The 272,336-nt window shown below is 42.5% G+C and overlaps 2 protein-coding genes, 1 long non-coding RNA gene and 1 pseudogene across 9 annotated transcripts; 3 read left to right on the top strand and 1 right to left on the bottom strand.

Annotated features, from left to right (window-relative positions):
* The first annotated feature begins 14,893 nt into the window (after window positions 1–14,893).
* On the top strand, window positions 14,894–87,705 carry SCAMP1 (secretory carrier membrane protein 1). Of its 7 annotated transcripts, XM_084833414.1 has the most exons (11): window positions 14,894–15,054; window positions 32,814–32,891; window positions 36,730–36,806; window positions 45,976–46,069; window positions 49,264–49,362; window positions 49,467–49,578; window positions 50,598–50,726; window positions 58,842–59,001; window positions 60,942–61,043; window positions 78,989–79,106; window positions 84,501–87,705. In XM_084833414.1, exons 5-11 carry the CDS (start codon window positions 49,318–49,320, stop codon window positions 84,663–84,665), a joined length of 831 nt encoding a protein of 276 aa, XP_084689540.1. In that variant the 5' UTR covers window positions 14,894–15,054; window positions 32,814–32,891; window positions 36,730–36,806; window positions 45,976–46,069; window positions 49,264–49,317; the 3' UTR covers window positions 84,666–87,705. The 7 variants fall into 7 exon arrangements, with proteins under 7 accessions (XP_084689540.1, XP_084689538.1, XP_084689541.1 ...); XM_084833412.1 differs by lacking the exons at window positions 36,730–36,806; window positions 45,976–46,069 and adding an exon at window positions 80,400–80,444; XM_084833415.1 differs by lacking the exon at window positions 36,730–36,806.
* A 2,270-nt stretch (window positions 87,706–89,975) lies between these two features.
* On the bottom strand, window positions 89,976–238,203 carry LHFPL2 (LHFPL tetraspan subfamily member 2). Its single transcript, XM_084833418.1, has 4 exons — window positions 237,924–238,203; window positions 183,516–183,583; window positions 121,051–121,825; window positions 89,976–95,653 (listed from the first exon to the last, which is right to left on the bottom strand). Exons 3-4 carry the CDS (start codon window positions 121,478–121,480, stop codon window positions 95,397–95,399), a joined length of 687 nt encoding a protein of 228 aa, XP_084689544.1. The 5' UTR covers window positions 121,481–121,825; window positions 183,516–183,583; window positions 237,924–238,203; the 3' UTR covers window positions 89,976–95,396.
* Window positions 138,265–187,999, top strand: LOC146352173 (uncharacterized; annotated as a pseudogene).
* Window positions 238,204–238,296: 93 nt separating the features above from the next.
* On the top strand, window positions 238,297–266,889 carry LOC146352171 (uncharacterized). Its single transcript, XR_014787621.1, has 3 exons — window positions 238,297–238,391; window positions 262,538–262,669; window positions 264,066–266,889. It is a non-coding gene; the product is annotated as an uncharacterized LOC146352171 (long non-coding RNA).
* The last annotated feature ends 5,447 nt before the right edge of the window (window positions 266,890–272,336 follow it).

Raw genomic sequence — 272,336 nt, 5'->3', positions numbered from 1 at the left:
AGGAAGTGCTGCGCACCATGCCAGAGCCTGCCCCTTTAAGGCCTTCCACTTCTCGATGAAGGGTTGGTGCTTGAAAGGGGTGATCTAGACCTTGAGGCACTATATAGTCAAATCCCAGGTGTTGCTGGAGGAGGTTGCTCACTTAGAGCTCTCCATGGTGCTGCCTTGTCCTGTTAGGCCCTGTCTGCTTCTAGTCAAGAACAGGACATTTAGGACCAAAGCCCTCCTATTTTATCGTTACAGATAAAATATGTCCTTTTATAGTGAGTTATTAGACACTTGCATTCAGAATTAGGGCTACACTTCTCATTCTGGAGGTAAATTTATTTGGGTAAATTACAAAGCCATTGAATTTACTCTGTTTAGCATATTATGCCATATTTGCTATGGAAGACAGGGATCCTTAGAGGAGAGGCAGCAGACACAGATAAGAACTCAAAGAAAAAGGGTCTTAATATGGTCTCCCAAAAGGTAGAGAATAAAGAAGGGGAGGGAAAGAGGGAGTCAAATAATCAAAATGGGGGGGTGAGTGGGCACAGGGATGGTTCGATGAAAGGAGGGGAAAGGCTAACAAACAAAACAAAGTCTATTTATTTATATTTTTAACCCACCCAATAACCAATGTGTTCTGGGTGGCTTACAAACTGCTAAAAGACTAAAATGTGATGTAAACAGTTAAAAATATAAAATACAAGACAAATATTTAAAAGAACAAAATACAAGGCTATTCATTAAATGGTGTAAGTAAAGAGGCATGGCTGATGACCTTCATCACTTGAGGGCATCTTCAGTTCCCTATCACTTCTCAGGAATTTAAAACTTATTATAAAAAGAGTAAGTTATATTTCCATGTTACTGGAAATTGCCACAGAAATGTATGTGTGTGTGGTGGGGGAAGGGCTTTGGAGAAGCCAGTTTTGGCCTCTAGGCATTGTATCACATTTTCAGATAAAATTACTTTTCTTTTATTTAGCATCCCAGTTTCTCCTTTCATAGTTAATAGCTATCACCACCACAGCATTACATTTTTCTTTCTTCCTGTAGTTCCAGCTATGAGCACCAGAGGTAGTTGTTTTCACAGAAAACTTCTAATATTTACAATTTACTCCGCTTAATCACCACTCTACTACACTGTGCCCTATTAACATTTCCCAGATTACACTTTGTGAATGTAGTCCAGCACTTATCTTTACTATTTTAAAGCCCTTGGCCGAAACAGCAGTTAGCACTACATGATTAGCAAAATCAGCACTTATTGAAAGTAAAGCTAACTACAGCTGGAATATAATCCCAAACTGGCAGAAAAAAAGTATTTTGGAGAGTGACTGTAGCTCCTTTATATACTCTAACTCAACCTTCCCCAACCTGGTGCCCCCTAATGTTTTGGACTTCAACTCTCATCAGCCCCAGCCTGCATGTCCAATGGTCAGGAATGCTGGGAGATCTAGTCCAAAACATCTGGAGGCCACCAGGTTGGGGAAGGCTGCTTTACTCAATCCAGGCTTGTACATTGCCAATGGTGACTTTAGTCAAGGACAAAGAAAGCATACCAATTGGATAATCCTAGCTGCCTCCATTTGTTGTTATTACTGATGTTATCAGGCAGGGGAGGAAATGCAGATACCTAGAATCATAGAATAGTAGGGTTGGAAGGGGCCTACAAGGCCATCGAGTCCAGCCCCCTGCTCAATGCAGGAATCCAAGTCAGAGCATCCTTGACAGATGGCTCTCCAGCCTCATCTTGAACGCCTCCAGTGTGGGAGATCCCACCACCTCCCTAGGTCATTGGTTCCATTGTCGTATTGCTCTAACAGTCAGGACATTGTTCCTGATGTTCAGCCAGAATCTGGCTTCTTGTAACTTGAGCCCATTATTCCGTGTCCTGCACTCTGAGATGATCAAGAAGAGATCCTGGCCTTCCTCTCTGTGACAACCTTTCAAGTACTTGAAGAGCGCTATCATATCTCCCCTCAGTCTTCTCTTCTCAAGGCTAAACATGCCCAGTACTTTCAGTCTTTCTTCATAGGGCTTTGTTTCCAGTCCCCTGATCATCTTTGTTGCCCTCCTCTGAACCCTCTCCAGCTTGTCTGCATCCTTCTTAAAATGTGGTGCCCAGAACTGGACACAGTACTCCAGATGAGGCCTAACCAGTGCTGAGTAGAGGGGAACTAGTACTTCCCGGGATTTGGAAGCTATGCTTCTATGAATGCAGCCCAATGTAGCATTTGCCTTTTTTGCAGCCACACCACATTGTTGGCTCATATTCAGCTTGTGATCGACAACAATTCCAAGATCCTTCTCACTTGTAGTGTTGTTGAGCCACACATCCCCCATCTTGTAACTGTGCATTTGGTTTGTTTTTCCTAGGTGCAGAACTTGGCATTTATCCCTATTAAATGTCATTCTGTTGTTTTCTGCCCAGCGCTCCAGTCTATCCAGATCACTTGAATTTTGTTTCTGTCTTCCAAAGTATTAGCTATCCCTCCCAATTTTGTGTCATCTGCAAATTTGATCAGCATTCCCTGCACCTCCTCCTCAAAGTCATTATTAAAAATGTTGAAGAGCACTGGGCCCAGGACTGAGCCCTGCGGTACCCCACTCGTTACCTCTCCCCAGCTTGAGAAGATCCCATTGATAAGCACTCTTTGAGTCTGATTCTGTAGCCAACTGTGGATCCACTGGATTGTTCTTTCATCTAGCCCACTTTGAGCTAATTTGCTCATCAGGATATCATGGGGCACTTTTTCAAAAGCTTTGCTGAAGTCGAGGTATATGATGTCTACAGCATTCCCACAGTCCACAAGGGAGGTTACCTGATCAAAAAATGAGGTCAGATTCGTCTGGCAGGAATGGTTCTTGACAAATCCATGTTGGCTTTGAGTAATCACTGCATTGTTTTCAAGGTGCTTACAGACGGATTGCTTTATCATCTGCTCCAGAATTTTCCCAGGGATTGATGTCAGACTGACTGGTCTGTAGTTCCCAGGTTCCTCCTTTTTACCCTTTTTGAAGATAGGGACAACAGTAGCCCTCCTTCAGTCATCTGGCACTTCACCCGTCCTCCATGATTTCTCAAAGAGAATAGACAGCGGTTCTGAGAGTTCTTCTGCCAGTTACTTTATTACTCTAGGATGCAGTTCATCTGGCCCTGGAGATTTGAACTCATTCAAAGTAATTAGGTGTTGCTTGACCATATGCCTAGCTATCTGAAGCTGCAATCTTGCCCTTCAGCCTGTAGTTTGCCTTTGCCTGGGGGGTCATAGGCCCTCTTTAGAGGGAGAAGACTGAGCCAAAGTAGGAACTGAGCACCTCTGCCTTTTCTTTGTCATCTGTTATCATTTTGCCATCCTTATTTAATAGCTGAACAACCATTTCTTTCCTTTGTCTTTTACTATGCACATAGCTGAAGAAAGCCTTTTTGTTGTTCTTAGCATCCCTCACTAACCTCAGCGCGTTCTCAGCTTTAGCCTTCCTGATGCCATCCCTGCAATTCTGTGCTACCTGCCTGTACTCTTCCTTTGTTACTTGGCCTTCTTTCCACTTCCTATATGTGTCCTTTTTTGTTTTCAGGTCATCTCTAAGCTTGTTGTGAAGCCACAATGGCTTCTTCTGTTGTCTTCCACCTTTTTTTCTTGTTGGAATTGTTTGTAATTGTGCCTTGAGAATTTCCTTTTTTAAAAGCTCCCACCCATCTTGGACTCCTTTTCTCATTAGCCTCGCTTGCCATTGGACCTTACTGATCATTGTTCTGAGTTTATTAAAATCAGCTTTCCTAAAATCCAGGGTACGCGTTTGACTACACTCAGCTTTTGCTTCCCTTAGAACCAAGAACTCAAGTACAACATGGTCGCTTTCCTCCAGAGTTCCTGTAAATGCTACTTTATCCACTAAGTCATCTCTGTTGGTTAGGATCAAGTCAAGGATAGCCAAACCTCTAGTTCCTTCCTTTACTTTCTGTAGGAGGAAGTTATCTGCCACACAAGTCAGGAATTTCCTGGAGGGGCCATGTTTTGCAGAATTTGTCTCCCAACAAGTATCAAGGAAATTGAAGTCCCCCATTACTACTACATCATGCTTCCTTAAAACATTGGCTATTTGCTTTTCAAAAGTTTCATCCTTGATTGGGTGGCCAGTAGTAGACTCCGACCACCAGGTTCCTTTTATTCATTGCTCCATTTATTTTGATCCAGATGCTCTCGATGGGGCTACCAAGCTCATCGTCCTGTATTTCTGTGCAGAGATATGTATTTTTCACATACAGCGCAACCCCACCTCCCTTTCTGTTCCTCCTGTTCTTTTTGAACAAGATATATCCTTCAACTGCTGTATTCCAGTCATGAGAGTCATCCCACCGAGTCTCAGTTATACCTATCAAGTCTTAATTTCCCTCCTGTATTAAGAGTTCAAGTTTGTTCTGTTTGTTTCCATACTCTGGGCATTAGTATGTAGACATCGAAGACCATGTGCTTCATAGTCTGGCTTTCTTCCTACATGTGTCTGAAGACTATTATTGGGCGCTATCAGAGCTGTTCTCTCCATTGCAGTGCATGAGCCTACGTCCATTGTTACCCCCAACATTACATCTCCCTTCCCCGTAGGATTCAGTTTAAAGCCCTCCTGATGAAGTTCTTCATGCTGTGGCCAAACACATTCTTCCCATCCTTTGTGAGGTGCAACCCGTCCCTTGCCAACAGCCCATCTTCCAGGAAGTATAGCCCATGGTCCCAGAATCCAAATCTCTCTTGTTGGCACCACCTTCGTAGCCAGTCATTCACCTGTCTGCCAGTATGAAGAGATATGAAAATATGGGTCATATATGACTTGCAAAGTAATGAAATTCCAGAGAGGTACCCGGGTTAGTCTGTTGCAGCAAAGCACAATAAAGAAAATTCTGGAATCTTAAACATTAACACACCTATTATGGCTTAAGCTTTAGGGGACCAAAATCCATTTCATCAGATGCAAAGAAATCAGTTACTTCTCCAAAAACAGAGGAGGCAGAAACGCTTATGTGATGCAGTAGCAGTCTCACAGTTACATTTATATAGGCATTAAAGGCATGCTAGTAATCAGTTAGCACCAATCCTGATGAGTGTGGGACTCAGAGAAGAAAGTAATATCCTCAAATATTTGAAAATCCTTAAGAAGTTGCCAGGGCTAGGTCCAGAATTGAAGGGGCCCTTGGCAAGCCAGTACTCTAGTAGGCCTTTTCCTACATCACCTGGCAGAGGCAATGGGAGCATCAGTGGCCATTTAAGTTTCCCACAGTGCCCTGGAGTGACACTACATCACAGGCATTGGGGAAAATTTAAATGGTGCTTTGCAGAACCAGACACCAGGACAGGGGTCAGTGTTAGTGAGCCCTGTCTACCCAATTCACCAACCCAAAATCAAATTCTAATTGAGCCAACTGGAAAGAAGGAAAAGCGGCCAATTAGGAGGCAGGAAAATTTAGGGGTGACAGTGGATCAAAAAGTGGCTGCACCCTAGTAGAGGGATTTTTACTTCTTTTTGCTTTACTTAACTATCCTTTTTTTGCTTAGCTCCAGTTTTTGCTGACAGATTTTTGCTTGTTTGGGGGCCTTTGGGGCCATAGTTTGCCATCTTTTTGAGAGAAGGGACTTCTTCCCTTCCCATGTCCTTCTTTAATTTCTGAGGCTGCTCCTGGCCATCTTTTCTGAGCTAGCTATTTGGACCTAGATGCTTGGCTCCTGAATAGCTTTGAACAGATTCCATTCCCCCTGCCCTCTTTTTAAAAATTTACTCACTGGTGATTCTCAGACTTCACCACCTTTTCCCTTTTAAAACATTCTCTTCATTTCTTACCTGGATTCATTTTCCTATCTGGAATTTGCTGGTCCTGCATCTTGAACCTTGGGATTGGTTTCTTCTGTTCTTCATCTGAGTCCACAGGACCCTGTCCCTCAGATCTCTGCTTGGGATAGGTAGCTATAATTTCCCTTTTCATTCCCCCTGCCCCATTTTCCTTAACCTTAGGGTTACACCGCTATATAGTTGGAAACTTTAGGAGCTGCATTCAAATAGTTGGGCTGGTTGGATTTTAGGTAGAGCTAAATAATAATTCAAACTGCTGCTAGTTTTGCATACTGTAATGTTTACATATCATAGTTCTTTCATTTGATGCTTTAATATCGTACTGGTAGGCTTCAACAAGAGTTAACTTGTAACTTACTTGTAATCTTTGCATGTAACAGTCACCCTACCTGGTGGTTTTACAATTCTATTTTCTCTGTAATCATGACATGGTTCCACATTTTATTTCTGCATGCAATGGTCTTCTGCACTTTTCTTTATAAATCATTTATGTTTATTATCTCTTGATATTTCCTGTGTGGCATGTTTTCATCTTTCATAAGTTGAAGAGTATTCACTCTTTTTCCTGCTTGAATTTTAAATAAATCTTCCAAATGTATAGAAATGTATTTATTTATTTCATTTCTATACCGCCCAATAGCTGAAGCTTTCTGGGAGGTTCACAAACATTAAACCAAAGAGCACACAATAAAACAATATAAAATACAGTCAGGGCCAGAAATATTGGAACAAGGATAACTGTTTTGGCAGTTGGCCTCTGTACACCACAACATTGAAGCTGAAAGGAAACACACCCAGATGGGAGCAAAGTCAGGACTTTCAGCTGTAATTCAAGGGGTTTGACAAAAGTGGGGCACTAACCATTCAGGAAGGACAGCCAGTGGCATACACACGTCCCCATTGTTGGTGGCTCATAAGTAATGGAACGAATCAGATGCCCATAGGAAGCTCACACGCAGGACATGAGTGCAATAGCACCATCCTGCTCATGTTCCCCTGGTATACAGAAGCATATTGCCCCTGACACTGGAGGTAATATATAGCCATCATCGATAACCTTATCCATTAATTTGTCTAATCCCCTTTTAAAGTCATCCTAGTTGGTGGCCATCACTACATCTTGTGATAGTGAATTCTGTAGCTTAACTATATGCTGTGTGAAGAAGATTCAGGGCCTTTTATCTGCCCTGATTCTCCCACCAATCAGCTTTATTGGATAACCCCAGGTTCTAGTATTATGAGAGAGAAAAAATCCCTATCCATTTTCTCCAGTTGTATACATCTCTATCATATCTCCTGTTCCTCACCTTATTTCTAAACTAAACAGTCTCAGACACTGTAATCTTTCCTTACAGAGGAGTTGTTCCAGTCCCTTGGACATTTTGGTTGCCCTTTACTGCACTTTTTCCAGCTCTACCATATTCATTCATTCATTCATTCCATTTCTATACTGTCCAATAGCCAAAGCTCTCTGGACAGTTTACAAAGGTTAAAAAACATTAACAATAATTATATGAAGTGTAAAACCATTTACAGATTAACATGTAAACAGACAGCACACACACAGAGACAACATGTAACTCAAAAGGATATATAACTACATCCTTTTGAGGTGTGGTGACCAGAACTACACAGTATTCCAAGTGAAGTCACACCACAGATATGTATAAGAGCGCTACAATATTGGTATTTTCATTTTCCCTTTTCTAATTATGCCCAACATGGAATTTGCCTTTTTCACAACAGTTGCACACTGGGTCTACATTTTCATTGAGCTATCCAGCACAACCCTAAAGTCTCTTTCTTGGTTAGTCACCACCAGTTCAGACCCATCAGCATGTATGTGATGTTAGGATTTGTTGCCCCAATGTGCATCGCTTTACATGTGCTTACATTGAACTGCATTTGCCATTTTAATTCCCATTCCCTCAGTCCGGAATGCAGCTCTTCATCATGTTTTTTGTTTGTTTGTTTTAACCATCCTAAATCATTTGTTGTTGTAAGCAAACTTGGCTACATCAGTGTTCACCCATAATTCTAGATCATTTATGAACAAGTTAAAAAGCACTGGTCCAATTACAGATACTTGGGTGACCCACTGTTACATCCTTCCATTGTGAGAACTGACCATGTATTCCTACTCTCTGCTTTCTAGTTTTTACCAGCCTCCTAGGCTTGTACCCTCAGAATTCAAAAAATTTAAAAGGTCACAAAAAAGTAAGAATAATTTGCCACTACTTCAAATTGGTATTTAATATGTAATACTTAAATCAGCAAAATTTTCTTTCTGTCCTCTAGGCATTTGGAGCTGCCCCAGTCTCTCCTATAAAACCAGAATATCCCATTTAGCAGTAGTATATGGCACAACAGAGCATTTACATTTACAGTAGATCCCAAAGGTCCAGATTAAGAGACAAAGTTGTGCAATGGATAAAAACAGGTTTATTGTTAGGAAATATGAATATATGGATTTCAAAACACAAAAGAAAACAAACATATTTCTAAAAACCTCTCTACCCTGTGGAAATAGAGTCCATAGTTGCATTAGTGATAAGATTCTAAGAGTCAAAAGTCTATTTCAAAGCCACATCCAGTATCTAGAAGGCAAAAAGACAGTCTCCATTGACACCAAGCACATCCTGACACTTGGTTCCATGATAACAGACTCTCTGAATAATCTCCAAATTCATCTTCTGGTTGTTGTTGTTCAGTCGTGTCCGACTCTTCGTGACCCCATGGACCATAGCACGCCAGGCCTTCCTGTCCTGCGCTCTCTCCCGGAGCGTGCTCAAGTTCATATTCATTGCATCCGTGATGCTATCTAGCCATCTCATCCTCTGCCGTCCCCTTCTCCTTTTGCCTTCAGTCTTTCCCAGCATCAGGGTCTTTTCCAGGGAGTTTTCTCTTCGCATTAGGTGGCCAAAATATTGGAGCTTCAGCTTCATTATCTGTCCTTCCAATGAGCACTCAGGGTTGATTTCCTTTAGGATGGACTGATTTGACCTCCTTGCAGTCCAGGGGACTCGTAAGAGTCTTCTCCAGCACCACAGTTCGAAAGCATCAATTCTTCGGCGCTCAGCCTTCCTTATAGTCCAGCTCTCACAGCCATACATTACTACTGGGAAAACCATAGCTTTGATTAGACGGACCTTTGTCGGCAAGGTGATGTCTCTGCTTCTTACTATGCTGTCTAGGTTGGCCATAGCTTTCCTCCCAAGGAGCAAGCGTCTTTTAATTTCATGGCTACAGTCACCGTCTGCGGTGATCTTGGAGCCCAAGAAAGTAAAATCTGTCACTGCTTCCATTTCTTCCCCTTCTATATGCCAGGAAGTGATAGGGCCAGATGACATGATCTTAGTTTTTTTAATGTTGAGTTTCAAACCAGCTTTTGCACTCTCCTCTTTCACCCTCAACAAGAGGCTCTTGAGATCCTCTTCGCTTTCTGCCATTAGGGTGGTATCGTCTGCATATCGGAGGTTGTTGATAATTCTCCCGGCAATCTTAATTCCGACCTGTGATTCATCCAACCCGGCATTTCTCATGATGTACTCTGCATATAAGTTAAATAAGCAGGGTGACAATATGCAGCCTTGTCGTACTCCTTTCCCAATTTTGAACCAATCGGTTGTTCCATGTCTGGTTCTTACTGTTGCTTCTTGACCCTCGTACAGGTTTCTCAGGAGACGGGTAAGGTGGTCTGGTACTCCCATCACTTTCAGAATTTGCCACAGTTTGTTGTGATCCACACAATCAAAGGCTTTAGCGTAGTCAATGAAGCAGAAATAGACTTTTTCTGGAATTCTCTTGCTTTCTCCATGATGCAGCGAATGTTGGCGATTTGATCTCTAGTTCCTCTGCCTCTTCGAAACCCAGCTTGTACTTCCGGTAGTTCTCGGTTCGCATACTGCTGAAGCCTAGCTTGTAGGATTTTGAGCATCACCTTGCTGGCATGTGAAATGAGTGCAATTGTGCGGTAGTTTGAACACTCTTTGGCGTTGCCCTTCTTTGGAATTGGAATGTAAACTGACCTTTTCCAGTCTTGTGGCCACTGTTGAGTGTTCCAGATTTGTTGGCATATTGAATGCAGCACTTTAACAGCATCATCTTTTAGGATTTTAAATAGCTCGGCTGGTAATAATCTCCTGGTAATAATCTTCTGGTAATAATCTCCAAATTCATCTTCTGAGTTCCACCCTTTCATAGGAAATCACCCTTCAATATCTCACACATCATGGGAAGTGGAAGCAGCAGGGATTGTGAAAAGCCAACCAGGGAACTATAACATATTTTCATAGAAGCATAGAATAGTAGGGTTGGAAGGGGCCTACAAGGCCATCAAATCCAGCCCCCTGCTCAATGCAGGAATCCAAGTCAGAGCATCCCTGACAGATGGCTGTCCAGCCTCGTCTTGAAGGCCTCCAGTGTGGGAGAGCCCACCACCTCCCTAGGTCATTGGTTCCATTGTCATATTGCTCTAACAGTCAGGACGTTTTTCCTGATGTTCAGCCGGAATCTGGCTTCCTGTAACTTGAGCCCATTATTCCGTGTCCTGCACTCTGGAATGATTGAGAAGAGATCCTGGCCTTCCTCTCTGTGACAACCTTTCAAGTACTTGAAGAGCGCCATCGTATCTCCCCTCAGTCTTCTCTTCTCAAGGGTAAACATGCCCAGTACTTTCAGTCTCTCTTCATAGGGCTTTGTTTCCAGTCCCCTGATCATCTCTGTTGCCCTCCTCTGAACCCTCTCCAGTTTGTCTGCATCCTTCTTAAAATGTGGTGCCCAAAATTGGACACAGTACTCTAGATGAGGCCTAACCAGTGCTGAGTAGAGGGGAACTAGTACTTCACAGGATTTGGAAGCTATGCTTCTATGAATGCAGCCCCAAATAACATTTGCCTTTTTTGTAGCCACATCACATTGTTGGCTCCTATTCAGCTTGTGATCGACAACAATTCCAAGATCCTTCTTGCTGTGAGTCTTGTTGAGCCATGTATCCCCCATCTTGTAACTGTGCATGTGGTTTGTTTTTCCTAGATGCAGAACTTGGCATTTATCCCTATTAAATTTCATTCTGTTGTTTTCTGCCCAGCGCTCCAGTCTATCAAGATCACTTTGAATTTTGTTTGTCTTCCAAGGTATTAGCTATCCCGCCCAATTTTGTGTCATCTGCAAATTCGATAAGCATTCCCTGCACCTCCTCCTCCAAGTCATTCATAAAAATGTTGAAGAGCACTGGGCCCAGGACTGAGCCCTGCAGTACCATGCTCGTTACCTTTCCTGTTTGAGAAGATCCCATTGATAAGCACTCTTGGAGTCCGATTCTGTAGCCAACTATGGATCCACCGGATCGTTGTTTCATCTAGCCCACTTTGAGCTAATTTGCTCATCAGGATATCATGGGGCGCTTGACAAATCCATGTTGACAAATCCATGTTGGCTTCGAGTAATCACTGCATTGTTTTCAAGGTGCTTACAGACGGATTGCTTTATCATCTGCTCCAGAATTTTCCCAGGGATTGATGTCAGGCTGACTGGTTTGTAGTTCCCATGTTCTGCCTTTTTACCCTTTTTGAAGATAGGGACAACATTAGCCCTCCTCCAGTCATCTGGAACTTCACCTGTCCTCCATGATTTCTCAAACAGTGGTTCTGAGAGTTCTTCTGCCAGTTCCTTTATTACTCTAGGATGCAGTTCATCTGGCCCTGGAGATTTGAACTCATTCAAAGTAATTAGGTGTTCCTTGACCATATGCCTATCGATGTTTATTTCTATGCTATCAATGTTTATTTCAGTTATGCCCTCTACATTTCACACAATTAGATTAGGAATGTCTAACACACTTTTCTAGGATAATCTGTGCAGTTGCCTCCAAAAAATTACATCCAATGTCATGTTGGACTTCTGCTCATGCAACATGACATCCCCTTGCTCTTCACCCCCCTGAAGCTCCCCCTCCATGTACTTTCAAAATCTGATTTGGGGGTGCATGAGGGGGGCTGCAGGGGAGAGGGAAATCAATTCCACAAGCAGCTTCCATTCTGCTGATGGATAGCCAGCACTGGATTCAACCCACAGTATTTACAGGTACTTAAGCATAATGGGAGAGAGGAACGGGTTGGGGAAGTTAGGTTCATGGTGACAAACACACACACACACACATATACACGCATACAACTTAGGACTGATTGCTTTGAATGTTCCCCAAACTGAGTTCTTTAAAATGGCAATAGCCAAATGGCTAGGATAATTCCAAAGACACACTGCAACTTAAACGTGATGTGCTTGTGCAAGTCTAATTTGTATTCCACTCATTTTTGTACACTAAGTTGCCCCAATACAACACAGTTAAGCTTGTTGGTTTCAATAGGACATACCATGGGTAAGAAAGCTTAATGATAGTTTAATGTAATGTCTGACTTGACAAATGATTGGTCATGGTTGGCTGGAAAATCAGTATCTGAAACTGTAATTTGTGATAACTATAGCTTGGCATGATGTTGGAATTGACAGACCATAGCTATAACCTTTGCTCTGCCTCCACGGGCCATTGTACCCAAAGCCGGGAATATAGAGCACACAGTGGTGAAAGTGGGCATGCAGCTAAAAAAACATAGTTTGGCTGTACAGTTTGAAACTCAAACCATAGTTAAACTATAGTTAGTGCAAGCGCAAGCCAAGGTTTGTCAGATGCTTGAACGAAGTCCTAACTGAACCGCGACTCACAAATTAATAATGTATTGTTGACAAGAGAAAAGTTGTTGTTGTTCAGTCGTTCAGTCATGTCTGACTCTTCGTGACCCCATGGACCATAGCACGCCAGGCCTTCCTGTCCTGCGCTCTCTCCCGGAGCGTGCTCAAGAGAGAAAAGTTAAATAAATATAAAAAATTGAGAAACCACTTGCTTAAAAAAAAAGCTATCAGAAAAGCTCAACCACAAAGGCCACCTTGAATTTACTTACTTTAAACATACAGATGTGAACCAATGAAATATGTTCAGCTGATTAATCATTTGGTTTTAATTGATTACTTGAACAATCAAAATCAAAATGTGGCATATAGCTAATTTTTGTTGTTGTTCAGTCGTTAAGTCGTGTCCGACTCTTCGTGTCCCCATGGACCATAGCATGCCAGGCCTTAATACCTCAATATAAATGTCTTTTTGAGATGATTAAAGGAAGTCCGATTCATAGAAAAAGAGATCACTTAAACTTAATAGGCAAAGGGTGAAAACCAACATTGCACAAATGGAAGTCCACTTGTGCAATGGGGCTTTCTCCTCCCCTGTAACGCCCCCCCCATCTGGTCCACAGGATCCCTCCCATCCTCTGAAGCAGATTTTTGAGGGTGCACAAGGAGCTACAGGGTTCAAGGGGAAATCGCTCACCTCCCTATTACACTGGTAGAAGCAGTTCCACCAGCAGTACTTAAATGGATTCCATCCAAGAGCTACCACTCATTGTGACAAAGAAATCCCATCTTAATTTTCCTCTCATCAAATTGAGAATCTGGAATATAGAATATTCTCTATTAAACCAACATGCCTGGGTCAAAATGGCTAAGAAATGAGCAAGAACAAAATCTCATCAGTAATATGGTTAAAGCAGAATTAAAATGAGTATTGACATCCATTTCTGAGCACTGTCAGCTTCAGTTACCTGGAATTTCTAGAGCTAGGAGGAAAAACCATTGTGCATTTGCCTTGAATTGCAAATATAATACTGAAAAACGAAAGGAACATCTACCTTAAACTTTATTTTTATCAAACCGAATACACAGAGTGGGGAGAGTGTGTGCCTGTGTGACAGAAACAGTGGCATGGCCTTATTCAAATAACTGTGTGTGTGTATAAATATTATTGTGTAGTTAAGGCTGCAATCAATCCTGTGCATGCATACTTGGGAGTCAGCCGCACTGACTTCAATGGGACTTAGTTCTGGATAAGCTTTAATGCATAGGATTGGCCCAAAGAGCTTTAACGATAGATTATTAAACAACCTAAATACCTTCTTGTTGTTAGCTTTATTGCTTTTTGATTAGGCTGCAATTAAAGCTTGCAGCCTAAACAAAAAGCAATCAAGTTAACAAGAAGGGAATTTGGGAGAGGTCCATCATGGAGAACTCTTGGATATTTATGTATAAAAAAGTACATGCACACTTCCATGGGGGAGCTCACTAAGGGTCTCATGCTTGAGGCCCTAAACCTGGAGAGCTTCCTGCCTTAATACTCCATACTTTCCTCTCTGTCCTCTCCCTCCCCATTTTTCCTTTCCACCCACTTCTACCCTCACGTTGGTCATCCGTGCTTATTCCCTAGCCCTGAAAGTTTCAAAATATAAGTAAGAAAAAGCTATTAGGCGAAAAATGAAAATTCACATGTATTCACTAGTTTGGGGAAACATGCAGCCCAATCCTAACCCTATTTTAATCTGAAGTCTTATTGAAATGAGGAGTCACTGCAATACAGAACACGCTTTTGACTCTTTTCATGCAGTCCTGTGCTATTCCGGAGTAAGGCTCATTTAATGGCATTTACTATTAATTAAATATAAGCCCAAAGCCTTAAATACATGTGACCTCAAGTAGACTTAAGACTTTGGAGGTAGCTTCTCACACGTTTAATTTTACAAAAGCACACGCGCATCACGGCTGGATACCGAAGAGCTGCGGCGCTTTGCAAACAAGATCTGCGGCCTCTCCACTCTATAAAGAAGCGGAAGACCCTCTTCCTCTCGAATCTGTGAAGCAGAAGCAGAACCAACGCCCCCCCCCCCAGTTTTTTACACTCTTTTTGTATGAAAAGCGACTCTTTCAGAGGGAGAAGAAAACAGGAGCGCGTCTCCCGGCGGGGAAGGAACCCCGCTCCCGCCTCCCCTCTCAGAACTCCCCTTTCTCCTTCCACGCGCTCTCGCCCACCACCCCTTATTTTCCTCCGGGAGCCGGCGCGGCTCCTCGCGTCGCTTCCGGGGCGGCCATCTTGGCGGTCTTCGCGTCCTATCGGGCTGCTCGGGGTGTCGGAGGGGGCAGGCTCCGTACCGGATCTACCTGCGGCCTCATCTGCGGGGGACGAGGCGGGCAGCAGCCTTGGGGGCGCTCGACCGGAGTCGCTGTCCGCCGCCGCCCGCGCATCGCAGCGCCCGCCCGCCTTCTTGACCCGCGCCCGCCATGTCGGACTTCGACAACAACCCCTTCGCGGACCCGGATCTCAACAACCCGTTCAAGGTACAGTCGGGGGCTAGGAGGTCGCTGGGGCGCCTCGGCCGAGCAGCCGGGTGTGTCGCACTGAGAGGGAGGGAGGGAGGGAGGGAGGGAGGCGGTTTCCTAGCTTATTATTTTTGAAGTCGTGTGAACGTGCCTGCAAGTTCTCCCTCTTGAGGTCGCGTGTCAGACGCTGCCTCCGTCCTGCCCCACCCCCTTCCCCCGGCTTCGTCGCTCGCCGAACCCGTCGCGTTTGCCGGGGCAGCTGGGATGGCCGGCCGGCCGGCCGGCTGAGGCATCTCCCTTGTGCTGAGCAGGGGGGAGTTTTCCTCCCGAGGTTCTGCGGCCAGGCTTGAGCTTCCGTGTCCGCTCCCACCCCACCCGCTGCCAGCGCCCCTGTGCCGTGGCGCTAAGTAAGCCGCCTTGTCGTGGGGAGGGGGCTCTTGGTGCAAAGGGCTCCCACTCCTGCCCTTCCTTGGCTTTCCCTGTGCAAGGAAAGGGTTAAAGTGGCACCCCCCACACACCTCCATGGGAGCGTGTTTACGAAGGCGGGGTGGCCAGGTGGTTTTAAGGATGGATGCTACAGGCTTTTGTGGCAGAGCGTGCTGCCCTCTGTTGTCAGGCTCTGCATCAGGCACCAGACCCGGCAAGAGATGCTGCGCGTAACACCATCTTCCTCCCATCTCTGTCTGGCCAAAATCTGAAATGGAAATATATTCACTGTCGTTTCCAAAGCTTTCCAAAGGACCCCAAGCAGACGCTAGAACTAAAGTCTCCAAAGAGGCAACAGTGGCTTCTTGATGTTAGAACATAAGAAGAGCCCTGCTGGATCAGACCAAGGGTCTATCTAGTCCAGCATTCTGTTCACCCAGTGGCCAATCAGCTGTCGACGAGGAACCCACAAGCAGGACATGAGCGCAACAGCACCCTCCCACCCATGTTCCCCAGCAACTGATGTACAAGTTGCTTTTTAATACTTCATAAAGTAAAGAGGGTTTAGGTGCTTTGCTCTAAATGTATTTTTAGCCCTTGCTATATTTCCTGTTGGTAAAAAGGAGTAGTGTTTGGAATGTGAGCTCTGGCTCCAACCATTCCAGTTTGAACCAAGATGGAAGAAAATGTGGAGTTACCTACAGAACTTAATTTAGAAGCTTCTTTCAAGGGTCTCATGGGACCTCCTCTTTTGATGAGTATTTGTGTTCCACTCATTGGTGCAGTTTCTGGACTGTAATAGCATATGTGGTTTTTGGAATAGTCATGAGCGACTTGCTTCCATGGGATCTGGTGGCATTTGCTGCCCCAATTATTTGAAATCTGAACTTTTCACTATATTTTCCAGTAACTCTGAAAGCACGTTTTCCTATTTAGATAATTATGAACTTGTATAGTGTGGCTGTAATGCAGCACATAAGTCCTGAGTTAACATTTATAAATTCAAAGTTCAGGGTAGACGAGCAAAGTTGTAAAGTCCACTTTCCAAATACATTCAGAGATGGTGGTTACCATGTTGGTTCCAAAACATGCTCCTCCACCAACCTACACCAGTCTAATCTATTTTATGCCTGTTCAACTCATATGGGTTTCTCCCCCAAAATATGGAGAGTAGTTTGGGGAGGGTGGTCAGAATTCTCTGTTTGTGATCTCCAGACTTCAGTTCCTAGGGGTGCCTGCGGAGGTAAAGTGATTATTAAACCAATTTCAGTCTGCAGTGTAGTAGATCATGACATGAAGATTAAAATGGACAATAGGCTAACAGTTGTATCGTGATTTGAGCTTCTATAGGTTAGAAGAGTCCACTTGGTTAGATGTGTGCCTGTCAGTCAGCTTGTGAATTTAGTTGCAAGGCTGCAGTAGTGACTTCTAGGATCAGTGTGGTATTCTAGGAAAACTTAATATTGCTTAATAAAGTTGCATAGGATAGAATTTGTTCTTGGATTGTGTAATGAGCCCAAGTGCCCTTTATATGAAGCTAGTGTTAGATCCTTATTTGAAAGAAAGGCTTAGTCCTTCCCTTAAACCTGATTTTTACAAGCAGCTTATCAGTATTTATTTGAATGTGTAGAACTAGATCTAATAGGAGTTAAGTACCTAGAAACTTTTATATACCAGGTTGTTTTTTGTTTGTTGTAGTATACTTTTTGTATAGTTCCTATAGCTAGGCACTTGACAAAATATGTTGAACAGGACCTGTGGGCTTAAAATCTCAACAACTGCATGTTTAGTTGGCTTCCTTAGCATATGTTGTGTGGTGGGTGAGGGTGTTCCTCCAATTTCCAGTCCCTTATTGGACATCTGTACTCCCTACACTGCCATCATTCTGACTTGTGGCCTGTAAAGATGATTTAAAAGAGAACTTTACTAGAGGGAGATTGTCAAGAATAGCTGGGGTCTCCAACATGGTACCCGCAAGACATGTTTCTTGGCACCCAGCAGGCTCCCTGCTCCTCTAACTTTTATTAAGATTTTTTAAATTTTAAAATAAACTAGAAGGCTTCCAGCACCATCTTTATTTTGGTTTGAAAGAATGGTTTTCTGTCTTAGAGCTCAGACCCCCACCTCTGCCTTGTACTTAGGTTCATGGGCAAGCTACTTTTCTTTTAGTCTCACCAGTTTGCCTTCTGGGAAATGAGTGTTTTGTGATGGGCCATGACCACCATTGTAGCCACCCACCCTGTGACAGCCATTTTGGGAGAGTGCTCACAACATTCAAAATTCCAAATGTACCCACTGACCCAAAAAGATTGTGGATTTCTGGCTTATGGAATGATTTAAGGTTAGAAGGCAGCAGTTCCTTCTCTACCTTTGATCTGATTTCAGTGCTGGAGAAGGCGCACTTCACCGAAAGGAGTGTATGTCCAACTTGGGCTCTTGCTTCCCAGGAAAAGAGTCAAAAATGTTAATTAATATGTTTCCTAATATTTATTTATTTATTTATTTATTTATTTTGTATGCAGTCCTAATTGGTAATGAGTACCACATAAAAATATCAAGAGAGGGACTATTTTCTATTACTGAACTTGAAGGAATTGAAGATCAAGAAGGACGATACTACTAGATTTCAATGGAGTACATTCTTTCTTCTCACTGCCTCCCCCTCGCCCCCAAATTTAGCTGTTCGGTTTTCTAGTGTATCTTTTTGCCTTGAAAATGTTGGTTTCAGCAAAAATCTTCATATATAAAAACAAAGTTAAAAATCTGCTGCTGTGTTTTAATGAATCTTAATTTTCATGAAGGGAGAAATCCTTTGTCCCCTAGACAGAGTCTTGGGGACACTGGGTTGTTCGGTTTCTAGGCTCCAACCTCAGAGCCCAGAAACTGTGTTCCTCGCCCCCTCAGAACCAGTGTGGTTACGTCTCCATGCTTGGAAACAAAGCGCCGAGATGGGAAAAGGGGCTGTTCCCGGGGCAGGCAAGGGAGGAGACTGGGGCATTGGCCATACAATGTTTACTATGGCTACTTCAGCTTCCTTCCCTCCTGCTCCGAAGTGCTGCTGCTAGACGGGCGAAATCACCCATCTAGCAGAAATGCAGGGCAGCTGGAGAGCATTGCATTAGATACTCGGCAGTCTTCGAGTTTGGAGACTACAAACTATTTTCATAGGATTGTGCCATAAATGTAGTGATAGAGGACATATTTTGCATACCAGAGGTTCCACGTTTACTCCCCAGTATCTGCAGGTAGGACAGGAAAAATTGCTGCCTAAAACATGGATAACTGTAGCTGGGCTATCTCTGTCCAGATGAGGATGTAGTTAGTGTATCAGCCTAAGTAGCTAAAAGGTGCTCCATGTCACTGAGTCCACCTGTGCTTCTAGTGACAATGCTGGATGCAAGACCACCCCCAAACTATGAATCCAATCCATTAGGGGGAGTGCAGCTCTCTCCAGAACAGGTTGAACATCACTTAGCTGCACAGACAAACCACCCACTAACGCTACCTCCATCTTGTCTAGGTTGAGTTTCAGTTTATTGGCCCTCATTCAGTCCATTACTGTGCCCAGGCACCAATTCAGAACAGCCACTGCCTCACCTGGATTTGATGAAAAGGGGATATTGATGACATCTCAGCCCACACCTCCAGATAACCTCCCTCAGTGGTTTCATGTAGATGTTGAACAGCAGGGAGGATAGATTAGAGCCCTGTGGAACCCCATAACATAGCTCCCAAGGCACAGAGCAGTAATCCCCCAGCAGTACCTTCCAGAATCAGCCGTCCTAGTAAGAGTGGAACCACTGCAGCACAGTTCCTTCAACACCCAACCCAGACAACCTATCCAAAAGGATACTATGGTTGATGGTATCGAAAGCTGCTGAGGGGTCCAAGAGAATTGACAGGGTCACAGTCTCCCTGTCCCTCTCTCAGCAAAGGGCATCTCGCAGGATGACCAAGGCAGTTTCTGTTCCAAAACCAGGTCTGAAGCCCGATTGAAATCAATCGCGTGAACTGTCCAAGTCTTTCTGCATTCAACTGAGCAATCTGGGCTTTGACAGGAGCACCAGCCATACCAGCAGGAAACTCCCCCAAAGCCCTCTGGAATCCATTGGACTCTATTAGCCTTCGTGGGTGGACCATTTTAATAGGTCCCTCGCCCTTGCAGGTCGGGGGGGGGGGCTGCTTAGAGGCTAAACCTCAATAGGAAGTGATCTGACTATGACAGTGGGATAGATGTTAATTCCCCCACTTTCACATCACCCTCCTCCTGCCCAGTCTAGAAAACCAAATCAAGCCTACAAACCAGAAAAAGAAACCACGACCAAAGTTTGCCATAGAATCAAACGTTGGGGGATGCTATGTGCAAGCCTGAGGCTTGCTTATGTAACATTCAACAGTGGCTTAGAGCTGCAACTAACCCAGCACGGAAAAAAGCAGGATCTCATTCTGCTGTGTTTACTCCTTGGTCAAACACATTGGAGCTATTTTCTTCTTTTTCTTATGACCCTATTCTCAAGCAGTGGGGAGAGGTATCAGTCCGGAAAGCTGCTCGGCTTTTGCCTGGGCAAACGGAGCAGAGCTTGCAGCCGCTGTTTCACACTGTCTCTGGTAGAGAAAGAGGGAGAACATGATGCCAACGAGGCTACCTGTGTGCTGAGGTTCTTTCATTTTCCCAATCTTAAAAGCCTTTAGCTCTAACCTAGAAGGGTGAAGGAACAGTGTGGGGAAAAATAACACAAGATTAATGACAGTTGTCCTTCCTAGCTTTCCTCTGTCTTGTAAGTGTTCTGGAGGGGAGCATGGTGTGTCTCTGTGTGTGCGCATTTGCAGTTCCCTCACTGTCATCTTGCTGGGTGAGGGGAAGGCTACGGCAAATGAATTGGGGTGGATATCTTTGCACCCCCACTTATTTGGAAGAATGGGATGTTTTCTCAATAAAATCTGCCCTAGTGTAGCCCATCTGTAGGCTATGCTACCCTGTTTCACTTGGCATGAAGAATAGAGAGCCCAGAGGAAATTAGAATCCCCAGTGTCCTGAATAAGCCATAATGTCTGTTAAACTTTTCAAGGAGGCCTGCCACATTAGGTTTGGCTTTGAATGAAACTTTTAATGCAAGCTCAGTATTTCTAACAAAACTAATTGAACTGCAAGTTAGTGCAGAAGATGAACTAATCACAAACTGGAATGTTAAAAAGAACTGAATCTTGTAAAGGAAGCTGCCTGTGACTGCACTGAAGAGTTGTTGATCCTTATTGAGATTTAAAAGCACCTAGCACTTGGCTGGCATAAAATAAACTTTTAGTATTGGGAGTTGAAGACTATGGCGATTTCAGGACATCAAACCAGGAAACAGTAGATAGAAGATGAATTTGAGCTATGAGTAGAAATAAAATAAACCACGCTGAACAGATTAAAGAAATGGTGGCACTTTTATGGAAAGGTAAAATAGAAATACTTTAAATATTCTCTAGAGCAGTGGTTTCTGTGTTCTGGAGAACCCTAGGAATTCTCAGTGTAAAGACCAATAATAATAGTTCTCCTGAAAGACGTTTCTTTAACACTGCTGATCTTCCCCTGCAAATCATAGCTGCAGTAGAGTGTTGGGTACATACACTGAGCTCACCTAGGTACCCAGTAGGCATGGCAGATGGGTCCATGCAAAGGGACAGTATATCCTAAAACATGCCCTAGAATCCTCTGCTAAAGTAAAGAGATTCTTTGGCAGTTCAACATGAGAAGAGTTTTCCAGATGTAAATGGCAACAGATACTCTAGAACAAAGATAAGACTTATTAGATGCTTCCAGCCAAGCCACTGGTTATTTATACACTCGAATGTATAGTTGTCATAAGGACTTGGGTGTAGTAATTGCAACTGTATACATATAAAGGGGTAAGTCTCAATCTTCGCAGGGTTCAAAAGGTCATGGTGCTTTCAGATGGAGGATTTTTCATTGTTGGTAGTCTTGATTTCAGGGCACCCAACACCTGTATTAATCCCCGCTACTCTATTGCAGGTGGGGATATGTATTTGTGGAGTTGGTACTCATGGCACACACAGCCCAAGCAAGGATCATTGTAGAAAGCTCGGTGCATCTTTGTATATCTTAGGTATTATATTGCTGCCCACACTTCTGGTTCAATGGTGCGGAGTGTAACAAGATATACAGAAAGTTGTATTGTTACTTGGGAGTCTCATTCAATTCAGTGGGATTTGCTTCCAAGTAAATCTGTGTTAAATCTATCTCTAAGTCAAATCGCATTAGCATAATTAACAAGTCACAGGGCAGGAATGGAGCAAAAAATAAATGTGTAGGAGGACTTTGAGGTACGAAATAGCTGCAGTTTGGGATAATGGTTTTTCTTTGCTCTTATGATGGTATATTTATCAGCACTGTGCTCTCCAAAGTAATAATTAGAGCAAAAATGCATGTAACATTGCATTGGTGAAAATGTATTCTGAAGCAGCACTCTGTTACAGTAATCCATATGTGCTTGTTCTCAGTTCATAGTTCTGTTGTAACCACTTATGTATCCATTAAAATGTCATAACTGTGTGTGGAACTGTTAAGTGGCCTGAAATATGTGCTCTCCGAAGTCACAAATCTACAATAGTAGTTTATTATTAATTTTAAAAAATATTAACCTACTGTTTCCCATTTTAAAAATCCTGAAGCTGGTAATAAATTATTTGCCATAAACTATAAAATTATAGAACTTTATAAAACATAACAATATTACAAGGCTCCAGAAGGCAAGGCTTAAAACAACTTAAATTAATTGTGGGGGAAAGCCAGAGTAAACAGATACTTTTTTAATAAACATTAAAAGCACATGACCATCAGTGCCTGACTTATTCCATAGGGTGGGTGCCACCACAGTGAAAACACGCTGCTGTGTTGCTGCCAGGTGGAGTTCTAGCACAGACAGCAAGGCCTCCCTGAAGATTGTAGAGGTTGATGGTCTAACAGGTCTATATAAGGGAAGACTACCTTTCAGTTATACTAGACCAAATCTGACTTGTAAGCAATTTTATCTGGCCCCTAGCAGATATAACAAATTTTAATCAATGAGATGATAAACAGTTATGCACAATTTCCTTGGTAAGAAAAAAGAAAAATGTTTTCAGAAGTTGTGAGATGTAAGTTGTGAGTTTTGTATATAGTGCCCCATCAGACCTGTGTGTGTTACAGTGAAGCTCTTACTGTTTGGCACTAACTTTATAGAATGTGATAATCGCCAGGGCCCGACTATTTTCCCCGGCTTCATTCCTGGCTCATGTTAAGCTAACATTCCTGTCTTATTATTCTTGTTTGCTAATGGATATTGAGCCACAGTTCCTTGGTTCCAATGTAACAGGGAACTCTGGCTTAATTCAAGTCAGAAGTGAAGCACCAAAACCAGTGCATGAGGGGTGAGAGAGGAGTAGAGGTGTAAGATTTCCAGAATTTTGAGGCCATGGGAAAAAAACTGTGTTTTTTTTACAGGCAGGGTGGGGTGGGGAGTGCTTTGGAAAAATTGGAAATTTTGGAAAAATTGAAAAATAAGCAATACTTGTTTTTTTTAGGGCCGCGGTGGCTTAGTGGTTAAGGCGCTGAACTGCAGACCAGAAGGTTGGCAGGACAGCAGTTCGAGACTCGAGTGCCGCGTGACGGAGTGAGCTCCCGTCTTCAGTCCCAGCTTCTGCCAACCTAGCAGTTTGAAAGCAAGAAATTGCAAGTAGATAAATAGGTACCGCTTCGGCGGGAAAGGTAACAGCGTTCCGTACACCTCGGTGTTCAGTCATGCCGGCCACATGACCACGGAAGCGTCTTCGGACAGCGCTGGCTCTTCGGCTTAGAAATGGAGATGAGCACCACACCCTAGAGTCGGACACGACTGGTTGGGGACACAGTTACCTTTTACTTTTTACAGATCTAAAGTCACTTTGTTGCTTTAAGACAGCCTTCCCCAACCTGGTGTCCTCTGGTTTTTGGACTTCAGCTCCCATAAGCCTCAGGCAGCATGGCCAATGGTCAGGAATGCTGGGCACTGTAGTCCAAAACATCTGGAGGGCACCAGGTTGGGGAGAGCTGCTTTAGGAATATAAAGTAGCCTTTCTGTTCCTGAAGTTATTTTATGTATGACTTAGTTTGCTCATAAAATTATCATTATATTTTAAAACTTTTAAAAGTAAACCCAGTTAGTAAATTGTAATTGTTGTCTGAATAGATTAGAATTACATTAAATGACCGCTACAGCATCAAAAACACAGGACTCTGTAGTACAAAACCCAACCTGCCAAAAATTATTATTATTATCATCATTATTTATTATTTTTCTATACCGCCCCATAGCTAAAACTCTCTGGGCGGTTTACAAAAGTTAAAACATTAAAATACAATATACAAAGTTTAAAAAACCATTTATATAAAATCATACGGACAGTATATAGCTAAAACAATTTTGAACTAAAATCATTTAAAAAAATCCAACAATAAAACAACACAGCTTAAAACAGCACTGCTTAAAACAGTATACAAGTCAGCAAAAGGAACAAGAGTTCTAAAAAGGGAAGGCCTGCCAGAATAATAGAATTTTAATGCCTGACTAAAAACCTTCAAAGAGGTCAGCACGCACATTTCAACCAGTGGGTCATTCCACAGCTGAGGGGTGGCAAAAGGAAGGGTCCTCTTGTGTGTGGCTGTCAATCTCACATTAGGTAGCTGCAGCAGAGAGCCCACAGAGGACCTTAAGTGGTGGACTGGGACATAGGGGAGAAGGCACTCCCTAAGTTACCTTGGACCTAGACCATATAAAGCTTTAAAGGTAAGAACAAGCACTTTATATTTTGCTCAGAAACAAATTGGCAGCCTGTGTAAAGATTTTAAAACCACTGTAATATGATCTCCACGGGATGTCCCAGAGACCAACCTCGCTGCCATATTTTGTACCAGTTGAAGTTTCTGAACTAAATATATAGGCAGCCCCAAGTACAGCACATTACAGAAATCAAACCTAGAGGTTACCAGCACATGCACCACTGTTACCAGGTCCACATGTTCCAGGAATGGGTGTAGCTGGCGTATCAGCTGAAGTTGATAACAGGCACTTCTCACCGTTGCCTCCACCTGAGGTGCCAGGAACAGGGTTGGGTCAAGAAGCACCCCCAAGCTGAGACTTCCGGTTGGGACCAATGTCACTCTGGTAGCTTCCCACGGGGCTCCGTGGGAGCTTTCTCAAACAAGCTTTTTAAAAGATGGAAAAACCTTTTCATCTCCCCCCTGGAATGGAAAGGGGGGGCAAGGCAAGCAAGCTTTGGACAACATCTTGGAGAAAGGTAACTCCCACGTGATAGTGGGGGGGCTGGATGCCGGAATTATCTCCCCAGAGCTTTACCAACACAAAAAGCTGTACTGAGACTCCTATTTTGTAGGAGAAAACAGGGCTGACATGTCCCATATAACATATGCTTTAAGAAATATCAACAACGTTTGAGGGATGGTTTTAACAATGTTTGAGAACATCTGAGGACCTGTAAGATCTGCTTGAGAGAAACATGTCTGCGCCACGGAGAAGAAAGGAGTTCACATCTACTCCCCCCAAACCTTCTGTGTCAAAAATGTCAAGAAGAGAAGATAGAGGTGAATTATTTACGCTTATAAAGACACCTTATCTTCGCAATTTACAGAGCACGTCAAGAGGCTGGATTTAATCCAAAATTCTATCACTGCCCCACAAGGAGCTGTAGATTTGATTAATGCGTCACGGCATAAAGTGGAGTCGAAAATTAATGAGCTTGAAGACCATGTGGCTGGAAACGAAACCATGACACATATTTATTTTAAAAACAACTTTGATAGAATTTCTCAACTGGAGGCCTTCACGAAAAGATCCAATGTACGTATTTTGGGGATTAAAAATTTGCCTAATGGTGTAAAATTGCTTGTTTTTCTGGATAAACTTTTGCATGAAATACTCCCTATTCCATCTGATTATTTACGTGTAGTGAGCAGGCATTTCGTGTGCCAAATGCTAAAGGGACTGATTACACCATCATAGCTCAATTTGCAAAAGTCTCCACAAAGAATTTTATCCTGCGTTTGGATAGAGAGGCACGAAGCCTTTCTTGGAAAGAAGATAAAGTTATGCTATTTCCAGACTACATTAAAGAGGCGGCGAATAAAAGAAGGCAATTTATCAAAGCAAAGAACTTGGCAAAACAAATTAATTTACAATACTACTTAAAATATCCTGCTACGCTCTGTGTTGCATCTGAAGGTCAGATGAAGAAGTTTCAAAATTATGAAATGGCGGAGGCTTGGCTGAATGTAAAAAAGTGTGAGAACCTTGTTGCAACCCCATGAATTGGAATCTTTAAACAAGCTTTGTTAATTGTTTCTATTTAGTCTATTTGATCCAGGCTAACTCAGAAGATAAATGATTATATATATATATATATTCGTTTACTTTCTTTCATTTCTTACTTTTTCTTGTTTTTTCTTGCTTTTATTTTAAAATAGATAATATATCTAGTATAAAATATATTACTGAATGTTGAAGGTTTATATTAAGTTTTATTGTTATATAATTTATATATATATATAAAAAATTATTATTACTACTAATAATACTAGGCTTTTGGGAATGAATTCTAGACCTCTTTTTTTGAGTGTTGGACTAGGAGCTGGGAGATCCGGGTTCTAGTCCTCACTCGGCCATGGAAGCTCACTGGGTGATTTTGGGCCAGTCACAGACTCTCAGCCCAACCCACCTCACAGGGTTGTTGTGAGGATAAAATGGAGAGGAGGAGGATAATGTAAGCCGCCTTGGGTTCCTTGCAAGAGGAAAATAGGCGGGGTATAAATGCAATAAATAAAATAAATAAATAAATATAAGATTGAGGATATGATATAGAAATGTAAGGTTGTATACTAAATTGTAAGATTGTTAAGGTTATAGATATAGTCTTTAAAATAGAATGACATTGGAGACCGGGGGGTGTTGGAGCTTAAATTCAGTTCGTTGGGGGGAGGGAGAGGGAGAGGGGGGGGGAGGGAGGGGGGAGGAATTTTCTTCTTTTTTTCTTCGCTTCCTTTCCTCCTCCCTTTTCCCTTTATTTTTTTCTCTTTTTTCTTCTCTTTTTGTTATTGTGGTGTCCTCATTAGAATATTGTATTGCTGGGAAATTGAAGCATTGATGAAGTTGTTGGTAATTTTGGTACTGTTTATTTCATTCATATAAAATAAATAAAAACATATTCAAAAGAAAAGAAAAGAAGCACCCCCAAGCTATGAACTTGCTCCTTCAGGGGGAATGCAACCCCATCCAGAACTGGTTGACATACCTCAGTATCTGAATTAGGACCCTTCACGATGAGCACCTTTGTCTTGCCTGGATTCAACTTCAGCTTGTTCTCCCTCATCCAGCTCATTACCAACTTCGGGCAGTCATTCAGAGGAGTCCTACCTTCCTTGGATAAAGACATTAAGGAGAAATAGCCCCAAACCTCCTGATAATCTCTCCCAGCAGAGAGATAGCTACAATATCATGTAGATATTGAACAGCATCGGGAATAGAATGGAGCCCTGAGGGACTCCACATAATAGTTCCTTTTTTGAGGAACAACTATTCCCGAGCAACACCATCTGGAACCGTCCTGAGAGAAAGGAGTGGAACCACTGCAGAGCAGTGCCCCCAACTCCCTCAGGCAATCCAGAAAGATACCGTGGTCGATGGTATTGAATGCTGCTGGGAGATCCAAAAGAATCAACAGGGATGCACTCTCCCTATCGATTCCCAGGTGAAGATCATCCACCAAGGTGACCATGGCAGTCTCAACTCCGTATCCCACTCCAAAGCCAGTTTGAAATGGGTCCAGGTAATCAGTTTCATCCAAGACTGCTTCGGTTTGGCCTTCCCCCTTACCTTGCCCCCAAATGGTAAATTACTTACTGGCCTATAATTATTGAAGCCTAGGAGATCAAAGGAAGCCTTCTTCAAAAGCGGTCTAACAATTGCTTCTTTCAGTCACGATGGAAAATTACCTTCTGTTAGGGAGGCATTAATAATATTCAGCAAAAATTGCTTTACCATCTGCCCTCTCTGGACTACAAGCCAGGATGGGCAGGGGTTGAGAAGTTGTCTTTTTAACCGAACCAAGCAGCTTGTCCACATCATCAAGAGTCACAAGCTGAAAATGATCTAGTTTAATCATTCAAGCAGAGTTGCTGGACACCTCACTATTGATTTCTGTCTCCACGACAGCATCCAAAAATGGACAGTGGTGACCCTACTCACATATTGGGAAACTGAGCATAAACATCTATCAGTAAAATATACTTTAGATCAATAATTTTAATAAAGAATGAAAGAACTAACTGCTGGGAATCTTACAGAGAAGATTTTTAAAACATTTTCCCCATGGCTTCATTATTTCCAGACACTTTACATCTCTAGTCTTTCTATGAAAGTGCTCTTCTTACATAGTTTTTAGAAATCATTTTGAGGGGAATAAAGGCTGGGTAACAATGTATAAATGTTGTTGTTGTTCTTGTTCAGTTGTGAAGTCATATCCGACTCTTTGTGACCCCATGGACCATAGCACGCCAGGCCTTCCTGTCCTCTGCTCTCTCCCGGAGTGTGCTCAAGTTCATATTCATTGCATCGGTGATGCTATCTAGCCATCACAACCTCTGCTGTCCCCTTCTCCTTTTGCCTTCAATCTTTCCCAGCATCAGGGTCTTTTCCAGGGAGTATTCGCGTTAGGTGGCCAAAATATTTGAGCTCCAGCTTCAGGATCTGTCCTTCCAATGAGCACTGAGGGTTGATTTCCTTTAGGATGGACTGATCTGACCTCCTTGCAGTCCAGGGGACTCGTAAGAGTCTTCTCCAGCACCACAGTTCGAAAGCATCAATTCTTTGGTGCTCAGCCTTCCTTATAGTCCAGCTCTCACAGTCATACGTTACTACTGGGAAAACCATAGCTTTGATTATACGAACCTCTGTCAGCAAGGTGATTTCTCTGCTTCTTACTATGCTGTGTAGGTTTGCCATAGAGCAAGCGTCTTTTAATTTCATGGCTACAGACACCATCTGTAGTGGCTCCATTTGTTGGAGCCCAAGAAAATAAAATCTGTCACTGTTCCATTTCTTCCCCTTCTATATGCCAGGAAGTGATGGGGCCAGATGCCATGATCTTAGGTTTTTTAATGTTGAGTTTCAGACCAGCTTTTGCACTCTCCACTTTTACCCTCAACAAGAGGCTCTTTAGATCCTCTTCACTTTCTGCCATTAAACAATGTATACATACTTTGGCTAAAATTCTGAAAGAAAATATTTTATAATCCAGAGCTGTTCCATTTGTCCATTTTTTTCTGGGGGAAACAGTCCTTGGGGAAGAAAAACAAAACAGGAGGCAAAACAGTGTTTTTCCATTTCTTTCTGGGCCTTCACATCTCTGGGGAGGAGTGCTTAGCCCAGTGCTCATTCCTAGCTTCTTAAACCAAAGTCAGATGTGACTGTTTTGGACTCCCTTGGCAATTGTCTACTTACATATTCATTGAATTTGATGGCTATGTGATAATTGTGCCTAAATGGTTCAGCAACATTTATATATTGCCCCAGATTCTCCTTCTCTCTAGTCACTTCCAGGACCAACTATCCTATGAAACAGTCATTACCTAGAAATATTACCTCTTGGACATGACCAGAACTTGCATTTATATAGTTTATGACTGACTGTGCTTGGAAACAGAATACTAGATTAAATGGCCTGATCCAGCAAGGCAATATGGAAGCTTTGAATGCTGAGCATGCTTGATCTCTCTGTTCTAGCATTAAGAGGCTACTGGCTCTAAAACACTAGTGGGGAAGGAATAGACAACGTTTCAGCCATGATAATGTACGCCAAGCATAGTGACTGCTACTGTGGCAAGAGCCTTCTGCTATTTAGGGACTCACCGGTGACAGTTGCTGCTTGCCGCAGGCAAACAGATGCATGGCAAAGGAACTAAATTTATATTTGGAGTGGGATGTGAGGGCACTATTGCTCCTAATTGTGCAAAGTAGTAATGTATACAGTAGGACTGGAAACGTTCTATTGGTGTTAAGGTAACCTAAATTTGGTGCTAATGTTGTCATGTGTTCTGAGATATCATGTTTACTAGGAATTTGAAACTTTCTAGCTATACTTTCCAACATTGCTCAATTTATTTGTATAGGATCTGTTTCATTCCCATTTTTAAACATTGCCTTCTGTATGTTACTGTAAAGTGCTTGGAAAAAAAAGAATGATTGGTTATTGCTTATTAAACAGTAAATGGGTACATAATTCTTTAAACTGCTATTTGCAGCACTAATACATGGAAACTTTTTTTTTTGCCCTTGTGTTAATTTTGAAAGAATAATTCACAAATGGATCACTTCAGTGTTGAAATGCATCTTCAGAGTTCTGGCTAAAGTCCAAATTTCAAAACTAGCTTTACAAAATCTTTTGTTTTTGTTCACTAAAAATAACACTGAATGCTAGTATGCTTTCATTGTGACTATAATCAATGTCAAAACCTTCCTCTTAGGGTAGCTCTTGAAGTCTATAAAATATGCGTGAGTCTAGGAGCTATTTTGCATGTTATAAGGAAGCAGTAATAGAGGATGCATAAGTGCATTAGGCTTGTGTAATCTTTCACAGGGAGATGGCATGCATAGTACTTGGAAGCACCGAAGAATCTGTGAATCACATGTGCAACCTTTATTGCAGTTTCCCTTCCTGTGCAGCAGGCCTCAGTCACCTCAGCCCACTGCTGCTTATTTAAGCCATGGTGTGCTGGCCGCCCTTTTGAATATTCAAGCTGTGGTGGGCAGTTGATGTGGCTTATGTTGTGCATATTTCACCCTCGCATAAGCCACCCTTCCCACAGCAAAAAGCCACTGCACCTGCCCACCACAGGTTGAATATTCAAAAGGGCAGCTGGCATGCACTGCAATCCACTATGGCTAAAATTCACTCTTCCATTGGCAAAATCAAGAGGTAATTATATGTATCTGAGCCGACCAAAGTCAGGTGAATTTAAAACAGGAGTGGGCAACTTGTGGCTCTCCAGATGTTTTGGCCTACAACTCCTGTGATCCCTCACCATTGGCTATGCTAGCTAGGCCTGATGAGAGCTGTAGGCAAAACATCTTGAGGGCTACAAATTGCCCATTTATAGTTTGAAGCTTCCTTACTTTCACACAAAGGCTTCTTTCCAAAGCATTTTGTAGTGGAAGGCATTAAGAATTTTGGTACTTAATCCTCAATCTCTCTTCCCAAGCCCAGTATATGAAGAATTAACTGCTACTATTCACTCTTTCAGTGGCTCTTGCTTTGCACGGACAATAACCATATCACAGTGTTTTTTAATAAGTACTCCAGTTTATGTTAGAACTCATTCAAATTCCATTTGAAATGGAATTCAAATTTCTATGCACATATTTTGAATGCCAGTCCCATAAGGAGCTGGTGTAGTTTTGTGGCTAGCATGTTGGGTTTAGAGTGGGAAACCCAGGTTAATGAAGCTCACTGGGTATCTTGGAGAAGTTGATGTGTTAGGCTAACCTGGCAATTCCTCAGGTAGGTGGACAATTACTAGTGGAATTAATTTTTAAAGGCTGAATTGGTAAGGGAAAAATTCATCTGTCATTTCCTTTATTTGCAAAGCAGTGTGAATGTGGTGGGAGTTGACATTTGTGTGTCTTCAAGGGTGAGCCGGGGGGGAATCAGCATCGCAGAAAAAATTTGTGGGGTTGGAATTGGCCCCACCTTTCCCCTAAAGGCCAAAACTGGGGCTGCATATGTATGCTGCCAGGGAACCATGTAGCAGAGAGAAGCATGCAGACATGAGCTTCCAGCCAATGGGACTAGGAGGCTTAAAGGAAGCAAGTGGCCAAACTTCAAGTTGTAGCTTAAAGGTTTGGGGGGGGGTGAGGATTGAATACTGTGGGTAAGTACCCTCAGGTATGAGTCCTCTGAATCTAATGTGTGTCTCCCCCTGCCCCCCATCTTTGCAAAGAATTTCAGGGGATGGTGGTAAAAACTGACCTTGGAGGATGTGCTCCCCTCTCCCTTTCCCTTTTATCTGTGATTATTTTCCCCCCGTGGGTCCCCAGTTGTTGAATCCTAACATCTCTGATCTGTATATGCTCTCCTGGAATTCGAAAGATTTGTACTCCACGTTAACACATTTTCTCTTGCCTCCTATATATATATATACATATCTTTTCTATATTTCGTATTTGGATTTGATGGCTGTTTTGATGGGGATGAGCTTGATGTGTTTTGTAGGGGAAAATAATGCCTATTAAGAACTTCCAAAATCTTATTAGATGTGTGCTTTATATTTCAGGATAGTATTCAGCTGAAAACTGAGCTTTCACTGACATACTCAGGAGGAGCGGTATTCCTCATAAATAATCTGTGTCACAGATAGGATATCTCTCAAATTGTGTTAATCTAGATTTATAAGAAGTTTAGGGTGAAATGAGGTGGCCTACAGAATAGGGAGAGTAAGAACATGATACATTTCTCTTTCTGTGACAAGTAATGTGAAATGTAAAAGTGAAAATATTGTAGTGTTGGGCAAGTAATTATTTGTCTATGTTTGTTTATTTATTTCATTTGTGTTACTGATGTATTTATTAAAAAGGCACAATAGCTTGTATCACAATAAATCTCTCTGTTGTAGAAATTAAAAAAGACAGTTCTTAATAGATGGCATCTATGTGTATGCATGTTTCCCCTTTTGAAAAGTTTGAAATTCCTGTCCTAAGGCTTAGTTACTGTCAGGAAGACCTTCAACCTACAATATGCTGGGGTGCTTTTTTTGCATTTTTGGCCCTACTTGTTTTGCCTTCAGCTCCACCCACCAGTGGAATGCAGCCCCTGAGAGCTTCTCTGAAATTGAATTCGGCCCTCGGGCCGAAAGAGGCCCCCCACCCTTGCTTTATAGCTTCTGTAACTTCTCCCCAATAAAAGGAATGCAGTTGGGTTCTCTTTAATTAGTAAATGTTAATATAGATAATTTAATTGTATTGTGAGCTGTGGGAAAGCAGTAATCTGTGTTGGATAATGTCTACAAACCTGAGGTAGAAGGTGTTTATTCGAAATATGGCTGCATTACTAAGGGTGCATGTTTAGATAGGGGGTAAAAAAGTCCTACAACTCTCAGCATTTCCCAGCCAGCCATTCTGGCTGTGAGTTGTAGGACTTATTTTCTGTTTAAGCATGCATAGGATTGCACCATAAGAGGCTTAATGGTGGATGTGTTAGGACTACTGCTAGCACACTCTGTGTGCATATATATGCTTCCTGTAACTACACACCCTCTATTTGTTTAGGATCCTTCAGTTACACAAGTGACAAGAAATGTTCCTCCAGGATTAGATGAATACAACCCTTTCTCGGATTCCAGAACAGTAAGCATCCCTGTCTTTCTATTAAATAAACATTTTTGATGTGGAAATATTTTGTGTGAAACTTTAAGTTCAATATCATTTTACAAATTAAACTTACCTGTGTTATAAACAGTCATGTTTGTAGTAGTCTGCTGAAGGCACTTAGGAAGATACGATTATTAAAATATTTGATAGGCCATTTTAGAAATAACTAATAAAAAAAGCTTATATACTTCAGTATACTATACCCTTCAATATGCTATATCCTTCTAATAGTGCACTTGGGTGATTGAGTACCAAGAGCATTGGAGCTTGTTGGTCCTATTGATAGAGAGTTTGTGGGAACTGGGTAGGGAGGGACATAAACCAAATCCTAGACCAATGGACAAGGAAATGAAACTAAATGTTCAGTCGAATAGTTGTGAGGAAGAAGCAGTGAAATGGGTTTTCTAGAAAAATGTGACTAGGAACAGTCTGGCTAATTTGCATTGGGTCATTTGCATTGGAAAGTAATTAATTTAGCATCTTACTTGTATTTAATAAACAAATAAATAACCACATATTAATTTTTTGTCCCAATATACCACTAGTATTTGACCTGAAATATTTGAGGGGGGGAATAAAGCACACAATGCAATTTAGGTGTTATTTCAATAAAAATGTCTATATAATATATCTGTAAAAATTTAAAGACAATGCCACATACTTCCCTTACACGGTTTAAATTTAAGATAAAAACAAAGGTACTGAAAACTGCTGACACATGAATTAATTTTAGCAACCCCACGATATGCTGAGAACCACTCATCTATTTCAACAGACTTGAAATCTCTTGTTAAAAGTTATTGGGCACCTTCAGTTTTGTTGTAGCTACTTATTAGTTCCATCTCACACCGATACATATATGTACTTCGCTGACATATATGTATTATCTCACATAATTGCTAGGGATTATCACCTGAAATATATTAATTACAACTTTGAAACTGCCTGGCTTGCCTAATACTGTATTTGCAAGTGACATCCATTCATTGTTACTAACACACTTATGAAATAGAAATGTTTCCTTGAAAAAATTAAGCACCGAGAAGAAGTCGTTCATGAATGAGAGATGGATGGTTGGGAAGGAATGGGGCTTTCCCTATGCCTAATTTTTAATATTTAGACCCCCCCCCATTCTCTCTCCCAGTTTTGATTGACTATAGTGTTAGCGCTTCAGGGTCAGAGATCAGATTTTCTCTTCTTAAGCATAAGCTTCTAAATGTGTGTGTAACTTGTAAGAAAGGGATAACATTAAATATAAGTGAAAGTCTGGGATCCAAGCTATTCTATAGCATTGTTTTCCTACTGTGCTCTTCGCTGCCCAAAAAATTGATCCTGAAAGTGAGGGGGAGTCTTCAGGGGAGCACCTGACCGAGTGTGAGGAGCTGTGGTCAGAAGTTGAATTCAGCGAGCTATAGTGCACGTGTGGACGTTCTTGGGAGTGGACAGTGTTCTTTGGATCCTGGCCTACATAACTAAACTAGGAGCAATATTCTCTTAAATTTTCTCCAGAAAAATGATGTTGGACATGCCTTTCTTGCTTTTTCACAGATTTATTGTGTTGACAGCTAATAGGACAACAAATAATGATCACTATTTACTGCAGAGTTGGGTAGACTTTTTGGCACTGAGGGTCACGCAGGCATGAGGTGGTTTAAACCTCTCCATTCCTACCTGCTGAGATCAGCAGATGGGATCGCTTTGGGGGGGGGAGGCATTTAGAGCTTCTCCCCTCATTCCCACCCCAGCAATCCTGACCCAAATCACTGTTTCCTTGTTGCTGCTAGCAGCAGGGAAACCGCAATCTCTTCCCCACCCCACAGATGATGGCTGAGCAGGATTTTGAACCTGGTTTGACCAGTCTGAGTCAGCACTAGCCACTTTACTACTCTCCCTTCCAGGGGAAAAGCATATATGATTCTTGAACTGGAATGATATTTATAAATGCATTTTGGTGTGGTAGATGGAAATGAGAACTATATTAATCTCTTGGTTCTTTATACCTCAGTTGTTTTCTCATTGACAATCACTGCTTTGTTTTCAAAACAGTTCCTCTTTCTATTGCCTAACTTGCCACCTGAAGGTTGTGACTGCTGCCAGTGGGGATATCCAGTGGGGATGTGTCTTATAATCTTTCTGCAAGTATTGTCATAGCGCTCAGGATGTCATTAAAGAAAAATGCCAGTGTCTTAGATCTTTATTTTATATTAGTTATTTCCACAGTCACCATATTCTTAAACCTAGTTTATATCTCCAGCTGTAATGAAGTTTTACGTAATAAATATATTTTTGTCACTCCTATGTTGAAAACATGTTGCTTCTCAGTGAACAAATTTAAAAGTGAAAATATATGCAAGTTTTCGAGGTAAATGGGACTGTTGGTCGGTCCCAGCGTGACTGTAAAGATGGCTAACTTGGGTTGCATTTGTATATGCATTTACCTGGGAGTAAGACATTGATCTGGTGGAATGTGTTGCCAGGTAGACATGCCTATTTATGTATTTCCAGGGCAGTTTACAAAAAGAATAATACAATTTAAAATGTAAGGACAAAAGACAGAATCTAAAAGCCACAAAGTTAAAGAAACATAAGAGTTAGCAAGGTTAAAATTGGAAGGAAAAATCTCAGGAAAATAAAATGGCCTTTCCCTGGTGCCAGAAGGACAATAAAGTAGGCACCAAGCAAACCTCTCCAATGGGAGTGGTCTACAGCTGAGGTGCCACTGGTAAGAAGGCCATTCTGGCAACCACCCACCTCCCTCTAGATGGTGAGGCCACCCTCAGTCCTAATGTATGGATAGGTGCATATGAAGATTGGTGGTCCTTAAAGTACCCTGACCCTAAGCCATTCTTGCAAACCTGGTGCCCTCCAGATTTGTTGGCCTACAACTCTGATCATCCCCTGGCATTGGCCATGCTGGCTGGGAATTATGGACGTTGGTTCAATACATCTGTAGGGCACCAGGTTGGGAAAGGTTGCCCTAAGCCATGAAGTGTTTTAAAGGTCAAAACGAGCCATTTGAATTGGGCTTGGAAACTGACTGAGAGCCAGTGCAGTTGGAATAGTACAGGTATAATATCACCATAACACCTAGTCTCAATTAGTGCTCTAGCAGCCGCATTCTGCACTAACTGCAGTTTCCAAACAGTCTTCAGAGGCAGCCCCATGTATAGCACGTTACAGTAGCCTAACCTGGAGGTTACCAGAGCGTGAGTAACCAAGCCATAGATTGTGCTATTAGAGTACAAGAGCAGAAACCTTAAAGTTGCTTAATTGCAGCAGCCTGTTTTCACTAAAAAATAATAACGCAAGGGATGATACTTGATTAAACATGTGAGATAAATTTAAATCTTTTGAGTCTTATTTAGGAAAAAATACATGCATGCATTAGATCTTTATTTGCCTGCAGCTCAAGTTTATGATAATATGTGTCTGTATAACTTTTATTGAGGCATCTGCTACATATTAGTTGTGCCAATATAGCTTTTCACAGTGGCTCATGTTTCTGCTGGTAAAAAAATCTGTATTATTTTAAACATAAAGCAATCTTAGGAGTTCTTTGTTTTCAAACAAGATCTTGGGAGTACATGTTCTTGAAACTTTTAAGAAAATTTACAAGCAACCACTGTGTGGACCCCTTGTTTCATGCAGGGTGGCCTGTCCTTGCTTCAGCTGGCACCTGCAGTTTTTTCCTGAAAACTTTCTTATGAACTCTGTTGCAGGCAAACTATTCAGTTTAAACACGTTTATGGCTGTATCAACTTATACTGCCAGATGATTTCAAATATGTCCTTTATATCTCTTTTTCTATGAAAAGTAAAAATATATATCTAAACCAGCTATACATCTATGAAGTGAAGCTTGCAAGATCAATCCACATATGATGAACGTCATGTGAGTTTAACACAGTTTTTTACATTACTATAACTACTGGCCCCTAATTACTGAACTCACGCTGCATTTCCTTAATTTTACTAATATTTAAAGTTACATTGGGGGTAAATTTCTAATTATGATTGAAATTCAGAATCTAACTTGTAAGTTAATATTCTGATTCAACAAAAGGTTGTAATGTGGAGTGCTCCTGTGCAGTGTCTGTAAGTCCTCCAGGACAGTCTACTCCATTCCCCCTCCCTTCTTATTTTTTGTCAACCCCACCCCCAGCAGTCAGCAGTCAGTGGCTGCTGAGCATAGTCCTTATTGGGCTGTTTTGGGGGTCAGGTTTTTTCAAAATTGTCTCTGTTCTTTTGCAAACCTTGGGGCTGCTCCAAGCCCTGCTGATACCTCTTGTCTTGTGCATGGATGGTGACACTTTGGCTACATAAGGATCTGCACTCACTTCTGAACTTCAGAAACAGAGGGAATTATGCTTTTGCCAGTCACACTGAAAAAGTCACACAGGTCTCCTGACTTCTGGATACCATGCAAAAAGAGCAGTTCATGCATGTTATAACATTCCAAATATATCATTTTTGGGGACCAGATTGCTGCCTTGTTTTTTATGTCAGTAAATTAACTACAAGCCCCTGCATATTTGTGCAAACACTGGGTGCTTGTATAACAAATGAAAACAGTTGGTTAATGTGTTAGATTAATCAGGGGGCACTTGATTTTAAATTGACCTATTGAGCCACATTTTAAAACATTATTTTAAGTACTTAAAAAACCTGTAGGTGGCAGGCACCATTGTGGAAGTGGCATTCTTTTAGTCTCGCATACAGAAGGGAATGCCTCTTATAAGATTGTAGAAGAAAAGGAGGGACAGCATCAAATAAAACCAAAAAAAGGAGCAAAGCCTCAAACTGATACTCAAACAGAAATTTATTATGTGTTATATGTTTCAGCTAACAGTCTTTAGAGTACAAGGAGAGCAAAACAATTAAGGCAGCAATCCTATGGTACCTGGGAGATTGGCCCACAGGCCATAGGATGGAGCAGATACCTCTCTGCCCATGGAAAGAAGTCTGAATGGAGAGGGGAATCTGACTTTGCAAGCATCCTCCTTTTGGATCCAGAAACTTCCACTGCCCTTTGTTCCCTGCTGTCAGTGCTCTGGTAGGAATGGCAAAAGGGGGTGGACCAAAGTAGGCCTTGGATCTGCCAGAGCTGGCATACTTATTTTTTGGCCAGCCACCTCCCTCACCATCTACCATATATTCTCCCTCCCCAACAGCTCCTTTGGCTTGCTGTGTAAAATGGTGTTCATGGTCAAACTAAAACAATAATCTTTCAATAAAGCAACCTTCCCCAACCTGTTGCTCTCCAGATGTTTTGGACCAACTCCCATCAGCTCCAGCCAGCACAGTCAGTAGTCTGGTATGCTGGGAGTTGTAGTCCAAAACATCTAGAGCACACCAGATTGGGGAAGGCTGCAATAAAGAATATATGAAATTCATAATTCATCATATATATTCGGATCTATCTATCTATCTATCTATCTATCTATCTATCTATGTAAGTCATCAATAATCTTGTTTCTAAATCATCATCTAAAAAGCCCTGTCCTTTTTTGTTGGCAACTATTGTTGATACATGCACATATGCAGATGTGATTGGTTGATTAATACTCGTACAATAAATTGACCAAGATTTCCTTAATGGGATGACAACCCTAGGAAATACTAATAGCACCATAGAATTGTCAGGTATAATACTGAATTTGATAATAAGCTTTTGACTCTCTGATGTTAATCTTTTTCGGCTATCTCCCCCCGCCCCCATTAACGTAGGTAAAAATTTGTGGTGTTCATTCTAACATGTTCATATCCCTAGTCTAGAGATCTTCAGAAGAGAAGGAAAATAGCTCTCTCCCACTCTCGCTCTCTCTCTCGGAGGTAGCAGCAAACAGTTTGAACTTATAAGGACAACTTATAAAAAAGTATTGAGGAAATGTGCTTTGGTCTTAGAAAAGGGTTGTATGCAGTGGTGTGCTTCTCGCAGTTTGGAAATTGACTGTTTCATTAAAAGTGCTGCAGAAATCTCTCCCCACCCCCATTCCTAATGTCATGTTACTTACATTTGTAGACGTTATGTGGCAGGAACAGTTTCTTAGATATGTATATCATGTGCTTCTTGAACTTGTAAAGGGCTGTGTTGCTGTGACACAAATAATAACTACTTGGGTCAATGTGTGTTTTCCTTTGGCATTCTGAGATGGATATGTGTCTGTCCTCTCCACAGCTGTGTGACTTAGCAGTTGGAAACTTATTTCTGTAGTATGAGTTTGATTAGAGTCTCAGGAATGTTTATGTCTGAGAGAGGGAGGGAGAGAAAAGAGAGCAGTAAGCTAAAAGGAGAGTTCTGATCTCTTTAGTATGCAAATAAATGCAAGCAAAAGAAATCAATTGTTCTTGCTGTTTCTGTGCTGAGCTATTTTAAGTAAACACTACTGAACAAACTCTGAAACTTAATATCTAAGTGAGTGTGTTAGTCTGTTGGGTATTCAGCTTGAATGTTGAATTGCAGAACTGAACTTGAAACATTTGGCTATAGTTACTAGACTTCATTGTTTAAAGGGATGGAGTCAGGTAGATTGTTTCCCCAAAAGAAGATAATGTTCCGATGCAGGGGTGGGCAACTTGTGGCCCTTCAGGTGTTTTGGCCTTCAGCTCCCATCATCCCTCACCATTGGCTATGCTGACTAGAGCTGAGGGGAGCCACAGGCCAAAACATCTGGAGGGTCACAGGTTGCCCACCCCTGCCCTAGAGATATTTAATTTAGCATGCATTGAGCAGGGGATTGGACTCGATGGCCTTGTAGGCCCCTTCCAACCCTACTATTCTATGATTCTATGATCTATGATTCTATGTTTATTTTACTTGTATTTAGTAAACAACAAAGCTTTTAAAAGTACTTAATTTTTTTATCTCAATATACCACAAGTATTTGACCTGAAATATTTTGGGGAGGGGAATTAAAGCCCACTTAATGAGACTGAAATGTTATACATGGTGTTTCAAAATGATGGACCCAATTTCAAAGCAGTATATTTCACGATGGCAACATGTTACAATTACACCAAAAGTTACAAACAGTTTAATGAGTTATCAAGTTTTACTAACCATTTTATAAATGCTCTATGTGCCCTCCACCTGCTATACGGACAATATTGAGACAATAGTTCATCCCAAACGCCTCTCAAAGTGACTTCTTCCACTGAAGTCACTGCTGCTATGATTCTGTTTTTGAGGTTATCCAGATTAGTCATTAATGGTGGCACAAAAACATGTTCTTTGACTTATCCCCACAAGAAAAAGTCGCAGGGTGTAATGTCTGGAGATCTTGGGAACCAGGAGTGTAGCGCCAAGTCTTGGGGTCCCGTGCGGCCTATCCAATGTTGAGGCAGTGTGTCATTTAGAAAATGTCAAAGATGCAGGTGCCAATGTGGCCATGCTCCATCTTGCTGAAAAATGAAGTCATCGGAATCTTCATTGAGTTGTGGAAAGAGCCAGTTCTGCAGCATTTTGAGATACGTTTGCCCCGTAACTGTGTTTCCCTTGAAAAAGAAAGGGCCATAAACCTTATTTTTGGGAAACGGCACAAAATACGTTCACTTTCGGGGAATTACACTCATTCTCTATCGTTTCATGTGGATTCCGTAATCCCCATATGCGCACATTGTGACGGTTAACTTTACCGCTTAGATGAAACGTTGCTTCATCACTAAAAATCAAACGCGGTAAGAAGCTGTCATCCTCCATGTTCTGTAACATCACATCACTAAATTCTACACGCTTTCCTTTGTTACCTGCATGAAGACCCTGTACCAATTGTAACCGGTATGGCCTCATGATTAAACGTCGCCTTAACACACGCCAGACAGTCGTGTGAGAGATCGCAAGTTCTCGGCTGGCACGACGAGTGGACTTGCGCGGGCTTCACAGAAAACTCTTGAATTCTTCTCACGTTTTCCTCTGAAGTGCATGGTCGCGCTGTGCTCTTCCCCTTACATAAACAGTCGTCGGTACCAATGACGAATGCTCTTTGGCATTGGCGGATCAACACCAAAACGCCGTTGAAACGCACGCTGCACCGCAGCTGTGGATTCAGTCTTGCTGAACTGCAGAACGCAAAATGCCTTGTGTTGCGGGGTCGCCATCTTGCGAATGACTGACGCTAGGGGCTGTTTGTGCGCTGAGAGAGGCATCTAGTGGTAATCATTTGAAACCCTATGCCCCACCCTTTCAAGTGGTAAGAGTTTCATTCATGGGCGGTTCGTGGTTGCAGAGATATAGCGATTTCACATCGGGTCCATCTTTTTGAAACACCCTGTATTATGTAGAATTTTTAATTGGAATACTTGTACTTAAAATTTTACAGCATGTACTTCCCTTACATCGTTTAAATTTAAGAAAAAAAAACCCCAAAGGTACTGAAAACTGTTGACACACTAAGGGTACAATCCTATACATGTTTAGCCAGAAAAAAAGCCCTACAACTCCCAGCATTCCCCAACCAGCTATGCTGGCTGGAGAATGCTGGTAGCTGTAGGACTTTTTTCTGGTTAAATATGCATAGGATTGCGCTTTAATTTTAGCAACCTAAGGAACTGCGCATGATATGCTGACAGACACTAATCTGTATCAACAGAGTTCAACTCTCTTCCGCTAAGGTTGTTTCAATGACATACATGTATTCTCTCACATACAGTCAGGGCCAGAAATATTGGAACAAGGATAACTGGCATTTGGCCTCTGTACACCACAACATTGAAGTTGAAAGGAAACATACCCAGATGGGAGCGAAGTCAGGACTTTCAGCTGCAATTCAAGGGGTTTGACAAAAGTGGGGCACTAACCATTCAGGAAGGACAGCCAGTGGCATACACACACACCCATCATTGGTGGCTCATAAGTAATGGAACGAATGGCTGACAAACAGCTGCATGGCCAGGTGTGGCGTGTTTCCTGGGTACCCCATGACCAATCAAGCAGATTAAAGGCCTGGAGGTGGTTCTGAGTGTAACATTTGCTTTTGGTAGCTGTTCCCTGGAACTCCCAACATGAGGTCCAAATAGGTGTCCATGCAAGTGAAGGAGGCCATCATTAGGCTGAGGAAACAACATAAACCCATCAGAGAGAGAGCAAAAACAGTGGGAGTGGCCAACACAACAGTTTGGAACATCCTGAAAAAGAAGGCATTAACTGGCAAGCTCAGCAACAGCAAATGGCATGGAAGACAACTAAAGTGGATGACCGCAGAATTCTGCTCATGGTGAAGCGGAACCCTTTCACAACATCTAGCCAAGTCAAGAACGCTTTTGCGGAGGTAGGCATGTCATTGTCAACATCTACAGTCAAGAGACAGCTTTATGAATGTAAATACAGAGGCTTCACAACAAGGTGCAAACCACTGGTAACGCTCAAGAACAGACAGGCCAGATTAACCTTTGCCAGCAAACACCTAAAGAACCCTGTCCAGTTCTGGAATAAGGTTCTTTGGACTGATGAAACCAGATTAACTTGTACCGGAATGATGGGAAGAGAAAAGGAAAGAAGGAAAGGAACAGCTCATGATCCAAAGCATACCACATCATCTGTCAAACATGGTGGAGGCAGTGTTATGGCATGGGCATGTATGGCTGCCAATGGAACCGAGTCACTGGTGTTCATTGATGACCTGACTGCTGATAAAAGCAGCAGGATGAATTCTGAAGTGTATATAGGGCTATACTTTCTGCTCAGATTCAGCCGAATGCTGCCAAACTGATATTGCAGATGGATAATGACCCAAAACATACAGCAAAAGCTACCCCAGAGTTTCTCAAGGCAAAGAAGTGGGATGTTCTTCAATGGCCAAGTCAGTCACCTGATCTCAACCCAGTAGAGCATGCTTTTCACTTACTGAACACAAGACTGAAGGCAGACAGACCCACAAACAAGCAGCAGCTGAAGGCAGCTGCAGTAAAGGCCTGACAAAGCATCTTGAGGGAGGAAACTCAGCATTTGGTCACGTCCATGGGTTCCAGACTTCAAGCAGTCTTTGACTGCAAAGAATTTTCATCCAGGTATTAAAGGCGATCCTTAAGTTTGAAATGATGTTGGTTTGTTCCATTACTTATCAGCCACCAACGATGGGGTGGTGGTGTATGCCACTGGCTGTACTTCCTGAATGGTTAGTGCCCCACTTTTGTCAAACCCCTTGAATTACAGCTGAAAGTCCTGACTTCGCTCCCATCTGGGTGTTTCCTTTCAACTTCATTGTGGTGGTGTACAGAGGCCAACTGCCAAAACAGTTATCCTTGTTCCAATATTTCTGGCCCTGACTGTACTTACTAGGGATATTCACCTAAAAACCATTAATTACAATGTTGACAGTGCCAAGCTTGCCTAGTATTGTATTTGCAGTTGGCATCCATTCATGGTTACTAATGAAGTTATGAAATGGAAAATTCCGCAGAAAAATAAAGCACTGGAAAAATGTCCGCCCCCCATCACTGGGAACTGGAGTCAACTATCCAGACCTCTCAATACCGGTTTTCTGTTACATTTTTTTTACATATGGGTGAGATCCAGAGATGTGCTTCCACTGGCAGAAAGCATCTTCAGCTCGTAGAAGGACTGTTTGTGACTCAGCTGATAAGCATGGCATGACAAAAGCAACCCTAAATCCAAAGGAGTTTCTACATTTGCACAAAGTCTTTTGTAAGTCTTTGCGCAAACTCAGCCTCAAGAATTTTTAACTGTTCCATGAATTCATGCAGTGCAGCCTATATTTTCCTTATTTGCTGTCTTATAGTCTTAGGGGACATGATGTAGCCATCTTGCTGAAGCTGACCATGTTTGGTGTGTCTGTATGGGAGATTGCCTAGGACGAACCCCATGATGGAAAAACGTAGAATATAAATGTACTAAATAAATACTGTGACACAACTTCAGATACTTTGTGGTGCTGCCCAGCTAGCTCTTGTGCAAGAGTTCATGGAACAGTGCTATTGCATTTTCTCCTTTCACTCACAATTATTTGGATTCATATTGTTTTATATGCTGATATAATCTTTTGTATGTCTTTTCCCAACTTGTATATAAGACAGGATTCCAAGAGCTAAGTGTCCCCAGGGCTTTAGGTGCAGCTAGTAAAATGTTGATATTGATTGGCAAATCCTCATGTCATATCACAGACAGCTTTTGAATTTTCCTATCATTCCAAAGGAGGTTTCCCATGCAGGATCAAGGAGGAGGATACTACTTGAGAGCTGAAAAGGCTAAAGTTCCATAGCTATGGTGTTCTTTCACTGTAGGTTGCTATATATTTTGTGCTTGTTATATTGTATATGGTACTGCTAGGAAGAGACTTTAGCTCTGTACTAGACCACATGCTTTGTGTACAGAAGATCCTAGGTTCAATTCACGGCATTTCTAGTTAAAAAGGATCAGGTAGCAGATGATGTGAAAGATCTTTGCCTTAGAACATGGCGAGCTGCTGCCAGTCAGAGTAGATAGTACTGGGATAGATGGACCAATGTTCTGACTTAGTATAGGGTAACTTCTGATATCACCATTGTCTGCATACATGATACTGAATCATTTCTATACACCTCTAAACTTACCAAAGGCTTGTTACTATATCAAAGCTAATCCAATCTCTTACACATGTGTAAACAAAAAAAAAACGAGTATTCTCAAAATATGAATATGTGGTTTTGTGGTAGTTAGGGCCTTATGTACACCTTTTAACAATGCTATTGAATTATGCAGTATAAAAGCATTGGAAATTGCTGGAAAATCACTTCCACTCTTTAACAAAACAAACACACATACATTAAACAATTATGACTCTTGATAGGCTATTTTGTCTCCTCCCATCATCTCTATGGAGAGACATATGTGCTCATCACTTCAGAATCTATAGACATGGAGGGGCTAGGACCATTTAGGGATATGAAATTATTTTGGAGGGTGAGTTGGAAGTTGGGAGCTTCAGGGTAAGTGGGGACAGATGGAAACTGGGGGCAGTGGTGATAGGAAGTGGTTTGGGGAGGCAAGATGTGGAAGGGTGTCAAAATGATATTGGATGGTGATGGGTATTTTTAGAAAATAACCACTGATTTTGGTTCTCCCTGCCCCTGCCTCCTCCCTGCCCCCCACTTCAGTGAAAAACATTGAGTCTGGCTCTTGGGCATTTGGCTTGTTTGAGTTTGACAGCCCTGTGCCAAGTGGTCTTTGGTATGTATTCAATTTGCAAGTAGTCCTATTTTCAACCCACAATGTTCACTAGAACTTACTCGCTAGTAAGTATGCATATGGATTCAGCTAAAGTTGGAATCCTAAAGAAAGTCATACAGATATGCAAGTTCTTTCTCTTGTGCTGTACATAAGAACATAAGAACCATGCTGGATCAGACCAAGGGTCCATCTAGTCCAGCATTGTGCTCACACAGTGGCCAACCAGCTGTCAACCAGGAATCCACAAGCAGGACACAAGTGCAACAGCACCCTCCTGCCTATATTCCCCAGCAACTGGTGTACATAGGCGTACCGCCTCAGGTACTTGAGGTAGCACATAGCCCTCAAGCCTAGGAGCCATTGATAGACTTCTTCTCCAGGACTTTGTGTTTTAAAGCCATCCAAGTTGGTGGCCATCTCTATATCTTGTGGTAGCGAATTCCATAGTTTAACTATGCACTGTGTGAAGAACTACTTCCTTTTATCTGTCCTGTATCTCCCTCCAGTCAGCTTCAAGGGGTGACCTTGGGTTCTAGTATTATGTGAAAGGGAGAAAAATGTCCCTATCCACATCCTCCAGACCATGCATAATTTTGAACACCTCTATCATGTCTCCCCTTATGCCTTCCCTTACCCTCCTTTTTTCCAAGCTAAACAGTCCCAGCTGTTTCCCTCATAGGGGAGATGCTCCACCCCTTGATCATTTTAGCTGCCCCTTTCTGTACTTTATCCAGCTCGACAATATCCTTTTCTAGGTGTGATGACCAGAACTGTACACAGTATTCCAAGTGTGGTCACACCATGGACTTGTATAAAGGCAGTATGATATTGGCAGTTTTATTCTCAGTTCCTTTTCTAATTATGCCTAACATGGAGTTTACCTTTTTTTTTTTTACAGCAGCTGCACACTGGGTTGACATTTTCATCAAGCTGTCCACCACAACCCCAAGATCTCTTTCTTTGTTGGTCACCGCTAGCTCAGATCCCATCAGGTTACACTTGAAGTTGGGATGTTTTGCTCCAATGTGCATCACTTTACACTTGCTTACACTGAACCGCATTTGCCATTTCGATGCCTGTTCCCCCAGTTTGGAGAGATCCTTTTGGAGCTCTTCACAATTTCTTTTTGTTTTAACCATTCTAAATAATTTGGTGTCATCGGCAAACTTAGCCACTTCCCTGCTTACTCCTAATTCCAGATAATTTATTAACAGGTTGAAAAGCATTGGTCCCAATACAGATCCCTGTAGGACCCCACTATTTACTTCCCTGCAGTCCTCTTATTCCATGACTGTTAAGTTTGCTCAGGAGTCTTTGTTGAGGGACTTCGTTTACTTGGACTTCCAAAAGGCTTTTGACAGTGTCTATTGGATCACCCCTGTCTATGTGTCTATTAACATTCTCAAAGAACTCTAAGAGGTTAGTGAGACAGGACTTACCTTTGCAGAAGCCATGTTGATTCTTTTTCAGCAGGGCTTACCTTCTGTACGCTTACTAAGTTTATCTTTAATAATGCTTTCAACCAACTTACCCAGAACAGATGTTAAGCTGACTGGCCTGTAATTTCCTGGATCCCCCTTGGATCCTTTTTTGAAAATTTATGTTACACTGGCCAACTTCCAGTCCTCTGGTATAGAGACTGATCTTAGGGACATGTTGCATATTTTGAATAGAAGATCAGCAATTTCATATTTGACTTCTTTGAGAATTCTAAGATGGATAACATCTGGGCCCAGTGATTTATTTGCTTTCAATTTATCAGTATGGTTGAGAACTTCATCTTATGTCACCACTATTTGCCTCAGTTCCTCAGACTCCCTTCCTGAAAACATCAGTTCAGGCACAGATATCTGTCCTATATGTTCTGCAGTGAAGACAGATGAAAAGAACTCATTATGTTTCTCCGCAATCTTCTTGTCCTCCTTCAGTATTCCTTTAACTCCATTGTCATCCAACAGTCCAACTGCCTCCCTAGCTGGTTTTCTGCTTCTGATATATTTAAATCATTCTTTATTGTTTGCCTTAATATTGTCAGCAATATGCTCTTCAAAACGCTTTTTTGCATCTTATTGTCATGTTTGCATCCCTTTTGTGCAAGCTTGTGGTCCCTTTTGTTTTCCTCACTTTGGCAAGTCTTCCATTTTCTGAAGGAAGCCTTCTTTCCTCTAATAGCTTCCTTGATGCTGCTCGTTAACCATGCCGGTGACCTCTTGAGCTTGATGCTACCTTTTCTAACCTGTGGTTTACATTTTCACTGAGCTTCTGTTATAGTGGTTTTGAGTAACCTCCAAGCATTTTGAACGGTTTTAACCCTCCTGACTCCCCTTTTCTACTTCCTTTTCACCAGTTCCCTCATTTTAGAGACATTTCCACTTTTGAAGTCAAATGTGACTGTGTTGAACTTCCTGGGCAATTTCCCATTTTAATATATATTAAATCTGATAGCACTGTGGTTGCTGTTTCCAATTGGTTCAACAACATTTACATCTTGTACTAGGACCTGGGCAACACCACTTAGGATTAAATCCAAGGTCGCCTCCCCTCTGGTCAATTCCTTGACCAACTGTTCTAGAGCACAGTCATTTAGGGCATCGAGAAATTTAACCTATTCGTTTTGACTGGAACATGCATGTACCCAGTCAGTGTGGGGGCAACTGAAGTCACCTATTATGACAACACTTCCTTGTTTGGAGGCCTCCCTGATCTCATTTTCCATCTCAAGGTTGCCATGGGTGTTCTGGTCTGGGGGACTATAGCATGTTCCTAGCATTAAATTAGTTTTGGAGCCTGGTGTTGTCACCCACAGCGCTTCTGTGGAAGAGTCTACCCCTTTTAGGTGTTCTAGTCTGCTCAACACTACGGCCTCTTTGATGTACAGTGCAACACCTCCCCCAGTATGCCCTTCCCTGTCCTTCCTGTAGCGTTTATATCCAGAGATGACGTATCCCACTGGTTCTCTCTGTTCCACCAGGTTTCGGTAATGCCCACTATATCCACGTTCTGCTTTAAAACCAAGCACTCCAACTTGCCCACTTTGGCTAGGAGGCTTCTAGCATTTGCCTAGAAACGCCTATACACAGTGTCTCTCCCCAGATGTCTCTGGCGTGTACATCTTTTACTATGGCACTTAGGCGTCTTTGATTGGCTGTCACGTTCTACCATATACTCGTGGCCTTTTTCCTCCCATATCCCATTTGGCTCCTCCTGTAGCCAGACTTGACATCAGCCTAGAATTGCTCTGCAGACTGAACTCTTCTGGGTGAGTGGAGCTAATGAATACACATGGGACTGCTGAAGTAGGGTATAAAAGCCAATGAAAAGGAGCGGTAGCTAATCGGGAGGGTCACATCCAAAGTGAGAAACTGTAGTTTAAGGGCTGCTGGAAACCATGATCACAAACCAGGTTCATATTCTGGTTTGTAGACAAACTGTGGTTTAAGAAACTTCTGCATCCAAGCACGCAGGAGGTGAGAAGGGTAGGAGGGCATGCTTGAGCTCCTCTCTCATCCATGTGACAACAAACCATGGCTTCAAACCAGATGTGCTTTTTTCTCCAGAACATCCAAATTTATACAGATTTATTTGAACAATTCAGATGGCAGCCCTAGTAAAATTGAGCCGACAACATTTTAACAATTCCTATATTGAAATGAGTGCTTGGCACTATGAGTGCTCTTCGTTTAATGGGCGCAACATACAGTGGTGTGGAGAGACATCATTCGTATGCCCCATCTTGGGTATTGTTACAGTTTATGAAATATACAGACTTGACTAAATCATAGAATTGTAAAAGTTGGAAGGGGCCTTAAAGATCATCTATCCAACCCCCTGCTCAATGCAGAGCCTGCATTTCTATCCAACCCCCTGCTCAATGCAGAGCCTGCATTGAGCAGGGGGTTGGACTAGATGATCTTCAAGGCACCTTCCAACTTTTACAATTCTGTGATTTAGTCAAGTCTGTATATTTCATAAATTGTAACAATACCCAAGATGGAGCATATGCATGATGTCTTTCCACACCACTGTATGTTGCATCCATTAAACGAAGAGCACTCATAGTGCCACCATCCAGCTAATTATAGAAGAGCCTATTGTACATCTTAATCCTCTATAATTAGACTTAATAAGATATTATCTGAAAGTTTCCAAAAGCCTCTCTAAAATTATGTTCTTTTTCCCCCCCTAGCCACCACCAGGAAATGTCAAGATCCCCAACGTGCCCAGTACACAGCCAGCTATAATGAAACCAACAGAGGAACCTCCTGCTTATACTCAAATCGCAAAGGTATATTTAGTATTGTTGATAACAGAATCTCGACTTGTGGAATTCAGTCCTTTTTTTGTGCTTTGATTCTGTTGTTGCTTATTTCTCAATTTCTTTATCCTCAGGAACATGCTTTGGCTCAGGCTGAACTACTTAAGCGTCAGGAAGAATTAGAAAGGAAAGCAGCTGAACTAGATCGCAGAGAAAGAGAGATGCAAAGTCTCAACCAGCAGGGAGGTATGCCTTAACATCAACTCAAAAACTAACAAACGATAGACTGCAGTGCTCAAATTGCAGACACTGAATTAAATTGTTTCTGCAGTTAGTGTATGAGATTTGAAGTTCCTGTCAGTCTTCTCTTAAAACAAAAGTGACAATTCAATTGGATGCTTGTCTGTTCATACTTGAAACTACAGCATGAAATGTGGTATTCTTTTTTTCTTAGGTCATTACAGTCCTATATTATATAAATTAAAGCTATGGTTCCTGAAGTGTGATGCTGGCCTCCCTAAAAGCAGGACTGGACAATTTCTGGTTCTTCGGATTTTTGGTCTACAACTCCCATCATCCCTCATTGGGCTATGCTGACTAGGGCTAATGGGAGTTATAGGCGAGGGCATCTTAAAATCAATTATCCTTTCCTTTTAAACTGGAATAACTGCCCAAGTAGCAATTTGTGGAGAATCTGTCACACAGTCCTATGCATATTTACAAAGAAACAACTGTCTTTGTGTACAATGGAGCTTGCTCCCAGGAAACGTTTCATAAGATTGCATCCTGAATTATAATAAATCCATTCTGGAGTTTCAATGAAAACTCAAGAAGCTTATGGCTTGCTTATTTTAATAAACAATTGGACTGCTGCAATCCGCTCCCCTTTGCTTTCCCCCACGTGGCAATTAGACTTAAAGGCCTTCGTTGGCGTGAATGGGGGATTTTTAAAAGCCTAATTGCTGTGCAGGGGATGAACCTGGGCTAAAAGGAGAGACCACGCCCCAGCTTGGCAGGCCATATATCTGGAGCATAGAGATTCCCACCCTCTTGATTTCAACCCTGTATTTAATGAACTCCTTGTTAGCAGCGACAAGTGTCTGTTACATTAGCCCATTTGGTGATAATCTTTGTAGGAGTGTGTGTGTGTGTATACACTGCAGGCAGCATGCAGTATACATGAGTCTCTCTTCAGAAGTTACAAAAATGAAATGTGTGAAGTGACCCTTAGCATTCAGCCAAAAATTTACCATTTGCTGTTGCAGGAAGAAGGAACAACTGGCCACCACTACCTGGAAATTTCCCAGTGGGTCCCTGTTTTTACCAGGATTTCTCTGTAGACATCCCTGTAGAGTTCCAGAAGACAGTAAAAATTATGTACTACTTGTGGATGTGTAAGTAAAGTCTATAGAACTTGTGTATACTTAGAATTTCAATATTAATTTACATAGTGTTCATGTCAATAGTAGAAGTTGCTGTTAGAAAGAAAACAATTCTCCATAGGCAGGGACTTGGGGTAAAGAAAATGTATATTTGTAGACATTTGAGAGTATCACAATATTCCACTAAGGGAAGGAGCCCTTCCATTCATGTCTGCATCCAGCCCATAATATACAGATACCAAACTTTTTATTGGTTTTCTTTAGAAGCTTAACTGCTTACATAGCATAGCACAAATCTGCATTTCTGTGCTGTAAACTGTTAAAATATTCCTGACATCCGTATGGTGCAGATATCTATAACTGAGGCAGATATGCAGCAAAATATTTTCCTCCCAATTCATTCTCTTCTACTGACTCACATGAATATACACACATACACACACTGTTCAGTCTCTTGATTTATGTTTCCTTTACCATTTCCGAAATACTTTTATTTGCCAGCATGTTTCCATATTGCCACTCTGTAATATCAGGAGATGATGTGCCAGTAATTTAAAGGTATAGAGCATTTGGCACAGAGCTGTGGCACTTGGAACTTTGTTAGCAAAGTGCTATTGATTTATTTCCTCTCCTTCAAGCTGCAGCTGTATGGCGGCATTGAAGAAAGGCGGGACAGCAACATACTAAATATTAAGGAACTGGATCACAGGCAAGGTGGATAGGTGCCTGGCTGGCTGTAGCCTGCAACCTTTCTTCCTTCCAACTTTGTGGAACACATGATTACTTGCTGTTGGCTTGGGTTTCTCCAGACTTTGCTCCTTTTTTAGCGATTCTGCTTAAAAAGCCACACATGCTAATTAATAGCCTGAACCTATCAGTCCACTTAAGCTGTTTTGTGCAGCTTCCACTAAGGTAGCATCTAGGATCTCGCAGGTGGGACAGAATTAGACAATTAAGCCTCCCTGTCAAGGACACTCCGACCCCAGAGTACTTACTACTGGACTGCCCTTCCATCTTAATGGCCTTTTGGCTGCTAGATTACCCTGTTCCATGGTGGTTTATGGCCCTGTGTGGCAAGGCAGTGCTGAACCTGGAGCAGGCAGCTGATGCCAACAGTGTAGTATTGTTAGGTTGGTAGCTGAGACCTGAAACTGGTATGAGGACTCTTAAATCCAGTTCAGTTTCAGTTTGTATAGTGGTTCATGGGATTAGGCTGGTATACTGTGAGGCTAAAAGCAGTCACTTGAAATTAAGTTCCATTGGAATTAAGGAGATCTACTGCCAAGCAAATATGTTCAGGGTTAAGTTCTAAAGTAAAACTAGTTTGAGCTTGGGTAATGTTACATAAGTAAAATATCTTTTTTTGTGCTCCCAGTAAGGTGATGGGCATCTATCTGTATTTGTCTCTCCATTCTGTTCCAGCAGTTCAAGGCAGTAATACTTAACAATTGCAAAAACATGGACGAGTGCCTTTTTTTATCTTTACCCAAAGTGGTCTTTTGCTTTTCCTGTCTTGCCTTCATAGAATCATAGAATAGTAGGGTTGGAAGGGGCCTACAAGGCCATCGAGTCCAACCCCCTGCTCAATGCAGGAATCCAAGTCAGAGCATCCCTGACAGATGGCTGTCCAGCCTTGTCTTGAACGCCTCCAGTGTAGGAGAGCCCACCACCTCCCTAGGTAATTGGTTCCATTGTCGTATTGCTCTAACAGTCAGGACGTTTTTCCTGATGTTCAGCCGGAATCTGGCTTCCTGTAACTTGGACCCATTATTCCGTGTCCTGCACTCTGGAATGATTGAGAAGAGATCCTGGCCTTCCTCTCTGTGACAACCTTTCAAGTACTTGAAGAGCGCTATCCTATCTCCCCTCAGTCTTCTCTTCTCAAGGCTAAACATGCCCAGTTCTTTCAGTCTCTCTTCATAGGGCTTTGTTTCCAGTCCCCTGATCATCTTTGTTGCCCTCCTCTGAACCCTCTCCAGTTTGTCTGCATCCTTCTTAAAGTGTGGTGCCCAGAACGGGACACAGTACTCCAGATGAGGCCTAACCAGTGCTGAGTAGAGGGGAACTAGTACTTCCCGGGATTTGGAAGCTATGCTTCTATTAATGCAGCCCAATGTAGCATTTGCCTTTTTTGCAGCCACACCACATTGTTGGCTCCTATTCAGCTTGTGATCGACAACAATTCCAAGATCCTTCTCACTTGTAGTGTTGTTGAGCCACGTATCCCCCATCTTGTAACTGTGCCTTTGGTTTCTTTTTCCTAGGTGCAGAACTTGGCATTTATCCCTATTAAATGTCATTCTGTTGTTTTCTGCCCAGCGCTCCAGTCTATCAAGATCACTTTGAATTTTGTTTCTGTCCTGCAGGGTATTACCCATCCCGCCCAATTTTGTGTCATCTGCACATTTGATCAGCATTCCCTGCACCTCCTCCTCAAAGTCATTAATAAAAATGTTGAAGAGCACTGGGCCCAGGACTGATCCCTGCGGTACCCCACTCCTTACCTCTCCCCAGTTTGAGAAGGTCCCATTGATAAACACTCTTTGAGTCCGATTCTGTAGCCAACTGTGGATCCACCAGATCGTTGTTTCATCTAGCCCACTTTGAGCTAGTTTGCTCATCAGGATATCATGGGGCACTTTGTTGAAAGCTTTGCTGAAGTCGAGGTATATGCTGTCTACAGCATTCCCACGGTCCACAAGGGAGGTGACTTGATCAAAAAATGAGATCAGATTCATCTGGCAGGACTTGTTCTTGACAAATCCATGTTGGCTTCGAGTAATCACTGCATTGTTTTCAAGGTGCTTACAGATGGATTGCTTTATCATCTGCTCCAAAATTTTCCCAGGGATTGATGTCAGACTGACTGGTCCGTAGTTCCCAGGTTCCTCCTTTTTACCCTTTTTGAAGATAGAGACAAGCTTGTTGTGAAGCCACATTGGCTTCTTCTGTTGTCTTCCACCTTATTGTTGGAATGGTTTGTAATTGTGCCTTGAGAATTTCCTTTTTTAAAAGCTCCCACCCATCTTGGACTCCTTTTCTCATTAGCGTCACTTGCCATGGGACCTTGCTGATCATTGTTCTGAGTTTATTAAAATCAGCTTTCCTAAAATCCAGGGTACGCGTTTGACTACACACAGCTTTTGCTTCCCTTAGAACCAAAAACTCAAGTACAACATGGTCGCTTTCCCCCAGCAGTTACAGCAGTTTCCTGTAACTGCTACTTTATCCACTAAGTTATCTCTGTTGGTTAGGATCAAGTCAAGGAAAGCCGAACCTCTAGTTCCTTCCTCTACTTTCTGTAGGAGTAAGTTATCCGCCACACAAGTCAGGAATTTCCTGGAAGGGCCATGTTTTGCAGAATTTGTTTCCCAACAAATACCGGGGAAATTGAAGTCCCCCATTACTGCTACATCATGCTTCCTTAAAACATTAGCTATTTGCTTTTCAAAAGTGTCATCCTTGTCTTCTACTTGATTGGGTGGCCAGTAGTAGACTCCGACCACCATGTTCCTTTTATTCTTTGCTCCATTTATTTTGATCCAGATGCTCTCAATGGGGCTACCAAGCTCATCGTCCTGTATTTAGAGATATGTATTTTTCACATACAGTGCAACCCCACCTCCCATTCTGTTCCTCCTGTTCTTTTTGAACAAGTTATATCCTTCAGTTGCTGTATTCCAGTCATGAGAGTCATCCCACCAAGTCTCAGTTATACCTATCAAGTCATAATTTCCCTCTTGTATTAAGAGTTCAAGTTCGTTCTGTTTGTTTCCCATACTCTGGGCATTAGTATATAGACATCGAAGACCATATGCTTCATAGTCTGGCTTCCTTCCTACATGTGTCTGAAGTCTATTATTGGGCGCTATCAAAGCTGTTCCCTCCGTTGCAGTGCATGAGCCTATGTCCATTGTTACCCCCAACTTTACATCTCCCTTCCCCGTAGGATTCACTTTAAAGCCCTCCTGATGAAGTTCTTCATGATGTGGCCTTCACATTCAAATTTTTTTTAAAATCCCTTTATAAAAGGGATTTTTTAAATCCCTTTATAAAAATCATATGTTTCATACTCAAGGCCGCCTTGAGTCCCTGTATGGGGAAAAAGATGGGATATAAATATATATAATAATAATAATATAATAATAATAATACGTTCTCTAAAACAAAAACTTTTGTTGTGCCTTCTTATAATCACTCAGTTAATACACTCTCTTCCCTCCAGCAGTCTAGTCAAGGCACTATAATTTCAGAAGAACTAAACCTATCTAATACAGATACAGCATATTTACATGGAACAAAGTGTACCCTATTTGGGGACTTGGTAAAATTAAGGAAGGATGTGAAGATTAAAAAATAATACTGGCATAGCCTGGAGTAGTATCTCTGTTGTGCTAGTTATGTTGCACAAGCGTTTGTTTACGCTAGCACATCATTAGTGCTCGTGCTGGGACACCATTGGATACTACCCATGGTATTTGCCTACTCATAACTGCCAAGATGTCCTTTGCATAACTAGGATGTGCCACACTTTGCCCACTAACAATCATAGGATTCTTGTTTCAGTTGCATGTGATAGCAAATGGAGTAGCCGCTATAAGTATAAGCTTCTTCATGTAAATATACTGCTACTTCATTTCAGCCATGTCAAATAGACACACAAGCTGGTCGGCTGTAACAGAGCAATTGTGTTAACCTCTACAAGAATTTCTTTCTGTCGATTTGAAACTTTGGGCCGTGGACATATATGGAAATATGTTTTCCTCCAATTCATGCACAGTATATCTAAAATCCACAGTTGGGCAATACTTTTTAATAGGACCAACTTATTGTCCCCTGCTTTGATGAAGAGTTCTGGAGAACTTGGAAGCTTACACACTCCTTTGTGACATTTTGGTTGGTCCTAATAAAGGCATTGGCCAACTGATAGTTTTCAGTTCTTTTGCCTCATGGACCAATGCAGCTATCCTTATTTTTGACAGTGTATTTAGCACATAGTAGAATTATTCTTGAGAAGCTGGCAGTGCCTAATTAGAATCCTGTACTGACATGATAATGTTTTACTGGAAGTTTCCCTTAGCAGTAGAGTAACACCAACAACTTAGTTGCCAAGCACATATGCGACGTTTGTGGTTAGGATAAATGTAATATGCAAATGCTCACAATTCTTATTTAAAAAAAAAGTTTTTTGGGCGGGGAGATAAGTTGCATACGATTTATAAGAACTTGCAAATTACTTAAGCAGTGTAGTCTTTCAGTATAACTAATTATAGGGTACAGTAGTGTTCCTATATGTATTTACTGGCCTGGCTCTCAGATAATTAAATAGTATCTGCAGAAATTCTGTGTACTCAGTAATTATTGCAGAACTGTGAGCTATTAAAGCGAGAAATGCTATTTGCTACGTTTGCTGGAAAGTCTGGCAATAGATAAGATTAATTTTTATCAGGGGGAAAAATTATGTGGTGTTCAGTCTATTATCATTTTAAAAAACATCTCTGCAGTTAATCTCTTTCAGTGCTTACTGCTGTTTAAACTGTCATTTTTTTCCTTTAGGGTAAAATATAATTCTTTAAAAATCTAGGAAACTAAACCATTACAGTTAGCATGGATTGGTTTAAATCAAGGTGGTTTAAATTGCCAAAAAAGAGACTGTTTATAAATTCCTGATTTAAATTAAATATACCTTCTAATTAATATATTTCCTGAAAATGCATGCATGCTAACGAGTGGTTATAAGAATGAAAATATACTGGTTTGCAACTAAGTAGACATTTTATACTGTCTAGGATTGTAATCCAAAACCTCCGGTCTTACATTCAACATCCCTTTTTTGTACTGAAAATTTGTGTCTGCATAAAGACAGAGAAGCAATTTTGAAGTGAAGGTTCCAATGTAGCCTTCTACACAGGCAGGGACGCTAAGCAAGAGCGCTCTCTTTAAGACTAGGTTCGCAGAACTTCACAGAAGTAAGGGCTGATTGGGGGCAACTCCCAACTCCCCCACCACCACCCCAAAAGAAACCTAGCCTGGTGGAGTGGCAAAGACTGTTAATCTGTGTTATATAAGAAGATCTTATATATATGCTGTGACTGAAAACTGGGGGAGCAAATGGAATAGTGGGGAGTGGGAAATTGGGACATGCGGAGCTCCTGTAACCCCTTGGAGGCATATCTGGGGCTATGCCCCCAGACAACTAGACTATCATAATTGGCACAATAATTGTCAGGTTTCCTGATCTATCAAGCACACATGCTCAGGCAATCTGACACCGGACACCCAAATCAGTGAGACTTCTTTATTGTATGAAATCCCATGGCCAAAACTTAATGGTTGCACTCTTTTGAAATCATATAGCTAGCTATAGACTCTTTAAGTAATTCTAGAAGAGTCAAAAGCGAAATGCTACCGCTGTGACTGAGATCCTCATCAACGTCGTTTCTTCATTGCCATCTCCACGACTCTGAACACAAGGGAAGGGACTCTGGATTCCTGGCATCATCCAACTCAGGCAGTCCATACACAGGGTTCCAAACCCTGGTCAAGGAATGGGAATGATTACTGGAATGATCCATGCAAGGCAATCAAAGGGTTAGATTCTAGAAAGGCCTAAACAGAACCACATCCACAGAGAGTTTATTTTGAATCTTTCGTTGGAAACTCTAGGCTTATCAAATCCAAGCAAAGAGTTCCATGCCATAGCTTTTTGCCTTGGTAACTCCATGGTGCATGAACCCAGACAGAGAAAAGTCCCAAGAGTCAAGATCAAATCCAGCCTGACAGCACTCTGGGCTGACAAAAAGTAAGACAGACAATCCACAGCAAATAAGAGTTCAAAGTCTATGAAAAGCATCATGGTACTTTTCATGACAAGTCCTTAGCAATCCAAAGTTCCAATTCGAAAGAGTCCATGTGCAGAGTGCCTCCAGAGGCTCGGACGATGGTGAATCCAAACAGAGAGGCTTTCAGGCAATGAAGACGAGTTGTTCCTAGCTGAAAGCTCCTCGCTTTTGCATCAGTTTAAAAGGGGAAAACATGATTGTAAGACACGTCCTCCAGACCCCTTGACAGAGAAGGGCTTTTGGCCTTTCAGCAAGTCCCCTCTCTAAACAGGGCATCACTGCTCAGCCCTCTAGGGTTGATGCTTCAACCCGGGTGACCCTTCTGCAAACCCCACTGCACGTCTGTCAGGTTCTCACGAACAGCTTCCAGCTTCCCTGCCTGCCAAGGCCAGACCAGTAGGTGGACAGGGAGTAGGGTGACCACCCCCTCCAGCAATGCTGTGAGAACACTGACAGAGATAAGCTCACACAGATTCTGATATTCCAGAGGCTGAATAGGCCTGAGCCCTACTTCTAATAAAATCTTAGCTATAAACTACAAGGCCCACTGCAGTGCTGAAACTTAGTCCTAACAATAAATATAGGGGGGGATTCAGAATTTGCGGTGATATTTGTTGATTCCCCTCTCCCCTTGCATCCCTCTGTGCCTCCAAAAAATCTGCTTTGGAGGGTTGGTGGCAGTTGGGGAGGTGGCACTGGGGCTGCAATAATAAATATATTGATTCTGTCATCAAGAGCATACTGAGTGGAAGGAAACGATGGATCGAACCCATAATGTGTAGCCTGTTGTACCATTTATAATGCTTGAATTCAGAAGTCAGATATTTTGGGCCTAGTTGCTCTTGTTACATAGCGAAGCAGGCCTTAATTCAGTAGCCTAAGTCCAAAGTGCCACACATGGTGTTCAGATTGCACTTGAGGATTTTTCAGTGCCTCCCCCCGCCATCAAGGTCACATGGCCCTCGAGTGGTATCCCATGAGTCACTAGGGTCTGCAGCCTTGAAATATTTCCTCTGTGCTTTCCACAAAGCACGTTGGATCATGACAGACTCGGTTTTATGGGAGTGAGATTTCTTTTTGAACACTTTCTTTTTAAAGGAGAGCATTAAATGCTAAAAGTTTACAATCCCATTTAAATATCATTTTAACAATTTTTATCCACTTTGACAAAGTAATCAGATCCTGATATAAGACTAATGGAAATGGCATATTAAGCTTTTATATGGTTTTAGTGATACATTTAGAATTGTCTCAATTCAATTTTAACATGCCTGTGTTTTTGCAGTCCATGCAGTGACACTATTTCTTAACATCTTTGGATGTCTGGCCTGGTTTTGTGTTGATCCTACACGAGGAGTTGACTTTGGATTGAGTATTCTCTGGTTCTTGCTTTTTACTCCTTGTTCATTTGTCTGCTGGTACAGACCACTTTATGGAGCCTTCAGGTAACAATTTCCATCTAGTGTGGGATTTTATTAAAGTGGCACTAATTTAACTGCTTTTTATTCTTACAGGATTTCATGTAAAGTTACATTTTTTTGTAACTTTTAATATGAATTCTTGAAAATGTGTGGTTATTTTCAGAGTATCTTTCTGATTTCAAAGCATACATTGGCAAAAGTATAACTTTCAACTTCTTGTAAGCAATGCTACTGCTTACTAGTAATAGAATGATGGTTTAGCTAGATGAGTCTGTGGCACTCTAAAACAAAAATGCTGTGTTCTTATTTTTAAAAGTCTGTTTTTAATATGAAGGGCTCTATTAATGACTAGTTTAGTTCATACAGTCATTTATTTTACTGTTTTCATTTAAGGTAAACCCATAGCTGTTTCCTCATTATAGTTCATTGAATTTATGTTATACAGTTCTACATCTGAAGCCTTGGATATGTCTGACAAAATGTTAGAAGAAATAGTGTCAGCTCTTGCAAACTGTATCTTTTAAAATGAATTAATAATCATACATAGCAGAGTTATTGTTTGTTACTGTTGTTTACAAAAACTAGTAGAACTAGCATGTGCTTTCCTTCCCCAAAAGTAATATTACAAAGAACAAGCCAAATAATTTCTTGAGTTTATTTTGCGTGTGGCCATATTTTCCCCTCCCTCCCTCCCTTTTGCTTAATTAAGCCTAATACAGTGGGCAGCTTTTTACAGAGGAGGCAACCAGTGAGGGAGTGTAACAGATAAGAAGTGTCTGCTGAGCAACAGCCAGATAGGAAGGGAGCCCCATCCCCTTATGCTGGTGGTGGTTGAGGCAAAGGGCAGATGGAGGTGGCACTGGGTAGGTATGCAGCTGCTGACTGGCTGGGAGAACAATGTGTGGACCTTCCTGCTCACCATGCTACCTCACTGACCTCTGTGGCTTTTGATAATAATCCGTTGAAAGGAGTTGTTTGAAGGGAGAAGCTTTGCTTATGAGGAGATCTGTTCTTTTTGTCTACTCTGTATCTCTCAATCCTCAAATTAAGGAAGTTGCTGATTTTGCATAGTCTATTTCTATGAAATAGAAATAGACTTTCTTTCTAGAAAGAAAGTCTATTATCTTTCTAGAAATAGAAAGACTATTTCTGCTTCTCAGAAATAGTCTTTCAGAATAATTTGTCTATTTTTAGAGATGGGTTGGTATAGGGTACAGTGAATATGGTACGGTAGACAGGAGGGAGAGGCTATTGAGAACAAAGAAACCGCTTTGCCTGAGTAATGGGAACCGATGCCGGCCCATCTCTGAGTTCTGTGTTCTCCTTCATACAGCTCACGCACCTAAATTGTTCTTTTCCAGCTTTAGTCTTGTTAGAGGTAAAAAATAACGAAGTAAAATCCCCCCACCCCCAGTAAATGCTAGCTATGAAAGAATATAGGTTTACAGTTCTGGAATAAAGCATCTCTTCAGTTGAATAAGAAAAGATTTGAAATAGGAAGAAATTATTATTGTATATTATCAAGGTCAAGACTAAAGTCATTTTTGTTAAAATATAAAATTCCCAGCACTTGTTGTGCAATGCTGTTAAATTTACTTTTTAGTGTGTTGCTTTTTAGTTTTATTTTGCTTTCTCGTTTGTTTTGTATTTTGCTTCCAAGAATTGACATTTCAGTAGCTGTTGCTGTTCTTGCAGTGTTTAATTATTGTAGTTTGGGCAGACTGCAGTGATAGGTGGAGTTTGGGAATACTTTTCCAGAAAGTAGGCAGCTCTGTTTCCATGGGAATGTGCTATAGCCATAAAAACAAGAGTTTATGTATTAAATGAGATATTGTATGGATAGTTTTGTATATTTCTATCCATGAATATGCTCTTCAGGCAGAGTTGCAAAACAACATCTGCAGCAATGTTCAGCAAATATTGTGAGAAAACATTACTTTCTTCTCTCTCTCTCTGTCTTTCAGGAGCGACAGTTCTTTCAGATTCTTTGTTTTCTTCTTTGTGTACATTTGTCAATTTGCTGTACATGTACTTCAGGCTGCAGGATTCAAAGGATGGGGCAACTGGTAAGTGGCCTCCTTTATTATTCAGCAGTAAACATAGGTGGAGAGTGCAGTAACATTGCCACCTTTACAAGGCTACAACAATACACCAAGAAACACTTGCTTTTGAATGCTTTTTGGGGGTTAAGCAGAATCATTAAGTACTATAAATTGTCCTGTCTGACTAATAGCTTTCTACTGAAAAGCTCCATAGCTGATTTACACCAACAACGAGTTATCCAACTGCCCGTGATGGATAGGTTACACTTAAGTTAAACCATGTAACAAAATGTCAGATGCAAATCCTAGTGTACCTTGAGCATAGGCTTCTAATGCACTTCATCTAATGTTATCAAAGCAGCAGTATAAATTGTAGATAAAATGGGCTATAATGCTTCTGCCTGCCAAATCCTTACTGTGACACTGGGGCCAATTGGCCAGTGGCAGGGCCAGCAGACAGGTGAACTGCCAAAGAGGAGACTTGATGATGGACAATCCTCTGTATGGTATGAGGAGGCATCCAAAAGACTGGATTGGTTCCTTGGCACCACCCAGGAAAGCAGGGATCACATGATTGTGATTGTTCTATCCAAGACCATTTATGTGTCTTCTCCAACAACACAGTAATACTCAGACTTGACCCTTCTTTCATAGCAAAAGTAAACTCTGTTTTTCACTGGTCCCAGGAAATGGTCCTTTCATCTTCCTGCCCAAACTCTTCTCATCCCTCTGAGAAGCTACGGCACAAATTAGACATCAACAGGGCTCCAAAAATTTACATGCATAGAACCGAGGACTTACGCCTCACAGACTTTCTATTTGCGTCTTTCTACCCAGTATCAGTAGGCAAAAAGGCCTCCAAGGCCACCATAGCATGCTGGATTAAAGCTTATATCACATCAGCCTATGATGCACAACTCATTCCTAGAACTTTACATTTCATGGCACATTCTACAAGGGCATCAGCAGGCTCTGCTGCCTTCTCCACAAATGCTCATCTGTCAGAGGTCTGTAGAGCAGCTATCTGGTCAGCACCTAACTCCTTCACAAGACATTACAAACTGGCCTCATTTGCCTGGGCTGAGGCAGCCTTCAGAAGGAGGGCGCTCCAGTGGGTGATATCCTCATCTTGAAGTCAGCCACACTCCCTCCCTAATCAAATTTAGCTTAGGCATGTCCAAGTCTTTTGGACACCTCCTCACACCATGCAGAGAATGGGACATGGGGAACATACCATGAAGGTCCATTCTGGTATGGTGTGATGGAGGTGTACAACCCCACCTTTCATGTCATTTGGCTCCTCCGAGGGAGCATTTATCCTCCTTTACCTCTCAGGGTATTGTCTCCATGCTTAGTGCTTCACCTCTAGACTCCCATTTTCCCTTGTTTGGCCATGAAAGGAACTGCAGGCAGAGCCGGAGGAAGCAGCACAACCCCCCCCCCCCCCCCAGTCACAATGATGTGATCCCTGCCTTCTGGGCTGTGTCAAGGAAACAACCCAGTCTTTTGGATGCCTCTGTCATATCATACCAGAATGGACCTTCATGGTAACTACCCAAGTTCCCATTTCCTAGTTGCTCCTTAATTGTAGAGGATGTCTGCTAAAGCAATAAAGATGCCTGCAGCCTTGTTGAATGGATGGTAGTCTTCTAATTAGCCCCATGTTGTTCTTTACCATAAGAGTATATTCTTTATACACATGTATTTTCAAGTGCAATTTTGCATGCAGTCTATTACACAGTTAGATAAGTAGAGCTCCTGTAGAATTCAGAGGGATGTGTTCATTGTACTTCAGACTGTATCTTCTAGTATTACTGATTCTCTCTCCAACCCTGGTCCTAGCTCATTCTGTGAGGATTTCTCCCATGGATTTCAAACATGTCTGTGTGCAGGTGATGAATAGTCATTGCCTTAAAATACAAAGAGATGATATAATGTTAAATTGCATGCTTTCATTGGTACACTGGATCTGAAGATTTCTAGAGAGGTTGGCTTAAATCAGGAGTGAGGAGCATGCAGCCGTCAAGATGTTGTTAGATTGCAACTCCCATCAGCCCCAGCCAGCATATCCAATGGTGAGGGATGATGGGAGCTGCAGTCCAACAGCATCTGGAGGACCACACATTCAACTTTAAATACATGTGATCCTCTTTCTCTATATGTGCAATTTGGTACATAAGTTGTGCTTTTGCTGCAGCAAGGCAAATAGCTCCTTTATGCTAAGAGTAAGGTGATTCAATATAGTTCTTAAGCACTTTCATTTAAATAAATATCTTCATAGGTAACCTGTCTTCTGGCTTGTTTAGTTAACAAGGTATTAAAGAACGCATTTGTTACTGGTGGATTAAAAATAATAATAAATAAAATAATAACAGTGTCTTTGCCACTGTGCTGAATTGATGGCCATACAGGGCTGAAAGGTGGGCTTTGAGTCTTTAGTACTTAATCTGTTTGACTGAGAGTCAGTTTGAGCACTTCACCAGCCACACTGAGGCTACCATAAAACACTTCCCTATGTCAGCGCTACATGCCGAGTGGAAAACAAAGCTTTTTGCCGTGTGCAGCAGCTCATCCGTGTGTGCAGCCAGTGTGCACCAGCATGGCCACATGTGCATACAATAGTAGTAAGCGAATCCTTTAAAACCTAAGGTCACAGCGGATGGGATAAGAATCTTTCTTAAACTCTATGCCCACTGTGTGAAGCACCAACATGGCTGGACACCTTTTACCATCTCTTCTGTCATCTGTAATTTGCCCTCAGTTTCTAGTTGCTCTGAAACTGTATAAGCCACTGTAAAGACAAGTCAGAATATTCTGAGTATAGTATCTACTTTTATTGACCAAGTGCAATATCCAAACCTCAGCAACTACCATGAGAGTTTCAGACAGTAAAATTACTTCAAAAATAGTGTATCAGGCTTAGGAAGAGATTTCTTTGTAAAACGTAACATCTACTCTTTCAGGCTTTTGAATCCGACAATGACAGGAATAGTCACAGCTTCTTCACTGTGCTCTGTGGTCATCCTTGATTCCTTGGAGGGGCCTGGGAAATTCAGCGGCAAATTGCCGTTTTTTCCTTTTGCATTAGCAAGTGCTAATGACCTTATGCTGGTGTTGGTTTGCATTGGTGTTGGTTTCCGCTAGCGCAGTGTCATTAGTGCTGCGCCACCATTGGATACTACCTGTGGTTTGTGCAGTGTAATCTTGAGAAATGTGGCACTGGCTGTATTGGCGCAGTTGCTTTGATGTATGAACAGCTATGATCGTTGAAGTATGTAGGATCTTGTTCATTACCAGCAGAAACTAAACCTTGTTTTGTTTAAAACTTCAGTCTCCAAAAGTGGTTTGTGAAGGGATGCTAAAGGAAGCCTAATCCCTTTTAACAAGGGTGCTACCCTTTATGCTGCGTAGAAGGGGCTGGGGGGAGAGGTTCCACAAGGTCATTCAAGGAATAGTTACAGTGAATTTCAAAATAATTTGATAGTGAACCACCTTCCTGTTCTGTTATTACCTTTATATCCCACCTTTTTTCCTCTTGTAAGGAAGGCTTACATGGTCATCCTCCTCTCCATTTTATCCTCCATTTTATTTCTAGAGTGAAGCTATTTTCCCATACATATGCCCAAAGTATCCATATGATAGCAGGAATGCTAACCTTATTGAGTACTGGGCTACTTTTTGTTTTGGATTTTGGGAAAATACATATGGCTGTTGCAGATTATTCATACTTATTTAAGTGATTTGTGTTACTTTTATATTTTATCTAATTTCATTTGGGGTGCCTATGAAAGTTGACTAAAAAAGGAAGTTGCCACAATCATATTGAAGGTAAAGAGGAAAACTAGTCTCCTGGATTTGCTGAATCTGGAACAAGGAAATCTGGAACACTCACCCAGTTCGCACATTGCATGGTCTGTTAACTGTGGGTTATGTGGGTTGGAGATGCAGCAGGAGTGAGCATGCATGCTGCTTCCTGTGTGTGTGCCTGCTTCCGCTACAATAAACAACCCGGGGATGTCCCTGGGGTTTTTTTTATGCGATATCCAAACTCGGAACTCTGGGTTGTTGGGCGACGAACAACCCAGAGTTTGAACCAGAGAGTTTTGGTTTAGTTCCTCTTTCATCAGAACGTGCCTTGTATAAACTTGCAGTTAGTGATTTAAGAGGCTGGATGATAAGGTGCTTCACATGTAGCCAAAAGAGTAGAGTGTGTTTCATAAATCACTAGATATAGATCAGTCTTGAGTTAGAGTCAAAAGTGTATGTTGTACACTTGGTATACATTATGGTCTAATGTCCTGTTCTTCTCCAGAAGTACCTGTAGGACTGAAATAATGCTTAACCAGGTGGCTGTGTAATTTAAATGGGCAAACATTAAGTCTTTTAATATGAGGTACATTTCTGAAATACTTTCACTTGTAGTTATGCTCGAATTCTGGTTTAACATAGCATAGGCAAGTTAGTTGCAAAATACAATAAGACAGCAGATAATTCAATTCTTTTCATTCTTCTTAGTGGCCTCTGTGCATCACACATACGGGGTTCTGCTCCTGTGCAAAGCCTCCACTGGAACTTTCTAGAGCTGAGATGTTTAGATGGGAAGCCTGTCCTACTCCCTCCTCTGGCTCATGCCTAGAAGGTGGTGCTTTTACCTTCCCCTCAGTTTCTCTTTGACTGCTGCAGCAGCACTGAAAGCTTTCTGTACTAAATTTCTGTTTTTTGGTGATAAAGCTGAGTGTTTTCTCCAAAGTTTTATTATTCCTGTTTTTTCTCCTTTTTTCTTTTGTTCTAAATCACTCTTTTAAATGGTGGTTTGTCACTTTTACAGTCTTTTCTAATAGTGATCTATGGCCCTTTGGGCTCCTTTCTGTAAATGTGTGGACTGCGGGAGCAAATTTCCACCAACTGATGGGCAGAATATTTGCCTTTTCTGTTTGGGTGAGGGCCATGAGGTAGAATCGTGCTCACGTTGCCAAGGTTTTACCAAGCAAGTGTGATGATGAAATCTTTCCTCATGCCTTCGTGTGGTGCTCTGGGAATGGGCCCTACAGACTGTGGACTGTGAAACAATCAGGGTCTCGTCAACTCTCAATTTGCTTGAAACAGTCCCTTACAGTGGCCCTGACATCTAGTTTGGCTTCAGCACCATCCTCGTCGGGTCTGTCCCGACTACTGGTTCCTCCTCTGGGATCATCCTTGGGTTCATCCCACCTGCTGCTTCCCACAGCACAGTCGGATCCATCAATTCAGAAGCTTTTATATCCAAGCATAAGCCATCAAGTGAACGACTCCCCACTGACATGGAGCCAGTTCATTACAAAAAAAGGCCAAGTCTAAATCCTGTTCTACAAGATTGTACTGCAGAGCCCAAGAAGAAGGAAAGTCTAAGCTCCTAGAAGGAGATTTATATCCCACTACACCAATGACATCTTCTGTCCCACAGTTTGATATGGCTGACTTCAAAGGGGAGCAGCCCCAACTCCTACCACCACTGCCGTTGTTACTCTCACCCATTCAGATGGTGCAGAGACCACCACGCAAATTCTTCTGGGCGGTGAGAGAGACCTGGAAGAAGCTCTCCTTGGCTGCTTCAACATCTAAAAGGGATGGAAAATCTGTACAATGTCCAGTCTGACAGTTGCACTTTTCTTTTTCAACAACCTTACATCCATTATAGTGGAATTGGGCCATAATAAGGTGTCTTCAAAAACACATTCAACCCCAACTGACCAAGAGGGTCATAAGCTGGACAGTATGGGACTCAAAAGTTATTTTACCACTGCATTAGCATTCTGCATTGCTAATTATCAAGACTGAATTGCTCAATACCAGTTTTTCCTGTGGCAAAAGACTGCCTCCCTAATTGAATATATACCTGGTAAAAAAAGGGAGATTGCAGGACTGTTTAAGACTGAAGCCACTAGTTTAACTAAACAACAAGCTAATATTGCTAAACATATGGCAGACTGTGGAGTAAAATCCATGGCAGGGGTGCTTGCTTTGCAAAGACATGGTTGGTTGCATTCAGCTGGACTCACCAAGGGGGCTTGGTCCAGTATTGAGGATATGCCCTTTGATGAGTTAGCTCTATTCAGTTTGACAACAGACAATACCTTAGACCACATCTACAAAATTAAGGCTTTGGCATAAAAATGGGGGTGGGTACACCTCAAGAACCATACTACCCACATTCCAGACGATGGAGTTGGTCCCAATGTCAGTAGCAATCAAAGAACCCTTTGACCAGACCTTTTGCAAAGGTGGATCCCAATAGTCCAAATGCACATTTCCTTCCATTCAGTACCAACAGCAGTCATGCTGGAAGCAGAGTGATAACCAGAAGCAGCATCTTTGACCTGCTTTGATATAACAAGGCCAAATCTAAGACCGGACCCATTACCTTTGGCTCCAGTCAAAGCAGGAACTATGCAGCCTGATGCTGCATTACTACTGAAAAATGTGTTCTTGCCATTGTGCAATACGGATATATGAAAGAATTCTACTCTATTCCCCCTCTGGTTTCTCTGTGGGTTACAGCCTCCCCCCCCGCTCCCGAGAGGTCACTTTGCTGCTCCAGAAGGGGGCTATTGAGTAAATTGAACCTCAGCAAGCTGTCCCAGGTTTCATGTCCCATTACTTCCTGTTCCAGAAAAAGGATAGGGGTCTTCAACCTATCTTAGACTTAAGGAGAGCTTAATTTCTTTATTCAACCAAAAATTTCCAAATGGTGACCCTGACTTCCATTCTTCCCCTGCTTCAGGAGGGAGACTAGTTAGCTTCAGCTTCAGGAAAGAGACCGGATCTTAAGAATGCTTATTTCCGCATTTCCATTCGCCCTTGTCATTGTTGATGTTTACATTTTGCTGTTGGTGAGCAATGCTACCAATTTTAAGTACTGCTGTTCAGCTTTGCTACTGCCTAAGGGTAGTCACTAAGTGTATGGCCACAACTGCTGCTCACCTCTGTTTGCAGGGCATTATTTCCATATATAGATTGGTTCATTGTGGCCCTGCCTTGTTCACTACTTTGTACTCATCTCCATTCACTACTTTGTACTCATCTCCACTCTTCTTTCTGACCTAGGCCTCTGTCAATGTACTGAAATCTCATCTAGGCCTGACTTCTTGGATTCAGTATATCAGAGCCATTTTGGACTCCAGGAGTGCCAGAGCCTTTCTTCTGTTGAACAGGATGGTAACTCTTGTTTCCGTGGCCCACTTGGTTGCATCCAAGAAGGAGATATGGCAGGAAGGGTGGGTTGGGACATCAAAGTAGAATGGGCCACAGATGTTTACACACTGTTCCCCTTCTACCCCCCTCCTCTAGCTCTCATGTGCCTGGTAGCTCATCCACTGAGCCCTCCTGTCTTGCGTTGGTGCTGCTTTTTAATGCCAGGTCGGTCCGCAATAAGACTGTACTCATTCATGATTTAATCATGGATGAGATGGCTGATGTGGCATGTATTACTGAGACTTGGGTGGGTGAGCTGGGTGGGGTTGACCTAACTCAGCTCCGCCTACCTGGGTACTCGGTGCAGCACCAACATAGGTTGGAGGGGCGGGAGTCGCTATGGTTCAGAGAACCTCCATCTCTATCACCAGGAAACCACTCCACCTTGGAGCAGGCCGTAAGGGGCTGCACCTGCTGTTGGGCCATAGAGACAGATTGGAGATGCTGCTGGGGTACTGCCCACCCTACAGCCCAGCATCCTCCCTGACTGAGCTGGCAGAGGCAGTCTTGAGTGTGGTGTTGGAGGAACCCAGGATGGTAGTTCTGGGTGACTTCAACTTCCATGCTGAGGCTATCTCTGGAATTCCAGCTCAGGACTTAATGGCCTTCATGGCAACCATGGGGCTCTCAGTTTGTCATCGGCCTAACACATGAAGCATGGCATACCCTTGATTTGGTTTTTGCTTCAAGTTAGGGGTTGAGTGGTCTGAAGATTGGGGGGGGGGCATGTAACCCCATCATCACGGTCAGACCATTTCCTGTTGAGGTTTGAACACACAGTGTTACTTCCCTCCTGCAGGGATGGGGGACCCATTCGGATAGTCCGCCCCAGGAGACTGATGGAATCCACTGGATTTCTGAATGCTCTTGGGGATTTTCCAGTGGAGAGAGCTGGTGATCCAGCTGAGGCCCTAGTCTCACTGTGGAATGGTAAGATGCAGAGGGCCATCGACTTGATTGCACCTGAGTGCCCTCTCCAGCACTGTAGAGCCCCCTCTGATCCTTGGTATACTAGGGAGCTGCAGTTAATGAAACAGGCTGGATGTCGCAAATGGTGTAAGATCAAAGCGAAGATGACCGAGCACGCTGTAGAGCACATAATCGTGCCTATTGCATGGTGGTATGTGCTGCAAAGAAGGCTTAGTTTGCTGTCTCTGTTGTGTCCTTGAGTAGCCATCCAGCGGAACTCTTTTGGGTGGTCCGAGGGTTGTTTACACCCTCCCCAGCAAATGGGGCCCTGGCCCCATTGAGGACCCGCTGTGACCTTTTTTCATTGCACTTTGAGGACAAAATTGCTTGTCTCCACAGCGAACTTGACGCTGCTGTTATCACAGTTCCAGTTGAGGTGTCTGATGCCACCATCTGCCTGATTTTGTGGGATCAGTTCCAGTTCCTGCGGCCTGATGATGTGGACAAGGTGCTTGCAGCAATGTGACCAACCACATGCCCTTTTGCCCCTGCCCCCTTTGGCTGATAAAAGCTAGCCGAGGATGTATGACTGGGTGGGTTCAGGGAGTGATAAACCCTTCCCTGTGGGAAGAGGTGGTCCCTGCTGTCCTTAAGGAGGCAGTAGTGTGGCCACTCCAGAAGAAACCCACTTTGGACCCAACAGTATTAGACAGTATTAGACAACCAGTCGCAAACACCCCTTTCTTAAAGATGGTAGTTGAGAGAGTTGTGGCAGAGCAACTGCAGGCACTCTTGGAGGATGCTGATTATCTAGACACATTCCAGTCTGGGTTTTGATCTGGTTATGGGACTGAATCAGCCTTGGTTGCCCTGATAGATGAGCTTTATCGAGAGTGGGACGGGGGGAGTGCAACCCTGTTAATTCCGCTCAATCTCTCATCAGCTTTTGATACCATCAACCATGTTATCTTCCTGGATCGACTCTGTGGGATGTGTGTCAGAGGCACTGTGTTACAGTGGTTGCGGTCCTACCCGTGGGGCTGATTTCAGAGAGTAACATTGGGCGACTATTCCTTAGCCCCTTGGCAATTGAGCTGTGGGCTGCCGCAGGGCACCATCTTGTCCCCAATGTTGTTTAAAATCTATATGAAGCCGCTGGGAACAGTGCTTAGGGGATTTGGAGCTAAATGCCATCCGTATGATGATGACACACAGCTCTTTCTCCCTGTGTCATCTGAATCAGGAGAGGCTGTGCAAGTCCTGGATTAGTGTCTAAACTCAGTAATGGGCTGGATGAGGGCCAATAAACTGAAGCTGAATCCTGGCAAGAGAGAAGCCCAGTGGGTGAGTGGTTCCCGAGTCCAGGAGATAGGTGCATTGCCTGATCTGGATGGAGGTGCACTCCTTCTGAAAGATCAGGTTTGTAATTTTTGGGTGCTCCTAGATCCATCATTGTTGCTGGAGGCCCAAGTGGCCACTGCAGCCCAGAGTGCTTTTTACCAGCTTTGGCTGATTCGCCAGCTACAGCCTTTCCTGGACAGGGATAGCTTGGCCACAGTGGTGCAGGCATTAGCAACCTCAAGACTGGATTACTGCAATGTGCTCTATGTGGGGCTGCCCTTGAGGCTGGTCTGGAAGCTGGAGCTAGTGCAAAATGCAGTAGCTTGGCTGTTGTCAGGAGCTGCCCCTTTTCAGAATCTAACTCCTTTGCTGAGGGAACTGCACTGGCTGCCTATTCACTAGTGGGCCAGGTTTAAGGTATTGGTACTAGTGTACAAAGCCCTAAACAACTTGGGACCAGGATACCTGAGAGAGTGCCTTCTTCTTTCCCAACCTGCCTGGTCACTGAGGTCATCGGAGGGCTTGCACCTGGTGGCTCCACATGGACCTATGGCCTGGTTGGAGTCCACCAGGAAAAGAGCCTTCAGCATGGTGGCCCCCTTCCTGTGGAACTCCCTGCCTTTGGAGGTCAGGCAGGCCCCAACATTGTGCTGCTTTCGGCACCTCCTGAAGACATTGTTATTCCAAGAGGCTTTCCCTGAGTGACCAGCCATGGTTTATTATGTTCAGAATCTGTTCTTTTAAAATGTTTTAATTGTTTTTATTATAGGATTTTATTCTTTTATTTTGCTGTTCACCGCTCTGAAATCTTTGATGTGGAGTGGTATATAAACATTGTAAATAAATAAATCCCTGAGTTCAGTCTCTGTTTCTGCAGTCCAGTGCCTACTTGGACTATTGCGTTGACCACCTCTGTCACCCCATTTGCGAGGCTTCACGTGTGGGTACTCCAAGCGTGGTTCATCACCATCTTCCATCCCAAGCAGGGTTCACTTTGGATGTTGCTGTTACTACCCAACTTGGTCTGTAGCTCTCTTAATTGCTGGAGAGTCACGTCTCTTCTTTGTCAGGGGTTTCCATTCCAACAAATACTGCCATCCCAGATAGTGACTACCGATGCCTCCAACTAAAGGGGGGGGGGGAGCGTACTGCCACCTGTACCATATCTGTGTGCAGTGGTCTTCAGAGGAAAAGTGGTACCACATCTATGCCCTAGAATTGTTAGCAGTTCAAAAGACTGGTTGAGTTGGAGGACATTGTTCAAAACTGGGTCATGCAAATAGCAACAGACAATACTGCTATTGTTTGGTATATAAACAAATAGGGGTGGGGGTGGAGTTGGAGGCTCTTCCTTGGCTTACCCTATACTTCTGGGACTGGGTCATAACTCTGAGGGTTGAGTTACATGCCATCCATCTGGCTGGAGCAGAGAACATGCTGGCTGACACTTTGAGCTGATTGGAAGGGACTTCGCATGAATAGATGCCTGACTGGGCAGTCCTGTACAGCCTGTTTTTTCAATGGGATGTGCCTCAGATCATCCTCTTCACTACCGGAATGAACTCCAGATGTTTCCTGCAGCAGTGCAGCCTTTGATCGTCGCTCTCTTGGTAATGCCTTCCTGCACTGTTGGAACATAATCCTTCTGTATGCAGTTCCTCTCATTTCCCTCATTACAAGGGTGTTGGCAAAGATTAGGCAGGACAAAGTGAACATCAAAACATGGTTTGCCACTACTGCCCCTGTCGAAGGGAGTCAGGATAATACTTGCCTGCTCTCTGTTCCTCCTGACTCAGCAGAATGGCTGCATTTGGCCCCTGGATTTCATCTTCCTCGGGCTGATAGCTTAGGAGATCTGGCTTCCTCACCCATCTTCTCAGATGTTGAAATGGTTTTAGAGGCAGCACCTAAGCTCGGTACTCGCCAAGGCATGGATCACTGCCTTGTTGTGGCGAAGGGGCTTGCGTAACTCAGTGAAGCCATAAGCTATGCCGTGCAGGGCCACCCAAGACGGACAGGTCATGGCAGAGAGTTCTGACAAAATGTGGTCCACTGGAGAAGGAAATGGCAACCCACTCCAGTATTCTTGCCAAGAAAACCCCATGGAACGTAACACAAGGCTAAAAGAGATGACACCGGAAGATGAGCCCCTCAGGTCGGAAGGTGTCCAATATACTACTGGGGAAGAGCAGAGGGTATTTCCAAGTAGCGCCAGAAAGAGTGAAGCGGCTGGGCCAAAGCCGAAAGGACACTCAGCTGTGGATGTGTCTGGCGGTGAAAAGAAAATCCGATGCTGTAAAGAACAATATTGTTTAGGAACCTGGAATGTCAGATCAATGAATCAAGGTAAGCTGGAGGTGGTCAAACATGAGATGGCAAGACTGAACATCGACATCTTGGGAATCAGCCAACTAAAATGGACAGGCATGGGCGAATTTAATTCAGGTGACCATCATATCTACTACTGTGGGCAAGAAACCCTTAGAAGAAATGGAGTAGCACTCATAGTCAACAAAAGGGTGGGAAAAGCAGTACTGGGGTACAATCTTAAAAACGATAGAATGATCTCAGTACGAATCCAAGACAAACCATTCAACATCACAGTAATTCAAGTCTATGCCCCAACCACTGATGCCGAAGAAGCTGAGGTTGATCGGTTCTATGAAGACCTACAACACCTTCTAGAACTAACACCAAAAAAAGATGTCCTCTTCATCATAGGGGATTGGAATGCTAAAGTAGGAAGTCAAGAAACCACTGGGATAACAGGCAGGCATGGCCTTGGTGTACAAAATGAAGCAGGACAAAAGCTAATAGAGTTTTGCCAAGAGAACACGCTGATCATAGCAAACACTCTTTTCCAACAGCACAAGAGGCGACTCTACACATGGACATCACCAGATGGTCAATATCGAAATCAGATTGATTATGTCCTTTGCAGCCAAAGAGGGAGAAGCTCTATACAGTCAGTAAAAACAAGACCTGGAGCTGACTGTGGCTCAGATCATGAGCTTCTTGTTGCAAAATTTCAGCTTAAATTGAAGAACGTAGGGAAAACCACTAAACCATTCCAGTATGACCTCAATCATATCCCTTATGAATATACAGTGGAGGTGAGGAATAGATTTAAGGGATTAGACCTGAGAGACAGAGTGCCTGAGGAACTATGGACGGAGGTCTGTAACATTGTTCAGGAGGCAGCAACGAAATCCATCCCAAAGAAAAAGAAATGCAAGAAAGCCAAGTGGCTGTCTGATGAGGCTTTACAAGTAGCTGAGGAAAGAAAGGAAGTGAAAAGCAAGGGAGAAAGGGGAAGATATATCCAAGTGAATGCAGAGTTCCAGAGAATAGCAAGGAGAGACAAGAAGGCCTTCTTAAATGAACAATGCAAAGAAATCGAGGAAAACAACAGAAAGGGAAAGACTAGAGATCTCTTCAAGAAAATTGGAGATCTCAAGGGAACGTTTTGTGCAAAGATGGGCATGATAAAGGACAAAGAAGGCAGGGACCTAACAGAAGCAGATGAGATTAAGAAGAGGTGGCAAGAATACACAGAAGAACTATACAGAAAAGATCTTAATGTCCCTGATAGCCATGATAGTGCGGTCACTGAACTTGAGCCGGACATCCTCGAGAGTGAAGTCAAGTGGGCCTTAGGAAGCATTAGTAACAACAAAGCTAGCGGAGATGACAGTATTCCAGCCGAGCTATTTAAAATCCTAAAAGATGATGCTATTAAAGTGCTGCATTCAATATGCCAACAAATTTGGAACACTCAACAATGGCCGCAAGACTGGAAAAGGTCAGTTTACATTCCAATTCCAAAGAAGGGCAACGCCAAAGAGTGTTCAAACTACCGTACAATTGCATTCATTTCACATGCCAGCAAGGTGATGCTCAAAATCCTACAAGCTAGGCTTCAGCAGTATGCGAACCGAGAACTACCGGAAGTACAAGCTGGGTTTCGAAGAGGCAGAGGAACTAGAGATCAAATCGCCAATGTTCGCTGGATCATGGAGAAAGCAAGAGAATTCCAGAAAAACGTCTATTTCTGCTTCATTGACCACGCTAAAGCCTTTGATTGTGTGGATCACAACAAAATGTGGCAAATTCTTAAAGTGATGGGAGTACCAGACCACCTTACCTGTCTCCTGAGAAACCTGTACGAGGGTCAAGAAGCAACAGTAAGAACCAGACATGGAACAACCGATTGGTTCAAAATTGGGAAAGGAATAAGACAAGGCTGCATATTGTCACCCTGCTTATTTAACTTCTATGCAGAGTACATCATGAGAAACGCTGGGTTGGATGAATCAGAGGTTGGAATTAAGATTGCTGGGAGAATTATCAACAACCTCCGATATGCAGACGATACCACCCTAATGGCAGAAAGCGAAGAGGATCTCAAGAGCCTCTTGTTGAGGGTGAAAGAGGAGAGTGCAAAAGCTGGTTTGAAACTCAACATTAAAAAAACTAAGATCATGGCATCTGGCCCCATCACTTCCTGGCATATAGAAGGGGAAGAAATGGAAGCAGTGACAGATTTTACTTTCTTGGGCTCCCAGATCACCGCAGACGGTGACTGTAGCCATGAAATTAAAAGACGCTTGCTCCTTGGGAGGAAAGCTATTGCAAACCTAGACAGCATAGTAAGAAGCAGAGACATCACCTTGCCGACAAAGGTCCGTCTAATCAAAGCTATGCTTTTCCCAGTAGTAATGTATGGCTGTGAGAGCTGGACTATAAGGAAGGCTGAGCGCCGAAGAATTGATGCTTTCGAACTGTGGTGCTGGAGAAGACTCTTACGAGTCCCCTGGACTGCAAGGAGGTCAAATCAGTCAATCCTAGAGGAAATAAACCCTGAGTGCTCATTGGAAGGACAGATACTGAAGCTGAAGCTCCAATATTTTGGCCACCTAATGCGAAGAGAAAACTCTCTGGAAAAGACCCTGATGCTGGGAAGGCAAAAGGAGAAGGGGACGACAGAGGATGAGATGGCTAGATAGCATCACCGATGCAATGAATATGAACTTGAGCACACTCCGGGAGAGAGCGCAGGACAGGAAGGCCTGGCGTGCTATGGTCCATGGGGTCACGAAGAGTCGGACACGACTGAACGACTGAACAACAAATAGGGACAGGCCAGTACTCAGGCCAGATCTGACTTTCCTGCCTAAGGCCATGTCACATTTTCATTTCAACCAGGATATTATTCTTTCTCTCTTCTTCACAAACCCAACCACATTTTTGAAGTCCTCCCTTCGCCCTTTAGAAGTATGAAGGGCTCTAGCTTTCTATCTTCATCAGACCACTTTGTTTCAAAAAAATGTTGAAACTCTTCACCTGTTACAGAGGCAAGAACAAGGGTTCTTCTGTTTCAACACAGAGACTATCTGATTGAGTTTCAGAAACAGTAAAACCTTGTTATGCCTTAACTTGGCACTTTGGTCGCCTTGGTGGATGACCTACTCCGGGAACTGGACAGGGGTAGTGTGTGTGCCTGTTAGTTCTGCTGGACCTCTCAGCGGCGTTGAATACCATCGACCATGGTATTCTTCTGGGACGCCTCACTGAGATGGGACTTGGAGGTACTGTTTTACAGTGGCTCCATTCCTTCCTAGGGGGGCGAACTCAGAAGGTGGTGTTGGGGGATGCCGGTTCGACTCTGTGGCCGTTAGCTTGTGGGGTCCCTCAGGGTTCTGTTCTGTCCCCCATGCTATTTAATATCTACATGAAACTGCTGGGAGAGGTTGTCTGGAGTTTTGGAGTTTGGTGCCACCAATATGCTGATGAAACCCAGCTCTAGTACTGCTTTCCACCAGATTCCAAGGAAGCTGTTTCTGTCCTTAACCAGTGTTTGGCATTAGTAATGGACTGGATGAGGGAGAACAAATTGAAACTTAATCCAGACAAGACAGAGGTTCTCCTGGTCAGTCAAGAGGTAGATCAGGGAATGGGTTACACTCCACCTGAAGACTCAAGTTCGCAGTTTGGGGGTGCACCTGGATTCAGCCCTAAGCCTAGATGCTCAGGTTTCAGCAGTGGCCAGGAGTGCTTTTACACAGTTAAAACTAGTGCGCCAACTGCGCCTGTTCCTGGAGATGTCTGATCTGGCCACAGTGACACATGCCTTAGTTACATCCCGTTTGGAGTACTGCAATGCGTTCTTCATGGGGCTGCCTATGAAGAGTGTTTGGAAACTGCAGTAGGTTCAAAGAGCTGCTGCCAGACTTTGACTGGAGCTGGCTACAGGGAGCATACAGCTCCCTTGTTGAAACAGCTTCACTGGCTTCCAGTCTGTTTCCAGGCACAATTCAAAGTGCTGGCTATGACCTATAAAGCCCTATACGGCTCCGGTCCAGGTTATCTGAAAGACCGTATCCTCCTTTACAAACTTACCCATGTGCTGAGATCCTCTGGGGAGGCCCTTCTCTCAGTCCCACCACTGTCACAGGCACGTTTGGTGGGAACCCAGGAGAGGGCCTTCTCAGTGGCTGCCCCACAGCTGTGGAATCCCCTTACCAGGGAGGCTAGGATGGGTCCCTCTTGATGTGTTTCCGAGGCAGGCCAAAACATTCTTGTTCCAGCAGGCCTTTGGGACGTAGTTGGAACCTGGGGGTAAGCTGCTAAAATGCTGTTTTAAGATGCTATTTGAATGTTCTTAATATCATAGAATCATAGAATAGTGGAGTTGGAAGGGGCCTACAAGACCATTGAGTCCAACCCCCTGCTCAATGCAGGAATCCAAGTCAGAGCATCCCCGACAGATGGCTGTCCAGCCTCATCTTAAATGCCTCCAGTGTGGAGACCCACTACCTCCCTAGGTCATTGGTTCCATTGTCGTATTGCTCTAACAGGACGTTTTTCCTGATGCTCAGCCGGAATCTGGCTTCCTGTAACTTGAGCCCATGATTCTGTGTCCTGCACTCTGGGATGATCGAGAAGAGATCCTGGCCTTCCTCTCTGTGACAACCTTTCAAGTACTTGAAGAGCTCTATCATGTCTCCCCTCAGTCTTCTCTTCACAAGGCTAAACATGCCCAGTTCTTTCAGTCTGTCTTCATAGGGCTTTGTTTCCAGTCCCCTGATAATCTTTGTTGCCCTCCTCTGAACCCTCTCCAGTTTGTCTGCATCCTTCTTAAAATGTGGTGCCCAGAACTGGACACAGTACTCCAGATGAGGCCTAACCAGTGCTGAGTAGAGGGGAACTAGTACTTCCCTGGATTTGGAAGCTATGCTTCTATTAATGCAGCCCAATTTGCCTTTTTTTGCAGCCACATCACATTGTTGGCTCCTATTCAGCTTGTGATCGGCAACAATTCCAAGATCTTTCTCGCTTGTAGTGTTGTTGAGCCACGTATCCCCCATCTTGTAACTGTGCATTTGATTTCTTTTTCCTAGGTGCAGAACTTGGCATTTATCCCTATTAAATTTCTTTCTGTTATTTTCTGCCCAGAGCTCCAGTCTGTCAAGATCACTTTGAATTTTGTTTCTGTCTTCCAAAGTATTAGCTATCCCGCCCAATTTTAACTGTATTGTTGTTTAATTATATTTTAACTTTTGTATATTTTCATATGTTTTAATTGTATATGTTTTAATGTTTGTAAGCTGCCTTGTGTCCCAGTACTGGGGGGAAAGGTGGGGTATAAATAAATATAATAATAATAATAATAATAGTACCATTCCACAGGCGCATTCCACCTGAACTGTTGCCTTCTCAGTTGCTTTTTCAAGAGGTGAAGAGATCTTTTTCAAGATCTCTTCAAGATCTATGCTAAGTTGCTCCTTGGTCACAGCCTACAGCCTTCATTATCCACTACTGCCTCAATGTTCGAGCTAGGAAGGATGCTTCTTTTGCATGGACAGTGCTTTGTACTGACTTGACCACCTGTTCTCCGCCTTTTGGTAAATCAGCTAGCTATTCACCCAAATGTGTGATGCACAGAGACCATGAAGAACAGGCTACTTACCTGTAACTGTAGTTCTTCAAGTGGTCATCTGTGGAGTCACACAACCCACCCTCTTACCCAACTACAGGTGTTCTAGTATGTTTTCAACATTCCTATTGGTTTAGGAGCATCACTGAGGCATTCTCAAAGGAACTGAGGGGAAAGGCAGGAGTTCTAGGCATGTGCGGGGGGGGGGCAGGCCTCCCACATAATTTTTTCAGCTTTAGAAAGGTCCAACAGAGGCTCTCGCATGTGCAGGACCCCATATGTGTGACTGTGCAGATGACCACTGAAAGAATCATAGTTACCCTCCTCCCCCAAACACATGTCTAAAATGTGTGTGCACATTTTACAGGAGTGAACTTTTATTGAAAATGCTTTAAAAACCTTAGTTGTGCTTCACTATTATTTTTCTTCTGTAGTCCATATGAGAGAAAAAGATAACTTCCTGTGAAGGTATTTTTAGAAGGAACAATAGCAATGGTTATACAAGATGTACCATGTAATCCACCTATTTGAGAATTGTCTCTTTTGCCTTTAGTGGATGGATTTCATCTCTCACTGGGCTTAACCTCAGTATTCCAATAGGCATTATGATGATAATCATAGCAGCACTTTTCACAGCAACTGCAGTCATCTCACTAGTTATGTTTAAAAAGGTAAGTAGTTTTTCTACTTATCGGATTCTTGGTGATGGTAGATAGTTTAGTGTGTGTGTGTGTATACGTTAGTTACTCAAGTCTGCTAACGAAATTCTTTCGTAATAACTATTCGCTCATATCCAGACTGCCATATTTGGAAATGTTAACAGATCAAGTTAGGTGTTTGATTTTATTTGATTATTAAAATTAATAATTGTATAATTGCAAACTAATTTGAATTAAAACTTGTTCGATTCCACCCCCCGCCCCATATGCCCTCAAATTTTTCAGCTGTGGTAGGAATACTCATTCCTTGGTTTTTGTAAAGGGTCCCCCAACCCTCCAGAGCTGTTTTGGGAGCCATGCAGGGGGCTGCAGGAGGAATGAGGAATTCAGTCCACCACCAGCATCTGTTCTGCCGGTGGAAGGACATTGTTGGATGCAACTGAATGGGTTGAAAAAGATGACTGAAGGGTATTGTGGTATTAGAATTTTTTAACTACAGTGTAGAGAGAGACATTCAGTGGAAGTTAGATGTATCCTAATTCATCTTGAAATTGGAGAGAATGTTTGTGTGCTTAAATCCTATTTATTCCAGTGGAATTCCACCCTTGGGCGCAAAGAGGTTCAACACCCATTGTAGAGCTTAACTATAAGAAGCTTCTTGAGTTGACTGAGATCTAAGTACTATGACTGAGATCTAAAGAATTATGCAACTAGTTCTGCATGCCCAAGGTGTCCTTCATGCTACTTGGCAAACCGTTTTTGAAACAGTGGTGCTTTCAAAAATTTTTATTTTTTGGTTCACATTAAACACGTTAAATACAGTAATATATAACAAAAAAGGCATTTAGAAAATAACATAACCAGTTACATCCATAAAGGTCATTAGAAATATTTTAATGTTGAATATTATATAAGATACCTATAAAGGTTAAGGCATATAATATAATTTACCACTTTAAAATATTTATGATATCAAGAAAAATGTATAAACATTTTTTAATGTACAAGCTAATAAAGGAATACACACATGACACCAGATTACATAATTGTTCTAATATGCCATAAATGGTTAATAATAGCACAGGGGCTTGTTCAATGGGGAAAGTATATCAAAATCCCCAGGGTAGCTCTTTGGATCATAGGCTTTCTGAAGAATTTGGAGATATTAACAAATGGGGGATGTGAATATTTGAGGAGGGACTAGGATGAGCAAAGCATAAATAAGCATACATGAGAGGCTGGTAAACATACAGAAACCACCAGTGATATACTTCACAAGGGTTCTGTTTCTCATTCTCTACACAGGCTGAATTATCCTAACCAGTGTCAATGAAATCGTGGCTTTTTTTGGTAAGGGCTAGGAGTCAGCCTTTATATCTTATAAACAGGAACTATAGAGTTCAAATCATAGACAATGCAGTAAACATGATCAATAAAAAACAATACTTACAGGTGTGCCTTTTATAAAATTATTCCAAGGACTATGGCTAAGTAGAGTCTACTTACATCAGTATCTTTTTAAAAATAACATGGCTTTTGAAAAACCATTAAATTACTCTTTTTGCTCTGCCAAACATTGATCCTAAGTTGTTAATTTCAGGTAACAAATTGAAGGAGTTGATATAGCCGAGATGAAAATTTTAAAGTCCCCTCTCCCTTGCTCCTTAAAGACCTATTTTGGAGCATCAGAAAAAATAAAAGTATCTAGTCATTTATTGTAGGATGACGAGAAATCTGCTTCCTATTAAGGAACACATTTAAAGATGTGAAGGCCTGAAGCGTATGCACTAGGTGTAATCCAAGGAAAGACAATAGCAACCCAATCCTATTCCATTGCTTATGGTACAATCCTAAACAGGTTTACTCAGAAGCAAGTCTTGCTGAGCTCAGTGGGATTTATTTCCCTGTAAATGTGTTTAAGGATTGCAGCCTTAGTCATGGTTAGGATGTGTCCACTGACTTCTCTCTCATTCCTTCATTGAGTTCCGTCTAGAGACTTCAGATCCTTACAGATTATTAGAAGAATTTTGGTTTTCTAAATCTAGGTGGGAACTGCCATCTATCTCTTAAATCTGAGGCTTGTTAGAGGATCATTAGTCCATGCCTCTCCTAGTTTAGCTGTATGCCATAGTAACATCTTCACTTCCAAACAAAAGGCTTCAGGTAAACCACTCTGATTTTTGCTGAAATTGTCCTGTTCATTCTTTTTATCTGGTGATCTTGGCTCAGTATGTTTGGACTTCCAACAGGCAAGTTCAAACATATTCATAATCCTTCATCAAGAGCTGTTTAGTTTAAGATGAATGAATGGTTTCTTTAAGATCTTAATAGCTTGAAGCTGTACCAAGTCATGCATTAATTAGAGTCAAAGTGCACATAAGATGTGCACATCAACAAATATTGTACGTGTGGAGTCCTGAACTTAAGCTATTTGGGTTTTATTTAGGATGGAACTACATGCACCACAAAGATGCCCACAGAAATTATTCTTCCTTGTGACTTGTAGAATCAATTATCCCTTTTTGTAATATTATCACATTGTGCACTTCTCTATCTCTGCCAATAGTAGCCAATGTGGTGAGGGGAGGCAGGGAAGACTAATGTGATGCTGTCTCAACACTGACCTAGTTTGCACATAATGTTAAGCCATGGTTTATTTAACCCATGGTTTGTTGCCCTACCCAGGGTTTGTCTGGCAGACAATTGAACAAACCGTGGTTTGTCTTCCCAATCCCTGGATTGTTCATTTACTTCCTTCTTTGCCTGGTCCCTCCCCGTATCCCAAATGCCTTTATGATGCTGTAGTACTGGTATGTAGAGTGGCTGTTTTTATTTTACCACTGTTGCTGCCTCTGTAGCCTAGTGAATCAATCCATGAACAACCCATTATTCTGGATTCACATGTAATGACAACCCATGGTTTAAATAACCCAGAATTCACAACCCATCAACAAACTATGGGTTATTTTTCTGGGTTGTTCATGGTTAACAAACCATGGTTTATTAGTGCATCCGGGGTCACACAACGCGACAACCCAGAATTTAACAAGCTGTATCATGGGTCAGTGCAGGGGTGCAGAACTGTTTTGGGGTGGGGAGCTAGATTGCCCCATCGCATGGGCTGGATGACATCATGGGGTGTGGCCCCGCCCCCTGACATCACACACCCTTTTCTTCACGCTGGAATAGGGATGTATGAAACCCTGCTTACCTGGCTCTGCCGGGTTCCGCTGGGGGGGGAGGTGCTCCGTCCCTCCCCCTGGAATCCTCGCCGGGGGGGAGGCGCTCCGTGCCTCCCCCCGGAATCCTGGCCGGCCAACTCCGCTCCGTGGGGATTCCGCGGAGCCGCCGGCCGGCTCTGCCAGCAGCCGAACATCCGGCCGCTGGCTAGCAGGGACGCAAATGGCGGCGGCCATAGCCACCGCCATTTGCGTCCCTGAATTCAGCCGTGATAGGCTATGTAAGTCTTTACATAGCCTATCACGTCTGGGTTAAAAAAAAACAAACTGCATACGCAAATGGCGGTGGCTATGGCCGCCGCCATTTGCGTTCCTTATTTTTGGCTGACTTAGTCTACGTAAATATTTACGTAGACTAAGACGAAGACAAGAAAGGGGAACGCAAATAGCGTAGCGGACGCTACTTGTGTTCCCCTTTAGTTTCACCGTCTTACTCTACGTAAATATTTACGTAGACTAAGACGGCGAAAATAAGGGGGAACGCAAATAGCGAAAAATAAGGAACGTAAATGGTGGCAGCCAAAACCGCCGCCATTTCTGTACGTGTTTTGTTTTGTTTTTAACCCAGACGTGATAGGCTATGTAAGTCTTTACATAGCCTATCATGAATGGGCGGGGGGACTCAGACTGCAAATGGCGGCGGCCGGTCGGAAGACCAGCCGCTGCCGCTGCTGTCCAGAACATCTGCCCCAGGTAAGTCTCCTCCCGGGGGGGATCCGTGGGGGGGTGGCAGACCGTTCCGCCACAGAGTTCGGGGGCCCGAATGCACTGGCATTCGGCCTCATCGAGATCCGTGGCAGAATTCTCTGACATCCCTACGCTGGAAGGAGGCATGGAACTGTGCCTCCTCCCACCACAGAGCAAGCCCAGGCCACCCCACACCCCCTCTGCTACCTCTGATCTGAGGGAGCAGTAGGGATGCAGGCCAGCCTGTGTGTTAGGACTCCTCTGTGTGGGGGTGGGGAGAGCAAAAGCTCTTCCTCCAGCATAGGTCAGTCCCAGCCCCCCTGCCCATATCTCTGGTGCTGTCGCCGATTCAGCTTGCGGGGAGCAGCAGGGGTGGGGGTGGTGCAGTGGGACATGCCTGCACCTGGGGAAGAGCAGTCAGTCTTCCCCCTACCCCATGTGGCCAGTTCCCACCACCCCACATCCCTGTTGTTATCTGTGATTTTGGATCGGAGATAGCAGAGGAGATAAGGACTGTTGGGACTCGCCCGTGCAAAGAAGAGCAGCCACTCTCCCCAGCACAGGCAAGTCAGGCCCACACTGCCTGGCATCCTTCTCTGTGGTGGCCCCCACTCTGTGGAACTCCCTCCCTAGGGAACTCCGTCATGCCCCCTCTTTAATGAGCTTCCGTCGTGCATTAAAAACGTGGTTGTTCAGGCAGGCATTTGGGGTGGGTTAGGGTATTTTTTTAAAAAAAAATTTATGGTAAAATTTTATTGTTTTAAATTGTTTATGGTGGGTTGTACATCGCCCAGAGTGGCTGGGTGACCAGTCAGATGGGCGATTAATAAATTTAATAAATAAATAAATCCCTGTTGCTGTCACGGATATGAAATCTGAGATAACAGCAGGGATTCCACAGTGCATGCCCTGCTGTTACCCCCTATCTCAGGTCAGTGATAGCAGTGGAGCCTAAGCCCCACCCCCTGGAGGTGCCCCAAGAGGCGGTGCAGGCCAGATTGGGTCGCCCTGCGGGCCAGAGGTTCTACACCCCTGGGCTAACATTATGTGCAAACCTGGCCACTAAGTAAGTGATCCTCTATGTAACAGGAGAGTGAGAGAACCCAACATGAGAATGCGGGTATCAGCAGCATCCCCGTGTTGCATCACGACAGGTGTAGCTCCATCCTTACCATGGTAGTTCATGATAAATAAGGCTGGAACTTAATTTGGCAATTTTAACGTGCCTTCAAAATGTCCACTGTTTTGGCTATTTTCTTTTGTATATTATGTATAGTGCCCCTGAGGAAGGATTTACAATTGGAAACGCATTGGGCCAAGAATGAAAGATAATTGGCTAGTAGCGTCTGGAGTTTTCTCCCTCTTTTTTTGCCTGTCAATATTTTAGTGCCTATAAAGTCTGTTAAGCGCTATATAAACAGGAGGTGTTGTTTTATGTCTCGGAACATCTCTCATACTTTTACTTTGGGTGTCTTCATAGGTGCATGGTCTGTACCGGACAACTGGAGCAAGTTTTGAGAAGGCCCAGCAAGAATTTGCAACGGGTGTGATGTCCAACAAAACTGTACAAACTGCTGCAGCCAATGCTGCATCGACAGCAGCAACTAGTGCTGCACAAAATGCTTTTAAGGGTAACCAGATATAGAGAAAGGAGGTGAAAATCACTACAATGTTCTGGCTGTATTTTATTTTCCAGTCACTTATATTCCCTAAAGACTTCTGTTAAAAATGCACACAGCATGTACGTCTCTTCGGCTGTGCATGGGCTAAAACAGGAAAAGGTCCTTGTTTCATTCCTTTATACACGTATTTATTCAGAAGTACTTCCTGGCTACTATTCTAACTTAAAATTGTTCTAAGCATATTTTTCTCCATATTTTTGGAGACACGCTATATTTGGTGAAAATTTCAACTGTAGATCTGAAATTGATATGGCAGCTTCTGGGGTCATCTTAAATGGATTTTAGAGGTTTTCTGGTCAATAGCTCTCTCTGGAACCTTTCATTTTGACTTGAGACAAGCACTTTGGATTAACTCCTTTTGTTCCTAGCAACTTGCTTCCCTATTTTCTTATATAATAAGAAACAGGGCAGCTGACAGTCTTGAACATGAAATTTTGGCTGCTGCTTTATAGTTCAGCAGCTGATGAAGGACAGATGTAAGCTTAAAATAAGTATGATAGATAATGTAAATTCTTTTTTTAGGATAATAGATTTTTTTGATAAAAATCTGAGTTTGCATGAAACGGTTTTGACCATGCTGAGCTAGTGTTTTGGTCCAAATTTGTCTCTAGAAGTTTTATTATAGTATTTTTGGGGATCTGTTTTCATGGTGTATGGTGTTCTAACTCGGAAATCTTGGAGCACAGTTATTCTCACAAAAATGCAACATGCAGCGAAGAAACATTAATTATATTTAATTGGACCCATGTAATTATATTTGCAATTTTTAATTTCCGTATTCATGACTTGAGAAAACAACCAACATTTAGAACACTCTCATAACTCATACTTTTTGACCTGTGTTAAAATGCAGTGAATTTTTTGTTGTGCTTAAGGATTCTGACATTTCTAAGTGTGCGCTTGTGTTTAACAATTGTACTAAATCTTTATCCTTGTCAGTCACACAGTTTACTGTTTGTATAAACGTCTGAATATACAGGATCTTATTTAAATTTTTAACCACAACCCTAGTCTTTGATCAGGCTTTTAAAAAATGACATTTAATTATGTACTTGAATTCTTTTAACATACTTCGGCCTTCATGTGTGATTCCATCTGAATAAATGCATTTTATTAAATGCAAATTGAAGATGACTTTTTAGCACATTACTAATGAGCTATGTGTATTACACAGCAGTTCTTGGTGGTTTTTAATTCATCTTCATAATATTCTGAGTCTTAATTGCCTCTCATCTTAAGGTCATATTTTATCCATTTGACATTCTAATATATATGAGTTATTGGAGGGTAACTTGGAACATATCTTGGATGAACTTTTCAAATAGTATTCAGTTTCTGTCATTAAGCGCTCTTAATTCTTAAATACTGGGTAAAGGTGTTGCAACATTGGCCTAATCTTAATACACTCTGACCCAAACTTGGAAAAAATATAATTCAGCATGGTCTAATACTTAGGTCTGGGGTGTGTTCGCATATCTTGAATTATAAGCATTACACCTTACAGGAATAAACAATTAGGATAAGATTGACAACTTCATCATAACAGTATATACTAGAAAATAGATGATGTGGAAATTACATTTTGTAAACAAGTTTCATACTATACCTAAAGCCCTCTGTAAGTAAAATCATGAATGTTGTGTGGGATTCAGTGTATTTATTCCTTGCTTAGTAAGATAAATGTTTTAGTTTTCTTGCTCTGGTTTATGTACATTTATTTCAATACCTGATCCCTAGAACATTTTTGTTGCTCTAATCCTTTAAACCATAGGAGGAACTATAGTTTTTTTTTTTTAAAGAAAAAGATGGTTCTTTAATATATTTTTCTCAGGGGATAAAGCAGATTGAAACTTGAAATAGATAAATGCAGGCCTAGTTTGCAGTAGTCTTGTAGCCATTTTGGTCCCAGAAAACAAGAGGTATAAATGTTGACTGTCAAGTCTATTTACACTCTTACAAACCAGTATTTAGAAAATGTAAACATAGTGGAACTATACTTCAAGGTTAGGTCAGGAGTAGCAGAATGAATCTCAGCAGTGTCCCCAGTTTCTGAATCTTCATTTTGACAGAAGGCTGTTGTATGTTAAATGTTTAATAAATTCACGGTATTAAAATATGTCGGTGAACAAATATATGCCCGTTATGTAAGTCATTTTGTAGTATCCAGTTGTGGCAAGTTTAGTTCAAATTACCATGTTTGAACACTGGAATGTCACTAGCCTGTGATCTATAATTTTGGCATTGGAGTTTTCTGAAGGATGTTTGTATATTTTGTAAATTACTAACAATGCTTTGCCATCCTGGTGAATGTCATGGTTCTGTACAAATGCACAGATCCTCTGATGTTGCATGTCTGGATAGTTCAAAGGTTCTGCATATTTATTGTATTAACTCAGTGACCATAGAATAAAAATGTTTCCTGACTGTTTGCTCTGTATAGTTTTAAAAACAAGGTAGGGATATTTTTTTTTTGTAAAAGGCAAGATAAAATGCAAGAGGGTTAACACATGTACAGAAAATATCACATATTTGTCCCGAACCAGCTGTAGTCCTGTGTAGTTACAAACAGGAAGAATATGGATGTACATTCTTTGACAGTAATGCAAAACATTCAGTTGGATATGCATTCAGATACAATCCATCTGCATTACTTTAGAGTGATGTGCAATTGAATGTGTATTCCCTATCCACATCCTAGCACTACTAGTCAGATGTAACTCTGCACAACTACAGCTGAGTCAGGGAGTTGGTTTTTTGCAATCTGTATATAAATTCTGTAATCTGCTGCAGTGGGAAAAGTATGTCTGTTACCAGAACAACTACTTGATATAATTAGAACTGGGATTAGTTTTAAGGAAGAACCCAGTCATAGATGCAGTGTTTTGGTTCTGTGGTGTTAATTGAAAACTTCAAAACGAGAATATTTGTTGGTACTGATGAAATCTACAAGTATTAAATTTGTTTGGGAACTGTTGGAAGTAAAATGAAACCTCTGAAAACAAATGTTCTTTGCTGGTATTTGTTTTTTATATTGGGATCATTTTGTCACTGCTGTGAAGGGCCAATATGTCTACTGTTAGTTCTTTATACGGTTGCAGCAGCGAAGTCACTGACTGGCCACAATCCAGAGATGTACAGGAGTAGCCACCATGTGTGCTACACAGAAAACACATCTAAATTTAAAGGTGTGTTTGATATAGCTTTGAGCGGGTTAAGCACTATTGAAAGAAACAAGTTGAAAGTCCCATTAGATGTGTGAAAGCCTTTGTATGTACCTGTAAGAGCTCTCTAGACTGTGGTTAGCGTGGCTTTCTAAAAGACTTGTGTACATGGCATACGACCATTCTTTCTGTGGTGTGCACTACAGTAACTTCATAAAGACAGCATTCCCACAACATGGCAAACATTAACATTATCCTCTTCAATCCAGACATGGAATCCAGACATGGAATGCTCTGTTCTTGTGGTATCTGTTTTGGTAAGCCACAGTACATAACTGGTGGCCTGCAGCTGGCTCAGTGGGTCACAGGTCTGCATATTGCAAGATTCTGGAAGCAGCTCCAAAACACATAGATCATCTGGTGGAAACGGACATCTGTTCACTTATGTTTTGGGCATAAGTTTGACTTGAAAGTGATTGCCTGTGTTAGCAGTGTCATTACATATTATGACTCTTAGAAGGTGCCATGGTAAGCAACCCTCAGAAAGCATACAAAGGTTTTTAATATGTTATAGGAATTATCCACAAGTGTCCGAGACCAGATATACAAGCAGTTGTGCACTTTCTCCCAGTGGCGTTTGCTTAACACCCATCAGTTGTGGTTGCTTGTCCCCTGGGCTATGGAGTATCCTAGCCAGGTATGCTTCTGCTTGACTGTTGCTCAGCTGTCAGCACTTGGGAGAGAAGTGGGCACATTACTGCAACAAGGCAGAGTGGTGGATTATACCCTGAATAACTGCAGATCAGTTTGCAATTCATGTGTAAGTCCTGCAAATGAGTAACAGTGGAGTACTGATTCCTCACTGTGTTACTTGTGGTGGTGTAGTGTTTTAGATGCCAGCTATGCATGGCCAGTGAGGAGGCTATGAAAGGCTTGTTCCCGCACTGTGATAGTGAACTTTGCAAAGCAAATACTTATTATGGTCAGTAAAGTGACATGAAAAATATAGCAGAAATCTGATAAAGGATATTCTTTCCCTTCAAAGTAGGTAAGTCTGCACTGAAAGGCAAGCTCTGCCAGCTTATCTCATAATGTATTCATTTTTTTCCAAGCTTTTTCTGAGAGAGTTTGGGAAAGCCAAAAACAGGGGAACTCACCCAGTCATCCCTGCTGCTTCTCTCAGTGGTATGCAAGAACTGTGTCTTCATTTTATCAGTACAAGTTTATTATGTGTCTGTCCTAGCTGTTGAAGAAATTCGCCTGAGAATCAGCAAAATCTGTTGAGAATTATTTAATTATTGCAGTTAACTGGCTTTCTCTCCTTAACTGGTCTGCATAATTTCCAGCAGGGATGCACAGGAGCCATTGGATTGGGAACCACAGAAAAACAAACTTCCCATGCACCCTGGCAAGAAATGGGTAAGGCCAGAAGGGGATGTTTGCTCCAAACAGAAAGCTTGTAGGCTTCCTGCTTCCAAAATACATTCCCATCACAACCACAGTTTATCTGAATTACTTCACAAGTTAATGTTGTTGAAATATATATAAATTAGGAATGCTCAATAAGATCACAGTATAATGTACCTTTATCCAATTAGTTACGTATCATGAAAGGGCCTGTCAGGGGTGCTTCTGGATGACGTAATATTGGGCAAAGGCAGTAAAATATGCACAATTGGCATTTGGGTAACAAGTAATTCCAGGATCCTTTTGATCACTATGTTTCCAAGTGTTTAGTCTTTCATTAAAGTTTAACTCTGTTTTGGCGTTATCTACACCAGTTTGTGACACAGTGGTAGCCTGTTAATGCATCTTTATTTTTGGATATCAAATCAGTATTGGGCAATACAACTTTTTGTACCTCCAATTGTATGCCAATTTCCCCATTTGGCTATAAAAGATTGTAACTGTCAGTAGAAGTCTTCATTGATAAAAAACTTATCTGCCCTTGCTTTTGCACTCAATCAGAAACCAGTGGCGATCTCATTTACGTAGCTCCTGCCCTCTGTTTCACAAATGATGTGGCTTGTGTGTCTTTCAGAATGGTGAGTTGGTATTACCGTTAATACCAGTGCAAAATCTGCAATTACTTCTCAGAAAATGTCAGGGGTTAATAATTGTTTATTAGGCAAAGAAATTATTATATTGTAGACAAATTAAATTAGCAGTATAGCTCAACAGCAATGTTGTTTACTGTGTTTAGCAAACTGTAGCACATCAAACTTCCCTTCCCCCTTCCTTTCCTTTATGTTGATGAGCTCATTAGTTGCTAAATATCAGGATACCCTTCACATTTAGAGTTCAGGCTATAAATAAGTAGGCCTGGATTATCCAGAGTTCAAAAGATGCCGGAAATCCATCATTGTAATTGTTAAACCTGCCTTCTTTCCAAAGAGGGATTTTAGAGCACACTGTTGGCACCTAATATTAAATAGCATTATAGTAGCTTATTTGTCCATGGGGACATCCACCATCCTTGTCCTTTTCAAACAGTTTCATTTTCTGATCTTCTTGTTATTGCACATCACATGCGCTATGTATATCTTTTGAATTAGTTACCCTCTGGAAATAATTATGGCACATAACACAATACAAGTTTACAAAAGTGATTCCATCCGTTATTTCAGAAATATTAAAGTATTTTTAAAATTGTTATCTGTCTAGTACACAGGTTTAAAACATACCATTTCTTGAGTTAATTTAATACACAATAAGAAGCATATATGGCCTCCTGTAAAGCTGAAATACTGTTTTGTAACGTGTCTTTGACGTTTTTCACAGGTAAAACTCAAAGGTTTTTTAAACCACAGGATGCTGTTTGCCTGAAAACGTACTAAGAGTGTGCTGGTGTGATTCATGTATGTAGCTGTCTTCTGGATGGCAATAGAACTTATCTCCAAGCAAGCACGAGGTTGTGTTGATAGGAATGGGTGTAGAAGGTTTTTTTTTTCAATTCCATAATCTTTTCTCTGAAGCATGATGTGTTATCACCCCACTCGTGAAGCATGACCTGGTTCTAAAACGGGTGTTTGAGCCATAAGAAAAGTACATTGTGTCCTGCATAGCGTATGCCAGTGTTTGGTTACTGAAGAAGCTGGGTTGAAATATTTCAGAGGCTGAAATCACAACTATGTCAATGGGAGTTTTATTATGAATAGATTATATTTGGGAGTGTTACTGTTAATAAAACACTGAATGTATAGTCCTGAATAGGGGTTGTGCCTTTGTATTCCTGGGGCAAGACTTCTTAGAAAGCTCTAGAATGGAAGAAATCTTTGTCCCTTAGTGTCTACTACAACAGACAGGACCAGAACCTTCCCACTCAGTCCTTTTTCTTTTTTTTACCATGGAGGCAAATATGGCTTTATAGGTGAGCAATGCTGTGCTTATATTGTGTCAAGTTATGTTTGTTGCATTAGGTGGTGATGTAATGTAAGCACAGTAAAGCAATCTCTTAGTAAGAAACAAAACTAAGTATATCTTTACCTTACGTGCTAAGATTTACCAGGCCCACATTACATAGTGTATATGCTTTCCAAATTACTGTGCAGTCAGTCCATTTTATTGTGGAAGCTTTACTTATCATTACAAACGCTACATGCTTGGTGTTCAAGGTATTAAAAAAAAAAACATTCTAAACATAACAGATTGGATCCAAAGAAAAGCAGATGGAAGAGGGGGGGTGGAAAGTGATTTCCCCATCTCCTCCCCCTAGTACCCCCTAAAACACTCCTTGCAATTTGGGGGGGGGGGTTCCCCGCATCACAGCTCAACCCATTCAACAGGGTACCCTGAATCTTGGAAAAGACTTGGGAGGGGGGTGCTGAGAGAGGAGCAGTCAGCCTCTGCCAGTCCCCTTCTGTGTGCTTTTTTTTGGAACCAACCCATTGTAAATTAGAGCATAAAGTTTATAATGAAATGAAGTTCCACTTTAATGGTGGCTAAAGTTTTTATTGGCATACTGGATTTCATGTATTAGGGGGAGTCTCTCTCAATTTAAATAAATCTTAATTGATTTAAATATGCATAATTGAATAAAATGATCAACTCAAATTTGTGTTAGATCAGAAATTCTAAAGAAAAAAATTTGTTTTTAGATGATGCATTCATGTGTTTCAGCAAACATAACCTTATAGGTTGGATAGGGAACATGTGGCCCTCCAGATGTTGGACTGCAACTCTAATAATCCCTCACCATTGGCAAGGGCTGATGGGAGTTGCAGTCCAACAGCATCTGAAGGGCCACTAGTTCCCCACCCCTTTTATTGGTATTCAGCTCTTTCACAGAGGAGGGAATGCATCTTTAAAGTGGTGCTTGCTTATTACATTTCTATCAGTTAATTGGGGGCACCTCAATTTTTTAACTGACCTAACTGATTACTCAATGAAACACTGTAGACTACAATGTATTGTGTAAAGTTGGGATATCCATTTTGGAGCCCTGACCAAAAAAAAAGAAAGACAGAAATGTGGGAGACAAAGTACATAAAACAAATGTTTTGTTGGGTCAGCAAGTTCTTTAAAACAAGCATTTTTCAAGAGCCCTGTACTAGTCTGTTCCATAAAAGCGATCATTTCAACTGCTCTGTCTCTCCAGGCTGATTCATACATTCATTTCTGATTCAGTAAAGTCCTTACATGGTGGTTTTACCACCTCCAATTCCAAGCTGGGAGCTGTTTGCCTGAAATACGCTGGTAATTTTGTTGGAGGAAAGGAAATCTATTCTCTGATGCAAACTGGAATCCATAGGTGTGAATACACAATTTCCTCTCTGGTTTTCATTTCCAAAAGCTGTCATAGGACTCCTAAAGTGCTCTTCAAGCAGTTTGGAGGTTATGTGCAAGAGCATCTTGAACAGAAATTGGGGGGAGGTTATGACCAGTGCTGTTCCCCTTTTAAATTGCTGCTGTGAGTAAGCTCTAAATGGCTTTTTGGAGAGAGGGGAACTTAAAGAGCAATTGGGATATTCTATTTTGCCTTTTTTTTTTTTTTAAGAGAAACTTTGGAAATGATGTGCATAGATGGGGGCTAAGCGCACACTTGGATCTCGGCCATACTATTATAGCAATATTCATGTGGATGTAGTTTCAGACAAACCCTTTCCCTATGTGAAATGTGGTGAAATCATATCCTGTGATGACTTTGGCAGCTCTAAATGTAAACATCTGAATAGCCCTATGTCGATAATGAAGCTAAATAGTATTCTGAGCCTTTAAAAAAAAGGTTCCAATCTAACCTCAAGCTTAAGAGGTTTTATGTTCGAGTACCAACAAGGAGAGCAAATTGCAAAACTTCAGTGTGGAGACTCCACAATGTTCTAAGATGGACTTCATACTGGAGCAACCCAACACATTGTAGAATGAGAGAAATCTGCACAACGTGTGACTTACAAGAACATACAAAGAGCTGTGCTGGATCAGACCAAAGGCCTGTCTAGTTCAGCATTGTGTTCCTACAACAGCCAACCAGATGCCAAGGGAAGTTCTCAAACAGGACACAAGGGCAATAGCACCCTTTTGTGTTCTTCAGCAATTGGTATATAGAAGCATACTGCCTCAGATACTGGAAATACAGCCATCATGACTAGTAGCCATCAATAGCCTTATCCAGTCTGAATTTGTCTAATCTTTTAAAACTATCCATGTTGGTGGCCATCAACCCAGAGCCTACTGTCAACCATATGTTAGCCTCTAGGGCCTTGCTAAACGCTCCTGTGCTTGCTGCCTGCTTAGGGCTATAAGAATAGGGGAGAGATTGTTAAGCACTTGGCAATACAGAATAGTAGACTGCATATGGCTTGTGTCACAATTTATTCTACACTTTTGTAAACAATTGGATAATTTGTCTGCTGGATTTCCAGGGTGGGTGAGGTTGGTTGTTTTGTTTGGTAGACTCCACCGCAGTGAGAAGACTTGTTTATTGCCCTTTTTAAAATCACACTTCATAGTCTTCACAAAGTCTTCATACCAACAGCCTGTTGGTACTCAGCATATCAGCATAGATGGTAATCCCACAAAACTGTTATGTACATAATTGCGACTTGTTAATTCACAAGTGCCTTGTTGGAGTATTTATAGCAGTGGTTAAAGAAGAAGCAGCCATGCACAATAATCCTGAGTTCGAGGGTAGACACTAAATTACTTTCCTTTTCACTGAAAGTTTCAATTTTTAATATTGTCTTAAAATCCTCTTTTTAAAAAAATATGGTAGAAATAAGTGGTTATCATTAGTGGTTTGATGTAGCATTTAGTCTAGCATCTTAACCTCCCAATGGCTATGTGTTCTTCCTGTGTACCAAAAGGTACAATATAAACACTATTAATAAGGCTAATCTAATACTTGAACATCTGGATATTAGCCATTATTTATCCCTTCATTTTTCTTGTACATTCACCACTGCATTACACTGTTCTGTTATTTTACAGGGGGGGTGAGGGGGTTCTTCAAAAAAGTCTAAGAAGTGGTGTAGAAAAATTACAGAAATGTATTAACTGTCTAATGGAAAAGGATCACTTTTGGAAAATTACTGAATGCTACAATCATCATCATTTCCTATAGATGAAATATAACTAAAAAGATCTTTCAAAAGTATCAGACCTTAATATAGTCTGTCATTAAATGATAATGTGGCTTCTTTAGGCACATAATATCTCTGGCAAGATGAGCATGATGGAAGTCTGTACTTGAACTGAAGACAAGAGGCAGTTGGCAATACCCTATGAGTACCAGTATCAACTGTGCTTGCTACTGCCCCTGATGGTGGATGAGGCCTACACTTCCTCTTGAGGGTACACCTTTAGGGGCTTGGTGCTATATACACTAGATGCTATTACAGCCTTTACCTATCTACATTTATACGGATAAATCAATCATACAGAAGTAATTTAGCTTGAATTCTGGCTGCTACCATGCACTGTACTTGTTTTGGCTGTAGCTTCATGCCTCACATATTTACTGGGCAATGTATTTCTTACAAGCCCCTACTCCTACTAGCTTCAAATGGGATTCCTGCATGTTTTCTAGACACATTCTCCCCATGCGCTGTTCCATACAGAATAAGCTGTTGTGCTTCTTAATTTTTAAAAATGAGTTCTGAAAAATGCTGTGGAAGATGTTACTTAATGTGGTGCCTAAACCCCTTAGACTTGAAGCCTGATTCTATTGTCTTGTTGTGTCCATACTGGAACCATATTGACTTATATTAAACATTATCCTTCAAAGAATTCCTTTGCAATCCTTCATGGGGGTGAAACTAAAGTAGGAATTGGTCACTTCCACAATAGGCACCATTCATAGAAACTTGAAGCCAACAGATATGCTTTGTAGCATCCTGCTAGTGTACCCAAGTGCCATTATTCCCACTAGTTAAGATTTTCTTCTTATGTTGCCTATGGTCACCAGTGCCCATCAAGTAACATTGTAATGCTTGATCTCCAGAAGACTTGTGTGTCTCCTTCATCTCCTATAGGAGTCCACCTACTGAGCCACTTTGAAACCAATTCTTCTGAGACATAAAAAGTTTTCCTGGGTCATTAAAGGAGACAGATAAGGCTTTTCCCCTCTTCAATTTCCTCTTGTACTCTATCACTAGAAGTGGCGATTTCAGCTTGGGCGGAGAAGACGGCACAGATGAATGTCAGGACGGTTCCACCAATAGCAGTGTAGAAGGCCCAGCCCAGAGAACAGTCACCAAGTTTATAAGCAGAAGCATAAGGTCCACAGTAGCTTATTGCCTTCTGACAGCCCCAACCAGCAGGGTACAAGATCAATCCTAGGATAAGGAAGAGACCTACCAAGGAGAAGAAAGCATAGTTAGAACGAAAGTGCAGTAAACCTATGTAACTCAAACAGTGGCACAAAATGGAAGCCATTTTTGAAGGGGAGGTGCACCATGATCAAAGGTGAGAGTTTTGATCACGGTGCTTGCAGTCATGATCTTGGCTTGCAACCTAGAGACCTGACGACAGTGCTTTGTCTACAGTACAATTGGTGGGTTGATGTACTGGATGTGATGAAATATTATAACTAGGGGAAGATGAAACTTTTATGAAGGATAAACCCAGCAGGACTTGGCTAAACATGGAATGTAGAATGAGATAGTGGATTCAAAACCTGTCTCCCAAGATGATTATCATTGGAAATGGGAAATGTAATATTGCTGAAGCTTGCATTATCCAAGTTAGCTTAATTTTTAAGGCTTATTAGGCATGTGGGATCTTAAGCCCCTGGATGTAGACACAACCTCCATAGAAGACTAGATTCCACTGGGCTAAAACCAAAATTTTAGCTTGAATTTTGGCTGCAACAGTATAGCTCCATGCTTGAGATGTAAGTAATATGTTGCTGTGTAAATTCAAGTGTTTCTTGATATGAAAATCCAAACAGCGCACACTTCCCCTCCCCAATAGCTTCAATTCAATCCCTGCCTGTCTCCTAGGCGAAACTTTTTTCTTCATATGTGCTGTCGCATATAAAATAAGTTATGCCGTGGATGATGTTCTTAGCAATTGATATCTACAGTAAAACACTTCATTGTGGGCGGAATGGTTGGGTGAATCCATCTTTTTAATTGTACCATGTAAAACTAATCAAAAAGCAACATTGAAAACTGTACCTACTTACCGTATTAAATGTACTCATTATTTTCCCCAAAGCCTGCATTTTTACCAAGTTATAAATCACAGCCAGTATCTGTTTGTTTTTCAGTAAATCTTCAGAGCAAGAACAGATGTGAAAACTAGTTTCTGTCTGATTCAGAGCAATTAAGATTTTACATGCTCCAGTACATTATAGTTTCTTAATTATTGGGATAGAATGCCAGCCAGCTGTGAGAAACAACCCAGAAACCCACTTTACTTAAAGCTGGGCTGTGAAATATCAGTAAGTCCAAAATACGCCAGGCAGGCCCTGAAATGCACTAAGTCCTTTAGGAAGTGTTTATTGAATAAATAATAGCATGAAATATTTGTAACCTTTTATCATTTTGTTGGTTACCAAAATACATATGTGAAGTTTGGCCCTATCTTCATTTGTAAGGATTTCTCTGTATAACTCAGGAACGAGTAACATTTAGCATTTTCAGTCAGAATGCCTCGGTCACTGGGCATATGAAGTATTGCTTAATCTTGGGCAGACGAGGATATACTGGGCTTTTATCCTGCTGAGCCCACCAACAGTGACAGACTAAACATCCGAAATCCCCTTCCTGATGTAATCAGAAGTTCCTTTGTCAGTGTGAGATAGCATAATTCTTCTGACTATGAGAAGTTCTGCTTCTCCAGACACAGCAAAATGGTTTGAAAATAGCAATTTTAATCCTGAATTTTGCTTGAAATGTTTTTCATCTATCAAATGGTTGATGCATTAAAGTTGCACCAATCAGAATAAGGGCAACTTCTCTACCCAGGTAACTTTTCATATATGTGTAAAAAGAAAACACAACTACAAGCATAATCATTGAAAGCATTATCTAAGCTACCAACCTATTTCATACCAGTTCAGCTGTCATGGCTTCCACCAAAGAATTCTGAGGGTTGTACTTGGGAGAATGCTAATTTTGTTAAGAGAACCTTACTGACTCCTGTTACTAGGCTTCACAGTTTTCTGGGAAGAGGGAATGATTATTACACCTATGGTGCTGAGAGGCTCTGGCTTGCTGTTTAGGTGCTTTGGGAAATGGGTGTCTTGTATTTATAACACAGTACTACTTATTGGAGCAAGAACGGCACACAGTCTTAACAAGCAACATGTTCACACTTCAAAAGAAACCAGGCTCTTTTTAAACGAGGGTTTGCCTTTTTTGTATGCCTCTTCAGATTGTGGCCTTAGCTTTTAAAATATACAGCAAATCTGACCTAATGAAATCAGCAGGTTTGAGGAACATTGATAGATGTATTCCCAATAGTTCATTATGCAGCTCCAAAATCCATTCAGCACAATCCTATGCATGTACTTCCAGTTAGTGTGCATAGGATTGCAGCCTTAGCGGTCAAAGGTGCTCCAATTCATGAAAGTGCTCCCCAGTTTACTTCAATAGAGGCATTGAAAGGGTCGTGTGGATAGAGCTTCTCCCTCCATTTTACTGAACAGGGAAGCTCATATGTGTAGAACAGGGGTGCTGCACAACCTTTTTGGTCCTGAGGGCCAAATCTGGTTTTGCTGGGGAGCACAAGTGCACATACACATCCTTGGTGGGGAGGCATACACAGGCCAATCTGGGCTACTTCGGGATTGCTGGGGAAAGGATTGGAGATAAGCTAGTGAATGCCCCTGCAGCAGTAGATGTGGGCTGCTGGAAAACAATTTCCACAAACTCAAAAATAGTCCCCTATCAGTGGTAGTGACTCTCGTCCTTAAATAGAAGGAAGTGGGAGATTATTCATACTGGAAAACAGTCTGCCTGAAATGTACTGCGTGGAGGAAAAGTCCACTAAAGGATCAAAAACTGCTTTCTCTTTTACTGGAATATAATTTGTTCTGTTAAAATGCTAACAGTTTCAGTGGCTCTTTGAAAACTGGAATCTAGGAAGAGCCTGGTATAACTGTCTAAAAGTATATCAGAGATGCTGTAAAGAACAATATTGTTTAGGAACCTGGAATGTAAGATCAGTGAATCAAGGTAAGCTGGAGGTGGTCACACATGAGATGGCAAGATTGAACATCGACATCTTGGGAATCAGCGAACTAAAATGGACAGGCATGGGCGAATTTAATTCAGGTGACCATCATATCTACTACTGTGGGCAAGAATCCCTTAGAAGAAATGGAGTAGCACTCATAGTCAACAAAAGGGTAGGAAAAGCAGTACTGGGGTACAATCTCAAAAACGATAGAATGATCTCAGTACGAATCCAAGGCAAACCATTCAACATCACAGTAATTCAAGTCTATGCCCCAACCACTGAGGCCGAAGAAGCTGAGGTTGATTGGTTCTATGAAGACCTACAACACCTTCTAGAACTAACACCAAAAAAGATGTCCTCTTCATCATAGGGGATTGGAATGCTAAAGTAGGAAGTCAAGAAATCACCGGGATAACAGGCAGGCATGGCCTTGGTGTACAAAATGAAGCAGGAAAAAGGCTAATCGAGTTTTGCCAAGAGAACACACTGATCATAGCAAACACTCTTTTCCAACAGCACAAGAGGCAACTCTACACATGGACATCACCAGATGGTCAATATCGAAATCAGGTTGATTATGTCCTTTGCAGCCAAAGATGGAGAAGCTCTATACAGTCAGTAAAAGCATGACCTGGAGCTGACTGTGGCTCAGATCATGAGCTTATTACAAAATTTCGGCTTAAATTGAAGAGCGTAGGGAAAACCACTAAACCTTTCAGATATGACCTAAATCATATCCCTTATGAATATACAGTGGAGGTGAGGAATAGATTTCAGGGATTAGACCTGATAGACAGAGTGCCTGAGGAACTATGGACGGAGGTCTGTAACACTGTTCAGGAGGCAGCAACGAAATCCATCCCAAAGAAAAAGAAATGCAAGAAAGCCAAGTGGCTGTCTGAGGAGGCTTTACAAGTAGCTCACGAAAGAAGGGAAGCGAAAAGCAAGGGAGAAAGGGGAAGATATACCCAACTGAATGCAGAGTTCCAGAGAATAGCAAGGAGAGACAAGAAGGCCTTCTTAAATGAACAATGCAAAGAAATCAAGGAAAACAATAGAATGGGAAAGACTAGAGAGCTCTTCAAGAAAATTGGAGATCTCAAGGGAACGTTTCGTGCAAAGACAGGCATGATAAAGGACAAAGAAAGCAGGGACCTAACAGAAGCAGATGAGATTAAGAAGAGGTGGCAAGAATACACAGAAGAACTATACAGGAAAGATCTGAATGTCCCTGATAGCCATGATAGTGCGGTCACTGAACTTGAGCTGGACATCCTCGAGAGTGAAGTCAAGTGGGCCTTAGGAAGCATTACTAACAACAAAGCTAGCGGATATGACAGTATTCCTGCTGAGCTATTTAAGATCCGAAAAGATGATGCTGTTAAAGTGCTGCACTCAATATGCCAACAAATTTGGAACACTCAACAGTAGCCACAAGACTGGAAAAGGTCAGTTTACATTCCAATTCCAAAGAAGGGCAATGCCAAAGAGTGTTCAAACTACCGTACAATTGCATTCATTTCACATGCCAGCAAGGTGATGCTCAAAATCCTACAAGCTAGGCTTCAGCAGTATGTGAACCGAGAACTACCGGAAGTACAAGCTGGGTGTCGAAGAGGCATAGGAACTAGAGATCAAATCGCCCACATTGGCTGGATCATGGAGAGAGCAAGAGAGTTCCAGAAAAATGTATTTTTCTGCTTCATTGACTACGCCAAAGCCTTTGATTGTGTGGATCACAACAAACTCTGGCAAATTCTTAAAGAGATAGGAGTACCAGACCACGTTACCTGTCTCCTGAGAAACCTGTACGAGGGTCAAGAAGCAACAGTAAGGACCGGACATGGAACAACCGATTGGTTCAAAATTGGGAAAGGAGTACGACAAGGCTGTATATTGTTGCCCTGTTTCTTTAATTTATATGCAGAGTACATCATGAGAAACGCTGGGTTGGATGAATCACAGGTCGGAATTAAGATTGCCGGGAGAATTAACAACCTCAGATACGCAGACGATACCACCCTAATGGCAGAAAGCGAAGAGGATCTCAAGAGCCTCTTGTTGAGGGTGAAAGTGGAGAGTGCAAAAGCTGGTTTGAAACTCAACATTAACAAAATGAAGATCATGGCATCTGGCCCCATCACTTCCTGGCATATAGAAGGGGAAGAAATGGAAGCAGTGACAGATTTTACTTTCTTGGGCTCCAAGATCACCGCAGATGGTGACTGTAGCCATGAAATTAAAAGACGCTTTCTGCTTGGGAGGAAAACTATGGCACACCTCGACAGCATAGTAAGAAGCAGAGACATTACCTTGCTGACAAAGGTTCGTATAATCAAAGCTATGGTTTTCCCAGTAGCAATGTATGGCTGGGAGAGCTGGACTATAAGGAAGGCTGAGCGCCGAAGAATCGATGCTTTCGAACTGTGGTGCTGGAGAAGACTCTTAAGAGTCCCCTGGACTGCACGGAGGTCCAGTCAGTCAATCCTAAAGGAAATCAACCCTGAGTGCTCATTGGAAGGACAGATCCTGAAGCTGAAGCTCAAATATTTTGGCCACCTAATGCGAAGAGAAAACTCCCTGGAAAAGACCCTGATGCTGGGAAAGATTGAAGGCAAAAGGAGAAGGGGACGGCAGAGGATGAGATGGCTAAATAGCATCACCGATTAAATGAATATGAACCTGAGCACACTCCGGGAGAGAGCGGAGGACAGGAAGGCCTGGCGTGCTATGGTCCATGGGGTCACGAAGAGTCAGACACGACTTAACGACTGAACAACAACAACAACAAGAGATAAATTAGAGAGGACTGGGTTCAAATCCCTGTTCAGTCATTGAAACTCACCAGCTGCTCTTCGTCAACTTACTCTCAGCCTCACCTCATTCCTAAGATCGTTGTAAGGATAACTTTGGGCTCTTTGAATGACTGCTGGAATCCATGTGTGACTAAGGCTGCAGTCCTTGCCTCAGAGTAATATATTGCATGCAGACAAATCAAGGAGTATTTCAAGGCAGCTGAAATATGCATTTTTAAAAGCAACTAGAGAAAAGGTAGGTCATCTAGTACCTTTCTTCAAGCAAGCACAGCTCCCAAATCAATTTGATTTTTTAAATTGAGTTTTACTATGATTTATTTTTCATTTTTCAAGATGCAACATGGCAATCTACAGTTGTTCTGCAGTACAATCTATTCTATTGGATTTCTGTAATGGTAATCTGCTCTTTATGCAGTTTAAACTGAAATCCTCATATTTTTGAATTCCATTTGTTATTAATTCTGGATTTGATTCTGTATTAAATTCCAAAAAGCTACTGCAGAGGGAGATGAGATGGGAAGCAGGGCCATTCCATCAGCCCTACTGAAAGACCACTTGCTTTTTTCCTCTTCCCATCTCTTTTTGTGTTGTAGCAGGGTCAATCTTGTTTTTATTGATCTGTGTAAGCTTCTTCTGAAGACTTTTTGGCTGAGATGAGAGATTAAACATGTTTTAAATAAATTATTAATAATTATACAGGCATCTTAGACAACTCAGTACATTTAGGCAGAAATCCTATACACAAAATGGGGTTTGCATTTAAGTAGAAATGAACAGGATTACATTGCAGAGCAATACATGCTTGTTAGCAAAGGCCAAAAGCCATTTTGTGGTTTATATAGATTGACATTAGGGCAGTCGAATTAAACACATATGTCTCCAGCCATCTATTCTCACCATAAGTCATAGCACCCATTACAGACACAATTTAAGAAGCCAGTTTTTTCCTTTTCATTTGCCATTCATTAGTTTGCCTCTGTAATTTAACTGAGGAACATGAAAGGAGAAGTCTTTCAATACTTAAGTACTGAAGTATCAAATACTTAATGATCCTTGTTAATGCTGTGCACAATCCAGTCTCGGGAAGAAATTGAATAGTTAATGTAGTACCCTGAAATATATTCTCAGTGGTTGGAATCAGCTTTGGAGTAAAGTTAAGTTGTGTATTTGTAGGTATAGCTCCCTTTTTAAATGGCTGCCACTCATCCTTAAGGATTAGGTATGGAATTCACACACATGCACACACTTTACTCCAAAAAGTAAAGTGTGCTTTGCTAAACCAGACCAAAGGTTTGGCTAGTTCAGCGTCCTGTTCCAACAGCGGCTAACTGGATCATTTGGGGGAAACTTCCACGTAGAGCATGATAACATCCATCTTCCTCAGCTATTTGGCTCTCACTTCTGGTATTCAGAGGTGCACTGCCTTGGATCGGTGGGGGTCCATTAGCTATTCTGATAAATAGCCATTGAACATAAGGAACAGGATCAGTGTTGAAAGCCAAGAACTCAATTAATAAAGTTTAACACTAAAATAAATCATCACACAACATCACCCCAAAGACAGACTGCCATGCACTATATTTGAATAATTCCAGAGCAGCAGCAGTAGTTTTGCAGTGACATGAAGGAGATCACCTAAGTTGACTTTGGAAATGGCTCCTTCAGACCACAGTTACCTAGCTGTTTGTTTGGATAAGCAGACGCATGCTATGGCATTTGAATAAATAGGGACTTGGGTGTCCCAGATATTGTGCCACCTGATTAAATGTAGCTGGCAAACCAGCATATAATTCATCTGATCTACAATTAGCCACCTTGGCTGTGTCTTGTTTGCCACAATGTATCTGCCATCCTCTGCTTTATGAGTGATTTGGCCACGTCATAACCCTTTGATAAAAGAAATTCGAAATTCATACGAGAAACCAATCTGGGTCACATACTCGTTATGCCTGACCATGACCTGGCCACGTAATTCATCTCTTCAAAAGCAGACTGAAGCAATGGTGAGGTTAGCTGGAAAATTAGTCTAAGCCAGAACCAAGCCGCTGCCTTCATTACCAGGCCCCAAATGGGCAAACCCCATCATTTCAATTCTTATTATGGCCCTTGGGGTGTTTCTTGCTACATTTAGAGTTCTTGTTAAAATCTGTGTTGAACTGACTCCAGCAGGGTTTGAATTTGCCCATAGTGTAGCCACATAAAGCATTTGCAGCAGTGGTTTACAATGGTAAAGTTCCAAAAGTGGGGAAATTAAGTGCCCTCCCCTCCCAGCTGAAAACCTTAGGATTGCCCCGCTTGAAATCTTGGCTTTCTCTGCCATCCCTTTTATATGTTTATCCCATTTGCCGGCTTTTGAAAAAATGATTCCAAGGTATTTATATTAGGTATTTATATTTAGTTACTGACTCCAGGTTATGGCCATCCAGCAACCAGCAATGGATCTTTCTAGTTCTACCAGTTTCCATAACCTTTGTTTCCTTATAGTTCACAGTCAACATTTCTTGCTGGCAAAACTTGGAAAGAGCTGCCAGCAACCATCTCATCCCTATCGAGGTGTAAGACAGGGTTACAGCATCATCTGCATATAATAACTAGGGATGTACGAAAATCACTTACCTTTCGGGGATTATGTTGATGGTGTGGGGGGAGGCATTCCATCCCTCCCTCCCTCCCTCCGGAATCCTCGCCGGGGGGGGAGGCGCTCCGTTCCCCCCCCCCCCCCGGAATCCTGGCCGGCCGGCTGGCTGTTCTCCGCAATTCTGCGGAGCCGCCGGCCGGCTCCGCCAGCAGCCGGACATCCGGCCGCTGGCTAGCAGGGACGCAAATGGCAGCGGCCGTAGCCACCGCCGTTTGCGTCCCTGCAGTCAGCCGTGATAGGCTACGTAAATGTTTATGTAGCCTATCACGGCTGAGTGAGGGGAAAAAAACCGCTATTTGCGTTCCCCTTATTTTCGCCATCTTAGTCTACGTAAATGACTAAGACGTGCCAAAATAAGGAAAGCAAATGCCATTTGCGTACGCGTGTTGTTGTTGTTTTTTAAGTCAGCTGTGATAGGCTACGTAAAGATTTACATAGCCTATCATGGTGTTTTTTTTTAATCTAGCCGTGATAGGCTACATAAATCTTTACGTAGCCTATCACGTTTTTTTGTTTTGTTTTTTAACTGGAAATGGCGGCGGCAGCAGCCAGTCAGAAGACTGGCCGCCACAGCCGCCGGAGCCGCCACCGCCAGGAAGATCCGCCCCAGGTAAGTCTCGTCCCAGGGGGTGGGGGGGTGGCAGACCGTTCCGCCACCGATTTCGGGGGGTTGAATGCGCTGGCATTCGGCCTCCCCGAGATCCGTGGCGGAATTCTCTGACATCCCTAATAATAACACAGAAACCGCCCCAGAGATGGTGGAAAGAACTGTGGAAAGACAAGGCATTTATCATGTCGTTCAGATATATATTAAAGAACGCTAGGCCAACAGACATCCCTGTCTTGCCCTCCTATTGACAGGGATATGTTTGGATAACATTCCGCTGGTGTCCAATCTGACTCGCATGATGGAATTTGTATATAGTCCCTGGATTCTCGCTCTCAACTGGGGGTCAATCTGAAGACATCTGAGTTTCTGCCATAGGCACACTCTTGAGATTGAATCAAACGCAGCCTTCAAGACCACAAACATTGCAAAGAGCACTTTATGCGGTGGACAAGTATATTTCCCAATCAGATGGTGTAGGAGAAAACAATGATTGTTCCCTCCGAAAGCCCACTTGTTCCTCAGCCAAGATCCCAGACTCTTCTAACCAGGACTCTAATTTCTCTAAGAGGTACTTAGTATAGAGCTTGCCAATCACATCCAGGAGACTAATTGGTCTATAATTTCCTGAGTCAGATCTAGAACCACCCTTATGGATTGGGATGATAATTGCCATAGCCCACTCCTTTGGGAATTCTCCTGAGACATCAATAGTTGTAGACAAAGATGCAAGCAAAGGGGACCACCAATTAATTTGATCTTTCAAAAAATCAGCAGTTATACCATTGAAGCCTGGGGCTTTACCTTTCTTTAAGTTCAATGGCTACTAGTCCTGATGGCGATGTGCTACCTCCAGTACCAGAGGCAGTAAGCTTATGTATACCAGATGCTGGGAACCATTGGCAAGAGGGTGCTCTTGCACTTGTGTCCTGCTTTTGGGTTTCTGGTCAACGGCTGGTTGGCCACTGTGTGAACAGAATGCTGGACTTGATAGACCCTTGGTCTGATCCATTGTGGCTCTTCTTACGTTCTTAAGGCCAGGAATCAGGTCCTCCTTTCACAAGGGCATACAGCGGTGGTCCCCAATGTGGTGGATGCTATGGCGCCTGTGGGAACCTCCAACTGCACCCATGAAGCTCTCCACGTCCTGCCCTCTTCCAAAATTTATTTTTAATAAACTTGGAAAAGGTTAGGGTGCCATATTTTCCTTCCTGTTCCTGAATCTGCTGTTGATCAGCTGTTCAGCCAGCAGGAAGAGAAGGAAAGAGTTGCTTCTTGGCCCCACCCAATCTTCTATTCCTTTGTGTTCTTTCTCAACTCCCAGCCTCTAGCCTTGCTATTTTTCTCTACCCAACCCCTTTCCTCGACATTTCTCTCCCTTCCCTGTCCCTAGCCTTGCTCTTTCCCACTCACCCCTTTTTCTTGCTGTTTCTCTCCACTCACAGCCTCTAGCCTCACTCTTTCTCTCCTGTCTTTCCCCATCCTTCCCTCCCATCCTCTAAGCTCATTATTTCTCTCCCCTTTGCTTGCCACCACCAATTCTTTTGACTAGCCAGTCCCCCACATTAGCCATTATGTGACTAGCCACATCCTCCATAGGAGCTATTTTGTGGTAGTGCCCACAGCAGTTTCTCAAATTCCCAAATGTTCCCACAGGTCCAAAAAGGTTGGGGATCCCTGGAATACAGGAACACATCTATCCATATTTATCACGTTTGTTTTCTGCCTTTCCTCTGAGGAGCCCAGGGTTTGTCCCATTTTAACTTCACACCAGCCCCCTGGAGTTCTGTGAAGAAGTGGGAATCTCAGACACTGCTAGAAGCTGGGAGAGTTGACTCCAATTCCCAGGTTTCCAAGGTTGGAGGTCAAGGGGCAGCAGGACTCTGGAGGAAGCTATATCAGTACACCAAATTGGCTCTTACTGTCCAGTTAATGGACTGTTGTAGGGTGGCCACTTGTGAAATGCCATAAAAGAGGACATGCATCACCAGAAAAAAGGATATCTATTTGCATCAAGTTTCAATGATAATTTATATGCACAGATGCAAATTTATGAACTATTATTATTATAGCAATACAGTGCATCTCACCATAGTGTGGAATACTGTGACCAAGTCTGCTGTCCAGGTAGTAACTGTTGATGGGCAACATCAAGGCCCAGCTCTTCCTTCTGATGGTTCTTTATCTTTATACTAGGCTTGGACCTTCACATAGAGGACACCTTCAAAACAGAGGACAGCCCTTCAAACAGAGAACTGTCCTCTGCAAAAGAAGATACATGGCCACCCTAGACTGTGCTCATATCAGTCAGTTAGATTGAGGCAGAGGCCCACAAAAGAGCTGATCAACTCACCACTGGCAAGATATATTCTTTTTTAACTTGGCAAGAACCTGCACCGTTCTGGCAGCTTAGAGAAAGGCAGGGACTCTCCTTCACCTCATGCTAACTTCCAAGTCCTTAATAGTATCCAACAGATTGCAGTAGTATAAACTATTTCTAGCAGATAGTACTTGCTAGTGGAATGGGTTTTCCAGGGAAAACTACAGCTCTGAGTTTGTCCCTACAGCAGCCTAAGGGATAAAGCAGCTCAATATGATGTTACAGGCAAGATCCTGTCCCTTGCACTGGACAAGATAAACATTCAATTTTGACAACAATTAAGAATGTATATACTAGAAATCTTCAGGAGCTTTGGTTCTCCGAATTAATATTTACAGAACACAAATCAGCCAAACAAAACTCCAAAAAAGTGTTGAAAGAAGCTGAAACTGAACGCCACAAGGGTTGTTTCCCATCCTCTTTCCTAATGCAGTTACACTTTATAGCAACTGTGTTGAACTTGTGTCTTTCGTTTTACCCCCGGAACACCCACATACAGTGAGTCAGGGCCAGCACAAAAATCATAAGACCTTGAAATAATCCTTTAGTCCTTGTGTTGCACACTCTATAACAATGGTTTTCAGAGCCTCGTGATGGCAGTTGATCACCACTACCAATCTTTCCCAACAATGCATAGCCACTGGGAACAGGGAGAAGTATTGGCTCTTCTAGGCTACACTCAGTTCACAAAAGGCAACAATGAGGCCCAATAAGCCTAGCCAGTGATCTTGTGATCTGGCAGTGCATCCCTTGAACTTGCCTCATGATTCTCTGGAACACAGAGGAGGTATGTGGCATAGGCACTTCCTCAGTAGGTATGTTGATGTTAAAAGCTCAACATAAACTGTATTTCATATGTAATTTAATTTACCTGCGCACAATTCATACCTCCCTGAAACAAGTGAATGTACCCTTCTGCAACTTCCATTAATTAAAAATGGTGTTGCATGAGAGGTTCCCTGGCTTTTGTATATCACAGGGTTGGGGAACATGTGGCCTGCCAGACTGCCATCATCCCTCACCCTTGGCTATGCTGGCTAGGGCTGATGGGAGTTGCAGTCCAACAGTATCTAGAGGGCCACACATTCCCTGGTCTATAGGAAGCTGCCTTATAGCAAGTCCAACTATTTATCTAGCCCAGTCTTGTCCACCCTGACTCTCCCAGGTCTCAGGCAGAGGTCTTTCCCATCATCTGCTAGATGGGATCCTTTTTAATTGGGGATGCCAAGGACTGAACCTGGGACTTTCTGCATGCAAAGCACGTGCTCTACCACTAAACGATGGTCTCTCCCTAGGACCTGCTGCTGGATTTCCATGAGGAGTTTCAGGGTCTACTAGATGTGATTCCTCACAGTTTTTTAAGCTGTGCACGCATTCAATGAACTCAGTAGAACTTACTTTTGAGTAAGCATGCTAAGGCTTGAGGCGTTAAAATGTTTTTGACCTTTAAAGCCCTAAGCAGCTTGGGATCAGAGTATGCTAAAGGAATACTCTTCCCATATGTACCAGTCAGGCCCCGAGGTCACCTTCAGAGGCCCTCCTCCTGTGCACTTGCCAAATGAAGTTAGGCAGGTGGTTCAAGAGAAAGGGCCTTCTCAGTTGTGACATCCCATTTGTGGAATGCCCTCCCCAAGGAGGCTTGCCCAGTGCTCACAGTTATCTTTTCGGCATCAGGCAAAGACATCCCTCTTCTCCCAAGCATTTTAGATTTATTATTGAGATTTAAATCTTCTGGAACCTTTTAAATCCTTATTGTGCTATTTATTTTATCATCGTTGTTTTAACCGATTTTATTGTGTGCAGTACTCTGAGAACATTTTGTTATATTGCAGCTTATAAACATACATACATACATACGGTAGATAAGGGTTGTGATTTGGATTAGGGCCATGATACTGGTGGGTGGGGGGTTAACTCCCCCTCCATGCCATTTTCCCAGCCTGAATTGCACCCTCCAGAAGCTGCTAGTTGCCCAAGGAGGGGGGGGCAGGCAATTGGAATGGGGAAAACTACATAGGGGAAATTGTTAACACCCTCTCCCCAAGTCACAGCCCCAATCTCTTGATGCCCTGTCTGGTATGACTCATAGTGCCAGTTGAACTCCAAACATTATAAAGAAAAGAGGGAAATGAAAGATAAGTGCTTCCTATTTCTTTCAAAGTGTTTACAGTAACAGCTCTAGTGGGGTGTGGGGAGCTCAGCTGCAGTAAGATCGGTGAGCTATCACTGTGGATGTCAATCTGAAATATCAGTCCAGGTGACTTTAGACAACTCCCCACCTTGGATGTCAGTTACAGTACAAACAGGAAAAGGTCAAGTCATTTGTGTTTCCACTTTCCATGCTTCTTTGCAACATCTGGATTAGCCTTCGGTCAGTTTTCACATCATCAGCCTGATACTTTACCTAAGTGCTTTAACCAAACTGAAGAAGAGAGCTAAACTGTGTATGTTTTAATTGAGCTTTAATTTCTTATTTGCACCTGCCTTTTAAGACTAAAGTAATTGACCCCCCTCCCCACTAACTTTAGCAGTAAGGTACTCCACTTGTGTGTTGTGCATACTGATGTTCTTTGCTTTTTCCCCATGCCACCTTCAAAAAGGAATCTCTGCTTAACCATTTGTTCTACCAGGGAAGGGGCTGTTGCTGGGGAAGCGGCTGTAACTCACTGGTCCAGTACCTGCTTTGCATGCAGAAGATCCAGGTTCAATCCTTGGCATCTCCAGGTTGGGCCAGAAAAAAATCCTGCCTGAAACCCTGGAGAGCAGCTGCCAAGCAGCGTCAACAATACTGGGCTAGATGGACAAATGGCCTGACTCAGTATAAGGCAGCTGTTCGTGTTCCTACGTGGCTGTGCTCTACTCCAGAACCATCCATACTGTCACCTTCCGGTATCCCAGAGGAAAAAGCAAAACATTGCTGCACATTTAACAGCAAACTCTACAGCAGCAAGAGCACGTCCAGCACTGACCATGTATCAGCACTGCAAAACATAATGAACCATGAAAGTCATTTCAGCTTTCCAGGAACAACATGCGAAGTAAACACACAAGATTAGGAGGTGTGACAGTATGGTAGGGGTGGGCAATTTCTGGAGAACAGGGGGTTGTGTTACCCCCCCAAACACACACACACACACACACACACACACACACACTAAGGGCTGTACCCCATTCCTGCTGAATTTGCCACCATGGCAGCTGCCGAATTTACCGCCACGGCAGAAATCACAGGGATTTTATAGGGGAATGTGAAGAAATGCCCTGTATAAAAGTTATTTTTATGTAATGTTTACTTGGTGTAGCCTCTGTGAGGCAATAATGTATCCGAGTAGGCTTGAGGCCTTGTTTTGTTGCTGTCAAAGGCCTGTGTAGGAGATGCGGAGTGACATTCTGAAGGTGGGGAGAGAGACAATGAATATTGTTAGATGGGGCCTGGATCAGGGAAATTCGATTCTGATTGGCTGGGGATTCTAGCTAGGTGGAAAAGAGTGGTTGGGAAATGACAGTAAAGTGAGTTAGTCTGTCGAGAGGGGGACATGGTCTGCTGGTTGGTGTTTGGTGTTTTAGAAGGGCTAAAAGAAAGCTGAGGAGAAAGTGAGTAGCTAAGGCCTGGATGTTAAGCTGTTCTTTCTCTGGAGAATGACCATACATGGCTGATGAGGATCATGAGTAGGGGGCAGGTGGCTATGTTATGCCAAGAGGCTACTCTAAGAACTTGCCAGAGGGAGGTTATACAAGCAGGCAGTAAAAGCCCAAATAAACTGTCCAAGCAGCCAGAAATACAGTGGAAGGAATGTTGGTGTCAGAGGAAGACCGTACCCAGAAGCTCGACCTCGCTGAAAGGGTATTTGACTGGGGTGGAGATTTAGGAACTTTGGCCTGAGGTAAAAGAGGTCATTAGAGGTTTGTAATAGGAACAGTGCCTTTTGTGTCCTAAAGAATTGTCACTAAGCAGTCTTTTGAAAACCCCAAAGTAAATATGAATAATCCCTTATGTACAAAATATCCCTTTAATAAATTACTTGTTTAATAGTTCATCTTGTCTCTACTGTTCATAGAATCATAGAATAGTAGGGTTGGAAGGGGCCTACAAGGCCATCAAGTCCAACCCCCTGCTCAATGCAGGAATCCAAGTCAGAGCGTCCCTGACAGATGGCTCTCCAGCCTCATCTTGAAGGCCTCCAGTGTGGGAGAGCCCACCACCTCCCTAGGGAATGGGTTCCATTGTCGTATTGCTCTCACAGTCAGGACGTTTTTCCTGATGTTCAGCCGGAATCTGGCTTCCTGTAACTTGGGCCCATGATTCCATGTCCTGCACTTTGGGATGATTGAGAAGAGATCCTGGCCTTCTTCTCTGTGACAACCTTTCAGGTTCTTGAAGAGCGCCATCATATCTCCCCTCAGTCTTCTCTTCTCAAGGCTAAACATGCCCAGTTCTTTCAGTCTCTCTTCATAGGGCTTTGTTTCCAGTCCCCTGATCATCTTTATTGCCCTCCTCTGAACCCTCTCCAGCTTGTCTGCATCCTTCTTAAAGTGTGGTGCCCAGAACTGGACACAGTACTCCAGATGAGGCCTAACCAGTGCTGAGTAGAGGGGAACTAGTACTTCCCGGGATTTGGAAGCGATGCTTCTATGAATGCAGCCCCAAACAGCATTTGCCTTTTTTGCAGCCACATCACATTGTTGGCTCATATTCAGCTTGTGATTGACAACAATTCCAAGATCCTTATCGCTTGTAGTGTTGTTGAGCCACGTATCCCCCATCTTGTAACTGTGCCTTTGGTTTCTTTTTCCTAGGTGCAGAACTTGGCATTTATCCCTATTAAATTTCATTCTGTTGTTTTCTGCCCAGCGCTCCAGTCTATCCAGATCACTTTGCATTTTGTTTCTGTCTTCCAAAGTATTCGCTGTCCCGCCCATCCCGCATGTTGGTGCCCATCTCATGCCTAAGCCTCTTACATCAGCTACTAGGAAGTTTTAAAGTATTCTAACAGAATTGGTGGCAGTGGAAAAGGTTCAACTTATGGAGTTAAAGTGGCAGAGAGTTCCTTAGGCCCAGAAATATAAGTACTGGCTCTAAATAAGAAACCTTGTAGGTGGGATTGCCCAGTGAAGGAGCAGTTTCCCCACAGGTGGTGGCAGTGCTAGGAAGAAATCCCCCATTGGGAACAAGGTGTGTGGGAAGCATATGCCTGATTTCCAAGCAGAATCATGTTTCTGGGAGTACGCGTCTGCTTGCAAATAAGGGGTGTAGTCGCTACACACCTTGTTTCCCTGCAAAATCATTGTGATTTTTGCCACCTCTGCCACACCGGCAAATTTGGCAGCAGTAGCAGAGGAACATGGGTGAGCGGCACAAAATCAGCCATGGAGGCCATGTGTTACCCACTCCTGCAGTAGGACGAGATAAAATTTCATCTGATGTTATTTTCAGACTTACAAGAACTTTCTGAATATAAAAGAACTAAAGGGAGGGATATTAACTTTTAAAATACTTCAGTTTTGGGCTGCTCACATGGCCACTTCAATTATATTGGGGCGGGGGGGGGGGGGAGAAAAAGAAACCCAGTCTAGACCTAGACAAGCAAAGAGGAATAAGGGTGATTAAGCCTATTGTGAAAGTGTATCAATGTAATCCTTGTTTACCAGGTAGATGTATCCATTCAAACAGTTTCATGTTGTGCGTACAATGTTAACATGTGACATGGGGTGTACATCTGTATACACAGTGCTCTGGTCTTCCACAATACATCCCTTTTTAGAGGTAGAAAGATCACAGGAGTTACTTGTATGCATATATAGCTATACACAAGTGTTCCCCTGCAACACATGTTATGCGAAAACTACCACGAGAAGTGTAAGCATGGGCCCACTCCACTACCACATCCAGTACTTCCAGATGTGTGGAAATGTGTGACTGGCCCCATGCAGATAGCCAGTGGTGATATCAGCAATTTCTGGCTTGCGTATAATGTTTTAGCACAAGTGCCTTATACAAAAATATGTCAGTTTCAAGAGGCTCTGTCAGCTTGGCTGGATGTATATCTGGACTGAACTCATTAATCTGGAAAATGTTTATGGTATAGAATTTCTAAAGCCTTCTTAACTGCTGCTTCACGAGCTGACAGTAAAATAATACTAGTAGACCTTTTCCCTCTCTTACCATTCCATTTTTTAAATGTATTAATGCTGTATTTCAAGACTTGCTTAACTGGAGTTAAGATTTACTCAACTGGAACCATGCCCCATTGAAATCAATAGTCTTTCTTGTCTGTATATGTAGTTACGATTGTACTGTAAACCCACCAAGGAAGATAAGGGAAGCAGAAAAGACATTTCACAATCCTTGACGCAATTTTGCCTGTATACGCAAGTCTGCTATATGCTATCTTTGTGACTATCACCTACATAAGTTTAGTCTTGCTCAGTCTAAAAATGAAAAGCACATGCCACGCACGCTGCCTAAAGGTTAAGTGGCCAGTTTTCCCTGAATGTTTTCATTTTACAAGATCTGTTGGCTGATCGTGCACTGTGCAGTGCTTTTCAAAAACTATTCCAAAAGTGGCCTCAAGGAACATTCCAATTCATCTTGCAAAGTGTTCCTCCATAATTGTCCCACTACAATATATAAGCTAGGACATAGCCTGTGTAAGGTTGGTAAGAAAAGTTTTGTAGAGAGCAGGCATGTTGTCCTGGCAAAAAATGTTGGGTTGGATCCAGGATCTTCCTTTTGCGAGAGGAAGAGCTTTGCTTGTAGAAGGTCCCTCTGCCCAATTTTGGGGGATTCCCTACCCCTACCACAGCTCACTCCATTTAGCAGGGTCTCCTGTCTCTCTGTGTAGTATTTTCAGGGAGCTGGAGGAGCTGCCATGGAAAGGAGGGGGGGTGAGGAAGTTCACTTCTCCCAGTGCAGTTGATCCAGCTTAAATCTGGATAACCTCAAACTTCAATCTGAACCGGATTCTTCTTCCAGATTACATGCCAAGAACTCTGAGACAGCAGATGCAACAAAGTTCCCTTTCACCAGCAGTAGGCAACCCTGTGCCCTTCATATGTTTTGGACTATGACTGCCATAAGCCCAGCCAGCATGGCCAATGGGCAGGGATTCTGGGAGCTGTTGTCCAAAACACTGGATTGCCTATCCCTGCTTTACACCAACTTTGGTAGTAAAAAAGTTTGGGGAGAAAGCATTGCAAGAGAGAAAGCATTAGGAGGTAGCAATTGGGCAAGCAAGAAGGATCACTATTACGGTATCTTCTCAGAAGCAATTTGCCAGTTGTCATCAGCTCAGCTCCTCTATTTTCTCCTCCATATAAAGCTCTGAGGTTATACCACCTATATTATATTTTCTACTGGGGATTCTTGGTATATGATCATTCATGTCCATCACATATTCAACAGGAAAGTTGATGTGTCCATGCAAGCATACACAGGGGTCTCTGCAGTCTGAACAGGCCAGAGACATAGGAAGTTCTAAGCTATCCATTTGGAGCCAAAGTACATGCTATGCGATTTCAGGAAAATTTCATGAGAAAAACGGGGAGGTAAAAGGTTTAATCCTCCCCTCCTCGTGCATAGTGGTTCCAATCCAAATCAAGGCCATGCACACTTACACAAGAATAAATAGCTAACCCTCAGCTACACACCACATGATTAGCATAACATGTAGTTTGGCTCTTGATTAGCAAAAATGGAGCAAATTAGAATAGTTAAAACATGACCAATTTACTATTCTGTACCACTTGAAATCAGTATTTTCATATATTTCTTTCAATACCTGTTTAGCATATATAATTAATATTAACACATGTTTGCTTTTAGGCTCATTCCCTCTTTCTATTTGATCCATAAAGTATTTTCCTGAGCTTTAACTTTCAGCAGGCTTACTGGAATGCAGCCATCTAAATACAGGAATTCATGTACCACATGGTTCAGAGTGCTAATGTACTTGAGACAGTGTCAGGATTTCCACTATAAAATACACAGTATTTTCCAAGAAATGTAGAAAGATGGCATTAATGGGTGGGGAAAAAAACCAACCATAGCACAAAAGATGCAGTTTAAAACATCTGAAAAGTATTTTGAGGGCAGTTTGATTGTAAGCAGGGAAATATCCATATCTATATACACACACACACACACACACGGGTGCAGAACTGAGAGCCCGAGGGCCAAATACAGCCTTCCAGGGATCCCAATCTGATCCTCAGGTACCCATGCCCCTTTCCAGGCCCCAGGCCCTTTTCCCCAACCATGAAGTCTTTGGTGGTTTCCCAGCTTTCGGGCAGTTTTCCCCACATTCTAAAAAGTTGAAATGCCTCTCTTAAGGCCTAGTCGCTAACAGTAAGAGTATTAAGCTAAAATATGCTGGTATTTTTGGTAATTTGCTGGTATAATTTGGTAATTAAAGTCCTATTCAGGCATATATAAACTGTGCCCATAGAGGGGCTGCAGCCCCACCCTTTCTACCCTTGAGTGGGAAGGTCTGAAGGGAGATAGTAACCATGTTTGGCTGAATGTAGCTACAGTCCTCTCTGCGATCAGGAGCCCTGCACAATCAGAAACCTTGAGTAACTTTGGAACATTCTCCCAAAAGAAATACACATGGCACTGGCATTACAGTTGTTTTGGCTCCAGGTTAACACTTCATTATTCTCCAAGGCATTTAAGATGTGTAATGTCTCTTTGGCTTGCTCTGTTGATGTTTCATTCTATTGTATTTAAATTGGTATGATTACGCTTATTCATGACTTTGTATACGCCCTGGATTTCATCTGGATGAAAGGCAGCTTAGAAATATTTTAAATAAAGAAATAGTGAACTCCTGTGCTTCAAAAAAATAATTTGATTTAGTTTTTAGACTTTAGTTTTAAGTTCCGTTAGTGTTGTTTGGTGGTGCCACAGCACAAGATAAGCTGAGACTTGCTGGCTGGTCTGTCACAATTACGATAACCTAAAAAAACGAAGATCATGGCATCTAGCCCCATCACTTCCTGGCATATAGAAGGGGAAGAAATGGAAGCAGTGACAGATTTTACTTTCTTGGGCTCCAAGATCACCGCAGACGGTGACTGTAGCCATGAAATTAAAAGACGCTTGCTCCTTGGGAGGAAAGCTATGGCCAACCTAGACAGCATAGTAAGAAGCAGAGACATCACCTTGCCGACAAAGGTCCGTCTAATGAAAGCTATGGTTTTCCCAGTAGTAATGTATGGCTGTGAGAGCTGGACTATAAGGAAGGCTGAGCGCCGAAGAATTGATGCTTTCGAACTGCGGTGCTGGAGAAGACTCTTACGAGTCCCCTGGACTGCAAGGAGGTCAAATCAGTCCATCCTAAAGGAAATCAACCCTGAGTGCTCCTTGGAAGGACAGATCCTGAAGCTGAAGCTCAAATATTCTGGCCACCTAATGCGAAGAGAAAACTCTCTGGAAAAGATCCTGATGCTGGGAAAGACTGAAGGCAAAAGGAGAAGGGGACAGCAGAGGATGAGATGGCTAGATAGCATCACCGATGCAATGAATATGAACTTGAGCACACTCCGGGAGAGAGCACAGGACAGGAAGGCCTGGCGTGCTATGGTCCATGGGGTCACGAAGAGTCGGACACGACTGAACAACAACAACATGTTATCTATGCTGCTGCTCTGATTCCATTGCTATGGATTGTTTTTAGAGTGTTACTGTTGGCTTCTACTGAGAAGCTGCAAGTTATCCCTAACAAAACTACAAATTACAAACCTTTCCCTACTCCCGTCTTAGCCCCCCACCCCTTGCCCCTGTGCTCTCAGACACATAGGGACACTAGATTCCCCCAGCCCCCTTCCTTTTGTGATGTCCCCCTTACCTACTCTGTGTATGCGTGTGAAACGTCACCCTTCCTTTATTCAGGGTCTTCCCATGGCCCTCCCCCAACACACACACCTAAGCCTCTCTTTGGCTATGTGCCTAGCTGAAGACAGTCCCCAATTTCAAGTTTATAATCTCAAAAGCACAAGACAAAAGGAAAAGGGATTGGGAGGGAAGAGGAGGAATAAAGGGAACTCGGGATGCTTCCAGCCAAGGCTTTTAATGTGAAATTGCCCTGCTGCATTCATAGAATGTTATGGGGGCCCAGATGACAATGTCCATCTGTAGCCCCCCTGTGTTTTCCCACTGCTTAGTCTTTTTTCTTTCCACAGAAAATCAATGAAGGAGTAAAATAGTAAATAGCTGCATAATGTCTTTTAGTTGGTAGTGCTAGGAGTCCTCCATCTAAAAGCACCCTCAAGCACTAGTTCAGGATCAGGGAACCTTTTCTGGTCTGAGAGCCAAATTCCATTTTGGAGAACCTCTTGGGGAGCACGTTCCAGTGGTGGGAGGGGTCACAGGCAAAAGTAAGCAGGGCTGAAAAATCCACTCCCCCCTGCAACCATTTTCCATTGTTACCAATTTATAGTAGGAATCATGTCTACTCAGAAGTAAGCATGAGCAGCACATCTACTCACAAATAACCAGGATACGCCTCTACATGTCTGCTCAGAAGTAAGCAGGACTGAATCACTCAGCAGCACTTTCAAATAGCATCCCAAACACCAAACCTCTGCATGTCTACTCAAAAGTAAGCATGAGCATCGTGTCTGTGCGCAAGTAACCATGAGGTTCATGAGGTGTGATACACACATGATGTGCGATATACACATGAGATGTGATATACACACACTGATATACTGCAGCTGCGTGGGATAACACTAGGGAGGCAGTTCCCATGCAGTGCAATATGTGTGCGTGCATGCGTGTGTAAAAGGGGACTTGGAAAAGTGATAGAGAGAGAAATAATGCTGGACACATAATGTCTGAATGGGCACAGTTATTACAACCACAAGTGCTTCCTCATTTTCCTCTGAAGGTACAAGAACACCATCCTCTTCAACCAATTCCTCATGCTCTGTGTGTATCACAAGATCTGAAGCTTTGATCAGAGAAGGAATCCTTGGGATGTGACTCCATAGCCACTACTAGCACAAAAGGGTGTCCACAGATCTTAGCCAGAAGCTGTAAATTCCCCCACTGCAAACCCTTTGTTTTTCTTAAGCATGCGTTTATAGTGATAAGCCTACCAAAAGACTAAATTTACCTGGAGACTTGAAACAATAGTATGGTATACAAACTGCTAAAATTTACTAGCTGAAATGAGGAAGCTATTATTACAATCAATCCACTTAAAATTAATTCCCTATTAGTATTTTAAGAACAAAATTGCTTAGACCCAGATTTTCCAAGTGATTCACGGCCTTCTTAAAAATAGCTTATCCACTCCCCAAAAGATGCTCAAACAACTGCCTGTCCAGCCACTTTTGTTTGTTAAGTTGCAATTACGGATCTAATGATATGGTTCCATTGCTCTTGGGTCCTTTGAAGCTGATGATATATTTTTTCCTTAACGGTCTGGGTTCTACATGTTTACAAAATGAAGATTGCTGCTTCCCCACTTTAACAACAAGAAAGGAACTCTGAGCACTGGAGGACAGCAGGAATTCCAAGAGGAACTTTTTAATCAGGAGACAGATTATTTGTAGACAGACTAAAAAGCTCCTTGGACCAAACTATGTGTGGGCTCACAATGACCTCGCAGGCTGACATGCTCATGCAGATAAAGGTCTTGGAATACAACCTTAGAAGCATGTTTACATTCTGTAAGCCTCACTTTACATATCACCTAAGTCACAGCCTTCGCAAACTGGAGAGAAATTCAACAATGTGTACAGTTTTCTTCTCCCCCCTGACAAATTCCAGGAGCATATAAAGCATTAATCACAATAATTTATGCAGGTTTTTGAAGATAACCTGGGCTGCAAGCCTATGCATACTTACTAGGGAGTAATTACCACTGTACTCAAGAGGGACTTGCTTCTAATTAATCAAGCAGATTCTGAATTCTTGAAAGCACTCATGCCAAGAGAAATGTAAAATGGTCAGATTTAAGGGAAAAGTGTACCCTGTTCCAATCACCCATTAAAACAAAGCCACAACTACTTTGTGAAATATCCGCACTTCACAGAACAACCCTGAAAAACAGAGTATGTCAGCAAATGCTTCATGGAACTCAGTTAACTGGACCTGTATTAACTGGACCTCAATCCAAATCTAAGGGAATGTTTTTTATTGTCCTATCTGCTTTCAACTAAGCTAAGAAACTACTTGAACTATTTTCTTAAGCAATTTGCAAGAGCAGGAACTAAGAAAACTGTGCATCATAGCTGTGGCCCGCCATCAGCAGGAACACTGGCAACAGCAATCCATATACAGTAATGATGCCCAGACAAAGCAACAGAGAACTCAGTAAAGAGTCATCCCAAGATACTCTAGCCATGAAGTAATTTACCAAGAGCTAAATTTTAGAAATTATGTAGTTGCTTTCCAACCATGAAAAGCCACCCTTTCAGCAATGGATGCTATTCATATTAATGGTAACATATTTGTAAAACCAGCATACAACCAGACAGGTTGGAATCCAGAAGTGGTTCATGCTCTGATCTATACTGGATTGCAGCACACCACCCTCCTCTTTTCTGTTTAGGATTTTCTTAAGAGAAGGAAAAAAGGGTGGGGGAGAGCCAGAACACAGAAGAATGACAGGTTGCTGGTTCATACATAATGCCAAATCATGGTTTGTCACTATGTGAATGAGCCTTTCAAACAATGGTGTTGAACCTTTTTCAGTACAAGGGCCAAATTCCATTTCAGGTAAGCTCTCAGGGGCTGCATTTCAGTGGTGGGCAGGGCCAAAGACAAAAGGGGCCAAAAAACAAAAAATACCAGCGTAATTTAGCTTAAAGATCTTACTACTAGTAACTAAGCCTCAGGAGAGGCATTTCAAACTTTTAGAATGCAGGAAAAGCTGCACAAGGAAACTACTAAACGATCGGTGGTTGGGGGAATGGGGGGTCAGGAGAAAAGGGCATAGCCTTCTGAAGAACTCTAGTGGGCTGGATTGGGACCCCAGGAAAGATGGATTTGTCCCCCTGAGCTTCTTCACCCTTGTTCCAAATGCAGGCTCATCCGTTCCCTCCTCATCCTACACCCATGATTCCTTCCTTCTTTTCCTGGCTTCAGGCAACCCATAGTTCGCCATTTTGTCCAAATCAACAAAGTATAGTTTACGCTAGCCTTGGAACCAAACTTCTGAAATGAAGATGAAACTTGGTTCTCAAATGCAAACCGTAGTTTACTGCATTCTTCCCCAACCTGGTCTCTCCAGATGTTTTTGATTACAACTCCCAGCATTCCTGACCATTGGGTATGCTGGCTGGCGTTGATGGAGTTGAAGTCCAAAACATAACTGGAAGGCACCAGATTGGGGAAGGCTGATTCAGATGATATAGCAAATTCTGTTTTTACCTCAGGGAGGCAGTAGTGGCATGTGAGGAAACAGAGTGTACTGTACATAAGTCTGAAGATCCTTAAAGGCCTGCTAACATTACACCTAACCCATAGTTTGGCATTTCATCTGAACCAGCCCAGAGAAAGAAGGAGAAAATCAGAGAGTCAGACAGATGATTTAAAAACATATTAAAAGTAGATGGTCCTACATTTCAGCTTATGGGCCGCAGGCCAGAAAATGTGAGAACACCATTTTAAACACATAACTTCTGTGCTTCCCCTAATAGGAACAAGCAAATAGTAGGAAGAGTGCAAATTCCTTAACAGTTTCCACTCTCCCAGCCAGATTTGCATATGCTTTAACTGAGCTACAGAAGGACAATTTTTGCATTTTTCTTCCCTCATCAGTGTCGCACACACAAATGTGTATCTCCTCTCTTGTACTAACTGATCATAAAACTGAGAGAGCCAATACAAGGGAAATAGTCTATTTTCTGCATTTATTTTTTCCTTTTATCTCCCTCCCTGGAGAACCTTAATCGATCATGGAACATGTGCCTGCCTTTCTTCATTGATGTATCTGAACAGCAGCAAGTTCTTCTTTGGCCCTAGGGAGACTTAAACCATTTGTTTCTTAACTTGGAGGCAATTCACTAAAACAGGAGAAAAATGTCTAGAAAGGAAAATTTTGGAGGGAATGCTTCATTATCCATATACTATGAACATACCAAAGGTGTTTCAGTTTCTGCTTTGTCACACCTACCTGCAATTCCTTGTAGCAGCCCACAGACGTTAAAAATACTTTTCTTCATAATACTCTGTACACACATGGTGAAAACAGATACGAAAGCGACAGCACAGAGTATCAAGATTCCCATGGCAAGGAAAATAGCAGTAGCCTGCCAGAACCCACTGGCAATCTCATTGAAGTTCTCTGCATAGGGGCCACAAAGCGTGTCAGGCAAGGAAGACTGCATGTGTGGGAGTCTGATGCACCGTCCATAGATCCCCAAGGTTGGACGATAGGGTTCCAGTGATCTTCCTGTCCTGTTGTCCATGTCCTCAGAACTCCCAGGCTTTGCCTTGCCAATCAGCCAATCGGCACTCATGAAGGCTATGAGCTCTGCAAATGCCACAACGATACTCAGGAGGGTCCATAGCATTGAGCGGCAAGTGACAATGACATGACACATATTGCTGTCCAGCGCTTGTGGCCACTGCAGCTCAGAGCCTGAAGTCCAAAGTAAAAAGGAATAGTAAAATATGTATCAATTTAAATAAGGGATAGGGGGATATCCTGTTTCTGTTCAGCTCTTCTCCAATAGCAGAAATGGGAGGTATTCTCGGCAGAAGCTAGACATGCAACGTTTTGCAAGCAGTCCATTCGCTAATGCTGAACATTTAGTTTCACTTTTTCTCTTCTTTGGTTGCAGAGCACTGAAGTGTATGCTTCTGTGTTAATATTCATACTGGCACATGATGTTTCAAAAGTGTGTGGGAGGCTACAGAGGACTGCCTACTGATTTGACATCACATACCTAAGAGAGAGAAAAGAAGAAGGGGGGAGAGAGAATGTTAGCACTGAAGAGAAAAAATGTCTAACTCTACCCTTGCGGTTTCTGAGAACAATCCAAGGTTTTTTTTTTAACAAAGATCTAAATCAACATCTAATAGTTCTAACATGGGTTTGTCAAATGCAGTCTGCTGGAGACTTTCCAGACTTTTAACCTCAGCAGGGTTATTAATCTCCTGCGTCAGTGCTGTACTTACAGTATCAGGTCCACACCATCCAACTTAGAAGTTGTTTGTCAAAAGCTTTACAAGGGGGTGTCTCCACCAGCAATTTACTCTGAGCTGGCTGCGTATTGAGGTCATTAGGGATACATGACATCATGGCCATCCAGTAGCCACCCCGGAGCTTATCAGGGAAAACCTGGATTTCCTGAGACTGCTTAAAGTCCAATTCTTTTCCTTAAGTAGGGTCCTCCATGGTATAGCTGTGGTGTGTCCCAACCTTCAGATTTACCTCGGGTATCCTAGCCCTGCTCAAGGGTGTGCCTTTCATCATGACCCTGGTCAAGGGGTGTTTCCTGTCCCCTGTGTTTCCCAGCACAAAACAATTAGTGTCTACTCAGAAGTAACTTCCATTGTGCTTAGTGAGGCTTGTCCCTTGAATGCACACATCAGAATTTACAGAGATCCCCCCTAATGGAAATAGCAATTTTAAAGAACTAATTCCCTTAAAGGCTGTAAAGTGCTTTACCGAAGCTGCAATTCTCCAGTGCTTGGTTTATTGCCTTTGGAAGTAACTAATTCACACCTTCATTACAGAGATCCTCCACACCATCAGGTTAAAATGGGAGCTGGATTCCCCATCCCCCTGTTTCCTGTTCCTTCCCAGCACAAACCAATTAGTGTCTACTCAGAAGTAACTCCCAATGTGCTCAATGAGGCTTGTTCCCGAAATGCACTCCCAGAGTTACTGAGATTCCCATGAATCGAAATAATACATTTAGAAGCCTTAATGTCAAAGCTGTGAAGCTACGAAGCTTCAATTGATCACAGCAGAGCAGGGAGCACATCGAAGCAAGAGAGAACACTGAGTTCCTGCACTGATCGTTGTTTAAGAAGGTAAGTGCGGGGGGGGGGTTGACACAGGAGGAAGATTTTACTGAAGAAGAAGGGGGGGGAGCCTGGATGGGTGGAATCCTCTCTGACTGTTGAGCAGCCCCTGCCAGTCAGATGATGTTTACTCCAACCCCCCCCGCCCCCGGATGTATGTTATGTGACGCGACTTAGAATGGAATGATGCACTGGAGCCCTGCCCAGACCAAAACTGGCTCCTTGAAAAACGCAGGTAAGCCACTCCTTCCTTCTCCTTCCATTGTCGTGGAGACACAGTCCAAGTTTCACAGAAACTCCGAGCACACCCAACTCAACTCTTGCTTGAACACTGCAGACTAGTGGCTGATGTCCATGTTAACAAAGACTGAGCAAAAGCAACTGAGTCTTCAATCCTATACACACTTACCTGGGAATAAGCCCCACTGAAAACAATGTGGCTTTCTTCTAAGTAGACATGTATAGGATTGCACTTTAAGATGAATGCCTTGTCTTTGTGGACAAAGATACAGCTCAGTCAGAAAGTCATTCTGAGCCTTTAACAGAGAGTTTTATTTAACCTTGACAACTTCCAGGGTGGCTTATAATCAATATTTTAAAAGGAAAAAAACGGCGAAAAATAAGTCAACAGCAAGGAGCAGAGAAAATCAGCAGGATAAAACCAAACTTACAATGCTACTTATAATAACATTTGTTATTTTACTGTTGTTTGGGGCTTTTATGATGGTAAACTGTCCCAAGGACATTTCTCAGTTGGGCAGTAAATCATCATCACCACCACCACCACCACCACCACTACTTAAATGGCTTGAGTAAATAAAAAGGTCTTCATATGGCACCAGAAAGGTAAGAGAGTTGGAGCCATGCAGCTCTTTTAGTGAGCATTCCATAAACTGGGCACTACAACCAAAGAGGCTCTTTCTCAAGTTGTCACCCACCTAACCTCTGAAGGTGGGGTGACCCAGAAAGACTGTGAAAGGTTACCTTACCATTGGGGCAGTTTCATGTGGTACAGTAGCACAATACATATTATTTCAGTTATTGACACATAATTATGCATGTGCAGCGAGTTGTTAATTGTGTTCATACTATAGAATAAAGCCTGGTGCTCTTGAGCAAGCCAGAGAATGGTCTGATGGCAGATGATGCAGTTCAACTATTGAAGCTAAGCAGACTTGAACCCAGTTAAGCTGCCTGAATGGGAGGCCACCTGGGAGCCATATGTAAACCACTCTGAGCTCCTTGGAGCAAGAACGGGTAAACATGCAATGAAATAAATAAGATGTAATGTGGTTGCTGCTTAAAATGACGTCATGTGGAGGCAGTTCCATACAACAAATCATTCATGTGCAGAGGCTTCCCACATGGATCCAGGGGGTTTATCCATTTCACCACAAACTACCCAGTGTATTGGTTAGAATGTTGGACTAGGACTGAAGAGGTCTGGGTTCAAGTCCCCACTCAGCCATGAAGCTCACTGGGTGACTTTGGGCCAGTCACAGACTCTCAGCCTAACCTACCTCATAGGGTTGTTATGAGGATAAAATGGAGAGGAGGAGGATTATGTATGCTGCTTGGGGCTCCTTGGAAGAAAGACAGGATATAAATGTAACAAACAAACAAATAAAACAAACCAAACAAACAAACAAATCCAAAGATGGTCATGATCTACATGGCTTCATGAATGATCCATTCATGAAGCCATGTAGATCATGACCATCTTTGGGTTTGTTTGTTTGGTTTGTTTTATTTGTTTGTTTGTTTGTTTGTTACATTTATATCCTGTCTTTCTTCCAAGGAGCCCCAAGCAGCATACATGTGCTGAAAAGAACAAAAAAAGAAGATCTAGTGTGGGTACCTGTTAAGTTTCTACTGGTTGCTTAAAAGTAAAGCTTTATTGGGGAGATGATTGGTACCTTTTCTTAATTTAAAAAGGCAATAAAATGCCCCAAGCTCCAGATACAAAGAGGATAAGCAAAAAGCTAGTTCAGTTCACAACTTGACTTCTGGCAGAAATTAAAAGGCAAGCAGCATTATTGTCAGGCAAAGTGATGGGCATGTGGTGCAAACACATCCTCTATAAATAACAAAAGCTGAAAGATAATGTATCAGTTGCCAAAACAGCGAATCCTCTCAGCATGTTCAATTTCAATAATAAACTGGAAGAAAGGAACTGTAATAACAGTCTCTTTTGACTTCGCCCATGCTCTAAAGGAGGTGAAGAGTTTAACAGGAACTTTCACTTAGGAAGCAAAACAATTAACATTTAAAAAAAACCTGGACCAGAACTAGTTGTTAGATCAGAACAGAAACACTTATGCAGCTACTGAAATAGGTTTGGAGGGGGGTGGTCTCCAGTCTATCACTTTGAATTTTGTTTCTCTCTTCCAGGGTATTAGCTATCCCACCCAATTTTGTGTCATCTGCAAATCTGATCAGCATTCCCTGCACCTCCTCCTCCAAGTCATTAATAAAAATGTTGAAGAGCACTGGGCCCAGGACTGAGTCCAGCGGTACCCTGCTCGTTACCTCTCCCCAGTTTGAGAAGATCCCATTGATAAGCACTATTTGAGTCTGATTCTGTAGCCAACTGTGGATCCACCTGATAGTTGTTGAAATCTAAGTCAAAGCATCCCTGACAAATGGCTGTCTAGCTTCATCTTGAATGCCACCAGTGTGGGAGAGCCCACTAACTTCCTAGGTCATTGGTTCCATTGTTGTATTGCTCTAACAGTCAGGAAGTTTTTCCTGATGTTCAGCTGGAATCTGGCTTCCTGTAACTTGGGCCCATTATTCCATGTCCTGCACTCTGGGATGATTGAGAAGAGATCCTGGCCTTCCTCTCTGTGACAACCTTTCAAGTACTTGAAGAGCGTTATCATATCTCCCCTCGGTCTTCTCTTCTCAAGGCTAAACATGCCCAGTTCTTTCAGGCTCTCTTCATAGGGCGTCGTTTCCAGTCCCCTGATCATCTTTGTTGCCCTCCTGCATCCTTCTTAAAGTGCGGTGCCCAGAACTGGACACAGTACTCCAGATGAGGCCTAACCAGTGCTGAGTAGAGGGGAACTAGTACTTCCCGGGATTTGGAAGCGATGCTTCTATGAATGCAGCCCAAAAGAGCATTTGCCTTTTTTGCAGCCACATCACATTGCTGGCTCATATTCAGCTTGTGATTGACAACAATTCCAAGATCCTTCTCGCTTGTAGTGTTGTTGAGCCAAATATCCCCCATCTTGTAACTGTGCATTTGGTTTCTTTTTCCTAGGTGCAGAACTTGGCATTTATCCCTATTAAATTTCATTCTGTTGTTTTCTGCCCAGCTCTCAAGTCTATCAAGAACACCCTATAGGATTACATGTTTGTTTTTAATATCCATAGCTTTTTGTTATTGTTGTTTCTGTGCAAGTGGATAAACAGAAACATCATGTCAGAATTGGCTATCCATGCAATGCATGCCTGGAGTCAGATCCTTGTCACAGATCCACACCGAAATGTTTATGTAGATAATCAACTCTGTTACATATTTTCTAAGATTTGATAAGAACAACCAATCAACTGTATTCTTCCCCTGAAACAGGATTTATATACAAAGCCACCTATCACATTTGAAAATTAGATGCTACATTTTGAAATAAAGCAATGACTTGCCCGCCTACAAGCGGGGGTTGGGTTACAGAACAGGTGCCGGGCACATGCTGCAAATCATGGTGGCTTATTTAAACCACCATGTCTGAAAATGATCATGTGAACCTGCCCAATAATTTCCAAAGGGGTAGCCATGGTAGTTGCAGCAAAAACAAGAGAAGCAGATGGAGTAGCTCAATAACACATCTGATGAAGTGGACTATAGTCCACAAAAGCTGATGCCACAATAATTGCGTTAATCTTTAAAGTGCCACAAGACCATTGTTTTTGCTGCACCAGACTAAAATGACACCCTGTCTGGAAGATATCATCTGCTAGCCTTACGCTGTGATGAAAGCCAACTAATTGTTTTGGCTGTTTCAACCAGTTCGTAATCCATGCCATGACTTTACACTCTTCATGCCAGACCTTCTTATTTTCTACAGCATCTCTTTTATGAGTGTTTCAATACATTACAGCAGCTTCTCCACCTTCATGACCACAGTCATCTGGAAATAAGGGAGTGTATTTCCCTTTCACTCAAAATCCTATGTCTTTTTATGGCTACCCATGTTGACCATGTCTATTCCATTATATTAATAGCAGCAGTCATTCTGGAAAGAGAGTTGTGTTTATATCTGGATAAATGATGCAAGGAATTTGTTTACTTGGGTTTGGAGGAATGGGAGACACCTTCCACAGTTATCAATTTTGTTAATAATAAAATTCAAACTGGTGTAGGAGAGCCTATGGAAGACATTCAATAATATCTCATTCAGAAAGAATTCAGAAATGGTAGAAACTGCATGAAGTCACTAATGCCTAGAATTAACAATGTGTTGGATAGCTTATCCAATGTAAACTGAATTATTCCATGTTATTCTTTGTACTGTTTCCTTTCAAAGGTTTTCAGTTTGTAGGGTTGACAACCATGCCTCAGATTTGTACAGAGCAAAATGAGCACCAATGTTTTGCTAAGGACAATACAAATAAAGAAGGAATTTCCTTATAGACCAATCATTTTTTCTACTCTGATAGGCAGCAGCTCTCTAAGGCAGCCGTGCCGGCTGGGGATGGTGGGATTTGTAGCCCAACACATCTGGAGTACACCTGGTCAGGGAAGACTGCTCTAAGGTGTCAAGGAGGGGTCTCCTCTAGTCCAGCTACTTGACATCTTTTTGAATTGATGAACCTAGCACCCATGGTCTATCACTGATGTAACTCCCCTCCTCCTGACCAAAGATAATTCAATTTCTCCCACCCCCTCAATATCCAGGAGACTACACAAAAGTAATATACACCATTTGTATATTATCAATTGACAACCTGCTCCCATGTGCTATAAAGCAATACATTAATACACTGAAGTAGTTCAGCAGCCTTGCCATGACTATACCTTTAGTTCTGAAGGCCATGTGTCCACAGTGCAACACAGTAATGCTGTGCACGGCCCCTTGTGTGGCACTGCAAAGGTTCATCTGTTACATGGCAGGCTACAGGGCATAGGGCAGCAACACTTAGCCCTTATGGCTGCAGTGTAGACTGGGGGAATTTCAGACACTGGGAAGGGGGCTAAGCAAGATTTCCAGAGAACAAGGACATGGCTTCAGTGACCTGCTATCCCAAGACAAAGTGAATTTATTTTTATTTTGATAAAAGTGAGCAAATATAAACAAATATATGCAGTTCCCCATAATTTGCATGATTCTTTCTCTCCCCTCTGCCCCCAATTAAGCAGAATTTGGCAGAGAACTTTGATTCATTTCAGTGAATATGAGTAGCATGCGGAGCTACTGAAGTCCTAGGGGAGCTTTCTTTTCTAGGGCTATGTTTCTTTATCACATAGCAACAGATATTGCTGCAAAAAATCAGGTGTGAATCAGGTGGATTCTAAGTTTGGGATTGCTGTAGGTGAAGCAGGAAATGAGTTATCTGCTGGTTAGACTGGCTGATGATCCTAGGAGTCCCATCCCCCCAACTCCCTTTTATTGTAGATAAAAGATTGTTTTCTTAAGCCATCTGTGTTTATTTTACTAATGTTCCTCAGTGGAGGCTGGTGGCTCCAATATCAGTGGGGTTGTGAATCCACTCCAGGTTTCAGTCAGGAACAGTCAGAATTCTAAAGCAGCTAGCTCCTTTTAGTTCTGACTAGTCTTGACTGAAACCCAGAGCAGATTTTCCACCCAAGTGACATCAGAGCCACCAGCCTCCACTGACATTTCTTGCTCTGCAGAGATCTTTTGGTTATGGTATACCTTGTTCATTCCATACTCCTCTCCATTTGCAACTTACGTTACTCAGGAGGGTACAGGCTCATCTTCTAAGAGGTTTTTTTTTAATGTGGGCAACCTGGACTCAATTGTAAGGGAAAAAGGATGACTAGAAGACTTTCAGCCTCTTCTAGCTGTACAATCTCTATGATTTCTTGTTTCTTTTGAATGAAATCACAAGCCTGAAACCATAGTATCACCAGCCCCCTAAACTTCTTTCCACTGCAGCCTCCCCTGTTTTGTCAACTAATAAATCATCTTTAGAAAAGTGCCTTTTGGCTCAACTTAAATAAACAGCTGAAGTGAGGGCCACACAGACAGCTGAAATGGGACCATTAAAAAGAAAAAGAAAAAAAAGCAGCAGCTGCAGGCACAGTAAGACCTTTTCTTATGTTCAGTACAGTCTGCAATGAAATCACGCAGAGGAGTTTGTATATCTTTTGTTTACCAAACACATGGTTAACATCTTGATGTCTAAAATGAGGAAGGGCTGCTGGAGTCTAGGCACACATTTCCTGAACTGTTATTCATTATTGGATCTACCACATTCTAAGAATGCTTTCACAGCAATTAATAGCAGAGGTAGCGGCTATTTAGATGTTGATGTTTTAAATTATTGCCATTTAAAGACACATATGAACTTATACTATTTGTGCATATGAAAAAAGGCTTCCAGCCAGCTTAGTTCAACTTAAGTAAACTCTCTCTTCTAATATCCCTCCTACTGAGATGTTCTTATAGCTCTATTCTATCTAGAAGAAGAACAAAATAAAGTCAAAAGAGGCAATTCAATCTGGATGTGATCACTGCTGTTTCCTGCCTTACTTCAACATGGTTACAAGGTATTTCCCATACATACATACAAAAAAAGCAGGAAAAATAATTAATCAATATTTTGTCACCTCTACCCTTTGTTTTACCAGCACTGTCGCTCTAGTCCAGTGATGTGGGCTGGAAATTTTTCTGGAATTTTCCAGTGCTTTATTTCCCCCTGGAAAATTTTCCATTTCATACATTCAGTAATAGCAACGAATGGATGCTAACTGCAAATACGGTATCAGGCAAGCTTGGTAGAATGTTTTTCAGGTGATTATCCCTACCAAATATGTGAGACAATACATATATTTAATTGAAATACATATATGTCTCAGTGTTAGATGGAACTAAGTAGTAGTGACAGTGGAACTGAAAGCACCCCAGCAACCTCAGTGGAAGAGAGTTGAATTCTGTTGAAAGAGACGAGTGGTTGTCAGCAAATCTTTGGGCTGTTAAGATGTATTAGTGTGTCTTTGTTTTCCACCGCCCCTGCCCCGCCCCCCACTTCAATGTAAACAATGTAAGGAAAGTACATGCTATTGTCTTTAAATGCAATAGCTGAATGCAACCGAACGCAAGAGATTATATAAACACATAAATAAGGATCCAATGCTATGGTCCATGGGCAGGTGTCCTGGGGATTATAGGATATTGTACTTCAGAGGCAGAGAGGGAGATCCATGGCTGGCGGAGGTTTGTCTTCAGAAGCCTCCTCATTCAGGTGGTAGAAAGGTCCAATGGCAGCAGGGATTGAAAGGGGGTGTAGTGGGGGCATGCGGGGGTGGTGGTCAGGAGAGGCCCTGGATCTGCTAGATTCAAATTATCCCATTCCCCCAATATTCCTCCAACAAGCTGAAGACACTATACCAGCCTTGCAGTGGGCATAATTATTTTCCTCTTCATTGGAAGCAGTGGGAAGGAAAATAAAAAGGTCACCTTCGTCTAGGGATGTACAGATTGTGTAAAATCTGTTCCGTCTATGTTTCAAAGGTTGTCAGGCACTTTTTATTCCATTGTCCGCCCATTGACAGAATTGAAGTTCTTCTTCATGGTCTCTGTGCATCACACATATGGTCTCTGCGCCTGCACAGAGCCTCAATTTGGGAAACTTCTAAAGCTGAGAAAGTTTTGGCGGGAACTTTCCCCCACCATCCCATCGCGCATGTCCAGACGGGTTCCCACCTATGCCCTCAGTTCTTCAACAGCCAACTGTGGTGCCTCATTGGGATCTTCGTCCATTTTTGGACTGCGTTTTTTGGCAAACTTGCCAGCTGAGATTTTATTCTATCTATATCTTTTTCTATCGTTCTTCATTCTTTTGCAGTATTATTTTTATTTGGTGTTATTTTCTTCTTGTAGAAAAGAGCGATCCATGGATCACACGCTATCTGCCTCTGGGTGTTTGGCCTTGAGAGCACCTTTTCGGAAGTGCTTGCAGTGTGGGAGTGTATTCCCTGGCTGTGGCCTGCCAAGATTTAGAAGTGCCAAGAAAGTGATAAGCCAGATCCAGGTTTACTTAGAAGGAGACTTTATTGAGTACTTACAGCACACAGGTGTACCCAGTGTTTGGATCAGACAGTGTCAGGAGTGCCCTAACTGCCTCTTGCAGTCCCCTCCAATAGCCAACTCAGGATACAGACGATGAGGATTCTTTCCAAGGCTTTATTCCTTTATTAGTTTATGACTCTTTCAGATACTAATCACTAGCGACTAAGCAAGGAAGTGCATTGGGGATAGATAGCAGAGTAGCCTAAGCTCCAGGTAAGGCAGTTGGTCCCCGTTTGAAGGGGAACCACGGGAAGACTGAACTTATGAGCTATGGAGAGATCCTCCCTCTTTCCCTTGGGTCCTCGGGACACGACCGTTGTTTGAGCACCAAATGAGTGGAGCGCCTCCTGACAGCTCTTGGGGATTTTCCTGTTGCCTCGGCAGGCGATTCGGTCAAAGCCCTGACCGATCTCTGGAAAGGAAAAATGACTAGGGCCATGGACACAATCACTCCCGAGCTGCACCAGCACCCGAGTTTTCTAGGGAGCTGGTGGTGATGAAACGAGTGAGAAGACGACTAGAGCAACGTTGGCAGAAAACTCAGGAGTGAATCCGATTGAACACGGGCTAGAGCCTACTTGGAGGCCTATTCTGTGGCAATACGGGCAGCAAAGAAAATATTTTTTTCTGCCACTATTGCTTCTGCAAAGAGCCGTCGAGTGGAGCAGTTTCGAGTGGTTAGGGGTCTTTTACACACTACCCCACAAGAGGATAATTTAAAACACTTGACAGCCCGCTGTGAACAATTTGCTCAGCACTTTGCAGACAAAATCGCTCGGATCCGCTCTGACTTGGACACTTTAGTTGATACAGACCCAGTGGATGTAACTTTGGCCCCTGCTTGTCCAGTGCTGTTGGATACTTTTCCATTTGTACAGCCTGAAGATGTGGACAAGGATCCCTGGAGAGCCATGTGTGTTCTAGATCCTTGCCCTTCCTGGCTCATAAAAACAGCCAGAGGTGGACTGGCCGAGTGGATAAGGGGAGAGGTTAATGCCTCCCTTAGGCAAGGCAGAGTTCCAGCCTGCTTGAAGGAGGCGGTGGTGAGACCTTTGTTAAAAAAGCCCTCCCTGAACCCCACCGTATTGGATAATTATCGGCCAGTCTCCAATATTCCATTTCTGGGCAAAATATTGGAGCGTATGGTAGCCTCCCAACTCCAGGGATTCCTGGATGAGACAGATTATCTAGATCCATTTCAATCTGGCTTCAGACCCGGTTATGGGACAGAAACAGCTTTGGACACCTTGGTGGATGAGCTACACTGGGAACTAGGCAGGGGGAGTGTGTCCCTGTTGGTTCTGCGGGACCTCTCAGCGGCTTTCGATACCATCAACCATGGTACCCTTCTGGGCTGCCTCGCTGAGATGGGACTTGGAGGCACTGTTTTACAGTGGCTCCATTCCTTCTTGGAGGGGCAGACCCAGAATGTGGTGCTGGGGGACTCCTGTTCGACTCCCTGGCCATTGGCTTGTGAAGCCCCTCAGAGTTCTCTTTTGTCCCCCATGTTATTTAACATATATATGAAACCACTGGGAGAGGTTGTCCAGAGTTTTGGGGTTCAGTGTCACACCCATGCTGATGACACCCAACTCTACTTTTCCTTTCCATCTAATTCCAAGAAAGCTGTTGGGGTGCTGAACCAGTGTCTGTTGGCAGTAATGGACTGGATGAGGGCAAACAAATTGAAGCTTAATCCAGACAAGACAGAGGTGCTCCTGGTCAGTCGAAAGGTAGATCAGAGAATAGGGATACAGCTCGTGCTAGATGGGGTTACACTCCCCCTGAAGATACAGGTTCACAGCCTGGGTGTACTTCTGGATTCAGCCCTGATCCTGGATGCCCAGGTTTCAGCGGTGGCCAGGAGTGCATTTGCATAGTTAAAGCTAGTATGCCAGCTGTGCCCATTCCTTGAGATGTCTGACTTAGCCACAGTGACACATGCCTCAGTTACATCCTGTTTGGATTACTGTAACGCACTCTACGTGGGGCTGCGTCAGAAGAGTGTTCGGAAACTTCAGCTGGTTCAAAGAGCTGCTGCCAGACTGGTGACTGGGGCTGGTTACAGGGAGCATACAACTCCCCTGTTAAAACAGTTTCACTGGCTCCCAGTCTGTTTCTGGGCACAATTCAAAGTGCTGGACATGTCCTATAAAGCCCTATACGGCTCAGGTCCAGGTTATCTGAATGACCATATTCTCTCCTATGAGCCCACTCATGCCCTGAGATCTTCAGGGGAAGCCCTTCTCGCCATCCTGTCATCATCACAGGCACACCTGGTGGGAACTCAGGAGAGGGCCTTCTCGGTGGCTGCCCCAAGGCTCTGGAACTCCCTTCCCAGGGAAGCGAGAGTGGCACTCTCTTTGATATGCTTTCATAGGCATGTAAAAACTTTTTTGTTCCAGCAGGCCTTTGGGGGTAACTAGTCTGGACCTGTGAAAATTTGACATATGGATACTATTTTTGTTGTGGTGGTTGTCTTTTAATGTTTTGATATTTTTACAATTTTAATATTGATGATTTAATTATATTTTTTAACTTTTGAACACTTGTATTTCTATTTCTAGGTTTTAATTGTATAAATTTTAACACTGTAAAGCTGCCTTGCGTCCCAATATTGGGAAAAAGGCAGGATATAAATCATCATCATCATCAAAATAGGGTTCATCTACAACTTTCCCAGCATAGCCTAACATTGCTTAGTAACATATTTGGCAGAAGCAAGACTATCATATTATTCCCAGCACAGCCACCTGTAGCTTTAAGACAACATAGCTTCACTTCTCAGGCACATCCGAGATTCTGATGAGATAAATGGTATCAGAGCTCGTTAGCATGGAATGTGCTAAGGCAGCCATATCGACTTTGACTCATCTTCCAAGCCAAGAGGCCCACCTGCAAGCACATTGCAACTAATAATGAACCAAAGCAGAGAGCATTACAGATCTCTAAACCTCTCTAAACTACTGTTAGCTTGCTTATGGGCCTGGGGCCTTACAGGGACTAAGTTGCCACCTTCAGATAGGCACTCCCTCTGTCTTCTTTGCCTCAGAGAGGGACACATTGTGGAAACCTGCTCACTCTGCCAAGGTTTTTCTAAACAAGCTCATAGAAATCAGGCCGACAGGCTGCACGCAGAACCTTGGAAGAGGGCACTGGCTGCTGTTGAAACCCCTAAATCTGTAATGGCGCAACCCTCCACTTTGGGGAAAGCGTCTCACAGGGGAGAGGAGACAGATAAAGCACAATCTCCCATTTCTCCCTATGTGCCAGCTCTAACCACAGGCAGGACAGAGAAGCCACTTACTCCAGGGAGATCTCTAATGCTGTCTACAGCAAAAAAGTTGTCCAAAAAGGCTTGAAGGCCTAAGATCACAGAGCCAGAGACAAAGAAGAAAAAGGAGGACAGAGATGAGAGAAAGGTGCATATGAAGAGTTCCAGAAACCTTCCTCCACTGCTGCCGCCGCTGCTGCTAAACTCACCAATACCTACAAGATCCGAGTTGGTACCAAGACACGGTACAGAGGAGGTATCAATACCGAGGGTCAACGTTGTACAAATAGCCTAGACGTCTGAGGGTGAAATCTGGGAACCACTCCACTGCGTGAGAGATGACAAAACACCACCTTACCTCCTTACTTACCTCGACACCAGGAATCACCCAATTCTAGAGCCTCATGCTATCCTCGGGACCGTAGGCTGGACTCGACTTATGCACCTCGTCATCAATCTTGTTCACCAATGTTGGACTGGGAGAGACACTCGGAGTGGTCCCTCCCTCCCAGGCCTACTTATTACTAGAAGGATTGGAGACACAGACAAGATGACTGGTTCTATCCCTATATGGACATGGACCCATGTCACCCTAGATCTATCCTGACAGCAACTTTATCGTGTCCCCCTGCAGAAGCAATGCCTCAGGCTCGATGCTTAGAAGACTCTGATTCACTTCAGCAAATGCTGCCGCCATTACCACCAAGGCAGGCACAGCTTTCAACCATCCCACAAGATGACCTTTCAGCACTTTCTGACAGGCAAGAAGAGGAGATCCCTTCTCTACTGGGAACATCACCACATTCTGCTACCGATGACTATCAGTCGGATTCTGCCTCATACTCCTCTACTGCACCATCGATTTCTTCTCCGGATGGAGCAGTAGGATTGCAGGACCCGATTTTGCCTTCTGAAAATTTAGGCCATTTCTCTGAACAAATATTGAGAATGGCGCAGTCCTTAGGGATAGAAATGCAACAACCTGTTGAACGCTTGAAGGACCCAGTGTTTGATGTTGTTAACACTGAGACTTCGATGCCAGTCACCATCCCTTTCCTCCCAATGTTGCTGCAGACTGTAAAACAATTGTGGAAGACCCCAGCATTTATGACACCCACTTCAAAAAGATTGGAGAGCATGTATAGAGTGCTGGAAAAGGATGCTGAATTTCTGTTCACTCATCTGCACCCTAACTCAGTCATCGTTGAGCCAGCTCAAAGCCACTCACACAAGCAACACTCTGATCCAGTAAATAAGGAGGGACACAGATTGGACCTTATGGGCCGTAGGATTTATTCTTCAGTCGCATTAAGCATCACAGTGGCTAATTACCAGGTGACAATGGCAAGGTACCAACTGTTCATGTGGGACAAAATGGGATCGCTCCGTGACCATTACCTGATGACCAGAGAGAATTAGCAAGGGTATTCCAAGCTGAAGCGACTCGTGTGGCAAGACAGCAGATCAACACTGCACGCCACCAGTCGGATTGTGGTGCTAAGGCCATGATCGGTGCAATTGCCCTTCGGAGGCATGCCTGGCTTAGGTCGGCCGGTTTGTATCAAGAAGTGAGATCACGTACTGAAAATCTTTCATTTGACAGCGCCGGTCTATTTAATGCGACCATGGACTCGGTCCAGAAAGCGAAGGCCACAGCCGAGATGGGACTTGCTCAAGCCCCAACTTCGTTCAAACCTCGCCACTGGTTTTGTCAGCCTGTTTTTCAACAGCAGAGACACAGGGAGATCACTACCACAGACAACAACAAGGTCAACATCAGACAGCACTGAGACATTTGATCTCATCTGATCTCGGAAGCTAAGCAGGATCAGCTCTGGTTAGTACTTGGATGGGAGACTGCCTGGAATCAGGATTCCTGCACTGAGCAGGGGGTTGGACTTGATGGTCTTGTAGGCTCCTTCCAACCCTATGATTCTAGGATTTTCTATGATTTCTCTGTCCTGAGGAAACAGTACCCACCATCAAAGTTCCGTTCCGCTCATCATAAGTCCGATCCAGGTGGCAAGAATCATCTTTGACTTGAGTATAAAATGCCTCCATTCACCAACTACTCCTCAAAAATTTGGGACGCATCTTTCTCTGTTTTTCCCAGCACAGGTGCAAATCACATTGGATTCTTGGGTACTGTCAATAATCAGCAAGGGATACAGGATCGAGTTCGACACCCTTCCCCGCTTCGGTACTGTCAGGTCAACACCAGCATTGGATATCTTGGAAGCAGAGGTATCATCACTACTGGAGAACGGTACGATCCAGCAAGTGTCACCTCATCAACGTCTCCAAGGTTTGTATTCCCAATACTCTGCTGTACCAAAAAGGGATACGCCCAATCCTGGATCTGTGGGACGTGAATTCCTTCATTACACCACAGACGTTCCGTATAACCATGTTGACTACGATACTACCGCTGTTGCAGAGGGGCGACTGGTTCACATCCATCAACCTCAAAGATGCATATTTCCACATTGCGATTGCAAAATTGAGTCAATGCCAGCTTTGTTTTACCGTGGAGACACAGGTGTACCAGTTTTGCATCCTCCCCTTCAGCCTCACCACAGCACCAAGAGTCTTTATGAAGTGCATGGCAGTGGGTTGTGCTCACCTCTGATTGCGAAGAGTGACTCTCTTTCCTTACATCAACAATTGGCCCATAGCAGCACCCTCACAATGGGACCTTCTCCATTCTGTGTCCCTCACCTGCAATCTCCTAGCTGCCCTCGGTCTCTACATAAATTATCAGAAGTCTTCTCTGAACCCAACCCAAACCATTCCGTTTATAGGCACGGTTTTGGGCTCCACTCTTGGTTGTGCGTTTCTCCCAAGGAGCCGGGCGGATGCACTCATGACCTTGGTAGCAGCCGTTCTTCGTTTGGGTATTGTAACTGCCTTTTCCATCCAGCAGCTACTGGGATTTATGGCAGCTATGACTGTGGTGGTCCCATTTGCCCATCTCCAAATGAGGAATCTTCAGTTGTGGTTCAACGAAGTGTTCGATCCCTCAACTGATGCGAGGCGCATTCATCTTCACATCCCCGAAAAGACTGAAGAGTCGCTTCGATGGTGGATCTCCCTCGCTCATCTTCTCCCAGGAGTGCCTTTTCACTGAGCACTGCCGTCCAGGTTGCTCACAATGGACACCTCCCTACGGGGGTGGGGGGCACAATGCAGATCTCTCAAGGTGCAGCGCTTTTGGACAGCATCAGAGAAAAGAAAACATATCAACTATCTCGAGCTGCTCACAGTCCAGAAAGCACTGAAGGCCTTTGAAGTCGATGGTTTACTATTTGAACAAGCAAGGGGAACAAAATCCCCCCCTTTAGTCAGACTTACACTGAACCTCCTCAACTGGTGCATTGTGAAGGGAATCTCCCTGATAGCAGTACAAGTAGCAGGATCCATCAGTGTTCCGGCCAATATGCTCAATCGGTCGTACCAGGCGTTGCACGAGTGGTAGCTCCACTCCGAAGTGCTACAGACTTTATTCAAACAGTGGGGAGACCCCCAAATAGACCTGTTTGCGACAGAGGATGACAAAGTATGCTGGAATTATTGCAGCAGAGCAGGCATAGGTCAAGCCTTGTTGGGGGACGCTTTCCTCCTGAAGTGGAACTAGGGATTCTATTTCCTGTTCCACTGTTTCCTGCGCTAACTCAGGTGCTGTCAAAGGTCCTGGATGACAACACAGACTGCATAATTATTACACCATGTTGGCCGAGACAGGGATGGTTCGCCCCATTGCTCTGTCACTGTTGGGGGCAGTATCTCCGTCTCCTGATGACAGCAGACCTCCTGTCCCAGCGGAATGGTCGCATTTGACATCCGATCTCCGAACACTGAAGCTGACAGCATGGAGACTCCAAACCTGCATGATCTCTCACACATTTCGGAACCGATCTTAGAGGTGGCTAGGAAGCCAGCCACCAGACGTTCTTATGCCCTTAAGTGGGGAAAATTTTCAGCATTTGTGATTTCGATAGAGTTGGACCCTGTTACTAGTTCCATCTCCAATATTTTACAGTTCTTGTTCTCCTTATTTGAAAGGGGGCTTAAGTTCTCATCTATTAAAGTGTACTAGGCAGCTATTTCTGTATCGCATGATCTCATACAAGGCTTTACCATTTTCTCACACCCTCACGTTCAACAGTTTCTCCGTGGAGTACGGAATCTCCGACGTCCAGTAAAAATGATTCCAACTCTGATTCCAAGTTGGAGTTTGTCAGTAATCCTTCAGGCTTTGACAGTTAAACCATTTGAGCCTCTCGCTAAAATCGACCTTCTTGTTTTATCTTGGAAGGTGGCCTTTTTAGTAGCAATGACTTCAGCCCATCAGGCTAGTGAGTTAGCAGCTCTTAGGGTGGATGATCCTTATATGGTGTTCCATAGAGATAAAGTTGTACTCCACCCAGATGTGCAATTTTTGCCTAAGGTGGTTTCGGTGTTGCACGTCAACCAAGACATCGTTCTGCCTGCCTTTTTTCCATCCCCAACTTTGCAGCTGGAGTCAAGACTGCAGGCTTTGGATGTGAGGTGGGCACTGGCTTTCTATAAATCTAGAACAGAAGTTTTTCGCAAATCACCGAGGCTTTTTGTATGCTATGGGGAAAGAAAAAAAGAGTCTCCCATTGTCAGCTCAAAGACTAGCTTCCTGGGTTACACAGACTTTCTCACTTGCCTATGAACTGGCAAACCTGGATTTGGGTAGAGTGACGGCACACTCTACAAGGGCTATGGCAACACCGACAGCATTTGACTGGGGCATCTCCATCCTGGAGTTGTGCCATGCTGCCACTTGGGGAACCCCATTGATGTTCATATGGCATTATCATTGGGATGTGAGGTCTCGTGCTGACTGCTCTTTTGGTTGCACTGTTCTTTCATCTGTATTATGTTAGGACACTGACCCACCTCTGGTAAGTGAACTTGCTACTCGCCCATATGTGTGATACACAGAGACCATGAAGAAGGACAAGTTGCTTACCTGTAACTGGTTCTTTGAGTGGTCATCTGTGCATTCACACAACCCACCCACCGTCCCCACTTCGGTGTCATGCTATGGTTCTTGTCTGATACTGAAGTGTTTGTTCATTCAGTTTCCTTCAGTTTTGAGGCCACAAGGGGTCTCATCGAACTGAGGGAATAGGCAGGAACCCCTCCAGACATGCGTGATGAGATGGTGGGGGAGGGTTCCCACCAAAACCTTCTCAGCTTTAGAAGTTTCCTGAATTGAGGCTCCGCACAGGCGCAGAGCCCATATGTGTTCTATATATTTTAAATTGTTTTATTGTGTGCTGTTTGGTTTTAATTTTTGTGAACTGCCCAGAGAGCTTCAACTATTGGGCGGTATAGAAATAAATAAATAAATGTGTGAATGCACAGATGACCACTTGAAGAACCACAGTTACAGGTAAGCAACCTGTCCTTTTTTTTTTCTTTTTGAATTTGTGCAAATTCCCACATGCAAATTTCCACAAAATGAGCAAATCCCCCCCTCCACGTGCATTTTCACACTTTAGCCTATGGGGGAAAATGTGCATTTTTGGCCAGATTTGTTGTATTTTTGTGTATTTTTCCATGACAATATTTGCGCAAAATCCCCTAAGGTTAGAAAAACGGTCCGCAAGTCTGCGGAATCTGCCTGATGGGGGAAAGCTGGTCTGCTGCGGAATCCGCTGGTCAGATTCATAAAAATCCAAACTCATTTGGTACTGTTGTGGATTTCTCCAACATCCCTACCTGTGGCCAAAGAAAAGAGAGTTAAAAAAACTAAAGAAAAGTTAAAAAAGAAAGACACCCCACCTCCCAATTTCTGTCTGGCTGGTATGAGCCTGAAAGGGCTTTGCATGTGGTGGTTCTTCCACCACCGACTCTCCTTCTCCCACTTCTATAGGAGTGTCCTGTAAATGATACCTTTCATTGTATCAACTATTTTTGAATTAAATTTTATTTACATATATCCTATAAATATGACTGACATAATGTGCTGTGTAACTCAAAAATGTAAAACGCTCCTACATCAGCACTAGTTGTTCCAATTAAAAGTGTCATGTTGCCTTTTTTGTATTTCTTCTTCTGAGACTGAGGGTGGCTTCAGACTAATAAGAGCCACACAGTAGCCACTTAAAAGCTCACCATCCACGTTGGTGACTAAATTGTTAACAGAAGCCATAGTATTAATTGGTTGAGAACTGAAGAACCAGCAACACTAGCTCCATTCACTCCTACGCAAGCTGCAGCATGGGTCCCTTAACCCCCTCCTCGCCGGTGTGAACAGTAACTGGTTTCGACAGAGTCTTTGCCTTCTTATGCACTTAGGGGCACAGTCCTATGCACGTTTAGACAGAAAAAAGTCTTACAACTCCCAGCATTCCCCAGCCAGCTATGCAATGCTATGGCCGCTAGTCAGCAGCTAGATGGCCATAGGATTGGTTGGTTCCCGGGAACTGACCTCAGAGCCCGTGCTCCGAGGTTGTTTCTAGGAGAATCAACCTGCACCCCTCCCATGCCACCTCACAGGCAGCACAGATCGGCCCCGTGCTCCACGCTCACAAGAGCAGCATGAAGCAGGGGAAACGGGGCGTTCCAGGGGGCAGGGTGGGAAGCTCGGAAGTGCTGGTACGACATTTCCTATGTGTGGTCCGGCCAACGCACCCGGCGCTCCAAGGTCCTGTAGCTAGACAGCCAAAATTGACTGTCTAGCCACAAAAGCAGGGTGTCAGGAGCACGGAGGAGATGTGCTCCTCACCACTCCTCTCGCCCTGCAGTGGATACGCAGTCGCCCCCGAGTTTGGAGGTGACCATCAATCCCCATAGGATTGCTCTCTGTCACTTAGATCCAGACAGTTCTTTAATTCCTTTATCTCCCCATCATCACCATCAAGTAGCAACAGTGCCTCTGTCAGGATCTTCTCCTTATACACCTCAGCTGCTCACTTCTGTTTGTGTGTGCCTGGTTTGCAGACACCTGTGAGCACCTGCAGTCCACAGATGAAGAACTCTGCCTGTCCACTGATGCTGAAATGTGGAGAGGAAATAAAGAGCTGCTTGTCTGCACTTCAGCTTCTCTGGGAGAAAGCAGCTGATGTGCATCGTTGAGGGGAGCTACTATCCTTGGAACCAGGAGCTATCCAGGGACTAGATGGCAAGTCCCTGAGGGCTGGACTGAGCCCCTGGGCCACCTTTCCTTAGCTTGCTATGTGGTTCATTGTAACTGGGTGGGGAAGCAGTCACCTATGTCCTCTGACAAAGTGGTTATGTCCAGTGATACATCCTTCCCTGCGTTTCCAAATTGTTAGGAAAGGATGCCAATAGGATACAGCAACGATTGTCTGTGTCCAAGTAGTGTCATGTTCCTCTCCAGATATATGGATTTTTCTCTTTCTAATGTTGGAAAGGAAATATGCCAGCCCACTCCACCTGTATCATGAAAAATGAAATGAGAAACAATATGGAACTTAAGTAAACATCTAGTAGGATACTGATACCATGAGGTTGTGATTCATACCTGTACAATCTCACTTAAACCAAAACTTGACATTTTTGTCCTTTAGTGGTAAAAAGATCAGATATCTAATGTTTTTCAACATCATCAGTGTTCCAATTTCCTGGACTATGGATTTGTTCCAATTACTCTTTGTTATTATATTTCAAATTCCTTAGGTCTACAACCATAGCATTGTGTTTTGAAAACTTAGTGAAGATTTGCCGTACTTCCAAAACCTATTAAATCCTCTATATGGGAAAAAGAATGCAGACAGCTTGGTATTCCTTGGTATCTCAAAAGAAAGGTGCACAGGGGGAAAAAAGTGTGTGCTATGCAGAGCAACCTTGGCCACAAATACTGGGATAGCATAACTGTTCAAAAATTTTTCAAGTGGGAGGGAAATTAGGATTCTTTCCTCTTTTGTTCCAGATGAAATCATTCCAGATGAAATCATTTAAGGTTCAAGATTCCCAGATGAAATCCCCTTTCTTGTACGCATACATCATCTCTCCAAACACAGCCAAACATTCATTCTCCTGTAATTAGGACAACCTTGGGATAACCTTCTATTGCTCTAAATCAGGACTCTATAATTGAACTCTATAAGAAAAAAGATGGCCAAATGCTGAGTGAATCATTAATGTTTTATACTGCACATTAACACAAACTGTTCTTAATAAAGATTGCAGCACAATCTACCAGAATATTGTACTGAACAAGCCCATTCTACTGACATATGCAGGACCAATTCCTATTGACTTGTTCTTAGAGTGTAAGGACTGAAGAAAAGTCTAGACCAGTGATCTTCACTAATTTTCATGCAGGAGCCACTTTGGCTCCAAGCACTGCCACCAAAGCCACTTGGGGACTTTCCCAGGCCATATGAAGCCTCTCCTCTTCCCCCTGCCCCAGGTCAATTGGCAGTGCTCTGCACCTGACTGAGCTGGAGACCTTTTTGGGCTTCCCCTCCTCATCCACCTCCACATTGTCCAAGCAAGACCTCAGTCAGTCAGTCATCAGGCAGGCAGGCAAATTCCAACAGGCTCACTTGGTCCTTGGATTTGGATGGATCTTCTTTCTCATCGCTGAGCGAGTGTTCTGCTCTACTCAGTGTTGCAAAATCTCCCAGCACAGGTCCTCACTGTTCTCTGTTTCACGCCTGTGCATTCAATTTCCTGCTTCGACTCTGGCTCCTGTGCAGTGCACCATTACAGCTACCAAATCACATGGCTCTTTGCCTCTTGGGCTCCTCCTCCTCCACAACTAATTCGCTGATTGCTCCTGCATTCTCCCCTGCACCTCAGCCACCTTACAGCTGGCAAGCAGCAGATCTCCTGAGTTCCAACCAATGAAGCTTCCTCCAGATCACAGCAACTGGCTCACTGCTAAAGCAAACAGCAAGGTAAAGGTAGAGTACCCCTGCTGATAGAGTGAGCGCTACTGCAAAGAGAGACTGTGAATGAAAGAGAGGGGTGGACAGCCACACTTGAAGTGACTGGGAGCCACCAGCAGCCCTCAGGCCTTGCAGCGAATAACTCTGGTCCAGACAGAGGAAGGAAGGGTAAAATAACAAGATCATAATTCTCACTCAACAGGCCACTCAGAATTTTAGATAAATGCAATCCAGCTTTTCAACATTGGAAACCTAATATACATGACCTTATACTGTATTATAACTGAACTGAAGTAAATATAATTGAAATAATCATATATTCTTTTCATGGTAGTGGTGGTGGGGATAGTGTTAAGAGGCCCATGCTGAATGGAAGACTGTGGCTTTCTAGTGATTTTTATAAACTTCAGTTGGTGTACCAGTTGCTGGAAGACAGACTTATCTATTGTCATTTGTGCATTGGAGATTTCTAGGCTGCATTCTGATCTGTGCGTTAGTCCCCAGGAAGTGCAAATCAGGTTGGTTTGCTTAGAAATGCCACAGCAAACTGCTTGAGCATCCCTCCCTCTCCCCTACCTTGCTTGTTTTCTTTCAGAATGGTCATTTATCTATCTGCTGCTGCTAGATTTTTTTTTTTAGTATTTCTGATTGTGTCTTGAATTTTCAGCCATTCAAAACTTTTGAACATTCCCTAACTCATGTAAATGTAAAAGCGAAGAGCAAATTAGGAGGGCCTATAAACATAAAAAGTTGTCCTAGATCACTTACTTTGCTTTTAAACAACAGTGCCTGCCAATTATGTCAAACCTTCCCTAAAAGTGTTTAGCCTATTTTTAAACCTACTAATGATGTACATTGGATAACTTCCCTGAACAGTTTCTTCCACACACTAACTTCTCTGGTTGCAAACTTCTTCCTGATACATAACTAACAGCTCAATCCTATGCATGTCTACTCAGAAGTAAGTCCCCTGGTGTTCAATGGGGTTTACCCCCAGGGAAGTGTGTAGAATTGCAGCTAAAGCTGTAATCCTTTGCCTATTTATGTGGGAGTAAGCCCAATTGAATTAAACAGGACTTTCTTTTGAGTAGACATGTATAGGACTGGACTGCTTCCAGACAAGGGTTTTATTGTGCAATCACCCTGCCTCATTCACAGAATTTTATGGGGGGGTCTAGATATCGTCATCTTCCATTTCTAACGTTCCCATGTTTTCTGACTGCTTCCTTCTCCCCTTTTTTCTTGCCAAAGAAAATGCATTAAGGAAATAAAGACAGAACAGCTACACAATGCCTTCTGATTGGTAATGCTAGGTGCCCTCCATCTAGAAGCATCCTGAAATTTTTAGGCCCATACATTCATGTTATGATGCATTTCCTACACAGAAAGTATGTTTTTGTAGGAAAAAGCATGAATGAGGTGTGTATTTCATCATATATAATGACTGTATATGTATCCATTCTGCTGCTTATAATATGCGCATCACTGGTCACAGCTTCCCAGCAAAATAAATCAGAATTGGATACATTGGAAAAGAGTTCAGAGAAGGGCAACAACAATGATCAGGGAACTGGAAACTCAGTCCTATGAGGAAAGATTGAAGTAACTTGGTGTGTTTAGCCTTGAGAAGAGAATCAGACAATGAAACCAACTGTCTATTGAGGTGGCAGGCTCTCAGTCGCTGGAGGTATTCAAGCAAAGATTGGACATCCATCTGTCAGGGATGCTTTAAACTGGATTCCTGCACTGAGCAGTGGCCTAAATGTTCAACATTCTCCCCTTCTCCATGCACCACAGCCTAATCTATTCAGCAGGGTCCCCCAACCCCTGAGTAGCATTTTCAGGGGGCTAAAAGGTTTCCTGTGGGAAGGAGGGGATGGGAAAGTCTGCCTCCAGCAGCCCAGTCACATGTGCCTAAATCTCAATCAAATTCAATGGTCCTTGGTTGAACTTAAGCCATTTACAAATTCAGCATTTTACAAGAAAGTTACAAAAAATGTTGTGTCAGTATTTGGAGGACAGATCATGAGATACAAACAGCAGGAAACAAAGCTTGCTTAACAGCCATTTGTGATCAACAGCTTCTCTATCCAGAAGAATCTGTGACAAAGAAGTATATGTAATGAATCCTGTGACCCACTGATTTATGGCTGAGGCATATTTTATTTTTAATTGGTAGGCAAGCACTATCACTTTAAGTCAGTGATGGAGAAACTATGGTCCTCCAGATGTTGTTGGACTACAACTCCCATCATCCCTCACCACTGGTTATGTTGGCTAGGTCTGATGGAAGTTGCAGTCCAACAACATCTGGAGGGCCACATATTCCCCAGCCCTGCTTTAGGTTTTCAGACCTCTATAGATGTATAAACATGGCAGGATGAATGTACTGTTTCTACAGCCTATGAAGGGCTATTTTAACAGAACCTATCTTTCCCTTCTGCTAACCTTCTGCTTCAACTGGTTTTGCTGCTTCCTCTTTATTTTGCTGCTGATTCTTCCTCTTTTGATTACTTTTGCTCCTTTGTCTCTTTGCTCTAGTGGTTCCACCTCCCCACAGCCTTGTTGTTGTTGTTCAGTCGTTCAGTCGTGTCCGACTCTTCGTGACCCCATGGACCATAGCACGCCAGGCCTTCCTGTCCTGCGCTCTCTCCCGGAGCGTGCTCAAGTTCATATTCATTGCATCCGTGATGCTATCTAGCCATCTCATCCTCTGCCGTCCCCTTCTCCTTTTGCCTTCAGTCTTTCCCAGCATCAGGGTCTTTTCCAGGGAGTTTTCTCTTCGCATTAGGTGGCCAAAATACTGGAGCTTCACCTTCAGTATCTGTCCTTCCAATGAGCACTCAGGGTTGATTTCCTTTAGGATGGACTGATTTGACCTCCTTGCAGTCCAGGAGACTCGTAAGAGTCTTCTCCAGCACCACAGTTCGAAAGCATCAATTCTTCGGCGCTCAGCCTTCCTTATAGTCCAGCTCTCACAGCCATACATTACCACTGGGAAAACCATAGCTTTGATTAGACGGACCTTTGTCGGCAAGGTGATGTCTCTGCTTCTTACTATGCTGTCTAGGTTGGCCATAGCTTTCCTCCCAAGGAGCAAGCGTCTTTTAATTTCAGGGCTACAGTCACCGTCTGCGGTGATCTTGGAGCCCAAGAAAGTAAAATCTGTCACTGCTTCCATTTCTTCCCCTTCTATATGCCAGGAAGTGATGCGGCCAGATGCCATGATCTTCGTTTTTTTAATGTTGAGTTTCAAACCAGCTTTTGCACTCTCCTCTTTCACCCTCAACAAGAGGCTCTTGAGATCCTCTTCGCTTTCTGCCATTAGGGTGGTATCGTCTGCATATCGGAGGTTGTTGATAATTCTCCCAGCAATCTTAATTCCGATCTCTGATTCATCCAACCCGGCATTTCTCATGATGTACTCTGCATATAAGTTAAATAAGCAGGGTGACAATATGCAGCCTTGTCGTACTCCTTTCCCAATTTTGAACCAATCGGTTGTTCCATGTCTGGTTCTTACTGTTGCTTCTTGACCCTTGTACAGGTTTCTCAGGAGACAGGTAAGGTGGTCTGGTACTCCCATCACTTTAAGAATTTGCCACAGTTTGTTGTGATCCACACAATCAAAGGCTTTAGCGTAGTCAATGAAGCAGAAATAGACGTTTTTCTGGAATTCTCTTGCTTTCTCCATGATGCAGCGAATGTTGGCGATTTGATCTCTAGTTCCTCTGCCTCTTCGAAACCCAGCTTGTACTTCCGGTAGTTCTCGGTTCGCATACTGCTGAAGCCTAGCTTGTAGGATTTTGAGCATCACCTTGCTGGCATGTGAAATGAGCGCAATTGTGCGGTAGTTTGAACACTCTTTGGCGTTGCCCTTCTTTGGAATTGGAATGTAAACTGACCTTTTCCAGTCTTGTGGCCACTGTTGAGTGTTCCAGATTTGTTGGCATATTGAATGCAGCACTTTAACAGCATCATCTTTTAGGATTTTAAATAGCTCGGCTGGAATACTGTCATCTCCGCTAGCTTTGTTGTTACTAATGCTTCCTAAGGCCCACTTGACTTCACTCTCTAGGATGTCCGGCTCAAGTTCAGTGACCGCACTATCATGGCTATCAGGGACATTCAGATCTTTCCTGTATAGTTCTTCTGTGTATTCTTGCCACCTCTTCTTAATCTCATCTGCTTCTGTTTTGTCCCTGCCTTCTTTGTCCTTTATCATGCCCGTCTTTGCACAAAACGTTCCCTTGAGATCGCCGATTTTCTTGAAGAGATCTCTAGTCTTTCCCATTCTGTTGTTTTCCTCGATTTCTTTGCATTGTTCATTTAAGAAGGCCTTCTTGTCTCTCCTTGCTATTCTCTGGAACTCTGCATTCAGTTGGGTATATCTTCCCCTTTCTCCCTTGCTTTTCGCTTCCCTTCTTTCGTGAGCTACTTGTAAAGCCTCATCAGACAGCCACTTGGCTTTCTTGCATTTCTTTTTCTTTGGGATGGATTTCGTTGCTGCCTCCTGAACAATGTTACGGACCTCCGTCCATAGTTCCTCAGGCACTCTGTCTATCAGGTCTAATCCCTGAAATCTATTCCTCACCTCCACTGTATATTCATCAGGGATATGATTTAGGTCATACCTGAACGGTTTAGTGGTTTTCCCGACGTTCTTCAATTTAAGACGAAATTTTGCAAGAAGCAGCTCATGATCTGAGCCACAGTCAGCTCCAGGTCTTGTTTTTACAGACTGTATGGAGCTTCTCCATCTTTGGCTGCAAAGGACATAATCAATCTGATTTCGATATTGACCATCTGGTGATGTCCATGTGTAGAGTCGCCTCTTGTGCTGTTGGAAAAGAGTGTTTGCTATGATCAGCATGTTCTCTTGGCAAAACTCTATTAGCTTTTGTCCTGCTTCATTTTGTACACCAAGGCCATGCCTGCCTGTTATCCCGGTGATTTCTTGACTTCCTACTTTAGCATTCCAATCCCCTATGATGAAGAGGACATCTTTTTTGGGTGTTAGTTCTAGAAGGTGTTGTAGGTCTTCATAGAACCGATCAACCTCAGCTTCTTCGGCATCAGTGGTTGGGGCATAGACTTGAATTACTGTGATGTTGAATGGTTTGCCTTGGATTCGTACTGAGATCATTCTATCAATGATCTATCAAGCCCCACAGCCTTGGCTTTGTCCTAATCTCCATTATCTCAGTTCCTGCCCATAAGCCTCTGAGTGACTTTGGCTCATGATTTGCTCTCCTGCATGCTTTGTCCACTGTATGTTTTTCTGTTCTTTTTCTCTTGCCTTATCTCCACCTAAGCAAGTTTACTTTTCTTCTCTAGTTAGTGCTTATGCTTCTTGTTCCTCATTTCTTCTCAGCTTTTGCTTGGGAGTACTCCTGGACTTGGCATCACTCCTGGATAACCAGCTGGTGACAGTGGCTAGCCAGGAGTGTTTTTTTGCACAGCTTAGGCTGGTGTGCCCACTACATCCTTTCCTGGAAAAGGCAGGTCTTGTCACAGTTACGCATGCCTTGGTTACATTCAGATTAGATTACTGTAGTGTGCTCTACATGTGGCTGCCTTTGAAAAAAATATCCAGAAAACCCAGTTATGCAAAATCTGTGCTGACCAGAGCCCATTTTTCAGGCTATATAATGTTATACCAGCTTTGCTGACTCAAAATTTATTTCCAGAACCAATTCAAAGTGCAGTTTTTGAACCATAAACCCTTAAAATGTTTGATATCAGGATAATCTAAAGGACCTTCATCCACCTGAGCCTATCTGTATGTTTTGATTCTCAAGAGAGGCCTCTCACCACATCTCACTGTCACCTGAGGAGTGGCAGACTGGCATATGACAGCAGGGCTATAACTCAGTGGTAGAACAGATGCTTTGCATATGCCTGAAACCCTAGAGCGCTGCTGCCAGTCAGTGTCAAAAAGACTGGGCTACATGGACCAATGGTCTGAGTCAATATAAAGGTAGCTTCCTATGTCCTAAATAGTGTTGTAAGATTGGAAATTTGGAGAGGGTTAATGGAGCCAGAGATCCTGCTGGAGATCGCCTTAGTGGTCTTGGCAATGTTGGCAACCACCTTTTGTTAGAGGACACAGAGGATGTGTTTCCATGGAAACTAAATGTTTAGACCTTTTCTGCTTGATATTGGATCATTTCAGAATGTTCTAAACAAGAAAAACTGATCAGAGAAGGGGGCAGATCTTTCCCCCTCCCACCTAAGAATGAGGTAATTCAGATTATTGTGTATGAAGAGAGACTGCAGGAATGTGAGCATATTATGGTGCTGGCTGTCTCCCTGGAAATCTGATGTGGGAGCAGTGGACTTTGGCTGTCTGGACTTTGTAGTATTAAACCTATGGCTATATATTTGCTTAACTTGTATATTTGTAAATAAATGCAATTATTATAAAACACCAATAAGCACCTAATGACTTCCTCCTAAGGGAGCCAAGCCCAGACAAGCACTGTGCCTCTGGAATTTCTCACTGTTCAGAGAAGTGAGGTAGTGAGGTGAGCTCATCTCCAGTGCATGTCTAACAAACAGCATTTCCAAAATCCACCTGGTTTGCCAACATTCACATATTGATGTTCGCCAGATTTCATTCACACACACACACACACACACACACTTTATATATATCATATATACTCACAAAACACTTATTGATAAAGTAGGCATAATCATGGCAGTCAATTGCACTATCATTGTCTTCACCAACGATTAAACAAAATAGAAAAGTTTAAAAGCAAGCAACTAGAAGAAACCAAGAAAGGGGACTTGTGCTGCCAGTGAGTTATGAAGCTTTACAGAACAGTAAGGTTAACTCACTACGAAGCTTATTGAAATATTTTTCATTTCTATCCCATTTATGAGATGCAGAAGCTACATTAATAAACAACGCTCAGGTGGCTCAGCAGAAGAGGAAGGGCCGTAGTTCAGTGATAGAGCAGATGCTTTGCATACAGAAGGTTCCAGGTTCGATTTCCACCATCTCCAGGGAGGGCAGGAAAAACTCCTGCCTGAAACCCTTGAGAGCTGCTGCCAGTCAATGTCGATACTAAGATAGATGGACAGATGGTCTTCTTACGAAGTCTTTCTCTTTTGAGTGAACAGTTGTTGTTGTTGTTCAGTCATGTCCAACTCTTCATGACCCCATGGACCATAGCATGCCAGGATATAACCCAAACCAGATGCTTTCCAGCTCCTGTCATCTTTCCCCCAGGGTTTAGTTTAAAGGCTGCTCTGCCACCCTTCTTATGTTTAGCACTAGCAGTCCGTTCCATTTTGGTTCAAGTGGAGCCCCTCCCTCTTGTACAGGCCCAGCTTGTCCCAAAATGTTCCCCAATGCCTAACAAATCTGAACCCCTCCTCCCTGTACCACTGTCTCATCCACACATTGAGACTCCTCAGCTTTGCCTGTCTAGCTGGCCCTGAGTGTGGAACAGGTAGCATTTCAGAGAAAGCCACCTTGGTGGTCCTGGATTTCAACCTCCTACCTAGCAACCTAAATTTGGCTTCCAGGATCTCACAACTACATTTCCCCACACTGTTGGTACCAACATGGACCACGACCACTGACTCCATCCCAGCACTATCTACTAGGCTATCTAGACAGTACATGATATCTGCAACCTTCGCACCAGGCAGGCAATTCACCATGCAGTCTACACAGCCATCGACAGTCTACACTCCAAATATTGCTTTTGAAGGTTCTCAGTACAAATTGTATCCCCCACCCCTGCTTTCCCTTCTCTTTCTCTCTCTCTCTCTCTCTGTGTGTAGGCTTCAGGCCTCAAGAATACTCCTTCCCACAGTCTTTAAAGATGCCTGGAACTCAGCATCACCAACAATGCAGCTAATTTCTCCACCAAAACATAACTTGGTGAAGGCTGGAGCATCCCCAATAGGACTTAAGTGTTAAATTCATTTGCTCAGCTAATTCCCCCCAAACTAGCTTGTGCACTGAATCTTTGTAAACCCCAATAAATGTGCCATTGTGATGTCATCCTCTCCAACAGTGTCTGAGTGTGAATCTCTTTGGGTGGGAATCGCCTTCTTAGCCATAGACGCTCTATTGCCAATGTCTAAAGATTCCTTATAAGCGGGTGTGTGAGTCTTGCTAGAATGTGTGCAGGTTTGTACACGTACAGTCTAATTCAGTATATGGCAGATAAGGCAGTATAAGTCAGTATAAGGCTGTATAATTCTGTACAAGGCAGTGTTGACAATACTAGGCTAGATGGACAGATAGCCTACTTCCTATTTTCCTAAAAGACTTGTGGTTACATCTTTTAAAATAACTCCTTGCAGGCCTCTTCTTTTTGGGAAATGATTATTCATCTCCAAAAAGAAGGGACATCTAAGGAAGAAGTAATTGCACCTGTACTTCTGATAAAGCCCTTGAGAGTGCCCTTAAAGATGACCGATGTGACACTGAATTTTTTCCTGAAAATTTTCCAGTGCTTAATTTTTCTATGGAAAATGTTCCCTTCCATAAGTTCATTTGTAAAAATGAATGTATGCCAATTGCAAATCCAATATTAGGCAAGCTTGGCAGTTTCAAAGTTGTAATCATTGTTTTTCAGGTGATTATGCCTAGCATACATATATGTCACTGAAGTACACGTATGTTTCAGAGTGAAATGGATCTAATAAGCACTGACAGCAAATCTGAAGGTGACCCAATAACCTTAGTGGAAGACAGTTGAACTCAGTTAAAATAGATGAGCGGTTGTCAGCATATCATACACAGTTGTTTGGATTGGTAAAATTAATTATTCTGTCAACATTTTTCAGTACCTTTGTTTTTTTGTCTTAAATTTAAACAACGTAAGAGAAGTACATGCTATTGTCTTTACATTTTTACAAGTATTCCAATAAAAAGTTATATATAATGTAATCTTTAAATCACATTATATGTGCTTTAATTGTTTCCCCTCAAATATTTCAGGTCAAATACTGGTGGTGTATTGGGACAAAAAAAATAACATGGAATACTTCTTTTTTTTAGCTTTGTTTACTAAATGCAAGTAAAATAAACATGTTAAATTAGATCTCTCTAGGGCATCAGACCATTTTCCAATGCAAACTGAAAATTTTCCCTATGCAAAAGACCTAATCTGCATCTGAAAATTTTCTGATATGAACTGAATTTTCCCCAATGCAAATGGTCCTATACAAATTAGCCTACTTTTCCAGAAAAGTTTCCAATTCAAAATTTTCTGGAAACCCACATCACTAAGATACAGGGAGGCTGCATGTGTGGCCCCAAATTCATTAGGACTGCTATATTTGGAGAACACTTTATTCCCAGCTCACACATTTCACAGTCTACATTCTAGAAAACAAACATACAAATCCATCCTGCTTGGAGCAATTTATTCAGCCCTAAAAAAAATTAACTTTAAACACAAGGTCTTGTTTGTTGATGAAAACAGTATTTTTTAGTAAGGTTTTTGGGTGATCATCTTCAAGGAATGAACTGAAACGGGGGGGAAGGGTCAGGAAAAGATGAACATCTAATAATTATACACAGAGACTAGTATTTAGGTTTGAAATACAAACATGGACTTGAAATACAATTCTGGGGTTATTTTGCTACAGATGTGCTCATAGGGTTCCAGGAAAGAAAAAAACATGCAGAAACTAACACAGCTACCCCTCTGGAAGCATGCAAAAAAGCAATTAAAACTCAAAGAGGTTTGCAAAGGAGAGAAAACTAAAAATGAATCAGAGAGATACAGCTGCATGGACAGTAGAGGAACAATGAATGTTTCTGGCAAACAGTTGATACAAGATGGAAGAACTTATAAGGAATGAAAACAATCAAATCCAGCAGGTGGTAAGGAGTGATTACCAAATCAAAGTCAGAAATGGAATGTTAGGCCAATGTTACAATACCATAAGATACAGAACTTATCTTATGCTGAAGTAAAAAGAAGTATTTAAATGAATAAAGTGTATGGAAAGAAATATGAGAGAGAGAGAGAGAGAGAGAGAGAGAGAGGGTACAACCTTGTGGACAACAAACCACTGAGAGAAGTCATTATTGTTATCACCCTCCACCACATGAGGGCAATGTTACTTCAACAGAAGTCTGTCCATAAGGCCGTCATTCATACATATACAAGACAGGTGCAACCTCACAATCCTCGGAAAACTTTTACCATCCTGCATATGACGTTTAGTGCCTCAACCTATTCACCACCATTCACTGCTGTCTCTTCCTGCCATGAGGTGTTTTAGTGGAACCTCAGCCTCTGTTGTGATCTTAAAACTCAGGTTATTATGAGAGATGAGTGAAAGGAAAAAAAATTGCATGGATAGGTTCACCGAATTAAAAGAAAATCACAACATCTCTACTAAAGTTAGAAAAAATATTGATTGGGGGAAACTACCCTAGTAAACCACACTGAACAAATTTGTGGTTTGTCTTGAATATTTTATTTCAAAGACAGGATTCAGTGACAGAACTTTGAAATTACAAGGCAACAACTCATCCAAGTTCTTTTATGGAAGAAGTGCTTCTCATAAGAATCACCAAGAGAAATGCACCCCACTTGAAAGAGGCCAGATCTTCCCCTCTTGCAGTCATTTGCCTCAGATTAATAGATACAAGATGCTGCAAGGCTAAGAAAGCACATCCTATCTAGAAGACCACCCAAACGATTATAATAAAGCACAAGAAGATAAACCGCCCTGGTACAAAGCAAAAATGCAAGAGGTGAATGTCTAATGTAGTTAGTGACAGACATAAGGTTAATAAAGGATGAAAGCAATAATAATAATAAAGAAAGAAAAGGGAGAAAGTATTGCAGGATTTTGCTCAAGTAAGCAGCAGAAGAAAAAGAAAGAAAGAAAGAAAGAAAGAAAGAAAGAAAGAAAGAGAAAGAAAGCAAGCAAGCAAGCAAGCAAGCAAGCAAGCAAGCAAGCACAAATGACCCAATTCAGATAATCACCTAAACCATGAGCTTCACCACACAAGGCTAAAATCCCACATCCTTATCAAGACTTCTGCTTCCAGAATCTTTGCAGGATTAAGATCGGCTACTTTACACGGGCAGATACATGCTCTGAATCGGGGAATTTCTTTCTCGGCAAGTTCTATATGCTAGAACTTTTTTTTAAAGAACATTTTACAGCCACTAGATGGTGCTGAGGTTATAGCAGATTTACATTTATTACTGCGTTATCTCTGATCTTTTAAAAAACGGGATAAAGGTCAGAAAGTGCAAGAGAAGCCCTGGAGATTGACAACATTGTGTAAAGGACCCACAAACTTCCATGAGTGAGCAATCATGAGCCTACAATAAAAGCCTCATGTAGAAATGCTCTATGGTCCAGCTGATCAGGAACAAACCCTGGACAGCCTGGGCTTGCATTATCCCCTGCCCCTTTTTTCCTCTGCTCACAAGAGAGCAAAAGCTTCTGTTTTGACTTTAGAACAAAGCAAAGTTCCATGTTATTCATGACCTCCAGGAACTATTATTTGTTCAAACCATAATTTCATATCCTGGTATATTAACTAACTTTTATTAGAACAAATCTCAATTCTGTGTTCCCAAGTTCACAGAACTGGGGTTTGTTCTAAAGCAAAAGCAGAAGATTTCACTTTTATCCTCTTGCATGTGGAGGAGTAGCAGTGTGTGCAGCAAGGTTGCACCACAGCTTGTTCCCAATCCCTTAAACCAGTGGTCCCCAATTCTTTTAGACCCATGGGCACAATTGGGAATTTTATAACCTGTTGTGGGCACCACCACAAAACAGCTCTCATGGAGGATGCAGTTAGTTACAAAATGGCTGCCGTGGGGGTCTGGCTAGTCAAAACAGGTGGGGAAAAGAGAAATAGTGAGACAAGGCTGGGAGGGGGGGAATAGCAAGGCAAAGGGGTAGAGGGGAAAGAAAGAGTGAGGCTAAAGGATGGGAGTGGAGAGAAACAGCAAGATAAAGGGGTGAGTTGGAGAGAAACAGCAAGGCTAGGGGCTAGGAAGGGAGAGAAAGAAGGCGGCTAGGGATGGGGAAGGGAGAGAAAAAGTGTGGACAGAAGAAGATTGGCTGGAGCCTGGAAGCAACATTTTCCTTCTCTTCCTGCCCACTGAACAGCTGATTTACAGCAGGTTCAGGAACAGGAAGGAGAATCTGGCATCCTAACATTTTTCAAGTTTTTTAAATTTAAAAATAAAATTTGAAGGGGGCAGGGAGCGGATAGCTTTGCAGGTGCCATTCAAGATTGCCACAGGTGCCATGGTTCCAGTGGGAGTTTTGTTGGGGATCCCTGACCTAGACTATGGCTTAAGTCAGGGGTGCAAAAAATGCATCAGGTGGGCCAAATGCGACCCATTTCTGGCAACCTACCAGACTCCCCCCACCCCCAGCATCTGCTAAGGTAGTGGCACTGCCTGTGGTTTCCTGCGCTAGCCTGGGGTTTCTTGAACTGATGAGAAATCAGAGATAAGGAAGGGATTCCCTTGCTAGCATTAGCACTTACAAGAGAAACCACAGGGCATCCCTTGCTAGCACTAGCAAGGGGTTGCCTTCCTTTTCTCCTCTCTCTAGCAAAAGAATCCCCAAGCTTGTGTGTGTGTGTGCAAGCATGTGCCTGTGTGGCCCCCTGGCACCGCTTGATGCACCCCTTTGGGGCCATCGTACACCCTTGGCTTAAATTATCATCTGAACTGGATGAAAGAAAACTTTAAGCTATATTAAGAACATAGGCCTTCAACTAACCACAGTGGTAGTCAGAGAGTAAGCAAAATTAAGCATCGAACTCCTCTTAACTATGATGGTCAGATGTAGATGAAAGCTAAAGATACCTAGGTACCTCACAAGAAACACAAGAACTCTCAGATCTTGGAAAATCCAGAGGCTGTATGCAGTAAAGATTAGGCAGTGGTCTGCGACTTTCATGACTCGGCATCCTGAGGAGTCCGATAGTAGAGCGCTTGAATAATGTGTCTGCAAAACAATTAGCTGAGAGAGCATTATTTCTGCTTATGTTTAACTTTTAAAATCTCAGAGAAGAGCTGCTTATGGAAGGAGAATGGACAAGCCTAAATATAAATAGGGAACAAAGAGGGTGGGAGATGCCATGGAAGATAAGGGGAGGAGATCGTGAAGAACATCAGATACTGGCACTGTAATCTTTTGAAGTAAACTCTATCTTTTAAAAATATAACTTAGGGTGACTTGACATGGAGGGCATAAAACAGGAGCACAAAACAGCCCAGGCAGAATCGTTGGCTATCTCCAGAGATATCTCCATAGCCTGAATCTAAGAGCCAGGCACCTAGCTCCCAGCATCAAGTCCATACAAACAATCTATGATGGCACATTTATCATGTTTAACCTCAAAACAACCCGTTATTTATGTAAAATAGCAGTCCTGAAGTCAATGGGTTTAATACTGGACTATGTGCCAGGCCAAGGATTCATTTTAAGAGTTTATAAGTGTAAAGTCTGGTTTAACAAACTTATAATAAATAGTAATTTTATGGAAAAAAATTGAAGTTGTTACAAATTCAATTTACATTTTTAAAAACCTGGATTTAAGTTGCACCCTACTCACAAGTAAACAGAAAAAGAAAGGCAACTCTTTCTGATTTTTCAGCAAGTAGCCCATTCTCATTGATGCTTTGAAGATTACAGCCTACACAAGCCAGGAAAAAGTCAAGCACTAAATCAGATTTATAGATATTATATTGCCCTTAACTCATAAATTAATAACGCAGTGGAAGAACTAAAGTCTTCTGCAAGTCACACAAGGTCTGGAAAGAATTAGTTAAAAAAGCTCTACCTTGCTTGTTTCTCTCTACAGACCTAAGTCATAGTCAGCCTAATCATGCAACAACACTAGATGTTGTGTGTGCTATTCCCTATCGTAATTTTAAAAATCCACCATGAACTCATTTCATGTTATAAATGGTTTTTCTTTGAAATGCATAATTTATTTTACAGATGTTTATGTTTTATTCAGGTGAAAAAAGAAACCTACACAGCTTTATTGCACACCAACATGAAATGGCATACAATGAGGCTACATCTGCATTTAATTAAATTCTTTCAGAACAAAGTCCATGTTCATGTACAAGGCTCACATGGAGGCAAGTTATGCTGCAGTACTGATAAGGAATTGCACATACTGTCCATGCCATGTCAGAATCAGACAGGAAAAAAACATTATTCCACAACTGAAAGCGAGCAGCCTGAGTTCTGTTTGAATCCTGAATCAAAATTAGATTCCCCGGAACTTAATTTGCAATCAGAAAGCTTCATGGTACATTTGATTCAGTTACTAATATTCACAACCACTTTGCAGGTTCTTTATTTAGGGCACCAGCCAACAGAAGTTCTTGCTGGTTCTATTCTTGCACCTCAAAATGCTTCCCCCTCCTTGAAAACTCTGCTGCATTTTGCCCAATAATCCCCACCAGCTGACTGCATAGCAACTCACCCACAAGGATCCTGAAACCCACCACTTGGGAATCAAAATGTAAACTACAACCTGGTGTAAATTAATAACTGGGTGGACTAGCCCCAACCCTCCCAAACTGCTCCTCTGAGGTCATAATATTTTCCATTCAACTGCTACACCCACACATCTCCTTATTTATTTCCTACATTTCCCCCAAAGAGCTTAAGGCAGCATATGCATGATTTCCCCAACCCATTTTTATCCTCACAACTCAGAGAGGTAGGTTGGGCTGAACGAGAGTGAGTGATCCAAGCTGTTCCAGTGAGCATCATGGCAAGTAGAGATTAGAACCTGGATCTCCCTAGTCCAAGTCCAATTGCTACACCATGATAGCTTGCTTCAGGCATAACAGTGCCGGTTTTGAGGGCCCTTGGTCAAGACATCTTCAATGGGCCCCTCCCTCAGTGAGTCGACCTTCTCACCAACCGTGTTACCAGCCGCTGCTGCTCCTCCTCCTCCTCGTTATCGTTTGCTTGCTTTATAGGCAGGGAGCCAGCGAGCGTAGGCGGTGGCAGCTCCTGCTCCCCTTCTCACCATGACTATTGCCTTGACCAGAACAAGAGGCAGGTGAGAAAGCAGGTTGCAATGATGAAAAGGAGGAGCAAGTCCAGGGGCTCTTGTCAGTGAGCCCCTGCTGGTGTGCCCAACCATGCCTACCCTTGACGCCGGCCCTAAAGCATAACACATTTATTTATTTGTTATTACATTAATTTCATACCTTTTTTCCTCTTGGAAGGAACCCAAGATAACTCTTCTCCTCCTCTCTGTTTTATCCTCACAACAATTCTATGAGGTAGGTTAGGCTGAGAGTCAGTGACTGGCCAAAAGTCACCCAGTTAGCTTTGTGGCTGAGTGAGGACTAGAACGTGGATCCAACCCAGTCCAACACTAACCACTACACCACACTGACTCTCATATTCCAGCTTATTAACTGAGATAAGCATAAGTCTTGTCCCGATGCCTTCCATCCTTGTGTTGCTGCCCCTTCCCTCCTCCCTTCTCCGTGCATCTCAGCTGAAGACTTCCTGGTAATTAACCATAGTTTGCCCCTATATCTGATCTGGGAATCTATAGTTGCAAAGTAACAAATGAGGATTTGAAACCATGTTCAAACCATGGTTTTGGATCCTGGTTTGTTCTGAACTTGGTAACCATCATTTCCTGGTTCAGACATAACAGCAAACAGTTAATTAACCTAGGAAGTCTTCAACTGTGGTACTCCAACAAGAGAGGAGGAGAAGGGTGGCACAAGTAGGCACCAAGTGCATGGATATTTTGGCATAATAAGCTAAAATATGCTACATGTGAATCAGACAGTTGGCTCTAATTACACTGTGCATACAAAGAGACGGAAGAGAGGTTAAAGTAGGCTGGCTGGAAAAGGACAGATATGACTGGCATCTGCCTACTGTAGAACAGGACAATAGCTGATATTCTATCATTTGACCAATGCGGCCAGCAGGTAGTCATTTGTTCCTTTTTTGTTTTTTTAGAGGTTTTGTGTCTTCATAATAAAAATGTTAATTAATTGTTTATACACATCTTGAATATTTGATCCAGAAAAATAAATACATTTGCTTACTTCAAGCGAACAAAGGATTCACAGGATAGCAAGAAAGCCAGTTTTGGAAATTGAACGATTTAAAGGTGGGATATAAATCCTACAAAATAAATTAGCAAGCAAGCAAGGATGCATGTATGCATGCAAACTAACTTCTTTCCCAGAACATCACAACTCTTTGCAGTGTTATGCATTTCCCTCATTAAAAAATGAATAAATCACTGTTTATAGAACAGTCACCACAATATAGTTGAAACTGTTGTCATCCATGTCATGATACCATTCTGTAGTTTGCAAGAAAGGGAAATGGGCCATGGCTATTCTCTATTATTTTTCCTTAACCTGGTACTAGGAGAGAGGGGGTATGGAGTGGAATATCCTAAACAACAGCGTGCCATACTGCAACATTTTGTTGCAGGTCCCACTTGTCCATTTAAAAAGCCATCTTACATATTTAATTCATCTATTTAAAGTATTTATAGGCTGCCTTTTATGGTCAAACCCCCTTAAGGCAGCGTCCAATGTATAAATTCACAATATTAAAACAATACAAGTTTAAAACCATAAAACAGCATAAAAAATGATTGATGAAAACAACAACACTAATATTAATCGTTAACACCATTCAACAGTAAGAACAGTAAAATCAAATAAATAATTATAAACTACAGTAGCACCATATATACAGCAACTCATGAACATCCTCATCCAGTCAAATGGCCACCATCACACCCTGTGATAGTGATTTCCCTAAGCCAATTTAAGCTGATTCACACATTCCAGGGGGTGGGGGGAATCTTTGTAGAAAAAAAATGTAGGTGTTCATTGCTCTCCTGCCCCAAGAAAGCCTGGAAACTGTAGTTCTGTCGAGCAGTTAAGTATTTTTTATGTAGTGTTCCCAGGATAAATTGAAGTTATAAGCACTGTGTGGATGATGAGAAAACCTAGATTTTTCTGATTAAAGCTATGATCTCAGAAATGTTCGTACAAATGAGAACAGGGATTCCACTCTTTCCCACCAAATATCCAAACAAGGTACTACAACAAATGGGTACACATCGGAGGTTTCTAGAAAGCTTGCAACCAGCCCTAGAATGTTGTGTGGATAAATCAGATATGTTAAAGAAAATAAGTGCAATTGTAGAGTATGCTTCTTACATACAGTTTCATAATTTGTGTGTTTATGTTAAGCAGAAGGATAATCAGAAAGATATTCCTATTAAGGGTAGACCCATGCCGAACTTCAAAGCTAGATTTCTCAAGTCTTCCCATAAGTGTATTGTCATCATTAAGTCTGAGTAATAATCTTTTCACATACTGAGGGCCTCCTTTCTTGAGGATTAGTGCACAGATATAACGAATGTGTCTTGGAAACAAAACAAACCCACTCTGTTACTAAGATCTTTCTCAGTTTGTCTGGTATTCAGGAAGTGAGGCTCTGATTAGCAATCTTCTGAAAAAGTACTTAAGATGATGAGTAAGTCTTTATTTGCACTCCCACTGGAAAACAACTTATCAGATTAAAAAAAAACCTTGTTAATGGAGGGAAGGGAGACACCATAGACTAGTATTTTCTACGTATCCCACGTGATTCAAATTCACCTTGTGACTTACATACAAAGTAATCTATTCCCTTTTGTGCGTGTATGAGCTGTTTCTACTGATGGTTGTTTTCCAGAGATTCTGAAGTCACTTTTTCTGAACATGCATTGGCCTAGGATCCAAATGTATATTGGACCTTTCCCATGACTTGGTTTCACATAGAACTCAATGTGAAAGCAAGAAGTTCATAATGGACCTTGCCAAGTGAATCTCTCTTTAACTTTGGAAGCAATCACAAAGGACTTAGAATTTTATGGGCAGCCATCACTTACATATTAAGGAAATATAAAACTGTGGCAAGGGCAGGGGAGCTCCTTCTTTAAAGCGTGGGACCATATTTGAAGCATGTCCCAAACTGGAAAACTGCAACTAAATCTACACTATATCATTTGCATATTCAACGAAAGAATTCCCAAGACATGCAAATACAACATTAGTGGCTAAATGTGATCAGGAAGCAGTTTTGTTGTCCAGCCTAAGTGATGCCATAATACATGTTAAAATATGCCTATTATTTAGTTTTAACACATTGCTTATGCAAATCCCAGACCTCACCTATGCACAGACTTATCGCCCACAAATATGCCACTACATTTGTTTTTCAATATACATTCCTATACCTGTAAATAATTATGAGCCAGTGTGGTCTAGCAGTTAGAGTGGTGGGCTGGGACTGGGGAGACCAAGGTTCAAGTCCCCACTCAGGGATGAAGCTCAATGGGTGACTTTGGGCCGCTCACTGAGTCTCAGCCTAACCTAGCAATTTAAACCACAATGTACACAAGCATGCAGCCAATTTGCTTCTCCTGAGCACACAAACAAGTAAACAAAATAGGCATGGACAGCTTAGTGTTACACGCAAATCTAGGATTATGGTTTATTGTACCCACATAAGCCAGGATCGTAAACTATCCTTAAGTCAGGGTTTGCTGTTGGTTTGCAAATCCTAGCTTGTTTGTCCACAGTAAACCATGATCCCAGGTTTGGATGTAACAGTAAATTATCTATGCCTATTTTGTTTACCTATTCATAGAAGTGGGAGAAATGAAGCAGAAGCAAACATAGAAAATAGCATTCTTTCCACCCAGAAAATAAGAAATATCCAACTGCTCACCCTTTTCTTATACTTGATTTTAGATTTCCTTCTCTCTCTCTTTTTTTTTTTTTACTTACCACACAAGCTGCAATCCTGTACACAGCAGGGCTTCTGCACATTGTGTTTTAATAAGCCAGGATTCCTGGTTTATTGTTATGTGCTAATCCTGCCACTAGGTTTTGTTTATCTGCACATTACAGAGCGAAGAGATGCTGGGTTGATGCATTTGATGATAGCCATACATCCCTTGTAGCATCTAATTCCAGCTAAATCAATCAGAATCTCTCTAGAATCCATTAAAGTCAATGGAAGAGATACAATGGGATGATGTAAACAAAGTAGTTACACTGTGAAAATTGTGTGTCCATGACTGTAGCTGAAGATGTGGAAAATATATGTGAAAAATGTGTGTAAAACCATTTGATAACCTAATGACTTAAGGGAGCTTGGGAAAATGTTACTATAAGACATAATTATCACACAATAAAAACATATTATTCATGCAATACTTTCTCTTCTTACAATAGTGTATGCTTGTGCAAAGTCCATCATATACCAGGTGATGTTCACATTAATTAATTTATTTGTTTTAAATATTTGTATCCCCTTTTCCACTTTTTTTAAAAAAATGCTCAAGGAAGCAAACAGCATAGCAGCTAAAAGGATAAGAGATGGGAGATAATAATTTACAGATAAAATGCCTGGGAGACATTAACAACTAGGCCTGCCAAAAGAGAAGAGTCTTCGACTACTGGTGGAAGACAAGCAGAGAGAGTGCAAAGCAGGCCTCACTAGGTAGGGAGTTCTACAGCCTGGAAGCAACCACAGAGAAGGCTCTCTCCCACATCTCAATCAAACACAGTGCAGATGTTGGTAAGACACACAAGACAGCCTCCCCAGAAGATCTTAATGAACAGAAGGCTCATGAAAAGGAAAATGGTCCTTTACAAATCCTGGTTCCAAAGTTTTCAGGGCTTTAACATCATAACCTGAACTTTGAATTGGAAATAGACTGGAATCCTATGGGACTGTTGTAATAAAGGAATTTGTTGTGAACCGCAGAGAGAGCTTCGGCTATTGGGCGGTATAGAAATGAATAATGATGATGATGATGCTATACCCCCAATCTCGCTCCTGTCAACAGCTTGGTCATAGCATTCTGGACTAGCTATAGTTTCCAGATACTTCTTCCAAGACAGACCCACACAGAGCTCATTTCAACAGTCCAGTCACATAGCACCTCCACTCTTTTCTCTGCTTTACAGATAAAGGGATCTTGCAAGAGCAGGATAAAATCTGCTATTCAATGCTTGGACTTTTTAAGCTAATAACATGAACCTTATTGCAGGCCTGCTTGCCATGCAGTTAACAATCATGCTGTTAAGAATCATTCTTAAAACTGCAATAAAATCTATGTACTCAGAGCTTCTTCATCTTGAGATATTTGGAGCATTAACAACTATGGGGAAAAAGTCTGTCTAAAATCCATATACATAAGGGAGGTGATGTCATCATGTTCTGGTTGCTATTATACATGTAAAAAATGATCTAGAATGACTTCAGTAATGCCATATCGTCTGCACTTAACATTCAGCAAAGATGAACAGTAGAAAGTTGAATACTTCAGATGTAAAACATTGATGGCACTGAATAAATAACTGGCTTTCAGATAGGAACCTTGAAAAACATTTCTTCCCCAAATGGATGAAAAGCTCCAGGTAACAGCGAATACCTGTGATCAGTAACCTGGTTAAGCTAAAATACATGGATTTCAGGGGATTTACTTCCTTATCCTAAAACTCATAAAGCCAGCAAATAAGTACTTACAGTTGACATACCAACTGTTGTGCCAGGGCAATGTCACAAAGTATGTTATGTTGGCATTGCAAGGGCATACAAGCACTGCAGGCAGATACATCAACCAAGATAATTTAGGAGTTGTATGCCAATCCCATTGGAATATTCTAGGTTAAAGAGTTGTGGACTCCGGCCAATATGGCTAAAATTTCTGATGCATTCAACACTTGCATGCCCCTGAATAAGCTTAAGCTTAAGCTATTTATACTGAGTGAAAGACTAAATCACTCAACAGTTCAATCATTTTATTGTAAGCAAGATTTACCGTTAAAATATATATGCATACATTCATGATATTCAAAGTATTTCCAATAATCTGCAAGTCAGCATCTTTACATGATACCCAAAGTTTACTGCCATACTATATTTGTGTGAAAACATGTTTTAAATCTGAAAAATAAGCAGCTGGAGGCTTAAAACTAAATTCTCTAAAGGTAATATATAGTGTAGTAAATCCTATGAACATTTACTCAGAAGTAACCCCACACAGTTCACTAGGGCTTACTTCTAAGTAAATGTGAATAGGATTGCAGCTTAGAAGCACAATAGTGCATATTTCCTCACAAGTAAATCCTACTTAGTTCAATGGGTCTTAGGGAGCAATCCTATCTAGACAGGCAGCAGCCTTCGAACTTGGAGGTGACCACCTATCCAAAGCAGGGCAGGAGAAGCACGGAGGGGATCATTCACTGCTTTTTTGGCCAGTCAGCTGATTGCGGCTGTCTAGCTACGGGAGGACAGAGCGGGCAAGGAAGCTGCTGTACGACACACAGGACGTGTCGTACAGGCAGTTATGCTCTCCCCACCCCAGAATGCCCCCCCCACCATGCCCTTTTCCAGCCGCTCCATGCTGCTTTTGCAAGCATGGACGATGGGGCTGTTCCACGCTGCCTCGGAGGCAACGTGGAATTGGGGGGAATTAGGTTCTACAGGAACCGACCTTGGAGCACGGGCTCCGAGGTCGGTTCCCAGAAAACAACATATCCTAGGGCCGTCTAGCCACTGTCTAGCGGCCATAGGATTGCTCCCTACATCTCTTATAAATGAGATTAGGATAACAATGTTAGTTCCTAACATTGTTGTCCACCCCAAGCACTGCTCCTATCCAGAACGTGGCAGAGACAGTGGGAGAACCAATTCCCAGCAATCAGGGAAGGCAATTTTTAGGATTTAAAAAAGAAATAAAGTTTGTAGGTGTAGTCATTTCACACACAGAGAGACTTTCCAACAGACAAAATGGTGAAATTAGGAACCAGTTATTTTTAATCTTCTTAAGCACTGAGAATTATGAAAGAAAACATTGTTGGACTGAACAGTGTTTTAGGAAGGGGAAACAAACCTTTACGTATTTCAAATTCTGCCTTGCAAGTAACCAAACTTATGTGCTTTTGTGGCACTGAGCAAATATTTTCCACTTACTGGGCATTCTTGTGAACCAACGCCGAAAGAGTGTTTAATACCAGTGGAATCCCTAGCTGTATGTGAAATCAATTCTATGCCGAATTTTAGCCCAGGCTTTTAACAAATTTCATTTTAAAACTCTGCTGTGTATCTACTAAAATTGTAACACTTGAAGCACATACATTCCTCCTGCCCCAACACACACACATCATGAATACATTGCAGAAGTATCTGCCAAAGAACAGGGCCCAGTCACGACCCCCTCAATGTTTGTTGCATAAACACGGTGGGAAAATATTTTTTATTCCAATAATTCTAAACGAGCAATACTCAAAAAGAGTTTCAGACCCACCATGGGATTACAACAGCCTTACAAGTGAGGTTACCAACCAGCTGGCTGTGGAGTATAAAAGAGAAGGGGGAAAAACAGCAAAAGTTGCTAAGGAGAAGGGCAACATCACTTGAGAAATTACATCAAAGTTCCCAACTGCAGAACTTTGTGGCAGATCTCTTACCAAATGGTTTGGTGTGTTGCAAAATCATTCCAAATTCTCTCATAGATTACACATAACAGAATTGAAAACTAGTCTGGTAAACTACAGATTCTTGTGCTTCAGCTGCAAATGATGATGATTAAACCCAAGACTAAAGAAAAGAGTATTGAAAAGTTAATTAATATTTAAGATAGCTAATCCTACACTAATTAGACACTAATCCAACTAAAGAACATTTATTGCAGCACTCACCACTTACTAATGCCTGTGTATATAGGAAAACATTTGCTGCAGAACGTTTCCCTTGCTGAACATGGATTCGAATGTGCAGTTACAAAATTTAGGTCATAAGAAATGTATTTTTCCTTCTTCCTCCTCCAATTAAATAATAGTAAAACTCAAAATATGAACCAAAAGTTAAAAGGAATGGGAGAAGAGACACCCCACAAACATTCACAATATTTTCTCATCTTGATAGGTTCCTGTTAAAGATGGAGGAACCACCTGGGATATATCAACAATGACTTGGGTAGTTGTTTATCATTTTACAGCTCTGTATATTTAAAGAATCCATCATTTTAAGTTATGCAATTTATCTTGTCCCTCTCATGGCCAATTTTTAATGCTGTGATTCTGAAATAAAATCACCCCTACAATTATAATAACAGTTATTTTTTTCATAATATCCCAACAATCATTTTCAGTACACGCCAAAGAATGTGTCCAGTTTAATGGTATTTCATTTGTGAAGACAGACTTATTTGCAACACAGTATTCTCTCCTATGTTAATGTAATTTAATGGGATTTTCTTCCATGGACTCTTGGGGTATTTCCAAACTGGGCATTTAATGTGGATTAACTATGCCGAATTCATTATATTTTGTGGGTGATCCACACAAAATCATCATCCATTTGTAATCTTCCCATGTTTTCCCAGTGTTTCTTCCATTTTTTCTTACAACAGAAAATCCAGCTATGTGAGAGGCCATGCATGGGTGGAAATTTGGCTAGACTCACTACTCCATATGGAAGTAAAGCATTCCCAAAGGAGGTGGCAGCTGGCTGCCACGTGCAGCTAATGAGCCTAAGTAACAGCAAGAAAGATATAAAAATGGACGAAAGACAAAAGGTGGTGGTGGTGGTAGTGGTGGTAGGAGATGACAAGGAGTCCTGTGTGTGAAGCTGGATAACAGACAGGCAAGTGTTGTTTTGGGAGATTAACTGAGATGGTGACTATCTTTGAAACATTAGTCTCTATAATGAGCCAGCTATCTCTAGTTTAGGGCCTAGCTGGAAAAATATTTAGCTTTCTCAAAGAACTGATAGACTAAACCATCTCTGAGAAGCATTATCTTTAACAATTTCTCACAAACTATTTTTTAAGGACAGAAATGGAGCACAATCCCCACAGATATAGATGCCTTTAGCACTATTCTTCCATCTTTTTAAAGAGGCATGGTTTCTGTGTGGGCACCTTAGATCAAGCGGGTGAACCTTTCACAGCTCAGCACACATTCACTATAACTTTTGCAGTAGACATTATAATTCTGTTAATTTATTTAAATTAGCAATGAAACGCTTTTCTGACTATTTCTTTTTAGATATTAAAATGTTAACAAAATATTGTATAAGCGAGCAGATTTTATAATGCTAGAATGCTAAGCTAATTTTTTATTCAGGCAAGAAGTATTTCCAGTCACTGGTATTTTAGCAACATGTTTTCCCTTAAACACTTCTAATCTATACTTTTGATCCAAAACAAACACTTTGTTTTTTCCCATTTCTTGGGTAGTAATAGGCAATCATTCATAAATGAATAAACTCTTAGCATTAAAAAAAATGTGAGGATCTTTCAAATTCCTCACCCACATGCCAAAATGGTTGCTCAGGTGAATTGGACCTTCCTTTCCCCACCCACAGCAGCTACGTCATTCCCACTGGTGTAGACAGCACACACTGGGATGAAAGTGTGTTAAATTAATTGCAATTTCACTTGTAGCTAACAGTGGAAGAGCAATGATTCATTAGTGCTAGGAGCCATCTGTCACGTTCCCTTGGCCCCCTCCTTCCTCATGCACACACACAAGAAGAGAGGCTTCAGTCTCATGCCTTTAATTCACTATCAACAGGTTCATTACAGATGCAAATCCTCAAAGACTCTCAGGCTACAAAGGAATGGCAACAGGGGATCCAAATGGGAGCTACAATGTTGCCAGCAGTTTGAAACAAGACTTGCTGGCTAGAATAAATTAGAGAGGGATGCCCCTCCCTTCCAGTGATGCTCCCCTACATCGACCCTCATGCATCGCCAACCGGGTCGACCGTCTGAGCTCTGCCTCTAACTTTTTCCTCTTAGCTCTGCGCCGCAGTGTAGCATCCCTCAGGTCACACCCCACACTCTCCTCCTTCTCCTGGGTTCTCATGGAGGAGCAAAGGGGGGGGGATTCAGGCCCAGCCATCTGGGTGTTAGCATCCTGAGAAGCACACCTATCCATATCTGAACTTGCTCAGGAAGATGCCTCCCCTGGTTCTGGATGTTCCCCTTCTGAATCTGAACTGCTAACTATCTCCATATGCTCAGAATCAGTCCTGACACCATCCATCTGAAAGCAGCCTTGGAGTAGTTATTGGGACAGAAAATCACAATCCTAGGATGTTAAAACCTTCTTCTTCTTTTAAAGTCAGAAATAGCCTCAAACAAACCATCCAGGCTAATACTCAATTTCAAACAACTGATAAAAGGTGGCATATGTAATGATTCCTAAAGTTCCACTTCTTATTCCAATTTAAATGGAGCCAACATTTTGGGTGACTATCGTCACAGTACAGAAATCATGTTGGAATCACAGAATGAGAAATACTAAACAAACAAGACAATAAACAATACTTCCTATTACACAAAGTAAGGGTGGGCAACTTGTGGCCTTCCAGATGTTTTGGCCTACAACTCCCATTAGCTTTTGCCAGCATAGCCAATGGTGAGCAATGATGGAATTATAGGACAAAACTCAAGGGGCACAAGTTCCCCACCCATAACTAGATTGAGTTTCAAATCAAGTACTGACCTGGATTCATTCCCTGTACCTATATCCAATGTGCAGCTTTTTCAATTACTATTAGGATTATGCAGATTTTGTTTTTGCTCACAAAACGCCCTGTTTGAAGCCTGAACACAAGTGTGAGCATATGTCCACCGAAAATGTTCACCAATCATCAGACATGTGCTTGCATTCATGTCATCCCAGATTCCAAGTTCAATTTGCACAAATTTCCTAATTTGCACAGATTTCCTCAGTAAATTAAATCGGTCCCACTTTAGTCTATGGAGGGAATTTGCACAAATTTCAGGAGATTTGCACAAATCTCCCATTCAATTGCTTTTTGATTTGAGCAAATCTCCCATTCGCACAAAGCAAGCAGTGATTGCAAATGCAAACAGGAATCATGCACAAGACGAGTGACAAGACAATGTTCAGAGAATCCTAGCAAACTTGAACACTGCTCATTCACCCATCCCTAATTACTATCCATATGGGCAAAACCGTCTGCCACCACCACGTTGGAGTATTCTTTCTTCACTCTCACATGAGGCTTCTGTTCTAGCTTTGGACATACAAGCAAAAACTCCCTCAGTTTTTCCCCACCTTAGCATTTGAATTAAGGGTGGGATGCTTTCCAGGGAACCTAGAAGGAAGAGATTTGGAAGCTGTGCTGTGGGGCGGGGAGAGAGGACGTGGAAGTTCCACTCTGCCTGCAGTATTCTTCCCTGTGTGGAATGAGGTTTCTGGATCCAATCCTCTGTTTCTTGCATGATTTTTTTTGGGGGGGTGGGGGACTAAGTGCTTCTGTAGTGGTGTTAATTGCACAAATAGCACTATAGAGACCCCTACTGGCATATTACTAGCATTACAACAATGTATTTTAAATGCCGCCAAGGGATGGTGAATGGTGAAAAAAACTTCTACCAGTCCAAAGAGGATGCATAGTCAAACAGAGATCTGCATTTTAACCCATCTAACTAAGCACAGAAGGATAATGACAGAAATTGATTGCGCAATCACCCTTAGACAAGAAGGAAACGTCTTGTTTTAAACCCCAAATATTTGCAACAGCTATCTACTTGCAATGCTGGCCTAATCTCATATTTCATCATGTTGCATTGGTATAGCAGCTGGTAAACTAATCGGAAACACCTTTTTGTGGCATAGCAACTTGGGCAATAAAATTGTGTACATCGATGACAACAGAACTGTTTAGCTGTGGTAAAGTCTATCAGTTTTTGACACTGATGAGATTAACAGTGAAGTGATAGAAGAAAAATAATAATAATGTGGAAATATTATCTATAGTAACTCCACCTGGAAAGTGAAATGATTTCCACTTTATCTGCTTTTGAAATTATTCCCCACTCACTCTTGTTTCTCAGGGACACAAAAGTAAATATTTAGATACAGTTAAAACGCAGGTGTTTTCAAAGAGTCTTTATCCATTAACTATATCACATCCCTTTATAAAACAATTTGGTTCTAAGACTTAACATTAAAAGTATTCCTGGTACTCCATGTTTGGTATTACAACTAGAGCCTGCAACAAAATGTTGCAGCATGGCTTGTTCCTCTTCAGTGTGACAGCCACTCAGTCAAGCCCTCTCCTGGCATACTCCTGTTTTCTCCGCTCCCAACAAACACTCAGCATTCTGTGGCTACTGAGCTTGCTCACTAGGCTGTTTGCGGGCTTTTTGTCCCCTTACGTTTTTCCCCTAAAGATTTTTTGGTACTTGTGCAAACCCTGCAGTTCCCCCCAAGTATGCTGATATCCCCCTTTTTTTCCTCAGTGGCCCTGTTTTAGCTACAATTCTCTTGGCATTTAGCAGCTGTTTGCTGTTAGAGGGAGCAATTAGGAAAGGAACTGAAAATACAGTGGCCAGTATCATACTGCCTTTATACAGATCTATGTTGTGGCTGCATTTGGAATACTATGCACAGCAATGGCTGCTCAATCTCAAAAAAAGATATAGAGCTGGAAAAGGTGCAAAACATGGGAAGCAAATTATCAAGGGATTGGAGAACCTTCCCTAAGAGGAAAGGCTACAGTATCTGGGGCTCTTCAGTTTAAAAACAAATTGACTGCATCAATGCGGGCTCCAGGTTTTTGAAGGCCCTTGGGCAAGTCGCCCTCCATGGCCCCCTCCCTCAGTGAATCTACCTACTCACCACCATAGTCACCAGCTGCTATCGCTCCTCCTCCTCTTCCTCATCATTCCTACTGCTTGCTTGCAGGCAGGGAGCAAGTAGGCAGCGGCACGTACTGCGCTTCACTCTCACCATCACCATGGTCTGGGCCAGAGCGAGAGGCATGTGAACACGCAAGTTGCAGTGGTGAAGAGGAGGAGCTCTCCAGCGGGCTCTTCTCAGTGAGCCTCTGTTGGGGTGTGGGCCCTCAGCAGGTATCCAACCAAAGTTAGCCTTGATGCCTGACCTGGACTTTATGAGGTAGAGAAACTGGATAGAGAGATTTTTTTCTCCATCTCTCATAATTGGGATCACCCAATTAAAGTGGATCACAGTACATTCGGGACAGACAAAAGAAAGTAGTTCTTCATTAACCTATGGAATTCACTGCCACACGTTGTGGTGATGTGGCTTTAAAACAGGGTTAGGCACGCCTAATGGAGTCTCCATGTTCAGAGGCAGAATTTCTTGTGAATAACAACTGTTATTGAGATGGGGCGTGCAGAAGCAACAGGAAGTGTCATGTCGTGCTTGTGATCCTCCCTGAAATATCTGGCTGGTCACACTTAGAAACAGGTCACCAGGCCAGATGGAACCTAAGACCGATCCAGCAGGTCTGTTCTTCAATATTTGCTAAGAAATAAGTTGATCACTTTTCTTAGATCTAACTTTGAAATATAATATACTGCACAGAAAATATGTGATAAGCTAACAATGTATACTTATGACATCAGCTGGCAGTGAACAAGAGACTGAATCCATAGGGTTATGCTATACTTTTAAAAACTGAAATATCACACAGATCATCCTTCCCCAATGGCTATGCTAGCTGGGAATTACCGAAGTTGGAACCCAGTACATCTGGAGGGGACCAGGCTGAGGAAGGCTGACATAATTAGATAGAAATGATATATTACATGTACGCATGCACATACACATGCACAAACATTCAAGTAACAAAATATCCATGGTCTTAGAATTACCGACAGTACAGAACAATTTATTTACAAAGAAAATAATCTTGCAATGAGGAAGGCGAAAACCCTACACCATATTAGGCAATATAATGCAGGTAAGATTCCTTCCCAGGCCTGTTAACGGGCAACTAATGTCTGTCCGCTCTAAGACCTATTGCTACTAGGAGTGGGTGGGCAATGCTGAAGCTGTGTCAGAAGCTTGGTTTTATGGACCTTAGGCGGACCAGAGTGAGAACGAAGAGGTAAAGTTCTCACGCAAGTACGCCCCTTGGCCCCACCCTGATTGGCTTAGCAGGCATGCCCGCTGACTGGCGCATCAGCTGAGCCACCACTTCTCACATACCCTTTTCCACCCACAAGTTACTGCTTCCCAGGAAGCAGGGAACTTGGCTTGTCAAAGCAGGTATGAAAACAGAGTATCAGATTTGAGCTTTTAAATTCTCCCTAGTGAATGAGTTATTAGGTATTCGGAGCAATTTGTCAGTGTAGATATCTTCACTAACATTTTATAAACTGATTTAACAAATGCAAAGCACTAATAGCTTGCTAAATTATGATTGGGCATCTCTGCTTCATATAAGCTTGGAAACACACAGGTGCTCTTAAGATGAACACCAGAAACACTCAAACTTAAATCTATATTCCTGAATTTCCACCAAAAATGACGCTCAATGTATTTAATAAGTATCTGTATGTATTCCTGCATGCGCTTCAATTGTCACTAGTTATCAGGGAGAGTACCAATTTTCTGCTATTGGTCCCTTGCAAATCACTGTCCTCATTTGCCCCTGTCTTGGCAAGACTGGGTGACGCCTTTTTAAAAACACTGTTTGTGCGTGCACTTGTGCACTAGCTTTCCTTCCATTCCTCGCCATAACTGTCCAGATTGTGAATACTGTGAAATATGTTTGGGTTGCACCTATACAATAATAAACACAACCACATCTCCCAAGAGATCAAATATTCTGTTAAACACTTAACACCCCCCCCCCCCATGCTTAGTTTACTTACATCCCTTTTCTGAAGCCAGCGCAGGACGCGTCAAATAAAAGAACACAGGGTACTGATAGCAAGCAAAGAAGTGTTGTCAAGCAATAGTGAAATAGTGAAGGAGCAAGGATACTTAGTCAGTGATTCTTGGTGTAAGAATATAAACAGGTAAGAATATAAACACCTATAAGAGAGTATTTATATTTTCATTTGAGAAGTGTTGCAATATATATTCTTGGGCTTTGATATATGATTACTAAAATGCTTCACAGTGCAATTTAATTGCTAGTATGTATATGAAGTGCAAAGACTAAAGCTGACGTGCTGCAATTTCATTTATTTTATGAAGTTGAGAACATAAAACAACAGCCATGGTAGATCAGGCTAAAGGCCTATCTGGTTCTATATAGTGGTCAATCAGATGCCTATGGGAAGCCCATAAGCAGGACATGAGCGCAATAGCACCCTCCTGCTCATGTTTCCCAACAACTGATATTCAGAGGCATTCTATAACATTATCTAATATTATTTCCTCAAATACTGAACTTGGGTGGCTGGGTGCTTATCAGTTTGGAAGTGACATGGAACCACCTCAAAAATAAAGGTAATGGTTCCTACATATTCTATGAACAAACAAACAAACAAACACACCCTCTCCTTCCTGTACTCTGCAGGGATGTCTCAGGAGCAAGGAAAAAGGACAATGTTTTCCTTTCCTACTCTCCAGAACCACCCCTGCTATATAGCTTTAAAATGGCTTGGGGCAGCCAACCCCAAACCTGAGTTCTCTGGCACTATATAGCCTCAGGGGTGTGGAAAAGAAAAGAGGTGTCCTCCCCCGCCCCCCAAAACTTCCTTCACACCCATGCGTCCTGAACAAGTTTCTGGTTCTATAAGCACTCCTGTTAGGGCTTAGGAGTTGTTTAATAGTAATATTATTTTTGAAGCACTTAAGAAAACATAGCTGCTTGTACATAAGAGAACAGGCCATGTCTAATAGACTGTCAATCTAATTTAGACTTACTGTTGTAGAAGACGACCTTGTTAAACAGGGGAAATGAAATAAAAGCCATCCTAGTTCACAAGAGGTCTTAAACATTTCTCTTGGGTTAGAATATAAGTCATCTTGGGTAATTTGTTCATTTGAGTAATTATGCTTTAAGCAAGAGGCACAACAGATAATAAGCCCCTTCCCTCTTTAATTTCTAAGGCAGCATGTGCCTTCATATGGTAACAAGTCCTGAATATAAATGTAGCCAGCGTGTCTTGAGGAAGGGAGGAGTTATTATACTTTGTCTTGATTTGCTTATGGGAAGCAGCAGCCTTCCAGCTGTACAAATGGCACTCTGGCTGCTCTCCACGTAAACATTTCCACCTGGTCTCGATGGAGTGGGGAGGGCTGTGTGTGGAAATGATGTAATTTCCAAAGTGCTAGCAGAGTCAAAGCCAGGCAACCCATCAATCAGAACTCAGCAAGCCCATACACAAGACCTCTCAAATTACCACTTCACACCAAGAACCTGCTGAAAAACGTCCCCTTTTAACATCTGCTAATCAGATTGCTTCTTAGGAGCCTGCGACAATTAAACCTGTTATTGCAGGGAGCAATGTGGAAAGAAAAAGGATGTCACATGTCTACAGCTAGGCATTTAACGAAACAGATGGACTGTATCTGAAGCAATGGCTCTCTTTGAAATCCAATTATTAAACAGTGAGAATGAGGCCTAAATGCAGCCAGCTGAAAAGTGTGAGCCCTTATGCTCCTCATCTGTGGCTCCAACAACAGAGTCATCGGAAACAGGTGTGAAGGTTTAAAAATACAGTCAGTCAAGTTAACAACTGAGAGAAAATCAACAGAAGCAATAGTGTATTTATCTGCTTAAGTTAGATGGGGCATGTAAAAACAAAGACAGAACTACCAAAATATTGCTTGAAATTCTTCAGCCAACTCACCAGAATCTTCATATTTTCCAGAAAACCTAATCCACCCCTGTACAGAGACCTCTAGTTAAACTAACATTTCCATGATGCATTCCGGGTTTCTGGCTACAGCCTGCACAAGAACAAAACTCAGGCTTTCTATGCTGCTGCCAAAGGAGTCACCGAGTAGCAGAAAGGGTCCGATCCACACCGTGAAGGAAGCCATCACTCCTAACTAGGGAGGGGCAAATACGCAATGTTTGAGCTCGTTGAGATTCTCCGAATTCTTCATTGAACCTTGTTTCACCTTGTTCATGTTCCCAAATGTGAGCATCTTTTTTTCTGAATGGGAAAAATACACATTTCCTCCCATAGGCTGAAGCATGAAAATGCAGATGGGGGGGATGCGCATTTGTGTACATGTACACAAGTGTGATTTTTGGAGGAAATGCGTTCCTGCTCACATTCACATTTGGGGCTGCAGATGGGACACATTCGCATGATTTATAAACAGGAACAAAATTCTTATACATCCCTACTCACAGCTGTGTTACATCATAGGTACTACTAGCAGGTGACATATTCTATGTTGCAGAATGACTGAATGAAACATCCACTGAGAACCATTATGATGTAGTAACTGAAGTGTTGGACTGGGACTCAGGAGATCCAGGTTCTAGTCCCTACTCAGCTATGAAGCTCACTAGGTGATTTTGGGCCTGTCACTGATTCTCAGTCTAATCTCCCTCCCAGGATTATTGTGAGGATAAAATGGAAAGGAGGAGGATCATGTACACTGCCTTGGGCTCCTTGGAGGAAAGGTGAGATATAAATGTAACAAATTAAATAAATAAATAAATAAATAAATAAATAATCCACATATGAGAGCATATAGGGGCTCTGCACAGTTCTATGGTGGTGAGAGAGAGGGCTTTACTGGGGCCTGTACAGAATCTTTTTGGTTCCAGCATGGGAAAATCACACCATTGGTGCATGCAGCCATTAAAAGCCAGTTTAAAGGCCTCTAGGGGTCTCTGGGTAGCCTGGAGGCATATAGATTATACTCCCCCTCTTCCCTTTTCAGGACCTTTGCAACAGATTCTATTCTGGCTAGACAACTCCACCCTTTTAATGATTATTTATTTTACTATTTATATATTCACAGAAATATATAAATAGTATTTGGGCCTCAACATTCTGCCATCTAGCATGCTGCCAAGGTCAACAAAGTAAGATGTTCACATGGATATTTCTTATAAGACTATAAAAATAAACCCAGGTTTAGGGTGCAATCCTATGGCCGCTAGTCAGTGGCTAGACAGCCACAGGATAGGTTGGTTCCCTGAGAACTGACCTCCACTCCCTCCCGCGCTGCCCCGTAGCATCACGGATTGGCCCCGTGCTCCATGCTCACAAGAGGAGCATGGAGCAGCAAAAACAGGGCTTTCCTGGGGTCAGGCCAGGGTGGGGAGGGCGGACGTGCCTTTCCAATGCTTCCTATGCGTCATCCAGTCTCCTCCCCTCCCCGCTCCACCTTCCCGTGGCTAGCCACGAATGCAGGGCAGCTGAAGCGCAGAGGGGAAGATATCTTCCACACTGCTCCTGCCCTGCATTGGATAGGTGGTCACCTCCTAGTTCAGAGGCAGCCGCCTATCCCAATAGGATTGCACCCTCCATCTGTTAAACTACAATAGTCATGAATGTGCCATGCCTGTAACTCCCATCAATAGAGCTCCCACCTCTGGTTAAAAAAAACTCCTCCTTTTACGGCTCATATGCCATATCTGGTCAAATAGCCCCGGTCAAATAGGTATTTTCAGGAGGAGGAATGGGAATGGGCCTGACCATGGCTCTTTGTGTGACATTCTAGAGATCAACAGAGTGTCCCTGCATACCTGGTGTATGTCTGCACCAGCAAAAATCTGTACTAAAGGGGTATTTGAGTGCTTAAGGGTATAAGTGGAGCTTCACACCGCATACTGCTTTAGCAGCCAGAGCAGAAGCTTATGCAGAAATACTTAAAACTTTGGATAAGACCATGCTGTCCCACAATGTCTTTAACTGCTTAATGAAATAAAGATAATTAAAACATAGGATTGTATCCAATGCTAGTCCTACTTAGAGTAGACCCATTGAAATGAATGGTACTTAAATGAGACTAAGATTGGATATAATGCAGTAGAAACAACCATGGAGACCTGCAGGAAGGGAAAAGCCAGTCATCAGAGAATAGGCTTAAAAGAATGCTACTAAAGTAAGTTTTATGAATGTTTATGCAAAAAAAAGTTGCCTCAGCATATGTGCCCCCCCCAACCTTTTACTACCACATTTATAATGAATCTGACAGCCTCAGGAAGTGACCTGAAATGCATCCAATCTCCAGGAAGAAAAATGCTTAACTTGATCTGGAAAACCAGTTTGATTTCAATAGCTGTTTTCAACCTCCCAAGTATTGAATTTCCTTTTGTTCTTCCCAGCACTGACTTTTCCCAATAAACAAACAAAAATGCATTATCTGCAGGAAAGAATGTTTCCCTTATTTAGCAAGTTTCAAATCTTTAAAGGTTATTATACACTTTAATTTTAAAATGCATTGTTTTTCAGTGTACATATGTGAGCAGGAACAACAAATCTTCTATGTAAATATTTTATCTTGAACTACTGTTTTTCTAAGACAGATTTTAAAAGGATCTAGTAAAAGAACATTGAACAGCAGGACTGTTACTAGACAGACAGAACATGGGGCAAAATACTATTTAGATTCAAATGATGATCCAAGCCAAACCCCGCTTGTAAAAGTAATTCATAAAAGAAAGGGCTTATTAAGGTAATCTATAGGTGCAATACTCCTCTGCATTCCTTATATATCATGAGCACGTGTGTATCTTGCATGTAGCTCAGCCTCAGAATTGGTATTGTCCTATGCTGCTATTCACACAGTATTCTATGAAGAGGATGAAATTACCACAACCTGTTATTTATTTGAGCTTCCCAGAGGTGTTATTACACGCTAGTGAGGCCCACTTGACAGGCATGTGCAAGAGCGCTTTCTCCTGTGTTGCTCCCAAATTGTGGAATGTGTTCCCTTCAGTGATTGCTACCCACTCTGCTTTTAGAAAAAGTGTCAAGACACATCTCTTTCATTTGGCCTTTTAAATTGTTTTTAGTCATGTTGCCGCTTTAATGATGTCATGATGGTTTATTGTTGGTTTCAATATTTTTATGAGGTCGCTGTTCTTGATTTGTTGTATACTGCCTTTGTGGTTTTTACAGAAAGGCGGTATAAAGATATTAAAAATGAATGAATGATCTCTCTCCCACTTTCTGCATGGAAGGATGAAGGCAAATAGCTGCTTAGCGACTAGAATGGGAGCTAAGCTTCTGCTCCATCTCCTCTATTTCAAGCCTCCACCTATGCACCCCAGATATCCACTTGTTATGTAGAATAGTGGCTTTCAATCTGTTTTCTAGGAAACTCATACAGTTCCTCAAAAACATATCAGGAGTGCCTTAATGAGAAGGTTGGTTAATGGCAGACAAGCTTCCTTGAAAGACAGCTTGGCCACCATTACTGTTCTTCCCCTGCAATGCTGGGACACTTTGTTGCCTAAAACGAAGGGCAAGATGGCGCCCCCCCCATTCCACTTACAGAAGCCAGCTGGACTGGCAATTGAATCTTACTTCAGAACTAGCAATGGGATAGTGTCCTCCACCAGGGGGTTCAAGACAGGTTGTGTGACATACACAGCTCAAACAGAGGGGAATAGCCAAAGAGTCCAGGAGGCTGCCACTGCTACCCCCTGAGGTGATTGCCTCACTCTGCCTAATGGTAGGGCTGGTCCTGCTGCAATGCACAGTCACAGGGAAAAGGTTGTAGCATTTTGAGAACACATATACATACACATTTTACTGTATATGGCAAAGGCCATGACAGAAGTATCACATTCAAAAATACGAAGAACTGGGAAAGAGAAAATTAAAAAGGGGAAAATGTATATGGTATAGTGTTGACCCTAGGCCCCAGGTTTCCCCCAAATTGGCATTACTCTCTATTTATGGAGTGGAAGATAAATCTCTTCTCGGTAAAAATATTGTATTATTCCATACTACTACAACATGAATACAAATGGCCTGCCACTGGAAAACTGTCTCAAACTACTCAATACAGGTATGTGAGGATCTGGTACTTAGTCCTCTCTGAAAAATTAACTCACCAAGCAGACTCCCTAGAAGGGCAGCCAAGAAGACTCCTTTTTTGAAACGTGGTACCTGTTCATCTCCCATGTGAATAAAGAATAACTGTCAGCCCCCATAATCTCAACTATCATTTTGGAAATACACTCTTGACCACTCAGTGATTCCACATTGTTCCATTCTTTCCCCCCGCCTTTTTTTTGTTTACACCTGGGACTATTATACCTTTTGTTTACAGCATTCTCTCTAAATTTATTTGCTTTTATGTTTTGTGCATTACAATGCAATACAGATATTTGAACATATCTTAGATCACTGCTTTCCAAATATCAAAATGTTTGTTCTTGCAACATGGATATATGGTTTTTTTTAATACATTATTGAGATATTAATACAGGTTTTAAACACAAATGTCAGTACTGTCCAGGGTATTAAAGTCAACTCTTTCTGGACCACTTACATCAGTGGTACACAGCAAATGTTTTAAATTACTACTTAATATTTGTACTCAAGCAATATCCACGGCTCTGGCTACATGGTGAAGCATTTTTTTGTTTTTGTTTTTTAAGAAATGCTGCACTGATTTATTGTTGGTAATTAAGCAGTAATTTTCTGCTGGATGAAAGATGCTGATCTCATCTCACACAACAGAGCCTGAAATATACTCTGGGGAGACTAGGGTGCTTAAAATATTAAGAGTTATAGGCTACAAAGATTGGATAAAGTCCAATGATGAGATCACATCTGCCCTGCATTGCTTAGATCACTGCTTTCCAAATATCAAAATGTTTGTTCTTGCAACATGGATATATGTTTTTTTTTAATACATTACTGAGGAACAGTAAGAAATCAACAAAATCCTCTGCAAAAGTACAAATAAAATACATACCAGAGGGGAAAAAAAATTATAGCTTTCCTTCGAAAGAGGAATCCAACTCTAAACACACCCACTTTGAAAAAAACTGCCATTAAAATCAATGCAACTTTCTTTCAAGTAAATATGTTTAGGATCAGAGTGCTAATGTTGCACATTCCTCACTTCCATTTGCAAACAAAAATATTGCCAACATCTCATGTTCATAAGGCTTTCCACCTTGCAGATCTATTTGGGACAGGGGGTGAGGAAGCATTGTCAAATTGGAGTTCTCTTCACTAATTAGAGATAGATGAATTAGACTAACCCTGTTCAGGAATTCAAGGATGTGTTTACCTAACATGTGAGGACGGAGAGCAGGGATGAGTATGCTAGCTCTGTCCCTTTCATCCTCATCACCCTCCATGGGTTGGAGGGCAACTGTCTACAATAGGGAGCCTATTCTACTCACGTAGGTTCCCTATGTGATTTGGAACCCTGATTTTCCAGGGGTGCCTACATGAGCAGAGCAACTGGGCTCAGAAACACTATGCAGCTGGACAGACCAGGATGGGCAGGAGATTCATCCTGACTGGTGCCAGCCTATCAATAATTATTTTGGGGGGAAACCCTTGGAAAGAAGGGCTCCACCAGTACAGAAAGTCATCCACATCCCACTCCCAGTCTGTAACAGTGGGATATTGAGAGGCTATAGTAACTGGGCTATCCTACAGTTCCAAGGCCCATTCTTCCAAGAGCGTATCATAAAAATAAGTGTGTATCTTTCTGAGTTTAGAAGTAAGGTCTAGCTCCAAATTTCTTTATGATTATTTATATTCAGTCTTAAATTATTTATTTATTACATTTCTATACTCCCCAATAGCTGAAGATCTCTGGGAAGCTCACAACAATTAATCCAGAACCATGCCCAGCTAACAAAAGTTTGGGGGAAAAAACCTGTTTTTTGTTTTGTTTTTTAAACACTTAAAAATGTATTTCCCACTCTTTAGGTAAAAACCTCCCAGAGACCTATCAGCTAGCATAATTACACATTAAAAATAACAATACATACATAAATGTAATGTAAAACAGCATAAAAACAATAGCAGCAGAACAATCTTCATAACATAGATTAAAACCAAACATACAATCCTGTATCTTAAAAGACCTTTGCAAATAAAAAGTTCTCCATCTGGCACTGAAAAGGCACAAAGGCCAGTGGCAGACCAGCTTTCCTGGGAACAGTATTCCAAAGTTTGGGCACCATCGCTGAGAAGGCCTTATCATGGGGCCCCTGCTGGTGTACTGACACCTTAAACGCTCTAAGTACAGGCCTGGGCTGGATCTACACTTACCGCCTTTTTTCGTTTCCAGGTTTCACCGCCTGCCTTTCACACTACGCAGTAGCCGCCTCGAATTAGAACCGGAATTTCCCACTTCCGTGCTCCCGCTTTCAATACCCTAATATCCAGGTATTTCCCCTTAATGTGTTCTGATTTTCCCCCTTCGCTACCATATCCAGTCGTAGTCCCCTCCCCCGCCTGTCCATATGCGGCGGTGTTTGTATTTCCCTCCTGTCCAATCACAGCTCTTGACGGCCCCATGTCTTTTTCCGGCTACCAATCACATAGCTTCCTCAGCAGCCCCCGTTTCCTCAGCAACAAGTAAAGGGCTGGATGTGCGCACGCTTGTCTGATCCTGGAAGCTAAGTGGGGTCAGTCCCGGTCAGTACTTGGATGGGAGACCGCCTGGGAATCAGGCTTCCTGCACTGAGCAGGGGGTTGTTGTATCCCTTCAAATGAGATTAAGTTTTACCCCCTCCTATCCCACACTCCGGATGTTGTTGTTTTTAATTAAGGCACTATCCTCGCAGAATCAGGGCTTCTCCGCAATTTTTTTTTTCTAATTGAGGCATGATCCTCGAAGCTTCGAAGTTGTGAAGCATGTCTTCTTGTCTTCTTCCAGCTACCGATCACATACTTTCCTCAGCAGCCTGTTTCCTCAGAAAAAGCAAAGGGCTGGATGCGCGCACACTTGTCTGATCTCGGATGTTAAGTGGGGCCAGCCCCGGTCAGTAGTTGGATGGGCGACCGCCTGGGAATCAGGCTTCCTGCATTGAGCAGGGGGTTGTTGTATCTTTTCAAATGAGACTAAGTTTTACCCGCTCCTATCCCCTGCTCCAGATGTTTTTTTAAAAATTAAGGTGTTATCCTCGCAGAATCGGGGCTTCTCCGCGATGTTTTTTTTTCTAATTGAGGCATGATCTTTGAAGCTTCGAAGTTGTGAAACTGACCGGGGCCAACCCCGCTTAACATCCGAGATCAGACAAGCACGCGCAGGAAAACAGCAGGAAAACAGCACAGCGCTCGAGTGTGAACCGAGCTTGCGCATTCGATGAAGCACTGCAATGGGGAAAACGGGTGAGTGTGAATAATCACGTTTTAATGCGAGAGCGTTTAACCCGATGGGACACCGAATTCATTGCAATGGCGGGTGCAATGTAGATCGGCCTCTGCTTGCAACAAATGTCCCAGCCTGTCATTCAAGCAGCAAACTAGTACACTCACTCTTTTCCTGATACAGAGTCATACATGAACAATAAAATGCTGAAACTGTACAACTGTTCTTATACATGGCCAGTAAAATAGCTACTGATTTTCAGAAGAAGAAAAATGGGAGAATAGGGAGGTCTTGTAACGGAATCTTGATGTATGTGATTCTAGAGATCAGAGTGTCAGGGTAGGACTAGGAAGATCTGGGTTCAAATTACCACTCAGCCTTGAGGATAAAATACAGGTCGGGAGAACCAAGTATGCCACCCAGAGTCCCTTGGAATAAAGGCAGAATAAAAATGCAGTCATGAAGTTCTAGGTTATTCTAGGTTATTATGGCTGTTTTATTGATTCCTGTGCTGTTTATTGTTTATTATATTGCATTTTATTCTTTTAAATATTTGTACTGTATTTTATATTTTTAACTATGTTTTAAAATGGCATTTTAGTTTTTTAACTGGCTGTAATCCGCCCAGAGATCATTAGTTATTGGACAGACTGGAAATGTACTCAATCAATCAATTAGTAGCCAGGCAAAATTTACCTAAGTAAATACCTTGAGTGTCTAGATGGGTGCCATCCTGCAAATTCATCATTAAAAAGAGAATGAAGGAGAAAAGAGGGCAATGCCCAGGAGAAGGGACAGCGCAAGACCACTGTCAAAATCAATCACATCCTTTCTTGCTGTGTGGTGCATGCTTGCCAGATCAAGCAATTTCAAACTTCTCCACATTTGGAAATATGGGAACTAAGGGTTTCAACTAGAATTTTAAAAATGGAATGTTATTGCAGTTTTTAGTAAATACATTTAATGTTCACCAAAAAAAACCCTCCTACAATTTGTCTAATTTCCATTGCGGTTCATATAGACTGTTCATCATTGGTCACAGAGAGCGGTTTTCATCTCCCAAGTCAGGTTCAGAGTTATTCAACCCATGAAAAAATACCCTACATTTTACTCACCTGTTTTGTAAATCACAGTATTTCTTTCTGGGTAAAATTGGAAACCAATTCAGAAACACAGGATATATCTGGAAATATAATTTAAGAGTGATATATGAAATAAGTACACCAGTCAAGAAATCACTCAATTGCAGTTTCGACTTCCATAGCACATACTGCAAAATTATAAATATTTCATTAACATGACAGTTTTACTTCACTGAAAAATTAACATTCTGAGTGTTTCACAAGTTGGATGATACTCAACTCATTCACCCAGCTCGATCTTATACTTAGTTCTTCCCTTCAAAGTAACTTGAGAATGTAGGAAGCTGCCTTATACCGATACTGGGCTACCATCTGGCCCAGTATTTTTGACACTGACTGGCAGCAGCTCTTCAGGGTTTCAAGCAAGATTCTTTCCAACCCTACTTGGAGATGCCAGGGATTGAACCTGGGACCTTTGGTATGCAAAGCATGTACTCTACTACTATCTTCCGGATTGATTTTAACAATGAGACTATTCCAAATGGTCTACATGGGTTGAAGAATTAACAGCCCAATCCTGAGCACAAAGGATCATTCTTAGGGATCCAAGTTCTGGTGGAAGATGACAATGGAACATGATGTGCCATTAGGCATGAAGTGCAGGAGAGGAGAGGATGGGCTGAGCCACAGTGGCATTGGCCCAAGGATAGGATATTGGTAGTGATAGGCCAAAACTCTATAAAACCATAATTTTATAGAGGAAAATTATGTTTTCTCTATAATTAATGTACATTATACTTCTTCTTGTACTAATGACAATCAGTGCCTATTTTAATATCAATATACACATATAAACTGAAAATACAAAGGGCTCCTTGTTTAGACTGAAAGTACATAGGTCTCATGATTTAAATAAACTTTCTGCAACCTGGTGCCTCCCCGATGTGTTGGACTACAACTGCCATAATCCCCAGGCCAGCAGTCGGTTGGGGATTATAAGAGTTGGAGTCTAACACATCTGGAGAACACTAGGGGGCAATCTACATTACAACTTTAAACTGGTTTCAAACCAGTTTATCTAAAGGGATCCTGCAGTTTCATGAGGGTACTGAGAATTCTTTGCTAGAGACCCCTATCCCCTGCCCAAGCGGCCCCTCTTCCTAGAGCTACAATTCCCAGAATTCCTGTATTTGATAGCCGTAATTGCTAAAAACAGGTTTGAAACCAGTTTAAAATTGAAATGTAGATTGCCCCTAGGTTGGGGAAGTCTGGTTTTCACTGTGAGTTTTAACCTTCTACTTCAAAAATATGTCAATATACAACAATGTTGAGGTATCAGATGATCACATCTTTTTCTTATTCAAAAACCATTATAAAAACAAACAAGTGACCAGCAAAAGAAAAGGGGTCTGTGTTCTTATCAACTGTCTCCTTTCCTTTCACACTGTATACCATGGTTTGGTTTTTTTCCTACCCATTACAAATAAAAGGATACTGTTACGTTAAAACCTAAGACATTGCAATCCATGTAACAAAACAAGAAAACAAAACACTGCAGAAACATTTACATTAAATAACCATCTATTTGCAAGAGCAAATCATTTCATAAATTTGCATATGCTTCATATTGTATTCTGGGGAACTAAAGAAACACTCAGCTTCCATGTTTATAGGAAACATCTGTCTGAAACGTTTACCTATGTATCTCAGACTAAACATATTCTTTTCTACTACCAGGAGGTATGGCAACACAACTGATGCCTACTTAATGAACAAGGAAATAGCACTGAACCTTCTGTAACCTTCACAGAACAAGATGATGATGAAAGACAATATAAAAGGACATACTATTTTTTAATATGTTAATTCAAACATGCAATATGAAAGCACTTCTTTCATATATAGCATATGAGATTTGCCAGGGATCACACATAGCTGTACACAGGGAAATACCATGGTAGTCACAGCTTAAGCTGTTGCCTTCTCTGGGTAAGGTACCAGAGGACTCAAACCAGGGAATTTTCTGTGCCAATGGGGCAGCTATCAGGCAGAGAGAACTTTTCATCTGATATTTCCTCCTCTGTAGCACCACCCAGATAATGGCCACAGATGGGCTCATCATCCTTTTTTGTGTCAGTGGACATATTTGGAATTTGAGTATGTCATGGGCACTCTCACAAAATGGCTGCCAGGGGGCTTGCTCATTTGTAAAATGTCTGCCATAGTGGACATTGCCCATCACAAAACACTCATTTCCAAGAAAGCAAACTGCTGAGACTAAAAGTAACTTTGCCAAAAACCTACGTATAAGGCAGAGGTGGAGTTTGAGCTCCAGAACACAAAAAGCACTCTTCTGAATCCAAATAAAGATTGTGCTCAAGGGCAGCATGTCAAAATTCCAGTTAAAAATAATTTTAATTTTTAAAAATCTTAGAAATTAAAATCAGGAGGAGCAGGAAGCCTGGTGGATGCCAAGAGAGGTATCTGTGGGCACATTGGTGCCCACAGGCACTATATTGAAGACCCCAGTCCTAGCTAGACCAGGTGATCTGGGGAGCCAAAAAGGACCTAGCTAGTGTTGCATAAGTTCTGCCTTGAGTGTGACCCGTTGTTGCTAGGAATAGGTATATAGGCACCTGTGCCCCGCTTCCCTTTCCCTGGACTGATGCCTTCTGGAACCTGACCATCTGCCTGAATGTACCTGCCTTGATCTTCATTTGTTTGTCTGGACCTTGACTTCTGCCTGACCAGGACTATCTATTCACCTCTAGTCCTCCCAACTGACTGACTGCTTGCCGTCTTTGACCCCACAGGGTCCTGACACTATGTTCATCATGCTATGCAATATGGGTATGACATCATAGTATGGGAAGTCCTTCCGACCAGACATTGGTAGGGCAACACCAGCAGACCGAGATTGTCCTTTGGCTCACAAATTATATTTGTGAGCCAAAGCCTGAGTTCAGTGATAGCCCCAAGACTCCTCAACCACAAACACACTCTATCCCTTCAGTATAACACTTCTACATATGCCTCTATCCTTCTCAGTCACTGTTTCATCACTGGGATGGTCTTGGGTTGGTCTAGTGCAGAAGTGGGCAAATAGTGGCCCTCCTGATATTTTGGCCTACAACTCCTATGGTCCCTCAGCATTGGCTATACTGGCTAAGGCTGATGGGAGTTGTAGGCCAAAACATCTGGAGTGCCACAATTTGCCCATCCTGGTCTAGTGATGATTTTTTGCTACTCCTAAAATTACTGTTCTCCTTTGGGTCATTCCCAAGATAGCAGCACCAAAATGCCTGACTAGCTCCAATGTGCCTGCACTGGAAACAATGCAGACAAATGCACATGAGGTTCTGTTTGATAAACTATGAGGTTGTCAGGAAAAAAAACAGCCCAGCCTACCTTAATTTTCTGAACTACATATGAAATTGCATTAGGCAAGACCACAGGTTAAAGCAGCCTTCCCCAACCTGGTGCCCTCTGGATGTGTTCAACTATAACTCCCAATATCCCACAGCCAGCATCTGTAGTCGAATACATCTGGTGGGCAACAGGATGGGGAAGGCTGGGTTAGACTATCAACATAATCCTTTAGCTGTCTGTCTGCCTGCTTCATATCCTCTAGACACAGAAATGACTAAACTTTAACGACACTAATGTGGTAGCTTTAAATTACATTCAGTATATCATAAGAGTACTTAGGCATTACTACTTAATATAACATTTTTACTATTTTTTCCCCCAGAGAATCAATTTTTAAAGATATTGGGCACAATCCAGGCCAAGTTGAATGTTTAAACGAACAGAGACTTAAAAGATGCTGAACTTTGGCTATGTCATGTCTAATTTGCGGGGAGGGTTGAATTATAAAAAACATTCTTTTTCGTATAACTGACCAAGCACTACTATACTTCAAATGTCAACCAAAACTGGAAGTAGAAAAGAAAAATGGAATAACTGAGAAAAACCGAAGGCCTTTCATGCATTTCAATTACATATAGTCCAGCAGATGTAGAAGTTGACCGTAAACTAATTCCATCCAAAACAGCCCTTCCTTTTTTGAGAATGTACATCTGTAGAAAGGCCAAAAATAAAAATCTAGTGCTTTCTTCCTAGGGAAAGGCTGTTTTCCTGATGGTATCTATTTTTCACATTTATTTATATCAGTTTTACCTGTTATTTCCATATGTGATATATGTTTTAACTTAAGACACAAAATGTTGATAATGAACTAATGTCACTAATGCAGCTATAATGTCTGCTTTAACATTTCACTAAATTTTACAACAAAGAAGGGTGTTGAACACTGTATTATTTGTGACAGTGTTCTTGGAGATGATGAAAGTTGTGTAATTCTTCAGGAACAAGGTATGAAAGGCATAATTGAAGTGAGCAAGGAAAGACGTGACAATTTGCATGAGAAACTTGTGGAAGTTCCTCAAGGTGGACTGAAAGTTGATAAAGCAAGCAACGATAGCTATACCAACACAAACTACATACAAAGCAATTAGGGGAGGGGAGGTCATGTGCATGTGTGCTTCACTCAGAAGTCCCATGGTTTGGTTTCAAAGCAAGCTACTTATTATGTGGCAAAGTCATCACTGATGAAAAACTGAAAAGTGTGTGTGGGGGTATTTGTTACTGAAGTTAGAACATGCAAATCAGATAAACACTCAAAGATATTTGTAACAAAAGAGGAGATACATGGAGTGCCCCTATCCAGACACATCTGCTTGGAAAATCAATTTGCCAAAGCAGCAGAGTGGGGCTGATGGAGTGCTCCAGAGCACCCACTGTAATGCTACTGGGCGGCAGCTCTGGACAGCCCCACCAGCCCCACTCTCCAGCTGCAGCAAATGCTACAGTAGGAGAGCAGCTAGCGGGGCTCTCTAAAGCACCCGCTCACCTTTCTGGGCCAAGGCAATGAACGGGATTCCCTGGCAGGGAGACGGAATGCATAATTTTCCACTCCACCATCTGAGGTGGGGGATTCATCCCACCTCATGGGAGGAGTGACCCTGCTACAAATAGATGTCAAGAAATCCAGAGCCCAGATAGTCCAGATACATGCAGACTGTGTATGCAGGCCCTAAGCCAGATGTGTGTTCCACATTGTTCCTCCAAATGATTGACTTAAACCCAGCTAGTCTCAATTGTATGTACAGTGCACTAACATTCATATGTGCAGCATCAGAGAGATTGGGTATGGATGTGCCTGGTGCTACTTTCAATCAGGTTCTGTGGATAAAAGCAATTCAAGTAGTAGGTTCCTATCTTACAGAATTTAATAAGATTATTATACATCTTGGAGGATTCCAACTTTTGATTTCATATTTGGGAGCCATTGGGAATTTCATGAGTGGATCTGATCTTGAGGAAGTCTTGGAGCTGGTGTGTGTGGACAATGCTGTGGGTCATATAATGACAGGCAAAGCATACTCACATGCTGTTCATGGCCACTTACTGCTATCAACAGCAATAACTGCTCTACTAACAGTGGAGGTACACAATATTCCAAAGGTGGGAACCACTAGAGAGCACACATTGTCTTCACCCTCGGACATCAATAAACACACTATAACAAAGACCACTAAAGAGACCAAGGAACTATCCCCTGAATCCAGTGAAGTAATGGAGACTGAGAACCCAGGAAGGAACTTTTCTTACTTTTTGAGAAATCTATTACTAAAGAAACACAAGTGGAGCAGATAAATTCTTCCATACTTCTACAAACCTTATCCAAAAGGCTTGAAGAAAGTAAAGAAATTCTGAGAAAGAATAGAAAAACAGTATACCTTTGCATTATGTATCTTCATATGGTTGATATAGCAAAGGCATTTATATGGGCAGAAATGCCTTTGCAGAGTGTTGAACTTCCATTTTTTCAAGTGCTGGACACAATAGTTATGCTAAATGTGCCAGGCTACATATTCAACAAATGAAAGAACTTAAAGACAAATATCTAGAAGTAGACAAAATATTCCAGGAAAGTAATTTCACATTAAGGCATCAGAACACAATGTGGCTGGAGTATGGACAGATATGTTCATAGAGCAAATGTTCATACGATCATCTAAAAGTCAAGGATGGTTGACATATGTGCGGGGTGGTGGGAAGATGACAGAAAGCCAACAAGTCCTGTGGATTCCAACCCACTCAGCATGCAGCAAAGTACATTAAGAACATCTACAGAGAGCTTAACATTGAACGTCTCCCTCAAGTTATTGATGCTGCTATGTACAGCGTTCATTTCCAGCGTTTGGTATGGAGATTTATATGAAAAACAAAGGTCACCGTTCTTTCAAGCCCACTTCATTGCCTCTAGATTCTGACTATTTAATATAGAATATTATCCTGAACACAGTGGAAGTGAAATAATTCTGTGTGGAATTTGTTTATTGTTTGGCTTGTAGACAGTAGGTCTATCGGACTCATATTGTTATGATGAGATTTAACAAACCAATGGCGCAATCCTATGCATGTTTAGACAGAAAAAAGTCCTGCAACGCTCAGCATTCCCCGGCCATGCTCTTTGAACAGTATAGGATTGCACCCTTAAGTAGCTTTTTAAAAAACCCTGTATTAGCTCTAGGGGCAGAAATGGAAAAGAGTACCTCCCTTGATTTTCGTAGGTCTCTGAATAGGGTGAGTTCCACCATCACTCTGATTGCTTTTCTAGAAAAATCTGCAAAACTTCTGTTCTCAGATGCCAACAAGAGAAATTGGAGATGGTTTTGCCACTGTTTTGAAGGAGTTAACACTACACTCACTTTTCTAGATGGAGAAATACTCAGCTCCAGGGAAATTGGGAATGTTAACTGTGGTTTAGAGTTTACCACAAAGAACCTTTTCTTTGCTTTTTAATTTTTTTTGTCATTCTGGGATCACTGTAGACCCTAGAGTGTTTAAATACTGCTAGAGTCTATCTAGTATTTTCACAAAAAAATTACAGTCTGTTCTTCTTGTAATAAAATAAACAGAATCTTTATGGTTTCATTGGCTCTTTGTCATCAGCCTCAGAAAGGTGGTGAAGATAAATATTCTTTTTCAAAAGCTGTGGCAGGACAGTCTGCCAAGCTAAATCTTATTCTCTGAAATGGATTTGTTTGGCCATTTTGTTGAGTTAAAGCAATTCTGTATAAGTGACTAATAGGCTACATGAAGAACTCCAGATGAGGACAAGCTATTTTCCTCAGTTTTATTCTTCTCCTGTCTGTCTTGTTATTCCAGAAAGTCTGATAGTTTATCTTATAAAAGAGCAGGCATCACATATGCACACAATATGAACATAAATACACCACAAATGAGAAGAAGACCAGTTCCATTTCATACTCACTTAGCAAGTTATCTTCAAAAACAAGATTTAGTGGGTGTTTGCAAACCTTCCTAGGTAAAAGTTTCTTCAAAGTAGGCATAACGTGTTGTAGGCTTATTGTACAAGTTCAAAACAAGTTTGAGTCTTTAAAAACAAAATTAGTATAACCTGTGATCCAGCTGGAGACACAATGATTTTACCTAACGTTCACAGAACCAAATGGAAGCTGAGTATCTAGGCTTACAGTGTGGGCCCTGTGGATTCAACTGGTTTGTTTAGAGACTGCATTCTCATATCAACAGTGAAATACAGTCGTATTGCAAGGAATTATATATTTCAGAGCTACTGCAAAAAGGTAAGTAATATGCAAGTCCCACCACACTGTGCTAAAAACATGACTTTTCCTATGGGAACATTAACTTTTTTTAAAGGAAATTCCAAAGAGCCCCCACATCATGTAGGAAGTTACCCTTGGCCTCCTGGAATTTTTCACTGAAACACAAGAGGGGATGTTTACCTGACCCTAAAATCTTTTTTAAAAATCATGAAAATGCTGTTTTTAATTCTCTGAAATCTTCCTCTTTTTGTATTGCCTGTAGGAAGTAAAAGTACAGTTGTTGGCTTACTCTCAACTGACTACTACTGAGCACAATTAGGTTAGGCATAATCATTTTTCTGCACTTCTTGCAAAACTCAGAAGCCTTCTAAATCACATCTGCAAATATCTATAACTGTATTGGTTAGTTTAGGTCAACCTTCCCCAACCTGGTGCCCCCTAGCTGGACTCCAGCTCCCATCATTCCCAGCCAGCATGGCCATTAATAGGTAATAGTCACAACATTTAGTTTCCTTCAAACAAGCCACAAACAACTAGTAATCTGCCAAGCTAAACGTTGACAGGTACAGTTAACAGTCTACCAGAGTCTGGATATACTTACCATATTTGCTACCTGCCTGTAAAAACAGAGGGACTTGTCAAGCAACTGGATGGATGACTGCACTGTGTTTGACAGCTAAGGCAACAGGTGGGGGTGCCATTTTAGAATGTTTCTCCATACAACACTGTCTCCAAGTTAAAAAAAAAAAAGCACTTCAGGAAGAAACATTCTACCTAGCCTGCTCCTTGCTCTGCTAGCTTTCTTTTTGCAAGGAAAACAAAGGAACATTCAAGTGTGAGAACCCACAACTGCAATCTGAAGTAGTATAACTCTAAGTAGCATTAACCGTTGCTGTTATTTTACTGCTGATTTTGAAATGAATTATTTTTAGGTGTTTATTACTGTAATTTTTGTGTTTGACTTTTAATCTGTTTTGTGATGATTTTATGTTGCGAACTGCCTGGATAAGTCTCTTGTGGCTCTGAAAATAATAAATAAATAGTATAGTCCATTTTCACCAACTCACAGGTGAAAAGGCAAGTGGCTATTTAAAGCATGTTGTAATTGTTCATCTATTTATTTATACAGGTAAGCACACTTTATTTATTTTTTGTATTTATATCTCTCCATTCCTCTATGAAGCTCAGGGGTGGCACACAAGGGGTTATGCTCCATTTTATCCTCCCAACAAACCTGTGAGAGAGATTAGGGTGAAAGAATATGAATGACCCAGGTCACCCCAATGAACTTCATGGCTAAGCAGGGATTCAAACTCAGTTTTCCACAGGCCATATCCAACAGTCTAAATGCTACACCACACTTGTTCTCACATTTATCCAATATAATCAACTGACAATTATTTTAGAAAGTTACAAAGTTAGAGGGCAGGAGTGTATTACCTTCCATATGTTATATGCATAAATTTGGGTGAGACAGAGGCCTCTTAGCAGAATCTGTGGATTTGTGTAAATGACTCAACAAATCAAAGTAACATTCACAGTGAAGCAGGCTCTGCTCCTGATTTCTTCACTACATCCACAGAAGAATAAAATATCCAAACTTCAATACATTTTAATGAAAGCTTCAATTATGCAGAAATTGATATCTTGCTTATCCTACAGGCAAATGGGTATCGATGGCAGCCTTTCTATTTCACAACTAACCCTTTACATCGTCTCTGTCTTTGCAATTATGATGTAAGCAGTTCCCACCCCTCACCCCACCCCCCCAAATTCAAATATATCAACTGAAACAGGATCTTAGAAATTGTTTTGGTCTTAGAAACTGAGAAGGACAAAGGAAAAAGACAGATTATTTACTTTAACCTGGTCTCCTGAAGCAGCCTCCCACTACTTCAACTTGTGTTTGTGTCCACATGTAAACAATTAAGAGTACATTGCTTGAAACCTAATTCCACATGTGCTGTGGGGCAGTCCTGGAAGATCAGATTATTTTTATTATAACAATTCTTTACAAAGCTCACAATATTAAGGTTCTGTAAAAGTATCCCCATGTGCAGGAGAAATAATCCTAGCAATATTTTTCTTCCACCTCCCCCCACCCCAAAGTTAAAACTATGTTTATACATCTCAGATTAAGATAATTAGTAATCAAGTTAAAATGTATCAATTTTTTTTTAAAGCAATCAGTAACATCAGAATGAAAAATCATGGGAAAGGGTATGGATGGATGGCTGACGCCACGAACAAGAGCACTCTACATTGCAGTATTTCGTTGCAGATCCCACTTACTATTATTGCAGAAAATGACACACAGGTGTTGTGAACAGCACTGGCATCAGGGTTAGGCATGTTGGGGCACCTGCCAATGGCCCACACCCCAGCAGGGGCACTGAGAAGAGCCCCTGGACTTGCTCCCCCTCTTCACCATTACAACCTGCTTATTCACCTGCCTGTCATCGTCTCAAGCAACAGTGGTGGCGAGAAAGAAGAGCAGTAGATGCCCCTGCCTACTTGCTCACTGGCTCCCTGCCTCTCAAGCAAGCAATAGCAACGAGGAGGAGGAACAATAGCAGCTGGTGACGAGGGTGGTGAGAAGGTAGACTCACTGAGGGTGAGTCTACTCACCCATTGAAGGTGTCTGGCTCAAGGGCCCTCAAAACTTGGCACTGGCACTGGTTGCAAATATGCCAAATAAGTACAGAGGGATGAATTCAACTAAGGCACAAATGAAGCAGCCTCACACCAAGTGAAACTATCTACCTTACTATTGCCTGCACAAAGGGTGAGGAACCCTTTTTCTCTCAAGGGCTGCATACTGGTGAGGAATGAGGCTGGAGAGAAAAGTGGGCAGAGCCATAGCCCAAAGTGATTTGCAACGCGGCAGAAAAAGAAAGGGGTGGTGATCCTGTTCTCTGTCTTTTCCCACATTTTTGTATTTTTCCCCTCCTTGCTCACACTCCACTTCTCCAAGCATCCCATCCCTCTCTCTCTCTCCCATCTGCTCTCCAATTTTTCCTCCTTTCATTCCTCCATGCTCACCTACCCCTCCATCACACACACACACTCACTCCTTTTGCGGGGGGGGGGGGAGAAGATGATGAAGGGGTGGTCCAGAAAGGCAACAGAGGAGTCGTGGATCAGGAAGCCATAACTGGGCGAGGACAAGGGCTTGCATTACTTCAGCAGGAAAGGAAACTGTCATGGGGCCAAGGAGAAAAGGCCACAGGCCATATGGCAAGGCACCATGGGCCTGTTCCAGACTATGGGACAGTGGTTCTCCATCCCTGGACTACACTGGCAGATACTGCTCTCAAGGGTTGCAGATAGGAGTCTTCCCCAGATCTACCTGGACATGCCAGGATTGAACCTGGAACCTTTTACATGCAAAGCATATACTCTACAGAGGCTTCTAAGAACAAAACGGAGGGGGGGGGCACAGTTTTTGCTAATTCTGCCTTTCCCTGCAGACTCCCATACCATCACCCTCCCAACATTCTGGAGCAGAATTTGGGGGCGCAGGGCAAAAGGGGAGCCAAGATCAGAGAACTCTGGGTCCAACCCATTATCAAAACACATCAAAAACAATCCATGTAGTGCATAAACAAAAACAGAAAGCAATGAGAGCCAATCTAAAAGCATAGTCCCCAAAGGGCCATCTGCCTTTGAAAAATAGACCAACCTTCCCCAACCTGGTGCCCCCAGATGCATGGGGCTACAACTCTCACCATCCCACGCCACCATGGCATTGGTTGTACTGGCTGGGAATGATGGGAGTTCTAGTTCCACACACATTTGGAGGGCACCAGGTCAGGGAAGGCCAAGAGAGATGAACCTTCTGAAGAAGGGCATTCCAATATTTTGGAACCATGACTAAAAAACCCTCTGCTCCTAGTAGATATTAATCGAATGTCCAAAAGGACAGAACCTGAAGCTGGGCTTTATTATCCGATCTCAACACTTAGGCTGGAGGAAGACACGAAATGAGAGAATATGCTTCTTTGGGGCAATTAGGGCCTTGAAATAGGTATGAATACAAACTGGTGAGCAATACAAATGTACTGAATTAGATGTAATATGTTAAATACCATGTTATGCCTGTCAGTCATTAGGCCATGGCATTCTGTACCAAGTGAAGTTTCCAGACTATCTTCAAGAGCATATTACAATAATCTAGCTGGGAAGTCACCAAGGTATAGATGACAAGGGCCAGATTTCAATCCTCCAACCATAGCTAGAAAAACCTCTCTGAGACACAGCCATCATTTAAGATTCCAGGAGCAAAGCTGTCTCCAGAATTACCCTGGTCTATATAATCCCAACCCTTCACGGAAAGTATGACCCAGTCTAGACCAGGCATTTCCCTATCTAGCTGGTCTGCTGAATCCCTCACCACCATCATCATCTCTGCCTTGCCTGGGTTAAGCTTACATTTATTCATCCCATCAAGTAAAGAACTGATCCTAGACATTTGGCAAAGGAAGCTACTGCCACACCTGGATCAGATGAGACAGAAAATACTAGCTGGGTGTCACCAGCATACTGATGGCACCGGACACATAATTCCAGATGATTTCACCCAATGAATTCCTGTGGATCTTAAATAGTACAAGACACAAAACCAAACTTTGTGGAACCCCACAGCATAATTTCCATGGGGAAGAGCAACCATAGCCACCTTCACATGGAACAATAAGCTAGGATTCTTGAGAATCTTGGCTTACTGTTAATTAACTATGTGCAGATACATGCAGCCTGTTCACTCCTAAATGGCTACTCCCGTTAGTGGGATTGACTAAACAAACTGGGAATGCTTTATTTAGCATGTCATCGAAACTGAGGATCCTGTCACTCCAAAACAAGCCAGGGTTTGTAAATCAAGAATAAACTTGGTTTATGATTCTGACTAGTAGAAGGTGGAGACAAGAAGGAGCAAATGTGCTGCATGCACCAGTATGCAAACTCATTTACAATAAACCAGGATTGTCTAGAATCCTGGCTTATCTTTCCATGCAAACACAGCCAGTGACCTGCTTCACATGTAATGCCAATTCATGGCTTGTTTAATCCATAAATTGGTGGGGCAGCACCAGAGCAAGCATACTGCCTCCCACACACTTACCATTTCCACTTTGCATTTTTTGCTTTCATCAACAACCCAGGAACAGCCCAGAGTTTTAACCCAACAACAAACCATGGGTTCAAATGCTGGGTTGTTTCTCCTTCCACAACCCAGAGTTCTGGGATCTCATGTCACATCAAATAACTCAGGATAGGGGTGCTCCTGGGTTGTTGATGAAAGTGGAAGTGGCGAGCTGGCGGGAGGCAGTACGCTCACTTGCTGCTAAATGGCCCCATCTAATAATTAGTCATTATGTGAGAACTGGGCCAGTGTCTCAGCAAGACCTCCTGGAATCTCCATCCAAGTTGGGAGGACAGTAAAGTTTGCTAACAGTATACTCAGAACAAATAATGTATAGCCAACCAGTAATATACACTATAAAATACATCACATATTAGACCATGTTTATTTAAAACATGTTTATTCTATGTCAATCTATAAAACCCAGCTTTTGGGGGTGGGGAGGGAGAGAAAGAAATATCAAGATTCTCTCAGCTCAATTTTCAGTTTTTTCCCTCTATGCTGAAAAGAAGCCTGCCAGTTGTTCATACCCAATTAGTAAGGAAAAAGACCTTCAGAACAGCTGTGCCTGAGATAAAAATGGTGAATATAAAATACAGCACATTCAGAAAGGGTATCTAAACATATTTCACTGGCAACCTCTCATCATTATAGTATGTTCAACTGTTTATTTGTCACATTTTCTTACAGCTGCATTATGATGCAAACAAAAAGAATGAAACTCAATATATACAATAATCTCAAGGGCATTGTCCACTCTGTAGCAAGCCCTGACTGGACTCTCCTGCAGAACATCTGGAGTTGAACGTATTTGAATTTGTCTGGCTAAACAAAGGATCCCCCTTTCTTCCCTGCCAATACAAGGAAGGATTTAATGCTTCAGCAGGGACCAGAAATCTGAAACTCAATCCAACATTTTCATAAAATGATTCACAGACATTCACTTTCAGCCCAGGATAAGAGAACTCTTTAAAGCAGCTTTTCCCAATGTGGTGCCCTCCAAATATTTTTTAAACTACAACTCCCATCAGTTCTTGTCAGTATGGCCAATTGTCAGGGATGATGGGAGTTGTAGCACAACATATCTGGAAGGCACTATGTTGGAGAAGGCTACATTAAATAAATTGTGAGCTGAGTAAGAGTGGATCCATGCAACTGTTTTCTTTCCTAAATTGACATTTTGCAGATACTTTGCAGATACTATCTACGTGTTATCCAATCATTTGTCATCCCTCATTTTGACACACCTGAATCTAATAAGAAGACGACGTTACAGACAGGTATGCATCAAAAGGTGACTGAATAAATCACTTCATTGAGGGGAAAATGGTCCAGTTTAGTTCTATATATCATTCTTTGATCTGTATTAGCTTTCTGAAGAGAAATTCAATGTACAGAGAGGTCTGTGAATGAATGAGTACTTTTCTTACGCTGCATTAACATGCCTTTTGAAGTTATTGTTGCAGCTGGCTGGTTCTGTGATCTGAGCGTTCTGGGCAGCTAAGTGATAAGTCTGAAGATAAGAGACATGGAGGATCAAAAGAAATAGAGAAAGATAGGGAAATTGAGAACGTTGATGAGGCAAGGAAGACCAAATGGTATCCAACTGTTTTAAAAAGTGATCCACCTTAAATTCAAAATAAATAGTAAGTATCTTAAGTGCATGTGCTTTTTCTAATTGAAAATATTGCTAGTCTTAGGGAAATTTAGTTATACATTTTAAATGTTTGCTGACCATCCTGATGCTTAGGTGTATTTTTTGTTGGAACTGATTATCTACATTGAGATGTTTCACTCCATTACTTACGCTTTTATTAACCAAGTACTGACTAGGCTTAACATAGTAATAAAGAAAATCAATGTTGGAAGTCCACTTATTTAATGAACAAAATCTCAGGAGACACAGGGTCAATCTGGAAGTCTCTTTCAAGTGCAGATTTGGAAATCCAGTTTACAGTCTTTTGCACCAGACCTGTTTATTGGTAAAATAATCTAGTATACAACAATCAAAACAGTCTAGACCCATTTCTTGTTGATGGTATCAATTCTAAATATCTTAAACTGCTGTTTTGTTTAGAGACTGAGTAGATATTTATTCATATACATTAAAATGCCACCATGCTTTTTAATTAAAAGTATGGCACATTCACCTGTCTTTTAAAAACTTGCAAGTTTGAAAGTGAACTTAAAAGTGGCAAATAAAAAAATGGCTGAGTAGTTTCTCAACCACAGCTCACTATTTTTGCCAGGTTGTAGTCCTGCTCCCGTTCTGCTGGAAAACTGGGTCCAGTATTCAAGCCATTAGGTGATACATTAGGATAAAGAGGCCAAACTCAGTAACTACCTTAATTCAATCTTTATAAAGGAAGAAAGCTACAATGAATCTTTTAGGGAGCAATCCTATGTCTGTTAGACAGAGCCTAGATGGTCATAGGATATGTGGGTTTCTGGGAACCAACCTCTGCACTCCGAGCAGCATGGAACAGCCCTGTCCTCCGCGCTCGCAAGAGGAGTGCGGAGTGGCAGGAAAGGGGCGTTCTGGGGCAGAGAGAGCACAGCTGCCTCTACCACACATCCTATGTGTCATACAGCAGCCTCCTTCCCCGCTCTGTCCTCCTGTGACTAGACAGCCAAAAAAGCAGGACAGGCTGTCTAACTGAAGAAGCAGGAGAGGAGGAGCATGGAGGGAACGATCCCCTCCGTGCTGCTCTTGCCCTGCTTTGGATAGGTGGTCACCTCCGAGTTTGGAGGGGGGCGCCTATCTCGATAGGATTGCACCCTTAGCAACATTAACTGGAAAAAGGTCTCAGATTATGATAACACTTGCTTGGATAATCTAAATGAATTGAGGGCCAGTTACTATTCACTCCAGGGTGTTAACTAGTCAAATCACAGAAGCTACAAATTAGGGCTTTTCTACCCAAGCCTGTTAATCCACTACATCTACTTTCAGTTTCATAACATAAGCGACATCTGAGAGCTACATGAGAAGCATTTCCTTTCCTGCTTTTCAGTTACATAACCTCTAGGTGGCACTGTGTTATAGCAGAATAGCATAAATATACAAGGGAAAAAATGTTTGCTTTCGCTTTAGGAAATGAAAACTGCATTTTTCCTGCAAAACTGGAGGGTCATGATGTTGTCTAAAGAACCATAAACAACCATGAGTAGGGAATGACGAGCACAGAATAAATGCCTTGTGTAGAAAAGCTCTTGGATACGAGAATAAATGGATACCTGGCACGGTCTAAGAACACATATAACATCTGTCTTCAAAAAAGCAAAGGATGTTCCAGTGAACTAAGATTTCTTTGTTTAACTTTAATACTAAGGAAGCTGTTAGAGAAAGAATAAAACTAGTTTATAAGCACCCAGAGGAAAAAATAATGGAGGATACCAGTTAGCATAGTTCATAAAGGGGGGGAACTCGTATTGGAACTATCTTGTTTCCTTCTTTGATAAAGTCAACAATATGAGAGCAGCTGATACAATATATCTTCTGTTCAGCAGAGCTTTTGACCTCATCCTCCTACATGACATTCTGGTAAGATGTTTGCATAGTCAGAATAGCTGCTCATCCACTTGGCACCACTCTCATTTTAAGAATACTGCATCCTGTACTCAAGGTAATACCCAGGATTTGTTTCCAGTCTGGGCAATAGTTCAATCTTGGTAATACAACGCTCCATTGTTGTACAACGATAGAGAGAAGTTTTTCTTCCTCTCTTATAATATTGTAACCTAGAGTCATCTAATAAAGTTGAATGGTGGGAGATTCAGGACAGACAAAAGGAAGCACTTCTTCATAAAAGTGCATAGTTACAGTAAACTATGGAATTCCCTAGCACAAGATGTGGCGAGGGCCACCAACGTAGATTGCTTTAAAGGGGGATTAGACAAATTCGTGGAAGAGGCACTCGGAGGAGGGCCTCAGATACTGAATGTAGGGTACAGGTAGGGGCTTACCAGGAGAGGTGTTCCACCAGGTACTGCAGTCCTGAGATGTATAAGGCTTTGTAAGTTAACACCAGAACCATGAATTGGGCTTGGAAGCGTACAGGCAGCTAGTGGAAGCAGGCCAGAATCGGTGCTATATGCTCAGACTCCCTTAACCAGTAGGTTAAGATGCCGCCCCCTTGCTTGTCTGCAGTGGCAGGGAATTCAAGAGGCAGTCGCTAAGCCCCATTCAGCATGTGGGAGCCAGGAGGGTGAGTCTTACTTTTATTTCTACCATCATTCCACCCATAGAGATTCTTCTCTAATAAAACTTCTGTTATCATCTTACTTTTTCATGAATATGGAATATTACATAACCCCGTCCCGTTTTTGTCATCCCAATATCCCATTTTTGTCTCAAGGAAATATGGTCAGCCTATTCAAAAACTATTGGAGAAATGGAGAAGTACCTTTTGCCGTCTCCAGTTTTTACTACTTAGCACTTTTATTAGATAAATTACCACCACTTAACTACTGCACAAGATTCCCTAGGGAGAAAAAAACAAATATATACACACACACTGAGAACACACTTCCTTAACTTAAGTGTTTAGCATAGTGTAAACAGCTTTTTAAGTTCAGTGACAAACCCCAATTTTGCAAAACAAACACATTACAGTATTCAGCAGAAAGGATGTGTGCAATTTTCCTGGTTCAGCACAATGTTAATGGGATTTCCATTTCTTTCCTGTTTTAATTTTAAGAATGGGTTTTCTGATAAACCTTGCTTCTACTGTTTCTATTCCTGTACGTGCTAAGAAAGGTCAAGGATTTGTTGCTAAACTATATTCTGAGTGGATGACAAAAAGTGTTGTTCATGGTTTGAACATTGGAAGTAATACAGCAGCTCCAGTATTAGGGCTGTGCATATAAATTATTCAGCTAAAGGCAAAGTTATTTAAGCTGTGATCTTGTACGTAATTACATTCACATACACTGAAAATCAATGGGACATGTGTGTGTTGACTGTGTGCAGGACTAAAGACACAATGAGTAATGGTGTTTTAATACATCCTGCCTTCTCCATTAAATGACTAGCCCTTAGAGAATTTGGCTGCATGCACCAAATACAGAACACAAGATGGCTAGAGCTAGACATGTCTTTGAACCTTTAAGCTGTAAGGAAATTACATTTTGCCTCCACGAAGAGGCCACACTCATTTAACTACTTTCATATTTTTCACCTGTAGGCTTATGCACACATAACATTTAAAATATGAAATACTATTATACAAAGTTAGTATCTCCACCACGACAATGAATCTGTTCTAAATACTTCATAGAACTACTCAGAATAGAAAAATATTTAAACCAATACTATTTGGGCAGGTTCACACATAATGGCCAGACATGATTTGGCAATCATGAATGTGACTTAAGTTTCCATGTTCCAAAGCCCGGACCAGGCACGGGAAGGCAGCCGGGACATCATACTGAGGCAGGTGAGTCAATTTACCATCTTATTGGCTCTGGCTGGGACTGTGTTGCTGCCAGAGAGCAGCCACCCCCCTGGCTGGAACTGAAGAGGGGGAAAAAACTCCCCTGGGCTAATTACTGCTGATTTGAGCTGGCTGGGCCCAAGTTCCCTGGGAAGCCTCTTATCTGCCCAGCTCTGAGGCAGGGTGGCAGCACCAAAGGCAGGGTCGCCTCTTTGAGGCGAGGCGCTTTGGGGGAGATGCAAGGGCAAGGGCCACCCCCCTAATATCGGTTGATTGGTTCTGTAGCTTCTATGTGTGGGGGTTGGTTGTTTTTTGCTTAGGGTCTTGTTATGTGCCTGGGAGAGAGGATGTATGGCCAAGTCAGGGTACTTGAGGGGGCCCCAATTAGTGTGGTTACACATCAAGGGAGATATGGCATTGGGAGGAGGGCTAGCCAGGTTAGGGGAACATGGCCCAGACAGTTAATGGCTGTGCCGTATTCCGGCCCTTCTCCCATCCGCAGGCATGGTGGTTGCCCTATCAGCCTGCCCTCGGGTCTCCAGATGCTGCTTTTAAATGCCAGATCAGTTCAAAATAAGACCTTCCTCATCCATGATTTAATAGTAGGTAAGGTGGCCAATCTGGCATGCATAAACAAGACCTGGGTGGGTGAGCAGGGAGGAGTTAGCCTCTCCCAGCTCTGCCCACCGGGGTACTTGGTTTAGCATCAGGGAAGATCTGAGGGCCAGGGAGGAGAGGTTGCTGTGGTCTATAGGAATTCCATCTCCCTCTGCATGCTGCCTGTCCATGTGATAACTGTTCTGGAGTATTTGCACCTTGTGTTGGGCCAGCAGGACAAACTGCGTATTATGTTGGTGTACCACCACCACCCCCGCTGCTCAACAGACTCCCTACCTGAGCTGACGGAGGTGGTCTCAGGTGCATTGTTGGTTCTGGGGGATATCAACATTCATGCTCAGGGCAACTAGTCTGGGGCAGCTCAGGATTTCATGGCCTCCATGATGACCATGGGACTGTCCCAACATGTCATCGGCCCAATGCATGTTGTGGAGCATACTCTAGACTTGGTGTTCTCAACTGGACATGGAAATGGTGGTCTGAAGGTGGGGGACTTTGCATCAGTCCCCTTGTCATGGTCAGATCATTGCCTGCTTAGTTTTAGACTTACAGCAGATTTTTGAAAAGCAAATAGCCAATGTTTCAAGGAAGCATGATGTAGTAGTTATGGGGGACCTCAATTTCCCCGATATTTCTTGGGAGACAAATTCTGCAAAACATGGCCCCTCAAGGAAATTCCTGACTTGTGTGGCAGATAACTTCCTCCTACAGAAAGTAGAGGAAGGAACCAGAGGATCAGCTATCCTTGACTTGATCCTAACCAAAAGAGATGACTTAGTGGGTAAAGTAGCAGTTACGGGAACTCTGGGCGAAAGCAACCATGTTGTACTTGAGTTCTTGGTTCTAAAGGAAGCAAAAGCCAAGTGTAGCCAAACCCGTACCCTGGATTTTAGGAAAGCCAATTTTAATAATCTCAGAACAATGATAAGTAAGGTCCCACGGCAAGCGACTCTAACAAGTAAAGGAGTCCAAGATGGGTGGGAGTTTTTAAAAAAGGAAATTCTCAAGGCACAATTACAAACAATTCCAACAAGAAAAAAAGGTAGAAGCCAACAGAAGAAGCCAACAGACGTTTCACAAAAAGCTTAGAGATGACCTAAAAACAAAAAAGTACACATATAGGAAGTGGAAGGAAGGACAAGCAACAAAGGAAGAGTACAGGGAGATAGCACAGAATTGCAGGGATGGCATCAGGAAGGCTAAAGCTGAGAACGAGCTGAGGTTAGCGAGGGATGCGAAAAGCAACAAAAAAGCTTTCTTCAGCTACGTGCATAGTAAAAGACAGAGGAAAGAAATGGTGGTTCAGCTATTCAATGAGGATGGCAAAATGATAATAGATGACAAAGAAAAGGCAGAAGTGCTCAATTCCTGCTTTGGCTCAGTCCTCTCCCAAAAGAGGGACTATGAGCCCCCTGGCAAAGGCGAAGTACAGGCTGAAGGGGCAGGATTGCCGCTTGAGATTGATAGACATATGGTCAAGGAACACCTAATTACTTTGAATGAGTTCAAATCTCCAAGGACAGATGAACTGCATCCTAGAGCAATAAAGGAACAATAAAGGAACTGAAGAAGAACTTTCAGAGCCACTGTCTATTATCTTTGAGAAAGCACGGAGGATGGGTGAAGTGCCAGATGACTGGAGGAGGGCTAATGTTGTCCCTATCTTCAAAAGGGAGGAACCTAGGAACTACAGACCAGTCAGTCTGACATCAGTCCCTGGGAAAATTCTGGAGCAGATGATAAAGCAATCAGTCTGTAAGCACCTTGAAAACAATGCAGTGATTACTCGAAGCCAACATGGATTTGTCAAGAACAAATCCTGCCAGATGAATCTGATCTCATTTTTTGATCAGGTAGCCTCCCTTGTGGACTGTGGGAATGCTGTGGACATCATATACCTCGACTTCAGCAAAGCTTTCAACCAAGTGCCCTATGATATCCTGATGAGCAAACTAGCTCAAAGTGGGCTAAATGAAACAACCATCAGGTGGATCCACAGTTGGCTACAGACTCGAAGAGTGCTTGTCAATGGGATTTTCTCAAACTGGGGAGAGGTAACGAGCGGGATACCGCAGGGCTCAGTCCTGGGCCCAGTGCTCTTCAACATTTTTATTAATGACTTGGAGGAAGAGGTGCAGGGAATGCTGATCAAATGTGCAGATGACACAAAATTGGGCAGGACAGCTAATACCTTGGAAGACAGAAATAAAATTTAAAGTGATCTTCATAGACTGGAGCACTGGGCAGAAAACAACAGAATGAAATGTAATAGGGATGAATGTCAAGTTCTGCACCTAGGAAAAAGAAACCAAAGGCACAGTTACAAGGTGGGCTCAACAACACTACACACAAGAAGGATCTTGGAATTGTTGTCGATCACAAGCTGAATATGAGCCAACAATGTGATGTGGCTGCAAAAAAGGCAAATGCTCTTTGGGGCTGCATTAATAGAAGCATAGCTTCCAAATCCCAGGAAGTACTAGTTCCCCTCTACTCAGCACTGGTTAGGCCTCATCTGGAGTATAGTGTCCAGTTCTGGGCACCACACTTTAAGAATAATGCAGACAAGCTGGAGAGGGTTCAGAGGAGGGCAACAAAGATGATCAGAGGTCTGGAAACAAAGCCCTATGAGGACAGACTGAAAGAACTGGGCATGTTTAGCCTTGAGAAGAGAAGACTGAGGGGAGATAGGATAGTGCTCTTCAAGTACTTCAAAGATTGTCACAGAGAGGAAGGCCAGGATCTCTTCTCGATCATCCCAGAATAATGGACATGGAATAATGGGTTCAAGTTACAGGAAGCCAGATTCCGGCTGAACATCAGGAAAAACTTCCTGTTAGAGCAATATGACAATGGAACCAATGACCTAGGGAGGTAGTGTGCTCTCCCACACTGGAGGCATTCAAGATGAAGCTGGACAGCCATCTGTCAGGGATGGTTTGACTTGGATTCCTGCATTTAGCAGGGGGTTGGACTTGATGGTCTTATAGGCCCCTTCCAACCCTACTATTCTATGATTCTATGATTCCCCTCTGCAAGGGTGGGGGACCTATTAAAACGGTCTGCCCCCGAAGGCTAATGGATCCGGATGGTTTCCAGAGGACTCTAGGGAGGTTTCCGGTTGATACAGCGGGCTCTCCTGTCGAAACCATGGTTGATCTATGGCATGCAGAAATAGAATAGAATAATAGGGCTGGAAGGAGCCCACAGGACCATCTAGTCCAACCCCCTGCTCAATGAAGGAAGCCTGATTCCCAGGCGGTCTGCCATCAAAGTACTAACCAGGGCTGACCCTGGTTATCTTCCGACATCAGACGAGATCGACGCAGGCGGTTGACATGATTGCTCCTGAGCACCCTCTCCTGAGTAGAACTCATACTGCTCCGTGGTATACCCCACTGCTGAGAGCAATGAAACAAAATAGGAGACAGCTTGAGTACAGATGGAGAAAAAAGTGGATGCAACTGAACGCTTGTATGTGCCTATGGTAAAGTATATTCAAGTGCAGGGAGGGCAGCAAAAAAAATCTTCTTGCTCCCTCTATTGAATCTTCTATCTGCCACCCAGCAGAACTCTTCAGAGTTGTCCAGGGGCTACACGTGCCAGCCCTAAAGACACTGTAGACCCCTCTAAGGACTGCTGTAATGCATTTGCTAGGCACTTCCAGGATACAATCTCTTGCATATGCTGGGACTCCAGTGTTAAAGCAGGTGAATCTGGTGAAGTGTCCAGAGCACAGACTTGTCCTGTTCTACTGGATGAGTTTCAGTTGGTACAGCTTGAGGACATTGACAAGGTGCTTGGACAGGTTCATGCAACCACTTCTGTACTGGAACCTTGCCCCTCTTGATTTATAAAAATCAGCAGGGAAGGAACAGCTGGCTGGGCCAGGGAGGTGATTAATGCCTCCTTGCGAGAAGGAGTGGTCCCGGGCTGCCTCAAGAGGTGGTGGTGAGACTACTCCTGAAGAAACCCTCCCTGGACCTGGAAAATCTTAATAATTTTAGGCCAGTGTCAAGTGTTCCTTTCCTGGGCAAGGTTCTTGAGCAGGTGGTTGCCAACCAGCTTCAGACACTCTCTGATGATGCCAATTATCTAGATCCATTTCAGTTGGGATTCAGGCCAGGTTTTGGCATGGAAACAGCCTTGGTCACCCTGTATGATGACCTATGTCATGAGAGAGACAGGGGGAGTGTGACCTTATTGATCTCCTTGATCTCCCGGTGGCTTTTGATACCATCGACCATGGTATCCTTCTGGGACAAATTTCTGAGCTGGGAGTGGGAAGCACTGCATTGCATTGGTTTCTCTCCTACTTGGATGGTCGGCTCCAGATGGTGGTGCTTGGGGAATATTGCTCAGCCCCATGGATTCTCCAGTATGGGGTTCCACATGGGGTTGGTTTTGTCCCCCATGCTATTTAACATCCACCAATAGAGGCCTCTCTCCTTTGCAAAATCCATGTGTAGAGGGCAACAAAATGGCGGGGAGGTCAAACTAGCATGCTCATTCCCACTTGCCCTCCTCACATGTAGAACTTACATACAAGAACAACTGAATAGCACTTATGGTTTGCTGGAACCAGAAAGTAAGGGAGGGTATTACAGCACATGAGCCTGAGGCATGGTCACAACAGCCAAACCATAGACAGAGACTCCTCATATTTTGTTTTTCATAGATGAGACCAAAAAACAAAACAAAAAAAAGAAAAAAGAAGAACTCTTGGCATTCCCAGAGATGACATTAAGCAAGTGAAGAACCACAGGGTTTCATCCATGTCTCTTTTCTGGCCTTTTAATGCCAATGGGTGAAACCCATGGGAAAAGAGGGTCTTAAAGCTGTAGAGGCACCTGGAATGGCTCCGTGCTGCTATTTCTAAGCCAAGGGAAAGTGCCACCATACATGTCTGTTTCCCCACCTAGAAAGAGAGATGTGGTCCCCTTATTCAGGAAACACTGTTGCAAGATGGGCTGGGGAGAGGAAGCTGGCACTGGAAAATGGCAGGAGAAAGGGAGCCAGTAGGCTGCCGGCGATATGGTGGCATGGTGGGCACTATGGCACAGGCAGGCATGATTTCAACAGACAAGAGCCATTTGTTTTATTGTTTAATACTGCTTCCCAGTCAATTAGGAAGTGTGTGTTTGTGTGCGTATCTAATAAATAATCTTTCATGTGGCTTTTAAACTAGAACTATTTAGATGTAAACTGGGGTGGGAAATACAATCCAAGTTTTATGGTGAATTAAGCTAAATTCACATGACCACATCCAGTCCTTGAGATTATTACAAGTATCGTATAATGTGTCTGGTTGTTAAAAATAGCTATCATGGGCCAGCTACAATGGAGCTTTTTCATTGCTATCAGTGACGGGAAAACCTGTGTACAATAAGCCTATCATATGATAATCACCAAGTGAATGAATTGTGAATGGATTGTCATGTGAATGGATTGTGGCATGTCAACAACTTGGTAAGGCCAATTACACAGATATTATAAGATGGATGGAGCATCCTGCAAAGATAGCCAGCAAACTAAAGCAAAGAGCTCAACATATTAAACTCCTCAGCATAAATCTTGAGTATTTGAATTGCAATAATGATCTACAAGAGCTACTAGTAGAACAGAATGTGAGACAGATATAAATATATAATCTCTCTTTCTTTAGGCAGCCCTACCTTTACCACGGTCAACTGTAGCTTCTTTAGTTAGCATTCTACCTTTTACGATAAAATTAATATACTTTGTAGACAATTATTTCATATATTTAGGACACTTCACTAGCAAACACAATATTCTTAAAGTCTGCCCTTACAATGCCAGTCCCTTGGCTCTTACAATGCCAATTTATTTATTAAGCAAGCAATAGTTTATTTCTATATAGTTTATTTTTTTCAAAAGTGACACCGCTTTGGCCATAAACTCTTTTCCAGATGTTCTGTTCTATTCATGTTGGGGGGGGGGAATCTCCTCCTCTGCTATAATTTGGTGACAATGTACTGTTATTACACAATATGTGTGAGTAAAACCAGTTGCTTCTAAGTAGACTGTGGGGAAAAAAATACTATGTGACCAGCTATCCTTTCCAAATGTTCTACTGTTCTTTGAGATGTGCACATTTTCCACTGTCTTTAACAGAGAAAAGGCCCAGCCAGCTGACTGGGCCAGAAGAAACAACATTGCAGGTCATGTTAGCTTTTGAGTACTTAGCTTTTATTTATTTATTTATTCATTCATTCATTCATTCATCTCATTTCTATATCGCCCAATAGCCAAAGCTCGCTCTCTTTTGAGAGATTCAAAACTGTGCATTCTGTTGTTTTGAAAAATAGAACTTGCTCTCTTTGGGCAAATTTATGCTAGGCTCATAACATTCAGTATAAACATTAAAGTCTTAGAGAAAAGTTTGAAAGTATGCTTCATTTATGGCAGCTTGACTTTTCAAAAGAGTTCAATGCTGCTTTTCAAAATTTCTGATTGCTTCTTAGAGGGTAATTTTGAAAACTCATTTGAGGGTTTTACAGATGTTTGGTGCCTTTTACACAGTTACATTGAAGCTTCTTTGTTTTATGGCAATTAAGATGAATGCTCCATTTTTGCTACAGATAAAAATATGATTTCAAAGTTTAATTATCCATTTTTTTCAAATCTGCCTTTAAGGCTTCAGTAGACAGTAAATTCACTGTTCTGTTCATGTTGCAGAGTATTCTGCTCCAAAGTACAAAAACAGCTCAGTCCCCCCACCCCGCCATCTACCCCTTGATCTAAGCGTGGGAGAATTCCATAGACTTGCTGTTTGCTGCCTTCCAGAGTCTTCCAAAATGTGTAAGGTGAAACCCATAAATGGGTGGGTGGGGAGGAACAATGCCCTCTTATATACTTCTTCAGTACCCTTCCTTAAGATATATATATATTGTTTGGATTTCCTTTCCTCCCTCAGTTATTGTCTGATTTTCTTTCTTAAGACACTGTCTTATTTGTTAACTGTACATTTTTAAAAGTTCTTTTCCCCAGGGAATTATTTTTCTCAAATAAGCAAAAAATAATTTGACTGTCTCTCCTCCTCCTCCATTTTCACCCCAACCTTGAACCAAGTTCCTAAGGTAGCTTATAAAACTAAAATGGTAAAAGAAAAAGAGAGAATAAAATAAAGATGGATTTACAAAACTTCCTACAGCAAGTTCTTTAGTTACGTATGGTGCTGAAGCCTTGCTAGGGCATATTTGCCAAGAATAGGGTATGTGTTAGGGATAGCTAAATGTCATAAAAGTGTTAGCAGCACACCAGCCAGCCACAAATCCACAGGGAATCCCCACATCTGCAAGTGAGCATTAAAAAGGAACTCCATTCATGCATGCAGATGACATGATGACCCTGTGTAGATGTGACACCAGGCACGTGGGACTCTGTAAAATAATTTTTTAAGCACACCCAGTGTCACATTTAAATAAGTCCTTAGTGTTAGATATATGCAGTTAATACCTCTATTGTGCAGAGACCCCATCTGCGTATTGTTCTTTGACAGAAACCTTTGAGTGAGTGCCTTCAGCTGTGCCTCATCCTTTCCTGTCATCATATTACGGACAAACATTGTTTCCAGTGTAAAGAGAAAATAAGGAATGCTTAGAGAGGACAAAGCATTTTCTTCAGATTACAGCTGAGAGTTCTGTATATGCCTCTGTCCAATCCAATCCAAGGAACAATAAATAATGAGTCAAACTTTCTGTCATTCACAAGGCACTTTTTTTTTTCTTTTTTGTAACAAAGCACACTACATTTCAACTTTTCAGGATGAAGGTATTTATGCATGGCTAATAAGGGAAATGAATTGCTAGAGTGCCTACCTGCTAGTAAAAAGAGTGTTTGTGGTAAAGAAACCCATATCAAGTCGCAAGTCTCATACGCTCTATTTTTTTTTTCATGGTTCCCAATGTGGCTGTCACACTTAGAACAACCCTCATGTGCCTATAACACACATGAATGAGACTAAGGGTGCAATCCTATGCATGTCGAGACAGAAAAAAAGTCCTACAACTCCCAGCATTCCCCGTGTCATATAAGACAATTTGTTTTTGTGTATCCACAACCATGTAGAATAGCCTTCTCCAACTTTCACCTTTCATATTGAAGGGTGAAGCCAGTTACTGAAGCCAGTTATTGGCTTCACCTTACACATTTTGGAAGCCTCCGGTAGGCATAAAACAACTGTCCCCAATGGCCATGTTGGCTGGGGATAATGGGGTTGTAGTCCAATACATCTGGAGGGCATCTGGTTCGGAGAAGGCTGACACAGAAGTTAACTTCAGTAACTCTATAAATGGTTTCCCCCCACCCCCATCACATAAGCCCACCATCCCTCTCTATTGATCATATTTGAGCATCTAGGAAAAGCTTGGTGATTTGGACAGGGACCACCCAAGGATATCAAAGAACTGTTACAGTTTACTCAAGGAAATATTAACATAATTTCAGGGATATCAAAAGAAGCACAAAACAGAATTCTAACTGTTATGCAAATTTATAACAACGATCGTAATGGCTACAGAATTATGAGTCATTCTTCTTTTATATAGAGCAAAGGCAGGCCTGCCTTGTAGACCAGAGGACTTGACTAGTGGCTTGCATATGGTGCTGCTGCTATTGTGTTTCTTTTCAGTGCTAAAAGTGCAGCCTTCCATGAGGCACGGGAAGGACTAATGTAGAGAAAGGCGGTACACATAACTTACAAATGCCTGCATGCACAGTAATGTGACCTGGCGGCCCCTTTCAGAAGCACTGAGTTTGCCTGAGGCAGTAGTGTGCTCTGCTAGCCCCCATGAGTGGTTCTTTCACAGTCTCAGCTGTTCACTAAGTACCACACAGTGCCACAGCCACCAAGCCCCATGCTGCAGTCCCAATAATTTATACTGAAGATGTTCCTTCACCCAGGAGATGTCTGCTGGTTATGAAAGTAAAAAAGAACAGAAAGAGATGGGGAGACACAATGGACAAAGATGGGGAAGTTGAGGAAACCATGGCAGCAACTGCAACAAGGAAGTCCAAACATACACAGGCTGTACATGAGGGAATAATGGTGAGAAAGGGTATTCCAGATGCAGAACCCCTAGCGCTATTAATTAGAAGGCACTGAGCAGCTGCTATGTCATTTTCTCCATAATAAAAAAGGCTGAAGAAGCAATGGGAAAACACTTGAGGGTTATGAATGGAAGATGATGAGTGGAAGGGAACGTCATGAATGAGTCAAGGCACTGACATAATAAAAATCTTGTCTGGAAGCACCCAACAAAGGCAGAATTGACAGTGGCAGGGTCCAATTAAGTGGTGGTAATGAGGTGATGGCAAGAGAAGATATTCTGCTTTTTCTAAAAGAGGTTTTTTTTTTCTCTACATCAGACTAACAAAGCTACCATTCTGGTTTATAAGTGCCATGTGAATGCAACCATCATAGAATCATAGAATAGTAAGGTTGGAAGGGGCCTACAAGACCATTGAGTCCAACTCCCTGCTCAGTGCAGGAGTCCATTGGCAGGACCATCAATTGACCACCTATAATCTGACCATAGTCTAATATTGTCAAATATTCCATGGGGCCAAGGACACTATTGCATGGGTCTACAACTGTGGCCAGTTGTTGGGTTTAATAATAAGATCAAACCTTGGTTTAACATCCTAGTGTCCAGGGCAAGCACAAATCACAGTTTGCCAGTTTAAATGTAATGATGAAGTATGGTTTGTAGCAACCCAAGAAGTAACAAATTACTCTGAGCATGCAAGAGAAGAGGAGAGGGGTTGCATAAAGTCAGAAGTTCCTTCCAGGCTAGTTCTTATAGCACCAAATCTTCCTTGAAAACAAGATAAATGTCACATAACATAGTAAACAAAACACAACAATAACCACAAGGTGCAAAGTGTAAAATCATCCAGCCTTAAACCAATCCATGCCATAGCCTACAAACTTTCAATATCCACAGAAAATAAATTCTGACATATTTCACAGCACTATTCCCAGAAATGCAAGGCTACATAAAATTTAATTGTACAATGCCTTTCCCAAGCAAATTTCCAATGACATTCCCCTGGGAATTTTGCTTGAGTAAGCTCTGCGTGTTCTGGTTCGTAGGTTTCAGTTCATCTGTGAGAGTGTAATGTATCTGTTAGTTTTTAAACAAAGGTCTGGAGAACCACCCACCTTTGTTTTCTTTGAGTATATACCTTAATGCTACCTTACCATACAGAAAATGAGTACAAAGTTTTAAAACAACAAATTGGTTATTCTGTTATCTTTCACATGAAAGTACAATTTAATATCTATATTAATATACCACGGTTAAGTCCAACAAAGGAAAGGTATCTCTTAAAAGAACCATTGTAGATGTTCACATAGTTCAGCTCACTCCAATGGATTTTGAGTAGCCCTTTGAATTATTAGAGCTAGTTCTCTTTTCATGAAATCTAAAGGAATAAGCCAGGTAGTGGGGTGCATGTTTATTATTGCTCTTTCAGAAAAAAGATTTGCAACTGTCATTTTCACAGCAGGGGAACAATACCAGCCACAATACAAACAAATACTTCACATAAACCTCCCATAGCACACAGAAATTTTGTTATGTAGCTATTATTTGTTAGGTAGCTATTATTTTTTGAACACCAAAGGCAGATTTTCCTACTGAATTATTGGATAAGATTCTGCTTTCTGGTTGCTCAACCCTCTTAAATGTCTGAGCTACCGGTAGCAGCTATAATTATACATGTGACATATGCAAAGAAGAACCTCACTCTTTACGGTTCTGAAGCTTCTAAGAAAAAGAGAATGGTTTAAAAATGTTCTTCAGATTGCCTTATAATCTTCATCATCAGGATTTTCAGTGCCATTTACACTGCCCAAATCCTTTAAAATATCATTTGCAGAATGTGTGCAAGTGATATTTTGTTTATATTTTAAATTTGGGAATGAACAAGGAGATTGAGAGACCTGGGCAAGGCTACATAGAGTAGAACACAGAAATAAAACAAATTTTCCCCAGTTCCTAAGTAGACAAAAATATATTATCTGTACAGTCCGAAATGGAATGTATTCAATATTTTTTAAACTGCTGACATCCATGCCTTTCCTTAAATGTTATCCTTTTAGTTTTCTCAGAATATAATGCTTATAGTACTAATCTAGATGGGTGTGTAAGCAGAATATAAATGAAATAATTAACGTCTGGTAACGGGGCCAGGTCAAGACATTTTGCTGCCTGAGGTGTAGCAGCAAATAGTGTCCCCAACCACCCAAGTAATGGAAGAGGCCTGCAATCTTCATGCCTGGACTTGTGAGCTTCCTGGAAGCATGCAGGACGAGAACAGAGTCTCGGTATGATCCAGCAGTGCTCTTCTAACATCCTTAAAAGATTCCACAACTGGGGCACAGTGAAGGGTCTAGCAGCACCTGCTGTTGCAGCTCTGCAGAACCTAAGCAGGTGTGAACCTAATCAGTTTTACAGGAGTACACTAGCAGCCCCATGTAAGAGCAGGATAGAATATTTTGCAAAATGTGATTTCACAGTTCAAATAGCCAAAACTGACTTTCACTGCCTTTGTACTCCAGTGTCTCTTATTAAAATTCTGTCATGTGGTTTCACCCCTCTGCTTGTTTCTCTACTTTAAACCACTGAACAGAAGTATGTTGGAAATGTGCTAACCTAAGCCTTGAGACAATGTAGAAAGCATGCCAGATTTAAGACCCACTGGCCTGCCTTTTCTCTCTCGGGCTAAAATTCCTCCACCTCAATCTCTGGACTTCCTGTCCCAGTTTAATTTTACAGTAAGATTTCCAGTTACAGACTGGAACCAGGTAACCATAAGGTCAGATTCCTCCTCTCCACAACACACAAATGCATAAGATTTCCTCCTGACCTTCACGTACACTTCTCCAAGATGTCTAGAAATGAAAGTTAACAAATCCAGGCTTGGTGGATCAAAAGAAAAACAAATTCCACAGCACAGACTTCCTAGTCTCACAGTCTTCCTAACTCTACCTTGGCCACTGGCTCTTTCTGTCTTCCCAAACATTATCAAACAGAATTCAGCCTCTAATAAGGTTAAGTATGGGTGGAGAGAGAGTTTGGTATCTCTTGTAAAGGTAGATGAAAAATGTTGTCCCAACAATAAAATGCAATCTACTTGGAACTTGCAACCAAAACACAGAATTCTGTATGGGAAAACCAGAGCTGTAACAAAATGTTTCACACTATGCATCAGCCTCAAATTTCTAGGTATCCTAAGCAACCAATTGTTTGAGATCTTCCCAGCTCTAAGGGACTGAGGACTGTGTAAGATAGATAGTTCGAAGCAAGATATCTGTATTTCTTCTCTTTTATGAAAATTCCATGTTGCCATCTCTTCTTCAAGCAAGCTCATTCAATTATTAGCCTCTGAACTACAGAATAAATACTGGAGATCAACTCAGGTGGGGTCAGTTGAGGATACAGAAAGAGTAAATCAGATCATATCAGAGAATAAATATTGCAAGAGGAAATGATGGATAATTGATGCATATTCTTATGTTGGCTGGAGTCCACCAATATATCAGAGCAGAGCATTAGGAGGCAGGGGGAGAATCAAAGGGAATATTGTACCCACTGGGATCAGCAAATATATGCTATTCTAACTTATCAAAGGAGAGCCACAGTGCATATTTTTGTTGTAGTTTTTGTAATACTTAAATATCACAACACATACAGTTGGATCCAGATTCAGGTAAGTGCAATTGGGCTGGTGGAAGTGGACTTCCCCACCCGTCCTCCCCAGAGTAGCCCCTCCAACCCCTGAAAAAAGCCACATAGCATGTCAGGGGATTCTGTCAAATGGGGTTGGCTTTGGTGCAGATGGCTGAGAGGGAAGGGGGGAATCCCTGAAAATCGAGCAGAGGAAACTTCTGCAACAGAATTCTGCTCACCTCATTGCACTTTTAACATTTAACAGAAACAAAATAGCAGCACTTCCACAGATAGGTCACAACCCACTAATTAGACCTCTGGTCCAGAACAAAGGCCTGCTTTTGCTCTCGATAACAGAAGTATGACCCATATTTCTGTAGCCTTTAGAACGATCATGATAAATCTAGATTCTACCCATATGGGCCTTACTGCTTATACAATATGCAAATTATATTCAGGTAACATGTACTGCTTTGTTTAAAATATTTATATGTGTCCTTCACCAAATTTGGTTCCAGGGCACTTTACAAAATTAAGATAATAGTAAAACCAAGTTGTTATTTTATCGCCACCAGCATTAATCTACACATTTCCCACACAAATAGCAACCCACAAGACCCCGTACATATAACATAAAAAAGGAGAAATGTTTAACAAGATGACATTAGGTACAAGGCTGACCAATTGTAGCATAATATTTTGGGGTGAAATTTGTTCACAGTTATAATCCAAAATGTATCTGGACTATAGAAGACATTTTAACCTAAATTAATTTCATTCCAGTATTCAAGGGGAATTCAAAATAAGCATGTTTAAGGCCTGATTGTACATTTAAAATTCTCAATGATGCTACTTCCAAAACATCAGCTAATTAGCATGCAGGAAGCAAAGATTTCAGCAGAAGTTAGAAATAAAATCAGATGTCTCTAAGCATGTTAGGAATCAGAAAAGGTCCTGTTAAATAAAATAAAGAAATCAGCCCCTTTGCAGCAGATGTTAGAATGCGGTCATTTGTAGGTTACAACTCACTCTCTCAAGAGGCCCAGATAAAATCTCTCCATTGCTTCTTAATTGGTAAAATATTTGAGCAGCCTGGAAAAAAAGTCACTGGAAATTCTCGACATGGAGTTTAATCATTAACATTTGCAGACTCTAGCACTTCAGTTATAAACATTTTGAAATCAATGGTACTTTTTGTTATTGTCCATTTCTTTTTATGAGAAATATTTTACAACCCCCCACTCCCCCCAAACCCCCACAAACAATCCCCCATACACACAGAAAGCTCAACTTTAGTTTAATATGGGAGAAATTTAATTTGTGTCCTCAGTGAGATTTTGAAACATTTAATTTTAAATGTGTGTCAACAGCAAGACATGTAAATTTGGCTGTCAATGGATCAAGCAGATAATCTTCAAAGGACAGACTGCATAACAGCTTGGAACTGAAACATTCGTTTTCAAAACCTTCTTTGGATTTGTTTTAAGAGGTATTCCAGACCAAATGATAAAACTGAGTAAGCAGAAATAACACCTATGGTGTGGCGAAAGGAGTGGGTTGATTAGCACCAAACTGTCTCCATTTGGTCACTCAGACTGGTTGGTCCACCTAGTTGTATACAGGCAGAAGTGACACGCAGAGATGCCTACTCCATCACTTCGGCTGGGACCAATTGCAATTTGGCTCTTCCCCATGCAGAACTGTCCTCAGTGACCCATTTCATTTGGTTACTATAACAATTACGTAATGTTATGGAAGAATTGGTATCTGAATTTGTTTATTTAGACTTCCCATTTTTTTAATATCTATTAGATCATAATTGTGTGGGTAGGGCCAATGTTTTTTTAAATTTATTCAGCATCTATAAATTATAAATAATAGCAATAGAAGACATGACCAATCATCACCAGTGGTAAGCAAAAAATACTAGCAGGTGTTTTTTTTTCATGATTGCTTTTGTATATGTTTCTGGAAGACAAGAGATGTCAACAAAAAGACTTCAAAGTGAGACTCAACCAGCATGGAATTGTTGGACTAGAATTTATTAGCAATTTCAATTCAATTCAGGGAGGGTCATAGCTCTGTGCTGGAGCAGATACCTTGTATACAGAAGGTCCCAGGTTCAATCTCCAGGTAGGGCTGGAAAATACAGAAGGTCCCAGGTATCTCCAGGTAGGGCTGGAAAAAATCTAGGGCTGAAAAAATCTTTCCTGGAACCCTAGAGGGTAGCTGCTTAAGTCAGTGTCAACAATACTGGGCTAGATGGACCCGTGGTCTGACTCAACATAAGGCAGCTTCCTATGTTGTTGATTTGGACTTAACTAGAACTGTGGCTTCCTAGCATAGCTAGAAAGATATTACTGCAAGTGACTTCTGTTGTGAATGGGCTACTCTGTTCATATATTTTAAATATATGAGCTTTGCACAGAAACGCCGCAGACCTACTGTTACCTCCTGCATTTCATGGCCATCTCACATAGTTCCTTGCACCCTGACAATCTGTTAGTCAGCATGATAGAGCGATGGAATGGAGGGAGGGAAAAACTACCCCCTCTCTTCTCCCGAAATGGCTTCATTACTGCTCCCCCTCCTGGTTTAAGGGAAGGGAGTAGGGAGTGTGTGGGGCATAGGCTGGCAAAGGAGTGACTGTTTTCCAACCCTTCAGATTAGTTTGGGAATTGCTTCCAGGTTTTCCCATCCCACTCCCACCCCCCACAGATATTAGAAAAATGTCCAGGCCAGCCCAAGCTGAGGTTCAAGAGCTCACCCACCTCTAATTAGGAGGCAGACATTATAGCAGTTTGTCTCTGTTGCCCAGGCAACAGGGATACACTCTCCTCTACCCAAAAGTTTGGATATCTCATGAGGTGCAGGAAGGGACAGAGGCTGCCTCAGCACCTGTTGAAATGCTGTTCAGGCACTGTCCAGGGTGGATCACCCCTAAAGCTCTCTGTCAGCCCATAGTGTAAGAGAAGAGGAGAGGAAACTTTAGGCAATTTAACCCCCTTCTAAAGCCTGAGCAGGTCCAGCAGAGGTAGGGACGGACAAGACAACCTTTCCCCTCAACACACAGAGAATTCAATACTTCAACTTTAACGGTTTGCATTCATCAGATAAAAGTATGAATTTAAGCAGATAAAAGTAGAAATGATCTCACAGGAACAGAAGCTGGCAAATAAAACCATGTACACAAGTTATTCTACATAATATAAACATTGAAGGCCTCACATAAATTTACTAACCACAAGAAATGGGGAAAAATCTAATTCTATAACTATTACATATAACACGTTTGTGATTCTAATGCAAATAAATAATTCCATATTTATTTGACATATTCACAACACTCGTGGGTTACTTTCTGCAAAGTTTTCAACAGTGCCATTGTTAATACAAAATCTATCATTCTCTTTCTTTTCCCCCTTTCATTTAATGAGAGAGCTTCTCCATTACCATGGTCCCACACTTTGTCCAACCACAGATTATACGTTGGCATTGCACCACCTTCCAAAACAAAGTAATACCAAGTTTTGCTGTTAGCAGCAAAAATGCCAAAGTTCTTCATGATTTCCCAATGAACAGAGAAACGCTACATAGCAGTGTAGGCAGCTGACATATACTGAGTCAGATCACTGGTCCATATGGTCCAGTATTGTCAACACTGATTAACAGTGACCCTGTTTGCACATTATGGAGGCAATTCCTGGGTTATTTCGTGATGTCCAAACCTGGAAACTCTGGGTTGTTTAGGGGTTAGGGTTGTTTAGGGGTTAACAACCTAGAGTTAACCCAACAATTGCCCATTGTTCCTGGATTAATTGAAAACCAAATGGCTCATGGGCTCTGCTCCTCCCTGCAATTCCTGGGTTAAAAACTCAGGAATTGCTTCCCTGACGTGAAAACTGGTTCAGTGGCCCTCCAGGATTTCAGGCAGGAATTTTTCAAACCCCACCAAGACATGCCAGGGATTGAACCTGGGAACTTCCCCTTACAAAACATGAGCCACAGTCCCTCCCTACTGAGATTGTGAGTGATATCTTCAAGATGTTCTCTATGGTGGAAAATTCCATGCTTCAGAAAGGTTATAATTATTTATCATGTTTTCCTATTACGTAGAATAGAGCTGAACATCTGACACAGCAGCTAACAAAGCCAATGAGACTTTTTGTACTGACTGTTAATATTCTTCAATAACTAGAAAACTGAGTTATCACAGAGAAGAGACAACCCACAGTGCTTAAGAATCAATCTGTGAAAATAAATAGCTACATTTTGAGGTTGTCATAGTAGACACTTCTGGGTCAGGGAGCAGGGCCAGGAGACATACATTCCCAGGTCAAAGGATGAGTGAGGGAGCACAAATCTGACAGTTTTATTTTGAATTGACAACAGGTATTCAGAGGTGTCTGTAAACATTAGAAACTGCTCAAGATAACCCTGAAGTTATCTTGAACAGTTTCTTATGAACTTGCATTGTTGTTGTTGTTGTAGTCGTTCAGTCGTGTCCGACTCTTCGTGACCCCATGGACCATAGCACGCCAGGCCTTCCTGTCCTGCGCTCTCTCCCAGAGCGTGCTCAAGTTCATATTCATTGCATCGGTGATGCTATCTAGCCATCTCATCCTCTGCCGTCCCCTTCTCCTTTTGCCTTCAGTCTTTCCCAGCATCAGGGTCTTTTCCAGAGAGTTTTCTCTTCGCATTAGGTGGCCAAAATATTTGAGCTTCAGCTTCATTATCTGTCCTTCCAATGAGCAGTCAGGGTTGATTTCCTTTCGGATTGACTGATTTGACCTCCTTGCAGTCCAGGGGACTCGTAAGAGTCTTCTCCAGCACCACAGTTCGAAAGCATCAATTCTTCGGCGCTCAGCCTTCCTTATAGTCCAGCTCTCACAGCCATACATTACTACTGGGAAAACCATAGCTTTGATTAGACGGACCTTTGTCGGCAAGGTGATGTCTCTGCTTCTTACTATGCTGTCAAGGTTGGCCATAGCTTTCCTCCCAAGGAGCAAGCGTCTTTTAATTTCATGCTACAGTCACCGACTGCAGTGATCTTGGAGCCCAAGAAAGTAAAATCTGTCACTGCTTCCATTTCTTCCCCTTCTATATGCCAGGAAGTGATAGGGCCAGATGCCATGATCTTAGTTTTCTTAATGTTGAGTTTCAAACCAGCTTTTGCACTATCCTCTTTCACCCTCAACAAGAGGCTCTTGAGATCCTCTTCGCTTTCTGCTATTAGGGTGGTATCGTCTGCATATCGGAGGTTGTTGATAATTCTCCCAGCAATCTTAATTCCGACCTCTGATTCATCCAACCCGGCATTTCTCATGATGTACTCTGCATATAAGTTAAATAAGCAGGGTGACAATATGCAGCCTTGTCGTACTCCTTTCCCAATTTTGAACCACTCAGTTGTTCCACGTCTGGTTCTTACTGTTGCTTCTTGACCCTCATACAGGTTTCTCAGGAGACAGGTAAGGTGGTCTGGTACTCCCATCACTTTAAGAATTTGCCACAGTTTGTTGTGATCCACACAATCAAAGGCTTTAGCATAGTCAATGAAGCAGAAATAGACATTTTTCTGGAATTCTCTTGCTTTCTCCATGATGCAGCGAATGTTGGCGATTTGATCTCTAGTTCCTCTGCCTCTTCGAAACCCAGCTTGTACTTCCGGTAGTTCTCGGTTCGCATACTGCTGAAGCCTAGCTTGTAGGATTTTGAGCATCACCTTGCTGGCATGTGAAATGAGCGCAATTGTACGGTAGTATGAACACTCTTTGGCATTGCCCTTCTTTGGAATTGGAATGCAAACTGACCTTTTCCAGTCTTGCGGCCATTGTTGAGTGTTCCAAATTTGTTGGCATATTGAATGCAGCACTTTATCAGCATCATCTTTTAGGATTTTAAATAGCTCAGCTGGAATACTGTCATCTCCGCTAGCTTTGTTAGTAATGCTTCCTAAGGCCCACTTAACTTCACTCTCGAGGATGTCCAGCTCAAGTTCAGTGACCGCACTATCATGGCTATCAGGGACATTCAGATCTTTCCTGTATAGTTCTTCTGTGTATTCTTGCCACCTCTTCTTAATCTCATCTGCTTCTGTTAGGTCCCTGCCTTCTTTGTCCTTCATCATGCCCGTCTTTGCACAAAACGTTCCCTTGAGATCTCCGATTTTCTTGAAGAGATCTCTAGTCTTTCCCATTCTGTTGTTTTCCTCGATTTCTTTGCATTGTTCATTTAAGAAGGCCTTCTTGTCTCTCCTTGCTATTCTCTGGAACTCTGCATTCAGTTGGATATATCTTCCCCTTTCTCCCTTGCTTTTCGCTTCCCTTCTTTCCTCAGCTACTTGTAAAGCCTCATCAGACAGCCACTTGGCTTTCTTGCATTTCTTTTTCTCTGGGATGGATTTCGTTGCTGCCTCCTGAACAATGTTACGGACCTCCGTCCATAGTTCCTCAGGCACTCTGTCTATCAGGTCTAATCCCTGAAATCTATTCCTCACCTCCACTGTATATTCATCAGGGATATGATTTAGGTCATACCTGAATGGTTTAGTGGTTTTCCCGACGTTCTTCAATTTAAGCCGAAATTTTGCAACAAGAAGCTCATGATCTGAGCCACAGTCAGCTCCAGGTCTTGTTTTGACTGACTGTATGGAGTTTCTCCATCTTTGGCTGCAAAGGACATAATCAATCTGATTTCGATATTGACCATCTGGTGATGTCCATGTGTAGAGTCATCTCTTGTGCTGTTGGAAAAGAGTGTTTGCTATGATCAGCGTGTTCTCTTGGCAAAACTCTATTAGCTTGTGTCCTGCTTCATTTTGTACACCAAGGCCATGCCTGCCTGTTATCCCGGTGATTTCTTGACTTCCTACTTTAGCATTCCAATCCCCTATGATGAAGAGGACAACTTTTTTTGGTGTTAGTTCTAGAAGGTGTTGTAGGTTTTCATAGAACCGATCAACCTCAGCTTCTTCGGCATCAGTGGTTGGGGCATAGACTTGAATTACTGTGATGTTGAATGGTTTGCCTTGGATTCGTACTGAGATCATTCTATCATTTTGGAGATTGTACCCCAGTACTGCTTTTCCCACCCTTTTGTTGACTATGAGTGCTACTCCATTTCTTCTAAGGGATTCTTGCCCACAATAGTAGATATGATGGTCACCTGAATTAAATTCGCCCATGCCTGTCCATTTGAGTTCACTGATTCCCAAGATGTCGATGTTCAATCTTGCCATCTCATGTTTGACCACCTCCAGCTTACCTTGATTCATTGATCTGACATACCAGGTTCCTAAACTATATTGTTCTTTACAGCATCGGATTTTCTTTTCACCACCAGACACATCCACAGCTGAGTGTCCTTTCGGCTTTGGCCCAGCTGCTTCATTCTTTCTGGCGCTACTTGGAAATACCCTCTGCTCTTCCCAAGTAGTATATTGGACACCTTCCGACCTGAGGGTCTCATCTTCCGGCGTCATATCTTTTAGCCTTGTGATACGTTCCATGGGGTTTTCTTGGCAGGAATACTGGAGTGGGTTGCCATTTCCTTCTCCAGTGGACCACATTTTGTCAGAACTCTCTGCCATGACCTGTCCGTCTTGGGTGGCCCTGCACGGCATAGCTTATGGCTTCACTGAATTACGTAAGCCCCTTCGCCACAACAAGGCAGTGATCCAAAAATAATCCCAATGTAGAGCAGGGATATATATGTTATAGGACCCTATATATCAGCGATCTCCAACCTCTTTGGGTCAGTGGGCACATTTGGTATTTTGAGGGAGAGTCAAGGGCACTCTCAGAAAATGGCTGCCATAGAAGGGGGGCTTGCTCATTCATAAAATGGTTCTCATGGTGGACACGGGCAGTCACAAAACCCTCATTTCCCAGAAGGCAAACTGATAAAACTAAAATAAAAGTAACTTGCCAAACAAACTAAGTACAAGGCAGAGGTGGAGTCTGTGCTCCAAAACATAAAATAACTCTTTTGAACTCCAATAAAGATGGTACTGAAGGGCAATCCCTTGCTCTGCAGCATGCCAGCCTCCCAGTTAAAAGGAGTATTTTATCAAGTCTTAAGAAATGAAATTAAAATCAAGAGAGGCAGAGAGCCTGGAAAGCACCAAGAGAGGTGCCCATGGGCACATTGGTGTCAATGCGCACCACGCTGGAGACCCCAGCTATAGATCCAAAATTTGGTGAATGGTGACAATCGCATGCATGTTTACAGTTCTAGACCAATTTCCTGAATCTCTCTGAAAACTCAAGAGCTACACCAGTGAATGTTGACAGCAACTTATGTATTTCTGAAAAGTGTGGAAATATATATTTATTTTCTGGTATTAACAAATTCATTTGAGATTGTTAACAATCACATGTGAATGTCAGCATTCACCAAACATATACATAAGGAAGAGTTGGAGGAATTAGGATAGCCACCCTAAATATACTTATCTGGAAACAAGACCCTCTGAAATGCTTATGACTAACAAGGTCTAGGACTGGCATATGAGAGCCAAACATATGACTCTCTATATCCTTTGACCACAGAATATTCCCCCACGGTCCAAGGCCTAATCTCCTTTCTGCTGCATGTCAGACCTATTCATCTTAAGAGTTACATAGAAGTAATAGAAACATAGAAATGCTCTGGTTTTTCCAAAGCTGCCAACATAAACAGAAAATGTAGCCTAACCTATGTTAGACAATATTTATAAAAGCAATTTTTGGACAACCTATGTTAAAAACCAGTTTATTTTAAACGAACCATAAAATCTAGTACAATCTTTCATTGCACTTGCAATGTTCAAAGTACAAGTCAACAGCCAGAAGAGGAATACCCTTTTGATGTCATGAAGATTAATCATATCCAAAACTGACTAAAGCAATGATTCTACAGAAGCAGCTGCTGTACTACAATTTTGACAAAACAATGCATCAATAGAGTGGGTGCATTTCTCAGCCAATTCTCATCAGCAATCATCAACATTAGTCTCTAAATGCCATTCCCCAGCAATTGTCTCTAGCGAACACCCTTTCCTACTGATTAATTGTGCTTTCTGCCCAATTTAACAGGACAGCACGAAAATTGAAGAGCTGGTGGCACAAGTCATAACCCAAATTCACTAGACATGCTATAGAAAGAATTCACTCTAGACACAAAACATTAAAATAATTGGTGCACTAGAAATGTACGTGGACAAGGCAATTTGGTAATTTTTAACAGGTGTGAGAGAAATACAAATGGCAGTGAAAGGAAAAATCATAATAATTTTCATTCATTGCCTATAGAACAGTCTCCATATATTGCTTACTACTGTGAAACTCTAAACGTGCAGGGGAGTTGATTTCTTTATTAATTCTGCATAATCAAGATATAGATATACATAGGGTTTTAACAGTGGGGTTGGGGAGGAGTGGAAGCAGAAAATGTGCTGCCTCATCCCAAACTACCATCTCACACTGGCCATGGCAGAACGTATGTGTGGGAAGGGGAGTAATTTTGCTGGTGGTTTTAATATTAAATCCCCCCAGTGGAAGCAATGGGGAAAACTGGCTATGCTAATGGATCTAGCCCTGCCCCAGAATGCCCCATTCCACGGCTTTACAGTTGCTATCACCGGCAGGAACACTAAAGGAATACTCTTGGGCATGCCTTAATAAGTCTTCAAAATTCTCTCCTGGAAAAGGTTGCCATCACAAAATGTTTGATACCCCCACATCTCTGCTATTAGAAAATCTGTGTGTACAATTCAGTTCCTAGAATTTGTAAAATAGAGGCAAACTGCTTGCCCCACTGTTGCTCCAAAACTTCAGTATTCCTGTTGCTGACTGATCAGTGTTTCAACTGTACATATTTAAGATGATTTCCCCCCAAAAAAAACATTGCTAAAGAATACATCCCCAGATACTGGTAAGGTATTATTGGTTCATGTTTATGAAAGTCTAAACACCAGTGTGAGATTGGTTTGTGACTAAAGATAGCTATGTTATCATAATTTAGGCACGCACAGCAAATTCCTTTTACAAAAAAAAAAGTCTAACACTGGCTGCCATCTATAAAACCCTATCTGCATTTGGGAAAGAAGAAGCATATCACCATAATCATGCAGATAATTTCATTTTTACTATGATGGGTGGAAATAACTTGCCACTCTTCAGTTCTAAAACTGTACCACATTATAAAATTAAACAAGAATGGAACAAGGTTGCAATCCTAGTTATTGGAATGGTGTTGTCAGGGCTGGTCCCAGCACCTCAGGAACGCGCACTTACACCTCAACAGTTGCCACTGAGAAGCTTCAGCCACCCCCAGTGGCAATGATAATGGCCCCCATTGGGTGAGTAGTCCCCCTCCTCAATGCTGCTGGAGGAATCCCCACTGCTGCTCAGAGGAAGAAGCAGATGAGCAAGCAGAAGTGATGGCGGCTCTCATTCACCCATTCAAGCAGGCTTGTAGTGCCAGTGCTTCAAAGAACAGCTGCCACTTGCCTGCCTTCTCCTTCTAGGAAGCAGTGAGTGGCCCAATCCTGAACACTGCACCACCCACAGGGAGAGGGCAGGGGAGTGAGCAAATGGAAGCTGCTCCTTGCCACTATCACTTGCTTGCCTTGCCTGCTCAGGGGCATCAGGGAAGCAGGGAGGAAATAAGAAGGGGGTGAAGTGAAGGACAGGAGCCCCATTAAGATTACACTGATTATACCATGGTCCCCCCAAAACCTGGAACCAGTCCTGATGGTTGGTTAAGACTATTAGAGGAAATAACCTTCAAAGCAAGTATCATAATAAAGGGCTCATTAACTGCAACAAGCGATGGTCCAAGTTGGTACTTAGAAGTTTATCCCAAAGCAACACCCTATCCATCATATGAAAGGCAATCTTTAGGTCAATGAAAGTGGCAAATGAACAACTCCTCCTTATATAAACACATTTCTGTATTATTTATTTATTGATTGTATTTATATTTCCCACAAAATTCTCCCAGGGCAGCAGTTATAAATGAATTAAACACAATTTAACAATAAACCAGGACTAGTCAATAAAATAGCTGTAACATCTGGATAAAACAACATCAGGACGCTGCTTTAAACAGCTCAATGTTTTAAAAGGCATGGGGGTGTGTGTCTTTGTCTGGTGCCAAAAAGAGTGTAGGTACCAGGCAACTTTCCTTGGGTTCCACAATTGGGTGGCTTTTGAGGGAGAATTGGTAGCACAGAGAATGAGGCTCCAGTTCAGTTGCCAGTATGTCCCTAGTTTAAGGCTTCTCACAGCTAAAGATCCTGACAAAGAAAATTGGTGCTGATCTTTTTAATTGTAATAACTGCACTAGCTTTCAGTTGGGCCCAATTTAACCTATTGGGTTGTATCCAGACTAAATAAGTTGCACTTAGGTCCCACTGAAAACAATGTGAAAAGTTGTAAATAACTTACAGTACAGTCCTATGCTTGTTTATTCAGATGTAAGCCCCACTGAATTCAATGGGACTTACCCCCTGGTAAGAATGCAAAGAATTGTAGCCTTACGTTCCATTGATTTCAAAGGGATCTAAATGTGACTAACTTGCTGTGCAGACCTATGTCTCTCTACTCAGAAGCCCCAGAGTTAAATTGGACTTAATCCCAGGTAAGTATGTATAGGATTGCAGCCTTAGTCTGGGTCAAAGTCATTGATTTTGACCTTCAGCATCCTACAAGGAATGGGCTATGTATACCTCAGATAGCAGCTCTCCTAATAGCAATTGTCTCACTTGTTAAAATCAGTCACCAAGTTAGGACTAGGGTAAGTACCTTCCATGCAAGGACAGAGCAGCTATGAGTGGGAGAAGAGACTTTCCCATTGTAGTCCTGCAGCTGTGGAATTAGCTCCTTAAGAATGTGTGCCAGTACACTGGGCCTCTAAGGTTTAAGGGAACCCTTAACACCCACCTTTTAAAATATGTCTTTAATGAGTAGAGATGCTTTGATAGTTTTGGGTAGCCTTCCCCAACCAGGCACCTTCCAGATTTGTTGGACTACAACTCCCATCATACCAGCCAGCATGGCCAATGGGGATTACTGGCATTGTAGTCCAATATATCTGGAGGTTGGGGAAGGCTAGTTTTAGTGATGATCTGCTATTATTTAATCTGATACTGCATGCATTTTTGTAATGATATAATATTTTAGCTATTTTAACTGTTATCCTTACAGATATAACCTACCACTGATCACTGAAGAACCAAATAAAAGTTTATAAACAAGAGTATGTGGTTGGCTAAATATATCCTTTACTTGATTGATAAACACTGTAGTTGCAGTGTTTTGATAGATTCTCTGGGAAAAAATATTGTTATGTGTAAATTAAACAAAAAACCACCACAGGCATGAACTATGATGTGGTAGAAATTAACTAAAATACTTGCAAACTCAGCAACCTGAGGTTATAGTTGGGAATTTAAGAGTAGAGAATGAAGAAACAATTAGACTCGTTAATGACCCAGTGTCAAAATTATGCTTCCAACTGAAATTCCAAAAAACATCTTATTAATTTAAGGGAACTACTGCCATCTTCAGGAAATTCTATATGGAATAGGTGCCAAATTATTAACTATTTAACATTTTGGATGTATCAAAGGAAATGGTGCCATGGAAAAGTTGCAAAATGTTTAAATGTTCCTTTCACTGATTTTATAAACAACTCAGAGCACTATTCTTATGTCAGACAAAATGGCTGTCTTATCTGAACACTTTTCTTTTTGTCATCCAGACCAGATCTATGATCTTGTGCCATACCCTTTCTGCTAGCTCTACATAGCAAAGTCCCTATCATTTCCCTGTGTGACTTCTGCTCATTTCAAGGTTCCAAAAGGAGGACACAACTGGAATTGGTGAAACTGGTACAATACAAACTGTCAGACTGTCTCCTCAGTCATATTATTCCCTACTTCTGATCTAAGGGTTTATTTGTAGAGAGAATCACAGAACTGAAATGTAGCACTAAGATGCAGGAACAATTTCGGTGAAGGATTACCAATGAAAGATAGGAATAACCTACTTAGCCAATATATCCAAGAAATATAATACACAACACACATACATGAAGGTGAAGGAATATGGATTTATTTCTTTGGTCCAAGTGAATAAATCCATCACTCGATTACTATCTGCAGATTGTATCTAGCAAATAATAAATATACTGTTATATATAGGCAAAAATACTTCTTTTCCTAGCACAGCCTTCTCCAACCTGGTGTCCTCCAAATGTGTTGGACTTCAACTCTCACAATTCCTGGCCAGCATCAGCTCCTAGTGTTACTAATTAGAAAGCATTGTGCAGCTATTTTGTCTTTTTTCTTTAACGGATTTTGCGTAATAAGAAAAAGGATGGAAGCAGCAGTGGGGGAACATGGAAGGGTTACACATGCAAGATGATGATGTCAGGACTGCCCAGAAAATTCTGTGAATGAGGCAGGGAGATGGTATAATAAAAGACTCATCTGGAAGAGCCCTTTGATGCTCATGTAGGAAGAATGTGCATGCAATTAATCTGTAGTAGTATTCGATTGTACTATCTTCCTTCCCATTTTTGATCACCTGTTGCACCCTCATTTACTTCCATCTTCAAAATCAGCAGCATGAAGAAGGGAATAAATAATAAGAGGAAAATCTTTTTAGACAAGCAGTAATTCTTAAGGAAGAGAGAAAATAGAAGATGCAATCAGATCAGGATGACTATCATCATGGCTCAAAACTGTCTCTAAACAAGACAACCTGCATGATTTAACTTGGCTGTTTTGGGATGGCTAAAAAGAAAACATTGTAATTTTCAGCAGACACCGACTGGCAAGAACTTAAATTACAAAGAAAATGAATTAAAGGCATTTGGCTCAGTAAATATTTTGTGTTTAACTTGGATCAAATCACTAGTTTCTGATAAACATTCTTGCAATATCTACAGTTTAGATACACAAAAAGAAATGGCATTTTCTTCACTGCAATTTGCACATTATCATCTTGCTTCAATCAACAGAGAGTTAACATATATTGCTCTAACTACAGAAGCAACCAAAGGTCTCAGACATTATCCTCTGAATTCTACAACAATGCACTCTCTCTCAGTAACATCATTTGGCAGCATATGATGAGGTTTTAATCATTTTAATTGTTTCATCTAGCCCACTTTGAGCTAGTTTGCTCATCAGGATATCATGGGGCACTTTGTCAAAAGCTTTGCTGAAGTCGAGGTATATGATGTCTACAGCATCATATACCTACCTTAAAGGTGGACTGGAAATAATTTGATTGATATGACAGCCACTGTTAACTTCAACAAGTGTTAATGTTGACATAGCAAAGGAAATTTAGTTAGCTGTAGAAGTATTAGAGGGTAGGGGGTTTTCATGATCATTGTGCTGATAATAAAGAGATAAAAATGACCCTATTAAATGTTTGAATATTTAAATGTTTGAAAAGCTATATCCAGAAGAAAGGACCCATTTGACCCCACAAAACCAGAGATATTACAATGTCAAGTGACTGTTAACTTTTCAACTATTTCCCACAACAACTAGTGATGAAAGAAACAATTTTCCATCAACCTAGACATTGCAACTTTTTGTATGTTGTTTCTTATGCAGGTCTGATTGTTCTCTTAAAAAATAAGCCTTTTTGCAAATTCAACGTTATTTTTATTGGGCTATTTTAGCTCCATTCTTGCACAAGTCTCACTCCTCATGGCTTCAACTTCAGTCTCATCCAAAGGGCTCTGCATCTCTAGTGTCCAACCATACTAGTGTGTTTGACCATGGGAATATCTATCAATCCCTTGCCTGCAAACACCAATTGGATCCCAGCCTTTCATTACAAAAGCTCTACTTTGTGTAACTAAGGAAGTAATGAGAATTTGGCACAAGAATAAAGCAGCACTCCCTTCAAAAGTTTTGCAAAAAATAAAATGAGGTTAAGTAAGAAGCCAAGAGTATCTCATGCTTATCTCCAGCTCCTGGCCAGATGCAACTGAAGTAAGAGAGGTAATTAAAATGTATGTTTTAGCATTTAGTTCTCCATATGACAGCAGGATAATTTTTCTCATGTTTGCTCTTCCAAAGGTCTATTCCTTTTTCTTGGTTTGTTTCTAGATGACATACAAAGTGTCATCTGATGGCATATCTCTGGATAAATCTTCTAAAAGCAAAAGTTATATACGTGCATTCCGAAATATCACAAAAGGTGCCAGGGCTGTTTAGCAATAATGAGTCATCCACAGCTGTCTTCTAAAGACTCAATGAAGTCAATTCTGCTGATTTATAAGTAGGCATGGCTATAAGCAATAGCTGGATAAATGCATGCAAAAAGAACGTGCATGCAGCCACGCAAAACAAAGGAACTCTGCCAACAAGCAGATTATGACTATGTTATGCCTTACAAAGTGATCATTTCAGCTGCAGACGTAGCTAGAAAAGGTTTTCACTATACCTATCTTTTCATGTAACCAAATTATAGCCACAAAGAAAAAGCTAAGCTGGAATGAACTGGTTATTTCTGAGTCATTAATAAGGTCATTGCCATTAATAAGGTCATTTCTGTGAAGATGTCACAGTAAAATTGCAGTTGAATGGCAAAGGTAGGATTAAATGCACTATATTCATTTTGGGTCTATCACTGCAAAAGCTGCAACTTCAGTACATTATGATTTGGGCTATGGAAAGTGGACACAGTCATACCATTGAGGTTAGAGATTCTCATCATATATAAACAAACCTGCAAGTATTCTGAATAATAAGTATACATTATTATCCTAAAAAAAAGTGCTGCCATATATTGATGGGGGCAAAGATCAGAAAATACTGTTTTCATGAATTCAAGAGGATTTTTCTCCCTATGATTGACTTTAAATTATTCCACGCTTTTCAGAGTACACTATTAAGGGCAGATGTTAATAGAATGAGTTAACATATAGATTATTCACTGCCATGTCTATTCCTGCAAAGAGGTGTGCCTACATTTGTCTAGTTCATGTGGCTCGTACTGGAAAATACTGCAGATAACTTGCACTACCAAGGACTTGAGTTAATGTAGCTAGGGATTGTAGCAAATTTGTTCCTTTTGGTCTTGAGTTTAAGGGTGCTCCCAGCCAGGGGAATGTGGCAAACAGGGTGGTGGCCATGATACTACCTGAGCAGACCTTGGGTATAATTAGACGAGAACCTCTTAAGTCATAGGAAGGTGGAATGCTTCACAGTGGCTAATAAGTTCTCTAGGTAGAATTTCATCTAATTTCGGTCCGTTTTAATTGTAATACAGAAAGATACCAATCAGTCAGTGGAACTCCTGACTTTTTTCCTCCTTTCTCTCCCACTATCCATTACTGTAATATCCCCAAGTTTCAAAAGCAGCTTGCCTCATGACCCACTGGTTTTCAAAGGCTATGGAGAAGCATGATTTGGACAATATTTGTGAGGAGTCAGGAAATTAAGCTTGTTGATTTCATCAAGCAGTAATATTGCTAATAACATCCAGGCCAACAATCAAAAAATTATTTAAATACATCATAAGCAAGAAAGCAGCTAGGGAGACAGTTGGACCATTGGATGGCAACGAAAGTAAAGAAATACAGGAGGATAAGAAGACTGCAGAGAAGATGAATGAATTCTTTTCATCTGTCTTCACTGCAGAAGATGCAAACTCAGTAGTCATGGAATAAGACAGAAGTCCTCTTATAAAAAGAATAAGACAGAAGTCCTCTCACAGATCAGTAACTGGTTAAAGAACAGAAAGCGGAGGGTAGAAAAAAAAACTCATCGATTTTCACAATGAAGGGATGTAAACAGAGGGATCCTACAAGGATCTGTATTGGGACAGATACTTTTTAACTTGTTCATAAATGATCTAGAATTAGGAATGAGCAGTGAGTTGGCCAGTTTTGCTGATGACACCAAATTATTTAGAGTGTTTAAAATAAAAAGGGATTGCAAAGAGGTCCAAAAGGTTCTCTCCAAACTGGGAGAATGCAGTTAAATAGCAAATGTGGGTCAGTGTAAACAAGTGTAAACTGATGCATGTTAGAATAAAATGTCCCAACTTCACACTGATGGGTTCCAAGTTGGCCATGACTGACCAAGAAAGAGATCTTGGGGGTTGTGGTGGACAGATTGATGACAATGTCAATGCAGTGTGCAGCTGCTAGGAAAAAGGCAAATTCCATGTTGGGCATAATTAGAAAAGGAATTGAAAATTAAACTGTCAATAGCATACTGCCATTATACAAATCTATGGTACAACCGTACTTGGAATACTGTGCAGTTCTAGTTACTGCACTTCAAAAAGGTGATTGTAGTTGGACAAGGTATAGAAAAGGGAAAAAATAATCAAGGGGCTGGAGCAACTCCCCTACGAGGAGAAATTACAATGTCTGGGATTGTTAAGCTTAGAAAAAAGGTGAGCAATGGGAGGCATGACAGAGGTGTACAAAATTATGCATGGTATGGAGAAAGGGAGAAAAAACGTCTCCCTCGTATAATACTAGAATCCAGAGTCATCCCATTCATCTGAATGGTGGGAAGTTTAGGACAGATGAAAAGTACTTCTTCATACAGTGCATAGTTAAAACTATGCAATTTGCTACTACAAGATGTAGTAATGGCGACCAACTTGGTCAAAAAGGGGACTAGACAAATTCATGGAAGGTAAGGCAATTGGTGGCTCCTAATCATGACAGCTCTGTATTACCTCCCATATCTGAGGCAATACGCCTCTGTATACCATTTGCTGAGGAACACAAACAGAAGAGTACTATTGCCCTCATATCCTGCTGTGGGCTGAGCTTCCCATAGGCTTCTGGCTGGCCACCGTGTGAGCAGAGTGCTGGACTAGATAGGACCTTCGTCTGATTCTGGATGGTTCTTCTTATGCTCCCACTTTCCTCCCATTATTTGAGCACTCCTGCTACATATGTGGAGCTAGCCATGCAGTTTCTGGCTTACATTCATTCATTCATTTATTTACATTACATTACTAATCTGCCCAATACGTAATGTCCTCTGGGCAGATTACAAACAGTTAAAAAACTAAAATACCACAGAACAGATAAAAATATAGAATACAATAAAATGTTTAAAGGAAGAAAATACAATATAATGCAAAACAATAAACAGCACAGGGATCGATAAAACAGCCATACATATTATGTGCAAACTGGGCCAATGAGTAAATATAAATGATTAAAGGAACAGACATTTGCCTCTATTCCAGTATTAAAAGCTGGGATTTCATATATCCATGAATGCTTGTCTGTAATGCTTCAAATCCATTTTTCAAGTGTCCTTCATGTGAACATCAACAACGCTTTCCTGTTTTTCTGGATTTATCTGCAACGGTGTCTAAGGGTTATTAGGAAATCACCGTGCTACCCAACAAATAAAGAGTGGGAAATTCTCCTATTCTTGTTGAGGAACTTTAGTGCCAAGTGAGAATTGTGACAAATCACCTAAAAAAAGAAGCAGACATGATGTGTACTGGGAAAACACATGCCAGAATTATGCCTTGGGCAAGTTAGTTCACAATGGCCAAGACTGTATGCATGTCACACTTAGAAGTGAAGAAAAAACATAGAATGTGTACAGAATTCAGCTTCCTGAGGATCAAGTCCTCCCCAAGTCCTCTGTAGCGCTCTACAGAGCCTCCTCGTGATGAGCAAACCATGGTAAGAAAGCAATCCTATGCACGTTTACTCAGAGGTACCACTGTGTTCAGTGGGATTTGCCTCCATGTAAGTATGCATATAACTGCAGCCAAAATTATGCAAAATAGCAAAAAGCTGCATAATTATGCAAAAGGAGGAATATGTAAATTTCCTAAATATGCATAATTTTAAATAGGGCATAGAATGCAGCTTTTCTTCACACAAAATTTGGAATACTTTGGAAGTGGGACATAGCAGTATAGGGCGGAATCCTAGGCAAGTTTAGACAGAAAAAAAGTCCTACAACTCTGGCTGGGGAATGCTGGGAGTTGTAGGAGGTTTTTCCTGTCTAAACTTACATAGGATTGTGCTTAGTATGAAGTATACACAACCCAGACAGCGATCCCTCTTTCAGCCATGCCTTGTCATGCAGACTAACAAGACACTAGAAGAAACCTAGTTCAAAGCATGTATGCCTTGTGGGGATCAGATGTTTTCTTCACACAAATCAATGAACAGAGCTTCATAGGTAGAAATAGTAGCCAAAAATGCCAACTCCAGTAGCCTAGTGCATACCATATGAGAGATCTAAGTCTCAATGTAGCTTTGGGAGGAAAAAACAGAGCCTCCATCACGCAGACTGAACTAATGCAAAAAGTAGAGTAGCTTGCCTGCTGGCTCTAATTCTTGTCACAGAAGCACACAGTTTTAAGGGGACCAGAACTAGACTCCTGAACCTTCCATGCAAAAGAAGAAATTTCAGCAATGAAAACTCTTCTCATCCCTAAAAATCAAGCTGCACTTAGCAAAATCCCCTCTTAGGCTGAATCTACATGGAGACAGTTTTTGAGGCGATTCTGTTTAAATACAGATTTTCATACAATCGGGTTAGCTCTTCTAGAGGCAAACGGCTGACAGTAATGTAGTGTTTTTATTTTTTAAAAAACTATTTGCATGGGGCGAATGGCACCTGAAACCACATTAGTTTGGGGGTTAGGTGGACAGAGCAAATGAGTAGAGGCTTGCTCTCCACCCCCTCCCTGCTCAGTGAAAATTAGTATGGCTCTGTTTGGCTCTGTGTACCTTCGCAATTCCTCTGCTCCACAACGCAGTTTCAAAGCATCAGGGATGGCTCCCCTCCATTCTCCTGCCCCCTCTGTTGCAAAACTGCACAGTTTCAAAGCATCAGGGATGGTTCCTTTCCCCACTCTGGCACAGAAACAACAGGCAAAGAAATTATCCCGCCCCCTCTGCTCCTTACTCAGCAAAGTGCAATTGAAGGCAATGAGTTACTTCCAGGTAGACATGTTTAGCCCTCTGTTCTCCCCACACCACCGCCCCACACAACTTTCCCTTCAACCAATCAGCATCGCTTCCACCAGCTCACGCTGAAGCCAGCTGAGGTCACGCAGACTCCCAAATCACACTGAAGCTGCTATGACAGGAAAATCTGTCACAAAATGAGTTTGGGAAAAAGCGGGATTTAGGGGAAGAAACACCGTGCTAGCTACAGGGAGAAGTGAGCATCATCTGACAAGATCATCTTGGGGGTGGATTAGAACCAGAGTAAAAGCCCCATGTAGATTGTAAATGTATAAGGGCCAAAGTCCCATCTTGTTAAAAGGTACAGGAGCTCCTTTGCATCTGGTCACCTATACAGTCTGTGGAGCCCCTAAGTCCAAGACAGGGCATCAAAGCTTGAAAAGCAGGGATTTCCCCACAAGTGTGTGCATGCAGGTGGGCACACATACACTCAAGAATATCAGACCATAGTCTTACAGACCACTGTGCACACAGGGGCGGGGGGAGAAGGCATGGAGCGAGTTAGCTTCCTCCCCCACCTGACCCAATCATGGTAAACACACAAATTAGTTGAAAACTGCCTGAACAGATGACTCCCTGGCAACTTCCTTAGGTATGTATAAGAACTATGACACTACATCAGTGTGGCCGCTTGCAAGATAACAAACACATTAATGCCATTGTTTTATTTGATACTAGTCCAATTTCCTCCACTTGGGAATAATTTTTTTGTCCTAGGTTCAAGAGCTCTTCCTAAATTTTCTCTGCACAACAACTGTTAATTATTCTACCCTTTTCCTTCCTAACACCGCTGGTACCTTTTTTGTTTTGTTTTTAAGAACAAAGCCTAGAAAGCAAGAACAGCCACAATCATGACATGAAAAAGTTCCTTTTGAAAGTTGTCCACTGCTGATGTGATGAAATCAACAAGTAACAGAAAATTCAAACAACACTGGTAGATTTTCTTTAGATTTTCTTTTACAATGTACAGATTCAATAAAATCCAGTATCTATCAGGCCTTGTCTATTCACGCCTTTTGACAACTGTTCCCAACACGTTGCTTTAGCACAGAAAAACTTGTTGTTGTTGTTCAGTCGTGTCCGACTCTTCGTGACCCCATGGACCATAGCACGCCAGGCCTTCCTGTCCTGCGCTCTCTCCTGGAGCGTGCTCAAGTTCATATTCATTGCATCAGTGATGCTATCTAGCCATCTCATCCTCTGCCGTCCCCTTCTCCTTTTGCCAGAAAAACTTGTAAGAAGGGCTAATGAGCAGGTGAATAGCCTAAAACAGCTAACCATCCGAGGGGGCAGTCCAATGCACACTGATTTGGGAATAAGTGCCAATGAACTGAACTAAGCATGTATTGGATCTGACTGCAACAACAAATGTTGAAGTTTGTAGAAGTTAAGTTCTTGCTCTTGTTTGCAGTTCCTTAGTTTGCCTCATGTGCAACACTGCTTTCCTAAAACCTGGTCTATAAACCAACATTCTTCCTGAAATAATTATACTATTTATTATGCTGCTATGAAAAAGGCTCACTTTCCCCAAACTAGTAAAAACTACACTGCAAAACAGAAAATAGAAGAGTGGGGGGGAAGCATTCAAGGAAGTAAATCCAACCCTTAACAATGCAGTACAAGAGGCTGGGGACCCTCATGCAAGCTAAATTAGTGGAACAACCATCTGACCTGCGGTTTTTCCTCTTCATGTCATCACAGCGCTTCCCACAAAAATGCAACAGGAACAAGGAAAGCAGTTTAGAAAGGTTTTCTGGTAGCTAACGTGGAAGCAAAGCTCCTCGTAAATCCCCCCTCCCCCGAGTGTATTATAATTTATGCGAGCAAGAGACACGAATGCTAGGGTTCTCTCTCTCTCTCTCGCACGCACACACACGAGAAGGGGGAGGAGGGGTTATCAGCAGTAGCGCAGAAAGCGCTTCACTCCCAACAAGGAGTGCATATTGGGAAAGCTAACGGCTCCTTCCCAGCGACCCAACCATTAAGGGGTCTCCAAAACGAACAATGCACTCACTCCCGCTTTCATTTTCCGCACTGGAAAGCCACAGCAGGCGGCAGAGCAATAAAACGACTGGCAGATTTATCTGCCTGCTTCGACGCTAGAGACACATGGGAGGAAAACGGCTCCAGCAGCAGCAGCGAACCCACAGAGTCCCTGAGAAGAAACCAGGTTTGCACAAGGCTCTGCAGCTCAACTCCAAAAACACATATGTACCATCTGCAAAGTTTTGCGCCTTGGGTTTCCCTTCCCTAGGCATGATCTCTCCAGTTTGAAGAGGGAAAGGGTAAAGAAAGCCTAGAGTTGGTTTGGAGATTTTTGTTTTTTTTGGGGGGGGGGGTTGTTTTTAAAGACGCAAGTTTCCCTCTGGTTGTTAGGCAGAAACTCCTTTGATCACCCGCTGCCAAACCTGTTTGTGGGATCTCAGCTTTTCTCTGCAGCTGTTTCCAGGACGCTCTAGCACGTAATGAGCCCAAGAGCTGCTGCATATTATCCTCGCTGTGTTTTCTCTCCCACACCCACACGGTCAAGCAAATACCCGGAAGGCTGGAATTCGGGACGATCAAGCTAGAACTTTTAAGGCTGCGAGCCTCAATAAATCCCGCTGAAATCAACGGTAAAGCTTCCTCCCGAGGTGTGCGTGTGTTTTAAAACAAGACCCAGGAACTTTTTCATATTCTAGTTATCATGCACCGCACAGCAACAGCTGAGCTTCCCTCCAACCTCCCCTCAGACGAGACAGAGTAGTTCACACACACACACGCTTTTTATTTTATCTGATCCAAAGTTGATAAGCACATGGAGGGAAGTCTGAAGAGCCGCCAGCATTCCCAATGCCTCTCTCCATGCAATGAATGGAAAGCAATCCCACAACTGCTTTTCTCTTCCCACCCCCAGGACTTACCCGCCGTCCACGGTTGCTGCTGCTGCTTCGGAGATTCCCCCCGGCTAGTAAATCCCCAGGGCCAGGAAGGAAGCGGCCTGAGCGCGCGTGCTCGGGAATCCTCCCCACCTCGGCCTTCTTTTGCCACCTCGGCTCCGGCGTCCCCTCCCCCAAGCCTCGCCGCGGCCAGTCCTGAAGGAGCAGAGAGGGACCTTCCCTGCCTGGCTACGACTTCCCGCGGGAGGGAAGGCGCGGTGTGTGAAGCGAGGCTGTCTTGCTCTGCTCTGCCCTGCTCTGCTCTGCCTTGCCCTGCCCTGCCCTGCCCTGGACCAGCCCACTCTGCACTGACGTCCCCTCGCCGGCAGCCTTCCCCTTCTTCCCTCCCAAACTCGCCAGATTAAAGGGGATAGGCGGCGGCCCCACAGGATGAAGAGAGGCTGTTGGAAGGCGATAGGGGTGCGCTGAGGAGGAGCAGCCGCAGGGAGCGAGGTGGGGAATTTCACCCACTGAAGGAATAGGAAGTCTGTGAGGGGAAAAAAGGAGAGGCGGGATGTGGCATCCACGTTCCAGGGCAGCGTAAAAGGAGGGCGCAGTTGGAGAGGGGACGGAGGGCGCAGTTGGAGAGGGCAGAGGAGAGGGAACGGGGAACAAGTGCCACGGGGCAGGGCGCTTGGGGGCTTTCCAGATCGGATGGGGATATTATAATTTGTGTCTGCCTGCGCACACACATTCACACACGGCAGGAGCCTGTCGGGAAGTCCCCTGAAGTAAATCGCCCTGGGGAGAGTGAGGGACAGAGTTGCCTGGAGAGTTCGTGGCGCGGGGTGGGGGAGCGCCGTGGGGTTCCCGAGAGAACCGGTGGGCTCCCTGAGGCGGAAGAGCGGACAGCCGTTCGAGAAGAGGAGAGAGAGAATTTTGAGGGTTGCATGAGATATACACACATACTGGAAGGGCCCTCCCCACCCCGGGAGACATCAAGGCGTGGGGAACGGCGGGGAGAAGAGGTGGGTGGGAACAATCCTTTGAGGAAAAAACGGAGGGCAAGAGGGTAACGGGTGGACCTGTGGTGAGGTAATGAAGAGGATTGTTTTGTTTTGTTTTCCCCCTGAGAGATTTCTTGAGACTATACAAGAGTTGTGGGCGAGAGAACGGAAAAGATGAGGAGGAGAGGACTGTTGTTGGAGGGCAGGAATAGGGCCTGGGGATTCCTCTGGAAAGGCTGCGGGAGAGGGACGCTCCTGCCTCCCCACGTAGGAGGAGAACAGTTATATCCGAGGAAAAAGTCGGGCGAAGGAGCAGCCGCCGCCAGGCTCCAGGCTCGGAGTGCTGCGGCGGAGACCGGCCACGAATCAGGCTGCGCGTCCCAAGAGGCGCAGGACGAGGCCAGCCGCTGTGTGTTGATAGGAGGGAGGCCCCGCGGCTCCCGGCAGCGGGCAGGGCGGGGTGAGCGTGGCAGACACAATAAAGGGTTCATGCATGGAGCAAAGCGCTGGCGGGGGAGAGGAGGAGGAAGAAGCCCCGCATGCCGCAGGGGTTACGGGACTCCCAGAGTCGGTCTTTCTGCTACTCATTATGAGCATGATGATGAGAGGAAGGAACGTGGGCAGGCTGAAGCAACGAAAGAGTCACGACGAAGCTGGCCTGTGTGGGAAACCCAGGGCTGGGCAAGAAAAAAGGCGGCTGCAGTATCTAGGGAGCTCCCGGCGACCCTAGCTACTCTTTGGCTCTGCGTGTGTGTGTGTGTGTGTGTGAGAGAGAGAGAGAGAGAGAGCTTAATGGAATTGTTTGGGTGACTCCCTGCCAAAAAAACACTGTTAATTACCAAACGAAGAGAATTTCCTGAAACTGCATGCAAAGCTGAACAGCAGATCTGTCCTTGGGATAGAGAAGGATTCCAGTCGAGGTAGGCAGCTGCCTGTCTCATCATAAACAACAACCAGGCATGGGGGGTTTGTATAACTCAAAGAGAATAATTGCTATTTCAAGAGAGAGAGAAAAACTATAACTCAACTATAACTTGTTCATCCTGTATGTGTGTGTGTATTTACTGGATTTTCAGTAATTGTTAGTGTATTTTCTGGTGCACCGTTTTTAAACATAAGTCACCTTGAGTGCTCCTTATTGGAGTAGAAAGATGGGGAAGAAGTCTCACAAAGAAATACATAAATTATGTATATGTGCAGGTGGGTCTATAGGCACTCCCAATCTGTAGGATCAGGAGCAGCCCAACTGATTTTGCCGCCTGAGGCAGAGCAATAAATGCCCCACTGCCACTGCCCCCCCCCCATGCCTGGCACCACTCACAGCCAGCCCACTACATGGCTAGGTGCCTCAAAAGCTGTCCAGCCAAACACCAAATGGCCGGCACCAGATTGGCCTGGCCACCAGCTGAAATACCCAACATAGCAGTAGTCATCCCAAATCTTTGCCACGGTCTCATGAGATGTCACAAAGCCTGCGGTGATGTTGTGCAAAACTTGGTAGCCTATATAAAGCCTCTCCCCACGTGGTCTGGCCTTGTTTTGTGGGCAGCTGCGGTTCAGTTTGGTGCTCCAGCTGCTGGCTGAGCACCTACTGTCTCTGACTTTCTCGTTCATTTGAAGTGAACGGACGGCTGCACAGCCATCTGTCGGGGATGCTCTGACTTGGCTTCCTGCATTGAGCAGGGGGTTGGACTCGATGGCCTTGTAGGCTCCTTCCAACCCTAGTATTCTATGATTCTATGATTCTAAGTGCACCAGTAGCTGCTGGGAACGCCAGCACATGCCACATCCACAACATGCCCCATTTTTGCCTTCTCCAGCTGAACTTACCTGCCGGCATATTGGAGGAGTTTGCTGACAGAGGTGTCGTCTTGCTGGCATAGTTCCAGCTCCACTGGTGGTCCCCTGGCAGCCCTTCAAATACAAGATTGACCTCTGTAAAAGAGGAGACTGGTCACCTTACCTTCCCACTGGATCCTAATGCCACTCAGCCAGTAGATCTCAGCCATAAGATTGTGTTTACTCAGGAGCCCTACTAAGTTCAATAGGGTTTACTTCCAAGTAATGTATACATAGGTTTGCAGTTATTCTTAGTAGCAGTGCTAAAAAAAAAAAAAATACAGAACTGGACCAGGAAACTACATAAATGCCCACTTTTATGTCCCCATGCTTCCACACATGCTGTTTCTTTGGCTGAAGATTGGCACTCACTAAAATAGAAGTGGGCAGATTAATATTTGCTAATACAGTCTTTGAATAACTGCATGTTTACTATAATAAATTGTACATGGCATTGTAAAATAGCCATTCCTGCCACCTGTGCATCCTATGCTTATTTCAATTTACAGAATGGATTAGTTAATTAGCTATCTCAATTCTGAAAAACTCAGCTAATTAATCGGTGTGTATTGGCACTACATTAACGGTGCAATCTTATGCATAGATGACTGGGGAATGCTGGGAGTTGTAGGACTTTTTTCTGCCTAAACATAAGATTGCACTCTAGTTTACCAATTTCTTCACAATGTAGCAAATTACGTTTAAAATATTTATACTTCCAGGGTTGTAAAATTATAAAGTGTGGCCCACTTCATCTTACAGCTTTTCAAGGATTATACTAACTACATTAATGTATGAGTGAATTGGTTTAATTGAAATATTATTTGCATGGAACTACTTGTGGCTAAAAAATTTAGGAGAGAGATTGCAATGCAAATATATACCCTGTCTTCAGTTTAAATGTGAAAGTTAATTAATGTGTGGACATAAGAACATAACAAAACCATGCTGGATCAGACCAAGGGTCCATCTAATCCAGCATTCTTACACAATGGCCAACCAGCTGTTGACCACAAATCCAAAAACAGGACACAAGCGCAACAGCACACTCCCACCCATGCTCCCCAGCAACTGGTGTACATAGGCTCACTGCCTCTGGTACTGGAGGTAGCACATAGCCATCAAGACTAGTAGCCATTGATGGCCTTTTCCTCTAGGAATTTGCCCAACCCCCTTTTTCGTTGTTGTTGTTCAGTCGTGTCTGACTCTTCGTGACCCCATGGACCATAGCATGCCAGGCCTTCCTGTCCTCCGCTCTCTCCCGGAGTGTGCTCAAGTTTCAATGCATCAGTGATGCTATCTAGCCATCTCATCCTCTGTCGTCCCCTTCTCCTTTTGCCTTCAGTCTTTCCCAGCATCAGGGTCTTTTCCAGAGAGTTTTCTCTTCTCATTAGGTGGCCAAAATATTTCAGCTTCAGGATCTGTCCTTCCAATGAGCACTCAGGGTTGATTTCCTTTAGGATTGACTGATTTGACCTCCTTGCAGTCCAGGGGACTCGTAAGAGCCTTCTCCAGCACCGCAGTTCGAAAGCATCAATTCTTTGGTGCTCAGCCTTCCTTATAGTCCAGCTCTCACAGCCATACATTACTACTGGGAAAACCATAGCTTTGATTAGACGGACCTTTGTTGGCAAGGTGATGTATCTGCTTCTTACTATGCTGTCTAGGTTTGCCATAGCTTTCCTCCCAAGGAGCAAGCGTCTTTTAATTTCACGGCTACAGTCACCGTCTGCGGTGATCTTGGAGCCCAAGAAAGTAAAATCTGTCACTGCTTCCATTTCTTCCCCTTCTATATGCCAGGAAGTGATGGGGCCAGATGCCATGATCTTCGTTTTGTTAATGTTGAGCTTCAAACCAGCTTTTGCACTCTCCACTTTCACCCTCAACAAGAGGCTCTTTAGATCCTCTTCGCTTTCTGCCATTAGGGTGGTATCGTCTGCATATCGGAGGTTGTTGATAATTCTTCCGGCAATCTTAATTCCAACCTGTGATTCATCCAACCTGGCGTTTCTCATGATGTACTCTGCGTATAAGTTAAATAAGCAGGGTGACAATATGCAGCCTTGTTGCACTGCTTTCCCAATTTTGAACCACTCGGTTGTTCCATGTCTGGTTCTTACTGTTGCTTCTTGACCCTCATACAGGTTTCTCAGGAGACAGGTAAGGTGGTCTGGTACTCCCATCACTTTAAGAATTTGCCACAGTTTGTTGTGATCCACACAATCAAAGGCTTTAGTGTAGTCAATGAAGCAGAAATAGACGTTTTTCTGGAATTCTCTTGCTTTCTCCATGATGCAGCGAACGTTGGCGATTTGATCTCTAGTTCCTCTGCCTCTTCGAAACCCAGCTTGTACTTCCGGTAGTTCTCGGTTCGCATACTGCTGAAGCCTAGCTTGTAGGATTTTGAGCATCACCTTGCTGGCATGTGAAATGAGCGCAGTTGTACGGTAGTTTGAACACTCTTTGGCGTTGTCCTTCTTTGGAATTGGAATGTAAACTGACCTTTTCCAGTCTTGCAGCCATTGTTGAGTGTTCCAAATTTGTTGGCATATTGAATGCTGCACTTTAACAGCATCATCTTTTAGGATTTTAAATAGCTCAGCTGGAATACTGTCATATCCGCTAACTCTGTTGTTAGTAATGCTTCCTAAGGCCCACTTGACTTCACTCTCGAGGATGTCCAGCTCAAGTTCAGTGGCCGCACTATCATGGCTATCAGGGACATTCAGATCTTTCCTGTATAGTTCTTCTGTGTATTCTTGCCACCTCTTCTTAATCTCATCTGCTTCTGTTAGGTCCCTGCCTTCTTTGTCCTTTATCATGCCCGTCTTTGCACAAAACGTTCCTTTGAGATCTCCGATTTTCTTGAAGAGATCTCTAGTCTTTCCCATTCTGTTGTTTTCCTCGATTTCTTTGCATTGTTCATTTAAGAAGGCCTTCTTGTCTCTCCTTGCTATTCTCTGGAACTCTGCATTCAGTTGGATATATCTTCCCCTTTCTCCCTTGCATTTCGCTTCCCTTCTTTCTTCAGCTACTTGTAAAACCTCATCAGACAGCCACTTGGCTTTCTTGCATTTCTTTTTCTCCAAATTAGTGGCCATCACTACATCCTGTGGGAGTGAATTCCATAGTTTAGCTATGCACTGTATGAAGAAGTGTTGATATTCAAACACTGTGTAACTTGAAAACATGTGCACACCCAAAAGATACATCATCTAGTTGTTAGATCAAGTAATGGATGTAAAATGTCATGATGTAATTGCCCAAGCTTTACAGTTGGAGGAAAAGCTCCACAGTTTATACGTAACACACTTGCTATATTTTGGAGATCAGAGCAAAGCAAGATCTATATTCTGTTCTTATGTGAATTACTTTCCCAGTGCAGGAGAAGTTTCTTCAGGGTGTCCCAGGATGAACCAGTTTTGGATGTCCAGATAGTGGCTGGGGCCAGGGTGCTTTTGCCCAGCTTTGGCTGGTGTAGTGGAGGCTGGTGGCTCCAGTTTCAGAGGGGAAGTGATTCCATTCTGGGTTTTAGTTAGAACCAGCCAGAACTCTAATGGTGCTATCCAAGGTGCTGAATACATTTGGGGAGGTAGGGTTTAGGACCTTGGACAGCACCTTTAGAGCTTCGGCTGGTTCTAACTAAAACCCAGAATGGAATCACTGCCCCTCCGAAACTGGAGCCACCAGCCTCCACTGGGCTGGTGTGTCAACTGCACCCATTATTGGGGAGATCTGCCCTGGCCATGGTAACATACAGACCTTACTGACTTTCAGATTGGATTTTTGCAATGTGTTCTACATGGGCTTAGTTGAAGAGTCTCCAGAAACTTGAGTTAATCCAGAATGTGGCAGTCAAGATGCTATTGGGTGCTCACCCAGTAAAATATTATGCTGATCTTACAGCAACTGCAGTATTTTCTGTACACCATGCATTTCCCTTCAAGCCCTAAATGGCTTGGGCCTAGGATACCATCTCCTCCCATAGCAGCCTATTTGCTCTGTATGATTTAATGTGGAGGCTCTTTTGAGCCAATCTCAAAGGCAAAGCTGGTTGGGATGGGGAGAGGGCCTTCTCTGGTGTCCCATGGTGTTGTGGTAAATGTTGTAGTGCATCACGAGGGTCCTCATAGCCACTCTCCCAAGGAGATTCCAAAAATTCAAGCAGCTGTGTTGATCCATATCAACAAACCAGTTCTATTAGTTTTCATCTCCACCAGGTCTTTTGTAAAGCTAATAGGCCTTAATTGCCTATTCAAGACCAAGACACCCCAAAATACTTTGCATTACAAGGGAGAACAATATATTGTTGTTGTGAAAATTAATTTTCTCCCAACTACTGTGAGGAATGCAGCTAAACTCAGAGGGAGTGGGGAATTCTGAAGGGTGTGGTGGATGATGTCAGCATTCCTGCTAATAAAAAAGTGCTGACGCACCTTGGCACCACTGCATGCCTACATTGTGGAACTCCTTACCTCCAGAGATTCATATGGTGCTTTCTGTCATTGCTTTTTGCCACCTGCCTAAACTATTTTTATTCTGACAGGCATTTGACCTACCAAGATGAGGATTCTTTGTGGCTGCCCTAGTTTATTTAGATTGGGTTTCCCTGCTGCACTGTCTCTGTTTTTACTGCTGTTTTTTATTGTTTAATTTCTATCGCATGTTATTGTTTTTTAAATTGTTGTAAGCCACCTTTAACATTGCAAATGCAGTGGAAGGGAGAGAGATAAATATTTTAATTAATAAATTCCAGGTTTTTAAAATTAATCTCACATGTGTAGTGGGCATCACCTGACCATCTTCTGGGGCCTCTTAGTTCTAGTACTATGAATCTTTTAACTATTTGAACTCACATGTTGACAGTCCACCTGTACACGTGTCCAATAAAGATCTAGGGTGCTTCCAGATGGAGGGCTCATTGCACTAACTGTCAAAAGGCATTGTGCAGCTATTCTGTCTTTTCTTCCTCAACAGATTTTTTTTTTTTTCTGATAAGAAAAAAGATGGATGAAACAGTGGGAAAACACAGGAGCACTACAAATTGACGTCTGGACCAAACTGTAAAATTCTGTGAATGAGGCAGTGTGATTGTCCAATAAAAGCCACATCTGGAAGCACCCCTAGACTTGGGGGGGGGAGTAAATAGGGAATGGTGTTTGTACTTGAGTCTTTTCCCACTTGCAATAGGTAAGATCAAAGAGTTCCAGCTAGGGTCTCTAGTAGAGAGAGGAAGAGAAGGCATCTCGCCTTTCCCAATAGGCTGCAGTGCTAGAGTGCATAGTACAACAGCTACATACAATGCTGCTCCCCCTATTTTTACTTTCTCTGTCATATTTGGAAGTCAGGAAACCTGATAACTGAAGAGGGAAGAAAACCAGACACAAAAGTACTGTCTCTCTCCTGAACTTTCAGACAGTTCTAGAGGATGTAAATGGAACTGCCCTGAAGACCACCTAGAGGCTGTAGTAGTGTGTTTAATGTTTGCGCATGAGCTGCATTGTTTCCTGAAAACTTTAAATAAATAAAATGTCTTTACAAATATCACTGTTCAAAGCATGGGTCAAACTATTCCTCCTCCCTCTCCAAATTCTTTTGCAAGGCTTCTTTTCCCATCCTTGTTTTTGCTTTTGTTCAACTCAGAGAGCATTGTCTATGAGCACGAGCAGCAATATTAATGTAAAGCAGTTGAAAATATTTGTTGGGAAAGGGAATTTGAGAAATTTATGAAAACTATCCATATATGCTATGGTAATTTGTGTTCTAAATAATTATACAGTGTTTACAGTGTGGCTGTAAACCTATGCACACTTTCCCAGGAATAAGCCCCATTGAATACCCATAGGACTTACTTTTGAGTAGACATACATTAGGATTGTGCTGTAAGTTATTAATTAGAACTGGACCAATAAGAATTAAAGAAACCCTTGGAACTTAGATTAGTGTAAAACATCAGAAAATATATCCTGTTGAACATTTTACTTTGACTAGCTACTTTGACTAGCTTCAGTTTTCATAGAATCATAGAATAGTAGGGTTGGAAGGGGCCTACAAGGCCATCAAGTCAGGAATCCAAGTCAGAGCATCCCCAACAGATGGCTGTCCAGCCTCATGAATGCCTCCAGAGTGGGAGAGCCCACTATCTCCCTAGGTCATTGGTTCCATTGTCGTATTGCTCTAAGAGTCAGGAAGTTTTTCCTGATGTTCAGATGGAATCTGGCCTCCTGTAACTTGAGCCCATTATTCCGTGTCCTGCACTCTGGGATGATCGAGAAGCGATCCTGGCCTTCCTCTCTGTGACAACCTTTCAAGTACCTGAAGAGTGCTATCATATCTCCCCTCAGTCTTCTCTTCTCAAGGCTAAACATGCCCAGTTCTTTCAGTCTCTCTTCATAGGGCCTTGTTTCCAGTCCCCTGATCATCTTTGTTGCTCTCCTCTGAACCCTCTCCAGCTTGTCTGCATCCTTCTTAAAGTGCAGTGCCCAGAACTGGACACAGTACTCCAGATGAGGCCTAACCAGTGCTGAGTAGAGGGGAACTAGTACTTCCTGGGATTTGGAAGCTATGCTTCTATTAATGCAGCCCAAAATAGCATTGGCCTTTTTTGCAGCCACATCACATTGTTGGCTCATATTCAGCTTGTGATCGACAACAATTCCAAGATCCTTCTCACTTGTAGCGTTGTTGAGCCATGTATCACCTACCTTGTAAATGTGCATTTGGTTGGTTTTTCCTAGGTGCAGAACTTGGCATTTATCCCTATTAAATTTCATTCTGTTGTTTTCTGCCCAGCGCTCCAGTCTATGAAGATCACTTTGAATTTTGTTTCTGTCTTCCAAGTTATTAGCTATCCTGCCCAATTTTGTGTCATCTGCAAATCTGATCAGCATTCCCTGCACCTCCTCCTCCTCCAAGTCATTAATAAAAATGTTGAAGAGCACTGGGCCCAGGACTGAGCCCTGTGGTACCCCACTCGTTACTGCTCCGCAGTTTGAGAAGATCCCATTGATAAGCACTCTTTGAGTCTGATTCTGTACCCAAATGTGGATCCACCTGATGGTTGTTTCATCTAGCCCGCTAGTTTGCTCATCAGGATATCATGGGGTTCTTTGTCGAAAGCTTTGCTGAAGTCGAGGTATATGATGTCTACAGCATTCCCACAGTCCACAAAGGAGGTACTTGATCCAAAAATGAGATCAGATTAGTCTGGCAGGATTTGTTTTTGACAAATCCGTGTTGGCTTCAAGTAATCACTGCATTGTTTTCAAGGTGCTTACAGATGAATTGCTTTAAATGCTCCAGAATTTTCCCAGGGATTGATGTCAGACTGACTGGTCTGTAGTTCCCAGGTTCCTCCTTTTTACCCTTTTTGAAGATAGGGACAACATTAGCCCTCCTCCAGTCATCAGGCACTTCACCCATTCTCCATGATTTCTCAAAGATAATAGACACTGGTTCTGAGAGTTCTTCTGCCAGTTCCTTTATTGCTCTAGGATGCAGTTCATCTGTCCCTGGAGATTTGAACTCATTCAAAGTAATTAGGTGTTCCTTGACCATATGCCTATTAATCTCAAGCTGCAATCCTGCTCCTTCAGCCTGTACTTTGCCTTTGCCAGGGGGCTCATAGACCCTCTTTTGAAAGACGACTGAGCCAAAGTAGGAATTGAGCACTTCTGCCTTTTCTTTGTCATCTGTTATCATTTTGCCATCCTTATTTAATAGCTGAACCACCATTTTGTTCCTCTATCTTTTACTATGCACATAGCTGAAGAAAGCTTTTTTGTTGCTTTTAGCATCCCTCGCTAACCTCAGCTTGTTCTCAGCTTTAGCCTTCCTGATGCCATCCCTGCAATTCTGTGCTACCTGCCTGTACTATTCCTTTGTTACTTGGCCTTCTTTCCACTTCCTATATGTGTACTTTTTTGTTTTCAGGTCATCTCTAAGCTTGTTGTGAAAACACGTTAGCTTCTTCTGTTGTTTTCCACCTATTTTTCTTGTTGGAATTGTTTGTAATTGTGCCTTGAGAATTTCCTTCTTTAAAAACTCCCACCCATCTTGGACTCCTTTTCTCATTAGAGTCGCTTGCCATGGGACCTTACTTATCATTGTTCTGAGTTTATTAAAATCGGCTTTCCTAAAATCCAGTGTACGCATTTGGCTACACTTGGCTTTTGCTTCCTTTAGAACCGTGAACTCAAGTATAACATGGTCGCTTTCCCCCAGAGTTCCTGTAACTGCTACTTGACCCACTAAGTCATCTCTGCTGGTTAGGATCAAGTCAAGGATAGCCAATCCTCTATTTTCTTCCTCCACTTTCTGTAGGAGGAAGTTATCCGCCACACAAGTCAGGAATTTCCTGGAGGGGCCATGTTTTGCAGAATTTGTCTCCCAACAAATATTGGGGAAATTGAAGTCCCCCATTACTACTACATCATGCTTCCTTGAAACATTGCTTTTTCAGCTATTTGCTTTTCAAAAGTTTCATCCTCGTCTTCTCCTTGATAGGGTGGCCAGCTGACTGACCATCAGGTTCCTTTTATTCTTTGTTCCATTTATTTTAACCCAGATGCTCTCGATGGGGCTACCAAACTCCTCCTCCTGTATTTCTGTGCAGAGATATGTATTTTTCACATACAGTGCAACCCCACCTCCCTTTCTGTTGCTCCTGTTCTTTTTGAACAAGTTATATCCTTCAATTGCTGTATTCCAGTCATGAGAGTCATCCCACCAAGTCTCAGTTATACCTATCAAGTCATAATTTCCCTCTTGTATTAAGAGTTCAAGTTCGTTCTGTTTGTTTCCCATACTCTGGGCATTAGTATATAGACATCGAAGATGATGTGCTTCATGGTCTGGCTTTCTTCCTACATGTTTGTGAAGACTATTATTGGGTGCTGTTAGTGCTGTTCTCTCCATTGCAGTGCATGAGCTTTCATCCATTGTTACCCCCAACTTTACCTCTCCCTTCCCCATAGGATTCAGTTTAAAGTTTTTCTGTGGCAAACATTGGTGCAATGGGATGTGCTGTAAAATTTAGCAAATGCTTTCCAATATGATTAAATTTAACTGCACCGCTTATTTACAGAGAATTATGAAGTTGCAAAACAGAAATTAAATATCCTGGGTCCTCTCAGAGCCATTTCTGACATATTGCTTTTCCCTGAAAGTGGAATACCCATGAAGGAACACGTGTGTGTGTGTGTGTGTGTGTGTGAGAGAGAGAGAGAGAGAATATGTATGAATGAATGAATGAATGAATGAATGAGAGGCAAATGCTACATTAGACTGAAAAATTCACATATATTTTGCAGAAAGGATCTGTGAGCAGGAAATTAAATTCCTATCCACTTTAGCAATATTATGTGAAATAGTCAAACAGCAAGGAACTTTTAAATACCCCATAGTAATAGCGTCTACAGTTTATCTGTTGACTTCATGCCATGATCCAAACAAGAATATTTGACTACTATGTGCTACTATAAGACACATAACAACTATGAACAGAATCCTTTCCTGTAGAGATAGAGAGGCATGCATTGGAAGGGATCATCACAAGATTGGATTGACCCCCCTCCCTGGCTGGCATTTGGTTGTTCACAAACTGTAGCATGCCAGCCATTATTTTCAATAGGCAGCCCATGAGTACCTCCCACAGACCTGCCATAGCATCACCACATGGCCCTAACCCACAAGTTATTCCTGCCCAGAGTAAGATTCAAACTGAGCTATTAACAACAACTGAATTTATAAATTACACAAATTGTGCTGCTTAGAACTACGTATTCCACCTGCATACATGTGACTTCTGTAATTAACTTGTACAATTTCCAGATGGATAGCTATGTTAATCTGCTGCAGCAAAACCAATGAAGTATCTTGTGGCATCTTAAAGATGAACAAATGTATTGTGGCATAAGTTTACATGGAGTCCATGAATTTTTAGGCCACAATAAATGTGTTAGTCTTTAAGGTGCCATAAGACTCTTTATTGTTTCTCTATAGTATAGTCTGATGTTGATGTTAACCTGTTAGTACCTGAATATATATATATTCAGAATATATATATGGGGCCGCGGTGGCTTAGTGGTTAAGATGCTGAACTGCAGACCGGAAGGTCGGCAGGACAGCAGTTCGAGACCCGAGTGCCGCGTGACGGAGTGAGCTCCCATCTTCAGTCCTAGCTCCTGCCAACCTAGCAGTTTGAAAGCAAGAAATTGCAAGTAGATAAATAGGCACCTTCGGCTTAAATTGAAGAACGTCGGGAAAACCACTAAACCTTTCAGGTATGACCTAAATCATATCCCTGATGAATATACAGTGGAGGTGAGGAATAGATTTCAGGGATTAGACCTGATAGACAGAGTGCCTGAGGAACTATGGACGGAGGTTCGTAACATTGTTCAGGAGGCAGCAACGAAATCCGTCCCAAAGAAAAAGAAATGCAAGAAAGCAAAGTGGCTGTCTGATGAGGCTTTACAAACAGCTCACGAAAGAAGGGAAGCGAAAAGCAAAGGAGAAAGGGGAAGATATATCCAACTGAATGCAGAGTTCCAGAGAATAGCAAGGAGAGACAAGAAGGCCTTCTTAAATGAACAATGCAAAGAAATCGAGGAAAACAACAGAATGGGAAAGACTAGAGATCTCTTCAAGAAAATCGGAGATCTCAAGGGAACGTTTTGTGCAAAGACGGGCATGATAAAGGACAAAGAAGGCAGGGACCTAACAGAAGCAGATGAGATTAAGAAGAGGTGGCAAGAATACACAGAAGAACTATACAGGAAAGATCTGAATGTCCCTGATAGCCATGATAGTGCGGTCACTGAACTTGAGCCGGACATCCTCGAGAGTGAAGTCAAGTGGGCCTTAGGAAGCATTAGTAACAACAAAGCTAGCGGAGATGACAGTATTCCAGCCAAGCTATTTAAAATCCTAAAAGATGATGCTGTTAAAGTGCTGCATTCAATATGCCAACAAATCTGGAACACTCAACAGTGGCCACAAGACTGGAAAAGGTCAGTTTACATTCCAATTCCAAAGAAGGGCAACGCCAAAGAGTGTTCAAACTACCGCACAATTGCGCTCATTTCACATGCCAGCAAGGTGATGCTCAAAATCCTACAAGCTAGGCTTCAGCAGTATGCGAACCGAGAACTACCGGAAGTACAAGCTGGGTGTCGAAGAGGCAGAGGAACTAGAGATCAAATCGCCAACATTCGCTGCATCATGGAGAAAGCAAGAGAATTCCAGAAAAACGTCTATTTCTGCTTCATTGACTACGCTAAAGCCTTTGATTGTGTGGATCACAACAAACTGTGGCAAATTCTTAAAGTGATGGGAGTACCAGACCACCTTACCTGTCTCCTGAGAAACCTGTACGAGGGTCAAGAAGCAACAGTAAGAACCAGACATGGAACAACCGATTGGTTCAAAATTGGGAAAGGAGTACGACAAGGCTGCATATTGTCACCCTGCTTATTTAACTTATATGCAGAGTACATCATGAGAAATGCCGGGTTGGATGAATCAGAGGTCGGAATTAAGATTGCCGGGAGAATTATCAACAACCTCCGATATGCAGACGATACCACCCTAATGGCAGAAAGCGAAGAGGATCTCAAGAGCCTCTTGTTGAGGGTAAAAGAGGAGAGTGCAAAAGCTGGTTTGAAACTCAACATTAAAAAAACTAAGATAATGTCATCTGGCCCTATCACTTCCTGGCATATAGAAGGGGAAGAAATGGAAGCAGTGACAGATTTTACTTTCTTGGGCTCCAAGATCACCGCAGACGGTGACTGTAGCCATGAAATTAAGAGACGCTTGCTCCTTGGGAGGAAAGCTATGGCCAACCTAGACAGAATAGTAAGAAGCAGAGACATCACCTTGCCGACAAAGGTCCGTCTAATCAAAGCTATGGTTTTCCCAGTAGTAATGTATGGCTGTGAGAGCTGGACTATAAGGAAGGCTGAGCGCCGAAGAATTGATGCTTTTGAACTGTGGTGCTGGAGAAGACTCTTACGAGTCCCCTGGACTGCAAGGAGGTCAAATCAGTCCATCCTAAAGGAAATCAACCCTGACTGCTCATTGGAAGGACAGATAATGAAGCTGAAGCTCCAATATTTTGGCCACCTAATGCGAAGAGAAAACTCCCTGGAAAAGACCCTGATGCTGGGAAAGACTGAAGGCAAAAGGAGAAGGGGCCGGCAGAGGATGAGATGGCTAGATAGCATCACGGATGCAATGAATATGAACTTGAGCACGCTCCGGGAGACAGCGCAGGACAGGAAGGCCTGGCGTGCTATGGTCCATGGGGTCACGAAGAGTCGGACACGACTGAACGACTGAACAACAACAAATAGGCACCGCCTCGGCGGGAAAGGTAACAGTGTTCCGTGCACCTCGGTGTTCAGTCATGCCGGCCACATGACCACGGAAGCGTCTTCGGACAGCGCTGGCTCTTCGGCTTAGAAACGGGGATGAGCACCACGCCCTAGAGTCGGACACGACTGGTTGGGGACACCTTTACCTTTATATATATATATATATATATATATATATATAGTTTGTTTGTTTATTTATTTATTTATTGCATTTATACCCTGCCTTTTTTCCTCTTGCAAGGAACCCAAGGCGGCTTACATTATCCTCTTCCTCTCCATTTTATCCTCACAACAACAACCCTGTGAGGTGGGTTGGGCTGAGAGTCTGTGACTGGCCCAAAGTCACCCAGTGAGCTTCCATGGCCGAGTGGGGACTAGAACCCGGATCTCCCAGCTCCTAGTCCAACACTTTTGCCACTACACCACACTGGCTCATAAAGCCACACATGGTTAAACCAACTGAGTGTAAATGGTGACAAATTTTGACTTAGTTTTATATGTACTGGCCTAGGTAGTTCTCAGTTTGTATTTCAGTAATATACAAAGTGAACAAGCAGAATGCCTATGCGTGCAACCCATTTGCTCCTTCTTTGCATAAATGGGTAAACAAACCAGGAAGGGGATAACATTTCACCCAAACCCAAGATTAAGGTTTATTGTGCACAAATAAGCCAGATTTGTAAACTAACAACAGAACCTGGTTTAAAGCTGGTTTATAAGCCTGGCTTGTTTGGGCTCAATAAACCATAATCTCATATTCAGATTAACATAAAGCTAAACCCTACCTGGTTTGTTTACCCACTTATGGAAAGGGAGGAGCAAAGCAGAAGCAAATGGGCTGTATGCACTAGCACGCTGATCTTTCATATTGTGGTTTATTAAACCAGGATTCCTGGCTTAGTGTTATGTGTGAAAACAGCCATTGAGTCTTCCAACATTTGTGTTCCAATCATATCCCAGCCTATTTTGTTGCCCTTAACTCCCCAGTAAACCAGAGGGCTGAACAGGGTTTAAAAAGTGGAAGAGGATGCTTTGGAGCAGGGCCAGCCCTCCCATGAGGTGAAAGAATTCCTCACCTCAGGTGGTAGATCCAGAAGGGTGACAGATCATGTGCGTGCACGCGCGCACACACACACACACACACACACTGCCAGGATGGCTGCCCGTCTCCCACTGGTAGAGGGAATACCACCCATATACCACTTTTGTCAGAAATGGATCATCCTTCCTCTTCGCAATCAACACCACAATAGACAAAGCATTAAGCTAATACGACTTTATTTTTCTAGAGACTACCCTCTCTACAAATGCAGATTCAAGGAAGCTCTCAGACTGTTCCAGGCCCTAAACAACTAATCAACATTCTCTAAGCAGAGGAGACAAACCAGAAGGTAGAGAAATTGATGGCACTTGGGATATGAACCTTGTGGCCAAGCTTGCTTTGCAGTGATGCCCCTCCCTTAGGGTGGCTCCCTCCTACATTGGTTTCCAAGAGTGGCTCTCCTGGATTGAGCATCTGAGCCCTGACCCTAACTTCCCGCTTTGCTTTGCGACGCACCCTGGAGTCTCTCAAGTCACACCCCTCTTCCTCCTCCTCAGAGACTTGAGTTCCCACAGTGGAGGGAGGGGGCAGGGACCCAATCTGGGTCCCTCTCCCAGGCTTTGATCTAGCAGTTCTAACTCTGACTCAGAATCAGAGCTGTCAGACAACTGAAAGGGCTGGGACTCATCCCTGACAACTTTACCAATAAAAGGAGTGATAGGGATTAGTGAGGTAAACACACACACACACACACACACACACTCCTCAAACTACAAGATATATTGCTGTTTCCAGCCATCCTGTGGAGGAATCTAAGTTTTCCTATAAACTAGTTTCAGCAGGGCCAGTGTCAGCAGTGGGCCCATAGCTGGTCAGCAGAGCCCCCTTGTCCTACTGCTCTGCTCCTTTTGCCATTGGTGCTTGTTTGCCTGCTTTCTCCCTCTAGCCTAGTGAGAAGGGACAAGTGACTGACAGGAGCAAGGAACCCACCTGGAACCTACTGGGGGCTGCATCCCTACCCCCATGCCACCACATTTGGTGGTGACAACCCCACCACCACATTTTTGCTTTAAAACAAGGTGCACAGGAAGCACATACCTCGCTTTAATATACAGTTGTGCTCTTGGAAGTCCCAAGGGAGCATGATTCACATTAAAACAAAGTTACCTTCTGTGCATGCCTTGTTTCAAAGCAGAGATACAGCTTTTTTCTTGATGCCACCACATGCTGTTGAAAATTGGTAGCAATTCAGTGGCACAGCAGTGGCAATTTGGGGCAGCAGGGGCCACAAAAAAGGATGGGAACCCCATGGTTAGGCAGCATGTTGCCCACCACTGCTCTAGGCAACTGTGGAAATGGGCCAGCAGCTGAGGGAATGGGCGGCAGCAGGTCAACAGACATTGAGGGCATCTTGTCTAACCACACACACACACACACACACACGACCCTAATACTTGGAAATGGCACTGGTTTTTAGGTTTTGCTCTGCAAAAATAAGGGCCATGAACTTTGCACCCAAAATGAAATCTTACGCTATCATACAGCCCAATCCTGCGTCTATTTACTCAGATGTGAGCCCTGATGAGTTCAATGGGGCTTACTCCCAGCTATATTTGCATAGGATGTCAGCCTAACTTTCTTACTTTAATTTTATGACAGCATATGGATGTTTTGTTATGATAGTACGTGAACAAAGTTCACTGCCAAAATAAATAATTTACTGGTATCCTTCACACAATCTAAACCACTGACATACACTTATAAAGAGGAAATTCAGACAGAGTTAGCTCGCGCAAATCTCAGGATGTCAAGCAAAATGAACTTTTGGGCAACGTTTAAATAAGTCTAGGGACATTTGCATCACTATAGTATAGCAACTTAGTATTGTTTCAGCTTTGGCCACTAATTTGACATAATTTTCCAATTCCAATAATTGGAGATATTAACTTTATTGTAATGTATTGATTGCAGATTATTTTGTTTTTATTCCTAAAACTTTCCAGGGATTAATCAGAAAAAATAAAATTCTGAGCGGGACCTATAAATGTATTATTAATTATGAATAGGCAGATAATACAGGATATCACAAAGTACTACAAAAAAAAACCCTCTCAGATCCAAATAATGAAACAATGTATAGTTTGCCAGACTTATCCAAATTGTTCGGCTGAAACTGAAGGACTGAACTGGAAAAAGAACAATGATTGGAAACTAGTTTAGACTTCTTGGAGGAGGTACAGTGCCTGAGCCTTCAAAAGGTTTGCACACCAGTACTAAAAATATCGCTTGGAAATAGTCTCAGTGAGATCATTCCCCATTCTTCAATGTATTAAGGAGATATGAAGAAGCCCAACTCCAGGCACTATCTGGGATGTAAAAGAATATGGAGCTACCTACTTAAGGAGGTCTTCCAGAGTCAAACAATAAAAGCTTTTAGAAAGTATTGCAAAATCCTGTTGCTGCTGCTGCTGCTGCTGCTTATTACTACTTCTTCTTCTAGTACTGCTACTGCTGCTGCTGCTACTACTTCTATTTCCAAAAGTTATCAGTGACTTTGGGCGCAATCCTATCAGGATAAGTGGCCGCCTCCAAACTTGGAAGCAACCGCCTCTCCAATGAACAACAGCACAGAGGGGATCTTCTCCTCTGCACTCCAGCCGCCCTGCATTTGCAGCTAGATGGCCAATTTCAGCTGTCTTGTTGCTGGACTTGGGAGCGTGGGGTGGGGAGGCCGGATGATGCATAGAAAGCGTCGTACTGGCACTTCCACACTCCCTGCCCCTCCCCACCCCTGGGAATGCCCCCTTTTGCCCCGCTTTGCACTGCTCTTATGAGAATGGAGCCCGGGGACAATCTGTGCTGCCTACGGGGTGGCGAGGGTGGGGAGGTGGTTCTCCAAGAACCCACCAATCCTATGGCTGTCTAGCCACTGTCTAGCGGCCATATGATTAGACCATATTAGCGGTCTAATATTAGGAATGGAGACTAGTGTCCTAATTATCAAAATAACCCCGGAAAAGCAAAATGTTCCTGCACCCACAGATATACAGTGCTGCTGGCTGTCTCATGGGGTGACAGAGTTTCCTGCATGTATTCACCATTGCTGGATGGACTCTGTGGATGCTGCTGCATACCTGGTACAAGAGATCTGTGTGTAGAATCTGTTTCCTCATAGGACCCAGTGAGGCATAGAAGGCAAAGTGATGGGTTTGATAACCAAGGAAATTCATGCTTGGCTATATGGTTCTTTGGGTGGCCTTGGGAATATCTTTCAGTTTAACCTAGTTCAAAAAGTTGAACAAGCTGTTTGGAAGAACAGTGGCATGCAAAGAAATAAATGTTTGTGTCAAATTAAGTAAGGAGCATTAGTACAAGAACACTGAATTATAAATTACTACTGTGATTAGGAAACATTGTGATTAATTTTAAAGACTCGGAAGAAAACTGAAATAGAAGAGTGCATGGGTGAAAGAGCAGTACAAGGGGGAAAGCCAAGATGTAAACATATGCTACTTTAAATGAAGATCTGCCATTAAAAAAAAACAACTTTGGGCTTCTCAGTAGAATTTAGCTTCCTTACTTCTCCCTCTCTCAGGATTGCAGCCTCTTTTCTCTTGTCTTAAAAATTTATACTGGCTTTTAAAACTTAATTGCAGTTATTCCCAATTACAGTAATTATTGCTTTATTCAGTGGTCTTGTCGTAATGCTCTTTACTTCAACACAGTATATATTACTGAGAGAGGACTATAAAATTGTATATATAAAATCGAATTTAAAAATCATTTTTTAAAAAGCATAGTTTTAATATGGTGTTTTAATCTTTTTATTCATTTAGGGCATAATCCCATCAAGATAGGCGGCCGCCTGCAAACTCAGAGGTGACCACCTATCCGAAGCAACGCAGGAGATGCATGGGGGGATTGTTCCCTCCGCATTTCTCCTGCCCTGCTATTTTCAGCTAGACAGCTGTTTTCAGCCTCGACCAGGAGAGGAGGTGTGTCGTACATGCAACTCCACTCTCACTTCCTTAGAATGCCTCTAGCCCTGCACCTTTTCAGTAGCTCTGCACTTCTCTTCCGAGTATGGAGGACAGGGCTTCTCCATGCTGCCTCCAGTGCAGAGTGGACGTGGGAGGAGGTCGGTTTTCCGGGAACTGACCTCGGAGCGCGGGCTCCGAGGTCAGCTCCCGGAAAACAGCATATGCTATGGCTGTCTAGCCTCTGTCTAGCAGCCATAGGATTGCTCCCTCCCTGTTTTATCTTTTGTGTTCACTGCTCTGAAAACTGTTTTAGATATGGAGCGATATACAGATATTGTAAATAAATAAATAAATATCACTGAAAGCTGGTACAGCATAGTGAAGAACCCACTGAAAAATATAATTCAGTTTTAAACTAGGATCTGATATTAACATAGATTAAACATCACAGTTGTCAACACATATTGCTTTCAACATATTCCTATTACAAGCAACATATGCTATGATGATAGTTTAGCTGCCCATTACTTGCTTTTGCTGCACACTAGTGATCATTTATTAATTAATTAAATTTATATCCTGCCTTTCCATTAGAAATAGTGGTCAAGGTGGCTAACAATAATATACAGGCACTACAGAATTATAACTAAAACATATCAATTAAAAATGTCGGGTTGGATCCAGATTTAGGTGCATGCAACTGGGCTGGCAGAAACGAACTTCCCCATTCCCTCCTCCCCATTGAAAATGCTACATAGAGGACCCAGGAGCCCTGCAGAATGGGGTGAGCTGTGGTGCAGGGTGGGGGAGAGATCCTGAAAATTGAGCCGAGGCATCTACTATGAACAGTGCCCTTCTGTCAACAGAATGCATATCTTGGATGCAACCCATCAATTAAAACACATCAGTAAAATAACAACAACAGCACCCACCAAATTAAAACCTACTCTAGCAGCAAGTCAGCTTAAAAATCAAAAGGCTGGTTGCTTGCAAAAGAACAGCAGAAGATCAAACCACCGCTACTCATAGTTTTAAATACAGTATTATTTTTTGTGCTTTCCGCACAGTAAAGGAGAAAATGAAGTAACTGTTGAGCTGTGAGCCAGGACATCCCTAGTTAAAATCTCAGTTTACTAATTAACCCTCTGGGTGCCATAGGCCAGGGGTGGACAAAAGGTAAATCTGGATCTACTGGTAAATGTCTGGCTGATTTGCAGTAGATCAACAAGGATTTCTGAGTCCCAATTGTTTAACAATAGTAGCAACAAAATGACCACTACTACCCTAAAAATTATACTGCTGAAATGAAGAAAGCTGGGGGTAACCAGGAATGGATTTTTGTATAGAAGTGTGAGCTCCATTCAGTTCTGGTATTCAACATTCTTTAATTCTAAGTATATGTAATTTCCAGCAGACTCTGGTTCATGGATCTCAGGTTCTAGCAAAAACCAAAGTAGTTCCAAGTCTGCCTAGTTCTGCCATGGGCAAGCCACTATTCTCTAATACTCAGACCTCAAACCACATGCAACCACGTCCACATCTTCCACATGGCTTAATAATGATGGTCCACATCTGCTGCTCAGCCCTTACAGCAGGGCTGAGCAGCAGATAGATCAGGACCTACTGGTTGATCTCTGTTATAGTTAAACTATTGAGACTTGTCATAGTTAAACTATGAAACCTGTTATAGTTAAACTATTGAGAGTTTCTGGCTCTCAATAGTTTAACTATAACAGGTTTTGAATTTTGTTTTTTTTTACATAGCTAGCCTTGTACTTATCACTTATTTCTCAGCCTCAGTGTTCCTCACCTATAAACTAGGAGTAGTAATTGGTGGCCTTTGACCAGGTGTTTAGCAAATCAGTAGCAATTCAGCTGTAGATTTGTCCTTGCATATTCAGGGCATTCCAGTATATGGGGCACAGTTAATAATTGATTTGTCCTTGCATATTCAGGGCATTCCAGTATATGGGGCACAGTAAATAATTGATTCCACTCCTGAACCACCATTTTGCATCTGGCTCCAGTTGGTAGACCTCCAGGTTCTAGTAAAACATTGGAGCTGATCCTGTAAGCCTGAAGTTGGCCCACCCCTATCTTCCAGGGGCATTCCACTGGAAGTGAATGCAGACCAGTAGTTCACACCTTCTCTTGCTTTTTAAACAAGGCCCTCTAATTAGATTTGCTCCAGCAGCAGTTGGGGCAAGCTAGCTGGGGCTATATAAGGAGGCAGGCTTTCAAGGGAGCCCTGCTCTCCAAGCATGATCAGCCCCAGTGACAAAGCACACAAGCAAGTTAAGCACATGTGCGAAATTAGCAACAGGGCAAGGAGGCCAGGACAGGCGACTCTGTCTCGCCTTCTCCTAGTAAGTAACTATGAATAAATAACTATAAATAAATTCCTCACCTTCTCCTAGCAAATTACTTAGTTTTCCAGGTAAACAAACCCAATCATAATAAAAATAACAGTTATAAAGATCAAAAGCCAGCAGGGGTGTGGGGCCTATCTAGTGTATTGCACTTAGTGTATTGCACATGGATGATTATCTGCTAGCTGGACAGAAATCGTGGGTGTGCGCTCGGTGTAATGAACAGGGACATTCCCTTGAAGCCAAGGTTGCTGACTTGAGGAAGCTGAGAGGTTGTGAATGAGACCTTCAGAGATGGGATCTGAGCTAGCAGTGACTGACCAAGAAAAAGAACTTGTGGTTGTGGTGGACAGCTCGATGAAAATGTCAACCCTGTGTACGGCTGCTGTGCAAGAGGCAAAATCCATGTTAAGCATAATTAGGAAAAGAACTGAAAATAAAACCGGCAAGATCATACTCCCTTTATACAAATCTGTGGTGCAACCACACTTAGAATATTGTGTACAGTTCTGGTCACCACACCTAAAAAAAAAAAGATATTGTACAGTTAGGAAAAGTGCAGAATAGGGCAACTAAGGGCACAATCCTATGGCTGCTAGTCAGCGGCCAGACGTCCATAGGATAGGTCAGTTCCCGGGAACCAACCTTGAAGCCCACACTCCAAGGTCGGTTCCCTGAGAACCGAACTCCACCCCTTCTTGCACTACCTCGTAGGCAGCGTGGAACTGCCCCACACTCCGCGCTCAGAAGAGGAGTGCAGAGCTGCCGGAAAGAGCCGTGCCTGGGGGTGTTCTGGGGTGGGGAGAGCGTAGCTGCCTGTACAACACATCCTATGTGTTGTCAGGCTGCTGCTTCCCGCGCTCCGAGGTCCCACAGCTAGACACCCAAAATCGGCTGTCTAGCCATAAATGCAGGGCGACTGAAGCACAGAGGGGACAATCCCCTCCACGCTTCTTCTGCCCTGCATTGGATAGGCGGTTGCCTCCAAGTTCGCAGCTGCCTATCTCGATAGGATTGTGCTCTAAAATGATCAAGGGGCTGGAGCAACTCCTCCAGTTAGGAAAAGTTACAACATCTAGGACTCTTTAGCTTAGGCAAAAGGCAAGTAAGGGAAGACCTGGTAGAGGTGTAGAAAACTGTGCATGGTGTGGAGAAAGTGAATAGGGAGACGTTTTTCTCCCTCTCTCATAATACTAGAACCTGGGATCATACAATGAAGCTGATTGGAGGGAGATTCAGGACAGATAAAAGAAAGTACTTCTTCACAGCATACATAGTTAAACCATGGAATTCACTTCCACAAGATGTTGTGATGGGGACGCATTTGGGTGGCTTTAAAGGGAGGTCAGACACATTTGTGGAGGATTAGGCTATCAATGGCTACTAGTCTTAATGGCTATATGCTACTTCCATTATCAGAGGCAGTATACCTATGCACACCAGTTGTTGCAGAACATGGGTGGAAGGCTGCTGTTTATTTATTTCATTTCTACACCACCTAATAGACAAAGCTCTCTGGGCGGTTCACAAAAATGTCCTGCTTATGGATTTTCCATGGGCAGCTGCTCGGTCACTGTGTGAACAGAATGTTGGACTAGATGGATTTGGTCTGATCTAGCACAGCCCTTCTTATGTCCTTATTGCTGTGTAGTGTTTTGAACACTTGAAATGTGTAATATAAATACTAAGTACTGACTGTTTGAATATCCACAGTTTATAGTAATCTGTCTACAGTATTTAACTCATGAAAGTTAATTGTTCTGGTGAGAGGAATCACATGCTCTAAAGGGGTTGAAGTATAGTATTATTCAAAATGAATTGGCTTATCATTTTTGTTCATCATGCACTCTAGGCAGTTTTGAAGGTAGACCCAAGAGAGGACACTGGATAATCTTGATTGTGTGAAATCTATCTAGCCAACTGTCTCATATTTTTTTTGCTCTCTGTTGTTATAAGTCACCCTTTCACTCAAGAGAAAACAACAACAGTGTTACACTTTATTTACCATTCTTGTGAAATGTTCATAACAGCATTATGTATTCCAGATTTCACTTTTCCACAAATGTTAAATGAAAATGACAAGCCTCTATAATACTTTAAAACCTGAAAGCTTTAGAAGTGTCCACATCTTCAACAATGTTAACATTGATGGATGAATAAAGAAGAATAATTCAAAGGTAAACAATTCCTAGAAATAGTACTAGACTATTTCCTTTTACACATTTGGTAATGCAGCCAATAAGATAGAAGACAATTTGGACTTATTCCTAGGAAATGACTCATTCATGAAAAAATAAGCTAATAGCTGGAGAACATATTTGGGTTGAATTTTGGACTGTGCATATGAGATGATGGCATACTTTGAGTGTGTATTACTCTGCCCAAGTAGGTCATGACATTGTTTAGACAGTTACATTTCTCTCTGACGCACAGACATTTTCAATATACAATGACAGAAACATCAGTTTACAACTGCGTGTGTAAGACTCAGTGTTGTTTTTGTCAGCATATCAAACTGAAGTGTTTCAGTGCTCAGCCTCATTTATCTGAATGTCACGATGTATATTCACATTATGTTCACATTATGCTGTTTACATAGTTTGAGAGCCGGTTCATATATTCCTTGAGCAGCATGAGCCAATTCCATGCTGCTGCATCTCACGCCATTCTGGCATTAGGCGGAACTGAATGGGTTGCATGACTGACGTGGCTCCTTCCCATGCTAGTATCATCTCATACAAGAATAATTATGCAATTGGTGTGGGAAATAATTGCTGTGGTCTTTAGACAAGTCCAGGACAGGCACTGCTGTGGGTCCCCAGAGAATAAAGACAAAGCTGATGAAGGCTGTGGAAGAGCTTGCTTGTAGCATGGAGTGCTGAACCTATCAGATGTCCATCTGGTCTTATCAATGAGAGCTTTTCAATGGTTTTTGGGAACAGCACCGGGACTCACATAATGGAAAAGGGTGCATTAACACTTGGTCAAGCTATAACCCAGGGTCCCAATGCAGCACACAGGAAACAGTAAGCCCATTGATTTCAATAGCCTTAAACATGTTGAACTCTGTTGCATTGCAATGCAGGACAGCTGGAATCAGGATGCCTGGTTTTTATATCAGGATTCAAAAGCATATTTTATGCAATGGGATATTCTTTCTGAAACAATTGATTTCCACTTGAAGATACCTGGAAGACTAACCTTTATCTATGCATACCACTTTCCAGTGTAATAATGGGCCATGTGTCTTATTTCAGCATGATTCAGATTCTAAATAAGTCTACTGAAAGTTAAAAACATGGCAAGATATTCATAGCATACATTGCAACTAAATGGAGGGTGTTTTTTATCTGCTGAGCAGGATCCAATCAATTACACATGAATAAAGCACACAGACAGTCAATGGCATATAGAATAGAAAGTACTGCATTTCTAAAACAGGGAGAATGGTTCCTTACAAGCGCATACTCTCTATTTAAAATTGGGGTTAAAAGTGGATCCTCAAATTGAAAATGGTGAAGGTCACTGCTACAGCTTATAACTGATCTACATACCTTCTTTGGTTACATTCAGATTGGACTACTGCAATGCCTTTCACATGGGCTGCCTTCAAAGACTGTTTGGAAACTACAGCTGGTTCAGAATGCTGCTGCCAGGCTGTTGGGAGGACACCATTATTTTGGAATGTGCGACTCTGTTGCTATTTAATCTGCATCAGCTCCTAATATGCTTCTGAGTCTGATTCAAAGTGCTGGTTGTTGTTACCTTTTGGGGGTTGGGTCTAGGATATCTGAAGGACCACCTGTTCCCACAAGGTTCTGCCCACTTGTTAAGATATGGGAAGGCTCTGCTCCACATCTCACCATTGTCTGAGGTGTGCAATTGGTAGTACTCAAGACAGGGCCTTCTCAGTGGTGGTGTCTAGACTCTAGAACAGCCTTTCCCAACCTAGTGACCTCCATACATTTAATTATGATTCCCAACCAGCCCTAGCTCTCCAAGCCTCCAGAAATATGCTTTGTTTAAATGTGCTTTTTATGTGGTTACAATGTTGCTGCTTTTAGTATGTTAACTGTTTATTTTTAATGGCTTGGATTAGGGATGTAATCCCTAATTGTGTAAAATCCATTCCATCTGTGTTTTGCAGATTGTCAGCTGCCTTTCCTTTTGTTGTCCACCCATTGATGGAATGGGATTGTTTTTGTTTCCGAATTTGCGCAAATGTGCCCTTGCACAAATTCGCACGTGCCAAAATGCACAGATTCCACCCAAATGTGCATTTTCATGCACATTGTATTTTTCTACTACAGAAATTTGCACAAAATTAAGGAACATCAGAAAAACAGTCCAAGAGTCTGTAGAATCTGCCTGACAGGGGGAAAGCCGGTCTGCTGCAGAATCCATGGGTAAGATTCATGAAAATCCGAACTCATTTGGTTCCGTTGTGGATTTCTGCAACATTCCTAGCTCAGATCCAGCATCCTCATTCCACCAGTGGAAGACACAGGCAATATCCAAGGCCACCTCACCCTCCAAGGACCCCTCACAGTGAGGCATTTGGGCTATTGCCAGGCAGGATCTCTGGAGAGCCTTGCTGGCCACTTTTCCGCTATGGAATTTGCTGTAACAGAAAAGCAGCTAGTGAGGCTTCCCAGAGAGCCTACTCAATCCCATGCCTAGCACTGAAGAGTTTGCAGAGTTAGGTATCAGGTGGGTGGCATTCTGGAGAGCTGTGCCAGGCGCTCTCCAGTAGGAGAGCATGTAGCATGGATCTCTGGAGTGCCCAGCAGGTTGATGCCTTGTTCCAACCCCCCCCCCCCAGAGCTAGGGATGGTCCCACCGCTTTAGGCATGGTCCTCCTGGCAGCACAGGCGTGTGCAGTTGCAGCACCTGCCATCAGCTAGGAGGACCTAGAGTGCTGCTGCCTCCACCAGCAGGCTTCAGTCAGCACTGCTACCTTCACAGCGTCATTTGCTGCCCCCAGAATTTGGTACCCAACGTAGTCACCCTAGTCACCCCTTCCCCACGAAATGGCCCTGCAGCTCAGTAGTGTCTACTAACCTGACTAGCAGCAGATCTCCTCGGTTACGGATAGGGGTCTTTCCCAACCATACCTGGAGATGCCAGGGACTGAACCTGGGACCTTCTAAATGCAAAGCATGTGTCCTGCCACTGATCCATTGCCAGTAAGTAAGGCTGAGAAAACACTTGCTTGAGACCACGGAAAGTTACTGCCAGAGTGGACCTTAAGGCAGCTGCATATGTTCATAGGTCTCTTCATCTGCAGCAATTTCAACTAAGCCCAAAGGGAGAATAAAAGCACAACAAGCTTGCAATGGAGCCCAATTCTACAAGCATGAGGACAGCCCCAGCTGAGGAACCATCTCAGTCCCAATGACAAAATATTGAGGTAAATAATTGATAATCAATCAGACAGGTGAGTCCAGCACCTGTGTGAGTTTAGCAACAGGACAAGGAGGCCAGGGCCTCCCCATTTTCTGATCTTACAAATCCCAACTTTCCAAGTGAACAAGCCCAATAAACAACAACAAAACTAAGTTACGAAAGTAGAAATCCAGCTTTTGAACATAAAAGCTGGAGCTTTGCCCCAGTACATAAAACTCTTTTGATAAAAAAATAATTCAGTGATTTAAAAAAAAACAACAGCTGTTCAATTTAAGTCCAGACTTAAGGCTATCTCCTGTTTATTCAAGCTCCACAAAGCCAGGAAACTGGAAGCAAATGCTGATGTCTTAACAGATGTGCCCTGTGATCAATAATGACATTATGCAATTAATGTCCCAAACTGTGCTTGCATATAGCTTACTGTCCATGCACCCACACATTCCTTTGATCTTTCAGGCCCAAAACTGGGGTGACCGGCCAGATGGGCGATTAAGAAATTTAATAAATAAATAAATAAATAAATAGGAGAAGATGGGAGAGCCTGAGCTGCATACTGTCCTGGTCTTGTATTTCCTTATGAAGCATCTGAGCCTTTAATGTATTGTTAAAGAAATCCTCCCAGGAACTGAGTGTACATGTAATGGAGTATACAGCTGTGCATACAGGGGTTTCTGGATGATGGCCCAGTATACTTTTGCTCATTGACTGCCCATTCCTTCACCTGGAAGAACATATGACAGAAAACTGTAAGGCACATAATTGGAAATTACTGATCCTTTTGGAATTCTTCTGTGGGTGGGATAGAGGAAATCTCATCAAGTTCAAGGAGAAAACTCAGTTTTAATATCCTGCTTCTGTCTAGTTTGCACCTGTTGTATAAATAGAAAGTTCCAGCTTGCACTAATATACTGTGCAGCCTTCATAAGCACGGCAATTCCTTTAAAACTTTTGAACATTGTCCAGCATTAAACACAACTGAACATTCTGAGCTAAAGGAGACCTTAGATCATTGTGTACTAATTCTGAATATGGTATCAACCAATATGCTCACTACATGGACAGAAGAATGGGACCAAAATTGTGATCCAAGTCCAGTCCAGGTTAAGTCAATTGTGTGTTGTTGGCCTAGGCTGGGGTGGGCTGTTGGAAGATGAAATGTGGGACTCTGGAAGGCCCTCAGATAGATCTCAGTGTCTTGGCCACATTGCAGCATGAAGAGTACAGCAATTGATGGGATTATTTAGTAATGATGCTTCTTGTTAGAAAGGCAATTAGCAGAAAAAAAGGCAAAATGGAATGAGTGTTAACCAGCCCCACATGCACACAGGCCATCTTAGAATAAAAAGGAGACCACATTCTTCTTCAGTGAAAGAAAGAACAGTTTTACTCACAAATATGCTTGCATATATAGTGCAGGTACAGTGTAGAGTTTCAAGCAGAGTTTGTTCAGTCTATTTTGTGTTTCATTACACTGGCATTACAAAAAGAAGAAATCACAGGAAACCACATTGTAGGCTATAGAGATCCTGATGCTAGCAGTGGTCAAAATTCCTATGAACTAAGTGCAACACTGCCCCCTTCCAGGAACTTGCAGATGAGGTTGCAACATTCCCTACAGTAACTGGGGATGGGGAAAGGATGTTTCATTAACGCCCAGCATTCCACTGAAAGGTGGAGCAGTATTGTGGCCCGAAGTTGTATTTGCAGCAGGTGATTCAGTTAAAGTTTGCCATGAGCCTGTTCAATCCATGCCAGTGGTGTAGTGGTACATTTTGAAATGCATGCACTCATCATGGCGGTCCCCATAGCCACACCCCCAAGAAGAGTCCAAAAAGGCAGGCAGCTGCGTTGGTCCATATCAACTAACCAGTTCTAGCAGTTCTCATCACCACCGGGAGCAGGTCTTTCATAAAGCTGATGGGTCTTAATTGCCCATTCAAGACCAAACCACCCCAAAATACTTTGCATGGGAAAATACATTTCCCCCTCAGCTTCTGTGAGGATTGCAGCTAGGCTCAGAAGGAACAGGGAAACATAAGGGGGGTGGCAGATATTGACTGTGTCCACATGGCACAAGGGTGGTTAATAAGCCATAGTGCCTTGTTAACCTCCCCTGTGTGTGCCAGTCATGTGCTGCCTGATTTTCCTAATTACCCTTGCCAGGCACAGTTTGTTATAATGTCTGAACCTAGTGAGGGTGGCTGGCTGAAGTGGTTAACCAACCATGCAGAAACCCTAGAACAGGCCATGGGCTCTGGGGTGGTTTGTTAACCACCCCAGTCACCCACCCTCACCAAGTTCAGCCATAATGACAAGCCACACCTCACAAGGATAATTAGGTAAATCAGGTGGCATGTGACCGGCATGAACAGGGTGGTTAACAAGCTACTGTTAACAAGCGGATTCACTGCCCCACTGACATCAGAGCCAGCAGCCTCCACTGTTATTAACCATCCTCATGTCATGCGAACCAGCCTAATACCAACATCCCTGCTAGTCCTGGTGCCTCGACCCTGTGAACCTTGGTTCCACTACATCACTGAACCACGCAACAGGAGAAACTGATGGAATAGTTTTTGGCTTAGCCTAAATATGGATAAGATTTCTGCAGCAAGCACTGAATCTATTACTGACTTTGCCAGCCATTTAGGATGTGAAGGGATGTGAAGGGGGTGTGTGTGCGTGAATGTGCGTGCGTGTGCATGTCACACTTCCACCCAGCTGCTTTGAGCTGTTTATATACTCTGAAAATGGGAGCTGTAACAACTCCTAATATGCAACCTCTGGCCTTCAAGCAGAAGACTTTTTATGCACATAGATGGCCCATGATGTAATTTGGGGCAATTCACAAAACCCCATGCTACTCTTTGGGACAATAGGCGCTTTCATTTTTGTTCTTCATTTAGCATGCATGAGCCATTCTGGTCAATTTGCAATTTTGGACTGTGTCAACCTTTATTTCTAGCAAGCAGCATTCCAAAGACTTGTTAAACTGGTTTTTACCCCAAGGCAAATATAAATGTGTTAACTTGGAAACATGTCCCATTAATATAAATGGAACATGCTCCCCCCCCACAAACAGCTTATCATAATGGCCTTCAATTCAGTTCTCATAGACTTAAATATAACCACCACAATCCAGCAAGAATTTTGTATGGAGAAGGAAACTGTACATCCACAGTTGATTGCAATGTGGATGCACATCTCCATTCTAATGTTCACCCAGGTCCATTGAACTGCATGGATGTGTCTTTTGATGTGCATAAGGATACAGACAAACTAAAGAGAAAGATTTCAGTAACATGTATGTGTGCATAACTAAAACCATAGCCAAAGTGAATAGCTTGTGGAGATTACTATGGCGGGAGATGTACCCACCATGCTTCCCTTTCATTGTGAGGTCAAAGTGCTGCCTGACATACATGGAGGTGATTGTGCATTTGGCTGCAACGCTTCTTTACACCATCCAAAACCATTCAGGTAGTTCATTGCAAACATGGACTCGGAGAGATGTCTAGAGTGGTGGAGTTGCAGGGGGAAGCAGTGGCAGGGAAAAGGCTGAGTGCCTCTCATTCTGCACACCTGCTGTTTCTCTGCTGCAAACTGGGCCCTCCCAACCCTGCTTTGCAGGCTGGTATTTGCATACATGAGCTGGCTGGTAACATGCCATTCCCATGTTATGTGGCTGCTCTAGCTTCTAGTTACTGCCCTTGCTTCCACTTATTGTTCTGGTGACACCGAGGGTCTAGTGTAGGGCTGTTGAACCTCTTTCAGCCCAAAGGCTGAATTAAATTCTGGGGAACTCTCCAGGGCTGCCTTCCGGGGCTGGGAATGGTTGAAGGCAAAGGGGAAGGGCCAGAAGACCAAACATAATAGCCTATTTTAGCTTACAGCCTTAGGAGAGACATTTCAACCTTTTTCAATGGGGAAAAAACTTTACAAAAGTTGAGAAACCACCTAACGATCAGCAGCTGGGGGAAAGGGGATGGAGCCAGGGGAAGGGGTGGGGCCTTCCCCTGGTCAGATTGGGGCTCCAGGTGGGCTGGATTTGATCCATGAGTCCAGAGGTTCAACACCCCTTGTCTAGGAGTTAGTTTTGCCCCTCCAGATGTTTTAGACTACAAATCCCATAATCTCTGCCCATTAACCATGCTGGCTGGGCTTGTTGGGAGTTGTAGTCATAAACACCTAGAAGGCACCAGGTTGGGGAAGGCTACCCATACACTCCTAAAATAGTACTAATGATTTATATCTGTATTTAAATTTTAATACAAACTGAATAATTCAAAATTAGTTTTTTCTTTCACTGTAATGCATTGTTTGCTGTGTCTTTATAACATTCCCCAAGCATCAAAGCAATCAAGATCTCATCTCAGCAATACTGAATTATGTATGACTGATTGATCCTTGGCCTGCAGTACACAGCTGTAACACAAATAATGTCTTGTGTCAAAACAGTTGAAGTGATGCTATTGATCTGGTTGAGATACTCAACATTCCCACAGTTTGGACGGATAGGAATGATTACTACTTGTTCATTGAAGCACATGCTACAGCCAGGCATTCAGATATTACTGCATTAATCAGAAGGCATTCATAGCACATTGGCTTAAAATGTAATAGGAAATAAATGGTGTTTGGGGGAAATTAGTCTGTGTGCTGCAGCTTCATATCAATGGTAATTCTGAGAAGAAAGTTTGAATATGGAGATAACTCTGGCCTATGGCTTAATTTGGGCAGTTACTGTTACTATACATAAAGCTTGAGAAACTGAATATTTGGGAAACAGCAAAACACTGAGAGCAGGAAAACAAATGTACATTCAGAGAAACTGCCAAAGAAAGAACCACCTACTAAGGAAAACTTTCTCCAGAGCGATGGGTGAGTTATAGGCTTACATGCATTTAACAGCAATTGCAAGAAAGAGGGCTACACCAAATGCAACAAGCAAATCCAATTAGGTGCAGTGATAATTTAATGAATAATTCCCGACACATGTTGAATATTTTTGTAAAGGCGAATTGTTCAACTGTTATATAGATCAATACAAATTTGCATCCCTGTCTAACACAGCATTTGTAGAAGAGTTGCATCTCTGAGTGTCAGGGTGGAAACTGAGCCCATAGAGCCCCAGAGCAGTTCTGATTCTGAGGAAGAACAGCAATCCGTGGGAGAGGAGCTTGCTCATCTCTCACAAGCACAGCAGCTGGCAGAGAGTCCTCCTGCCAGCATTCCTGGGATAGATAGTGACCCTGGCAGCGAGTGAGTGCTGGAGGGGGGCTTGCTGGACGCTCGGCGCAGACGCAGGGAGTGACGACAGATGGAGGGCGCCGAAAGGAGGCGCTCCACTCGTTTGGTGCTCAAACAATGGTCACGTCCTGAGGACCCAAGGGAAAGAGGGAGGATCTCTCCATAGCCCATAAGTTCAGAGTCTTCCCGTGGTTCCCCTTCAAATAGGGACCAACTGCCTTACATGGAGCTTAGGCTACTCTGCTGCCTTTCCCCAGTGCTGTTCCTTGCTTAGTTGCTAGTGATTAGTATCTGAAAGAGTCATAAAGGAATAAAGCCTTGGAAAGAATCCTCGTCGTCTGTGTCCTGAGTTGGCTATTGGAGGGGACTGCAAGAGGCAGCTAGGGTGCTCCTGACACTGAGCATGACTGGAATTGAGTCATGAGAGCAGCCTTCCCCCAGCTGGTTCCCCCCAGATGTTTTGGCTTTCAAATCCTATCAACCCTGGTCAGCATAGCCAATGGTCAGGAATGCTGGGAGTTGTAGTCCAAGACATCTAAGGACACCAGGTTAGGGAAGGCTGCACTAGAGGAATTCAGGCGCCACATGACAAGAGACATGGCTTAAAAGATGCCCAAGGAGACTGTGTTGAATGCAACCAAGAGGGGGAGAAGGAGGAGACAACATATGGAGAGGATTGGACAGAATTTCTCTAGCCAGTCTGAAGTTATGAAAGTTAAAAATGGACTTGATCCAGTTAGTTTGTTTCAACATGGAAGTCTTGAAGCATATTTCAAAATATGTAACAATTAATATACAAATATGAGTTAAAACCAAAGTAAATGAGCAGGTATTTAAATATTCAGTGGAATCACATTCAAAAAATATCCAGCATAACAAAGAACAAAATGATGACGCGAATACCAGGACAGGAATTGTCACATAATAAACATTTAAATATTAATAGTGCAATTCTATGCTTGGTTACTCGGAAGTAAATCCCAGTGTGTTCTGTGGGGTTAACTCTATTCCCAAGTGAGGGTGCATAGGATTTAAATGTTCAAAAGCCAAGCTTGGGGGGAGGGGGAGGGATGAAAAAAAAGTATGCATATTTTACCAGATTAAATATACACTTCTAAATCTAGACGGAATGAACTTGCTAGTTGGCAAGGAGTCAACATGTGAAATGAAGGGAAACTGTGAAGCCAT

Source organism: Heloderma suspectum, chromosome 2 (genome assembly GCF_057233095.1).
Source record: "Heloderma suspectum isolate Gila_16-S chromosome 2, 16-S_ref, whole genome shotgun sequence".
Classification (NCBI taxonomy): domain Eukaryota; kingdom Metazoa; phylum Chordata; class Lepidosauria; order Squamata; family Helodermatidae; genus Heloderma; species Heloderma suspectum.
Note: the sequence above shows the minus strand (reverse complement) of the source record. Positions and strands in the feature narration are given on the sequence as shown.

Coding starts and splice junctions, on each gene's coding strand:
- SCAMP1 (XM_084833411.1), top strand. CDS start 14,998: ATGTCGGACTTCGACAACAACCCCTTCGCGGACCCGGATCTCAACAAC. Junction 50,727..58,841: donor TATGTACTACTTGTGGATGT/GTAAGTAAAGTC, acceptor GTGTTTTTGCAG/TCCATGCAGTGACACTATTT. Junction 79,107..84,500: donor CACTAGTTATGTTTAAAAAG/GTAAGTAGTTTT, acceptor GTGTCTTCATAG/GTGCATGGTCTGTACCGGAC.
- LHFPL2 (XM_084833418.1), bottom strand. CDS start 121,480: ATGTGTCATGTCATTGTCACTTGCCGCTCAATGCTATGGACCCTCCTG. Junction 95,654..121,050: donor GCTGCTACAAGGAATTGCAG/GTAGGTGTGACA, acceptor TCTCCTTGGTAG/GTCTCTTCCTTATCCTAGGA.